Source organism: Bos taurus, chromosome 18 (genome assembly GCF_002263795.3).
Source record: "Bos taurus isolate L1 Dominette 01449 registration number 42190680 breed Hereford chromosome 18, ARS-UCD2.0, whole genome shotgun sequence".
Lineage (NCBI taxonomy): Eukaryota > Metazoa > Chordata > Mammalia > Artiodactyla > Bovidae > Bos > Bos taurus.
In genome coordinates this window covers 18,546,053-18,834,410 of record NC_037345.1, presented here as the reverse complement: position 1 = coordinate 18,834,410, position 288,358 = coordinate 18,546,053, and the positions used below count along the sequence as shown (strand labels likewise).

General features: G+C 45.5%; 3 protein-coding genes and 2 non-coding genes across 27 annotated transcripts; 1 reads left to right on the top strand and 4 right to left on the bottom strand.

Moving 5' to 3' along the window:
* Nucleotides 1-67,473: 67,473 nt before the first annotated feature.
* BRD7 (bromodomain containing 7) lies at nt 67,474-113,183 on the top strand. 4 transcript variants are annotated; one of them, XM_005218615.4, is made up of 18 exons: nt 67,474-67,745; nt 68,188-68,396; nt 85,627-85,756; nt 86,071-86,128; nt 89,796-89,940; nt 93,783-93,893; nt 100,473-100,657; nt 101,669-101,792; nt 102,428-102,503; nt 105,266-105,373; nt 105,757-105,892; nt 107,490-107,601; nt 108,929-108,985; nt 110,918-111,032; nt 111,325-111,468; nt 111,826-111,969; nt 112,280-112,344; nt 112,725-113,183. In XM_005218615.4, exons 1-17 carry the CDS (start codon nt 67,697-67,699, stop codon nt 112,333-112,335), a joined length of 1,959 nt encoding a protein of 652 aa, XP_005218672.1. In that variant the 5' UTR covers nt 67,474-67,696; the 3' UTR covers nt 112,336-112,344; nt 112,725-113,183. The 4 variants fall into 4 exon arrangements, with proteins under 4 accessions (XP_005218672.1, XP_005218673.1, XP_010812799.1 ...); XM_005218616.4 differs by having other exon boundaries at nt 112,693-113,183; XM_010814497.4 differs by lacking the exon at nt 112,725-113,183 and having other exon boundaries at nt 112,280-112,513.
* A 599-nt stretch (nt 113,184-113,782) lies between these two features.
* On the bottom strand, nt 113,783-178,504 carry ADCY7 (adenylate cyclase 7). Of its 12 annotated transcripts, none has more exons than XM_010814407.4 (27): nt 177,271-177,423; nt 156,810-156,884; nt 142,440-142,871; nt 140,188-140,397; nt 138,955-139,107; nt 138,083-138,232; nt 137,669-137,817; nt 136,194-136,305; nt 132,407-132,534; nt 130,876-131,034; nt 130,526-130,658; nt 127,256-127,447; nt 126,862-126,896; nt 126,308-126,391; nt 126,031-126,103; nt 124,644-124,741; nt 123,643-123,727; nt 123,145-123,270; nt 122,220-122,318; nt 121,087-121,280; nt 120,123-120,213; nt 119,629-119,784; nt 118,792-118,938; nt 117,903-118,007; nt 117,401-117,515; nt 116,490-116,614; nt 113,783-116,308 (listed from the first exon to the last, which is right to left on the bottom strand). In XM_010814407.4, the coding sequence occupies exons 3-27, from the start codon at nt 142,665-142,667 to the stop codon at nt 116,162-116,164; spliced, it is 3,294 nt and encodes a 1,097-aa protein (XP_010812709.1). In that variant the 5' UTR covers nt 142,668-142,871; nt 156,810-156,884; nt 177,271-177,423; the 3' UTR covers nt 113,783-116,161.
* Nucleotides 178,505-188,642: 10,138 nt separating this feature from the next.
* On the bottom strand, nt 188,643-261,739 carry TENT4B (terminal nucleotidyltransferase 4B). 9 transcript variants are annotated; one of them, XM_059877421.1, is made up of 13 exons: nt 260,794-261,677; nt 207,946-208,069; nt 205,536-205,582; nt 203,987-204,107; nt 202,791-202,898; nt 200,584-200,712; nt 199,571-199,784; nt 197,843-197,969; nt 197,634-197,737; nt 197,347-197,534; nt 195,461-195,625; nt 194,291-194,336; nt 188,643-189,016 (listed from the first exon to the last, which is right to left on the bottom strand). In XM_059877421.1, exons 1-13 carry the CDS (start codon nt 261,426-261,428, stop codon nt 188,964-188,966), a joined length of 2,061 nt encoding a protein of 686 aa, XP_059733404.1. In that variant the 5' UTR covers nt 261,429-261,677; the 3' UTR covers nt 188,643-188,963. The 9 variants fall into 9 exon arrangements, with proteins under 9 accessions (XP_059733404.1, XP_059733406.1, XP_059733405.1 ...); XM_059877423.1 differs by lacking the exon at nt 195,461-195,625 and having other exon boundaries at nt 260,794-261,729; XM_059877422.1 differs by lacking the exon at nt 194,291-194,336 and having other exon boundaries at nt 260,794-261,678.
* LOC112442433 (small nucleolar RNA U2-30) lies at nt 210,609-210,678 on the bottom strand. The gene has a single exon (XR_003030527.1). It is a non-coding gene; the product is annotated as a small nucleolar RNA U2-30 (small nucleolar RNA).
* LOC112442434 (small nucleolar RNA U2-19) lies at nt 210,819-210,900 on the bottom strand. Its single transcript, XR_003030528.1, has one exon. It is a non-coding gene; the product is annotated as a small nucleolar RNA U2-19 (small nucleolar RNA).
* Nucleotides 261,740-288,358: the final 26,619 nt, after the last annotated feature.

Here is a 288,358-nt window from a genome sequence, read left to right as displayed (position 1 = left end):
AAAACCTCCTGTCCCAGGGGAGCTGTTAGTTTTCTTTGCCACAACCTGCAAACACAGAGCTGGGAGAGAGTAGGCAATTTTCATTGGATAAATGCCTGTGTGACACAAGTGCACTTAATTTGCCATCCTCTCAGTGAAGGATGGAGGAAGCCAAGTGGAACCAATCCAGGAAGAAGAAAGAAGTAACTAACATCTTCTGAACACATTCCATGTCCTTTAAACCTTAACACTGGGGTAGATGTTTATCATTCTCCAAGGAGGGATTCCCCACCTGACAGTCTTCTGAGTAACCCATCACCTTCATAAACTTGGTGAGAAGCTGAGCTCACCTCCAACGACAGAAGCTGAAAGTTCAGATGCCTGCTTTCCAAGGCTCCCTCGCAGCAAAGCTGCAAGCATGGGACTTGAACTCTCTCCGGCAACCTGACAGCGTCTCTCTCCAGACATAAACATGCAAAGGATCAGAGCCTCTATTGGGTGGGGAGGTAACAGTAACAGCAGCAAGGGTAATGACTTTGCAGAGGCAGCTGGGAGTGATGCAATGAATTCCATAAATCAAGGGAAAAAACAAACAGCCCACCAGGAAACAGGGCTATGGAAATGAGGAGGCAGTCACAGAAGAGGGAAGCAAAAAGCCCACAGATTTGTGTGAAGATGCCCAGTCTCTCTGGTAAACAAGAAATGGGAAATGGACAATAAAATGATGAGATGCTATTTCCCATCAGATTCACAACAGTGTTCAAGTCTGAAAAGTGTGGATTGGCCTCCCCTTAGAGTTCTGTGAAACAGATGCCAATACATAGGAAAGCTGACAATGTACATACCCTACACCCCTCATCGAGGTATATTCATATCCCCAGTAGAGAATTCCAACCCTTGTGAGATACTGATCCTCTCAGGCCTGGGAGCATCAGCGGCAGGGAGAGGGCCCGCTTGAGTCCCCCTGCACACTACAGCACAACCAGCCCACTCCAGGGCTTGAAACTCTGTCCTATTTACTCCAGTGTGACGTACACAAACTATCATATGCCAACAATGCTGTGTGAGGTGAGAAAGATGAGGAATCATTGCTTATACATGTGCACAAGGAAGGAGATGTGCAAAGGGGATCATGACAAATTTGTTACAGCAGCGGGGGAGAGGGTAATAGAAACAATTTACCTCTCTATAGTGGATGCTGTTGTGAGCTGCCCAGATGCCCCTCCTTCAGTCCTGAGGCATTTATGCCCCCATCTTCAGGGAGTGTTGGCTGCTAATGACTCATAACTGAGTTCTCCTCTAAGAATGGTCTTCAGTGAAAAGGAACTGACCTGCCCAAGGTTACACACTCTCCCCAAGGAAGCACAATTCCAAAGACAGGTCAGCACCAGGACATAGATGCCCAGCTCTCTTGCCTCCGTTCAGCACAATTGAGAAGGGCTGTCCCAGCTTCAGCACTCCCCATGGGATTGACTGAGACTTCTTTTTTTAAAAAATATTTTACTTATTTATTTGGCTGCCTCGAGTCTTAGTTGCAAAATGCAGGCTCTCTAGTTGTGGCACACAGGGTTAGTTGCTCCATGGCATGTGGGATCTTAGTTCCCCAACCAGGGATTGAACCCATGTTCCCCTCACTTCACAGCAGATTCTTAACCACTGGACCACCAGAGAAGTCCCCAACTGAGAATTCTGATGCAACTGCAATGCAACCCAAGTTCCTTCACCCAAGCCTGCTTCCCACAGTCCCTGACAGGTATCAGTTGCAACAGTACACCCTAATAAATCCCGTGTGTGCAAATCTCTGCTTCAACTCTGTTTCTCTGGAAACCCACCTGTAATAGAGGTGGTCCAAGGATGGATAAACACTCTAAATTGAGATTTTAGAGCTGGATAATCCTACCATCCGGCTAGCAATGATGACCCCACCACTCGGGATGGGTGGAACACAGGAAGCCCCTGGCAAGTGGAAGTAGTCCAGTTGTTAAGACTTTCACGGGGAGTGAGCTAGGATGGGATTCAGGTAGAAGAGAATGCACTGGTTGATAACAATATCCCAGGTATTTGAGAAAGACTGCTGATAGCTATGTTGAGTGTTGTAAATGCTCTGGAGCAAGACAATGAAAGGCTGAAGTTAATTACTTACCATCTTAAGGTGGGATATAAGACTCTCATCTCCTGCAGCAAGAAGGCATAAAAAGCTCAGGATAAAGCCTATAGGACTTGCCTATAAAAATAGCAGCGCTCCACTTTACTGTACACCAGAAACTAACACAACATTGTAAATCAACTATACTTCAATTTAAAAAACTAGCGCACTCCAAAGAAATGAAATTCTTAGCCCCGACAAGGCTATTAATACTTATGCCAAAATTAGCACCCTGGTTGGAAGGAGTGGGACCTTGGCACTTGGGTTGGAGTCAGTGTGCTCAAGAATTTTGAAATCTTAGATCCTTCTGACCCCTCTAGCCCTAGAAGTGGTCCCTCCTTTCTTAAAAGCCACTGCTTTCCTTTGCTTAAGGATGGTGCAGAGGCCACTACCTTTTAAGACAGAATTTACTCCCACCTTTCCTCCTGGTGACCACCAGTAACAAGGATCAAGTCCCAATCTGGCCACAATGAAGGGGAAAGACTATACCCCCAGAGGAGCTGTGGAATCTCATCCACAAGCTAAATACTGGCAGGAGCCAGGAGAATGCAATGGAATTAGATGCTGATGGTTCTGAACTAAGAGGAACAGACTATAAAGTTGGATAAAGGAGAGTGTATTGATACTGGGAGGGATTGGGGGCAGGAGGAGAAGGGGAAGACAGAGGATGACATGGCTGGATGGCATCACTGACTCAATGGACCTGAGTTTGAGTGAACTCCGGGAGCTGGTGATGGACAGGGAGGCCTGGCGTGCTGTGAGTCATGGGGTCACAAGGAGTCGGACATGACTGAGTGACTGAACTGAACTGAACTGATTGATATGGGAGCCCTTTTCCATGATCAGACTTAACACCCCAGCAAGGACCTTGGGAGATGGTATTCACTTGCTACTAGAATGGATTTTGTATGCTTGGAAAAAGTGATGGACCACATAAAGTGAAGGAAAAAATTCCAGAGTTGTCACGGCAGATGACAGAGGAATGAATCAGACCACTCATAGACTTTGGCATCCTAGAGCGGATATGCTATGTAAGGCTGAAATACCTACCAGCTAGTTATGTTCCATGGAAACCCCGGAGTACACTCCATTTACCAATGTGATGAGGAATGATGTGGGGAGGTGGCGCCAGCATCACTAAGAAGCTCACTGCATTTAGGCAGTCCTATACAGAAACTACACGGAAGGTGGAAGATGCTGTTTTAGAACTGACTGCAATGGGGATGACAAGATACTGAATAGGTGGTTAACCAGCAGAAGCAGAATGAATGCAGTTATTATAATGAAAAGCAAAACTGAAGTGGAAACCTGAGAGCATGAGCCAAAGATTATGGAATCATTAATCGAGAAAGATATCCTCAGGGGCAAGATAGATGAGGAACTAGGTGACGCTAGTGGTAATGAATCCACCTGCCAGTGCAGGAGACCTTAAGAGACACAGGTTCGATCCCTGGGTTGGAAAGATCCCCTGGAGGAGGGCATGGCAACCCACTCCAGTATTCTTGCCTGGAGAATCCCATGGACAGAGGAGCGTGACGCACTAGAATCCAAGGGGTCGCAAAGAGTCAAAGATGATCAGAGCGACTTAGCACATAAAAGCAAAAGAAATCAAGGATGGATTATCAGAAGGCCGAGGGTAGCCATCCTGGTAAAGTCATAATTCCTTGGCCAGTTTCTGGCTCTGAGACAGTTTTCAGACCCAGAAACCACTGACTAAACAAGAAGCTCGGTCACCATGACGAAGAGCCGTCAGTGGCATGGCAGGTATGTATGGAAATAATTCCCCCAGTTTCTCTCCAGCGGTATCTACAGTCACTTATTTCTCTAGTAGATAACCATACACTAGAGAGAGAGGAATGCTCTTCCATTTCAGCAACTTTCAGATACATGATCTGAATTAATGCTGATACTCAAGAAACTGAAGTAGTACTATGCCCTCGCTAATAGAGAAGGACATACAGGGGCCAGCAATAAACGATATCCTGGCTCATGTTGGAATCCCTAGACCCATCTATTGGTCATTTCCCCAGCCCCAAATGTGGAATGGAAATATACACTCACGATGGTTGTTACAACCCCCTCACTTTGGCCTGTGGTATAAGAGCTATCACAGTGATGAAGGCCACGTAAGAAGCCTCTGACACCACCCTCCCACTTTGGCTAAGGAAACTAAATAAAAAATAATACTGTGGCCCAGGGAGAATGGCAGAGGTGAGTACCAGCCTTAAAACCTAAAGGGCATGGAGTTGTGGGATCTCTCCTATTCCCATTGAATTCACTAATCTGACTCCTGAATAACAGATGGATCCTGGAATATGATAGTAAACAATTGTAAACTCAAGCAAGTAGTAGCCTCGATTGCATCTGCTGACTGATGTGTAATCCCTGCTAAACACAACCCCCAGAACCAGACTGATCAACAAAATCTCAAAATTTTTCTAAAATATAAACTTATGCATAAAAGCAAGATACTAAATGATATGAACATGTGAAGATTTTAGACAGAAGAGGCAATATTATATATTATTTATTGCTGGACAAAACTGTAATAAAGATATAAAAATGTGAGCTGGCTCACCAAACAGATCACAGTGACAGTTTCTGAGAAGGGAGGAAAAGAATGAATACGTAAGGGCTTCTGATAGGACTTTCATGTTTTAAGTGGTATGGTGTATCTTTTTTTTTTGAAAAACTATTTGAAGCAGAGATAACAAAATTTTGTCATATGTTAGTTATGGGTGGTGGGCATATTGATAATTGTTAGGTTATAACTTTCCGGATATTATAAATTTTTTCTGAGCTTAAAGAAATTGCAATACAGTATGATCAGCTTTCTGATAGATGTGTGAAGGGATGCAGAATTCTCATGATAGACCAAATGATCCTTGTCTCTGGAATATCGAGAGAGAAGCAGTCCATCAGTGTTCCAGACTCAGGGAGTGTTGAAGCCAAGCAAATCCTCCAAGACCAGAACAGTGGGACCACTTTGGTGCACTCAGAACAGCCACTGGTTCTTCCCTACTCGTTCATTGGGTAAAGAATCCGCCTGCAATGAAGGAAACACAGGAGACATGCATTCAATTCCTGGGTTGGGAAGATCCCTTGGAGAAGGAAATGGCAACCCACTCCAGTATTCTTGCCTGAAGAACCCCATGGACAGAGGAGCCTATCTGGCTATAGTCCAAAGGATCACATATGACTGAGCGACTACAGACTCACACAGAACAGAAGGTGTGAGAAATACAGTGGGGACTGAGGCTGGGTAGCACGAAAGGAACAGACTGGGCAGAGCCTAAAACACCCAAATAGAAGTTCGAGATCCAAGTCAACCTGGGATCTTCCGGGAGCTGCAGACCCGATCCAGGGACTTCACACAGACACACAGGAGACTCCATGTAGAAGAATAAACACTAAATTGTGCGAAATGTGGCCACATCTGGCCCAGGTCATGCATTTTTCTGGATCTGATGTCCTATAATAAAGACACCAAATAACATACTTTCTTGACATCATGAACCACTTTAGGCCATCATGACCCTGTAATCGGACCAAGCTGGGTTCATATTTGTGCTCCACCATCCACCACTCGCCTAGCCTTGAACAGGACACTGACCTCCCTGAGCCTCAGTTTCCTCATCTGTAAACCATGGATGACAATAGACCTTCCTTAGGGTGGCTGGGAAGATGCAGTGAGGTGGTCCCTACAGGTGCGCTGGGCACAGTGCCCGGCACAGAGCAAGCCCTCCATGGGTGCCAACCTCCACACCACTGGGAAGGACCCACCCAGAGCCTCTGGCCAGGTATCCTTCCCCAGAAAAAGTCACTCTGCCTTTGGAATTAGTGTGGAAAGGAGCCATTCATAGGCTGTCCCCAAATTCCTCACTGCTCACACAGGAGGGGATGAAAGTGTTCCTTAATTGGTACCACAAAGACTTTTCCACGGAGAAAGAAATAGAACATCTAAATTAAAGGCAGGTTTCTCCACAGGAGGGGCAGCTGGCCTGGAGTCAGAGCCCAACAGCTGAGCCCTTTTCCAGGAGGGAGACTGGGGTGGAGCGAGTGCTATCTGGAGAGCATCTGCACCCCACCCAAACTCGCCAAAGTGTCCCCATGTTTGGGATCTGATGGGCACCCATGGGTGGGTTGCAACGCCATTGTTGCATGGTCATACCTCCAGCCGCAGCTTGGCCTGGCTAGTTCACTGTGATGGGACCCCAGAGAATAAGAGAGTATCTCGAAGAGTCCAGTCCAGCAGGTGGGCTGAGCTCCCCCTGAGGAAGCTAGAACCCCAGCCAGGCCCACTAAGGCACTGGGAGGAGGAGGGCCTTCAGCACACCAAGGTGAAAGCAAGTACCAATCGAAGACCCACTGAGTGGTCTCCTGGTGCATTGCTCAGTCTCGTGAATTGACTCTAGCCTAAGAAAGAACTGGGGGACCCAAAGATAGGTATAGACTTCAAGATGATCAGAAGCCCAGTGTTAGAGCTAGATAAGCATTCAATCATCCATTTACCATGCATTCATTTGTCAAGAAGCATTTGGGAGGCCCGTGACATGGGCTTCCCAGGTGGCACTAGTAGTAACGAACCAGCCTGCCAGTGCAGGAGAAGTAAGAGACACAGGTTCAGTTCCTGGGTCAGGAATATCCTCTGGAGGAGGGCATGGCAACCCACCCCAGTATCCTTGCTTGGAGAATCCCAGGGATAGAGGAGCCTGGCGAGCTACAGTCCATGGATCACAAAGAGTTGGACATGACTAAAGTGACTTGGCACTCATGGACAACCTGCCCCAGGGCCCAGAGACTCAACAGTGACATGAGCTGGCCTCCTGGAGGCCAGTGAAATAATGTGAAGTAATGCGTTATACCTGACTTGCATGCGTGTTGCTGTGGGACTATGTCTCCCCATCCACTCCCATCTCAGGCCACCTCTGCCCCTGGGCCTGGTGAGGGTCTATGACAGATGGTCCCAGATGGAGGGAGGATAGGCCTCCTGGAACCAAAGCCAGGCAGATTTCAGACCAAATCCTCGCCTTACAGAATGGAAATGCTAGGTCCCAAGTCCACCCTTGGCCCTAATGAAGTCACTGAATCAGGGAAGGATTATCAATTGATTTGTTAAAACCTTTAGGTGAACAGTGGATGCATAAGTGGACACTTGAATTACACAAAGAAAGACCCCACAGATTTCTTTATGACTTAGGAGGAAAGAAACAGAACTGGAAGGGTTAAGCCCACCTTGATCCAAGAGTCAGTCCTGCACCAACAATACGTGAAAGTGAAAGTCGCTCAGTCATGTCCAGCTCTTTGCGACCCTGTGGACTATACCCCGCCAGGCTCCTCTGTCCATGGGGCTCTCCAGGCAAGAATACTGGAGTGGGTTACCATTTCCTTTGCAAGGGGATCTTCCCAACCCAGGGATTGAACTTGGGTCTCTTGCATTTTAGGCACTCTTTACCATCTGAGCCACCAGAGAAGCACCAACGATAGAACCACCACAGATCATGTTCTCCTCAAGTGATACAGGGGGATGCTCTCAGCATTTCTCATGATGTGTTCCAGCCAACAAATGTTTACCTGGGGCCATCGAACTTCAGATTTGACGTCCAGGTCACAGGATGTACAGTGGATAAGGGAACGAGCTAAATGGTACCTAAAGGAAGCCACCACCCTAGTCCAGAGGGCAGAGTCTTCGGCCAGATGATAGAGCCACTGTCTTCAACCAGCCGCAGTAAAGAGCACTGTGATGGATGGAGAGCAATGGAAAAGACATGTGCCCAGAGGACTGAAAGGTCCTAGACAAGACCCTGCTTTGGACAAACCAGCTAAAACACATTGCTAAGACAACCGCTCCCCTCACTAAATATGGGGCAGGTATAAGATGATATTTAGAAATAATTATTTTAAGTGGGATTGTGTTGTTTTAGCTCAATGGGAAATGCTCTGATTTTTTTAAAGATGCACACTTGAATATCAAAATAATTCCAGAATGTTCGGAGTTGCTTGTCGTAGACAGAATTCCAAGATGGCTCCCAAGATTCCAATCTCCTAGAATTCCTGCCCAGAGTATTATGGGTTATGTTATGTGACAATGGTGAAGAGATTTTCCAGCTGTCCCTAATCACCTGACTTTAATCAAAGGGGAGATTATCCTGTGTGGGCCTGACCTAATTGGGTGAGCGCTTTACAGTCAGAGGTCAGAGATGGAAGAAGTCAGAGAGATTTTAAGCAGCAGCAGATGTACCCCTGTTTGTTGGTCTTGAAGAAGCAAACTGCAATGTTGTGGAGAGGGTCATGTGGCAAGGAATGGACAGTGACCTCTGAGAGCTAAGAACTTCTGTCCAACAACCACAAGGAACTGAATTCTGCCAACAATTCTATACACTTAGTAGAGGATCCTGAGGTTAAGATGAGACCCAGCCTTAGCAGACACCTTAGTTCCAGCCAGATGAGACTGGTAGCAGAGGACCCCACTAATCCCTGCCTTGGACACCTAATCTATAGAAACTGTGAGATAATACATTTGTGCTGTTTTAAGCCATTAAGTTTATGGCAATTCGTGGTGTAGCCATTGAAAACTAATACACTTATTTGTTCATATTCACCAAAAGCCAGAATTATCCATCAACCAGAAACTAGATAAACAGACTGTGAAACATTTACAAAATGGAATAACACTCAGCAATAAGAAGAAATTAACTACTGATATAGGTAACAACTTGGATGACTCCCAAAAACATTATGTTGCCCAGAAGAAGCGAGACACAAAAAATTGTGAGTTTATATGTATATTCCATGATTCCATTTCAGTTCAGTTCAGTCGCTCAGTCGTGTCCAACTCTTTGCAACCCCATGAATCGCAGCACGCCAGGCCTCCCTGTCTATCACCGACTCCCGGAGTTCACTGAGACTCACGTCCATCGAGTCAGTGATGCCATCCAGCCATCTCATCCTCTGTCGTCCCCTTCTCCTCTTGCCTCCAATCCCTCCCAGCATCAGAGTCTTTTCCAGTGAGTCAACTCTTTGCATGAGGTGGCCAAAGTACTGGAGTTTCAGCTTCAGCATCATTCCTTCCAAAGAAATCCCAGGGCTGATTTCCTTCAGAATGGACTGGTTGGATCTCCTTGCAGTCCAAGGGACTCTCAAGAGTCTTCTCCAACACCACAATTCAAAAGCATCAATTCTTCGGTGCTCAGCCTTCTTCACAGTCCAACTCTCACCTCCATACATGACCACAGGAAAAACCTCCATTTACGTGATATTTAAGAGCAGGCAAAAACTAATCTATAGCAATAGAAATCAAAACTATAGCTCCCTGTGTGTGGGAAAGGAGAGGGTTCATTGAAGAGGGGAATCATGAACTTTCTGGGGTAATGAAAATGTTTTATATCTTCATTAGGATATAGATTTTATGTGAATATTACTCATTTGTGAAAACTCATCAAACTAAATATTAATACTTATGATCACACATTTTGAGGCTTCTCTAATGGACATGAGTTTGGGTAGACTCCGGGAGTTGGTTATGGACAGGGAGGCCTGGCATGCTGAGGTTCATGGGGTTGCAAAGTCAGACACGACTGAGCGTCTGAACTGAACTGAACTGAACTGGTGGTCCAGTGATTAAGCCTCCATGCTTCCAACACTGGGGGTGTGGGTTCGATCCTTGGTCAGAGAATGAAGATCCCACAGGTGGAGGGGGAGAGCAAAAGAAATAATCATATGCTTTACTGTATGTAAATTATTCCTCAAGGCCTCCTTGGCGGCTCAATGGTAAAGAATCTGCCTACCAAGCAGAAGACACAAGAGACATGGGTTCAATCCCTAGGTCGCAAAGATCCCCTGGAGAAGGAAACGGCAAACCCACTCCAGTATCCTTGCCTGGGAAATCCCATGGACAGAAGAGCCTGGCAGGATACAGTCCATGGGGTCGCAAAAGAGTCAGACTTGATCTAGTGACTAAAAACAAACAACAATAAATCATTCCTCAACTTTAAAATAATAATTCTCCCTTAGGTGTTTAGAGGTTGGCAGATGGTTCTTCCTGAATGTGGGGACAAGAGAGCAGTGGGTGGAGGGGATAATTCTTCAGTATGCTCACTCTCACGTTTGCACACACATGCAAACGCACACACAGATGGTGGCATTCCAGGCTGAGTCAGGTTCCCCTTTGGCCTTTGCCTCATTTAATGTGGAGAAGGCAGCTGCCTTCCAGCTCCCAGGTCACTGCTCTGTATGTCCGCCTGTCAAGATAAGAAGGCCAAGGCAGATGCTGCTAATTACCTGGCCTTTCAAGTGGTCCTGGGGCCTCACATCTGGCTCCATCTCCAGCATCCAGCTTGAGCCAATAAAAGCCAAATAAAATCACAAAGGGCTAATTTGGTGGCCAGGGCTCTGACAGGCTGCACATGATGAGGGGTGAGGGCAGGATGAGGACATGGGCAGGAGCAGGGGCAGGAGAGAAGCCTCGCTGACCAGGGCAGAGAAGGTGAAAATGCCATCCTCTCCCTGTGGCAAACTGCTTCTGCTCTGGCTGAGCCCGGATCATGTCCTGGGCATATTTTGCAACTTGAATTTAACTTGTTCTCCTGAGCACCCAGGGAGGCAGGCACCACCTCCCATGCCAGCCATCAGCCAGAGTCAGAGCCACCTTGGGAGGTTCATGCCAGATGGCAGGTGTGGAGATGCCAAACGTGCACCCCAGAGCTCCAGTGGTCCTGCTTCCCACGGGGGCCAAGTTGTACCCCCAGAAGGTTTGTGGGAGAAGAACCTATCCCAAACCATTTGGGACTGAGCAGAGTGGACAGTCATATAACATTTGAAGGACTTTTTTTTTTTTTAATTCTATTTATTTATTATATTTTTGTCTGTGCTGGGTCTTCGTTGCTGTGCAAGCTTTTCTCTAGTTGTAGTGAGCGGGGCTTCTCATTGCAGTGGCTTCTCTTGTTGCGGAGTACAGGCCTTAGAGCAGAGGCTCAGGAGTTGTGGGACTCGGGCTTAGTTGCTCTGTGGCATGTGGGATCTTCCCAGATCAGGGATCGAATCCACGTCTCTCGCACTGGCAGGCAGATTCTTTACCACCGAGCCACCAGGGAAGCCCTTTGAGGGACTTCTGAAAAGCCCTCATCCTTCTGCCCTGTCACTTTGTCTGAAATCCCACCATTGGTGCATTAGTCAGTAAGGCCTGTCTGACTCTTGCGATCCCATGGACTGTAGCCTGCTAGGCTCCTCTGTCCACGGAATTTTCCTGGCAACAGTACTGGAGTGGTTTGCCATTTCCTTCTCCAATCCCACCACTAAAGAGAGGCATTTCCTTGAGTTACAAAGGCCTTTGTGTGCATGCGTGTGTGCTCAGTTGCTTTAGTCATGTCCAACTCTTTGCGACCGCATGGACTGCAGCCCACGAGGCTCCTCTCTCCATGGGTTTCTCCCGGCAAGAATACTGGAGTGGGTTGCCATGAACTCCTCTAGAAGATCTTCCCGGCCCAGGGATCAAACCCACATCTCCTGCATTGGCAGGCGGCTTTTTTAACACTAAGCCACCTGGGAAGCCCTATAAAGGCCTTTAGAACTCCTTTATTAAAATGCAAGTTCTGGGGAAATGTCACCCTTTAAATCTCATATCTTGGGGAGTAACATCCTTAAGTCTTGGAGGAGAAAGGCATTAGGTGGAGGAGGAAGAGTGGTGAGATCTCACAGAGATGGGCCTCAGTTTCCCCATCTGAGACCTTGGAACCAGACGATCTCTCAGATTAAAGCAAAAAAAGGTGAGTCTGCCCTTCCCACATCTTATCTCTGCCTCCTCCATCAAAGACTGCAAACCAGCAGCCCTGCAAGCCGGATTCAGCCAGCGGACATGTTTGGTTTGGCCTGCAGAGTGTTTGAAGAGAATTGGGTCCAACATTTAAAAATGGACGGATTTCACATTTTTTAAATGCCAAATGTTCTGCTTCTTGAGGGAAACGGGAAACTCTGAGGGCACTGGGCTCGCGTCCCCACATGGCAACAATTGCTCTACGCCAAGGCCAGCTGCCCCGTGTAGTAGGACCCACCGATTCCTGCTCGCCTCAGTCCTCACCACCCCTCAGTGTTCGCCCCTGGCTCTCTTGGCTCACTTCCTTGCCTGGCCTGACCCTTGCAGGTATCCGAGGCAGCAAGCCCATTCTGGACGGGCCTGGCTGGCAGCCCCTCACAGCACAGTGGACGAGTGACCCCCAGCCCCGTGCTGTCCACAGGCTCTATCACAAGCACCATTCAGCTCCCTCTTTGGAAAGCTGGAATAGAACTGGGGAGAGTGTGATGCTGAGAGCCCTTTGAAGGCGATGCCGTGGGATTATTTTGCTGAACATGAAAAGCCCAAGGCAGCAGGGCCACTGATGTGTTTTTGCAAATTCCAGCAAATTAAAAAAATGTGTGTGCAGAATTCAATTGGGGGCCAGGGCCTGGCTTTCATGAAAGCATAAATTTTTGGCCAAGACAAAGCAGCAGATTAACTTTTACAGAATATGTTTCTCTCCAGGATGCGGCTCCCACGAGCAGGCTCCTCGTCTCTGTGACGAGTGATGCCGCTTCAGCCTTTATCTGCAGCCAGTCAAGCCGCCGAGGCCAGCGGCAAGCCTGTAGTAGGACTTTAAATGGCTCGGCAGCAAATGTCAAAACTGTTTGATCTGCTTTTAGAAAATCACCTTTCAAGGTACTGGAAGACACTTGACACTTTGCAAAGAGATTAGAAACTTTTCAGCTGACTTGGAAAAAGGGCCCAGGCAGGTTTGATTCCAGTGGAAGCAGGAGGAGACCCCAGTGGTGCCCAGGGCCAGTAAGCCTGAAGCCCGTGGCTTCACTTTCAAGGGGAGAGCCAGCTCCCAGCATGGCCTCAGCTCCCAGCACCTGCCCTTGGCCTCTGGGATGATCCCCCAGAGCTAGCCTTTCTATACTCTCAGGGAGAGGAGATGGCTAGCAGGCAGGGTTGATGTTCAAAGTAACAACTGGGAAGTTGTGGATCTCAGCATTCAGCAGACTGCCAATAGCCTGCCCTGCTGTCCCAGCCCACCAGCTGGAGGGCACAGATAGACATGCAGAACTCGGGGCAGGGCCTGAGCTGGCTGATCAGAAGGAAACTGGATCAGTCAACACAGGTACTTAGGACATGCTGAGAGGGGTCATGCAATGTCACCATTGCCCGCTGCTCCTTCCCCAGGCTCTCATGACCGTCCTTCCCTATCATACCCCTGTCCCTCCACTGCCCTGAATCTGCACTAACAACCTCTGGCATTACTGCAACTGCTTTGCAACTAATCCCCACCCTCTGCCCTCCTTCACCCTGTGCAAGGCCACCAGCTGGATTTTCCTAAAGTTTTCTGCTGCTCTTAACTCACCTACTACGCCAAACTCCTGGCATGCGAACTTCCATAGTCTTCCCCTAATCATAGAGAGTATCGCAGCTTGCTATATTTCAGTCATATGTCAAGGGTTCTTCGTGGTTTAACTAATTTAATGCCAATTCTTTCTTACTGGCCTCATTTTGCAGCTGAGAAAATTGAGGCTTAAAGATTAATTGGTTTGGGGACTTGCCAGTGGCTAAGACTGTGTGCTCCCGATGCAGAGGGTCTAGGTTCAATCCCTGGTCAGGGAACTAGGTCCCACAAACTGCTGCTAAAAGGCCCCATGGGCTGCAGCTAAGAGTTCACATGCCACAACTGAAAGATCTTGTGTGCTTCAGCTGAGATCAGCACAGCCAAATAAAGAGGCAAAAATAACATTTTTTTAAAAAGATCATTGGTTTACCTGAGGTCACAGAGCTAGTAAGTGGGACTCAGACTTGGGTCTTCCTGATCTAAAACCATGTGCAGTACCAGCAGGTCATATTCATGATTCCTCTTCTCAGAAAACATGGCCAGAAAAGCCCCATCTTCTAAAATCATGGCAGGGACTTCCATGGTGGTCTAGAGGTTAAAAATCTGCCGTCCAAGACAGGGGACACATATTGGATTCCTGGCCAGGGAACTAAGATCCCACGTGCCTCAGGGCAACTAAGCCTGCAAGTCACAAGTACTGAGCCCCCATACTCTGCAGCCAGAGCACCATAACTGGAGAAAACTCTGCCCACCGCAATGAAGAGCCTACATGCCTCAACTGGGACCCAACCTAGCCAAAAATAAATAAATAAATATTTTTAAAAATAAACATAAATAAGATCATGGTGAAGCTCAGTAAAATCTCTAGGCTGCACTCACACACCCCCCAGTTAGCCGTCTCCATGGTGAGTTGTTGTTCAGTCACTAAGTGGTGTCCAACTCTTTGCAAGTCCATGAACTGCAGTGATCCAGGCTTCCCTGTCCTTCACTATCTGTCAGAGTTGTCTCAGATTCACGTCCATTGAGTCAGTGATGCTATCTAACCATCTCATCCTCTGCCACCCTCTTCTCCTTTGCCTTCAATATTTCCCATCATCAGGGTCTTTTCCCATGAGTTGGTTCTGTCCATCAGGTGGCCAAAGTACTGGAGCTTCAGCTTCAGCATCAGTCCTTCCAGTGAATGTTCAGGGTTGATTTCCATTAGGATTGACTCGTTTGATCTCTCTGCTATCCAAGGGACTCTCAAGAGTCTTCTCCAGCACCACAATTCCAAAGCATCAATTCTTCAGTGCTTAGCATTCTTTATGGTCCAACTTTCACATCCGTACATGACTACTTGAAAAACCATAGCTTTGACTGTACAGACCTTTGTTGGCAAAGTGATGTCTTTGCTTTTTAATACACTGTCTAGGTTGAAACTAAAACACACACACACACACACACACACACACACACGCTATGGCAGCTAGGGAAGTGCTTAATAAGCAGTCTGCTAAATTTTAATAAGAAAATGTGTAACATTTCTTACCTGCCCATCATCCCCCATTCTCCAGCTCAGTGGCAGCCATGTGGACAGCTGCCTGCATTTTTGGTGTGGCTTGCTGGATGGGGCTGGAGGACAATATAGAACTTGTTCTCAAAAAGTTGTAGTGGTGTGTTTCCTAGTTCCCCATAGGACTACCACAGAAACTGATCTTTGTTTTGTCCCCCTCAGGATGGAGTGGCTTTCTATGTGGCATCTGTAGAAAGCATTACACTACCTATAACTACCTGGGGGGACAGACAAGCAAGTAGTTGACAGGTGTGTAAGTCTGGGAAGAAGGAGGCTAGGGGGAAAGATTCTTGGGGCAACGAGGACTACCACATTAGGACTACCACATATACCAGAGAATCTGGAGTGCAACATGCATGCCAAGGGCTGGATACTCAGAAAAGATCCAATAGGACTGTAGGCTTCCACCTTTGGCTGATCTTTGGCATCTGTGCAAGCTGGAGGTGAACGTTAAGACAGAACTGTATATACCTGGCTTAGCATTAAAAGAGGAATCCAGCTTAGAGCTAATCTGCAAAGACCAGAAGAGTATATTTCTTCTTTTTGGCTCTTGGCATTTAAGGAAATCTCTCAGACCACTGGCTAACTACTGAGCTAAAGGAATAGAGACTTCAGTGACCACACATAATAAGGACCACGGTATTTGCAAAAAAAAAAAATACTTTGGAAAAGTCATTAAGCAAAATATCACTCCAGCCCTCAAAATCAGCAACAGGAGACTTCTCTGGTTGTCCAATGGTTAAGAATCTGCCTCCCAATTCAGGGGAGGTAAGTTAGATCCTCATCAGAGAACTAAGATCCCGCGTGCCACCAGGCAACTACTGAACCTGCTCACTGCAACTAGAGAGACCACACACAGCAGCTGCTGAGCCCATGTGCTCTGGAGCCTGCATGTCACAACTAGAGAGAAGCCCATGCACCGCAACAGAGAGCATGTGTGGCACAACAAAAGCTCCCGCATGCCGCAATGAGGAGCCCACCTGCCGCAGCCAAGACCCAACACAGCTAAACTAAATAAATAATTTTTTTTTAATCAACAACAGCAGTCCCTGGGGAGAATCTGATTTCAAGAGTTACTATATTATATTATCGCCAAAGAATTGGAGCTTCAGCTTCAGGATCAGTCCTTCCAATGAATGTTCAGGATTGAGTTCCTTTAGGATTTACTGGTTTGATCTTCTTGCTGTCCAAGGGACTCTCAAGAGTCTTCTCCAGCATCACAGTTCAAAAGCATCAATTCTTCGGTGCTCAGTCTTCTTTATGGTCCAGCTCTCACATCCATACATGACTGCTGGGAAAACCAGAGCTTTAGCTAGACAGACCTTTGTCAGCAAAGTAATGTCTCTACTTTTTAATATGCTGTCTGGGTCTGTCATAGCTTTCCCTCCAAGGAGCAATTGCCTTTTAATTTCATGGCTGCAGTCACCATCAACAGTGATTTTGAAGCCCAAGAAAAGAAAATCTGTCACTGCTCCCACTTTTCCCTTTCTATTTGCCATGAAATGATGGAATTGGAGGCCATGATCTTAGTTTTTTGAATGTTGAGTTTTAAGCCAGCTTTTTCACTCTCCTCTTTCACTCTTAAGAAGCTTTTTAGTTCTTTTCACTTTCTGCCATTAGAGTGGTATCATCTGCTTATATGAGGTTGTTGATATTTTTCCCAACAATCTTGGTTCCAGCTCAGTGGGCATTTCACATGATATACTATGCATATAAGTTAAATAAGCAGGGTGACAATATACAGCCTTGTCGTACTCCTTTCCAAATTTTGAACCAGTCAGTTGTTCTATGTCCAGTTCTAACTGTTGCTTCTTGACCCACATGCAGATTCCTCAGGAGACAGGTAAGATGGTCTGGTATTTCCATCTCTAAGAATTTTCCAAAGTTTGTTGTGACCCACACAGTCAAAGGCTTTAGAATTTCTTTGTAAATATATATAAAAGAGAGAATAGAAAAACAATAGAGAAAATCAACTACACAAAACTACACACAATAGAGAAAATCAACTACACAAAAAAATCAACTACAAAAATTTGTTATTTGAAATGATCAACAAAATTGATAAATTTAACTTACATGACTAAGGAAAAAAGAAAGAAAACTCAAGTAAGTCAGAATTGGCAGTGGGGCCATTACTACCTACTTTATAGAAATAAAGCAGATTAAAACAGAATACTATGAACAATTAAGTGACAGCAAATTGAATACTCTAGATGAAAGAGACAAACCCTAGAAACACACAAACTGTCAAAACTCACTTAAAAAGAAATATAAAATTTGAACAGACCTATAACAAGTAAGGAGATTGAATTAGTAATCAAAATATCTCAACTAAGAAAACCCCAGGACCAAACAGCTTCACTAGTCAATTCTATTAAACATTTAAAGAAGAATTAACACTAATTCTTTTCAAAGTTTTCCCAAAATTCAAAGAGGAAGAAATACTTCCTGCTTATTCTATGAGGCCAGAATTACTCCAATACCAAACAAAGACAGTATAAGAAAACTTCAGGCCAAAATAAAAAAAAAAAAAAAAAGGGAGAGACAGAGAACTTCAGGCCAATATCTCTTATGTATATAGATGCAAAATCCTAAATAAAATGCTAAGAAACTAAATTCAGCAGCATATTAAAAGAATCACAGAGCACACACCATAAACAAGTAGGATTTGTCTCTGGAATGCACAGATGGTTCAACACAAGAAAATCTATTAATGTAATACATTAATAGAATGAGGAGAAAAAAACATATCACTGATGCAGGAAAAGCATTTGCAAAATCCAACATCCTTTGGATAAAATAGAACTTCCTCATCATGATAAAGACTATATATGAAAAGCCCACAGCTAACATCTTATTCAATAGTGAAATACTGAACGCTTTTTCCTTAAGATCAGGAACAAGACAAGAAGTCTGTTTTTATCATTTCTGTGCAACATGATATTGGAAGTTCTAGCCAGAGCAAGTAGGCCAGAAAAAGAATCAAAGGACATCCAAGTTGGAAAGGAAGAAATAAAATTGTCTCTATTCACAGACAACATGATCTTGTATTTAGAAAACCCAAAACAATCCATATGGGGGAAAAAAGTTAGAGCTAATAAACAAATTTAGCACAGTTGTAGGATATACAGTGAAGTCGCTCAGTCATGTCCGACTCTTTGTGACCCCATGGACTGTAGCCCGCCCAGGCTCCTCAGTCCATGGGATTTTCCAGGCAAGAATACTGGAGTGGGTTGCCATTTCCTTCTCCAGGAGATCTTCCCAACCCAGGGATCGAACCCAGGTCTCCCACATTGCAGGCAGACGCTTTACCATCTGAGCCACCAGGGAAGCCCTGTAGGATATAAAATCAACATACAAACATTACTGTATTTCTATAAGCTAACAAGGAGATCCAACCAGTCCATTCTGAAGGAAATCAGCCCTGGGATTTCTTTGAAAGGAATGATGCTAAAGCTGAAACTCCAGTACTTTGGCCACCTCATGCGAAGAGTTGACTCATTGGAAAAGACTGATGCTGGGAGGGATTGGAGGCAGGAGGAGAAGGGGACGACAGAGGATGAGATGGCTGGATGGCATCACTAACTCGGGACGTGAGTCTGAGTGAACTCCAGGAGTTGGTGATGGACAGGGAGGCCTGGCGTGCTGTGATTCATGGGGTCGCAAAGAGTTGGACACGACTGAGCGACTGAACTAAACTGAACTGAACAATGAACAATCAAAAATTAATAAAATAATTCTATTTATGAGAGCAACTAAAAAATAGGAATAAATTTAACCAGTGAAGTGAGAGATTTATACACTGAATATGACAAAATATTGCTCCAAGAATAAAAATGATCTAATAAATGGAAAGACATGCTATGTTTATGGATTAGAAGACTTAATATTGTTACTTCTAAGTCACTCAGTCGTGTCCAACTCTGTGCGATCCCATAGATGGCAGCCTACCAGGCTCCCCCATCCCTGGGATTCTCCAGGCAAGAACACTGGAGTGGATTGCCATTTCCTTCTCCAATGCGTGAAAGTGAAAAGTCAAAGTGAAGTCTCTGGGTCGTGTCTGACTCTTAGCGACCCCATGGACTGCAGCCCACCAGACTCCTCCATCCATGGGATTTTCCAGGCAGGAGTACTGGAGTGGGGTGCCATTGCCTTCTCCGATAGCAATAATTAATTTATCTATTTAATTAATGTATTTATAGATTTATAAGTTAATTTATAGATTTAATGTAATCTCTATCAAAATCCTAACAGTGTAGTTTGCAGAAATAGAAAAAGTCATCCTAAAATTCATATGGAATTTTAAGGGACTAAATAATCAAAAGAATCTTGAAAAAGAGCAAAGTTGGGGAATTTGCTCTTCACAATTTCAAAACATACTATAGCTTCAATAATCAAAACAATATGGTACTGACATAAGGATCAATATATAGATCAATGGGTAGAATAGGGAGATCCTAAATAAAGCCTTACATGTATAGTCAACTGAGTTATAATGATAGTGCCAAGACCATTCTGGGAAAAGACAATTTTTTCAACAAATGGTGCTAGGAAAAACTGTATGGCCACCATGCAAGAAAATGAAGTTGGATGGACCTTTACCTTATACCACATACAAAAATTAAAGTGAATCAAAGACCTAAATTTAAGAGCTAAAACTATAAAAACTATTAGAATGAAGCACAGAAGAAAACATTCACAGCTTTGAATTTGGCAGTGGTTTCTTGAGCATGACACTAAAAGCACAGGTCACAGAAGAAAAAATAGATTAAATAGACTTCATCAAAATTTAAATTGTGTGCATTGAAAGATACTATCAAGAGAATGGGGGGGAAAATGACACAAAGCTCAACAAAAAACAATAACCAAATTCAAAAACAGCCAAAGACTTGACATTTCTCCAAAGATATATAAATGACCAAGAGAACATGAAAAGATGCTCAGCAACACTAGTCTTTAGGAAAATACAAATCAAAACCAAATACCACCTCAAACCCACCAAGATGGCTATTTTTTGAAATTTATTTTAAAAAGATGAGACAACAAGTATTGGTGAGGATGCAGAGAAAATCCTCACACATCGCTGTAGAAATGTAAAATGGTGCCTCAAAAAGTTATATACGGAACTACTGTATAATCCAGCAATTCTACTTCTAGATATATGCATAAGGTGATTGAAAACAGAGACTCAAACAGATACTCCTACATCAACATTCATAGCAGCAATACTCTTAATATCCCAAAAGTGGAAACAACCCAACAATAATCAACTGATGAGTGAACAAAATGAAATCTATTCATATAATGGAATATTATTCAGCCAAAATGGAATGAAATCCTGATCCACGCTACCAAATGAACAAATCTTGAAAACATTATGCTAAGTAGAATAAGAAGGCAAAAAAGGACAAACATTGTTTGATTCCACTTAAATGAGGATCAAGAATAAGCAAATTCGTAGAGACAGAAAGAACAGAGGTTACCAGTGTCTGGAGCAGGGGTTAGAGGAGAAATGAAGAGTTATTGCTTAATGGGTACAAAGTTTCTGTCTGAAATGATGAAAAAGTTCAGAAAACAGATACTGATGATGACTGCACAACACTGTAAATGCAGTCATTGTCCTCTGGATTGCCCATTTTTAAAAGGTCATAGTGGTATATTTATGTTATATATATATATATATATATATATATATATATATATATATATCACAATTAAAAAAAATTAAAAGTCCATTCAAAAAAAAAAGAGAGAGAGAGAGAAATCAAGAGATTCACGGGCAGGCAAATGATGAGGGAGTTTGTCACTAGGAGGCCAGACCTTCAAGAAATGCTTATGGCAGTCCTTTGGGCTAAAATGAACAGATGCTAGTCAGTAACGCAAATGCACTTGATAAAATAAAGAATCTCAGTAAATATAATTACTTAAGTAAATATAAAAGACAGTGTTATTATATTTTTTGTTTCTAACTCCTCTTTGTTTCCTATCTGATTTAAAATATAAAGGTATAAAACAATAATTAAAATCTACGTTAATAGGCATATATGTATACAGATGCAAACTTGACAGTAGTAACAAAAAACAGATTTCTGTATAGAAACAGAGGTTTTGTATGCTATTGAAGTTGGGTTGAAATCAATTCAAACTAAATTGTTATAAATTTAGGATATTAATTGTAAACCTCATGGTAAACACAGGCGTAAATATTTACAGCCTTGTATTTGTCAGTGGAGTCTTAGATATGACACCAAATGCCCAGGCAACAAAAGGATACAATAGATAATTGAATTTCATCAAATTTTAAAATGTTTGTGCCTCAGTGGACACTATCGGGAGAGTGAAAAAACAGCCCACAAAATGGGGAGAGATTATTGGCAAGTTGTATATTTGAGAGGAGATTAATATCAAGTATATATAAAGAAACCTTGTAACTCAATGACAAAAAAGAAAGCAACCCAACTCAAAGGGAGGGACTTCCAGTTCAAGATGGTGGAGTAGAAGGACGTGTGCTCATCTCCTCCCGCAATAGCACCAAAATCGCAACTAACTGTTGAACAACCGTGACAGGAGGACGCTGGAACCCACCAAAAAAATATACCCCATATTCAAAGACAAAGAAGAGCCACAGTGAGATGGTAGAAGGGGAGCAATCACAATAAAATCAAATCCCATACCCGCCAGGTGGGTGACCCACAGACTGGAGAACAATAATACCAAAGACGTTCTCACACTGTTGTGAAGGTTCTGAACCCCACATCAGGCTTCCCAGCCTGGGGACCCAACAAAGGGACTGGGAATCCCCAGGGAATCTAGCCTTGAGGGCCAGTGGGATTTGACTGTAGGCCTTCCAGAGGACTGAGGGAAACAGAGACTCCCAGTCTTGGAGGGCACAAACAAAATAGCTAGTGGAGGTGATGGAATTCCAGTTGAGCTATTCCAAATCCTGAAAGATGATGCTGTGAAAGTGCTGCACTCAATGTGCCAGCAAATTTGGAAAACTCAGCAGTGGCCACAGGACTGGAAAAGGTCAGTTTTCATTCCAATCCCAAAGAAAGGCAATGCCAAAGAATGCTCAAACTACCCACAATTGCACTCATCTCACACGCTTAGTAAAGTAATGCTCAAAATTCTCCAAGCCAGGCTTCAGCAATATGTGAACTGTGAACTTCCTGATGTTCAAGCTGGTTTTAGAAAAGGCAGAGGAACCAGAGATCAAATTGCCAACATCCGCTGGATCATGGAAAAAGCAAGAGAATTCCAGAAAAACATCCATTTCTGCTTTATTGACTATGCCAAAGCCTTTGACTGTGTGGATCACAATAAACTGTGGAAAATTCTGAAAGAGACGGGAATACCAGACCACCTGATCTGCCTCTTGAGAGATTTGTATACAGGTCAGGAAGCAACAGTTAGAACTGGACATGGAACAACAGACTGGTTCCAAATAGGAAAAGGAGTTCGTCAAGGCTATCTATTGTCACCCTGCTTATTTAACTTATATGCAGAGTACATCATGAGAAACGCTGGATTGGAAGAAACACAAGCTGGAATCAAGATTGCCAGGAGAAATATCAATAACCTCAGATATGCAGATGACACCACCCTTATGGCAGAAAGTGAAGAGGAACTCAAAAGCCTCTTGATGAAAGTGGAAGTGGAGAATGAAAAAGTTGGCTTAAAGCTCAACATTCAGAAAATGAAGATCATGGCATCTGGCCCCATCACTTCATGGGAAATAGATGGGGAAACAGTGGAAACGGTGCCAGACTTTATTTTTGGGGGCTCCAAAATCACTGCAGATGGTGACTGCAGCCATGAAATTAAAAGACGCTTACTCCTTGGAAGAAGAGTTATGACCAACCTAGATAGCATATTCAAAAGCAGAGACATTACTTTGCCAACAAAGGTTCGTCTAGTCAAGGCTATGGTTTTTCCTGTGGTCATGTATGGATGTGAGAGTTGGACTGTGAAGAAGGCTGAGCGCCGAAGAATTGATGCTTTTGAACTGTGGTGTTGGAGAAGACTCTTGAGAGTCCCTTGGACTGCAAGGAGATCCAACCAGTCCATTCTGAAGGAGATCAGCCCTGGGATTTCTTTGAAAGGAATGACGCTAAAGCTGAAACTCCAGTACTTTGGCCACCTCATGCAAAGAGTTGACTCACTGGAAAAGACTCTGATGCTGGGAGGGATTGGGGGCAAGAGGAGAAGGGGACGCCAGAGGATGAGATGGCTGGATGGCATCACTGACTCGATGGACGTGGGTCTCAGTGAACTCTGGGAGATGGTGATGGACAGGGAGGCCTGGTGTGCTGCGATTCATGGGGTCGCAAAGAGTTGGACACGACTGAGTGACTGATCTGATCTGAAGACCCAGAGGAGAGGAGCAGTGACCCCTCGGGAAACTTAGCCAAAACTCCCTGCTAGTGTTGTAGGGCCTCCTGTGGAGGTGTGGGTCGGCAGGGGCTCACCACAGGGATGGAGGCACTGGAAGATCCCCCTTGGCATAAACTTTCCTGGAGTTCGCCATTAACCCTATCATAGAGCTAGACCCCCAGGGCTGGGTCCCCTCAGGCCAAACAACTACCAGGAAGGGAGTGCAACCCCACCCATCAGCAGATAATTGGATTAAAGCTTTACTGAGCAAGGCCCTGCCCACTGGTCCCGCCCATTCAGAAGTTCTCCCACAAGTCTCTTAGCTTTATCCATCAGAGGGCAGACAGAAGAAGCACAATCTCACAGAAGCTAAAACATGAACCATATTAAAGAAGCTTAATCACAATGAAAAAGCAGAAAGTTATGTCCCAGATGAAGGGACAAGATAAAATCCCAGAAAAGACAACTAAATAAAGTAGAGATAGGCAACCTTGTAGAAAAAGAATTCAGAATAATGATAGGATGATTCAGGGTCTTGGGAAAAGAATGGAGGCAAAGACCGAGAAGATGCAAGAAATGTTTACCAAAGACCTAGAAGAAGTAAAGAACAAACAAACAGAGATGGATAATATACTGCTGCTGCTGCTAAGTTGCTTCAGTCATGTGCGACCCCATGGACTGCCTACCAGGCTCCTCTGTCCGTGGGATTTTCCAGGCAAGAGTACTGGAGTGGGTTGCCATTGCCTTCTCCGGAATAATATACTAGAAGGAATCAATAACAGAATAACTAAGACAGAAGAACAGATAAATGACCCAGAGGACAGAACAGTGGAAATCACTGCCACACAACAGAATATAGAAAAAAGAACAAAAAGAAAGGAAGACAGCCCAAGAGACCTCTGGGACAACATTAAATGCACCAGCATTCACATTATGGGGTCCCAGAAGGAGAAGGGAGAGAGAAAGGACCTGAGAAAATAGTTGAAGAGATAATAGTTGAAAACTTTCTGAACACGAGAAAGGAAATAGTCAACCAAGTTCAGGAAGCACAGAGAGTCCCAGGAAGGATAAACCCAAAAGGAACACACTGAGACACATAGTGACCAAACTGACAAAAATTAAAGACAGATAAAACATAAAAAGCAACAAATGAAAAACCGGAAATAACATACAAAGGAACTCCCAACAGGCTATCAACTGATTTCTCAAAAGAAACACTACAAGCCAGAAGGCTGCTGCTGCTGCTAAGTCTCCTCAGTCGCGTCCGACTCTACGCGGCCCCATAGATGGCAGCCCACCGGGTTCCTCTGTCCCTGGGATTCTCCAGGCAAGAACACTGGAGTGGGTTGCCATTTCCTTCTCCACAACCCAGAAGGGAGTGGCATTATATATTTAAAATGATGAAAGTGAAGAACCTACAACCAAGAATACTATACCCAGCAATACTCTCCTTCAGATTTGATAGAGAAATCAAAAGCTTTCCAGACAAGCAAAAGTTAAGAGAATTCAGCAGCATGAAACCAGCTTTACAACAAATGCTAAAGGAACTTCTCTAGGCAGGAAATACAAGAGAAGGAAAAGACCTACAGAAAATCAATCCAACATAATTAAGAAAATGGTAATAGGATCATATATATCAATAATTACCTTAAATGTAAATGGATTAAATGCACCATCCAAAGACATAGACTGGCTGGGTGGAAGAAAACATATGCATGTATGCACTTCCACTTACCGAAATCCAGCTTGACTCCCCCCAAATTGTAAGTTATTGTTTTCTATTGTTAAGTTAATCATGTTCCCAATATGGCTTGCAATTGTAATTATCTTTAATTTTGTTGTCTGGCTATTGATTGTGAAAACTGATAAACATCTTTTACTCTTGTGATTATGTAACTATTACTCCCTAACTGAAAAATAATAGAACTCTATATCAGCAAAATTAGGGTCTAATAGAAAACCCTGTAATCACTTTTTAAAATCTAGATGCATATCAGAATTATCTTGAAATTTTTTGAAAAATACAAATGCTCCGGTATTGATTTTTTTCTCCAGAGCTCCAGACATGTTTCTAATGAGCAGTTACATTTAAAAACAACTGGACCGTATGATGATCTTTTATCCAGTTTGTTTCACTTTTTCTATTTCATATTCAGTGCTCCCATTTCATTTAAGGTACGTTCTCTAATTTCCCCATCTTTCCTTTTTTTTTTTTTTTTTTCTTTTCTTTTTTTTCTTTCTCAAGCCTTTATCAAGTGCAGTAGAAAAGCTTTGGTACACACACATATATATAAAAATATGTATACCATATATATTTTAGAAAATTTATGAATTTTTGCCTAACTAAAAAAATCATGACATTTTTATTCTATTTGTTTGACTTAGTATGAATAGAATGCTAGATTTCTAATTAAAAAGTGCATATGCAACAAGCAACATAGGTTTACTATACAGCATGGGGAACTATGGTCAATATCTTGTAATAACCTATGATGGAAAATAATTTCAAAAATAATATACTTGCTTAAACAAATTAAAATAATGTATTTGTATTTGTATAACTGAATCACCCTGCTGTGCACCCGAAACACTGTAGGTCAACTAGACTTCAATAAAATATATGTTTTTTAAAAATGGACAAAGAGCTTGACATTTTCCCAAAGAAGATATACAAATGGCCAAAAAGTACATTAAAAGATTTCAACATCACTAGTCATTCAGTTGAGTTCAGTTCAGTTCAGCCACTCAGTCGTGTCCAACTCTTTGTGACCCCATGAATCGCAGCACGCCAGGCCTCCCTGTCCATCACCAACTCCCAGAGTTCCCTCAGACTCATGTCCATCAAGTCAGTGATGCCATCCAGCCATCTCATCCTCTGTTGTCCCCTTCTCCTCCTGCCCCCAATCCCTCCCAGCATCAGAGTCTTTTCCAATGAGTCAACTTTTCGCATGAGGTGGCCAAAGTACTGGAGTTTCAGCTTTAGCATCATTCCTTCCAAAGAACACCCAGGGCTGATCTTTTCTACTGCTAAGTCGCTTCAGTCGTGTCCAATTCTGTGCAACCCCATAGACGGCAGCCCACCAGGCTCCCCTGTCCCTGGGATTCTCCAGGCAAGAACACTGGAGTGGGTTGCCATTTCCTTCTCCAATGCATGAAAGTGAAAAGTGAAAGTGAAGTCACTCAGTCGTGTCCGACTCTTAGCGACCTCATGGACTGCAGCCACCAGGCTCCTCCGTCCACAAGACCACATTGAAATAGTGCTTCACACCCACTAGGAGAGTTACATTAAAAAAAAATAAAATAGCAAGTGTTGGTGAGGATTTGGAGAAATTAGAACCCTCAAATTTTGCTGCTGGGAATGTAAAACAGTTCAGTCACTGTGGATAACAGTTTGGCAGCTCTTCAAAAATTATGCATAGGATCACCATATGATTGATCAGTTTCACTCCTAGATATAAACTCAAAAGAACTGAAAACAGGAACTCAAACAAATATTTGTCCATTCATGTCCATAGCAGTATTATTCACAATAGCCTCAGGGTATAAATAACCCAAATAAATGTCCACTGACAGTTGAATGGGTGAACACATTATGGTATATACATACAATATTATATGTACTCTGACACAGGGTACAACATGGATGAACCTTGGAAATATCATGTGAAGTGAGCCAGACGTAAAAGGGCACATATAGTATGATTCCACTGATATGAAATATCCAGAATAGGTAAAGCCATAGAGGCAGAAAGCTAATGGGTCACTTCTAGGAATGGTGGGAAAGAGAGAATATGAAGCTGTTGATTAAGGGATACAGAGTTTCCACCTAGGAAAGTGAAAAAGCTTTGCAGAGGGATGGTGATGGTGGCTGTTCTACAGAGAATGAACTAAATGCTACTGAATTGTTCACTTTAATATGTTATGTAAGTTGCACTAAAAAAGAAAAAAAAACTCAAAGAGACAAATTTTGTTTTTTTTATTTACTGGTAAGAAATCTAATCCCCCAGGAGGCAAATCACTTGTTCAAGGTTACACAGGGCTTTCTTAGCAGCCAAGATCAAGAATCACAGCTTCTGAATCGAAGGGCAAGCCAGGGCTGCCCCAACCTCAGGGGAGGTGACCCTAAAATCAGGAGAATGGGGAAGAGTGAGACACAATTTGTAGGCTCCACCTACATTTTACAGGACTGGTGAGTTGTTGGTTTTGAGGTTTTTTAAAAAAGATTTTCCATGGGCACACTTACCTTCCCAAGAGCACATGTGTGTTTCTTGTGCAGGAGCCAAAGTATTGGATGAATTTCGTAAACCTAGCCATAAACCCCTGCAATGGTTCCCATAAGAGCTGGTGGGCCACCAGCATGGGGGAATCTCACGCACTGTGGCAAAGTCACCCCCAGACCCCACCACCCACGTCTCCCTGAGGTTATTGTTGCTGTGGGGGCTGTAAAGTCAGCATTTTATAGCATTAGCCCCTTTTTCTCCTCTTCTTTAGTCACTGCCCTATATTTTTGCTATTTGTGACCAGACTATTAAGAGGTTTAAAAGTTTTCATATGCACTGGAATATTTTTAAGTTTTTTGAAGACATGTTTGAAATACACAGAAAAACAAAGCAGCAAAATGAACATCCAAAAAAATTCCTCCAGATTTAACATATTTGCTTCACCCCGTTTTTGTCTCTTTTTTTCTGAACCATTTGAAAGTAAATTGCAGGCATCATGACAGTAATACTTGAACAGGCATTGTCAAACATGCATTAGGTTCAATCCCTGGGTCAAGAAGATCCCCTGGAGAAGGAAACGGCAACCCACTCCAGCATTCTTGCCTGGAAAAGCTCATGGACAGAGGAGCCTGTTAGGCTATAGTCCATGGGGTCACAAAGAGTCAGACACGACTGACTGACTAACACACACACACACACAAACAAGAATAATTTCCCACAGTAGCATTATCTAACAAAACTGACACTGACTTTGTTAAAGATTGTTGTTGTTCAGTCACTAAGTCATGTCTAAATTTTTGCCATCCCATGGACTGCAGCACACCAGGCTTCCCTGTCCTTCACTATTTCTTGGAGTTTGCTTCAATTCATGTCCATCAGCAATGCTGTCTAATCATCGCATCCTCTGCTGCCCTCTTCTCCTTTTGCCTTCAATCTTTCCTAGCATCAGGATCTTTTCCAATAAGTCATCTCTTTGCATCAGGTGGCCAAAGTATTGGAGCTTTAGCTTCAGCATCAGTCCTTCCAATGAATATTCAGGGTTGATTTCTTTTAGGATTGAATGGTTTGATCTTCTTTGAGTCCAAGGGACTCTCAAGAGTCTTCTCCATCACCACAGTTCGAAGGCATCAGTTCTTCAGCATTCATTCTTCTTTATGGTCCAACTCTCACATCTATATACAACCACTGGAAAAACCATGGCTTTGACTATGTGGACCTTTGCAGGCAAAGTAATTTCTCTGCTTTTGAATATGCTGTCTAGGTTTGTCATAGCTTTCCTTCCAAGGAGCAAGTGTCTTTTAATTTCATGGCTGCAGTCACTAGCCACAGTGATTTTAGAGCCCAAGAAAATAAAATCTGTCACTGCTTACTCTTTATCTTAAGGAATATGGCACATTCTGTATTTGTCTATCTGAGTGTTCCCTTGTGGTGTCATTAATTTGTCCTCTGTTCTCTATTACATCAGTTAGGGCTAGAGTTAGTTAGTGGGAATTCCCTGGTAGTCCCGTGGTTAGGACGCTATCTGTCCACTGCAGGAAGCACAGTTTGATCTCAGGTTAGGGAACTAAGGTCCCACATGTCCAGCCATGCAGTCAGGAAAAAAAAAAAAAAGAGTTGACTAGAGGCTGGTTCAACATCATTGTCAAGAACACTTCTTCAAAGGTGAAACTCTGTACTTCACTGTAACGTCCCATTGGGAGGAACACCAGAATTCCCAGATTAGTGATGTTCAATTTGATTCCAGGATAAAGCGGCAACAGACAGATCTTGCCTTTATGCAATTATATATTTCCTTTGGCAAGTAGACTTAAGGGTTGGTACCCTGACACTGTGCAAAAATTCAGTTCTCGGTCAGCTTTTTACCTAATGCTTCCAACACCCATTGACAATGCTTGGCTAAATCAATTATTTCATTGATAGTTGCAAAATGGCCATTTTCTATTTCCTAATTGTCTCATTCCTCCCTTTATTAGCCAGCATTGTTCCATAAAAAAGGAGGTTTCCCTCCTCAAGTGGAGCTATTTGGCCACACAGAAATGCAGTTCCTAAAGAATAAGCAAGATAAATGTTCAAACAGAGTAAGTAGTCTTGACAGAAAATTCAGAAACAATGATGGGACAACAGCAGTGGCTCAGTGGGCAAAGCCAGAGCCAGACCTGGCCCTGTAGCGGGTGGCGGGTGAGTGGTGCACCCAAGACCCACCAGCATCCTTCATGTGTTTGGTAGACGTCTACAGCTACAGGAGTACTGGCAGATGGAAGAATGGCCAAGGCAACACATTGTCAGAAGGAGTCGCTGGTTTTCCTTCCTTTCTTTTTTGGTTAATATCTCTTGGATTGATGATTTTTTCACTAGTAGATAGTTTGGCCACACTTAAAGCGTCCTCAGCTGTTTTCAGAATTTGGGGGACTCTTGGTTTCTTTAAATTCTACTCTCATACAACATTTTTTAAGAAGCACTTGTCAGTCTTTTTGTTCAGCTTTCCATTTTTAAATTTCAAAATCATTTTCAAGGAGTCTTGGCTGCTGCAGGGGCTTTCCAATGTTGCCATAAATTTTTTAATTTGTCTCTAGAGCTCAGTGAAATGAAGGGTCAAAATGAAAATTTTCCTTAATAACTTCGGCTGCACCCAATGGTGGTTTTTTGTTGTTGTTGTTTTACAACTCTGTAAAACTTCTTTCAGGGACTACTATCTGCAATCTATTTTTGCCTTTAAATTTTTAAAATGCATTTAAATCCAATACTGCTTACTTTATATATTCAGCAATATTTCTCACACTTTTATTGCATATTGACTTTGCATTCAAGTAGTTTCCACAAAGAAAAACAAAACTTCCAACAGTAACGAGGGCATGAACAATTTCTTTTCTTGGCTGTTCCTGAAAACAACGTTAAGGTTTTAAATGTTATCTTAGGATTGGAATGAGAAATAAAGAGGTGAGAAATTGCTGCATAAATCATTTCTAAGTTCAACGTTCCATTCATCAGAGGCGTGCCTGGAGCTCTTGCCCTGTACGTGTCCCTCACTGTTGGATGGTGCTGGGACTTCAGTTGGGCAAATCTTTGTTGGAAAAGCACTGAGTCCTTCATTTAGCTATTTTTTGTTTTAAGCAGCCAAGTCACTGTTGCAAAAAAAAGCAACTCACAATGGAAGTTACTTAAAGTATCCTGCAACCCCTGAGGAGACCTGCAACAGCCTTCCTGGGCTTCCTGTTAGTGACAACCAATTTACATAGGGGTCAAGTCTAGGGCTAAAGGGCTTTCCAGGAGAGGACAAGGATCCAGGTATGGCATACTCAGCGTATTAACAGGCTAAGAGGGTGGTGGCAGATCCCAAATTCTCAGAAACTCTCTCTCTCTCTCTCTTTCCCCTCTCCGCCTCCTCCCTACTCAGAATTCAAATGTCCTTCCTATTTTGAAAGAACATCCCTTGTTCCTGGATTCTGGCCTTTACTTCAGAGGACTCCAATCTTCTGTTGATTCTACAAGCTACCAACATTCTTTCCTTCCATTCCTCTTCTGCTTAAGTTTGCCGACACCCATTTCCATTGTATGAAACCAGAACCCAGACTGAATGGGACCCTGAAAATATAAATCCCCCTAAAGAAAAGGTAAGTCTGATGTTATGAGCCAGACATGGTAACTGAGCCTGAGAGTGGGTGAGAAATAATGGTTCTTGCCCTGCTGGCTCTTAATCAATCTTCTCCTCCTCTCAAGCCAGTGATCATGGCAACACGAGCTGGGACACCCAAGGGCTCATGCATCTCTGCTATGGGTCCTCTGACTCAGTCCAGGGGCCCATCCCCCTACCCACTTCCTATGGAACATGAGCCTGGCAGCTCACTGGACAGCAGCCTAAGGGTCTCCAGGGAAGGGGGCCCAGACCAGCACCAGATAGTGGCCTGAAAACACAAGATACCATAAAGGCACTGCCTGAGCAGCACAGGGAGAGTGTGGCTTCATGGAGGCCTGGGAGAAGTGGTGGCCCAGAGGCTACGGCACAAGATTGAGCTACTTGGCGGTGTGAGATGATGCTTAACGAGAGAGGCTCTGAAGACAGCCTTCATGGCATTTAATACCAGCACTGCCACTTCTCAGCTGTGTTCTCTTGAACAAGTTACTTCCCATCTCTGTGTCTCCATTTCCTCATGTGTAAAATGGGATAATATTAGGTATACCTACTTCAGGGGAATTTCCTAGTGGCTCAGATGGTAAAGAATCCTCCCACAATGCAGGAAGGAGACCCAGGTTGGATCCCTGGGTCGAGAAGATCCCCCAGAGGAGGAAATGGCAACCCACTCCAGTATTCTTGCCTGAAGAATTCCATGGACAGAGGAGCCTGGTGGGCTACAGTCCATGGGATCACAAAGAGTCGTACACTACTGAGTAACTAACACACACACACATACCTACTTCTAAGGGTTGTTGTGTGGATTAAATCAGCTAATTTTTGTACAGTACTTGTACCACATACCTAGCAACTACTGAATAAATGTTGTCATTATGATGGGTTGACAAATGCACTATAGTTCTATGAAGGAAGGTGGGAAGGGAGGAACTATCTAATCAGGAAGAGTCCAGTAGATGTGTTAGGGTGACCTCATTTGAAGCCACAGGCTGGTGAAGTTTAAGGACACCTGAAAACTCAGTGGCCAGTTGCAAGCCCTAATGCAGTCTAGGGCAAACAGAACTCTCACGTGCTAGGATGGGAACATAAACTGCTTGGCAGCATCTACATAGAGCTAAACACTTGCCCCTCTAGGACCCATCTATTCCACACCTACATGTATACCCAATAGAAACTCATGCATGTGACCACCTAAAGATCCATGTAAGAAAGTTATAGAAGGATTATGCACAATAGTCCAAAAAGGGGAAATTACCTAAATGCCCAGAAACGGTAGACTGGGTGGATATATATGGATATGTATATATATCCATATATATACATCACAGTTGAATTTATTTATTCAATTATTTAATTTATTTGTATGAGACTATGTGTGTATACATATTATTGCTGTTAGTTGCTAAGTCATGTCCAACTCTTTGTGACCCCATGGACTGTAGGCTGCTAGGCTCCTCTGTCACAGGATTGTCCAGACATGAACACTGGAGTGAGTTGCCATTTCCTCCTCCAGGGGATCTTCCCAATCCAGAGATCAAATCCACATCTCCTGCATGTCTTGCATTGGCACATGGATTCTTTACCACTGAGCCAACAGGAAAGCTATGTAAGTGAAGAAATACACATATTTATGTATACTTCTTCATCAATGAAAATAAGCAAATAAAACTACACCTAACCAACAGTATGGATGAATCTCAAACATAGTGTTGAGTAAAAGACCAAGCACAAAAGAATATTCCCTGATAATTCCATTTATAGCAAGTTCAAGTTCACAACCAGGCAAAACTAAGTCATGTTGTTAGAAGCCAGGAGAGTGGGAGGTATCTGGGAGGGGACATGAAAGAGGTTTCTGGGGTGCTGGTGAAGTTCTATTTCTTGCTCTCGGTACTCACTTTGTGAAAATTTATCATACTCTGATGATTCATGCATTTTCCCCTAGGTACATTACATGTCAATAAAGATATAGTTTTTTTAAATGGCTGGAAAACATCATTTGTATTAGTTCACGTTCAAGCGACTTATTTGCTTCCTCTCACTAAATGCCAGGCACAGGTCTAAGCACAGAGGGGATCCAGGGTGGTCCAGACACAGGCCTTGCTCCTCAACACGCACACGTGGTCGAGCCTCTGCCCTTTCTGCTCCAAGTCCTTCCCTCATCTCAGGCGGCTCTCAGGTTGCTGATTCCACAGAAGAATTTTCCACCCTGGGTTTCAGTGTCAGGACTGCCAGCACAGGCTCCTTAGATGGAGGTGCCCGCACTTCCACAGGGCATCTTAGAGCCGAATGTGCCGAATGTGCTATCAACTCCTACCCCTTCTTGCTCTGCACCTTCCTACCTCCCATTACTGTGTGCCAGGCACTGTGCTAAGCACTTTACATGGAGGAGCCCCTGCCTGGGCTTCCTGGACCTGCCTCAGCTGGTTACAGATGCGCCCTGCTTCCCACAGAGCCCCAGGGAGAGGGATTAGAGTGGAATTCGACTTGGCGTTAAGCAGATGTTATCTCCTGTGCTGCCTCTATCTGTCCCAGCCCTGTGATCTTGGGCAAGTCACTCCACCTATCTGAGCTTTAGAGTCCTCATCTGAAAAAGCAAATTCCACTGGCACCTACTTCACAGGGTTGTTGGGGATACCGAGAGGGCTAACACTCGTACAATGCTTAGCACAGCACCTGGCACACAATAGATGGCAGTGACAATGGTTCAAATGTCCCAGGTACACAGCTGAAACTTCATAAGGCAAGGTCTCAACCAACAGATGTCAGCAACCCAAACCTCACAGTGAAAGAAAGTCACAGAGAGTGAGGGCAAGAGAGGCAGCCAGAGGATGATGCAGGCATGGGTCCCCTTGGATCCTCCTTGTCCTCTGGACCAGTGACTTGGAGAATCCCGCTAGGAGGACATGGAGAGACAGGAACTCATCAGCACTGCTAACAGGAGAATAGACTGTGTGGCCCATCTGAGAGCAATTGGAGGGATTCAGCAATGTTGGGTCTACTTAGGACCTGGCTCAGGGGTTGCAAGCTTGCAGATCAAATCTGGCCAGACCCTGTTTTTGTAAATAAAGGTTTGTTAGAATACAGCCATGCACATTCATTTACATATGGTCTATGGCTGCTTTAGTGCTACAATGAAAGAGCTGGGTAATTGCAACAGAAGCTGGATGGATCACAAAGCCAAAAACATCTACTGTCTTACTCTCCACGGAAAGTTTGCCAACCCTGACCTAGGACCCAGTGACCTCACATCAGGAAGAAATCCTCCCACTGATCCACAAGGGGTGCTCACTGGTGCCCTGCCCAGTAGGCATCCGTTTTTAGGGAATCAAAAAGCAAAATGCAGGTGATACCTAATATAGAATACAATTAAAAGCAAAAAACAGCAGTGTGAGTAGTTCTTGATATTGGGCTGAGTGATAAAGAACCAAAAAATAAAAGAATAATGAAAATAGCTAACCCTTGTAAAGCATTTGGGCTTCCCTGGTGGCTCGGATGATAAAGAATCCACCTGCAATGCAGGGGACCCAAGTTCAATCCCAGGGTTGGGAAGATCCCCTAGAGAAGGAAATGGCTATCCACTCCAGTAGTCTTGCCTGGAGAGCTCCATGGACAGAGGAGCCTGGTGGGCTATAGTCCACAGGGTCACAAAGAGTTGGACATGACAGCAATTAAGCACATGCCAGGCAGCTCTATGATGTAGGAACAAGTAGACCATCCCATTTCACAGATAGAGACACTGAGCCTCCAAATGGCTAAGTAACCACTAGCCAGTAACTAAGCCAGGGTTTTGAACTCAGGCAGCTTGAAAGCGGAGCCTGTACTCTTGACTGCTACACTGTACAGAACATAATGCTTCTCTCTAGTCTAAAATTTCATGCACCAAAAAGGTAAATTTTATGTTATGTGTATTTTGGGGAAAGAAAAAAAAAAAGGAGGTGAAAGTGTTAGTTACTCAGTCATGTCCAACTCTTTCTGGCCTATGGACTTGGTGGCTCCTCTGTCCATAGAATTCTCCAGGCAAAAATACTGCAGTGGGTAGCCAATCCCTTCTCCAGAGGATCTTCCCGACCCAGGGATTGAACCCAGGTCTCCCGCATTGCAAGGTATCTTAGCACCATAAAAAGAGAAGAAACAGACACCCACATACAAAGCAGCATTATGTGCTTAAGCATGTTTACCCAACACATGGAAAGGCTGCCTGCCTCCACGCTGGCAGAATGTGGGGAAGGAAGAAAGTGACCCGCGGCAGGCAGGGGGAGGCTATAAAACAGAGACAAATGATAGCAGCCTGCTACGAACTGACTCCATTCCGTGCACCTAAGGTCCATACTTTTCTCAGCTTCAAGATGTTTAGAGAGAATTCCAGCACGCCAAGTGCAGCATGAGGGTCCAACCGCAGGCCTCGGCCGATGTGGCCAGCTGCCTGGTCCCCCACCTTCCTCGCTCTCACCTGCGGCCTGGCAGCTCGGCGGGCTGCCCCAGTAGCCGCCGGTGGTGCAGGAACTGGGGGCTGGCACGGCGGGCCTGGCAGGGCACCGCGGGCTGGCTGCCTTATCGCGCCGGACAGAACAAACAGCGTGGGGCCTGACACGGGCTCTCCCCGTGGCCGCAGCGGGGCAGCCGGCTTTTTTTTTCCTGACCATCTTTGAGCTCGAGATCAGACACAGGGAAAGATTAAAACAAATATGAATTTAATCAAGGGATTCTGCTATCCTGGGGTGGGAACAGGAGCCTGCTGACATAAAGAGGGGCTGAAGCGCTGGGGAGCCAGAGCCGAATCAAAGCCGCTTGCTTACCACTAACCGCTCAGATGATCCATATCATAACAACAAAAAAGAAAAACAATTATTTATTCTTTTTGATGTTGCAGCTCAGCAGCAACTTGCTTTTTGAAGAGAGCAAGGTCAAAACCAAGTTATTGTTTTTGCCTGAAACTTTGACAGGAACTCCGAGTTCTTCCGTGTGACCTACTTAGATCAGGGATACGGGGAAGTCAGAGATGTTCATTTCTTCTGGGCCACGGATTAGGGCTTTCTTTCTTCTCCTGCCCTCTCTCCCTCCCCCTCACCATTCCTTGAGCCCCTCTCTCTCCGTGAAGGGCCTGAATGAGATGTCCTGGGGAACACAAAGGCTGCAAACCTTCTATCTCCTCCAGGAGAGCCAGAAGCTGAGCTCCCTGGATGCACTCCTCCAAGCCAGGCCCGAGAAAAGTCATCCTTCCACTGCCTGAGTTACTCCCCGGAAACCACAACCTCCCCAGAGGCCAGGGATACAGCGAGGAGTAATTCAGAGGCTGCCTCTGCTCGAAGAAAGTTTACCTCGCGCGAGAGCAACGTGATCAAATAACAGGTTATAATTCAGGAGATCGACATCACCACAGGGGTTCATGAGAAAACAGGCTTTTATAATCCAGGCCAGGGATCCAGAGGCACCCTCTCCAGGGAAGTGGCATTCAAGCTAAACCTCAAGGATGAGTCCAGGTCAGCCAGGGGCGGAGGGAGAAAGGGTTGGAGCAGACAGAAAGCTTATGATAAGCCAGCGGATGAAAGAAAGGGAGTTCAAGGAACTGAGGGCACTCCTGCCCTGGGCTTCTGGGTCTTAAAGGGAGGAGACAGTATGGGACCTGGAGGTTGGATGGGGACCAGTTCTCAGGATGGAGGTGGTCAGGGGGAGCTTCTTGGCTACACCAAGGAGTATCTGTGTTTCCTCTTCATAAAGATGGAGAGCCACAGTGGAGGCCTTTCAGTGGGGAGCAATGTGGCCAAGTTTGCTTCAGAAGAGTGGTTGTAAGGTCACAAGACTGGAGGGGAGAGGTGATGCTGGCAGGGGCCAGGCAGGTGTCAGGAGAGGTAGGGAGAAGTGGAGAGCTTTGGGAAGGATGTACAGAGTACCAACAAGACCCTGTGCCTAAGGAGAGAAGGTTGGCCCCAGTGTCCTCCTTCATTGCCCAAGAGGAGGCAGGTTGGACTTGGGCGATGTTATATTTTGAGTTTCAGTCCAGGTGGAGATGTCTGGTCAGATGCGCAGGTCTGGGGCTCAGGAGACAGGGGGCTAGGTGAGCAGATTTAAGAGGACGCGGCACCTGTAGACCCCAGCATCTCCGCCTGCCCTCCAACCTTTGACTGATGCCTCCTTGGATCCGAGGCCTTCCCAGGTGGCGCAGTGGTAAAGAATCCTCCTGCCAAGGCAGGAAACACAGGTTCAATCCCTGGGTTGGAAAGATCCCTTGGAGTAGGAAATGGCAACCCACTCCAGCATTCTTGCCTGGGAAATCCAATGAATAGAGGAGCCGGGGCGGGGAGGGGAGGTCAGGGGCAGGGGCTACAGTCCATGGGGTCACAAAGAGTCTGATGAGACTGAGTGACTGACCATGCATGCCTTGGATCTGGATTTTCACATTGACTCCTCCACCAGAAAAGTTGAAACCCTGGAGACCCCTTCACACTGTGCCAAGCCCTGGGTCGGGAGGGATCAGAAAGCACCATCAGACCCAGCTCCAGTCCCATCAGATGAGTCTCCTTCAGAAGCCAAAGGGATGACACATGGTGCCCCAGGATGGGTTCCCCTGAAGCAGACCCTGCGACAAGAACGTGAGCGCAAGCAGCTTATCAGGGAAGTGGTCCCAGGACACATCAGTAGGGACTCAGGGAAGTGAGGCAAGAGGAGAAGGCATCCAAGGACAGGCTACCAAGCAGATGACGGCAATGGATGAAAGGGGTTTCATCCCACCTGCACCCAAGGACCTGCCTGAGGGGTCTCCCACCCGAGGGGGATTCATCCACCACTTCCCAGCAGTCCCCCACTGAGGGCTGCTCCTGGGACACTTCAGGCCTCCTTCCATGGGGGCCAGTCACCCTCCCGCATGCAGAGAATGAACTCAGATTGTCACACAGTTCTTTGCAGTGAGAAGCCAGAGGTGGGAGCTATGACCCTCAAAGGCATCTGGGTAAGGCATCCACCAGCAAATCACCAAACTGAGTGAGTGAGTGAGTGAGTGAAAGTCGCTTAGTCGTGTACAACTCTTTGCAATCCCCATGGGCTGTAGCCCTCCAGCCTCCTCAGTCCATGGGAATTCCCAGGCAAGACTACTGGAGTGGTTGCCATTTCCTTCTCCAGGGGGTCTTCACAACCCAAGGATCGAACCTAGGTCTCCCACATTGCAGGCAGATTCTTTGCCACCTGAGCCACCAGGGAAGCAAAAGCTGAGTGAGTTCCCAATAAATGAATGGATTTTCACTATTGGAAAAAAAAAAAACAGAGGGCATTTTCTTCAGACTCCCCAACTGCAAGAAACATCAGACAGCAGGAGAAAAAGCAAGAAATTAACATATTAACAATATGACCCCATTCCCACCCCATCAAGGGCCAGACAGAAGCCAGAATACTGGAGTGGGTTGCCAGACAGAGAAGTGACACATCTGAAAATATGCCAGAAAACACCTCACACCCAGAGAACAAAGAAATGGCACCCTTTAAAATGTGAAGGATTTTTACTTCATTTCTTGCTTGAGGGAAGCAGGTGATGTTTCTTCCAACGAAGACGTGTCTGCTGGGGAAGAACGGGGTCTGGAAGCTGGAGGGGACCCTGGAGGCTGCGAGGTTTCACTGGTTTTTAAGATTTTTTTTTAATGTGGTTCATTTTAAAGTCTTTATTGAATTTATTACAATATTGATTCTGTTTTATGTTTTGGTTTTTTGGCCATGAAGCTCCCTGACCAGGGATCACACCCACACCTCCTGCACTGGGAGGTGAAGCCTTAACCACTGGGCCACCAGGGAAATCCCAGACGTTTCTCTCTTTGTTGACAATTCTCCAGTGGTCCCCCAAGCAGACCTTACCAGTGCCACGCCTGCTAGCCCAACTCGCAACCTCTAGCCCCTGTGCCTCTTCCTCTGGCAACCAAAGCCTCGGCCAGAAGTGCAGCGGATTACCATCCCCTAAGGAACAGCCTGAACAAACAGTGGACGGGGAGCTGGTAGGTGGCCCCCCAGGCCCTCGCCCCAATGGGGTAACGCAGAAGCCTGTGCTTCTTGCACTTCCAGCAGTCCCCGTGGTCCCAAGCTCTAGAGGCATGCCCTGGCAGCTGGCTTCCAGCCACCTTCCTTTTCTGTCTCACGTACGGAGGTGTGCTGAAGCCCCTGAAAACCCATTCTCCCCATCTCTTCCCAGCCTCTCCCTCAGTTACATCATGCCAATAGCTTGAAATCAGCCATGGTGGAAACATTTACACCATGGAAATTGGCAGACACTAGAAATAAGGTGTTTTGTTGATTTTTTTTAAGCCAGTTTACCAGCACATCACTGCTCCCCTGTCAGTGTTTCTCGGCATTCAGTTCAGTTCAGTCACTCAGTTGTGTCCGACTCTTTGCGACCCTGTGAACCACAGCACGCCAGGCCTCTCTGTCCATCACCAACTCCCGGAGTTTACCCAAACTCATGTCCATTGAGTTGGTGATGCCATCTAACCATTTCATCCTCTGTTGTCCCCTTCTTCTCCTGCCCCCAATCTTTCCCAGTATCAGGGTGTTTTCAAATGAGTCAGCTCTTCGCATCAGGTGGCCAAAGTATTGGAGTATCAGCTTCAACATCAGTCCTTCCGATGAACACCCAGGACTGATTTCCTTTAGGATGGACTGGTTGGATCTCCTTGCAGTCCAAGGGACTCTCAAGAGTCTTCTCCAACACCACATTTCAAAAGCATCAATTCTTCTGAGCTCAGCTTTCTTTATAGTCCAACTCTCATATCCATACCTTACCACTGGAAAAACCATAGCCTTGACTAGACGAACCTTTGTTGACAAAGTAACATCTCTGCTTTTTAATATGCTATCTAGGTTGATCATAACTTTCCTTCCAAAGAGTAAGTGTCTCTTAATTTCATGGCTGCAATTCCCAAATAAATTAACTTGTACTCAGACCCTCACTCAGGACCTGCTCCTAGTGAAACAAAAATGAAGACAGCTCCCCTGAGTCAGGGAGACCAAGGATGGTCATCTATGCCACACAGTGTTGTCAACAGAGGTTGCAGGCCCCTCTCCAGTCCTTACATTATGTTCCAGCCTCTTCTGCAGGCCTTCCTTCTCCCTCAACACCAGCACAGCCATATCTGTCCCCAGTTTGTTTCAACAGTACCAGTTCTTCTTCCCTCTCTACATCTAAACCCTTCAACCACTGGGGGACTTCCCTGGTCGTCCAGTGGGTAAGAGTCTGACTTCCAATGCAGGGTACAAGGATTCAGTCCCTGGCCCAGGGACTAAGATCCCACATGCCTGTGGGGCAACTAAGCCCATGTGCTGAAACTAGAGAGAAATTTGTTCCACAATGAAGATCTCACCTGCCACAACTAAGACCTGATGCAGACAAGTAAATAATAAAATTTTAAATAAAATTAAATAAACCTTTCACCATCGGACTTCCTAGTTTATCTCACTGAAGAAGCACGATGTACATTCCTACCTCTGGAGTCTAGGTAGAGTCCTGTGACTTGCTCTGGGCAATAAAATGAGGTGGAACTGATGGTCTATCCAATAGGATCCTAGGTCTTGTGAGAGCATCGCTGTTTCTCATCTTGTGACGCTGCTGTCACCCTGAGGAGGACATTCTGGGCAGCTCAGCTGGTCCCAGTGGAGGAGAAGAGAGAATGGGAACAAGAGGCAACCCAGCTAGCTGCCTCAGATCAGCCCAGCCTGGAGCAGAGCCTTCAAGCCAAACCACAGATGTGCAAGCAATACACACTTCCTGTTGCAGGCTACCAGGTTCCATGGCTGTTTGTTACGATAGGGAACCATCCCCACCCACTCTCATTCCAAGTGGTTCAGGGAGAGTGGACCCCATCTCCCAGCTCCAGAAAGAACGTGTACCAGTCTGTACCTTGGCATCCTGGCCTCAGTTGCTATTTCACAAATGGGCATGTGATCCAAGCCAGGCCAGTGAGGTCCAACCTTGGGGCATTTTCTGGAACTCCTGGAAAAGAGGTACTTGCTTCCCACTGGGACTGCATAGGTGGTGGGATGTCAACCAGTTGCTCTGGGAGCCATCTTGCCAGTACAAAGGAAGGGACTTTTGGAGAACGGAGCCATTGTGTGCTGGTGAATTAGCTCTCCTCCCACAGAGAAAAAGAATAAAGAAAGCCAGCCCTGGTTTGCGGTATTTGCCAATTTCCATGATAGAAATACTCCCACCATGGCCAATTTCATGCTACCAAAGACTTAGCAACACTGCCCAAAATTCCTGAATGTTTTACAGTTGGCTCCAACACACCCCTGGAATGGAACCTATACCATGAAAAACAGAGCCAAGAGATGGAAAGATAGGCAGTATCCTGGTGATATTATTTGAGTTGAGCTCTGGATAGAGCCATGCCTGAAATTCATTAGTACCCTTAGACTATACTCTCATGTGAGCCAACAACTTCCTTTTGTTTTTCAAGCCAGTCTGATCTGGGTTTCTTTTATTTGTAACTGAGAGGAAACTGACTAATACATACTCCCTCCTGCCCCATCATGCTTCCATACTTTGAGAAATAATAATAAATAATTTTAGAATAATAACAGTAACAAAGCAAGATTTAATTGAGCACCAATGATGTGCCAAGCACTTTACAGAAAACTTCTGCCAATAATATTCATATCAATACAGTGAGTCATTTATTTCCCATGACAACACTATGAGCTAAGTACAATTATTAGTCCCATTTGACAGATAAGAAAAGTGAGGCACAAAAGGTGAAGTCATCATCCAAGGGCCCCCAGTTACGTTGAAGAGCCAGGATTCAATCCTCAGGAATGTGGTCCCAGAACCTGTGACTCATTGCTGTACAATACTGTCCCAAGGGGAGCATGGTGGAGTGTGCGCCAGACACAGGAGAAGAGGTCTACCCCAGATGGTTACAACCGCTCATCTGCCCACATTCTCCTTCACTGAAGTAGCCCAGGGGCCTGGCAGGGGCCTGACTCTGCCCCAAGGGGGCAAGTGTGAGTTGACATAACAGCCCTCGCCACCCTGACACCCCTCCCCCTCCAGCTAGCCTGCACCCCTCAGTCTCCAGGGGTCCTCCACCTCTGGCACCCAGCAACAGGTGCAGCAGGAAGATGAGGCACCAGATGTGCCTGGAGGCAGGAAGCTATGGAAACCCCACTGCCAAGAACAAAAACCAGAGTCCCACACCTGGACATATCACAGGAGAAGGATGGGAAGGAGACAGACAGACAGACAAAGTGGGAACCACACAGGGAGAGAGCAAAGGCAGACAATAAGAAAAAGAGGTTTGCCCTCCCCCTTGCCCACCTGTCAACACATCTAACTCTCTCCTCTCTGGGGCTGAGAACAAGATGGGGAAACAGGAAGATTTTTTTTTTAATGAAGTATACTTGATTTACAATGCTGTGCTACTTTCTTCTGTACAGCTAAGTGACTCAGTTATACATATATGCACTCTTTTTTAAATGTTTTTTTCCATTATGTCCCAGGAGATTGGGTATAGCTCCCTGGGCTATCCAGTAGGACCTTGTTGTTCTAAATATAATAGTTATAACCCCAAATTCCCACTCCCTCCCACTCTCTCCACCTCTCCCGCTTGACAACAATAAGTCTGTTCTAGCCAGGATATGGAAACAACGTAAATCCACCTAAAACAACCTAAATGCGTTGACAGATTAGTGGAGAAAGATGTGGTACGTATATACAATGGAATACTATTCAGCCATAAAAAGAGCAAAATAATGCCATTTGAAGGGGGGACCTTTTAACACCAGCAGGTAAATGTTGGGTGGCTACGTTTCTTTAGTTTCAATTCTCTTCAAGGCTCAGATGCACAGCAAGAGCCTCCAGACAAGTGAGTGAAGACATGCCCATATGGGGGGGTGTTCCTCACTTGACTGCATCCTGGGCAATGGATCCGATGCCCAGGGAGCCCCAGGAACCCCTCTCAGCCAAGGCTCCAGAGGCCACTGAGCCCTGCAAAGGGGCAAAGGAAGGCGTTAGAGGGCCAGTGTGAAGGGAACCTGCCACACACGATCCAACTCTCCCTTCAAGATCTGAACTCTCTTCTGACCCCACAAGTGGCCCAGTCTCTCAAAATAACCAAGTCCTCCTGTGGAACATGAACTTGAGGTCTTGCTTGTCCCTAACCTGCCACGTGACCGTGGTTAAGCCCTTACCCTCCCAGGATCTCAATCTGCCACCTCTAGAGGGGCTCTGGTGCTCTGGGGGCCTGTGATTCTGCAGACCTTCACCAAACTTCAAAGCCAGTGATGCCCTCACAAGGACACTGCTCAGCATCCCCTGAATGTCCACCCTGCCCCTCCCCTGGAAGCCTCCTGTATGGTCCAGTTTTCAGCCTCCTCCCTGGCCACCTATCACACCTCAGCTGCCCCATTCCCTCAAGGTCTTGCCAAGGACCTGAACTGAAGGGAACTGAGAGAGGAGACAGAAGCTGAGACCAGCCCAGGGCACCACCCCTGCTGGAGAACAGGGCAGCATCGGACTGGCCCGGCCCTTTGGCCTTTGGGCATTTAAGACGGGCTTCCCAGGTGGTGCTAGTGGTAAAGAGCCCACCTGCCAATACAGGAGACCTAAGAGACTCGGGTTCGATCCCTGGATCTGGAAGATCCCCTCGAGGAGGGCACTTAAGACAGTGCAGCCCTTGGAAAGAGAGCTGAAGGCTCCTCCACCACTCTGAGCCCTCTAGAACAGGGCCGATTCCTGAAGGAGAGAGCGTGTGTGGGCGGAATCATAGGTCAGAAAACCCCTCCCCGGGTCCCTGAGAGACAGACCTCGAAACCATCAAGGAGGGCAAATGGGAAGGGAGGCTTCTCGTGGATGATGGGCGTTGGCAGCCAGCGAGGGTGTGCGAATGGACCTGTGTGCGATGGAGCCACGCATCACACAACCATGGCCTGGTGCCAGATGTCAGCCGCGGGCGCAGCCCCCAAGCCCCACTCCCCCAAACCAGAGGTGTCCCTTCCAGAGAAGAAAGAGGAGGGAGCTTCATCATTAATAGCGCTGGCGGCAAGGTAAGGGCACCCGCCCGCTCGGCGCACCCTCGCCCATAATTATGCCAGCCAGGCTTTCATCCCCACGCACACGCAGAAAGTTTATTGTTGTATTTCGGCCTTTTTTCAGTCTCCTCTGCCTTTTATGCAAGGGGAAGGGTGCTGAGGGGTCGAGGCATCCTCCCCCGGCTCCTCTCCCTGCTTCAGTCCTTTTAGAAAAACACCCAAAGCCATAATTTGTCTTAGAATTTCTTTTGAAACAGCTACAAGAAAGACTGACGACTGCTCTTTTCCCTCTGTTTCTGATTCCAGCCATCCCTTTATCTGGCTTTCATTAGAGCCTCGGCCGCGCCTCTTTTGTGGGAGAGACTGGAGGGAGCCGAGGCAGTTTCCCAGCCGCTGTGATGTTGCTAAAGATTAAAAAGGAGCTTTGAAGCTGCACCAGTTCTCTCTGCGCCCCCTCGGTACAGGACCTCAGAAAGACCCAAGCCATCTGGCAAACCTGACATAAAGACAAAATAAAGTGATTGAAACAGTCTCTTCAAAGCCACAATGGCAGATTTGTTGATTTGGGTGTTATCTTTCATGCGAGGCCCTCAGAAGTCACCAGAACACCTAGGTAATCTCGGGCAGGCCTGACTGCTGTGGATGGAGCCTTCCAGGCCGAGGCTCGGAGAGGGGCCACGCCAGGCGGGGCCGAGGGACGGATGGAGGGGCCCGCTGGAGGTGGAACCCGGGAAACTCCACAATCGAATCCAGAGCCGCCCCGGCAACGGTCTCCATTGAGGCCAGCTCAGTCCGACCCCTCCACCCCCACCACCGCCAACCCAGTGTCCCACCTCAGGAGGGGCACCCAACACTGGCCAGATGGAGTCAGGATGGGATGGGAGGCTGATGTGAGGCTGTCCTGAGTGGGAGGGGAGTGGCACAGAGATGAAAGACCGCTGCCCTAATTGCAACCGACAGCCCGTTAGTAACGCCCTGGCAGCTTCCATATCAGAACCTGCTTCTCACGGCTCCCGGCTGGATGAAGCCTGGGCGGATGGCTGGCTGCCAGGGCCCTGGGGAGAGTCTCCGTTGGCGGACAGCACCTGGGACAAGCGAAGATCCTGGAGGAACAGAACCGCAGGCAACGCTGACCTGGTCCTGCATGAACGCCCTGGCTGACACCTGGGGATCTGAGCCTGGCCCTCTCTGAACCTCAGCCAGCCCTTCCACAGAAAGGCTGTCCCGACCCTCATGGGCAGAGTTTCTCTTATCCTTTTTGGGTAGCAGTACCCAGAGCCCAAAGCCTCGGGCTTTCCACTGGCCCAAATGGGGAGCCTGGAGAAGCCGGCACCAGAGCCAGCAATACAAACTTAACAGACACCCTCTTAGTTCCGGGCCAGGAATTTGGAAGATATCATCCCTCATACCCATCCATTACCAATGCAACCTCAGATAAATCATTCCCTTCTCAGTACCTCAGTGGTTCTCGTGACAAAACCTGAGAGTCGGAGTTCACCAGAGATGTTCAGGTGCTGGGAAGAACTGGGTCCCAGGAACATTCCTTACAGGGCCAAGGTGGGGTCAAGAGAAAGCTGAGCAGGCAGTCCTCTAAATCCCTGCTTCTCTGCTTTTATCTGATAAATACATCAGGCTTCAGGTAAAATCTCCAGGCTTGTTCTAAGGCTCTGCGGATAAAAACACACATATAAGTTAAAAACTGCAGATCTAGAGGGTCCTGGCTCCTTCCTTCTGATCTCCCTGAAACTGTGATTCTAACTGGATCCTAATGAGCTCAACTAAGAGCTGAACTTCATTCTACCCAGTTTTAGCAAAATGACGAATTTCACAGTGTGACCACTTATCAACAGCCAAAGAATCTACTGAAGACCTACTCCGCACTATCACCCAGAAAAATGTAACACCTGCCTGTCCCCAGAAGATGTATCTAAGGTCCGCCTTCAGAAGACGTGATAAACTGCTGCCTGTTTTCTAAACCATGGAGAGAGGGCCACTGGTCTCAGGTCTGGGGGACAACTCACCATCCCCATCTTTCTGCCTCCTCCCTCTGCCCAGTTGGAGGTCTTGGGTCCCAGCTTCTCCTCCACTGCCCTGCCCTTTTCAGAGGGCCCAAGAGGGAATTTCTCATCAAAACTGGCCCCCAATCACCCTTCCTTCCTCCTAGAAGCCCAGCTGGCCCTAGCGCCAGGGTGGGAGGCTCACAGCAGAGACTTCCTGGCATCTCAGCTGTGATGCACCAGCATGAGATTAGATTGTCTGTCCTCTTGAACAAAGGGAGGAAGTCCAGCTCCTGGAAAGGCAGGGCGACAGAAGAGCACAGGTGGGAGGGGGTGGCTGCTCAAAAGCCCCAGACGAGAGTCTTTTAAGTAGACAAAATGTCTCTCCTTTTCTAAACATGCCTCCCTATCTTCTTTGCTGATGAACTCCTACTCATCCTTCAAAACCCATATCCAACATCACTCATTCTTTGAAGCCTTTCTCTCCCTCAGTTCACATGCCACATCATACATACCTATCTTAGGTAGTTCTGAAATTAAATGACAGTAATTTTTCCAAGAAAAGGGTCCATTACTGAAAATCAAAGGATCTCTGTTCAAATCTCAACCCAGCTGTGAGACTTCAGACAGGTCTCTGAGCCCCTCAATTTCTCATTTGTAAAGTGGAGAAGGTAAAACATCCTCTAGGGTGGTTTTGAGTATTAAAAAAGGTAATATACATTAAAGAGCCTGAAATAGTGTCCAGTGCATAGAGGCACTCAAGAAAAGTGAGCTTCATTTCACCCCTAGGAGAGGGTGAGCATCTCAAAGGCAGAAACCAGGTCTTCATTCATTCATTCATGTATTGTCATCATCACTGAGCTCTTGTTTGTTAAAGAACAAGCCCTGAGCCAAAAGCTAGGTTCTCCAGCAGGTCACGAGACAGACACTGGCCAGGTGTCATCAGTCTCACGGTCTTCCTGACCCATGTTTCTCCAGCACCCACTTCGGCTGTCACTGTCCCACCCTTCCAAGATGGTTGACTAAGGCCAGGCCTGCAGAGTCCAGAATGGAAGTTGCCTGTCCCCCAGGATTGTCTGTAGACATCTCTCCTACACTAGGTGTCTTTGCAAGACAGAGCCTTGTCTGAACACTTTGGGAAGAGAGAAAGGAAGAAATACCATCACCCCCCCCCCCCCCCCCCCCCCCCCCGTCTCGAGGAGCTCCTGTTCCACTGGGAGAGACACTTGCTTCTTCCTGGGGAGTTTTCAGCCTGATGGAAGAGACAAGTACAGAGTACTCAACTTTTAAATCTCTCAGTCTGATGAAAGAGTCACATTCTCCTGATTTGGGGAACTCCTCGTCTGAAAGAAGATGGCAGGTTCTCATTTTCCTGATGGCACAGGTACGTTTCTCCCTGACTGTAGAGCTCCCAAGTCTGATAGAGGGGACACAGGGCTCCTGATCTCAGCCCAGTCTATCCCTGATGGGGATGAGATTGTTCCTGTCACAGGAGGGCACCTCCTCTGGTGGGAGAGGCAGTCTGTGCTCACAGATAGCTTGCGAGTCAGATAAAACAACAGGCATGGAAAAAAGAGATCAATCTAGAGTCCCTTTGAAAGGCTAGCTGTGCAGTGTCTGTTTGTCTGTAGCCTCAGAAGTGATATTCCTGGCTCTGCAGATACATCATCCTAATCCATGGGGCTGGACACAAATGACACAGACTCATCCGCCTCTCAAGCATCCAGCCAAGCCCCCTCACCAGAGGCTCCCAGCCAGAGCTGGCCTGAGGCCACCGTCGCTGGCATCGTATGCCAGTCTTGCCAGGGGAGCCTTTCTCACGATCAGGGACATCTGGGCTGGCCCAGCTCCCAGAGGCCACAGACATGAAAAGCGAGGGGCTCGGCGGAAACACCATCTGCACATCATAAAGCCTCTTGGTGGTTCCCAGAGGCTGCCTCCAGCTGCAGCTGTGCTGCCCGGAAAAGCAGAGGAAGGTACCAAGTGGCCAGGAGGGGGCGGGGGGCGGGGGGTGAAGGATGGCCGAGAGGGGAGCGTTGGGCTGGAGTTCTTCCACCCAGCACCGAGCACACTTTGCAAATGAACGTCACCTGTTTGTCTCCCTGTCACTGCCCAAGACCACAGGTTGTGCTTATCCCCGAAGGTGACCTGGTGACATGAGCAGTGTTCGGTAGTGGTCCTGCAATCAGATTCTAGAGTTGTACAGCCTGGGTTCAAATCAAAGATCCACTCTCTAGGGGAGTGAATGGACTTTGCTGAGCCTGTTTTCATGCCTGTACGTTAAAGATAAAAATCATCACACCCGTCATCGTGGGGTTGCTATAAGAATTGATAGAAGTAATCAGTTAATAGAAGTAATCAGGTAAATAGATATAATTGATAGAAGAGCTGTACACTTAATATTTGGACAAAATTTCATTATAAAAGACGTAATATGTGTCCCGTGCCTGATTTAAAGAGCTACTCAGTCACTATTCGCTTTTATCGTTGTCTTTTCTCCCAGATACTGTCCTGAGGCTCGGTGAGCAGACACCTAAATGGGGCGGAGCTTTGGGGGATAGTTCATTGAACCACCTTCCCCAAGGCCCCGCCTCCATCACCACAGCCACAGCTGATTGGACAAGAGGCGGGACCTGGCCCAGGGGAAGCCATCTATTGGCAGTTGAGCGGAGCCTGTCAGATTCTTCCCGGAGAATTTGAACAGGGAGGGGTCAGTCTGTTAGGTCGTGTAAGTCAATGATTCTCTGAAGAACAGAGGAAGGAGGCAGAGAGAAAAAAAAAAGAGACAGATAATTGAGAAAAGCAGAGGTGAGAGAAACAAAAGTTTCCTCAGAAAGATATTGGGAGTGAGAGCCCCTGGTGTGGGCTTCCCACGTGATTTCCGAGTAGACAAGGCTGTTGGGAATCTCCTGACTTTGGAGCCTCTGAGATGAATCCTGCAAAGAAGCACAAACGTACATACACACATGTGCACATACCACACGTGCACTCCTTTCTGCTTTTTCTTTGCAGTCCCCTCCCACATCTGAACAACTTCCAAAATGGTAAATCCCAAAGGAGACTAAGTTTGTTGAGTGGGTGCAAAAGCTGAGAGACAGAGATGAATCGTTCTGGACAACAGAATTTTTGGAGAGGGCAGAGAGAAGAGGTGGCTGACTGTCGGAGAGAAAATACAGGTGCACAGATCTCATGGGGAATTTCACAAAGTGTCTGCACTGTAGTGTGAGATCTTAATAGCAAAACTTCATTAAAATCACCTCATTTACCATCTCAGTTCTGCTCGCTTCCATGTCAGCTCCATTCTTATAGGTTCTGCCCTCCACGGCTGGCAAGACAGTGGCTGCAACAGCTCCTAGAGCCACAGCAGCCCTTAATCACAGCCAACAGGTGTCTTGGTTTGGGCTCCCCCAGAAACAGACCCTGAGACAAGGATTTGAATATGAGTGGTTTATTGGGAAGCAATCACAGGAAACAGTGGTAGGAGAATGGGGAAGTGAGCCAGGGAAGGAAAAGAAGCCAATAAAGGGTGTGTTACTGAGCCAGTTATCTCCACAGACGGCCAGAGCCTAATCTCACTGGGGAGCTGTGAGAAACAGGGTAGAGTATGCACCCAGAAGGACATTGCAGCATTTATCAACCAGCCCCTATCAGCCATTGGTTGAGGGCTGCTCCAGGGCTGGGCCTAGGACTCCTTACATTTTGCACATGAGGCATGCTACTCTTCTCATCCCAGCCCCAGCCGCTCCCTGGTGACACTGATTCTATTACTCAGGCCTACAGCACAATGGACTCAGGCAGAGTTCCACGAACTGGCAGTTGGAAGTTCAGCCAGTGTTCATGGAAATGACAGATGCCAAGGGGCTCTGGTAGGGGCACAGATAGTAGCTACCCCAGCAAAAGTCTCACTGTTATCGCAAAGGTTCTGACTGGGTCATATGTTAACCTCTGAACCAATCACTGAGGCCAGACAGCTGCTCTATGCTAATTACCTTAGGCACAGGAACAGGGAGATGAGAGGGTAGGAGGCGTGAGAAGGTGGTGAGAAGGTGTTCCTTCTGTATTTCATTGAAATGGGTGAGGGTGGACCACAGCAGATCTCAGAAAATAAGGTGAATGGATGCTAGGTGGCCAGAGAAACAAAAAATGCACGGGACCATTCCTCAAGACTAAATTGGAAGGTAAGAAGGTTGTGTTTGGCTTCTCAAAAGTGATTCTGACCGAGCCTCTGAGCTGGTCACTTGCCCTTATCAAAGGATAAGACATTAATTGAGGAAGACTTCCCTGGTGGTCCAGAGGTTAACATTCCACCTTGCAGGGGACACAGGTTCGATCCCTGGTCAGGGAACTAAGATTCTACATGCCACAGAGCAACTAAGCCCGGTGCCACGACTGGAGGGTCTGTGTGCTGCAACAAAAGATCCCACGTGCTGCAACTAAGACCAGACACAACCAAATAAATAAGAGAAATGTTTAAAAAGCATTAATTGAATACTGATTTGTGCCAGACACTCTGCCAGATTCTGAGGGTGCACACATGAAAAGGTGTTACTCGCGGTCTCTGAGAGCTTCTGGGTAAGGGTAGCAGTCGGGGGTGAGGGGTGGGAAGTTACAGTGACCACTGTTTCAACTACCATCTCTTCATATCTGTGCATGACATGCCCCTGATTGCAGCACACACAGTTTTTATGACCCATTAAGCAAAACTTAAAACCACCAGTTAAATTATGTTATACCATGGGTTGTAATTTCTTCCAATTTCAGAAATAGGAAATGTTAAGAAAAAAAAAAGTTCATCTTAGCACTGATGGATTTCAGTAATATTTTTTATAGTTCTTAAAGGGTTTTTCACAGGCATTATCCCATCAGATGCATACTATTAATACAAATCTATCAGGGGTAATATCACTACTATTTCCATCCCATGAAACCATCAGAAAGGTCAAGTGACTTGCCCAAGGTCCTTAAGCCACTAAGTGGTGAAAATAAGACTCTGTCTAGTGGCAGAGCCAGGATATCATCAAGCCTGCCTGGCAAACTTCTTTGACTCCTGGCTCTTCTTTTTATCAAATGTGGAGTGCTCCCACCTCTGGTTCCTTCCTGGTCAAAACTGACAGGAAGCCCAACCAGCAGCACATCACCCACCCACATACCCACACTTGAGATATTTCCATTTCCAGAACCCTTACGCCTTAGAATACCTTCAATTAGAAGTGCTTGGTAACGGTTTATTTGATAATTTCCTCACACATATGCCTAAATGGTCTCAGGTTGAAAACCAGGGTTGGCTTCATGAGCAAGTGGTCCCAGGACAGATGGTCATTCTGCAGGATTGCCACCAGAGGGCAGCTCTGCCTGGCAACAATGGTAAACAGGAGGTTAACCTTAGAGGGCTGCACATGTCTCCCATCCCCGTCTGAGAACAGCAAATAATACTTACTGCCAACCCTTACTAAGCCCAGTTTTGTCCTAAGCACTTTCCATGCATCAACACACTGAATTATCACCTATGAGGTTGCTACATTTATTACCCCATCCTACAGATGAGAAAACTGAGGTTTTGCAGAAGTTAAGTAATGGGGTCAAGGTCATACAACTAGAAAGTGGTAAGCCATGTATCTGTTCTATGAAACCTCAAGCCTCCTGATGTCAGCGGCTGTGTCTTATTCTTGTCTGAGGCCCCCACAGACTCCAACACAATCACTATTTGCTGAATGAAAATCTGTTGAAGTGAGAGTCTTGGGGCTCAGGGGCTGTCACTGCATTCCCCACCCCCCCACCACTAGTCCCTGCCCCTGGAGGAGATCTCTAGGCTCAGTTCAGGCAATACCTCATCTAGGTATGCTGCTTCTTCGATGGCGATTCTTAGCGCTTGTCCAGGCTCTGTTGTGCCAGAATCTCAGGGACCACAAATCACCAGCATAAGAGAGAGTTTTAGATTTGTCAGTGGCTTGGCAGCTCTGAAGTCTCATCCCATAGGTTGCAATCTCTGCCACTTGAACGAGTGGCTGGCTATGCAGTTGAGGGGGCAGGGTTGGAGAGCACATGTAATGTGAATTCATTCAGCAACCATCACTGGGTGTCCACTGTGAACGAATACCAGGTAACTACCTTGAGGGAGATGGAGGCAAGGGTGACACAACCTCCTCACCCCTAATCCCCTCTTGGAAGAAGAAATCAATGACAGCAAGAAGAAAGAACACAGAAGGAAGTCCTGCTCACCTGAAGAAAGAGCCCCAACCCTCCAATCATTGGGGCAACGAAAATGTATTATGCACATGCTAAGTGCCAGCTGCAGGGGACATAGCAGTAAACAAAACCCCTCTTGGCCTCATGAAGCTCTCAGTCTAATGGGGAGACGTAATACATAAATATGTCATTGCAAACGTGATGTATTTAAAGGAAACAGGAAATGCACAGAGTGCTACGAAAGAAACTAAAAGGGACTCGTGTCAGCGGGGTTTAGGGGGTTACCTTTCTGAGAAAGATAAAAAAGAACTGACTGCATGAAAAATGTGGGAACAGCTTTCCAGAATAAGGGAAAAGCAAGTATGAAGGTCATGTATATAGAAGAATGTGACATGTTCAAGACTAAACTTAGGGATATTGGGTGGGAGGTAGGAGGGAGCTTCAAGACGTAGGGGACATACATATATATACCTATGGCTGATTCATGTTGATGTATGGCAGAAAGCAGCACAGTATTGTAAAGCAATTATCCTTCAATTACAAATAAATACATTGTTTTAAAAAGAAAAAAACATTAGGGATATTATGTCTGGAGTGTAATGAGTCAAAATGGATTGTGGCAGAAGACTGGGTCAGAGAGGAGGGCCCAGGGAAAACACTTAGGTTTTATTTTTTTTTTCCTATTATTTTTGGGCTGCACTGAGCAGCATGTGAAACCTTAGTTCCCTGACCAGGGATCAAACTCATGCCCTCTGCAATAGAAGTGCAGAGTCTTAACCTTGGAGCACCAGGGAGTTCCCCACAAAGCTTAGGTTTTATCTGAGTGTGAAGGAAGGCCACCAAAGGGTTGTGAACAGAGGGGAGGTGCAGCCTAAGCTAATCCGTGTTGATCAGGTCACTCTGGCTGTCATGGGGAGAATGGATGGAGAGTGAGGCAGAGTCGAAGCTGGGAAACATGGCAGCTCTCATAAGTTAATGTCAAGGACATATAGATGAGTGGGCTGTTTCCTCCTAATAGGGGATCTGGGGGAAGGCTTTGAGGAGGGGATTTTATCCCAAGTGAAAGCTGAAGAGGCAAGAACAAAGGAAAAGGCTGCATTCCAAGTTTTTTCCTCCTGAGTAAAGGGAAAACTTGTTTTTCCTTTTTCTGCCTCAGAAACGAAAAAGAGATGGGTATTCATCAATCTGTACTTTCCAAATCACCTACACGGAGGTTTAAACAATTATAACAAACCATCAGGGTTCCAAGTGAGAATAACATGTCAAATGACAATGTCAAATTTGGCACAAACAGATCTGGCTGAGCCTCACAAATTTTATCCTGGGGCTGACAGTGTCAGCAATTCCGAGTCTGATCCCCAGCTGCCTCTGAAAGACAAGATCACAGGAGAGAAAGGGGCAGAGAAAGCCTCCCTGGTTGCATTTCCCTGAGCAAACAGGCACGTTTGCCTCTGGGGTGAGCAGGGCAGTGTCGACAAAACCAATCAGAACATGATTAGCCAGAAAGAGTCTGTCAGCTCTTCACTGGTGACCAGTCTCATGAGGGCCAAGAGTTCACATTTTGTGAAACCTGTTGGTTTCACTAAACATCTTATGTTTCGGTTCAACTAGGTATTGCCTGCCAGCCGAGTCTGCACAGCAGCGTGCCTCCAGACCGCATCCCTCTCAGGACAGGCACCAGCCCTCCCTGACGTCCATGTCCGCCTCTCACTGGGCCCTCACAATGGCAGTCCCCTCAAGGCAGGTGCAGAAGCTGAGTTTAGAGACTATTTCATTTTTGCTTCTAATGAATGGCTTTGCCTATCCAGCACCCATTCTCTAATCCTGTGATAACAGCATCCTAATTTTTCTTGGGGACCTCAACTTAGGCCACGTGGATTAGGTGGTACAGGCCTCCCATCCAAATCCTAGGGGTGAACTTATGATCTAGATTTGACCACCACCATCAGGGCCACCTCCTGCCCCTTCATAGTGATTGGTTCAGAGTAGGCACGTGATGTAAATCTGTTCAATCAGAAAAACCCATGACTTTTTGCTGGACCCCTGGAGAAAGGAGCACTCTCTTTTCTCTGAATTGGGATCTATGAAGATGTCAGCCTGGAGCTGCTGGATGGAGGTCATTAGAGTCTGTCTGAGAACATGACCAGAGCAGAGGAAACAGCCCAAAGACAGAGAAAGCCTCTTACCTTGTGACATCATTTGAGCTTCTGAATGGAGCCATGCTTAAAGCTTAACCTTATTAGGGGTGGGTTTCTGACACCAATAAAGAGCATTCTGACTCTCAGGTGAAGGTTAAGGAATACAAGGATAAGGACTAGACCCTCTGATTTCTAGCCCAGGGGTTCTCACCCTGTATGATTTTCCAAGTAACTTTATCCAACCACATATCCAAACCTAACTAATCTGTATGGCTTTACAATTTACTAAAGATGGATATTTTTAAAACAAAAACATCTGATCACAGCATTGTTTAATATAACTGGATCACAGAGCCATGGAAGGGCCCCTGGAGATCATATCATTGAGTGGTTTTCAAAGATTTTTTAGCAACTTCTTATTTCAAATGAAATATTAAGCAGGGCTCCTGTGTACAGGAAATAAAGCAGTATCTTGTTACTGCAAGTGTATTTTATCTTTTAAGTTAAAAGTGTTAACATTTAACATTTACTTTTTAATAATCAGTGACCTAAATTTCAATGTGTTTGTTTCTAAGATATAAAAATTGGTTAAATAGGAAATCAATGGAGAAAAATCAATGAAACAAAAAGCTCATTCTTTGAAAAGATCAATAAAACCAATAAGCCTCTAGTCAGGCTAGTAAAAAGAGAAAAAACACAAATTACTAATATCAGAAATGAAAGCGGGGCATCATTACAGCTCCTACAGACATTAAAAGGATAATAAAGGGATACTATGAACAACTCTATGCCCACAAACTTGAAAGTCTAGATAAAATGCACCAATTCCTTAAAAGACACAATTTTGCCAAACTCACAAAAGAAGAAATAGACCATCTGAATAGGTCCATATCTATTAAAGACATTGAATCAATCATTAAAACCTTCCAAAAGAGAAAACATCAGGCCCAAATAGGTTCACTGGCCAAATCTACCAGACATTTAAAGGAAGAAATTACACAAAATCTCTGTAACCTCTTTTAGAGGATAGAACAGAGGGACGACCCCCTAACTCATTCTATAAGGCCAGCATTATTCTAATAACTAACACCAGTCAAAGACATTGCCAGAAAAGAAAACTACACACCAATCTCTCTCATGAACATAGATATAAAAATCCCAATAAAATATTAGTAAATATAATCCAATAATAAATAAAAAAATTATACTCTACAACCAAGCGGGATTTATCCCAGGGACACAAGACTGATTCAATCTTCAAAAAGTACTTAACATAGGGGACTTCCTGGTGGGCCAATGGTTAAGACTTTGCCTTCCAATGCAAGGGGTGTGGGTTTGATCTCTGGTCAGTGAGCTAAGATCCCACATGCCTCTTAGCCAAAAAAAAAAACAAAAACAAAACATAGAACAGAAGCAATACTGTAACAAAGTCAATAAAGACTTCAAAAATGGTCCACATAAAAAAATTTTTTTAAATCACTTAACATAATCCATCAAATCAACAGGCTAAAGAAGAAAAATAACATGATCACATCAACAGACAGAAAAAAAAGCATTTGACAAAATCCAACACCCATTCATGATTTTTAAAATCTCAGTAGGGATTCCCCAGTGGTCCAGCGGTTAAGGGGCTTCCCCTGTGGCTCAGTTGGTAAAGAGTCTAACTGCAGTGCTGGCGACCTGGGTTTGATCCCTGGGTTGGGAAGATCCCCTGGAGAAGGAAAAGGCTACCCACTCCAGTATTCTGGCCTGGAGAATTCCATGGACTGTATTGTCCATGGGGTCACAGAGTCGGACATGACTGAGCGACTTTCACTTTCACTTTCCAGTGGTTAAGAATCCACCTGTCAATGCAGGGGACATGGGTTTGATTCCTGGTTGGAGAAGATCCCACGTGCCACAGAGCAACTAAGCCTGTGCACCATAACTACTGAGCTCACAGGCCGCAACTACTCAAGCCTGCTCGCCTAGAGCCCGTGCTCTGCAGCAAGAGAAGCCACCATAATGAGGAGCCTGCGCACTGCAGCTAGAGAGCAGCCCCCACTTGCCACAGCTAGAGAAAGCCCACGCACAGCAATGAAGACTCAGTGCAGCCGAAAAATAATAATAAATCAGTAAATTCAAAAATAAATATGTAAAAATTTTAAACTCTCAGTAAACTAGGAACAAAGGGGAACTTCCTCATCTTGATAAAAACTATCTACCAAAAAATCTACCAAAAAAATCTATGCTAATAGCATACCTAATGGTGAGACACTCGGAGCTTTCCCTCTAAGAACAGGTACAAAGCAAGATGTCTCTTCTCAACACTCCTTTTCAACATTGTATTGGAAGTTATAACCAATGCAATAAGACAAGACAAGAAAATACAGATTTGGAAGAAAGAAACTGTCTTTATTTACAGATTACATGATCATCTGGGTAGAAAATCTGAAAGGACTGAAAAAAAAGCTGGAACTAATAAATGATCATAGCAAGGTTGCAGGAAGCAAGGTCAATATACAAAAGTCAATCCTTTTCCTATACACTAGTAATGAACAAGTAGAATCTGAAATTAAAAACACAAGACCATTTATATTAGCATTTCCCCCAAATGAACTACTTACACATAAATCTAAAAATATATGTACAATATCTATACAAGGAAAACTAAAAAACTCTGATGAAAGGAATCAAAAAAGAACTAAATAAGTGGAAATATATTTCATATTCACAGATAGGAAGATTCACTATTGTCAAGATGTCAGTTGTTCCCAAAATTGATGTATAGATTCAATGCAATTCCAATCAAAATTGCAACAAATTATTTTATGGATATTGACAAGCTGATTCTAGAGCTTATATGAAGAGGCAAAAAACCCAAAGTAGTCAACACAATGCTAAAGAAGAACAAAATTGGAAGACTGAACAACTCAACTTCAAGACTTACCATAAAGCTACAGTAATCAAGACAGTGGGCTTCCCAGTGGCTCAGCAGTAAAGAATCCACCTGCAATGCAGGAGACACAAGATGATCCCCTGGAGGAGGGCATGGCAACCCCCTGCAGCATTCTTGCCAGGAAAATCCCATGGACAGAGAAGACTAGCAGGCTGCAGTCCATAGGGTCACAAATAGTCAGACAGGACTGAAGCCACTGAACATGCATGCATGCAGTCAAATCAGTGTGATGTTGATGAAAGTACAGACAAATAGATCAATGGAACTGATAACACAGAAATAGATCCACATAGGTATAATCACTGACAGGAGGAAAGGCAGTAAAACGGAGAAAATGGTCCTTGGACTTCCCTGGCGGTCCAGTGGTTAAGATGCTGTGCTTCCTATGCAGGCAGAACCAATCCCTGGTCAGGGAACTAAGATCCCACATGCCACACAGCACGCCCCCTCCCCCCAAAAAAAGCCCTAGAACAATTGAACAATCACATGTTTGTTCGGTGAAAAAAAAGAATCAGGACACAGACTTTACACCCTTTGCAAAAATTGATTTTGTGTTTTCTATTTGATCAAGGGTTCTGGGTTTGTCATGGCAGAAGTGTTAGTCACTGAGTCGTGGGCCATTCAGTCTCATTGTTTGAAACCCCATGGACTGTAGCTGACCAGGCTCCTCTGTCCATGAATTCTCCAGGCAGGAATACTGGAAAGGGTTGCTGTTCCCTTCTCCAGGGGATCTTCCCAACCCAGGGCTCAAAACCATGTCTCCCACATTGTAGGCGGATTCTTTACCATCTGAGCCATGAGGGAAGCCCTGTCATGGCAGAATCTGAGTCCAAATGACTTTGGGGTTGTCAGCAATGAGCACCATGGCTTGGACTCATGGCACTCGAGCAGCTCTGGAGCCACGAGGACAGAGGCAGCCCAGGCTCTCTGCAGGGACAGATGCCACCTGCCACCTCTCCTTTGTTCACTCAGAGGCGGGTGCCTGGGGCAACTCCCTGTGACCGTGAACAACTCTGGGAGTTGCACTGTCAACAGCCTGCCACAGCGAATCACTTCAGGCCACTGCATCCCCAAAGATCTGCCCACCGACCCCGCCTCGGCCCCCTCTGGGCCTCTCCCAGCAGCATGAACAAGCTGATGCCAGGTAAGCCTGTCCCTGCTGCCAAACGGGAGCATCTGCTGCAGCTCCTGGGGCTCTGGGCTTGGGAAATGCCACCTCCCTCCCCTTCCTACAGGGACAGAGTACAGGGCACGCTCAGAGCATCCAGGAGAGCGGGCCCTTTCCCACCCCTGACACTGTGCAAGAAGCTTTTTCACACCTCACTTACCCTGACCCTCCTGCCCACCACACAGACAGCACAGGCCTGTTTCTACCCATTCCTCAGAGGAGAAAACTGAGGTTGAGACAAATGAAGAGAAGTGTAGCCCAAGGACTACTGGTTGTGGGAGTTCCTCGCCCTACCTCACTGCTGCATGAGGGGGGCTTTGGGAAGCACACTAGGGCAGAGGTGGGGGTCATGGGAGCCCCCGATGTTCAGGGCTTTCAGTGTAACTTGGACCAGGGGGTCGGCTCGCAGGAAGCCCTTTTCATCTGTCAGCTGTAAGGGAATTCCTATAAAGGGTCAGCATTGGCTCTCCCAGAACTGCCCCAACCAGGGGAGGCCACACTACCCCAGGGTGTCAGCTGTCCTACCTCAGGTATCCAGGATGTCAGCTGTGTCCCTCTCCACAGGAGTGCCAAGCCTGGAAGGCCCCGCTGTGGTGGGAGCCTGGCGCACCTCAGGGTGATGAGTCTGCTCAGGGCCTGGCCTGCCCCGGCCTCCCCACCGCAGAGAGGCCATGGCCTGAGAGAGCGGGCAGAGGCCGGTTCCTGGGAATGCCACACCCCCCAGTGGCCAGCCTTCCCCGGTGCTCTCTCCTCCTCCTCCGAGACTCTCCCAGAGGGGGCCACCCGTTACCTCCAGTCCTAAACCAAAGGAGACCCTCAAGGGAGGAGCGGGGAAGAGAATCATCATCAAAAACATTCCTTCATCCCAAACACTATTGCTTCAGGGCCCGCGCTTAGCCCGCCCCGCACTGTGTGAGGTGCGGGGGACAGAGTGCAAGGCAGACAGGCCCAGGCCCTACCCTCAAGGAGCTGGGAGTCCCGTGAGGAGAGCGAGGGAATGTGCACACACGTGGGTAACAGATACGTGACTGCACAGAGAGAAGCCTAGCCAGGTGCGGCCGAGAAGTCAGAGGTGCCACTGTGGGTCTCCTTCCAGAAGCTTCTCTGAGGCAGTCACGCTGGAAACCAGGCCGACATAAGGGCAGGAGCCAGGTCAGGAGCTGAGGGGAGAGTGTGCTAGGCACAGGGAAGGGCAGAGGCTATGGTCCTAGGCAGAAGGAAGCCAGGCATGTCAGAACCAGGGAGGAGGCTGGTGTGGCAGGACCATGGCAATGTTGGGCGGGGAGCGGGGGTTAGGGAATGGAGCTGGAAAGAGAGCAAGGCCAGGTCAGACCCTGAAAGCCAAGGTAAGGGTGTGGCTCTGACTCTGAGGGAGGTGGAGAGACATGAGACAGTTTTGAGCAGGGGAGTGACATTATCTGAATCTCATTTTTAAAGGATCATCAATTCAGTTCACTTCAGTTCAATTGCTCAGTCATGTCCAACTCTTGTGACCCCATGGACTGCAGCACACTAGGCTTCCCTGTCCATCACCAATTCCCGAACCTTATTCAAACTTATGTCCATTGAGTCGGTGATATCATCCAACCATCTCATCCTCTGTCGTCCCCTTCTCCTTCTGCCTTCAATCTTTCCCAGCATCAGGGTCTTTTCCAATGAGTCAGTTCTTTGCATTAGGTGGCCAAAGTATTGGTGTTTCAGCTTCAGCATCAGTCCTTCTGATGAACATTCAGGATTGATTTCCTTTAGGATGGACTGGTTTGATCTCCTTGCTGTCCAAGGGACTCTCAAAAGTCTTCTCCAACACCCAGTTCAAAAACATCAATTCTTTGGCACTCAGCTTTCTTTATGGTCCAACTCTCACATCCATACACGACTACTGGAAAAACCATAGCTTTGACTAGATGGACCTTTGTTGGCAAAGTAATGTCTCTGCTTTTTAATATGCTAAGTTGGTCATAACTTTTCTTCCAATGAGCAAGCGTCTTTAAATTTCATGGCTGCAGTCACCATCTTCAGTGATTTTGGAGCCCCCCAAAATAAAGTCTGTCACTGTTTTCATTGTTTCCCCATCTATTTGCCATGAAATAATGGGACTGGATGCCATGATCTTAGTTTTCTGGGATATTTTATACTCAGTCATAAAAAGGAACAAAATTGTGACATTTACAGAAACCAAGAGGCTGTCATACAGAGTGAAGTGAGTCAGAAAAACAAATATCACATATAAACATATATATATATGAAAATGGTATAAAATGGTTTAGATGATCTTATTTGCAACTAAGAAATAAAGACACAGATGTATAGGAAAAAACATATGGACACCAAGATGGGAAAGGGAAGATGGGATGAATTGGGAGATTGGGATTTACATATATGCACCATTGATACTATGTATAAAATAGATAACTATAGCTACTGTATAGCTCAGGAAACTCTACTCAATGCTCTGTGGTGAACTAAACGGGAAGGAAAGCCAAAAGAGAGGGGCCAGAAATAAACATATAGCTCATTCACTTTGCTGTACAACAGAAACTAACACAATATTGTAAAGCAGCTGGACTCCAACAAAAATTAATAAATAAATAAAGGATCATAGAACATTTTAAAGTTAATACTAGCAGCTGACATGTATTGAGCACTTACTCTATTCCAGGTCTTATTCTTGGTGTTTTTTCACCCCGACTCCCACCCAATAGCTATGGGACATAGGTGCCTCCTGTCTGGTTCTGATGCTGCTCCTGTAAGACACACACACTATATCCTCATCTGGGTGTTGCAGGGAAGACACTGAGGAAGGATATGGATGGGTGACGGGTGCACAGCCCATGCTCAACAAGTGTCACAGCCATTATTCATGCCCAAAGCATCAAGGGCTGTGTGTTCTCAGGATCTGGTGAAGTGTATCAGGCAGATCCACCGTGGAAAGAGAAGCCACCCATCCTGCCTCCATGATGGAGCTGCAGCAAACCAGGCTGCAAGCGAGGTGACAGAGGCCCACAGATGTAGTAAGGTACTGTGTGGGACTAAGCAAGGTACAGAGACAGCCTTGTCCTCTCCCAAGATCGTCCACCTCCTCTGCCACCAAGAAGGATGCACGAGAGAGAAGCTCCCTGTCCTTATAAGGGACAACTGGCGACTGCCAAGAGGCCTCCCCTTAGGTCAGAACCACGATGCTACACAAATCCCGACATTCGGCCAAGAGAGAGCTGGGCCATTAAGCTGAGCAGTCATTTTTTACTGGTCCAGTTCCCCTGGCTCCATAAACAGTAAAACTATTTCCTTTCTTTAACTTACCTTCTGGGGCTTCCCTGGAGCTCCAGTGGTTAGGAATCCAGCTGTCAGTACAGGGGACACAGGTTCGATCCCTGGTCTGGGAGGATCTCGCATGCTGCTGGACAACCAACTAGAGCTGGAAGTCGAGAGCCTGCAAGCTGCAACTACTGGAGCCCATGAGCCTAGAGCCTGTGCTCTGTAACAAGAGTAGCCCCCCAGTGAGGACCACAGCTCGAGTGCAGCCCCCACTCACGGCAACTAGAGAAAGCCCACACCCAGCAATGAAGACCCAGCATGGCCAAACAATAAATAAATCAATGACTTACTTTCTGACCCTCTTCAAGGCACAAACATCCATTTCTACACGTTTATGTGAGCACATAGATCCTCTTCTGGAATTTGCTTTTATCTAACGCTATTCCAAACAGGAAGGAAGGGACTTCGGAAATTATCTGACCCCCTTTATGAAGAGCACTGTGACCTGATGGTTAGAATGTGGGGTTTGGAGGTAGGCAGACAAAGATTCAGATCCCAGGCAGGCAAGCTGTGTAATCATAGATAAACCACTTGACTTCTCCACGCCTCAGTTTCCTCACCTGTGGGACAGAGATAAGAGTGTTCCTCTTGGGACTTCCCTGACAGTCTAGTGGCTAAGGCTCCATGCTTCTAATGCTGGGGGTGCAGGTTCAATCCCTGGTCAGGGAACTAAGATTCCACACGTCCCATGGCACTGTCAAAAAATAAAAAATCAATATTTAAAAAAAAGACCTGTCTCAATAAAATTAAATAGAGTGCTCCTCTCACCTGGCTAGAAGAGGATAAAAGGGGATAGGCAGCGTAGGGAACATTCCAGCCAAGTCCTATTTCCAGGCAATTGCTCAATTTCTGTCATTTTGTTCCTTTTGATTGAGATATGTAGTAGGCTCAGAAAGTTTCCCTGTTTGGGATGATATTTGTATGAGCTTTTTATTGCTATACACCAAGCTGCCCTAAAATTTCGTGGTTCATGTAAACATACATTAATTACCTCACAGTTTCTGTGGGTCAGGAGTCTAAGCACAGCTTCCCTGGGTCTTCTGCCTTGGAGTCTCTCCAAGGCTGAGTCAGGGAGTGAGCCAGGGCTGAGGTCTCATCTGAATGTTCTGCTGAGGAAGGATTCACTCTGGAGCTCAGCGACTTGTTGGCAGGACCGATGCCTCATGGGCTGCAGGACTGATGGCCCCAGTGCTTGCTGGGTGTTGGCTGGAGGTTTCCCTTCATTCCTTGCATGTAGCCTCTTCAACTGTGCAGCTTGCTTCACCAAAGCATGCAAGCCAAGAAGACAACAGAGTTGGCTAATAAGATAAAAGACCCAATCTTCTGGGACTGAATCACAGAGGTGACATATTATCACTTTGCCCGCATTCTACAGTCAGAAGTCAGTCTCTGGGCCAGTCCACACTCACTTGGAGCATGTGACGACCAGGAGGCAGTCTTTAGCTCAGACAGACTGTAAAATGGTTTAGTTCAACTAGAATTTTCTGGTGACTTTTCTGTGCCAGGTACTGTCCTTGAGCTGGGAATAAAAAAGTAGATGAGCTGGGGTTTCTGTCTCCCAGGAATCTTTCTCTTCGAGGTATTTTCTGCTTTGAGTTCTTACCCATTTTTCCCTGCTGTGAAGACTTTTGGACCTAGGTAAGATCTCTGTTGAGGGAAGGAAGGAAATTACAAGCTCCCTAATGAAGATGAGGTAACCAGACCTATTTCCTCCATCAAAGGGTGCTCAGAGGGAAGACACATGAAGCAAGGGTGAGCTGGTTCTGAGGGGCATTTGCAGAGTAGTGGTCACTGTGTCGGGTTCTGTGGACAAAGGTGCTGTGCTCCCCTGGGCCAAACCCTGCCTAGTGGAGCACACTGGGTGATGGGGAGAAGGCAGGTAAGCTCACAGGTTCAGCCTGGAGGGAGCCCAGATCCACTCCACAGTGAAGGCCAGATCCATAGGTGGAGTTGGCATAGCAGTCCTCCTTAAAACAAAAAGAGTTACAGCTTTGAAAAGGTTGAAAGCTGCATCAAAGCTTTGCATCCAGTCCCATCACTTCATGGCAAATAAATGGGGAAACAGTGGAAACAGTGACAGACTTTATATTCTTGGGCTCCAAAATCACTGCCAGTGGTGACTGCGGTCATGAAATTAAAGATGCTTGCTCCTTGGAAGAAAAGCTATAACAAATCTAGACAACATATTAGAAAGCAGAGACATTACTTTGCCGACAAAGGTCTGTCGAGTCAAAGCTACGGTTTTTCCAGTAGTTGTGTATGGATGTGATCATAAGAATTGATGCTTTTGAACTATGGTGCTGGAGAAGACTCTTGAGAGTCCCTTGGACTGCAAGGAGATCAAATCAGGCAATCCTAAAGGAAATCAGTCTGGAATATTCATTGGAAGGACTGATGCCAAAGCTGAAGCTCCAATACTTTGGCCACCTGATGCAAAGAACTGACTCATTTGAAAAGACCCTGATGCTGGGAAAGATTGAGGGCAGGAAGAGATGGGGACAACAGAGAATGAGATGGTTGGATGGCATCACCAACTCAATAGACATGAGTTCAAGCGGGCTCCAGGGATTGGTGATGGTCAGGGAAGCGTGCTGCAGTCCATAGGGTTGCAAAGAGTCGAATATGACTGAGTGACTGAGCTGAACTGAACTGAAGCTTTACTCTACACCAGGGGGCATTGGTGGCTTGATTTCAGAGCAGCAGAGGTTCCTTTCTTCAACACAACCCCTTTCCTCCACTCTGAACTCTGCCTCAGAGATGCCAGAGTGGATTGTTACAAGGAGGTAAAAGATACAAACCTTTATCCTTTGTAAAAAATCAGTTCCCCTCCTCTAAAGCAACTTCAGCTTCCCTGGCTAACCACTGGACTCTGATGGGGACAGCCAGTCACAGACTCTAACTCCTCTTGGCCATAGGGATGCACTTGGCATCCAAGCTGGATCCATCTCCCAATCCTTTGCCTATAAAACATGTGAACCAAGCCAAGCCAATCAGAGACCTTCTCTGGAATTTTTTCCTGGATGATGCTGACAGGGAAGAGACCTTTTTCCCAATCGGTCAGGATACAGCTGCTGGAAACTATGTTTTCAGTCATGTAAGAAAAGAAAATGGAGCCCAACACAGAAGGATGAGACAAAGAAAGAGAGTATCAAATCCCTGGCTCCTGTCTTTCTTCGGGGAAGCTTTACTCCTCCCTTCCTGGACATGTGACCCACTAATCTTTTTATTCACCTGAAAAAATTCAAACTGGGTTTCTATCATTCTCTGACCACAGGACCCTAAATTACAAGTCTACCACTTAACCGTTGCAGTTCAAGTAAAAGCTACACATCTTCCTGGGAGAAGTGATCCAGAGGTCCAAACTCTTAAGTATAAATGACTGATGTCAGTTCCTTTCTTGTGAGTATAGGTTTATCTGGAGACACACAGTGCACTGTAAGCCTAAACGTAGAGACAGTCAAGACCACTTTCATCATATTCACGAGTAAAAAGAGCTTATGATTCAGATTCAGAAAACCTGGATTTGAAGCCTGGCCCTACCAGTAAGTGGCAACTTACTTCATTTCTCTGGGCATCCATTTCCTCATCTATAAAATGGGAATATATTTCTCCCTTTCTACCTTACAAGGTTATCATGTCAAAAAATATCAACATTATTTTGTCTCTCTTCAGCCATCATCCCTGGGTGTGGTCTCTTAAACACATCTTAACATTCAGGTAAGTGCTAATGAGCAAAACTGTGAATAACTCCTCACCAGTAGGGTTCAGCATCTAAGGATAAAGTCAAGGAGAAGCAGGGCTTAAAGGAGGAAAGAGGAGTGGACCTCCATTAACAGAGCAGTAGTGTTAGTCTGGACCTCTGCTTCGTGGGGATCCAGATTATTTTCATCATTTTTTCAATCTGATTTCTAAATTTTATTTCTTTTCATTTCAAAAAATAATAAATATACAAGTGAGAAATTTTTCAAAAAAATAGAGAAGCATAAAACTAAACCAATCAACTCCACTCTCAGTCCTAGTCTCCTGAGATAACCACTGTTAACAGTTCTTGTGTATCTGTCACAGCCTTTTTATCCAGATCAGATCAGATCAGTCGCTTAGTCGTGTCCGACTCTTTGCGACCCCATGAATCACAGCACGCCAGGCCTCCCTGTCTATCACCAACTCCCGGAGTTCACTCAGACTCACGTCCATCGAGTCAGTGATGCCATCCAGCCATCTCATCCTCTGTTGTCCGCTTCTCCTCTTGCCCCCAATCCCTCCCAGTATCAGAGTCTTTTCCAATGAGTCAACTCTTTGCATGAGGTGGCCAAAGTACTGGAGTTTCAGCTTTAGCATCATTCCTTCCAAAGAAATCCCAGGGCTGATTTCCTTCAGAATGGACTGCTTGGATTTCCTTGCAGTCCATGGGACTCTCAAGAGTCTTCTCCAACACCACAGTTCAAAGGCATCAATTCTTCGGCGCTCAGCTTTCTTCACAGTCCAACTCTCACATCCATACATGACCACTGGAAAAACCATAGCCTTGACTAGACGGATCTTTGTTGGCAAAGTAATGTCTCTGCTTTTGAATATGCTATCTAGGTTGGTCATAACTTTCCTTCCAAGGAGTAAGCATCTTTTAATTTCATGGCTGCAGTCACCATCTACAGTGATTTTGGAGCCCAGAAAAATAAAGTCTAACACTGTTTCCACTGTTTCCCCATCTATTTCCCATGAAGTGATGGGACCGGATGCCATGATCTTTGTTTTCTGAATGTTGAGCTTTAAGCCAACTTTTTCACTCTCCACTTTCACTTTCATCAAGAGGCTTTTGAGTTCCTCTTCACTTTCTGCCATAAGGGTGGTGTCATCTGCATATCTGAGGTTATTGATATTTCTCCCGGCAATCTTGATTCCAGCTTGTGTTTCTTCCAATCCAGCGTTTCTCATGATGTACTCTGCATAAAAGTTAAATAAGCAGGGTGACAATATACAGCCTTGACAGACTCCTTTTCCTATTTGGAACCAGTCTGTTGTTCCATGTCCAGTTCTAACTGTTGCTTCCTGACCTGCATACAGATTTCTCAAGAGGCAGATCAGGTGGTCTGGTATTCCCGTCTCCTTCAGAATTTTCCACAGTTTATTGTGATCCACACAGTCAAAGGCTCTGGCATAGTCAATAAAGCAGAAATAGATGCTTTTCTGGAATTCTCTTGCTTTTTCCATGATCCAGCGGATGTTGGCAATTTGATCTCTGGTTCTTCTGCCTTTTCTAAAACCAGCTTGAATATCAGGAAGGGAGGCAGACAGAAAAACGGAAATCTCAGAATGTGGACCCCGCCCTTGCCCCACCCACGAGCCGGACTCCGCCCCCCGAGACTCCGCCCCCCAGGCCTCAGGCTGCAGTGCCACCTCCAGCCGCGAGGGGCCGCCACTCCCAGCCGACCACTCTCTGCGCGCGCGGCAGGCCCTCTCTCCCGCTTCCGCGCCGGCCGCTCGCCAACCTGCCGCCGCTCTCCGGCTCCGGCTGGGTCTCGCGCGCTCGGGCGCGGCTGGGTGTATTCGTAAGGGGCCTCGCGCCGCTGGGCGCACGCCGTCCCCCTGCCTCGCGGCGCGGGGTCTCGCGGGCCCCGCTCCCGCCCTCCGCTCGCCTGGCCCGGACCGGAAGCGGCGCCGCACGGCCTGGGCCTGGCGCGGGGGGCGGGCACCGGGGCCCGATCGGACATGGGCAAGAAGCACAAGAAGCACAAGTCGGACAAACACCTCTACGAGGGTGAGGAGTGGGCCACGGTGGGGGGCGGCGAGCCCACGGCCGCTCGGTGGAGTTTTCGTGCCTTCGAGACTACTCTCAAGCTTCCGAGGCGGGCCGGGGGTCGCACCTCCCGCGGGCAGGCCTGGACCCGCGAAGGGGGCGCGGCCCGCCTGAGCCGCGCCAGATCACCCAGGCGGCGGCGGCGTTCGAACTCGGGACCTCCGGCCGGGGCGGGTCTCCGGTTGGGAGGTGTGAGGCGGGCCCGAGAGGCCCGGGAGCGTTCGGGGCGTCCACTTGGCGAGTGTCCGTCATTCAACAGGTGCGCCGAGGGGCGCCCACTGCGTGCCATTGGCCACCTCTGCCTGTGCGCCTCAGACTGACTCTCCCTACCCAGTTTTACTCTGCGTTTTGGATACTACCCGGCGAGGCTCTCCTTTAATCGAGACTCTTTCTTTCGTTTAAGAGTATGTAGAGAAGCCCCTGAAGCTGGTCCTCAAAGTGGGAGGGAACGAAGTTACCGAGCTCTCCACGGGCAGCTCTGGGCACGACTCCAGCCTCTTTGAAGACAAAAACGATCATGACAAACACAAAGAGAGAAAGCGGAAAAAGAGAAAGAAAGGAGAGAAGCAGATTCCAGGGGAAGAAAAGGGGAGAAAACGGAGACGTGTAAAGGTAAAAGGTCGTTGCGTTGCTTCAGCTTTTAAGATGGTACCACTTTTCTGAGCGTTGCCGCCTCCCCCTGCCAACCTCACTTTGTTTTTTCTTTGTATCAAATGAGACGCTGAAATGCCCATAAAATCGGGCTGACTTTGAGGAAGAGCAGGGCAGCATAGAAACATGAGTCATCTATGAGTTTCAACAACTCTTTAATTATGCTCTTAGTTGTACTCACACATCAGGTGAGTGAACAGCTAAGTCCTCATTTTCAGGAGCTGCTTCAAAGAGTCGTTTTTCCATCTAGGAAAGGTGAAAGTCGTGCTCTAGCAAAGCTCAGTGTTCGAGGTTTTGGGAAAACAGTCATTTCAAAAGTAAATGTGTTGTCACAGAGCACCAGATTTGAGCCCCCTGCGTCATACAGCAAATTCCCACTGGCTGTCCAGTTTTACATGTGATGTAAATGTTTCAGTGCTGCTGTCTTAATTCACCCCACCCTCTCCTTCCCCCTATGGGAGCTGGGAGGGAGGTTCAAGAGGGAAGGGATGTATGTATACCTGTGGCTGATTGGTGTTGATAAGGGGCAGAAACCAACAGAATATTGTAAAGCAATTAACCTCCAATTAAAAATAATTTTTTTAAAAAAAGTAAATGGGTCTATTGGGATTCAGATTTTGTTCTGAAATACTGTAATGCCAAATACATAATGAACGACTCTCATCTTTTAAGACAAAATCTGAGTCTTGAAGAGATAATTTGATCAGAAACCTTCAAGGGATATGACAGCAGTAACAAAAATAAGCATTTTCTTAACCATCTGCAGTTCCTAGAAAGGAAAAAAGAAAGCGGCTGCCATCTCTGTTTGTCATCTGGGTAAAATAGTAATAATAAACTTTCCTTCCAAGGATGATCACATATGTACCTGGAATTGTCCTAGACTACCTCTGCACTTCCCAGATTTAAACCTGTCACCAAGTGACTTATTGAATCATTTACTGGAACTTGAAGCTAAATTTCCATAGGCTCATTTTTATAATTTTTTTATATTTATATATACAACAGAAATGTTCTAGACCATGTGATTAAACACATTGGTAAGTCCCTAAATCTTAGTCTCTTTTTGGAGTTTCCTATATGTCTTTCTGCCCCAGTGTTTACTGCCTTTGTCTAGACTGACACTTGGAGAAGGCAATGGCACCCCACTCCAGTACTCTTGCCTGGAAAATCCCATGGATAGAGAAGCCTGGTGGGCTTCCGTCTGTGGGGTCACACAGAGTCGGACACGACTGAAGTGACTTAGCAGCAGCAACAGACTATGACAATACATAGAACTGTCAAATGTTTTTTCCCTAAATTGTAAAAGCCACATACGCATATGATTTTTTTTAATTCAAATAATATAGAAGTGAACAAGAAGGATGAGAGAAAAAGTTTTCCTCACTCAGGTATCTCATTTAGTCTTTCTCTCCAGAAATAACCAGTTTTGTTGTGGGGGGATTGTTTTTTAATTATTTATTATTACAGGATAAAGTAATTTATGAGCATAGTTTTAAAAAGTCAAGAGTACTATTAATACATTTAAACATAAAAGCAGACTCCTGTTCCATCCTTCCCAAACTTTTTAGTTTTTTCTTTGGATATTTATCTCCATTTCTAAATGTTGGTTTATTTTGCTGTTTACTGATTTCATTTGTACATCTTTTATTGACATCATGTTACAGAAGATGAGAATTTAAATTCATGTCCTTATGTAGCTCCATGCCCCCACTTTCCCTTCCTGCATTCTCCCACTGTAGATACATCTCAGTTCTTAGTAAATTCAGTGTTCAGTGTTCATTTCTAATTATTGTTTATTGGAGACAAGTGTAATATACAAATACAGGTCTGCTATTGACCAGTTGGCTAATTGCTTTCATTTGGTTGTTATGTACTAATTCTTCAAACTCTTAACAGATTTGTAAAAGCCACCTAGCTTCTGTTTTTCATGTGGGCAAACACGTCCCCCCCCCCTTTTTTTTTTTGAAACATCCGTCTTGGCATCCATCCATCTCTGTCACTACCTGCTCTAATCTGGATTAGTTGATTAGACCTCCTGGGACTCCTTTGCCTGCTTTTGAATCCCATATCTTTCTCTTGATTTACGCCTTCGTTGTGGTGGACTCTTAACTCTACACACCCCCTAAGAAAGCATTCATAGGAGGTAGATTTTTGTTAAGTTCTTACATGTTTGAAAAATCTTATTGTACTCTCATATACTCTCCTCATAGAGATTAATGGTTTGACTCAGCATGGAACTCCAAATTGGAAGTTATTTTCTGCCAGAATTTTGAAAGCATTGCTTGTTGTTTTCTTGCTTCCAGATTTGCTGCTGAGAAGTCTGTTTCCTTCTGATTCTTAGTCCTTTAAACATGGCTAGTATGTGCTCTCTGGAAACGTTTAGAATCTTTCCATTGTCTTCAGTGCTCTGTTACTTTCAGTTCCGAGATGTTTGCTTGAAGTGTTTCTATGATAATTTCCTTTCCTCCATTCTCTCTTTGCTCTTTCCAGAGCCCCTGCTATTAGATGTTGGACCCTCAACTGGTTCTCTAATTTTCTTGTGTTGTTTTTTTTTTTTTTCTCCTCTGCTTTTTCGTGTTCTTCTTTCAAAGAAAGTTCCTGAACTTTGTCCTCTGGCTCTGGTCTTGGATTTTATTTCAGATCTCGTATTTTGAGTTTCCGAGAACTTTTTCATATTCTGTAACCATCCTTGTTTTAATAGCATCCTGTTCTTTTTACATGTAGTATCTTTTTTTCTCTGAGATATAAATTGATGGGGTTTTTTTTAAAAATATTTTTCTTTTAAGTTTTCTTTTTCTCCTTGCATTGTCTCTATTTTCCCCTCAAGTTTCTTCAGTTTATTTATTCCATCTTTTCTTTTAGCGTCAGAAGCATCATTTAATTATCTGTTAGGCCTTTGTAATAGATTTTTTATTTAAATATGAAGCACAGAAAGGCGGATTATATGCTTTGTGCCTAGACAAAGTTTGTCAGCTGAGAGACTTCACTGTGGGCATGACTAACGGACCTGATCACTTCCATCAGGAACCACCCAACTTTTACCCTTTCCCAGGTTTCTGGGGTTAGAACTTTTCTCACAGGTGTCTCCTTCCTTGCAGGCAGGAGGTATCTTGTTTTCTCTGCTCTGGAGACTCCTCCACTTGCCTTTCATTTCCCAAATGTGTTGACATCTTTTATCCTCTGTGGTCTTCTCTGCTCTTTCTTCCCACCATCATCTCATTTAACTGGAAGTTGAGGTAACTCCTTTTAACCACTCCTGGTTTTAGTTCTGGCAGTTACTACTGTTACGCCAGCTACTATACTTTTCATTTCTTGTTTTATCAACTATCTCATCTTTGTATTAAATACACTGAATTTGATTATATTGCTGTACCATATTTTATTTTATATAACTTTTAAATGTTACAGGTAATGCTGCAGTGAATCTCACCGTTCACATCTCTTTATATCCTTTTATAAGGATATCTTCAAGATAGGTTCCTGCAAGTCTCTCCCTCTGCCCTTTCTTGACTGTGGCTTTGAGTGTCATCAGCCACCTATGTATTTTTATTTCATTGCAAACTAAGATGCTTTTGCTTCCACCATTCATTTGGACATAATACCCTGCAGAGTAGGGCAGTAGGTTAATGATTTCCACTGTGAACTTGAAAGTCTCTCAGTCCTGTCCGACTCTTTGCAACCCCGTGGACTATACAGTCCGTGGATTCTCCAGGCCAGAATACTGGAGTGGGCAGCTTTTCCCTTCTCCAGGGGATCTTTCCAACCCAAGGATTGAACCCAGGTCTCCCGCACTGCAGGCGGATTCTTTACCAGCTGAGCCACAAGGGAAGCCCAAGAATATTGGAGTGGTAGCCTATCCCTTCTCCAGGGGATCTTCCTGACCCAGGAATGGAACCAGGGTCTCTTGCACTGCAGGCGGATGCTTTACCAACTGAGCTGTGAGGGAAGCACTGTGTAAAAGGTAAAGTGAAAACTCAAAGAAGTGAAGTGAATTTGCCCAGGTCCTGCTTTCCCAGGACTCAGGGAGAACCAGGAGACATTTCTGGGGTGTCACTGATTCTGTAGAGGCTTTTTGGGTTATCCCTTTTTTTCAAACTGGACTGGGGAAGGGGACGGGACACTTCAGAAGAACACCTCTCTCCAAGCTGTGCTCTGGATCTCCAGGGAGTTTTAGTAACAACAGCTACCCCTGGTCTTTTCTTGGGGAAGGTCAGCTTTGTGACCCCTGTGGGTCTGAAAGGGGCTAGAGTATATGTGGTTCTGAGGAACTGGTGGCTCTTCTGTCAGTTCCAGTAGCAGGAAGGAGGAAGGGCACAAGAAAAGAATAAAACATGCCCTTTTCTTTTCTTTTCTTTTTGAGGATAATTGTTTTATAATACTGTGTTCGTTTCTGCCATACATCAACAAGAATCAGCCACCTAGGTGCATGTGTGCTCAGTCGTTTCTGACTCTTTGTGAGCCCATGGACTGTAGCCTGCCAGACTCTTCTGTCCATGGGATTTCCCAGGCATGGATACTGGAGTGGGTTGCCATTTCCTTCTCCAGGGGATCTTCCCAACGCAGGGATCAAACCCACAGGTATACATACGTGCCCTCTCTTCTGAACCCCCTTCCATCTCCCTCGCCATTCCACCCCTCTAGGTTGTCACAGAGCACTGAATTGAGCTTCCTGTGTCACACAGCAAATTTCTACTTGCTCTCTGTTTTACCTGTGGTAATGTAGATGTTTCCTTACTATTCTCCAGTTCGCCCCACCCTCTCCTTCCCTCACTGTCCTCGAGTCTGCTCCGTATGTCTGCCTCTCCATTGCTGTCCTGCAGGTGGGTTCATCAGTGCCATCTTTCTAGATTGCATTTGCGTTCATTAATATATGAAATTTGTCTTTTTCTGACTTCCTTCACTCTGTATAATAGTCTCTAGGCTCATCCACCTCATTAGGACTGACTCAGATCCTTTTTTTTAATGGTTGAGTGATATTTCATTGTGTATATATATACACCACAATTTCTGTATTCATTCATCTGTTGATGGACATCTAAGCTGCTTCTATATCCTCGCTTTTGTAAAAAGTGCTGCAGTGAACATTGGGATACATGGGTCTCTTAATTATGATTTTCTCAGGGTGTATGCCCAGTAGTGGGATTGCTGAGTCACATGGTAGTTCCGTTCCTGGTTTTCTAAGGGAGTTTCCACACTGTTCTCCATAGTGGCTGTATCGATTTACATTCTCACCGACAGTGCAAGAAAGTTCCCTTTTCTCCATATCTTCTCTAGAATTTCTTGTTTGTAGATTTTTTAATGATGGCCAGTCTGACCAGTTCGTGGTGATACCTCACTGTAGTTTTTATTTGCATTTCTCTAAATATGCAAATGAGCGATGTTGAGCATCTTTTCATCTGTTCGTTGGCCATTTGTATGTCTTCTTTGGAGAAATGTCTGTTTATATTGTCTCCCCATTTTTTGATTGGATTGTCTGTTTTTCTGATATTGAGCTGCATGAGCTGCTTATATATTTTGGAGGTTAATCCTTTGTCAGTTCCATTTGCTGTTATTTTTCTTCCATTCTGAGGGTTGTCTTTTAATCTTGTTTATTGTTTCCTTTGCTGTGCAAAAGCTTTTAACTTTAATTAAGTCCCACTTGTTTACTTTCGTTTTTATTTCCATTACTCTAGGAGGTAGGTCAAAGAGGATCTTGCTGTGATGTATGTCAAAGAATGTACTGCCCAGGTTTTCCTCTAAGAGCTTTATAGTTTCTGGCCATACATTTAAATCTTTAATCCATTTTGAATTTTTTTTGTGTGTGGTTAAAGTGTTAAAGAGAGGTCAAGTTTTCCCAGCACCACTTATTAAAAAGGCTGTCTTTTCTCTGCTGTATCTCCTTGCCTTCTTCCAAGATAAGTGCCCATAGGTGTGTAGTTTATCTCTGGGCTTTCCATCTTGTTCCATTGGTCTATATTTCTATTTTTGTGCCAGTACAATACTGTTTTAATGTATCTTTGTAGTATAATCTGAAGTCAGGAAAGTTGATTCCTCCAGCTCCATTCTTCTTTTTCAAGATTCCTTTGGCTATTCAGGGTCTTTTTGATTCCCATACAGATTGTGATTTTTTTTTGTTCTAGTTCTGTGAAAAATACCATTGGTAGTTTTATAGGGATTGCGTTGAATCTGTTGTTTACTTTGAGTAGTATAGTCATTTTCACCATATTGATTCTTCTAATCCAGTAACATGGTATATCTCTCCATATGTTTGTGTCTTCTTTGATTCCTTTCATCAGTGTCTTATACTTTTCTGCATACAGGTCTTTTGTCTCTTTAGGTAAATTTATCCCTAGATATTTTATTCTTTTTGTTGCAGTGGTGAATGGGCTTGTTTCCTTAATTTCTCTTTCTGGTTTTTCATTTTTAGTGTATGGGAATGCAAGGGATGTGCCTTTTCCTTTTTAAAGTGTTTTTCTAAAAGGCATTCATAACTTCTGCTTGTATTTCATCATTTAGCCACTCTATCTGGTAAATGAAGGTGCAGGAAGGTTGGGAAATGTGTTTTAGTTAGGGGCATTATATCTTAATAAAAATCAAGACTCTTTTACTTAGAAAAATACGAAGATAAAGTTTTAGGGAAGCACAGATGTTTACAACACAAAACCCTGTAATTTTTCAAAGATGTCTTAAAATTTAGTAATGTCCTTTTGAGTAGGAAGGCACTGATTATAGTAGATAAAATGCCCAACAGATGGGATCAATAGTTTTCTTCCTATAAAGCAATAGTCTTTAATACCACCCACTGCGTTTGATTACTAAGAACTACATATACACTTTACAAATGATAACTGGTACTTTAAAAAGCAACTGTTACATTCTAGATTGTGTGCTTAGTGCTTTATGTATGTTTTCTCACTTTACTCTTCACCATAATCCTATAAGTCTGGTATTATCATCTCTCTCTTTGTTAAAGTTGTGGTAAAATACACACGGTATAAAATTTACCATCTTCTTCATTTTTAAGTGTCTGGTAGTGTTAAGAATACGCACATTGTTGTACCACCAATTTCTGGAACTTTTTCATACCCATGAAACAACTCCCCATTTCCGCCTCCTCCTCGCCCCTGGTAACCACCATTCTGCTTTATATCTCTCTGAATTTCACTGCTCTACATACCTCATATAAGTGGAATACAGTATACAGTAACACAATATTTGTCTTCTTGTGACTGACTTCTTTCACTTAAGGTTTATTCATGTTGTGGCATGTGTTAAGAGTTTCCTTCCTTTTTGAGGCTGAATAGTAACAATGGCACCCCACTCCAGTACTCTTGCCTGGAAAATCCCATGGACTGCAGCCTACCAGGCTCCTCCGTCCATGGGGTCGCTAAGAGTCAGACACGACTGAGTGACTTCACTTTCGCTTTTCACTTTCATTCATTGGAGAAGGAAATGGCCACTCACTCCATTGTTCTTGCCTGGTGAATCCTAGGGATGGGGGAGCCTGGTGGGCTGCAGTCTATGGGGTCGCACAGAGTTGGACACGACTGAAGCAACTTAGCAGCAGCAGCAGCAGTATTGCATTGTGTGGATATATCACATTTTGTTTATCCATTCATCCATCAGTGGATATTTGGTTTGTGTCTACCTTTTAGCTATTATATATAATGTTGTTATGAACATGGGTATACATGTATCTCTTTGAGATCCTGCACTCTGTTCTTTTGGATGTATATCCAGAAGGAGAATTGCTGGATCAAATCATTGCCTCTTTTAAATAGATGAGAAAACTGAGGCTCAGAGAAGTTAAGTAACTGCTCAAGGACACAGGGCTAGCACAAGAATTCAAAATGCTGCTCTTAAAAGAGCTCTTTAGTCTAAAAGAGTTGTTGAAATGGACCCCAACCCTCAATCCCTTTATAGTATATGGAAGCATAAATCAGTGCCCTGACAGAGGCAGAATTCTAGTTCTGAGAGTCCTAGATTCCTTGGCACTGAGGGGAATCACAGAAGACTGCTCAGAAAGTAGCATTTGAGCTTTTATTTAGAGATCAGAGTGTAGTCATGTTACACTACAGTCGATTTAGGGTCAGCTGTATATTCTGAGCTATTATGTAGTACAGTAGAAATATTCTTTTCATATCATACAATTAAGTATAAGGGATCGTATGTATAAAAAGCCATGAGTATTATACTTCATGGGCTTCTTCAGGTATTTTCAAAGATAATCTGACAACCCAGTTTTCATTTATATGCTGACTTGAGAAGCTGACCCCTGAACAGAATGTTGCATTACTGTGAAGGTAAGGAAGCTTACACACCCAGTAGAGAGTTAAGAACAGAAGCATGATAGTGGGCAAATGTGAGTGTGTCTATAAGGGACATAAGTAGTTCTTTTTTAAAGCACAGAATCCATGAAGAGAAGTATAGGATAAGATCCAAAAGATGGTTGAGATGTCAGAGTATGGAGTTTGAACTTGAATATGTAAGCAGTGGAGAGTCAAAAACTTACTGAGTGAAAGATAAAAAGTTGAGCCTTAGTAATGATAATCTGTTAACAATATCAGCAGATATTGAAGAGAATAGTGAGCGTAAGGAGACTTTTTCATTGAAATAGCTCAGGTGAGAAGTCTGTATTCTTTTATTGGAACTCAAACCTGTTCTTCAGAAAAGCATAATCTAACCCAAATTCTATCTTGACTGCTTTGCAAGTCAGCGTCAGGTGTAGATATTCAAAGAATTTAGGCTAGTCCTGTTATTAAGGATGTTATCAGAATAAAATGACAAGTGTTTTTCTTTAATTTTTTTAAAATTACGAGCATTAGCAAGGAGAGATAAGAAAGCCTTCCTCTGTAAACAATGCAAAGAAATAGAGGAAGACACTAGAATGAAAAAGACTAGAGATCTCTTTGAGGAAACTGTAGATACTAAGGGAACAATTCATGCAAAGATGGGCACAGTAAAGGTTAGGAACAGTATGGACCTAATAGAAACAGAAGATAGATACTAAGAAAAGGTAGCAAGAATACACAGAAGAACTATATAAAAAAGGTGTTAATGACCCAGATAACCATGATGATGTGATCATTCACCTAGAGCCAGAAATCTTGGAGTGCAAAGTCAAGTGGGCCTTAGGAAGCATCACTACGAACAAAGCTAGTGGAGGTGATGGAATTCCAGCCGAACTATTTTCAAATCCTAAAAGATGATGCTGTTAAAGTGCTACACTTAATATGCCAACAAATTTGGAAAACTCTGCAGTGGCCACAGGACTGGGAAAGGTCAGTTTTCATTCCAATCCCAAAGAAGGGCAATGCCAAAGAATGTTCAAACTACCACACAGTTGCACTCATTTCACATGCTAGCAAAGTAGTGCTCAAAATTCTCCAAGCTAGTCTTCAACAGTACATGACCAAGAACTTCCAGATGTTCAAGCTGGATTTAGAAAAGGCAGAGGGACCAGAGATCAAATTGCCAACATCTGTTGGATCATAGAAAAAGCAAGATATTCTAGAAGAACATCTGCTTCATTGACTATGCTAAAGTCTTTGACTGTGTGGATCACAACAAACTGTGGAAAATTCTTCAAGAGATGGGAATACCGGATTACCTTACCTGCCTCCTGTGAAACCTGTATACACGTCAAGAAGCAACAATTAGAACCACACATGGAACAATGGACTGGTTCCAAATTGGGAAAGGAGTACATCGAGGTTGTGTATTGTTACCCTGCTTATTTAACTTATATTCGGAGCACATTATGTGAAATGCCAGACTGGATGAAACACAAGTTGGAATCAAGATTGCTGGGAGAAATACCAATAACCTCATATGTGAAGTTGATACCATCCTTATGGCAGAAAGCGAAGAACTAAAGAGCCTCTTGATGAAGGTGAAAGAGGAGAGTGAAAAAGTTGGCTTAAAACTCAACATTCAAAAAACTAAGATCATGGCATCCGTTCCCATCACTTCATGGCAAATAGATGGGGAAATAATGGAAACAGTGAGAGACTTTATTTTCTTGGGCTCCAAAATCACTGCGGATGGTGACTGAAGCCCTGAAATTAAAAGACACTTGCTCCTTGGAAGAAAAGCTGTGACAGCATATTAAAAAGCAGAGATTACTTTGCCGACAAAGGTCCATCTAGTCAAAAGCTATGTTTTTTCCAGTAGTCATGTATGGATGTGAGAATTGGACCGTAAAGAAGGCTGAGTGCAGAAGAATTGATGCTTTTGAACTGTGGTGTTGGAGAAGACTTGAGAGTCCCTTGGACTGCAGGGACATCAAAAAAGATCAAACAAGTCAATCCTAAAGGAAATCAATCCTGAATATTTATTGGAAGGACTGATGCTAAAGCTGAAGCTCCAGTATTTTGGCCACCTGATGTGTAGAGCCAACTCATTAGAAAAGACACTGATGCTGGGAAAGACTGAGGGCAGGAGGAGAAGAGGAGACAGGGGACAAGATGGTTAGATGGTATCACCAAGTCAATGGACATGAGCTTGAGCAAGCTTCAGGAGATGGTGAAGGACAGGGAAGCCTGGTGTGCTGTAGTCCATGGGGTCATGAAGAGTCAGAGCGACTGAACAACAAAAACAACAGGCATTCATAGGACATTATTCACAAGCTAGAGTTAAGTAAAACTTATTTTTTATTGATGTAACAGTTTATAACACCAGTTTCATGGGTCCAGATACATGTATACCCATGTTCATAGCAACATTATTTACAATAGCCAAAAGGTAGACACAAACCAAATATCCATTGATGGATGAAAGGATAAACAAAATGTGATATATCTGCACAATGCAATGCTGCTGCTATATTTTGTCTTTTGTGTACACTATAGCACCACCAAAATTTACTTCCCATCCATCAGAATAATTGATTCATTTTATCCCTTTCACCCTCCTCCACATTCCCCTCTGGTGACCATTGCTGTATGCTATGTGTCTGTGTGTTTGGGTTTTTTGGTTTGGTTTGTTCATTTATTTTGTTTTCTTTTTTGTTTTTTATGTTCTACATATGGGTGAAATCATAACAGTATTTGGCTTTCTCCGTCAGACTTATTTCACTTTAGCATAATGCCCTCAAGATCTATGGATGTTGATGCATATAACAAGATTTCATCTTTCTTTTATGCCTGAGTAATATTTCATTTCAATGTGGTATTTTCTTTCCATTCATCCATTGATAAGCACTCAGTTTGTTTCCATATTTTGGCTATTATAAATAATGCTGCAGTGAACATAGGCTTATATACATCTTTTTGAATTAATGTAAGTAAAACTTAATGAAAATTTAAACTTATTCCTATACAGTAAATTTCCGTTCTGTTAAAGTCCTGTACTGGGTCCCAGGAGGCATACATATTCGTAAAAACTGACTTTTGAGTGTTTATGCTCAGCATTGTTCTGAGTTCTTTACTATTTAAATACTTCATAGCTTTATGGGGTAGGTACTGTTAGTATCTCATTTTGTTGCTGAATTAACTGTAAAGTAGCTTATTACTCAAGAGGAGAAATGAATGACGGTAATTGTTGAAGAAAGTGGAAATTCTGTCAAAACACAATTCATTGACTTCTTTTGTGTGAATCTGCCACACCCAGGATCTCAAGGCTTTTATAGCTTATTCCAGTCAGCAGAAAATCCTCCCCACTTTACCCCGCTTGGCTGTTCTCTCCTGAGGTGATCCTCTTAGTCACATAGGATCTACCAAGAGAAAAGGAGGACTCTTGACTTAGGACATAAGAGCAGTATTGGCCCTCTGATAGAAGGATTTTTTGTTTGTTTCTTCAGCAAATATCTGCCAAAAACCTGTTATGTATAATACTAGACTCAAATAATAAAGATAAAATACAGTTCCTACTCTATAGGACCTCAGAGTTAGGCTGGGGAATCAGACACAAAAAGATAAACTTCATGGCCTGGTAAATTCTAACAGAGGTGTGATTGAAGTGTTCTGGGAGTACAGAGGATGGTGTTCCTCGTTCTGCCTTGGGGACTAGGGAAAGCATCTAAGGGCTAAACTGTGGGACAGATGCTGTTTTCAGTGTAGGGCCGAAGATGAAGTATAGCTTCAAAGTGATTTTTTTCCGTTGAATTATAAGGTCAACTGTTAAAGCAAAGTTCTGAAATTGTTTTGCAGTTTGCACTGGAAGCAGTGTTCGAATACAGGTTTCCCTGGCGGATCAGACAGTAAGGAATCTGTCTTCAATGCAGGAGGCCCAGGTTTGCTCCCTGGGTGGGGAAGATCCCCTGGAGAAGGGAATGGCTGCCTACTCCAGTCTTGCCTGGAGAATTCCATGGACAGAGGAGCCTGGTGGGCTGTAGTCCACGGGGTCAAAAAGAATCGGACACGACTGAGCGATTAACATCAATACCTATGTATGTTGTTGTTGTTGTGAAAGTCACTCAGTCATGTGTGACTCTTTGTGACCCCATGAACTGTTAACTCGCCAGGCTCCCCTGTCCATGGAATTCTCCAGGCAGTAATACTGGAGTGGGTTGCCATTCTCTTCTCCAGGGGATCTTCCTGACCCAGGGATTGAACCTGAGTCTCCTGCGTTGCAGGCATATTGTTTATCATCTGAACCACCAAGAAAGCCCAGGTATCTATCTATACATCTTCTGAAAAGTAACCAATCTGAAGGATAATACCTAGAACTTCAGCTGGTGATTCTCATGCTTTCTTGTTCCTTCTTCATGCTATCTCTTAATGATTGATTAATTCTACAAATATTATGTATTCGGCATTATTGAGATTGGGGGTAGAGAGCTGAATAACACTTGAACCCCTCCCTCCTCACCAGGAACTCCAGTGAAACAGGCAAGCGTGTCTATCTGTAACATAGTATAATGAGCTAGTAGTAATAATATGAGCAAAGATTTACTTCATTCAATTAAAAAAAGTTTTACAAATTAATAAAATAATTTACCATTGAGTCATGGGTAAATAGGAATCCAGTTTGATATAAGTGCAGTGTGTTTGTAGTTACAGAAATAGCCGCTATTTCTCTATTCTGCCTCATACACACAGAATATTTACTCTCCCTGGAATTCTGTTTTCATCTCCACCCTGACTCCCACCCCCAACCTGGCTGAATTCTCTCCTTCAGGTCTCAGCTCAAATGCTACTTCCTCATAGAAGTCTTCCCACACTTCTCCAGTTCTAAATTAAACTCATCCAGCAGTTATTCTCTCCTTGAAATCTGTTTGCATTTTTTTTTTACCAAGTTGTTTAAAGTCTGCCTCATTTTACACTGTCAGCTTCCTAAGGGCAGGGCTGTGTTTGTTTATCCACCAGTGTGTGTCTGCAGAGTAAAATGCCATTTATTTATTGAATGCGTGAATAAATATTTACCATGTGCTAGGCACTGTGCTAAAAATTCACATATACTTATTAATCCTCAAAACAAGCTTCTAAGGTACATATTGTATATATTATTGTGTCTATTTTAAGAATGAGGAAATTAGGCCCCTGCTCTACCTTATGTAGTTACTCCATGACCTCATAGCTAATAAGTGTCAAAGCCAGAATTTGAACCCATTTTATAAACTGTAATTATAAACCCTCCTACCTGAAGTTAAATGGCTTTAGTATTTCTGTTAAGTTTTCTCTGTGTAATTAGCAAAATACTCTGTATTAACCAAAACTTCTGGTTTTACATATCTTACTCTCAGTAAGTGACGTTAACAATTGGATTCTGTAGTATTTTGGAATCATGAAAAAGAAAATTGGAAGGTAGGAATCATCAGAGTGTTAAGTGGAAAAAGAACTGTAGGGATCAAAGCCTCTTGTTTTATAGGTGAGACTGAGACTGAAACAGTAGAAGAACTTGTTCAAGTTTACATTCTAGTAAATTAGAAGCTAGATCTCCTAATTTCTAGTCTGGCAATAACATGTTACAATATCTCCTTTCACTTTAGGGTAGTTTCCAAGTGTATGTTATTTATATTCTTTTTCTCTTTTGGACTCTAGCCCGGAAGGCTATATTCTCTTGCCATACCAAATAGTAAAGTGCTTACTGTAGATCAGGCTAACTAGATGAAGTTACCAGATAGGGGCAGTTCAGAAACATAATACCTTCCTTTGGTACTTTTTCAGCTTTTCTGTTTCATGGTCATTTCACCATCTCATAAACTCTATAAGATAAATAAAAATCAACAGTTGAATCTCTATCTTGCAGCTGATAAAGAGGCCTAGTGAAAGTCAATGAGTGCCTAAGAAGGTCAGAGTGTGTTAAAGATGAAGCTAGAGCAAGAACTTGAGCCTCTAGACCATGTGTCAGCAAACTAGAGCCAACACCACTTGATTTTGTACATAAAGTTTTATTAGAGCACAGCCACACCCATTATGTTGTCTGTGGCTGCTTTCTTGCTGTACTGGCAAAGGTTAATATTAATAGTTGTCACTGACATTATGGACCACAGAGCCTAAATTTTATGTTACCTGGCTGTTCACCAAAAAAGTTTGCCAATCCCTACTCTAGACTTTTTGCACTATGGCCTTAGTTCTTTCTACCTAGGAGAGTGCTTAATTGCCTTTCAAGCTGTCCTTTATCCACTGTTTACATTTAACAGGAAGAGATCTTGTCTCTGAGGTCTTTTTCCATTGAACAGATGTTCAAAACCTGCCAATCTACAAAAGATTAATGCCAGTTTTTCTGGAGAAAATATACAAAACTTCCCTGAGTCAAAAATTACTGCTCCAGAATATGTCATAGGGCCATAAAAAAAGACACCAGTCAACTTAATGGAAACTGACCTCAAGTCCCCAGTAAGTACAATTTATAACATTGTTCTCTGGCGCTTCAGCCAGATATTTTCTGTATTAGATGCTTTGGACTATAGAACGTGGAGCTCTGTATCACTGGTGCTCCAAGTGTGATCCCTGCATGGGCAACACCCACATAGCCTAGAAACTTGTTAGTAATGCAGATTCACAGACTCTCCACTAGACCTACTGGATCAGTAATTCTGGGGACAGGACCCAATCACTAGTGTTCTGACAAGACTTTCAAATGATTCTGATGCACGCTGATGCTTGAGAACCTTCATGAGACCTTCAGAATTTGCATTTCTAGTAATTTCCCAGATAATGCTGATGTTGCTAGTCTGGGAACCATACTTTGAGAACCACCACTCTGCATCCTAGAATAAGAGATTAGGACGTAGACCAAGAAAATAAGATCCTATTGAGAATCTTGATTCTCAGGAGTGTAAAATAGATGGTTTGGGGCAATTTTACTCTAAAATTTAATTTTTAAGATGCAAAAAACAGGATTTTTTTTTAAACTATTACCTGGATGCCAACCATTCAGCTTTAGCAAAACATAACATTTTGCTTTTTGCTTGGTTTTATGTTTTTTTAAAGATATCAGAGTACAGACACCAATGAAGCTTTTTGTGTATCCTCCCAGAATCCATTCCTCTTTCTCATTCTCTAAAGAGAACCATGAATTTGGTGTGTATCGTGTAAACTTGTTTTATATTTTTACTACTTCTGTGTATATTTGTAAAGTACACTTTGAATATTTTCAAAACTTACATAGCTGATCTTGTAACAATTCTCAACTTTTTCCTCTAGAAATTGTTTCTAAACATAATACATGCTGATACAGTGTAACTTTAGCCTATTAATTTTACCTGCTGTGTAAATATGCCATAATTTATTAATGTATTTCCTTTTAGTAGCATTTTCCTTTTAGTAAGTTGTTCCTAATTTTTTACTATTTCAGAGTGCTGAAGTAAATATTCTTGTGCATGTCTTCATATACAGTTGTGAAAGGAAGTTTCTCCAGGGTACCTGCCCAGGAGTAGAATAACTGAGAAGTAGGGTAAAAGGTTGTTGTGGGTTTTCCCTGGTGGGTCGTTGGTAAAAAAATCCACCTGCCAGTGCAGGAGACGCAGGTTCAGTCCCAGCTTTGGGAAGATCCCCTGGAGAAGGAAATGGCAACCCACTCCAGTATTATTGCCTAGGAAATCCCCATGGACAGAGGAGCCTGGTGGGCTGCAGGCCATGGGGTTACACAGAGTCGGATACAACTAAAGCGATTTAGCACACACAAATGCACTGCAAGGTATGAGAGCCCTATTTCTCCACATTTTTTTCAAAACTTGAAATTTTCTGACATTTTAATTTTTACCACTCATAGAGATGTGAAGTACCTTCCAGTTTTTAAATTCATAATTCCCAGAGTTCCAGGAGTCTTGAAGCTAGTTTTCATGTTTCTTAACATTTCTAGGTGTTTTTTCTGGGGCTTACCTGTAATTTCCTTTACCCATTTTCTGTTGGGTTATTTGCCTTTTTACATGAATTTGTAGACGCTCTTTATGTAATCTTTGCTAATATTTTGATTTATTTGTGTTTCTCAGTCAGTAGCTAGTCTTTTAGTTTTATAGATAAAATCTTTCCCTATTCTTAAGTCATAAAGATTCTTTTACTTTATGTCAAGTTTTAAAATTAAGTCTTTAATGTATCTACAATTTATTTTTGCATGGGGTATAAGGTAGAGCTCTAATCTCATCGAGATAACCAGTTGTCCTAGCACTGCCCGTTTGTAGTTGATTTGTCGCGCCGCTCCGATCTGTCAGGACTTGTCTGTGTGCACAGGTCTGTCTCTGGTCTCTGTTTCATAGATTTGTTTGTCCCTGTGTCAGACCTACATTGTCTTGTCACTTTATACAAACTGATAGCACACGTTTTATTGTGACCTTTTTCAAAACTGTTCTGATAATTCACTCTTCAAGATAAATTATGACTGGCTTGTCAAATTTCATGGAAAATCCTGTCTTACAATTTTGATAGGCTTTGCATTTTATTTATAGATTACTTTGGAGCGAACTGACTATCTTTCAGTTCATGAACATGGTATATCTCCTTTATTCAGGTCTTTCACAATGGCCTTTCAATAATGTTTCATAATTTTTCCTAAAAGGTAATTGGTCATCTTTTATTAGATTTACTCCTGGTGTGTTATTTTGCTTTTATGAATAGTATTATTTTTCTGATTATTTAATTCTAGCATATAGAAGCACTTTCCCCCATTTATGAACATGGTGTTCTCTTATTTCCCAGTAGATGGCAGTAAAATTTCATTATTAATAATCTTCAGTGGCATCTTATTTTTTTCCACTGAAATTAAATGATTTATTTTAAAGGAATAAATTCTGAAATATTTGTAAATTATCTCCTTTTGTTCCATTTAGGAGGATAAAAGAAAACGAGATCGTGACCATGTGGATATTGAGGCAGAAAAAGACCTACAGTGTCAGGCCCCTGTACGATTAGACTTGCCTCCTGAGAAGCCTCTCGCAAGCTCTTTAGCCAAACAAGAAGGTTGGAATAACTCTGAATTAACTGTCCTGAATGAGGAAGCTGAAATTATTTTAAGGATGTTAGCCAGGGAAAGTTAAAAGTTTAAAAGCTGTTAAATTAAAATTTGTTTACATTTTCTTATATTACTGCTTAAGAACTTTAAGTTAATTTCTGTTTCAAACTTCTTGTTCTCACTTCAGCATATTTGAAAAATAAATGGAATTTCTGTATGAGATAATTTAATGATGGATATGAGATAAGTCATGTATAGAAAATAAGCTAAACAATACTCTCTAGATCTTCTCTTTTAAAATGCTCTTTTTTCTTTGCTTTAGAAGTAGAACAGACACCTCTTCAAGAAGCTTTGAATCAACTGATGAGACAACTGCAGAGGTGAATTTTTTTTCTAGCATTTTTGTAACTTGGAAATTGAAATGGGAAATAGAGGATCCAAACCACTTCTTTTCATTATTATTTCAAGTCACATCTTGTGGCCTGTATCCAAACGTACTTGATTTTAAAGTGGATGATAAATATTTTGCCTGGCAATAGAAGTACTCCAAGAGGCTGACTTTTAGATGTTCTCATTTGGGTTGTTTTAACTGGCAGCTTGAAGAGTGTTACATAATCCTCTTAATGGCAGATTTTTCCTTAATCTAAAGTAACTTCTGATGTTACAGCTTTAAACCAGGATTAAACAATACAGGTATTTCCATTTGCTAATAGATCAAAACACTTTGTATATGTCTGTGCTGCTTATCACTGCTGTGAGTGTTCAGTAATTACCAAGTTTGGGGGAAGAAACAAAATACCATAAATAAGATTTGTACCCTCTCTTAAGTGCAGAAATTTGTTGTAAAAATTATAGTATCTTGATAAAACCAATGTGAAGTTCTTAAAAGAGAAAAAAATAACTTGATCCTTGTTAAAATATTTTGATACCTCAGTTCACTCAGAATTTAAAGTTTTAGCCCAAAGACATCTACATTATTAGCAGAGGATTCATGGATATAGGGCATCCATTCATATCGTGAGATTTCTTCTGACTGTGTTGGACTTATATGTCAACCCCAGAACTTATCATAAATATTTTTTAAAATAAAGCTATCTGTATTCAACACCTATTCAGTGAAAATCAGAAATCAGTGACCTCTCTTCCTTTTTGGTGTTAAAGAACAGTTGAGAAATTTACATCTCAAGTCTTTACACTTGAATAAGTCATTCATTGCTTGTCCCAAAGGAGTGAACAGGTTAAGTATTGAGCATTCCAACTCAATTAGAATTTTTGACTATAAAGTGTTCGGCTACCTTTTAATTTTGTTTCTTGCGATATAAGACCAGAATATAAGTTAATGGTGTCTCCGTAAGAGAAATCTACTTATCAGAGTCTCTCTCAGTCTGAGAATGTTCACATTGCTCAGAACATTATGGAAATTAGAACTTTAGAGCCATATTTTTTTTGAATAGCTGTAGTGATTCTTGATCCTTGAGGCTCAGCGCAAATACTGGAAAAGAATGTAATTGACCAGGTTTAGTAATAGCATCTTTGGTCAAACCAAGTCAGACTCTATATTAAAATGACTAATTTTAGGAAGTCTAGATAATTTGCTCTGAAGAGGTCCACCAGAGATGCTTTGTGGTGTTATTCAAGTAACTTCTATGGACAGTATGCATTTGGATCTGTAAGTTCCAAAGTGGAACTTTTTGCTTATTCTCAATATTTTTTACTCTTACAGCTAGGTGTCCTGCTGGGAAGAACCAAGACAGATACACACACACCTGAGTTCAGATTCTAACTCTGTATTTTATCAGATTTATGACCTAAAACAAATAATATGACCTCTGAGCCTCAGTATCCTCATCTCTTAAGTAAGAATACCAGCTCCTTGATGGCTTTTGTGAGCATTGCTACTGCTGCTGCTAAGTCACTTCAGTCGTGTCCGATTATGTGCAAACCCATAGACGGCAGCCCACCAGGCTCCCCCATCCCTGGGATTCTCCAGGCAAGAACACTGGAGTGGGTTGCCATTTCCTTCTCCAGTGCATGAAAGTAAAAAGTGAAAGTGCAGTTGTTCATTCGTGTCCGACTCAGCGACCCCATGGACTGCAGCCCACCAGGCTCCTCCGTCCATGGGATTTTCCAGGCAAGAGTACTGGAGTGGGGTGACATTGCCTTCTCCCTTTGTGAGCATTAGATATAAAAATACATCAATTCCCTACCACTGTGCCTGGCATGTGGTAAATTTATTTTTTAAATTGCTGCCATTATTATGGCTTTTTAAGCATTTTTAATGCTGTGGTTATTTGGAGTAAGAAAGCTTTGATATGCCAAATTTCCAGAGGAAAATAACAGTCTAATGAACTAATCATATAGAGCAGTGGTTTTCAACTCTGTCTGTCCTGTAAGTTTGTAAGTACCAAAATTCAAGCCTAGAAAAATCAGTGCCTGGACCACTCTTCCTCCCCCAAGAGATTCGCGTGTAGTGAGTCTAGGGTTAGCCTCCCACCGCACCAGAATTCTTTTTAAAGCTCCTCTCATGATTCTCATGCACAGCCAGAGTTAAGAACCTATGATAATACTCCATTGTGTATATGTACCACAGCTTTCTTATCCATTCATCTGCTGATGGGCATCTAGGTTGCTTCCATGTCCTGGCTATTATAAACAGTGCTGTGATGAACACTGGGGTACACGTGTCTCTTTCCCTTCTGGTTTCCTCAGTGTGTATGCCCAGCAGTGGGATTGCTGGATCATAAGGCAGTTCTATTTCCAGTTTTTTAAGGAATCTACACACTGTTCTCCATAGTGGCTGTACTAGTTTGCATTCCCACCAACAGTGTAAGAGAGTTCCCTTTTCTCCACACCCTCTGAATCAGTTCTAATGAGATGGATGAAACTGGAACCTATTATACAGAGTAAAGTAAGCCAGAAAGAAAAACACCAGTACAGTATACTAATGCATATATATGGAATTTAGAAAGATGGTAACAATAACCCTGTGTACGAGACAGCAAAAGAGACACTGCTGTATAGATCAGTCTTATGGACTCTGTGGGAGAGGGAGAGGGTAGGGAGATTTGGGAGAATGGCATTGAAACATGTATAGTATCATGTATGAGGCGAGTCGCCAGTCCAGGTTCGATGCACGGTACTGGATGCTTGGGGCTGGTGTACTGGGACGACCCAGAGGGAGGGTGTGGGGAGGGAGGAGGGAGGAGGGTTCAGGATGGGGAACACAGGTATACCTGTGGCGGATTCATTTCGACATTTGGCAAAACTAATACAATATTGTAAAGTTTAAAAAAAAAAAAAAAAAGAACCTATGATAGAAAGCACTGGGTCTCAAGTTTGGAGGTATTATGATAACCTTTTTAATGTCCGTTTTTTGAGCAGTCCCCTACACACACGATAGAAGTTATACCCATTAATTTAAGAAAATGTATATGGTTGTCCTTTGGTATCCACAGGGGATTGATTCCAGGAGCCCCCGTGGGTACCAGAATCCAAGGATGCTCAAGTCCCTTACATAAAATGGCAGCAGTCCAGTGAACAGTCAGCTCTCATATCCACGTTTGGGAAGCTCACAGATACAGAGGGCCAGCTGTACTCATGAGTATGCAACAGCTCTGTGACCCACCAAGAGTCCAAGCCTAGCTAGAAACCAGTGTGGAAGACTGCAGATGTGTATTTTAGTTACTATTTCTGCTTTTTCTCTATGGTTAATAAAAAATACATAGTATTAATCTCCCAGAGTACAAGACATTTTTTAGTTAGTCTAGATTTCTTATTTTGTTTCATCTTTCCCTGTGTTGGAGATGTTGCAAATTAATTAAGCTGCATATTTTAAAAGATTCTGTCTTAAGGGTACAATTTATATGTAAAGCATCTGAACCTTATTAAATAGTTATTAGTCTTTAAAATCATTACTTCAGTTTTTAGTGAAAAACATATTAGCCTGCTACAAATTCTACATCTGAAGGATTTCCTCTGACTTAATACTCCTTGACCAGTAATTTTGTTTGTAGTAGAAATAAAATTGCTTTTTTCCTGTCTTCACAGAAAAGACCCAAGTGCTTTCTTTTCATTTCCTGTGACTGATTTTATTGCCCCCGGCTACTCCATGATCATTAAACACCCAATGGATTTTAGTACCATGAAAGAAAAGATCAAGAACAATGATTACCAGTCCATAGAAGAACTGAAGGTAACTTGTTATTTATGTTGTATTGGAGAATAGACTGAGCTATGCTACAGTATCTATTCAATTAAGAGCCAAACTTTTGGATCCTGGGTATGCGAAGTCTTTGTAGAAATCTGCATGTCTGGTATTCAGAATCATTCTCAAGTTTATTTTAATATCCAAAAATCTGTATTTTTTTTGTCTTAGAAAACATGTTTGAGCTTGGTGATAGAAAACCAGACAAAATAAGTCATCTGCTGTCTTTATTATTTTGTGGGTTTTGGTAAAATTTTGAAATTCATGTGTTCTATGAAATATTTTCTCATCCTTTAAAATGAAAATGTTTGATTTTAAATTTCAGATGAATACAGGTAAAATTGATAGTTTTTTAATTGAAGTATAGTTGATTTACAATGTTGTATTGGTTTCAGGTGTACCACAAAGTGATTTGGCTATATATTTTTTTCTTGATTATTTTCCATTATAGATTTTTACAAAATATTGAACAAAGTCAGTATTTTAATGGAATTTGATTTAGAGTAGTCTTTTTTTCTGTTTCTGGACATGTAAAATAGAGAATAAATTGGCTTGTCGAGAAATACCAAGCAGAAGTTTAATTGCATTTTCTAGTTTGATGAAAGTGAGTTGCTCCCTGAATTCACTTTGGCTATATTTTTTTTAGCATATTTTCTTCAACATTCAGCAATAAGAAATTTTAAACTTACAAGTAAAGAACCTACAAGCCATGAAGATGATACACATGCCTAGTGTTATAGTTGACGTTTTTCTGTCTTTAAATGGCAATGCACTCCAGTGTTCTTGCCTGGAGAATCCCAGGGACGGGGGAGCCTGGTGGGCTGCCGTCTGTGGGGTCACACAGAGTCGGACACGACTGAAGTGACTTAGCAGCAGCAGCAGATGCTGGTTTCAGAGTTAAGCTTTTCATTTTAATCATCCTAAGAAAAGGAGCCGTGTGTTTTCTGTTTTAATTTGCTCTGTACCAAACCACCACAAACTAAAGTGTTTAAACAGTGTGTCTACTCTACCTTTGTTTTTTTTTTCTGAATGAATATTGTAGTGTTTTCATCTGACCCACGGACTAGACCCTAATCATTTATAGAAGGAAAATAAGACAGTAAATGTTATCTTTACTTGGTCTCTTTTTTTTTTTTCATGCACGTTGATTAGCTGAATTTTATGAATAATACTAGCATTTAGTTCTGTCTTTACTATCAGTTTGACTGTATATTTCACTCTGAAAAACCTGAATTATATTCTCTTGTACTCAGAGAAACAGAAATGTTTCTCAACTTTTCATCTGGTGAAAATTAAGCTAAAACTGTTTATTTCAGCATGTTTCTGATCTTATTATTGCTTAATGGAAAATTTTTCAGTTTTTTTTCCTTTCTGTGAATAACTTTCCTTTGATCTTTCCCTTACGATGACAAGAGAGAGTAGAAGTATGCCCACTGAGTGTTTTTGAGCAGATGGTCAAGATTTATCATAATTAAAATGAACAAGTATTTTTAACTTTGGAGTTTTCTGTAGAGCTATATTTTTTTCTCAGGAAAATTCAGTAGCCCCATGTAAAGTTTAATTAGCTTATCCAGCTCATTAAACTGTTTGAGGTTGGTTGTTTTTTTTTTTTTTAAATATTTGGAAGTATACAGAAAGGTCATTCAACTTTATGAAAGAACAATTGCCATTACACAAAAATCCAGTAAAGTCTGCTAAGTCACTTCAGTCGTGTCTGACTCTGTAGACGGCAGCCCACCAGGCTCCTCTGTCCCTGGGATTCTCCAGGCAAGAACACTGGAGTGGGTTGCCATTTCCTTCTCCAATGCATGAAAGAGAAAAGTGAAATCGAAGTCGCTCAGTCGTGTCTGACTCTTAGCGACCCCATGGACTGCAGCCCACCAGGCTCCTCCGCCCATGGATTTTCCAGGCAAGAGTACTGGAGTGGGGTGCCATTGCCTTCTCCAACCTAGCACATGACAGTTAAGATTCATGGAATAATAGGGCTTCCTGGAGCTTCAGTGGTAAAGAACCTGCCTGCCAGTGGAAGAGTGAAAGTGAAAGTCACTCAGTCGTGTCTGACTCTTTGCGACTCCATGGACTATACAGTCCATGCAGTTCTCCAGGCCAGACTACTGGAGTGGGTAGCCTTTCCCTTTTCCAGATGATCTTCCCAACCCAGGGATCAGATAGGAGATGCAGGTTCAATCCCTGACCCAGGAAGATCCCACATGGCATAGAGCATCTGAGCCTGTGCACCATAACTGTTGAGCCTGTGCTCTGTAAGGAGAAGCCACAACACTGGGAGGTCCACGTTTCACAACTAGAGGGTAGCCCATGCTCTCCGCACCTGGAGGAAAGCCCATGCAGCAACAAGGATCCAGCACAGCCAAAAATGTTACTAAAGAAATACGTAATTTTTAAAAGATTCATGAAGTAATGGGTCAGACCTGTAATCTGTAGAATGATCCAGTACTTTTTCCAGGTATAGGACCAGTGATCATTTAGTGTGGTAGTCATCTAGTTTGTCTCCCCTCATTTGCCTCTCCTTCCCCAAATATATATTTAATAATTTTAATGGAATGGAAGCTTTTCAGAATATCTATACCAAAGGTTCTGAACCTGGGGTCCTTTGGGTAGCCATGGATGAGCCTTTAGAGGGATCAAGAATTTTATAAAATTACATACAGGGAAATTTTGTGTTCACCTTTGTATTACATGTGTGCGCTTGAGGAGTGGATCCATAGCTTTCCTCAGATTCCTAGAGATGATGACCTAACAAAATCCTAACTGATTAGAGACTTGGCCAAGAACTAAGGATCCACATATACTTCGTCTGCTTTAAATTTAATACCAAATTTATTGTGACACTTGACTCAGTCTTCTCATGTACTTTTAAATAATATTCAGTCTACCTGTTTTCATTACATTAAATGTTCTAAGCTGTCATCACTAGTTATTAAATAGCGGGGCTTAAATGTTTTAAATTCAGAGGAGATTGAGGGTCAGGTTCTTTTTTGTTGAGTTTTTATCATTTTTATTTAGTAAGGCCTTGGCATAATCACTCTCACATTTATACAATGCAAAAATTACTTAACCATGAAAATATGCAGTGGAATTGAGTTCCCTAGCACATGTGCATACTTTGAAATTTAAACCAAAAGTACAGTTTTGATAGTTTGCCTACTCTGGTTACATGTTGTAAGTCTTTGAAGTTGTATGGTTTATTTCAGGTTGGCATGACTTTGCAACATTCTGCAAATTATAATAGTATCCAAACACTTAAAAGAATATTAGTGTAAATGTTTTGCCATTTGCTCAGTTATTTTGACTCTGGTAGGAAATATTATTAAGATAATTTACAATTGTCCCAGTTTTCAGTCAAGATCCAAAATAAAATATTTAATTCATCAATGGATAATTAAGATGTTTGTTTTTAAACTAAGGATTTTTTTAATTAAATGAAATACTCAGTAATTATTAAATGTAAAATAGAAGTATTTTCTAATTTTCTTTGTGTGCAATAATATTATACTGAAGAAACCCATTTTAAAATTTTATCCCCGAATCTAAAGTTTATGCAGTTACTATAGAATGTTTAAGAATTTGTAAAGGAATGTAGTAGGATGTTTAAATTAATTTAGCAGTATTTGTTTTGTTAGTTTTAAAACTTAATAAATTGCTATTAATGTTGTTTAGTAAACAGAAAGATGGTGTTTTTTTACTGGTTTGTTTTTGTTTGTTTGATGGTTGTTGTTTTGAGTTTTTTGAGGACCTGCATAATTTTAGACCAGGACAGGAGGGTACTTTGTTTTGTCTTAATGCATTCCTCCCTAATATTTTCTCTGCAGGATAACTTCAAACTAATGTGTACTAACGCTATGATTTACAACAAACCAGAGACGATTTATTATAAAGCTGCGAAAAAGCTGTTGCACTCAGGGATGAAAATTCTTAGCCAGGTAAAGGAAATTCTTTGTCATAAATAATAATTATTATAAAATTTATATTCCTTTGATTTTGGTCATAGTGATACAGATCCAGTACAGTTCAGGTTTTATTTTATAGACAGGTTATATTAAAGTAGGAAATATTAAATGAAAAAAAACTTTAACATAGAGAAAAAAATTACAGCAGGAAGATTCTCATTTGGAATTGATACAAATAAATATTGGCATTCACTTGTAATTATTTATTTGGAAGCTGTTGAGTTGGTATTCATCAGATAGACTTATATTGACTGTGAAACAGATATCATCTTGAATTCCAGGACAGGATAGATTACATGAGTTATGAAATCTTTTGGAAGGATAGTACCTTATTTCCCTTTGCAGGGGTGGAAGCTAATGTTCTGGTGAAGCACAGGATCTCCTTCAGGTAGAAAGAAAGGAAATAGACAAATGAGGAATCACTCCTCTAATTGTCTGAAAGCCACCTCCCCACAGGAGCAGATTCTCCCAAGAACAAGAAGCGATACATAGTAAGGTGTGTGAAGTGGGAGAAATGTATGTAGAGGACACATCATTATCATCATCAAGCTTCATGAGGAAGCTTACACAATAACTTATTCAAAACAAAGATGCCGTAGATAGTGGCAAAGAGTGACAGGAGTCTCATTGCAGAGCCGTGGCTGATGAAATTGAGTGATCACTTGCATCTACTGGAAGAGGAAGAGAACTCACCAGATGAATCACGTCTTGTGAGGTTTTTCTCACAGCTCTGAATAGATGGAAAATTAACTGAGACAAACCGTATCTTGGCAGGAAGTCAGAAGACTGGGTTCCAGTTTTACCTCTTTTCCACTAACGTGTGGACCTTGGGCCTCTGTGTTCTTATCTGTAGAGAAGAAGGTCTCCAAGATAATTGCTAGCATTAATATGCTGATTTTAGATAAGAGCCAGAGTAGGGAGTATACCAAGAAGAACAAGATAGAATGATTTTGCAAAAAAGAAAAAGAAATGGGTATGAGGAAGAGAAAGAAATCAGAATCAAGAGCTCAGGCTGAAATTGAGGGGAGTTGGAGGATAGTAGGAACAAGTCGTGCGCAGGTGCACGTGGTTTTCCAGTTTTTGTGGTGGTCATCTGTGTCACAATTGCAGTCATCTCACACGCTAGTAAAGTAATGCTCAAAATTCTCCAAGCCAGGCTTCAGCAATACGTGAACCATGAACTTCCAGATGTTCAAGCTGGTTTTAGAGAAGGCAGAGGAACCAGAGATCAAATTGCCAACATCTGCTGGATCATGGAAAAAGCAAGAGAGTTCCAGAAAAACATCTATTTCTGCTTTATTGACTATGCCAAAGCCTTTGACTGTGTGGATCACAATAAACTGTGGAAAATTGTGAAAGAGATGGGAATACCAGACCACCTGACCTGCCTCTTGAGAAATCTGTATGCAGGTCAGGAAGCAACAATTAGAACTGGACATGGAACAACAGACTGGTTCCAAATAGGAAAAGGAGTACGTCAAGGCTGTATATTGTCATCCTGTTTATTTAACTTATATGCAGAGTACATCATGAGAAACTCTGGACTGGAAGAAACACAAGCTGGAATCAAGATTGCTGGGAGAAATATCAATAACCTCAGATATGCCGATGACACCACCCTTATGGCAGAAAGTGAAGAGGAACTCAAAAGCCTCTTGATGAAAGTGAAAGTGGAGAGTGAAAAAGTTGGCTTAAAGCTCAGCATTCAGAAAACGAAGATCATGGCATCTGGTCCCATCACTTCATGTGAAATAGATGGGGAAACAGTGGCAGACTTCATTTTTCTGGGCTCCAAAATCACTGTAGATGGTGACTGCAGCCATGAAATTAAAAGACACTTCTTGGAAGGAAAGTTATGACCAACCTAGATAGCATATTCAAAAGCAGAGACATTACTTTGCCAACAAAGGTCCGTCTAGTCAAGGCTATGGTTTTTCCTGTGGTCATGTATGGATGTGAGAGTTGGACTGTGAAGAAGGCTGAGCACTGAAGAATTGATGCTTTTGAACTGTGGTGTTGGCGAAGACTCTTGAGAGTCCCATGGACTGCAAGGAGATCCAACCAGTCCATTCTGAAAGAGATGAGCCCTGGGATTTCTTTGGAAGGAATGATGCTAAAGCTGAAACTCCAGTACTTTGGCCACCTCATGCGAAGAGTTGACTCATTGGAAAAGACTCTGATGCTGGGAGGGATTGGGGGCAAGAGAAGGGGACGACAGAGGATGAGATGGCTGGATGGCATCACTGACTCGATGGACTTGAGTCCGAGTGAACTCCGGGAGTTGGTGATGAACAGGGAGGCCTGGCGTGCTGCGATTCGTGGGGTCGCAAAGAGTCGGACACAACTGAGCGACTGATCTGATCTGATCTGATCTGTGTCACAGTTTTATGCTTAAAGAATTGCCTTGAGGTGCAGATGTCTTGGTGTCTGTGTGCTTGGCTCTGAAAGTTTCTTGGATCCACTTAACTGAGGAAAGAAAAACATTTAGATTGATGATCATTCTTGCGCTCCTAATATTTAGACAACATCAATTTCCACTCTTTCCTAAAGACTTGGGAAGCTGTAATGTAAGCCAGTTACCCATCTTTGGCAAAATATGCAGAGGAAAGGGGAATATAAAGTGTTTATCCCATCCTTTGCAGAAATACTCAGAATCCAAGACCAAGCCATATTCAAATTATTTTAACCTGCAGATATTTATTTTTGTATTTGAAGTAAAGGTACACCCCAAAAATGCCGTGTTTTCTCCAGAATCTGCACATTTAATTTTTAGAATAAGGTTTGATTTGCAAACATAATATATCCAGTAAATTTTTCAACTTTGATTTACCACTGTTTTCTCATCTTTAAATAATACAGTTAATACAAGATGCAAATGATTCTAGAAGCTCTTGCATTTTATTGAGGGTGGGGTGTCTGGAAGCACAAAAAAAAACCTCTGTCCACTTTCCCCTTTCTCTCTCTGTTGTCTTCCTTTCCTTCAGATCTCTTCCTGTTGAGGAGCCCTACCCATCCTGTGTTATAGCTTCCTGTTGACTATTCTCTCCACCCTAGATGGGAGAGATTCTTACAACAGTGATTTTTAAATGTTTAAATTTAGACCTTCTGAGTTACTCTTTTTAATAGCACATCTCCCAAGAGAGCCTAGCACACCCTTCCATGAATGGTGTCTTTTGAAAAATAACTGGTTTTTAATTCAGTGTAAAAGTTGTAGAGCAGTCATTCATCATTTTTTTCAGTTATACACAAATAGTGACTGTTAGTAGATGTGTTATTTTTATAAAGAGTGGACATATGAAGAATAACTGTTTTGACCTCCTGAATAAATACTAAATGCTGTATTATATTTATAGTGACCTTGGGTCAGACTAATCAGATTTCAAGTCCTGGCTGTGCTATTGAGACACTTGTGTGACCTTAGGCAGGCCATGTGACCTTTCTCAACCGTTTTACCATCATATAAAATGGCGTAACAGTAGTACTTACCTCACAGAATTACACCCTATGAGTGACAGCTCAGTAGGTACAGGTTCGATACCTGTACTGATAGGTTATAGGTACACTGTTAGCCCCTTCTCCAGGCGATTTTCCCAACCCAGGAATCAAACGTATAGGTATAACACAGTATAGGTGTAGGTAGAACACGTACAGGTTTAGGCTAACACAGTAGGTGTTAGCCATTAATAATAAATGGCAAAGAATCAACCCTTTAGTCATTTGTAAAATGGAGAATTGATAAACAGTATGCTGATGTGGAGACTTTTGGGTTACCGAAAAAGAAAGACATTGCTTTTAAAGTTCAGTTCAGTCCCTCAGTCATGTCCAACTCTTTGCGACCCCATGAACCACAGCACGCCAGGCCTCCCTGTCCATCACCAACTCCCAGAGTTCACCCAAACCCATGTCCATCGAGTCGGTGATGCCATCCAACCATCTCATCCTCTGTCGTCCCCTTCTTCTCCTGCCCCCAGTCCCTCCCAGCATCAGGGTCTCTTCAAATGAGTCAGCTCTTCGCATCAGGTGGCCAAAGTATTGGAGTTTCAGCTTCAGCATTCAGCTTTTAAAGTAAAATTAATTAAACTCAACTTTTTTCCATGACTTGTGTTGAAATTTAGAAAATTCCTTTAATTGAATTATTTTAATTTGATGCATTGTTTTTTCTAAGTTTGAAAATATTCCTAATGTAGGTTCTGCTTTATAAAATTCTAGAATGGAAGTTAAAAGGTTACTGAGAACTTTGTGATCCAAGCCCATTCATTTAACCAACACTTATTGAGTACCTTCTATATGCCAGCCTCTGTTTCAGGTACTAGAAGTAGATGAGTAAAAAATGACTTAAGTGACATACACAAAAGGAAACACAAATGGCCACTAAATGCATATAGAAATAATCAAACTAATATTTTTAAGTACATATTAAAATAAGACCTGTTTTTAAAAATCGGTTGTTTTTTTTTTTTTTGATCACACCCCTAAGTTCCAGGGATTGAACCTGAGCCACCTACGGTAGAAGTTCCAGGTCTTAACCACTAGACTGCCAGGAAAAGTCCAGTATTTTTTTTTTTTTAATGGTACTAATCAGTTTGCCAGGGAGTCAGAGAAAATGTCAAACACTGGTGGAATGTTCAAACACTAAAAATTGTTAAAACTTTTCTGGGAAGCAGTTTAACAGTAAACATCAAAAGCCTGAAAAAATATTCATTCCCTTTGACCTAGTATTTTTACTCACGTGTTGGTCACTCAGTCATGGCCAACTCTTTGCGACCCCATGGACTGTAGCCCATCTGGCTTATCTGTCCGTAGGATTCTCCAGGCAAGAATAGTGGAATGGGTTGCCATTCCCTTCTCCAGGGGATTTTCCCAACCCAGGGATTGAACCCTGGTCTCTTGCCTTGTAGCAGATTGTTTACCACTGAGCCACCAGGAAAGCTGTTTTACTCCTCTGATTTATTCTAAAGAGATAGGGATTCCTAGAGATTTTTATTTTTAATAGCAGAAACTTGAAAATAAGTTAAATGTTCAGTAGGGGGTCATTAATTAAACCATGGGACACACAGGGGATAAAATACTATACAGTTACTTAAAATATTTTAGAGAATATTTAATGAAACAGAGGGGAGATATAGTTTATTAACTGAAAGAAAATTTGCTTATTCAGTATAATTCTGATTTGCTAATATGTGTAATGCTTAGAAAAATACTACAATGTTAAATCTGTTAACACTTTTCCTCTCTAGATAATAAATTAACAAGGTTCTTATTTTCTCCTTTACCCATGTCTTTGTCTACAATAAAATTTATTACTTAAATAGTTTTGACATCATTTTAAAAATTATGGTGATTTAGTCACTAAGTTGTGACTGACTCTTGCAACCCCATGGACTGTAACCTGACAGGCTCCTCTGTCTATGGGATTCTGCAGGCAAGAATACTGGAGTGGGTTGCCATTTTCTTCTCCAGGGGATCTTCCCCACCCAGAAATCAAACCCAGGTCTCCTGCGCTGCAGGCAGCTTCTTTACTGACTGAGCTATGAGGGAAGTGCACTCTCTCTCTGCAGCAGCATTTGTATGTTATATATGTATTTATATATATATCATATATGTTTTAATATAATTAAAAACTATAGTGCAGTAAAATTAGCAGGGTCCATTTCCTGAGGCTGTCACAATCTGCACTGCTAACACAGCAGAGTATGATGAGAAAAGGCCCCATCATGAGATCCAAGAGGCCTGCTCTTAGTCAGTGGTTCTGAGACCTTAGTTGAGTCATTTAGCATTTCTGGGCTACATTGTTCTTATCTGAATGACCTCTGGTCCTTTCCAGTTCTAGTTTCTGTTACTCTGTAGAAGTCTTCCCTACTGTTGCTATGTAGGAGACTACACTCCATATTTTGTCCATTGACAACACAGAATTAAAAGGCAGAGTAGTTGCTAGGAACAAGTCTGCCTCTTTAACATTTGTCCAGAAACCACAGACCGTAAGGGATGCAATGGAAAATTCACATGTTTCACAGAATAGAAACAATACTTCTTTGGTTAGAACATTATGCGTTCTTAAAAAGAAACTCTGCTAGCAGCCTTTTCTCTTTGAGGCGTGTTTTCACACAGAAAAATGCCAGTCCTCAGTGACCATCCCAGGATGCCAAAATGTAAGAGATCTTCCCATATTCACATGCTCGTTTTAAATATCTAATAATTCATAAATCTCAGAAGATGAACTGTTTTATTAAATATGAAATTTTCACACACTATTCTACTGAACTTTATATTTACTACTGCTAAGAAGGTTTAGTCTTTATTCACACATTCTCTCCTGTGAACTTTTTGACGATGCAGTAAAGTTGCAGAGCATTCTCTTATGTTGGAAATTATCTGAATTAAGGAATAGACTTTATTGTCCTGGTTCCTAACTATTCTGCTTGGTAGGATTACATTTAATTGTTTTTCTTCCCTAATTAATGACAGGATAAGTGTAAACTCTTATGGGGGAAAATGCGTTACTTTACAAATGAATGGCAAATATACAATAAGAATACTGCTGAATATTTTTAGGAGAGAATTCAGAGCCTGAAGCAGAGCATAGACTTCATGGCAGACTTGCAGAAAAGTCGGAAGCAGAGAGACAGGACAGACACCTCACAGAGTGGGGAGGACAGCGGTTCCTGGCCAAGAGAGAGGGACGATGCTGGAGACGCTGAGGCACAGGGCTTCAAGAGCCCCAATAAGGAAAATAAAAAGTAAAGAATCTTTGGAATATTACGGTTAAGCTGTCTTTTCCACGCCAGTAAGGGGAGAAAATACAATTCAGGGGCCTGCCTTGGGTCCATGGTTGGTTGGGTTTTGTCAAAGTCCATTTTGATGATCTGACACCCCTTTTCTCATACAAAGCACAGTTTGTCATTGTCGAAACACAATTCAGAAAATAGTTCTGAATGTCTATTCTATAGGGAAGTCGTTTTAAAACCAGTAAATAGTCTCGAGGGACTCATGCTGACAGTGAGTTTATATTAATGGAGCTATTTAAGAAAAAGTTGTATATTCATTACCTCATTCCACAAAGGAGTCGAGCCCGTACTTAAGCCTAAGCACAGTTAAAGCTGCCTTCTAAACAGATGGGCTGTCCCTGAGATGTGTGCATGTTTTCCACCCGGCGTCAGCTGGTAGGAGCAGTGTGAACCACGGTCCTTCCAGCCATCAGCTGATGTGGCCTGACTCAGTTGCGTAATGTGTCCATCCCGCTCAGCTGCTGCCTCCCTGCCCTGACTCCCAGCACCTCGCTGTCAGCTCTGGGAGAGGGGTTTAGTTAGCAGGTTGGGACTTCTGCTGTTACAGCACGACGTGAACTTGTGACAGGTTTTTCTTATATTTCTAAGATTTATACATTGTAATATATGTTTATTTTAAATTTTAAAAGTTGGACTTCAGTGTACCAAATTGTAAAACAAATTGTGCACCCCTCTGCTTTTAAAATATATTTGAGATATGGTTCATTTTTATGAATATACTAAGAAAAATGTGTAGGACAAATAATACTGAACACCGGGAGGGAGCTGACCGACTACTTGGCTTGCCTTAGTGTTTGTGTGTCATTGGGGCCCATTACCAGGTCATTAGGGAACAAAGTTTTAATTGGTGTCAGTAGCACACATTTCTCCACTTTGGTTGTATTCATATTTAGAATTACATTTTAATGTTTTCATCTTCTCCTCTTCTTTTTTTTTTTACTTAGTATTAATGTGTGTTTTCAGGAAAGACAAAGATGTGCTGGAAGATAAATTTAAAAGCAATAATTTAGAAAGAGAGCAGGAGCAGATTGACCGCATCGTTAAGGAATCTGGAGGAAAGCTGACCAGGAGGCTTGTTAATAGTCAGGTGATGGAGCTTTTCCTTTCTTTTCATTACCTACTGATTCGGGTTGTCTGAAACTTTTAGTTTTTAAGTTGCTTGTGTACTTTTAATCCATATCTGCCATAGAGCTCTTCAGGATAGCGCTCACAGAAGAAAAAGTAGTAATATACCTGTTTTTAAAGTACGTAATTCATATTATCCTCTGTTACTGGCTAGAAGGGTTTGGGGTTTTTAAGGGACATTAATGTGTTCAAATGTTGGAAAATGAACCACATACTTCTAAGATGAAAAGAAAACATACATGGTCTTTTGAAGTCATGTTGTTTAGCACCTTGGTTCTAAAACCAAATGAATTAATCCATGGGTTTAGGTAAGTCACTTCCCTTTCCTGGTTTTCAGTATACTTTTTTTAAACAGTTTAAACAGAACTTGGTGGCCTTAAGCACCCACGCAGCTCTTTTAAAATTCTGAGATTTTCTAACCTTTATTTCTTTAACCCATCAGCACCTGTATACATATGTGAAAGTTGATATGAGTATGATGATAGCCACGTGTAATATTAGTTTGACTAAACTAAGGTGAGGTTTTCTGGTGAGCAACATACATATGTATCATATATAGAACAGTTCATGCCATTTGAATACTTTGGGTCTTTGCAGTGTGAATTTGAAAGGAGAAAACCAGATGGAACAACAACATTGGGACTTCTCCATCCTGTGGATCCTGTTGTAGGAGGTGGGTTCACAGAATTAGACCGCACATGGACTTGATGCTAATGTGGCAAAGAGCAGTCCCCTGGTGAACATTTTAGAGGAGCAAGTCTGAATGTTGATAAACCCAACTATCATCATCTATAAAGAATTTGTCTGGGTATCCTGTACTTCATACTAACAGCCAGCCTACTTTATTTCATCCCAAACTAAGTACTACAAAATCAAGTTTTCTTTAAAACATAAAGTGCCTAGGACGTCCCTGGCAGTCCACTGGCTAAGCCTTTGCTTCTAATGCAGGGGGTGCGGGTCTAGTCCCTGGGCGGGGAGCTAAGATCACACATGCCTTGCAGCCAGAAAACCAAAACGTAAAACAGAAGCAGTGTTGTACACATTCAATAAAGACTTTAAAAATGTGGTCCACCTGAAAAAAGACTTAAATATATCTAAATACCTGTACTATCATACCCACCATTAACAAACCCAAAATATTAGGCAGTCATTTCTAGCCCTGAGACACTGGCACTTCTTGAGATACCTCAAAAAGACTCGGGCAATATCTCAAAACCTTCAGACTATGGCATAATAAAATTTAACAGACTTTTTAGGGAATAAAATGAATATATATGCCATGTAGTAGTACCTTAATGGTAGTGAAATAATATATAGTAAATGACATGATATCTTTCACCATGGTTGATAGAAAGATTATAAAGGTTAGGAATCACTGTTCTAGAACATCAGTCATACTTTTATTTTTTCAAATGATATTTTAATGGAAATAGAGGGAATATTTTGAAATTTGAGGTAAGAATGGGAAATATGTATCATTTATCTTGAAGGGAATCATGTTGTGATAAGCATGAGAATGTTTATAAATAACGTCCTACTACCATTAGGAGGGAGATAATTGGGGATACAGAAATGAATAATGACAAGATTCCAGGAAATAGCTTCCAATATTTATTTCTTACAATGAGGAAGGCACTGTCTTAGGAGCTGGAGGTGGAGCTAGGTGTAAAAGGGAACGAAACAGGAACAGACAAGTCCTTTCCCTTACATTCTGTGCAGTGGGGAAAGAATAACAAAAAGAATCAAGAGGTAGCCTGTCCACCATGAATCAGTACATCAGGGGAACAGAGCAGTAGAGTAGTAACAGTGTCTGGAGGTCAAAGACTGCTTCCTTAAGAGATGTTTAGGTTGATCCCAAAGTGGTGAGTAAGGGACTGGGGAATAACAAGTAAAAAAAAACCTTGAAGCAGAGAAGAGCTTGATGCCAGCCTGTCGATGTCTCCTTTTAGCACTGCAGCGCACTCTTGAAATGCTGAAGCAGGAGAACATTAATAGGCTCCTTGACTTAGAAGGAAAGGAACTGGTGCTGTGATTTCAAAACAAAACTCTTACTTTTTTATTTATTTATTTATTTTGAAAAAAAAAAAAAAAAATCCTGTGAGGCCCTGCAGCCATTCCAGGTTGAGGCAGAGGTACAGTCCATAGACCGGGCCTTGCTGCTCAGCCGGAGGAGCCGCCCCCGCCGTGGCTGTGGCCCTGCGACACCGCTGCCCACACCCCACTGCTGCTGCCGCCACTACCTACAACTTGCTCTTTTCGCTCTGGCCCCATTTTTTACTTTTATGTGAACTTCTCATAGTAGAATTTTTTAGGGTCTTGGGTCATAGAAAATGCCACAGGATTGAGAACATTGCTCTTTCTGATTTATCAGTGATGAAAATTTGGTGATAAGAGATGCAGCTAAGTTGATTTAGGTGAAACCTTTCTAAAAGGCACAAAGGTCTGCCCCTTTCTTTGTACCTGGGGTTCTAGTCTCTGCTCTTGGTCTGGTTTTCGGGGTTTCCAGCTCCTGTAGACATTTTCAGATGCGGCCAACACTGACTTGATCCTCACACTCAACAGCTGCCTCCCCAGGAGGCCAGTTTACTGGTTTAAGGTGGAAGATACCCCTGTTCGCGTCTCAGCTTCATCCTCCTGGTTGGAGGTACTAGTACCAATTAAGACACCAGATGCTTACCAAGGAAGGAAGATTTTGTTCAGAGGTTTGGAGTTTCTCACAAGTGCTTCTACTTTGTCACATTGATCACATGTGGAAGTAGACTCTATTCCAGGGTGGTCTTGTTACAGAAACCAGAGCTCTTCAGAAGAAAACAGTCTTTTCTGTTGGATTTTGTTAGAGACCACATTCTCTCCTGACACCGTCCTTCTCTGTTCTTATGCTTATATCACAGATTTCCAACATCATTACAGGGGTTCATGCCTGGTTTACAGGCTTTTCGTCTTTAAAGGCTGTTCGTCTCTGCAGTACAAGTCTGCCTCTTGTAGAGATTAATTTATCCTGAATGTATTATGAATTCTTGTCTTTAATCAGGGATTTCCCCTTCTTTTACTTGACCTTTTCTCCTGATTTACTTCCATCATCTTAACACTGAAAGGTCCGACTTTTAAATGTTTTTTAAAGTGAAGTGCAACATGATTATAAAGAATACGAGGATACTGCAGAGTATGATGAAAAGGACCAGATTTGGATCCTGGCTACATTCCTGCCTTTCTCAGCTCAGATTTTTTTTGTTAAAAATGGGTAAAAAAAAAAAAAAAAAAAAAATATATATATATATATATATATATATATATATATATATATATATGGATATAGTAAGGGCTGCCCGGAGTCAGGTGGATGTCGTGAAGCAGTGTGTCCACAGGCACTCTGCAGAGCACCATGGGGTCACTGCCACATGAGCCATCTCCACCATGCTCACTCTTATGTTTTAGAACCAGGTTATTGTCCTGTGAGACTGGGGATGACAACTGGAAGACTTCAGTCTGGAGTGAATACTTTGCAGGGGTTCAAAGAAGATAAAAGGAACAAAGTAACTCCAGGTAAGGCTCCCATGTGGTAGTAAAGTTTTTTCTCTTCTCATTTTCAAGGAGTTGAGGAAAAGAAGCATAATTACCATTACTTTAACTCTATTTGTGGTATTTTTGCAACATTAATTAGATATTTTAAAGAAGAAACTGAAAAATCAGTATTAATATTCAGAATGAGTTTTCTTTCTTGTTTTTCCCCTCCCCATTGTGAGAAAAGATTCACTAGAGTTGTGACTTATAAGTATGTATTTTTGAGAAAATAATTTACCTTGGATTTGTTTGCCAGTCAGTGAAGTAGCAAAGTTAGAAGGGAATAATCTTTAATAATTAGAAAAATAGATTGACATACAAGTTAAAGAATAGTATTGTGTTTCTGCCTGTGTTTTCATCAACAGTGTTATACTTGAGTTACGGACCCTACAGTTCTTATGCACCACATTATGACTCCACGTTTGCAAATATCAGCAAGGACGATTCTGATTTAATCTATTCAACCTATGGGGAAGACCCTGATCTCCCCAGTGATTTCAGGTGAGTCATCAATTCATTGGTACTCTGAGAGCTGCATTGTCCTAAAACACTGATGCACATAAGGGATCTGTTGCTAGACCTACAGAGTTATTCAAATGGTAAGAAATGTGTTCAGTAATTTTTTAATTGACAATTAATAGACCCTTAGTTATCATCATTCTTTAATGGAAAATAAATATTTTAAAGAAAGCATGTGTCTTCCTAATATTTTCTGGTGTTGGCATCTGCAGTATTTTTCAAAAATATGTTTTTGAAGCTGTTTGGTACTTCCGCTTACTAAAATTCAGGAGCTTGTCGCTTCAGAATGTTGGGGTGCCACCTGCTTCATTGTAACATGTGTGTGCATCAGTGAGCTGTTCCAGATTCGATCGCTGTGGGGGATCAAATCAGAGTCAGAGCCAGCGCACATTTTCCCCAAGATAGGAGGTAGGACCTGGTTTGATCCAAAGCCGACCCCCATCCAAGCCTGTTTGACCCATCAGGCCCCAGTAGACTGGCAGTTCCACTCCACCAGCCCTCATCACATGTTTCTGTGAGAAGCTAACTGTGTGCTCTTGTTTAGGATGCTGGGTACTTTGCATGGCATCAGCATAATGAGATACCGTCCTGATTTACTGGCATTCTGGCTTGGGTTGGGCTTAGCTTGCGTTATTCCTTCTTGGCAGTGGAATTTTGTAAACTTTCATTATGTGTAAGACTGTAACCCAGTAGATTAAGCAGTTTCCTGGTTCTCTGAAAAGAGGGAATTGTTCACGTTTGTATACATACGGTGGTAGTGGTGGCAGTGTTTTTACAAGTCAGTGACTGTGGTTTCAGATCAAGCCGTTTGTATCCTTTAGACCTCTTCTCACCAGCTTGAATAAATCCTTTCTCGACTATTCATTCATCCATGCATTCCACATAAAGGTATTGCTGGTGCCGTACTTTCCAGGCATCAGCCTAAGTAGGATTTCTTGACTCACTAAAATGGGGTGTGAGAGAACTAAGTCATGGAGAATTCCAGGGTTTTAGATGAAGCATAGAAGATGACATTGCTGTTACTAAGAGGGAAGATTTTAGATGGACTACTTCAGGAGGAAGATCCAGCAATTCAATTTTGGACATTATGAGGCTATTTGACCTCCAAATGGAGCTGCCAAAGAGTGTAGCCCAACCCGGAGGTGTAACTTTGAGAGTGTTTTAGTACATACAAGAGCCCTGAGGCAAATACGATCAGGAAGGGGGAGCCTGGTAGGCTGCCGTCTCACACAGAGTCGGACACGACTGAAGCAACTTAGCTTAGGGAAGGAGTGAAGAGAGAGAAGCAAAGAATTCCACTGACTGAGCCCTCATCCCCACCATCACCGAGATCTTATTTTTCTTTGAACTTTCCCCCAGAAGCATTTCCTTTTCATGGTGTTCTTGATATTGCTTAATTCTCTCATGATGATAAATCCATCACTGGTAAATATGTAAGTATAATTGTGTTCTGTCTTGATGGAAAGTTTCACATCGTGGGTGTAAGTTAAAGGCATCTAATTAAACAGTTGGCTGTAATAGGAAGAACACCAGTGGAGATCATTTATATGAAAGTGACTTTCCCAACACTCTTTTCCAGCATCCATGAGTTTTTGGCCACATGCCAAGATTATCCATATGTTATGGCAGATAGTTTACTGGATGTTTTAACAAAAGGAGGACATTCTAGAACCCTGCAGGAGTCAGAGACGGTAAGAATGCTGCTAAAGAACAGGGTGATTTATCATTGGTTCTCCAGTGTTAGTCATCAGTGTTATGAAACCATGGGATTAACCAGTGTGGCAGCTGAACTCCATTCCACTGAAAAGACAGCCCAGCCCGGGTGGAGTCCATGGGTGGAGGACAATGAACGGAAACAAGTAACTCGGCTACCAGGATCTGTGAGGGCCAGATGATTGTCTTTATCTCCTCATCTTGGAAATGTAGAAATCAAAACTTGGGGTTATAACCCAGAAGTCAGCTTGTGTTATGTACCCGAACAAAAAAAGGAAGTCTGGGCTCACCGGCTTGACACTGAGTTGACTAAAATGATAGGGAATGTCCTTTTCCTTATGTAGTAATAATACAGTGGTGGAGCCTCAAGTAAAAAAGTAAAAAGCTTCCTCATTGCTGTCTTTTGTTAACACTTGTAAATTAGCTCCAGTTCAGTTGGACATAGTTCATAATCCAGGGTAATTCAGAGACGTGACTCAAAGATGAGAACCAGAAAATGTTCGTTCAGTGGAGAGGAGAGCTAATCTCCAGAATGTCCGTGTCACCATGGTTAGAGGATCCCTGCATCTTCTGGGGGTTATGACTCTTCCTGGTGGCTCGGCCTGCAGCTGCTGTGCACTCTGCCTTCACTGTACCTGTGCCTGCTGGTCCTTGGGCGGCCTGTCAGCACAGCTGAGTCAGTGCCTGAAGTTCAGTGAGAACTGCTGTACGGTCTTGTATCTTAGCACAAAACTGCCTTCTTTACATCACCTAAAAAACATTCAGCTTTACATCAGTTCAGAAATATTTTTACTGTATACTTCCCATCAATTAATCTGAATTAATTAAAGGTCTTGAACTAAAATTGCTTATCTTTTTTTTTTTTTAATTGCTTATCTTTCATTTGGTTGATACAGCAGTATATTTCAAATTTAAAATGTCTCTGCCCTTTGATCCAGCAGTTCCTCTTCTCAGAATTTATACTAGAAAATAAGACAGAAGTTATATGTAAGGAATACAGTTTTTATAATTTTTTAAAACTAGAAATCAGTTAAATAAATCACAGTATAACCTTTCAAGATAAAAGATCATCATTGATTTTTGCACATGATATATGTGTTTATATACACATTATCTCTGAAGACTAGGGTTATGGGAAGTTTTCACCTTCTCTATAGCATTTGAATATTTTATACACATCTGCTGCTGTTTGAGAATATTGCCTCTTCATGTAGAATACACTAGGAGTTCTCCTGTCTTCTGTTTGTCAGAGATTTTAGCCACCTGATGTTTTCTTTAATAAAGTGTTTTTCTTTATCCTTATAGTCATCTCCTGAAGATGAAGGCCAGACTAGGATACTTGACACAGCAAAAGAAATGGAGGTAATTATATTTCGTTTCTTTACAAGAAATATTTAAATGGCAAATAAGATAAAAAGCCTAAATGATAAAGCTATTATTTTAAAAGCAAAATATTTATTATCTCCTGAAATCAAAGAACTGTTTTTGCCCGTGGAGAAGGTCGCAGCAGTGAGTGGGGTAGACAAGCATGTGAACGAGGGAGCTGCAGCCGGTTACTGTACAGTGTATGTGTCCATGTTGTGGGAACACAGGCTGGAGGAGCCAGCTGCTTTGGACGGTTGGTGAGGCCCTCACAGAGAGGCTTCCAGATGAACTGGAAAGTCTGGAAAGATGAACAAGGTTCTCCCAGCACAGGGCCAGGTGTATGAAGAGGGTAGAACTCCATGTGTAATGACATAATCTGAGCAGGCAGGGCTGAAGAGCACCCAGCAAGTGAGTGACCACAGGGTGCCAGGAGAGAGGAGCAGCAGATGACAAGTTGTATATGCAGTGCTAAGAAGTTGAGATTTTTCTCCTCAGAGACTGCTATGATTAGATGTGGAAGAGAAGGGGGTGCTGGAGGGAGTGGACCAGTGAAAAGCTATGGGACTTAAGCTAGTTGTTTTTTGCTTAGATAACAATGTAATGGAAGAGAATGAAGATGTACAATAAAGAAAAATACAGTAGAAGTAAAATTGATAGGGCCTGATGCACAAGGTAGATACTGGCATTGTTAGCTCACCTCAGATGTACAGGGAAAGGAGCAGCCTTCATCAGGGAAAGAAAGATCTGGTTTCAGGGCTGGTGAGTGTGGTTTGGGACATCACTGGAGGTGTGTTGATCTAGAGGTCATTAGTGTCACGGTAGAATTATTGTAGGTATTAAGTGAATGGGATTGTCCAGGCAGAACACAGAACACATAAGGAAAAGGCCAAAAACCCTCGGAAAGACCAATGGTTGAGGTAGGAGAAGCATGGCAGAGTCATGCAGGAAAGAGTCCCGCAGTGTCAGGTGCTGCATGAAGCCCTCTAGGACGTGTCATTTGTAACCTTAATCAGAGTAATTTCAGTAAAATGGTGGCGACAAGATAAAGACGCCATGAGTTACATGACTTAGATCACAGAGTTGTAAGCCTTTTACAGGAAAGAAAACTTGAAGATGGGAGATCAAGTAAAGATAGATGCAAATGTGGATGGTACTTAAAAAGTCATGTCATTTTCCAAGAAAGATGAGCCAGGCAAGGTCATGTACATGGTGAACAGGTAAGAATGAAGGAAAGCTGGAGAATGGGAAGGAAAGCTGGGTGAGAAGTGTTTTGAGTCAAGTTGTAAGGGCCCAGCTGAGGTGGCAGACCCGAGTATGTACTGATAGGGTTTTCTCCACCACACTTAGCCCACGTGTCTGAGCTCAGACTGCAATACCAGAGTGTAAATGGAACCATTAACTTTGGGTTACTCATTGTCACCGTTGATCATTTCCTAAAAACCAGTGTTGGGGTTATGGAAATTCTGAGTCTTGAGACTCCAGAAATAAAACTACCCATTTTAGGATTTTGTTTCTCCCATGCAGTAGTAACAGCTTGACTTTGAGGCCCGGAGGAGAACCCAGGAAGTATCTCACGTTCGAGTTCTACCATGAGGGAGTGCCAGTGTATGGACTAAAACATTGCCTGTGAACCTCAGAAACTGCAGCACCATCACAGTCACCAAAAGGGCAGTGACAAGGCTTTCATCATTAGAGTGGCGATGAAGCAAATAACAGAGTGTGTAAAACACACCATTCCATTACCAAGAAGTGTGAGCTTAGGGACACTTGCGCCAGGATTTAGGAGTGGCATTTTAAAGGTTTTTATGGCATCAGAATTATAACTCTAAATAAGTGAAATAACTTGGCTTATAAACACAAGCTGTCTTACTAACTTCTCATTCTAGCACTGTCAGGGCTTAGCAAGCTCAGATAATTTTTTTTTTAAAGCAGGTTACAGAAGTTGAACTAACAGGATGTTTGGACTCCAATAATCAAGACAAGCTTACAGCACTGAAAGCAGTAACAAACTTCGGAGCTCCGGTTGAAGTTTTTGACTCTGAAGGTGAGTGTCTCCAGAGGATTTGAAGGAAACACTTCCTGACACAGGCAGGCAAGATGTAATGTCAAAGTAGCACAGGTTAGCATAGCCATTCATTGCAGGAACATGGTGACTGGCCAAGCTCAGTGAACATTAAAGCCTGTCTGTGGTGTTGATTTCATTTAGGGGGGATTACTCCTTTGAGGAGAGAGGACTAAGCAATAATGGCAAAACCCCAGAGCACAGTATTCAATTTATTGCACAGGATCAGATACAAGAGGTCCATGATGTCCTTAATAAGTTATTTTTCTTACAGAAGCTGAAGTGTTCCAGAGGAAACTTGATGAGACCACCAAACTGCTCAGAGAGCTCCAGGAAGCCCAGAATGAGCGTCTGAGCACCAGACCCCCTCCCAACATGATCTGTCTCTTGGGTCCGTCATACAGAGAAATGCATCTTGGTATGTGGTACCTCTTAGAATCTGAGCCACCAGGGCAGCCCAGGAATACTGCAGTGGGTAGTCTATCCCTTCTCCAGAGGATCTTCCGAACCCAGGAATGGAAGCGGGCTCTCCTGCATTGCAGGCAGGTTCTTTACCGTCTAAGCTACCAGGGAAGCCCCTGGTTGGAGAAGCAAGCTGCTTAAAGGGAGCATTTCTTGAGTAGTGATACCACTCTAAAGTAACACTGAAGGGAACACCATGGACAGTTCATTTTCTGTATTCATGTTTATTGGGCTTTTTTTTTTTTTTCAGTTACCTAAAGGAAGCACATTTCAGTACCTTGAACTCTCTTTCTGTTGTTTTTTTTTCCCCTAGCTGAACAAGTGACCAATAACCTTAAGGAACTTGCACAGCAAGTAACTCCAGGTGATGTTGTAAGCACATACGGAGTCCGAAAAGCGATGGGGATTTCCGTCCCCTCCCCGGTCATTGCAAACAACCTTGTGGATTTAACGGCAGGTGCGTGCCTGTGTCTCTGGGAGAGTGGAGGGCTAGGGGACACCAGTCCTCTGCCTCCAGCAACATCTGAAAGCTGTTGTCTCTGATGCTAACGTGTGAACTAGTCGAGTTTTCTTTCCATCTTGTCTAAGGAATAAAGACCTCACACATTTGTGGGGAAAAAAAACTATAGTGATACACCTGCCTAGTCTTTAACCTTGAACATAGTGAAGAAGGGCCGTCAACAGTTACTCTGTTTTACTGTCACATCCCCTGTTTAATTAAAAGGAAAAAAGGTGCTAAATAAAGCCTTTTTTTTTTTTTCTTTCAGATTTTGAAGAACCTAGAAAGACTGATGTTACTGAGTGTGAACCCGATGGGATTTGAATCTATCTGGTATTTGATTATATATTATGTATATATTTTTTTCATTACTTGGAAATGCTTTTCAGAAGATATTAAATATTTGTAAATTGTGTTTTTAATTAAAAACTTTGGAACAGTTAATTTTAATGTTCCAGAGATTGAACTTCTATTAGGTAATAAAGCTGAACCTGGACCATGAGCTGTATTGTACATATCAGCTGAGTTACCCCTTCACCCTTCCCTGGGGCTGAATCGGAGGAGGAAGTGATAGAGAAAAGCTTGGAGAATAAAACAGCCTTTTTGCTGACCATCCATTAAAAAGTTGCCCAAATCATTGAAATCCCTCATTTTCCCATATTTGCCTTTCTTCTCCTTAAGGAAATTATAACCAAATGGTTCCTGACTTCCAGATTTCACTTCGAGGATTTATTCAAAAAGTGGCCTTGTGAGGAAGGAATGATGTGGACCTATTGGAACGCCGAGCAGAGAGTGGATGGGTGGGCCTGGGCAGAGTTCCTGCGGAGGAGGGATCGTGCTCCTGCGGAGGAGGGATAGTGCTGCTTCCTTAGGTTTCACGGGCAGGACCACGACTGAGAGCTCTTCTTTAAAATTACCATCCAGTGAGATTCCCGTTGTTACACCATGAAAACAAATGCAACTTTAGAATTTACTAGCGTGTCCCCCACATACGTGTTGAGGACGATGTCCTTATGTGGGAGGACCAGGGCTTCCCACCACAAAAGCAAAACAAAAACCATGTCAGGAGTTTCATAGCACTAACTTGTCTGGTGTTCCTTTTTGGTTTATTTTTGCCATTTGTAGAGGGGTTTTCCCAGTATAATAAAAGGACAAGCCAAATAGGAATCAAACTCAATTGTCCGTGAATATGTAAGGAAATCACCAAGCTTAAGGAAAGTTGATGTTGCTATTTACTGTTTTTCAACAGGTCACCTATGACTCTGCCATGCCCCCTTAACTGAGACTTATCTACTTTATCTGAAAGGCAACGGTTAAGTTCCTGAGCAGTTTAACTATTTAAGTAGGAAATGATACGTGGTCCTTTTCTATGACCAGGCACTAGAGGTAACCTAGTTCAGGGAACAAATCAAGTTTCAGACCCTACTCAGACTGTACGGAGCCCTTGTGTAAAACACCCAGGCTGGAAGCTGTTTTATTATTTTCTTGACTTTGAAAACTAACATTTAACAAGTAGGGTGAAGGAAAATTGAATCTCTCAAGAGAGTTAAGATGACCTAATCTTTCAAAAACATACTTGAAAGCATATGCCAGAGGAATTAAAGAATCCATTCAAATATGTATTTATCAATATTTATCAAGTCTTTTTAGAGTTTGTCTCTCGAATATAATTCAGGCAGCAACCAACTCTTAAAACTTTCAATCTATTTAGCTAAATAGTTCCCAAAGACCAAGAAAAGATTTAAATTCAAAACACTCCAGGACAGTCAGGTTTTCCAGATTGCTGATTTAATCTATGAAAAGCTAAACAAAAGAGAAACACTGGTACTTTATAAAAATGAAATATAACATTTTGAAACAAATGTTACAGATCTATAAATATTCAGTATATAGAATAACCCCTAGTCGTTTCATGTACTGTCTCAAAGCATACCTCTATACATGTACACAATGTATACAGTGGTTAATGATCTTTTCTGTTAGGAGATTTTCTTAAGGAAACCAGAAAACTTCACTAGCATCAGTGAGGCCACCTTCGTAGAGATATGAAGCCTGTCCCTGACCCATAGAGAAGGTCAGTGTTAGGAAAAATACTTGTCTTGTCATAAAGCAAAATGACACCTGTGAACAAATGACTTGGTAATTGGAAAATGAATTTATAAAAAGTAAGTGATTTTTATGGTCAGTTATAATACACTATGATCTGAATGTCAGAAATTCAAAACTTAATATTATTCTCATCTGAGCACAGTGAAAGAAAAATACATACATGGTAACCAATTACTTTTTAAACTCCCAATTGGGATTTCTCTGCTGGAGGCAAACAGTAATTTGTATGTTGCAAGAGTAGAAGCACGTCCACCTCAGAGAGGCCCAGCACACCGATGTGTCTACACTGGACCAGTGGCAACCTTCGTGATCTCCGGGGAAAGCCCAGTCACTCCTGATTTCAAGGCTATAGATTCCAGTGTAGTACTTAGATGAAGAATTGGTGTGTGAGAAAGGCAATTTAAGTAAGGTTTATCTCCCTTAGCAGCGTTTTCACCATGAAATCCCTTTAGGACAGCAAGCTCTCCTGATTCATTCCTCTTGTTCCAGTCTCACGGGGTGCCTCAGAGCTGCCACCAGCCCACCCAACCCCCAGCACCCAGCACCGGCCAGCAGCAGGTGCGGCTCCCGTCCCCTCCCTGCCTTGGCTGGGGTGCCGGCTCACTCCACCGCCCCCGTCCCAGGCAAACTCGGCTGCTCAGTCACCTGTCTGCAAGCCCGTGTCATCTTTTGAAGCCTCATGAATGCAAGACTTTCCGTATAATTTCAGGGGAGTTCATGGATGTCTTCTGGCTAGAATGCCTGCTATACAGTGAAGTTCAGCTGTATTAGAAACCCTGGAGATACTCTGGTTATAATGCAGTGAAGGCAGTTCAGAAAAGGGAATGGGCAGTTTGGTCTTGCCTCATGTTAAAACACAGATTGACTTCTTTGGATTCTTTTGGAGCTGAGGTGCTATAAGACACCACACCTCACAAACCTGGCTTTTTCACTTGCCTGGATTCAGTCAGCTCAGAACATCCAAGCGCTTGTTTGTGAGAGGCCTGGCTTCCCAGATCCGGGAACCTCTGCACATGCCAATGCTGAGTAGGTCCTCCTCAGAGCTAGCTGTGATGACTGAAGGGGAGAACTGCAGCCCGTCAGGTTCTCTCAGACGCCACCCCTTTCCAGTATAAAGCTAAAACAGACTGCAAGGTTGCAGGGGGCGCTCGGGAATGCATGAGGAGTCAAGGAAGGGCTGAGAGCTTACACCTTATTTTCTAAGGCTTTTCACTTATTAAACTTAATTCTGGCTTAAAAGTTGTCTGATTTAAGCCAAGGCTCTGCCACTCACTGCCTTGCTGTGGCGAGCCACGCTCCTTGGAGCTCCATCCCACGGCTGAGCTGACCCCGTGAGCTCACGTGGGGCAGTGGTCCCACTTGCGTGTCCGTGGTCACCAAGGAAGAGGCTACACCGGAGGGAAGAGAATTTATCTAGCGTCTCAGAAGCCATTTAGAGGGTGACACCTCAATAATGTATCCATGTTTAAACAGACACATGCCAAAGAGGAAAAGAAGTAAGTGTCCACTGTGGGGCTTTCTCCCTATTGTTTGAACCCATGTGTAGATGTAAAACAATCTTTCAACTCCATTTACCAGAATACCTATATGAGAAGTGTGCGCTCTTACAGCTGGTGTGCTGGGGGGAAAGGAATCCCACCCATCCTGGACGAGAAAAGACACGCTCCGCACGTGGAGCTCACAGGCCGTGGGCGGCAGGGTGGGGGGTCTCCAGGTCACGCCCCAAGGCCTCCTCCACAGCACCTGGGGGATGAGTGCACGGCCCACAGATGAGCTGTTCCCTGCTGGGCTGGAGGCTGCCCTGCAGACTCGGACAGCACAGAGGTTCTGGCTGCCTGTGTGGAAGGCCGGGTGATCGCCCCAAGCTGACAGGTCCCCTAGTGCAAGTCCAAGGAGGCCACGCACGCACAGCCACCTGCTCAGGTGGGGATGACCAATCCCTTGGACTGCCTTTGTGCCTGGTGTGGGGCTGGGCCTTCCGCCTGGCTTGCTTCAGAGAAGGAAATGGGTCTCCAGCATGTCTGGCACCTACCGAAAGCCCTCAGTTCAGCCCCAGGCCTTGGAACTTGGCGGTGTCCGTACAGACAAAGTAAGTCCTCAGTTCACCTTTGCCTTTGACGTCAATCAGCCCGCGGCACTCACAGGAATACCCTAGTCCCTGGAGGATGGTACATGTCTCTTCAGTAACCTGAAAAGGAAAGAAGCCTAAGTCCTCAGAGGAGGAAGACCTGCTGTGGGAGGGACAAAGAGAAATTGGCCGACAGGGTCTGGTTTCCCTCCAGAATTTGGTGGCTAGAATCCCCTGGCAGACCGAAAGCCCAGGCTCCCTCACCTCCACTGGGCACAGGTTTCCCCAGGTGAGCTTTTACCTGGATTTTTCCAAGTTCTCCAGTGCTCTCCATTCGACTGGCAACATTGACCGTGTTTCCCCAGATGTCGTACTGAGGTTTTCGTGCCCCAATCACTCCAGCAATCACAGGCCCATGGTTTATGCCTAAAGATATTTGCAGTTGGCAGATCATAGAGACAGAGCCTCCAGCTATAGGGCTACAGAATCCACCCAGCTACCACAGAAAGCATTGGCAAAACCACTAAAATGAAGGTAGGGACGGTGCTTCCTGCATCTGGGACAGGAGATGGCACTTGAGATGCGAGGGGAGGGCTCCCCGGCAGTTCCTTTTCAGACTTGACGATGTGGAGCCTGAGTCCAGTGTTAACACTTCCTGTATCTGCTGTGTGTGTGTTACTCACTCAGTCGCATCTGACTCTTTGTGACCCCATGGACTGTAGCCCGCCAGGCTCCTCTGTCCATGGGATTCTCCAGGCAAGAACACTAGAGTGGGTTGCCATTTCCTTCTCTAAGGGATCTTCCCGACCCAGGGATCAAACCCAGGTCTCCTGCATTGCAGGCGGATGCTTTACTGTATCTGTATCTGCTAATCACCTCTTAAACAGTAAATGGGCTTTAGCACTGACTGTATTAGCTATCAGGGACCACTTAGGTTAATAATTTTGCTTTGTTTTCAGGATATTTAAGGTCACCTGTTCACAACTGTGGATTCCCCGTGGCAATATATATTCCTGGTTACTTAAAGCCTTCAAAGAAAAGTAGTACACAAGGAAAGAATAATTGCCCAGTCATTGGGTTGTAAAATCAGAGAGGGATTTCTAAAGTTTTTCTAAACAGATGGCAACATACACCCAACTGAGTGGGGTTGCCAGGAGGCAGGGCTGCACAGTCCCACCCTGAGCCCCGGCGCAGTCCCTCCCAGGGCCTCACCGACTCGGAGGCGAAAGGAGTTGAAGGAGTGCCGATTGATGCCGTCCAGCTTGCTCATCAGGGCGGTGCTGAACTCTACCATGATGCCGATGTGGGCGTGCTGCCGCTCCAGGTCCTGCGGGACAGAGCGCTGTACGCGGGGCCGTGGGCAGCGTTGCCCTGTCTTCCTGCCTCCAGAGCACCCTGACCCGAAGAGCACTGTGTGCCAGCCTGGGTGTGAAAGCCACGGGGGGCCGCTGCCAGGCAGAGCGGTACCAACCGAGCCTCCTCCACAGGGCGTCCAGGACCCGAGCACCCACTTAGACTCCCCTCCTGGCGAGGGGCCCCCTGTCCCGACCCCTCCACCAGATCCTCTGTCGGGCTGAGCCATGAGCTCCTCTGCCCCTCCCTCAAAGGAGGGAGTGTGGAGAGGCGCCCCTTCAAGCACAGTGTCGGGCTGGGACTGTGCTCACTTCCCCGTCCTTTGGGGCTGCGGCGTGAGACCAGAAGAGTGGCTGAGTACCTGGTTCTCAGGCCCCGAGGGGACGCTGAGCCCCGCAGCGGCCATGTACGTGCTGCCGATGGTCTTGATCTTCTCCACACCACTGAACTTAGGCTTTAACAGCAGCTGCAGGACAAAGGGAAGCAGGGCCGTACGAGAGGGCTGCAGCCTGGGCTGGTCCCCGGTCCTGAGAAGGGGTAGGGTCCTCTCCCACCACCACTTCTAAACGCAAACATTTCTCCCGCTGGGCCTTTGCCCTCTGAGTTCACACCTCCGTACAGGTGGGGACAGCCTCTGGGTTCTCTCCCTGCTCCTTTGTTCCCTGACGTTCCTGATCTTTTTCATTCTCATCTGGTCTCATTCCTGTGTGCTTAGTTGCTCAGTCGTGTCCGACTCCCTGCAACCCCACAGACTGTAGCCCGCCAGGCTCCTCTGTCCCTGGGGATTCTCCAGGCAAGAATAATGGAGTGGGCTGCCATGCCCACCAGGGGATCTTCCCAACACAGGGATCAAACCCAGGTCTCCAGCACTGCAGGCAGATTCTTTACTGTCTGAGCCACCAGGGAAGCCCAGTCTAATTCCTACTAAGATGCAAACACCCCACTACTCAACAGAGTCTACACAGGCATGCGGATTATTTGCAGCTAAGACTTAAGCCCAAACTGAGTGACTAACTCTGCAACAGACTGCCAGCACAGGCTAAGCAAGAAATCCAACAACTCTACAACCTAGATCTAAGCAAGCTGCCAATCACAGAGAAGATAACACATTACATGCTGAAGAGACAGAAAAGGCAAATGTGTGTGTACCTTTCATAATTTGTGTCATGTGTGTTCCCCCCAAGGGAGCCGCAGTGCACGTGTTTAACCTGGGCCCGCCCCGCCCTCTCCAGGCTGCGTGGAAACCCTACCTCGTCAAAGTCGGCGATGATCTCGTTGAGCAGGCGCAGGCACTCCAGCCCTTCCTTGTTGACGTCGCACTCTGTGTAGAAGACTTTAAAGTCCGGCACCGACGCAAACATGACACACACGCAGTCGTAGGACTGATGGTACCAGTCCTGGATTGGGGGAGGGGGAGACACAGGACCCATGGCCGCCCGGCCTCCTGGGAGCAGGGCAGCGGGCAGCCTGCGGCGCCGATCCCTCCTCATGCTCCAGGAGCAGCTGTTGGCGGGGGCGGGAGGGGCTGAGCAGGTTCTCCACCTGACTGCCATGAGACTCAACTGGGGACCATTACAAAACAGGAGGCTCTAAATCAGTTTGTTGAGGAGGGTGGGACTCGGGTTGGTTTGGGGCTCCTTTAGGTCCCCTGTGTCTGCACAGCTGGGCTTGAGAACCCCCGGGTATAAATGCTAACAGTCAGGAGGCCTGGGTTCTCTGCTCGCTGGGCCTGAGTTTCCATAGACAGGAAACTCTGCTGCACAGAACTGGTAGAAATGCAAGTTTTCATCAGCAGATGGTCCGGATTACAAATACCTGGACGTGTGCTCCTTGCAACGATTCTGCCAGCCAAGTACTATCAGCCCCACTTAATATATGTGAAAACCAAGGCTCAGGGCAGTGAGACCTGAACGCAGGTCTCTTGACTCCGAAGCTTGTTTTCTTACAGCTAATGCCACACAGTCTCCTGGGAGCATCGGTGAGGCCAGTGCCACAGGGACCAAGTACAGAAAGCACCCTCCCTCCAGGAACCACACCCGTGCCTCGGGGCTCCCTGCCCAGAGTGACTAGTCCCTTCTTGTCCCCACCTCATTTAACTTGTCACCGATGAAGTGGGCGGCCACGTGCGCGGGCAGGACATTCTCTAGAAGAAGGCGGTTCACATTCTCCATTGTTTCAAACTCCTCGTGTTCCTTCTTGAACTTCTTCTTCCACAGACAGTCCAGGCGGCAATAATAGTCAATCTGTGGACAGGGGGATATCTGAGTCCTGGCCGCAGTGAGCGAGGGCAGAGCACACTCGTAACCCCAGGGGCCACGGAGCCTCCGTGTGCCTCTGGCTGACATTGCCAACTCAAGAGCCACCCTGAGGTGGCCTTGAAACCCCCGTCAGCCGAGACTTGCAATCCTCAAGTGACCCACACGATTAAATGTCACTCAAGTCCTGATGACTTAGGACCCCTGACCCCAGGAGCAGAACGTCCTGAAAGGACTACGTCTTATGTGCGGCTCCAAGTCCAAGGCCGCCCTCACCCCACCCACCCCCAGCCTCTCTCCAAGCAGAGGGGCCTCCCGGGCTGCACCTGTCTGGAGAGCATGATGAGGGTGGTGTAGAACAAGACCAGGTAGAAATTGGTCATCGTCTTCAGATGCCATGAACAGGATGAGGAGCTGCTGGACACGAGGAGGAAAGGCAGACGTCACCCCCACTTCCCCCGGAAGCACCCCAAACGCGGGCCCAGACCCAGTGCTCGCCCCTGGGAAAGTGAGCCAGCTGGAGGGGTGCTGCCCTCAGAGCTCACGTGCGCATGGCTGGCAAACAAGACGCTTCAGGCTGTAAAGCAAAGACGGAGGTACAGTGGAGGCTGACAGGAGGTGACATCGGAGCTGACACCTGGTCACAGGGAAGGGTCGTGGCAAAGTCAAGGAAAGCACTGCAGGCTGGTAGGGGGGCACCCAAAGGCAGCCCACGCTCCTCAAGCTGAGCGGGGCTTGCAGAAGGGGTCACAGGTGCAAGCCAGGCCCATGGGAACAGGCCTTGTTCTGGGTCCCCGGTTCCTGCCTTTTAGCTCAAGGCAGCCAGGTCTCTCTCCTTGGCCCACTTGAGCCCCCAGCCCCAGAATCAGGCACACACCAGCCCCTCCATGTGTCTGGGAACAGACCAGAGACGACCGCTCTCTGCAAAACTCTGAGACCCAGGACACGGCTCAGAGCCAGGCGCTGGGCTGAGGGCTGCAGCCTCCACCTCCCACCCCAGACTGGCCTAGAGACAGGAAGACCAGGTGGCCTCTGGGGACCGGGGACACACCCCCTGCCGATGAGTCACATTCAGTCCTGAGTGCTGCAGACCCAGGGCCACGGCTTCCCCTTCTGTAAAGTGGGAACCACGCCACCTGCCAGTCCAGCCCACAAGCTGTCCGGGAGGGGACCGTGGATGCAAAAGCAGCAGAGTTTGAAATGGCACTGAGACCAAGCAAAGGGCGCTGCAGTGGGCCACAGTCAGGACGGGCAGCAGGCAGGGGGCCGGCAGTGAGGGATGGGGCTCACCTGAGGGTGCCATTGGTCCCGGTGAGGTTGCCCAGGCTGTGGCCACAGCAGTCCCACTGCCAGCTCGGGTAGACGTTGAAGAGGACCAGGTAGGCCACCAAGGCCACGGTCAGCAGCACGACCTTCAGCTCCAGGCTCATCCGCAGGAAGACAGAGCAAGCGATGAAGGCCAGGATGCAGCTGCAGGTGTAGTACTGGGGAGACAGGGACGCCGGTCAGCCCACCACCTCCCGTCACCAAGAGGCACCTCCCGGACCAGAGGTCGCCAAAAGGAGGGACACCTTTAGCCACAGGGGACTCCATGAAGAACCAGCGTGTCTTCAGCCTCTCTCTCCTGCCTCCCTTAACAAGGAGCAGGCAATGGAACCTAAAACGTTCTATAATATGTTGTTTTTAGCATAAGTTTACTTCCACTTACAGCCAATGAACTCACTTAAAAGGAAAAAAAATGTAGTGAATGAAAATGCCCCTGCCATGTGGCCGTGACAAGTCTTGAGTTCTGCCAGGAGCTGGTCCCTCCCGAAGTGCATCTCCGCCCTTGTCAGTCTCCTCCTCAAGATCCTGCTGTGGCTCCCCAGCGCCCCCAGCATAAAGATCAACCTCCTCACCCTGGCCCTTGTGCTCTGCCCAGAGCTGGATCTAACCTACCTCTGGCTTCATCTCCCAACCGCCCCCCACCTCCTCCCTGTGACACAACCACTGAAACCTCTGTGCCCACCACCTGCCTCGGCTGCTTCTCTCTGTCCCACCTCCTACCTCCCTGCCGACCCATGACCTTTCTGCCCTTCAGAGACCAGCTCAAATCCCCCACAACCCGCCTCAAGTCCCTCCTTCTGTCCAGGCAGGCACTCCAGGCACGGCTTCTGGTGTCAGCCCACCTGGGCCCAGCCCTGGCTCTGCTGCCTCTGAGGCAAACCCGTCCCCCTCCCCACGCCACACCCCCAACCATGAAGGGAGATCATGACGGGTGGGCGTGGAGGGGGACAACCTTCTCGCCCTGGATGCAGGTGCCAGCACCCGCCTTGCACTCTCGCCTCTCCTGGGAGAGCCCACGGGCTCCGGAGCTCAGCACGCTCTGAGTGTGCGGGGGAAATCCGAGTGTGGGCACGGGGCACACGGAGGGACACACTCACCGGGAGGAGGTAGCACGGGCTCATCTCCCAGCCGCTCACAGCCCTCAGGCCCGTCTCGTTCCCAGCAGTCAGCCCCCGGTCCCGGAAGGGCATCAGGGGCTATGGACAAGACAAGGGCCCTGTGAGAGGTGGTCTGGGGGCGACCCAGGGTCTGCTCAGGCCAAGCAGGGCTGGGGGCAGAGGGCAGGGCCCGGGGCTCCACGGCACAGTGAGCATCTCCTGCCGGGCGCGGCTCTAAGCCCAGCCCAGGGGCACGGCACCCCGACCTCTTCCCACCGCAGCCACAGCTCCACTGCAGCGGAAGGCATGTGGATCCTGCCCCAGGGCCCCCAGGGCTGACTCGGAGAGAAGCTGGGAGCAGCGTTTTCGTGAGTCCGCTTCTCCCCAGGGGATGCTGAGGGAGGCGGTCACAGAGTCCCGAGTGCAGGGGACAGGGAGGTTGGGAGGAGATGCTGACTCTAGATGTGGGAGCAGGCAGGACCAGCCAGGACAAGTGCCATCTGAGCACGAAGCATGTGAGCCCAGCCCGCCAAGTGGGACCCGCATGGCCCCCAGCGCGTGCCCAGGGCAGCTCAACCCCAGTGAGGAGACAGGTCTCAGAGAGGCTGAGACAGGACCTCCTCAGGGGCTGGAGAAAGACCGGGACGTCAAGGACACTGTGGTGGCCGGGTGAGCGCTGTGGGGGCCCCGAGTCCTCGTGTGACCAATGCAGGCTGAGGAGCTCGGAGCCGCCACGGGGGCTGCCACAGGCCCGGCCCACCAGGCTGTGGATTATGGCCATATCAGATGCTGCTTTTAGGCAACAGGATTATGGGATTCTAGAACCTAGAAGTTCCCAGGGTCGAAGACTGGCTCCCTCCTCCTGGAAGTATGCTCAGCCCGAGGAGTCCTGGCCAGGCCCACCAGCCCCAGCCTCGGCACCCACCAGGTTGACGACAGCAATGACGAGCAGGCTGCCGATGGTCAGGATGGCCAGGGACACCCGCAGCAGGGGCTGCGTCTCCACGCTCTCGGCAATGGCTCGGAGCTTCCCCAGGGCCGGGCAGCACCTCTGTGGAATCACAGTGTCGTCACCGAGCACCCACAGCACTCAGGGGGCCCACAGCCCAAAGGCACAGCAGAGTGAGAGCTTCTGAGAGCTCTGAGCGGGGATCAGGGTGCTGTGCCTGTGTCCAGCCCAGAGCTCAGGACACATGTGAGCAGGCAGAAGGGACATCCCCACCCTTGCGGCTGGGACAGCCATGGCCACTTGGGGACCACTAGCACCTACGAAAGAGGATCCTGGGAGGAGCCTCCAGGGCACTCAGCACTGTCCTCCAGGCTGGGGGTGCAGAGCTCGTGGGGAGGGGCTGGGGCTCGGGTCACGACCATCCTGACACCTGCTGGGGCCCGGCCAGCGCTCAGTCAGGGGCTTCCTGCTCACCAAGAACACATCGGCGAAGCACAAGCCTAGTACCAGCCCAAGCACACAGGCCACCAGCCCAAAGGACACGCCCAGAGTCTTCATACTGGAGAAGAAGGAAAAACGTAAGTTTGAGGGGACCTTCTTCTCAGGGCATGTTCCCCACCCCCAGCACCTCAGCCAAAGGGGGACTCTGCATACTGTGGTCTGGCTGCCCCACAAAACAACACACAAGCCCAGGATCAACATCACGCCCCTTCCCCATTTCTGGGCCCAGTACACAAGAAATAAGTGGTTACACAGCCTTTACACTCCTGTCCAGCAAGCACATAAGCACATCTAAACGTGCTCCTTATTTCGTCTTTCTTAAGCATATCCTGAACCACAGTCCTAGCGGAGCCTTTGGCCTAAGCACCCTTCAGGAGGCCACGAAGGAGCTGACTTTACTCTCTCCCATGACCTCAGCCCCTTGTCCCTCTCCACCCCCTCCTCTGCCCCCCCTCATCAATAGGGCCTCCACCTCCACCCCAGAGCCTCAATTTCCCACACCTAAGAGGGAGATGGTGGCAGTTACGATTTTAGGAGTTGGCCCTTCTACAACTCCAAACACCCAGGGCAACTAAAATGCCTCCAGGGCCACACAGATAACCGGTGACTGTAGCGGTGGGAGGCATGTGGGAGCAGGGAGGCCTGTGATGTGAGACAGCACGCACCTTCAATTAAAATGAAAAACTGCCATGGCTGATTCATGTCAGTGTATGGCAAAAACCACCATCATATTGTAAAGTAATTAGCCTCCAATTAAAATAAATAAATAATTTTTTTTTTTAAATTAAAAACTGAACATTGGCAACTCCAGGTATGGGGACCACTGCACCCAGGCTGGTTTCTGCAGCTCGGAGGTCTAAAGTGACTAGAGTTACTCACGGCCAGCCCCTTCTCCCAGGCTGGGATCTGTGGGTCCCCAGCCCTCCTCACCTGACCCTGGTGGGCCTGACCATCCGGCCCGGCCCCCGACTGACCTGTACAACAGCAAGACGTGGATGAGCAGGATGAAGACGAAGACGAGGCTGGCACAAGCGAAGTAGTAGCGGACCCGGGGGATGGGCGCCAGGCGGTACTGGGGGCAACAGAGACTGTGAGGGGTGGTCGGGCAGCCGAGGCCCCACCCACAGAGCCACTTGCCCTGACCCCTTCCCAGCTCCACCCTGGCTCTGGTTAATCATCTTTTTTAAAAAACACCCTTTCACCGCCTCCTTGACTTCACCGTGATGCTGTTACATCATCCTGAACAAACCTCATTTGTTTCCGTTTTGCAGACTGTCTTTTATATTCAGAGGAAACCCCTTCCCCTCCCCCACCCAGCTCGGGTCTCTATCTTTATTTCCCTGAAAATCCCGTAGCCCAAGTGAGCTGCGGGGTTACAGTGATGGGGGCTACCAGTGGGTCTGATGTCACCCCAAACTGAGCAGTACAGCCAGGCCTGAGCTCCGAGCCCATGGGTGGGGGGCCCTGTGCTGCCTGCCCCGTCTGGGTCTCCCAGCAGCAGGAGGCCACCAGACGGCTCTCCTGGTGACCGCGCCTGCCTTCGGGCCCCAAGCTCCCCATGCAGGGAGACCCCAACTCAGGGAGCCCCTGGAGGATGATATGGGCACTACGGGCTGGGCCACCCTCTCAGGCCACACCCGACGCCAAGACGCTCCAAACCTCAGTCTGCGAAAAGGGTACTAGCACCCATCTCGGCCAGCAGGTGAGGGTGAAATGACCACGCGTGGGCCTTGGACGCTGCCAGAACCCATAGGCCCTCAATAAATAAGTGAATGGCGACTTCCCTTGTGGTCCAGTGGCTAAGACTCTGTCCTCCCAACGCAGGGGACCGGGGTTCAATCCTTGGTCAGGGAACTAGATCCCACGTGCCACAACTAAAGATCTTGCATGCCTCAACAAAAAACTGAAGATGCTTCATTTCACAACTAAGAATGGCACAGCCAAATTTGGAAAAAAAAAAAAAAAAACGGTCACTAGCGGGACACAGCGTGGTTTTACGGCAGCTAGATGGGGGGACCAGTTGGGCCCCATCAAACCAATACTAAGTTTGGGGCTTTTTCCTAAAAAGGTCAACACTGTCTGCCACTGTGTGCCCTGGCACCATCAGCTGAGGCCTGGCATACAGGGAGCAAAGCCTCCCAAACCCCAGCAGGCGAACCACTCCCGGGACACGGCAGGCAGAGCGGCGAGGCCAACAGAGACCCCAAAGGGCCTGGTGGGCTCCCGACCCCACCCTGGTGGCAGCTGGAATGATTCCCCAGCATCCGCCCCGAGCAGACCTTCCGGGGGTGTTGGCTGCCCCTGTCCCCTGCTCCCAGACCTTGGAGCTCCCCCTTCCTGGGGCTGCTCAGAGGTCCTCACCTCTCGCTCGAAGCCCTTCTCCAGGAAGATGGACCCAAAGGTGGAGAAGTCATCAGACTTGGAGCAGCAGGGTCTGTGGGGCGGAGACACAGCAGGAAGAGGTGAAGCCTGGGGGAGTTGGGGCGGGGTGACAGGGGCCACCCTCAGAGGAGAGGGGGGGTGGGGGCGGAGCACAGGGCCCACCCTCAGGTGGCCGCCCTGTGGACACAGCCCGTGGACACGAGGCACAAGGAAGATGGTCCCTGCTTGAGGGAGGCGGGGGTCTCAAGAGCCTCACCTGGTAGAGCTGAGCCCCTCGATGGCTGACAGCATCTCATCATCGTATGAGTCGTCCTCTGACCGCCCCTTGGGGGATGCGCTTCTGGAATCAGACACCCACAGCGGCATCAGCCTGGGGATCTACAACCACTCACCCACAGGCAGGGGTGTGGATGAGATGACTCACCCAAAGTGGGGTTCCCAGGTGCCCACAGGAGGTCCCAGAGCCTCATGCAGGATGGAGGAGGGTCAGGCTGGACCCACTAAGGCCCAGAGAGGGCAAGTGAAAGCCCAGCATCACACAGCATTACCCAGCAGCAGCCCAGCAAGAAGCAGAGGGCCGATCCTGGCCCAAAGTCTGTTTCACTAAATCCCGGGTATCCCTCACACCAACCCCAACAACCCCACCACAGGGTGAGTATACAGCAGGCACTCAAACACTGTGAAGTTCTGGTTCCTAGAAACACTCTGACCCAAACCAAGGCGAAATCCACAGTCAAGGCTGAGCCTTGTGGAGCTGCCATTCAGGACAGAGGCCAGTCAGGCCAGGAAAGCAGGGGCCAGGGCACAAACCTGTCAGGGGTCCGATGGCGCCTCAGGGGAACAGCCTGGAAGGGAAAGGAAGAGAAGCTTATTCTCGAGGACATGAGCCTGGTGCAGGTCTTGGGACTGGGTCTATCATCTTGGGTACCCTCGGATGCATGGACCGTCCAGGCTGCAGGCACCTGGGACTGAAGCTGAACTTGGTCTGGGGAATCAGGAGGCCAGGGACATCCCCAGCCCCCTGGAGCATTCTCCAAATGCCCTCACTTCCCCAAGGGCCCCAGGAGGGAAGGAGGGAGGGCAGAGCCCAGAACCATCCTGCACATGCAGAGAGTGAGGCTCAAGACGGAAAGACCCCTTAGCATCTGACCCCCTGCCCTTTCCCGGGGCCCCGGCTCCCAGCTCCCTGGGAAGAGGGTCCTACCTTGGGCCTCCGCCCATGGGACACAAGGGTCTCACTGCTGCTCACGCTCTCGCGTTGGTTGAGGTGCGCGAAGGGGCGAGCCGCCCCCCAGGACTCCAGGTAGCGCGTCATGCGCACGGACGCCCGCATCTTCAGGGTCGCATCCCCCTTGTTCTTGGAGTTGTGCTGGCTGGGCTGGGGCGGCTGCTGGCTCTGAGGGCAGACACAGACACAGCCTTGTCCCATCCCTCACTCCCTTCTCAGCCCAGGAAGGGGCCCCCACCCACACCCTGCTCCCTGAGAAAGGGGATGCTGCCCAGAGCGCTGGTCCATCTGGAGAAAAGAGAAAATGACAAAGCAAACTGCTGGGGCTACAGCCCCTCGGGGACTGGTGGAAGCCCAGTGCACTCACCAGCTGGGCTCCAAGGAGGCCCCAGCTCGGGGACCTCTCCCTGCCCCATCCACAACCATGCACAGCCCCTCAGACCCAGTTCCACCTCCCCAGGGCAAGAAGTGGGTTAAGGTCCCAAGACCAAAGGCCCCGCTTGGCCCGTGAAAGTCCATTGGCCCCTCCCAGTGGAGGTACCCCGGGCAGATGGTGCCCAGGGAAGCCACAGGCATCCTGCCTTGCCCACCCTCATGTGGCCGGCACATGTCGTCCCCTGGCAGCAGCGGGAGGAAGGGGAGTGCTGGCCGGCAGCCTGGAGCGACAGCCAACCCAGGGCTGAACCCACACCCCCATGGGGCAGCACTCCAGGGAGTTCCACTCGTACAGCCCTCAGACCACAGCATGGGTCCACCATCCGCCACATGCCCTCTGTGCCCGTGCCAGGGATGTGGTAGCTCAGCCAGGCCCCAAGCGAGGGGCCCACCTTCCCCCCACCTGGAACAACCACCCACCTGGGACCATCCAAAAGGCCACCAGGGACAAGCTTGAGCCATCTTGAGTCCTCCCCCCGACCGACGCTCCTGCCCTCCAGGAGTCCCGGTCTGCAGGGGTTCCCACAAACACCCACATGGACCGGCACCTACAGCCACAAACGCTTGTCAAGCCACAAGCAGCAACTTTCCTGGAAGCTTCTTGCCTCCTTCTGGGATAGAAACATTCTTAACCCCTGAGCCACATCTGTCTGCCGGCCAGAGGAAATAGCACGGGATTCTGTCCTTGTGAGGAAAGTCCCAGGGTCCGGAAAGCGAGCGTTGCCCGGCAGGGAGAGACCTGCCCTGGAAGTCAGGTGGCTGGGGGGTGGTCACATTTCTCTGCCTCCCCCTTCACTGTCAGCAGCCCTGCCGACAGGGCACTCAGCTCTTCAAGTTCAAGGTCACTGGCACGTTCTCACTTTCTCTCTTAGGACAGGGAAGCCAGATACTGTCCCTAAAAGTTCAGTGTGTACTGAAGATCCATCAGTTCTGAGTAAAAATGCACCTGTTCACAAGCAGGGCCCAGGGAGAGCTCACAGGCCCCCCTTCCAGCCACCTCTGGACACTCATCCACGGGGGGACCTCACACACCTAAGCCCACAGAAGCCAGAGCTGGCAACTGGCCTCCCCTCCATGACGGGTGATGAGCCCGAGCATCCGTGTGGTGTGCGCTGCAGTCACGAAAAGAGACGCGGGTGGTCTCTGAGCACAGAAGAGGTCTCCGAGCTACACTGCAAGGTTCGCACTGGTGGTGGGGAGGCGGGAGGAGGGGGCGCTACTCGGAGGGCAGAGTTCTTCCGTCTACTTACCCACATAGACAACTCTGGGGGGAACACACTCACCACACTGGCCCCCTCTAGAGGGGACATGCCAGCTCTAGACAGGGATGCGTGGAAAACTGTCTACAACACGCCCCTCAGGCTTTCTGAATTTTTGACTATATGAATGAGTAAAATTAAACAAAGAAGGGGAAGTTAGGGTTGCCAGGTAAATTACAGGAAGCCCAGTTAACCCTGCATGAGACACTCGTACTAAAACCTCCCTCATTCATCTGGAACGCGACTCAGACTGGGCGTCCGTGGTTGTACCTGCTGAGGGGTGGGTTTTGGGGCCATGCCTACCACCGCCTTGGGCTCAAGGGCTCTGCTTCATTCATTCACCTGCTGTCTGGGCCCCAGCTCCATACCAGGTGCTGTTCGAGGACTGGGGGCTGCAGCGCAGAGCAGAGGGACCCCCGCCCAAGCCTGCCCACATGGAGCTCACACTGACAATAAACAATAAAAAGGATAAACAGGAGCACCTGGGACAGAGGGAAGAGGGCTCTGGGCAGAGGGAGCAGCAGTGACCTGGGTCCTGCCATGGAAAGAGCCTGGCATGGAGGGACGGGAGGCTGGCACAGGGCGGGGGAGGAAGTGCTGCGGTCCGAGTGGGCGGGGCCCGGCGGGTGGGCGGGGCTCTGGAAGTGGGGGGGCGTGGAAGTGGGGGTCGTGGGAGTGGGCGGGGCCCAGAGCGGCAGGGTGAGGGGCCGGGAGCAGCCCCAGGATACCCAGGCGGGGTTCCCCCACCGAGGGTGCCCTGGGAACGCTGGCAGGATGAAGCCGAGGGGGTGAGGAGAAGTTCAGAGACTGGCCCTCAGCCCCCCTGGAGACTGGCAGCCAGGTCAGCCCTGAGGACAGCCAAGGCCAGAGTGAGAGGGAGCCGAGAGAGCCGGCCCGGCCGACATTCTTGAGCGAGCACCAAGGATGACTCACCGAGGGCGGCCAGACGAGCGGGCCTCCCGCGGGCGGGAAAGAATGGCCCTTGCAGGCGCGGGTGGGCTGGGGGCAGGACCCGGGCCGGGCGCCTGGAAGGAGCCCCACAGCCCCACACCCTGCCCCGCCACGGGGTCCAGAGAGAAAGAGGGGCCCACAGAGAACAGAGGCACCGGCGGGGCAGGCGGACACGGCGGGGCAGACACACGGAGACTCCTGCCTAGCGGCCCGTTGGCCGACCCCTGCTTCCCCTGACTCCCATCCAAGGCGTGTTTTTAAAATGTGCCTTGAAAATCTGGAAGATTAGTGACAACCTCGTGGAAAACAAACTAATAAATGTCACTAGAGTTCGTTCGAGAACGTTGACCATGCACCCAGCTCATGGTGAAAGTTTCGGTCAGACTGGCTTTTTCTCCTCCTGAGGTAGGCACTGCTGCCATTCCCATTTCACAGAAAAGAACACTGAGGCCCAGAGAAGATGTCACCTGGGGCCTAAAACATACCTGGTGACGGGACGCTCACTCTTCCCGCCTCTCTCTCTGAGGGCACCATTCCCCAGGTGCGGACCCTGGCTCCTGCGTGGTACCCACCCCCATGCTGCCGCAGCGGAGTCTCGTACCCGGGGGTCGATGACCAGGTAGGTGCGGATGTTCATCTCTTTGAGGTAAGGGTCCCGCTGCTGCCCGTGCCCGTCCTCCACCTCATACGCCTTGTCCAGGTGCTTCAGCGTCGCCTCTGTGATGTGCACCCGGCTGGGGGAGACCAGAGTCACACAGCAGCAGTGCCCCCAGAGAGGGTGGGAGGACCCGCCCGGGGGTGCACAGCAGGGCCGAGCAGACCGGAGCCCAGGCGAGCGCCCCCCACTTCAGGGCCACGGACTCCCTGTCTGAGCCCATGCTGACCCCCCACCACGGCAGCCCACAGTCAGCCCCGTGACCTCTGACCCGCCCGCCGGCAGCAGAGCCTCACCCAGGGACTCCGGCCGCCTCCATCCTGTTGGCCAGGGACACATCGTGGGACCACACGTCGTACTGCCACTTGCGCAGCCCGATGACGCCGCACAGCACGTTCCCCGAGTGGATGCCCACGCGCATGCTGATGTCCACGCCTGTGGCCTCCCGCACCTGCCTGGGGCAGAGGCCAGCCACCCCACCTCAGCCAGGGCTCCCAAGGGGCCCTAAGCCCTAGGACAGGCTCCAGGTCCTTGTACAGGGTATGAGGAGCATGTGGGGACAGGGCAGGCCCAGCTCACAGGAGACAAGTTTCTCAGCCTGAAGGGCTGCCTCCTCCCATCCCCAGGAGTGTGCAAATGGATGTGGTCACCCTCAAGTTCAAGGCTACTAAAAAGAGGAAGAATTCCAATTGTCACCGGTCACCATGGTTTGTGGGGAAGGCCTTAAGAGTCTATCACTGGGTGTTCCCCTGCCCGGCAGCCCCAGCTGGGGTCTGCAGAAGGAGCCAGGCACCTCCCAAACCCAGCAGAAACAAAGAACATGGGGACAGCCTTGGGGGGCCTTACACACCCCCACCTCTAGGAAATGGGAGCACTGAGGATTGAAGGAGTACTCAGTACAAGGTGCCCCAACTTAGGCTTCCCTGGGGCACAAGGCACCCCCAACAGGAAAGGGCCCTCTGGGGTCCCTCTGACAAGTAGGAGAGGGTCCAGGGAGCAGCCAGTGCCATGTGCCCCCTAAAGGGCTGGAGAGACGGACCAAGCCTGCTGGGGTCAGAGCCAGAGGGAGCAGAGGCCCCCGCACAACATCCACATTCTCCAGGGAGGGAAGTGACCCCCGAGAGCGCAGCGCCAGCCTGAGATAACTCAGGCGGTGATGCAGAGCCAGACTGTGACCTGGACCCCTGACTCCCGGGCGGCGATTTGTCTGGTAAGTTTTCAGGAGGAAGACAAGCTGGAGCTGGGTTTGCACAGGAGCTGTGCACTTGCCAGGCAGTGCAGCCACACCCTGCTCTGTCCTGAACACTGGCTGGGGTGGCCAGGCCCGCCTGGCCCTCCACCACCCGCCTGACCACAGACCACAGCTGCCCTGGGCTCCAGGGAACCTCATGGGGAGCTAAATGTTGGTGGAAAGGAGCCGTGAGATGCTGGGGGTCTCCCTGCAGCTAAGGGCTAGTTCCCCAACTCCCAGTGTCTTCACAGGGGGAGCAGGAAGCAGATGGAGGCCTGGAGTCAGACCCTATGTTAACCAGCTCCTCTGCCACTGCAAAGGCTCAGTCTCCAAAGAAACAGAGTCCCCTGCCCGTCCTCAGGATGACCCTGAGCTCTGAGCTCCGGAGGCTCTCTGCTACTCGGAGTCCCAGTGGGGCCCAGAGGGAGGGATGTAAACACACTGCTGAGTGGTCCAGGTAAGCCTTCTGCACCCTTTCAGCCTCAATTTCTCATCTGGAAAGTGGGGACAATGTGTTCCCCACCATGCCTTGGGGAGCAGGAAGGGTCCGTCGTGGGGACAAGCCCCCGGGCCCTGGACCTGCCTGTGTTACCTACTTGATGGCCTCACACATGTCCAGCCCCATCTTCACACAGTTACGGGCGTGGTTGGGCAGGGACACAGGCAAGCCGGACACGCAGTAGTAGCAGTCGCCCAGGATCTTAATCCGCATGCACTCGTTGGCCTGCAAGTCAAGGGAGAGGCCTGGTCCACAGATGGCCCAAGGGCCAGGGAGCAGGCCTGTCAGCCACCTCCCCACACCCTCCAGAGTCAGCCAGGCTCTTTTCCGGCCAGAGGCTTTTTCCCCTGGGGCACCAAACACCAGCAGCTGCTTCTGGGCCTGGCAAAAGGACTGGGGACACAGGAGCTCTGTAGGAGGAACCCTAAGCAGGTGTTAAGGATGAAACCAAGTGTTATGAAGGGCGGCCACCTGAGTGCCTCTAGGGAGCCACTACCTTTGGTTTCATTCACCCATGCACTGAGCTTCTACTGAGACCCCTGCCCTGCCCCAGACACTGGGACCCAGCAGTGAGCAAAACAGAAAACAACCCTGCGGCCAGAGGCAGGGCTGGACACTAAACTAGATAAATAAAATCGATAGACACCCATGATGATAAGTGCTATGGAGAAAAACGAGGGGGGAAAAATGAGGAATGAGAAGGAAGAAGAAGCTTCCTGAGGCCAGAGAAGGCCTCCCAGTGAAAGTAATTTCGAGAAAAGTCCTAAAGGAGCCAATGGAGCAAGCCCTGTAGGGAGCTGGAGGAAGAGCATCCCCGGCAGAGGGAAGCAGACTGTGCAAAGGCCCTGAGGCCATGAAGCTGTTGGAGACACAGCACAGCAGTCTGTGCAGATGAAGTGGGGGAGTGAAAACAGAGAGGCAATAGGAGCCATAAGCTTCAGGGTCAGTCAGTCAGGTCAGTTCAGTTGCTCAGTTGTGTTTGACTCTTTGCAACCCCATGAATTGCAGCACGCCAGGCCTCCCTGTCCATCACCAACTCCTGGAGTTCACTCAAACTCACGTCCATCGAGTCGGTGATGCCGTCTAGCCATCTCATCCTTTGTCATCCCCTTCTCCTCCTGCCCCTAATCCCTCCCAGCATCAGTCTTTTCCAATGAGTCAACTCTTCGCATGAGGTGGCCAAAGTACTGGCGTTTCAGCTTTAGCATCATTCCCTCCAATGAACACCCAGGGCTGATCTCCTTTAGAATGGACTGGTTGGATCTCCTTGCAGTCCAAGGGACTCTCAAGAGTCTTCTCCAACACCACAGTTCAGAAGCATCAATTCTTCCGCACTCAGCTTTCTTCATAGGTGTCAAAAGTAACCAAGGAGACAGCTAAGCTGCCAGGGACACAGGGTTTGGGGAGTGGGCAGAGAGCAGAGAGCAAAGATGGCCGTGGGGAGAGAAGGTGGAGTCATGGAGGAGAATGTTCTTGGAGGGGAAGGGGAGGCCAGGCAGGCTGTCTGAGGTCCCATCCGAGGTGACGCTACAGCCACTTGACCCCCATAAGCCCTGGGTAAAGGGGGCCACACACACCAAGGCCTGGGGGTGGGGGCTGGGAGAACAGGAAGGAGCTGCCCCCTGGGCTGCATGCTCCACGCTGCACCCCCACTGCATGCTTTATTTACAGAGACCCCACCAGGAAGCCCTGCCCTGGCTCCCTCCTGCAGGGTCCCAAAGAGCTGGTTCCCAGAACCAGGATACCCTCTGTCTCCAGACCCAGTGCCCCCTCCCTGGCACGCCCCCAAGGGGTACCCTGGGGGTACCCTCCCCTGGGGTACCCTACCTGCCATGCCTTTATGAGCAGTCCCAAGCCCGCCCTCCAAGGACCCTTCTGCGTGTGCCTGCTGCTTCCCACTGGGCCGCCCAGTCTGGCACACGCTGAGCTCTGCACAGCCTAAGCAGCCAGGTGAGGACACTGCTTTCCTAGAAAGCAGAAGCTTGTCAAGGGCTGGGACACCCGGGCACCGGCTCAGGGCGCAGCCACCCTTATCTCCTCCAAGGCCAGGTGCAGGATCCCAGTCTGGATCCAACTCTACTGTCAGGAGGCCACACTCCCCCGGCTGCTCCTCCCACTGCCTCTGACATTTAGCACTGGAGGAGCTGGGTCAGTGCGCTGGGGGCGGAAGTGGCTGAGCCCAGAGGCAACGCAGAAACCCCTGGGAGCAGGCCCTGTCTCTCGCCAGGAGGTTACCGTTCTGGGATCTGGTGGCTTGGGGACAAGAGGCTGGAGCCAGCCCTGCCTGCTGCATTTGCCCAGGGACTGGACGCTCTGGCCTGAAGACTGGCCCCTGCCACGGCCTCCCTCTTCTCATCTGTACAGTGGGGCTCCCTCATGGGCCTGCCACGGAGGGCAGACTGTGCCCAAGAAGCCAAGGGCAAGGCCTTGGCTTTCTGGCAGGGAAAGAGCCAGCTATGGCCTCCAACCTCTGGGAAACCCCACCTGCTGGTTCAGGGAAAATCATGAAAGAAGGAAGCTCCTGAAGAAAGGCTTCCAGCTAGACAGGACCTCAGAGTCATTCATTCAACAGGACCCAGGGAAACAGTTCTCCAGAGCACCCCTGGCCAGTGGTGTCCAACTGTAGCTTGATTACCTCCTGTGATGGGAAGCTCATCCTCCGAGATGGAACCCGCTGCCCACTCCTGGTGAGGCAGTCTCTCCCAAGAATGAGCAGCTCTTCCTAGTGTGGGGCCAGAACTTGCCTCCCATCAAACTCTAAACCACTGATTCTCTGCCCATGGAGTCACCCAGGAGGCTCTTAAAAACTCCCAAGGGTGTGGGCATGGGTATTGGTGTTTCATTTAAACTTTCCAGGTGATTCAAACAAGTGGCCAGAATGGAGAGCCACTGCCCTAAATCTTACACTTGAGTCTCTACTCAGTGGCCACCACTTCCAGGAAGCCTTCCTGACCACCTGAGGCTGGGCGAGGCACTCCCCAGTCCCACCCTCTGTGCCCCTCTTCCAACCAGGCAACATGCAGACTGGGAGCTACTTGAGGGCAGCCTGAGGCCCCATGTGAGCCCAGGGCTGACCCTCAGCTGATCTTAGACCATGTGCTAAATTAATGAAGAACTGAGGCTCCTTCACAACCCCTCTTGCCCAGACACACACACCGGGAGCTGTGTGTGTGAAGACAAAACAGTGAGGTCCCGGCTCAGCCCTGTTCAGTCTTCAGACCCCTCCTGCCTTGTCTATATCCTGGAGACTCCCCTTGCCCAACACTCTCCAGGTTTGGCACCTGCTAAGGGTCCTCAGGGGTCCTCCAGTCAAGGCCCACTCCTCACCTCAGTTGTCAAGTCCCTGCATGTCTGACCCTGTGACCATGAGCCCCCATGAACACACTCTGTCCCACTGACACGGAGCCGCTTTCCACATGTGGGCACACAGAGCTCTCTTTCTACTCTAGGCTTTTGCACATTTGGTTCCCTCTGCCCATAACACTGTTCCCCTTCCTCTTAGACTTTAATGTGCAGGCTCTTCACCCGGAATACTGTCAAAAGGCAGATTCTGGGTAAGGCCTGGCATTCCCCAGTGAGGCTCCCAAGTGTGGCAGAGGCTACCAACCTCGTGTAGTGAGAACAGAGCCACCTGCCCCCCAGGCAGCCTTCCTCTGAGCTCAGGAAGCCCAGTGCCTTCCCCAGCATGCATTGACACACTCTGGACAGGGTCCTGGCTCAGCCTCCACTCCAACCGTGGGGAAGCATTTGCTGACTGGATGCTGAAATCCAACCCAGGCCTCCCTGTGTCTGTCTCCAAACAGCACTGGACACAGGACACCCCGTAGGTGCAGCAGGAGGTGTTCCTGACTTTGCTACTGGAAGAACGGAAGCAGCACGCTCACCTTGGCGATCTGGTCAAACTTGCCGAAGAGCTCATTCAGCACCACCACCAGCTCTTTGGGGGAGCAGTCACTGGCCAGTCGCGTGAAGCCCACGATGTCAGCGTAGAGGATGCTGGGGGTGGGGTGGGAGAAGGGTCAGGACCAAAACCCCCGAATATCTGCCAGCCCTGCACTCAGTCACCCCTGCAAGCCCTCCACCTCCACAGGGATGGGAGAGAAGCTCCTGCTCATAAAGACAAATTAAAGTTCCAGAAGCTTTACACCAGAGCCAAATGGAGCAAGCCCCAGTCTGCAAGGCCCTCTGGAACCCCTGGCCCCTTTAGAGCCCTTACCATAGATGACTCAACTATACTCTCATGGGTGGATTCTTGGGCCCCTGGGAACTTCTCAACCTCCCCACACCTGATTTCACCAGATGTCGGAACTAAAGCCTTGGTAAGATGCAACAACTCTTGAGAGTCCCTTGGAGAGCAAGGAGATTAAACTAGTCAGTCCTAAAGGAAATCGACACTAAATAGTCATTGGAAGGACTGATGCTGAAGCTGAAGCTTCAGTACTTTGGTCACCTGATGCAAAGAGCTGACTCATTGGAAAAGACCCTGATGCTGGGAAAGACTGAGGGCAGGAGGAGAAGGGGATGACAGAGGATGAGATGGTTGGACGGCATTGCTGACTCAATGGACGTGAGTTTGCACAAGCTCCGGAAGATAGTGAAGGACAGGTAAGCCTGGAGTACTGCAGTCCATGGAGTCTCAAAGAGTCAGACACGACTGAGCGACTGAACAACAACAAAGAAGTGGCTGGATGCTCCCTCCAGGCGAGCTCCACACCCAGTGCCCTCACACCTCTCATCTTCACACTGCCCCTGTAGAACCCCCATTCTGCGGATGAGCAAACTGAGGCCCAGGGAGGTGCAGATGCGCTGGGAAGCCAGAGCTGCATTTGGCACCAGATCTCCCGGCTCCCGAGACTGTGGTTCTGGACCATCTGCAGCCCAGACAGCAGCCATGGGCAGCCTCAGGGGTAAGGCTGAGCTACAGGCAGAGGGCCGGAGTGGAGCTCACGGCACCCGCATCTACACTTCACTCAGGGCAGCGCCATCGAGTAAGATTCTGCAGGCCCTTCAAGTCTGTCAAAATCAGTGTCACGACTGGGGGGCCACTAAGTCACCTGGGGCGGGGGGGGACTTCGCCTCCTTTTGGGGGGATCCTGTGCCCTGTGGAGAATCACCTGCAAATGACCCTTTCCTTCCCTGCAGTCACGACCGTGCACAGTTTGACCATTTTAGCAGGAAGAGGATTTCCTCCAGTACTCATGTAATCCAACCTCACTCTCTGGGGGAGCAAGCAGGGAGACTGAGGTCTGGGGCCTGGATTTACCTCTCCCCAGTCTGGGGGAGTCTCCTGGGCCCCCAGGTAGGAGGGTAGGGGGCTTCCCAGGAGACACTGGGGCACACGGGGCCGCTGGCCACCCACCTGACATTCTGGTGCCTCTTGACGTAGAGGTTGTGGAAGTTGTTGTCGGGCAGGTAACGGCGGTCCCCGCGCTCCTTGAGCCGCTCGATGATGGCCAGCTTCATGCCCATGGAGATGTGGGCAGGCAGCACAGACAGCAGCAGGTTCTCCTGGCATGCGGGCATGGGCGGGGCGGCGTCAGGCCCCCGTCCTCTCCGCACCCTGTGCTCCCCCCCAGCAGCTGGTGCACGTCCTGCACCAACCCGCGGGCACACACCTCCCGTGGCCCAGCAGCCCCCCAGGGGATGCCGGCACAGGTGTCCGGTCAGGCGCCCTGTGTACACACTTATCATCAGAGAAAGGACACAGGGCATGGGGCCTGGGAGATGGCAGGGGGACGAGGGGCGGCGGCTCCAGGGGGCGGCGGGTCCCCACCTGCTGGCGCTTCTCGATGCGCAGCTTACGCCGAATCTGGATGCACTTCACTGTGTAGGTGAAGAGGTCGTGGGAGGCGTCCTGCATGTGGTGCTTGTGGAAGGCGCCTGTGAGGTTCCCGCACACGAAGACCACCGCAGTGGCCAGCAGCTGCAGGTGGGCCACAGCAGGCTCAGCATCAGGCCTGGCCCATGCCCCCAGGACACCGGTCCCCTTGGCGGGCTGGTGCTGGTACCCTCTCCCCAGTCCCTGGCCTCCAAGGGGGTGCAGGCAGGGAAACTGAGGAAGTGAGTCGCTGTGACCGCAGGACGGGACTCAAGCCTGTGTCTGCATCCTCCAGGCACCCCCTAGCATGGAGGGCTTAGGACCCAGAGCGGCTAAAACCGAGGCAGGAGCATGTCTCCTCACAGAGCCCAGTGGGGCACCAAGGACAGCCATGGAAGGCACGGCACCTGGTTGGCTGCCCAGAGCTCTGGCCCTCGCCTCCCAGACCAAACACACAACTGACCATCCACACTGACCGTTCATAATCCCTCAACATGAAGGCAGGACAGGGTGTTGAACCTGTCCAGTGGGGCTCCAACACGAGCAGGGGAAACCTCTGAACAGGGTCTCACCCAGCAGAGTGCACTGGACCCAGGAAGGACCCCGAAGGTCAGGGCTGGAGGGAGAGGCTGAACCCTGGGGTACCCCAGGCCGGCAAAGCAAAGACTGCAGGGCGGGGCACCTGCCAACTGGGATAAAGCCTGGCCTGGAGTCCACCTGTCAGCCAACCTCTGTCTCCAAGGCCTCCAACTCGCCCACACCAGCCTCAGCTGCCCTCAGCCCGAAGCACAGCTCCCCCGGGGCTTAGCCGGCCCCGCGCCCCTCACCTTCAGCCCCACAGGGCTGGTGAAGTCTTCCTGGTGCATTGCGAGCACCAGGAGGTGGGAGATGCTGGAGACGAGTCCGGCCGTGACGGCGCCCCACATGCTGAAGGGCAGCAGCGTGTACACCACGAAGACCACGAACAGGAAGAAGGGCACCTGCACACAGCATGTCATGACGTGGCTGCCCCGCCACCCCTGCCCAGCTGCGCCCGGCTAGTGGGGCCCCAGAAGCCTGAACGCTGAGTCATCAGCGGCCCATCCAGGACCCTGGTGCCCTCTGCTCTCAGGCTGGCCCCTTCCCCCACCTTGTGTGGTGAGAAGCAGCAGCAGACACATGCGAGAACAGGAAAAAGTCAAAAATCTACCCAGCCAGCATCATGTCCTACAAGCTGATTCAGGGTCTGGGGCCAAGGCTGAACCTACCCAGCCTGAGCCTCCACTGCGCTTGGGGGCCAGGGAGCCCTTGCCTGGTGCCGGCTGCCCCCAGCTCTTCCTCTGAAAAAATGGTAACCACTGGAAGGCTGGGCAGGGTCCGTTCACCTGCCCCATCCAGCGGTGCGGGCCCACCCACCCCATCCACTCTCAGAGCTGGCCTGCCTGCTTGCACCCTTCGGGGAGCACTGCCCATCCCCACGCTTCCATGCATGGCTTCCATGACCCCAGCCCCGATGGTCAGATTGGGGCCAACCCCTGATGACAATGACCATCCAAGCTAGGCACATGACCCAGGCCAGCCAGTGTGACTCAAGCTGGCTGAGAAAGGGCTCCTTCTTTCAGCCGGCCGGGGCAGGCTGGTGGACAGCAGCCTGGAGGCGCTGCAGCCATCTGTGTGCTGAGCTGGGGATGGCCTGACAGGAAAGCAGAGCTGGAAGGAAACAGGATCTGGCCAGCCTGCTGAAACCCCAGACTGACCCCGGGCCTTTCCTGCCACCTGAGCCAGTTCGGGCCTCTTTGCCTCTTTGATTGGGGATGTATCATTTCCAGAAATGCCATGGCTAGACATTCAGGTGGACCCTCCTCCCATCTCACCCCCACTTCATCAGTGCAAAGCGGAGAGAACAAGACCAGCCCAGGGCCCATTCTCAGTCACAGAACCACAGCCCAGAAAGAGGGGAGGGCCTGTGGCCGGTACACACAATACTGATCAGCCTCCAAGACGGACCTGAGGCCCAGGGAGTGCAGGAGCTGCCGAGCGCACCCAACCCCCATGGGCACCAGGGTCCCCCACCCTCTCACCTGCCCCAAGACACAGGTGTCCTTCCTCGGCGAGTCGAAATCAAACACCAACACGTAGCCCAGCGTCACAAGGCAGGCCCAGATGAGCAGCGCGGAAATCCTGAGCCCCCGCCGGTCGAGGCACTCAACGTACACCAGAGCGTAGAGGAGCACAAACATGGCGAGCGTGAAGAACGCCGTCCCCAGGACGGCCCGGTGTCTGGAGGGGTCCTGGGTGGGGCAGACACGCACAGAAATGCCACGGCTATCCAGCAGGGTGTCACTTCCTCCAGGAAAGGTCACCAGCGGCTCCCTCCTCGTGGGCGGTGCCCTTCCTCCCTCTACACATCAGGCTCTGTGTCCCCTCAGGCTTGGCACCCTTGCCTCGGCTGGGGCTGCCTGTACCACCACCTTTCCCCAGTTGCCCTAAGCACCCTCCCCGGCCCGGCCCTGGGATGGTCTCACTCCCCACTCCCTTCCCCACAGCGACCCTCGCAGGGGCCCCAGGGCCTCTGTGCACACCTGCAGGTCACAGGTATAAGCACACAGAAGCAAAGCTGAGGACAGCCTCGGGGGGAGGGGCCACCGCTCCTAACTCTTAAAAGAGGAAAGGCTCTTTAGGGAGAAATGGTGACCAGGGGCATCCGAGACAGGGGAGGTGTGAAGGAGAGGCGCAGACGTGCACCCTGCGGGGAGGAGGGTAACAGGGCAGACCATGCACAGCGGGCCGGCACCTGGTTCCCCCAGGGGCCCCTAAGCAAGATGAGCACAGAGACTGATCTGGGGGCAGGCCCACAGCGGTACTCCGTAACCAGCTGCCAAGTGACCAAACGTCCCTGAGTTTACAGGCACAGAGACACAGACAGCACTGATGGAGCACCTACTGGGCGCTGGCCACCTTACCTTATTCAGACTGCTCTGTTAATACCCTGTAGTCTTTGATGTTTTCTCCTAGAACCTTACTGTCCTATACAGCAACCACTAGTCATTTGTGGCTATTCAAAATTAAATTTCCACTAATTTAAAAGTAAATTTTAAAAAAAAAGTAAATTTAAGGGACCTCCCTGGTTGTCCAGTGGCTAAGACTGCACTTCCACTGCAGGGAGTGCAGGTTCAATCCCTGGTTGGGGCACTAAGATCCCACATGCCACAACCAAAGCACAAAAATAAATAAAAATGAAACAAAATAGAGAATTCAGTTATTTAGACATATTAGCCCTATTTCAAGTGCTTAACAGCCACACACAGGTCATGGCTGTGGTGTCCACCTGGACAGTTGTGCTGAGAAGGACTCTGAGACCATGGCCAGGCTCCCTGAGCACAAGTGCTGGGATTGATTCATGAGGTCTGCCTTGGTACCAGAAGTGGGAGCAGGGACACACCGGCCCTCCCTGACCTAGACCTTCAGCAGAATCAAAGTCCACTGTGGAGAAAAGTGATGGCCATTTATTTGCTCAAATTAATGTACCATCTAAAACCACCCCAGACCTAAAAATTTTTAAAAATGTGTCTTCCTCCAGCCTAAATCACTGCATATGATGATTGCAGCCATGAAATTAAAAGATACTTACTCCTTGGAAGGAAAGTTATGACCAGCCTAGACAGCATATTAAAAAGCAGAGACATTACTTTGTCTAGTCATCTAGTCAAGGCTATGGTTTTTCCAGTAGTCATGTATGGATCTGAGAGTTGGACTATAAAGAAATCTGAGTGCCAAAGAATTGATGCTTTTGAACTGTGGTGTTGCAGAAGACTCTTGAGAGCCCCTTGGACTGCAAGGAGATCCAATCAGTCCATCCTAAAGGAGATCAGTCCTGGGTGTTCATTGGAAGGACTGACGTTGAAGCTGAAACTCCAGTACTTTGGCCACCTGATATGGCTGACTCATTTGACTCATTTAATTTGGCTGACTCATTTGAAAAGACCCTGATACTGGGAAAGATTGAGAGCGGGAGGAGAAGGGGACGACAGAGGATGAGATGGTTGGATGGCATCATCGACTCAATGGACATGGGTTTGGGTAAACTCCAGAAGCTGGTGATGGACAGGGAGGCCTGGTGGGCTGCAGTTCATGGGGTCACAAAGAGTTGGACATGACTGAGTGACTGAACTGAACTGAACCCAGCCTAAATATGCTCCATAACACTTTACAGATGCAGAAACTCAGGCTTAAAGAAGATAATGACATGCCCAAGGCCTCACAAGTACAGAGCATCAGAGCTGAGACCTGGACCCCAGGGAAGCCCCAGCAGCCACGGGCTGCCCCCACTCACCCCATAGCTGAAGGTGATGACGATGAGCGTGGTGCAGGCAGCGATGGCCACCAACAGGAGCATGAGCAGGAGTGGCCCGTGCTGGCTGGTGAGGCGGTACTTCTCGTAGAGCGCATCCTGGTCGGGGCCCTCCTCGCCCTCGTTGAGGAAGTAGCGCCCCTTGGCTGGCATCCTCCACCTTGGCACACCCAGTGGTCCACGCAGGAAACCCCACGGCCTGGGGAGCATTTGTCTGCCAACACCCACGGCTGCGCACCTAGGCCTCTGGCCTCTCCCAGCCTGGCAGGTGGGGCTGGGAAGGTACCCCCTTGGCTGGCAGCTCCATGGGTACACAGGGCCCGCACTGCTCCTGCTGCCAAGCCTGGCTACTGCACGGCCAGCATCCGCCTCTGCATTCAGGTCCAAGTGAATGGCCACTCGGGGTCCTCAGCTCTGCAGAGACACAAGAAGACCGAGATTTGACCTGGACTGGGAAGGCTGGGCATCGGGGGAGAGCGAGGTCAGGACTCACACCCAGGTGTGACTACCAACCTTAGCCCAAACCTAACTTTCAGGTCTTGTTTAAAGCCTGGCCCACCCCAAGGTCATAAAGCTAGTTTCCTGTATTTCTTAAAACTGCACTGTCCAACACAGTAGCCACTAGCCACACATCACTGTCAAAAATTAAATTTAAGTTGATTAAAAGTGAAATTAGGACTTCCGTGGTGGTCCACTGGTAAAGAATCCACCTGCCAATGCAGGGGACTCAGGTTCAGTCCTTGGTCTGGGAAGTTTCCATGCGCCATGGAGCAGCCAAGCCCATGAACCACAACCACTGAGCCTGTGCTCTGTGGCCCTGGAGTCACAGCTGCTGAGCCCAGGCACCGCAGCTACTGAGCCTGTGCTCTGGAGCCCTGGAGTCATAACTGCTGAGCCCAGGCACCACAGCCACTGAGCCTGTGCTCTAGAGCCCGAGGAGACACAATTGCTCAGCCCAGGCACCGTAGCTACTGAGCCTGTGCTCTGGAGCCCTGGAGACACAACTGCTGAGCCCAGGCACCGCAGCCACTGAGCCTGTGCTCTACAGCCCGGGAGACACAACTGCTGAGCCCACACTGAGCCTGTGCTCTGGAGCCCTAGAGACACAACTGCTGAGCCCAGGCACCACAGCCACTGAGCCTGTGCTCTAGAGCCCGAGGAGACACAATTGCTGAGCCCAGGCACCGTAGCTACTGAGCCTGTGCTCTGGAGCCCTGGAGACACAACTGCTGAGCCCAGGCACTGCAGCCACTGAGCCTGTGCTCTACAGCCCGGGAGACACAACTGCTGAGCCCACACTGAGCCTGTGCTCTGGAGCCCTGGAATCACAACTGCTGAGCCCAGGCACCGCAGCCACTGAGCCTGTGCTCTACAGCCCGGGAGACACAACTGCTGAGCCCACACTGAGCCTGTGCTCTGGAGCCCTAGAGACACAACTGCTGAGCCCAGGCACCGCAGCCACTGAGCCTGTGCTCTGGAGCCCTGGAGACATAACTGCTGAGCCCAGGCACCGCAGCCACTGAGCTTGTGCTCTAGAGCCCGGGAGACACAACTGCTGAGCCTGCACTGAGCCTGTGCTCTAGAGCCCGAGAGACACAACTGCTGAGCCCAGGCACTGCAGCTACTGACGTGGTGCATCTAGAGCCCGTGCTCTGCAATGAGAAGCCCACATACTGCAACGAAGAGTAATCCCCTCGCCCCAACTAGAGAAAGCCCACGTGCAGCAACGAAGACCCGATGCAGTGAAAATTAAATAAATTAAAAATTTTTTTAATGAAATGAAAAATTCAGTCCCATATAGAGGCCAACTGGAGAAGGTAAATGGCAACAGGAGGTCGCAATCAGCCAAATCTATGAAGCGGGGTAGTCACAACAGCAGTGGTACCCAGGTGAGATCCCGGAGGATGTGCTAAAACACACATTGCTGGGCTGCAGTCCCAGTGCTGTTTCAGCAGGACTAGATGGGGTCTGAGAAGAAATGGGCATTTCTTACATGTTCCCAGGAGATGTTGAAGCTGCTGGTGCATACTTTGAAAACTACTGATCTACAGGACAAATAGCCCACTATTAACCAGTCAGTGACATAAGAGAAAGTGGGGATGTTACACGATAAAATAAATTTTAAAATCTTACAAAAAACAAAAAAAGGTGTTACTTGCTCAGTCATGTCTGACACTTTGTGACCCCGTGGACCTGCCAGGCTCTTCTGTCCACGGAATTCTCCAGGCAAGAATACTGGAGTGGGTTGCCATTCCCTTTTCCAGGGAATCTTCCCAACCCAGGGATTAAACCTGCTTACCCTGAAGGCAGATTCTTTACTGATTAAGCCACCAAAGAAACCCAAAAGTCTTACAAACCCAATATTGTGGACATTATCTAGACCTTGATTTTAAAAACACTCCAACTACAGGGACTCCCCTGGTGGCCCAGGGGCCAAGACTGCACACTCCCAGTGCAGGGGTCCAGGTGTGTTCCCTGGTCAGGGAACAAGATCCCATGTGCTGCAGCTAAAACCTGACACAGCCAAATGAATAAAATTTTTAAAAAATGCGCAACTACAAAAAGTTGTTTTGAAACAAGTGGTGAAATCTAAATGGGAACTGGGACTTCCCTAGTGGTCCAGTGGTTAAGAATCCCCCCGCCAAGGCAGGGGTCACGGGTTCGATGCCTAGTCTGGGAATATCCCACATGCCACAGAGCAACTAAGCCCAAGCACCACAACTACTGAGCCTGAGAGCCCTAGAGCCCCTGCTCCACAGCAAGAGGAGCCACTGCGATGAGAAGCCTGCGCACTGCAACTGGAGAGTAGCTTCTGCTCGTCGCAGCTAGAGAGAGCCCATGCAGCAAGGAAGACGCAGCGCCCAAATAAATACATGTGAACTGAAGGTGGGACTAGGCTAGTAAATTACACTTAATTTTTTGAGCATAATAATAGCATGAGAGGAGGGGATGGCAACCCACTCCAATATTCTTGCCTGGAGAATCCCCGTGGACAGAGGAGCCTGGGGGGCTATAGTCCACGGGTTACAAAGAGTCAAACACAACTGAACGACTAAGAACAACAACACAATTGCATGATGATTACATAAACATTTTTAAAGTTAAACAAAAGTCAGTCCCTCAGTCATACCACCGGTTATCACGTAGGCCAGTGCAGATCTGGAGCCCCTCTATCATCCAGAAACTCCTCCTGGAGAGCACTGCTCTCGCAGTTTGACCACATGTAGGCCTCTGTTCCATCTCACGGAATTTTGGGGTACAGTATGACGGGGGGGGGGGCCAAGCTCCTTTTTCTGAATGGGCATCTGATTACTCCACTGGCCTTAAGTGAAGCCACATTCTTCCCTCAAAAGTGTCAGTGGAGCCACGTTTGTCCTGGGTCAGGTGGCCACACGCGTGAAGTCTGTCTGCAGGATTTCTTCTGCTCCAGCGGTTCTTGTGTGAAGACCTCACTCACTCGGTTACTGGAGCTTTTCAGTGAGTCTTAGACCCGAACACCAGCTTCACTCAGAGCATCCCCCTTGCATTAATATTAAGTTTCCACCTAAGATTGAATTTTTCTAAAAGGACCGTTTGACAAGCTAGCAAGTTCCACTTCGTAGAAAAGAAAACTGAACCTCAGAGAAGAACACAGTGGACCCTTAGTGACACTGAGAGCAGACCCCAGGCTTGCAACGCTCAGCCCAGAGGGCCTCCCTCTTTCTCCAGCACCATTCATGTATTTACTCATTAGTTTATCCCCAAAAGGCTTGCTAATCATGCCTATGGCACACCAGGCCCACTGTATCTCCCGTGTGCCAGGCTGGCTTTCTCTCCCCTAGGGCTCCCAGTCTCCAGGGAGAGAAAGTTACCCAAAAATGTGCAATCCCTAGATGCAGCCATTGGAGCCTGGGGCGGCTGCCACGCTCTCAACAGGAATCTTGGGTCAAGGGAGCAGACCGGGAGTCCAGGCCCCCAACATCATCCTGGCCTGCCTCAGGGACAGGAGCCAGGACAAGGCGGGTGGCAGAGGGCAGGGAGGCAGTCAGACGCGGGAAGGCTCAGGGCAGTCACAAGGGCTGCAGATGGCCACTGGTGGAAGCCGCAAAGGAACGTCAGTCCAGGGACTCCAAAGACAGAACAGCAGGGCACCCAGAATCTCAGCGTCTAAGTGAAGACCCCCAGTGAGCGTCAGCTGCCTTGAGTAACCCAGGGCAACCTTGAATCAGGACCCACCTGAGGCATCATTCCATCTGGGAGCTCCTGTTCCTCAAATCCTGGGTACAAAACAGAAAAACCACATACTTGGAGGCAGAGGAAGGGGCTCTTTACCAGAGGTCCAGGCCCCTGTGTTCCTCCTGGGCCCAGGCAGGTGTCCACAAGCCTTGGCAACCACCTCTTTAACCCAGGCAACCCTGAGGGGGTTGAGCCAGGGCTGCCAAAGTGTTCAAAGTGCCTGAACAAGCTACAAATCTGATTTCTACAAGAAATACCGGTCTTCAAATGTTGATAGCTAATTTTTAAAATTTGAGTGGTATCAATAGCCAAAAGTGACTAAACAACAAAACAACCAAAGCATGGAAACAACCTACATATGTATCAACAGATGAATAAAGAAGACGCTGTACACACACGATGGATACTACTCAGCCACGGAAAAGAATGGAATAACGTCATCTGCAGCAACACAGACGCAACTGGAGATAGAGATGATTACACTGAGTGAAGTCAGACGGAGGAAGACAAATGCCATATGATGTCACTCACATGTGGAATCTAAAATATGACACAAACGAACGTACCTACCAAACAGACTCAGAACACGGAGAACACGCCTGTGGTTGCCCAGGAGGCCGCGGGGGGGGGGGGGGGGGGTGGGTGGGGAGGGGACTGGGAGTTTGGGGTTACTAGATACAAACTATCGTATTTAGAATGAATAAACAACAAGGTCCTACTGGATAGCGCAGGGAGCTGTATCTCCTGGGATAAACCATAATAGAAAAGAATATTTTATAAAAGAATGTCTATATGTGTATAATTGAGTCACTCTGCTGTACAACAGAGGTTGGCTCAACACTGTAAATCAAGTACAGTTCAGTAAAAAAAAATTCTAAAATTCATGTAGCACAGCCCACTCGTTTGCCACCTCTAAATCAACACTCACTAGTCTTTGTTCCAGCAGAGGCATGTTTGAGTACTAACTAGCCCCGTGCCGAAGGAGTCACAAAGCAAGACGAGGGGCCTGCCCTGAGAAGCCCCCTCTCCAGGGCACCTGAAACAGCTTAACACCGCCACACCAGGTGCCTGCACGCACATTCCCACTCTCACCCTCATAACCTGGCAGGCGAAACCGAACCCAGGGAGGTTGAGCGGCTTGCCTAAAATCACACAGCTGGAGCTGGTGGGCAGAAGGGCTGGGACTCAAGCCCGGGTCTGCCAGCTCCCAAACCAGGACCCCTTGGCCCAGCCTCATGGTTTCAGTCAACAGGGAAAGGCTTCCCTACAGAGCTCCTTCCAGAAGCAGCAGCTCCCAAGGACTGAACCAGTTGCCAAAACTATTCACAACACTGACTGTCTCTGTGGCCGGGTGCCAACCCCAGGGCACCAGGACTGCCAGGTTAAGAAACCCAAACTCCAAGGGGCCAAGGCAACTCTCCACCGCTGCTCCATCCCCCCGGCGCAGCCCCAGAACAGACTGTGGGTGGCCACGATGCACACAAGTGCACCCCCACCCACATGTGTGTGTACTCATACATACACACACACACACACACCCCATGGGGCCTTTCACCCCCAATGCCAACCTGCCCTTCCAGGCACACAAAGCCTGGCTGAGCCAGGCAGGGAGAGAGAGGGATTAGCTGAAAGAGTCCTCGGAAACTCAGGCCTGGTAAACACTTCTCTTGGGGATCTATTTAGGCCACCTCCTGGGCAACGGCAGGCGGGCGAGAAGGCGGACAATGGGCAGCATGGGCATGGGGACTCGATCCACCCAGGGACGCCATCCAGCTTCTGGAACAAACAGAGCAGTGCAAGGCCAGGCTGGGAGGAAGGGCTATGGTACTACCTCCCACAGACAAGCCAGCACCAATGGGTATCTCCATAGGCCATGCATGCATGCTAAGTCGCTTAAGTTGTGTCCGACTCTTTGTGACCCCATGGACTGTAGCCTGCCAGGCTCTTCTGTCCATGGGATTCTCCAGGCAAGAATACTGGAGTGGGTTGCCATGCCCTCCTCCAGGGGCTCCACAGGCCAGCTTCTCCCCAAAATGAGACCCAGAGGCCTCTCAGTCGGGGCAGGTTTCAAGGCCCTTCTTTTGCCAGTGCCAGCTCAGTTGGCAACTCGGGGGCCCCTCTGAGCCCCTGGATGAACTCCTGCCGTTCTGCAACCTCAGCTCACAGGCCTTGTGACGGGAAGTTCATCCCCTCTCAGGGCGGTTTCTCCAGCACCGGGCGCTGCTCTGGCTGTAAGTCTGACCCTAGGTCAAGCCAGGCCCAGCCCACCCGCCTCCGCACTCCCTCACCCCCATCCCCCAGGTCCTGTGTGAACTCCACGGACATCCAGTGCAGAGACCTTGAGGCCCCGTTACCTGGAGGGGCTGGAGTCCCAGGCTTCCCTCGCTGTCCCTCCCACCTCACAGCAACGCTGTTGGGGGAGCGGCCCCTTCTCAAAAAGGAGGGGGACTCCCCAAGGGTCCAGTGGGAAGGCTTTCCCGCTTCTGCTAGGTACGGTCCTCTCCCGCTCCCCCAGCCCCTAGTTTGGGGGACACATGACCCAGGTCTGGCTTATCAGCACAGTCTCTCCCAAGCCCCAGCGACTGGTTTAAGGATGGCGTGTGCATGCGTACTAAGTCATTTCAGTCATGTCTGACTCTGTGTGACCCCATGGACTGCTCCAGGCTGCTCTGTCCATGGGATTCTCCAGGCATGAATACTGGAGTGGGTTGCCATGCCCCCCTCCAAGGGATCTCCCCAACCCAGGGACCAAACCTGCGTCTCTTACGTCTCCTGCATTGGCAGGTGGGTTCTTTACCACTAGTGCCACCTGGGATGGACGTGGGACCAGACCCAGTGAGAGTCCTCGTTGGGACTTCTGCTGGCCCATGAGGGAAAGATGCTCTCTTTGCCAGTGGCCTGGAGCCGGCAGCCAAGGGAGCCACACAGTGACAGATGTGACAAGGAAGCCCACATGGAGAGCTGGAGAGAGAGCCCTGAATATAGCCCCGGGGCCCCCAGATCCAGCTCTGTCAGAGGCTCAAGCAACCCCAAGATGTTGACTCACAAGGGACAATCAATGCCCCCCCACGGCTGAGGCCAGAGTGAGCTTCCGGCACTTGCAACCAAGAGTCCCAAGGTCTGTGCTAGGCCTCCTGCCCCAGTGTGCTGTGTCCGGAAAGCCCTCATGACCCCTTGAGGATCCAAGTCAAGAAAAGTTGGTTCAGAGGTGGGAGTAGGCCCCTGAGACACAACCAGTCCTGGCTGAGACCTCCTCTGGGGAACCCTCCGCACCCCAACCTAGGTCTTATACCTTGGCCACCAGGTCCCTGACTGACTGGAGCAGCAGGAGGCCCAAGGCTGCAAGAGGCAGGGTGCTCCCTGTATCTTCTCCAGTACCCTCCAGAGACTCCTGTGCAAGAGGAGTTAGGGAGCCCAGGGATGTGCTTAGGCAGAAACTGACAGCCGGGGAATCAAGCTTGCTCCCCCAAGCGGCCCCGGTGGGCTCCGCGCTCCCTGCGTCTCCAGGGCCTGTGACTGAGCGGGAAAGACCATCAGAGAATCTACTGGGCATTCACTGTGTGCTCAGCGCTGTCTGAATCCGCATGCCTGCCCTGTAGGTGAGACTCCCGTGTCTCTTTTATGGATGTGGGAACTGAGCACAGAGACCTTCAGTTACTTGCCTGAGGTCACACAGCTAGTAAAACAGAGCCGGGATTTGAATACAGGCCACCCAGGATCCTGCCCATCTCCCTCACAGTACTAACATCCGCAGAGCCCAGAACATCTCCACATGCCAACCTCTTCCAGCCCTCCCTGTTTGCAAGGCTCCAGAGAGGGTTGGGGGCAAAGTGGACTCAGTCAAAGTACCTCTCTCTGCCTTCCAGGGGCAAGATCAGGCAGCCATGCCAGGGACCGTCCTCATAGCCAGCAAGACCAGGAGGGCCTCCTCCTCCAGGAAGCGCTCTGAGCTACCCTCACACACCGTCTTCTCCCTTCCCTGCAACCAAAACAGGACCGGGGTCTTCCTGTCAAATACTGATGGGCAGGGGTCCACATTCCTCAGCTAGAAGAGCCTGGAAGGAGGGTGCTAGGACCTCAAATTATGACTGCAGGAACTGGCCCTCTGGGTGCTCAGGAAACCCTTCGCCAGCAGAACTGCCTGATCTGGCAGCCCCCTCCCAGCCCTACCACACCCCTAGGGGAGTGCTAGCCCACCCCAGCTTTCACAGACACAGACAGGATACCCACTTCCTCACCCAAGCAGCACTGGCAGGAACCCAGCCCAGCTTCCTCTGGCCCTGCCCTAGCAGGCCCCGTTGCTGCACAGGGCCTGGTGGCCCCAGAAAGGGGAAGTGGGGCCTTGGGGTGTGAAGCGGGGCAGGCAGGCAAGCCTAAGGAGAGGAGAGGCCCCACTTGGGCCTCTTGGGCCAGTCCCTGCGCCCACGCTCTGCCCACGTGACCATACTGCAGCAGGCAGGAGCCCCCCAGCCCAGTGCCCCCCAGCGTAGCGCCGGGTGACTGGCAGACTTTCTGATCACGTTAATGTCACCTCCCTCAGGAGACCCAGAGCTCTGAGAGGGGAAGCCAGTAGCTGCTCTGCCGGCCTAGCACAAAGAGGCACCTGGGAACCTTCTCCAAGCCATAGCTTGTGCGGGAGCCCAGCCTCACTCTGCCTACCCTTTTCTCCCGGCACTTGTCCCTGTCGAGTTCTTCCAAGATGCCTCTCAAACATCCCCACTCTGCCTCACCAAACTGATGTGGGATTTAAGTCCATGTCCTGCAGCTGGGCCCTGGCGGGTGCTTGAGAGACAGACAAACGGATGAGCCAAACTGAGCCCGGCAGAAAGCTGGAGAAAGCAGGCAGGGCGGCTTCGTAGGGGTTGGCACTAAGGCATAAGATGGTGAGACCAGGCAAAAAGGCCTCCCGCAGAACAGGCAGCACCTGCTACGCCACACCTTCCCCAGGTGATCTGTGCCCGGCGGGGAGGAGGCCTGGGTTCGAGTCCCAGCTCTGTGCCTTTGGCCATGTGAGTGGCAGAGGCTCTCAGGCTCCACGCCTGTGTTCTCACCAGTAAGCTGATGGCCAAGGTAGGGGGAGAGTGAGGCACGGGTCCTCGTGGCCAACAGGCCAAGTTTGCGAGGACAATACAGCACATGTGCCCAGAAGCACTCAGTTCCTAGAGCTGAGAAAGCCCAGCCATTAATCCCCACAAGAGAGACCGAGGTGCACAGGGGGCAGAGTCCCTAACAACCCTCTCCCTGACCTCCCCACCTCCGAGGGACAGCCTGCAGTGCCACCAGGCAGCGGCAGAAGCCAAAATCCCCCAACAGCATAAGTCCCCAGCCAGCCCTGCTCCCCAAGACCCCCAGGCTGACTCCAACCCAGCCTCCAGGGAGCGCAGGTGGCCACTCAGTCCTGGGGTCCAGACACTTGTGTCCCAGCCCCCTGGCTCTGCCAACATGCTCTGCAACCCTTACCCGATCTGGGCCATGGTTCTCCCTCTTGCAAAGGAAGTACTTTAAGTCAGATCTCAGAGGCCCAACAAGAAGTGCTGTCACCAGGCCCCAGAGGGCTAATCCTAGGGGTGGGGTAGGGAATTGTTCTTTGTTCCTGAAATCTGCCCTTCTGCTTCTCCTCCGGATTAGACATGACCTAGTCAATCCCTGAAACACAAACACCCCCGGGGTTCCAGCCGCCTGGGATAATAAATCTGCTCTGCCATCTCCTGCGCCAATTCTAACAAGGGTTAGGGACCGCCTGTAAAGAGTCCATCTATTCATTCACTCATCTTGACAGAGATCTGCACTCAGGGCTTCAGCAGATGTGCACCAACACCTTCTGTGTGCCAGCACCCAGGCCAGAGGCCAGGAGCAGACTCGGCTCCAGGCCCAAGTTTTCAGAAGGCAGAGACTTCAGTACCCGCTCCCCCTAGGTGTGCAAAGGGCCCTGCGCACAGCGGGTGTTCAGGCAGCAGTGTTGATTGACTGACTGCTCAACCAGGCTCTCATATCAGAAAGAACAGCTACATTTTCCCCGCACTCTTGCCTGAAATTCCACCATTAGTGATTCACTCCTTTAAGCCCTGCCTTTACTAGGCTCCCCCTTTAGACTAAAACACGTTCACGCCCATGTTTCATTCCTGTTCCCTTTCCCCTTGACAAGGAAGAACAGAAAGGGGAAGTCCAGCTGGCCTTCAGAGACCTCCTGTGGTGCTAGTCCTGCCCAAGAAGTCAGAACACTGGGCTTCCCATGACCCACCCAGTGGGTCCACTGGTAATGGTGGGTTTAACCCAGAGCAGCCACTGTCCTGCAGACGGCAAGAAAGATTTAGATTTAAGTCTTAACTCCCGCACTGCTAGTTGCCTGTTTAAAAAGTTAGCAAAACCCAGAGGAGGGAGAGAAAGCTTGAATCATAATTTATACTAGGATGATTTCCAAAGGGCAAGAAACCATGAAAGAATTCTCAAATAAGGCTGCAGTGACTAAGTCCTTTCTAACCCAACATGAAACCTAAAAGCATAATGAAAAGACTGATAAATTCATTACAATTAAAAAATTTTTTCTACATAGTAAAAGCAATCAAAAGCAAAATCAAAAGATGAACAGAAGATTATGGAGACATTTGTGATTTTTATTCCAAGGAGCTAATCTCCCTCATATGTAAAGAGTTCCTACAAATCAAAAAGAACAATAACTTAACAGAAAAATGGGAGGAGAGTATGAATAGAAAGTTCACAGAAGGACAATCCAAATCTCTCAAACATTTGGAAAGAAACTGGCTTCACCCATAATAGCAGAAATGAAAATTAAAAATACTGTGGAAAACCATTTTTATATATCTACTTGGCAAAGACCAAAGCATTTCACAAATCTGTGTTGGCCAGACTGGGGGGAAACAGACACTCACCCTGGCAGGCTTTAGATTCAGCACAGCCTCTGGGGTGGGCATTCTGGTCATACCTCACTGAGTCACTAACGTACACACACACCTTTTGACCTGGCAAACCTACAGCAAGTAATTTATCCTACAAACACTTTAACATGTGTGCAATTTGAGTTACACACAAGATTACTCATTGCAGCATTATTTGTAAGTACGAAAGACTGAAAACAATGTGTGTATCAGTCTGGAGAAGGTATTGTCTGGTTGCTGCTGCTGCTGCTAAGTCACCTCAGTCGTGTCCGACTCTGTGCAACCCCATAGATGGCAGCCTACCAGGCTCCCCTGTCCCTGGGATTCTCCAGGCAAGAACACTGGAGTGGGTTGCCATTTCCTTCTCCAATGCGTGAAAGTGAAAAGTGAAAGTCAAGTCTCTCAGTTGTGTCCGACTCTTAGCGACCCCATGGACTGCAGCCTACCAGGCTCCTCCGTCTATGGGATTTTCCAGGCAAGAGTACTGGAGTGGGGTGCCATTGCCTTCTCTGAGTAGAATCCCATGCAGCTGTCAAAAAGATACAGCAGCTTGAGCCATACTATGGCTGGGTATCCTGTGAAAAATCCACATGGGGAAGGTCACGCCTGGAATGGATTAGGACGGAACCAGGACACAGAAACACCAAAATTGCTACTTTAACAGAGTGAACAAATTTTCTCATTTTCAGTTTCTATTTCTATGGTTATAATATAGTTTGTGTAATTTTTAAAGTTTTCAATAGAAAAAAACAAGATCTATCATATACATAGTGCCTATCATTAACAATACTGCACTGAATACTTAATTTTCAACATGGTAGATTTTGTGTGTTCTTAGCATAATAATAATAATGATAAATTAAAAGCAGGGAGGAAACTTTGGGCTGTGAGGGACAGGCGTACAACAAAGACTGTAGTGATGGTTTCATGGGTGTATACATATCTCCAAACTTATCAAGTAGTACACAATTAAAATGCACAGCTTTTTGTATGTCACTCATACCTCAATAAAGAGGTTTTTCATAAATACATAAAGTAAAAAATCAAGAAGAAACTCAAAGGGCACTATAAAGCGATTGATAACTGAAGTGACACTCTAAATATATTAACATAGACGTGTTCCTGGCATGTCAGAGTGGGTGTATATGTGTGTGCACACAGATATATAAATACGTATGTGAATACCCCAAACATAAATATATGTGTTAATCGCTCAGTCGTGTCCGACTCTTTGCGACCCCATGGGGTGTTGCCTACCAGGCTCCTCTGTCCATGTGATTTTCCAAACATAAATAGAGTGTATAAATCAAAGAGCTTCCCAGGTGGCTCAGTGGTAAAGAATCTACCTGCCAAAGCAGAAGACAGAGAGATGCAGGTTCAATCCCTGGGTCAGGAAGATCCCCTGGAATAGGAAATGGCCACCCCCACCAGTATTCTTCCTTGGGAAATCCCATGGACAGAGGAGCCTGGCTGGTACATTTCATGAAGTTTCAAAGAAGTGGATACAACTGAGCGACTGAGAATACACACACACAAACAAAATAAGAAAAACAGAAAAGTGAACCCCAGGTTCGTCACATCTAAGTTGCACGACCCTGAAAAAGTTACCTATCCTTTTTGAGCTGCAGTTTCCTCATTTGAAAAAAAAAAAAAAATGGGGGAATAATGTTCTAACGCCCAGCACTTTGAGGGGATTCAGTGGAGGCGATGCAGGCAGAGTGTGGGGGCTGCACCTGGCACAGCATGCCCAAGTCAAGAGGACAGCTCTATTAGGGCGGCAGAAAGGGCCTCGAGGGCTAGAGGCAGCCCAGATGCGGTCACAGGCCACAGCACTGAAGAGGTCAGCATTGAAGAGGTCAGAGAGCTCTCTCCGGAAGTGGCGTGGCCTCTGGAGTGGACAGAGCAGCGCCAGCCCCTCTGGGCTGCTTTCTGAGGCTTGAGCAGGGTCATCCTCGCAGAGGCTGACTCTCTAAGCGGTGCCTTGCTGGGCTCAAGAGAGCATCTGTCCACTGGGTCAAGGAAGGTGGGCCTGAGCCAGAGAGAGCCTCCAGGCAGCATCGGGTCCTCACCCCCAAGGCCTCTAGGGCTGCGGAGAGGAGAGAAAGCACAATACCCCTCCCTCAAGGCATGCTCTGCACACCCCGAACCCGACGGGGAGACAGAGGGCAGGCAACCAGCCCGCAGGCGTCCTTGACCCATCAGCCTCTGAGCACCTGCTGCAAACAGGTGAAGTCCTTGCCTCCTACCCCCACGGTGGGTTGCGGGTGCTCGCACTCTACTTTCAGCCAGGGGAACCAACTCTGCGATCTCAAGCTACTTGTCCAAAGCCTCCTAGCTGGGATGTGAACTCAGAACTGCCCACTCCAAGGCCCAGGCTCCGTCCGAACCCCACAGCGGCATCTCCTGATGTGTGCTCTGTCCAACCGCAAGGCCATGAAAAGCACACACACACAGCCGTGCACACGGAGCCGCACATGCGGGGCCACATACACCCCAGTCTCTAGTCACAGGCAGCACAGGCCTTACCATTCTCTTCCTCTTTCTCTCAAGATATCCAAGACTTAGTTGCTCAGTCATGTCTGACTCTTGCGATCCCATGGACTGTAGCCCAACAGGCTCCTCTGCCCATGGGATTTCCCAGGCAGGAATACTGGAGTGGGTTGCCATGCCCTTCTCCAGGGCATCTTCCCGACCCAGGGATCAAACTTGGGTCTCCCACATTGCAGGCAGACTCTTTGCCAACTGAGCCACCAGGGAAGATCCAAAATCTGCTTGCAATGTGGGAGACCCAGTTTCGATCCCAGTATGCTTGCCTGGAGAATTCCATGAACAGAGGAGCTCGGTGGGCTACAGTCGATGGGGTCCCAAAGAGTCTGACATGACTGAGCAACCACCACTTTCACTTTCAAAGATAGGCTGTACACATTAGCGAATTAAAGATTCTGAGAAGTCCTGTAAGAAAGCAAAGCTGCTGAATTAATAAACACGAGTAAACACTTGTCAGTCTTCTTGGTTCATGAGGCTCTTTTCTCATTAGATCTCTAATGAATCCTCTTTGGGAAATGCTGACTCCAGCATCTCAACTCAGGGACCTTCCCCCAAGAAGCATCATGAACAGCATGTCTGCCCCTTTCCTGACAGCCTGGGAGCTCCCTGAAGCTGGGGCCCAACTCCTCCACCACCACCTGACCCTGGGCTGGGTTGGATGGGCGGGCACACGGGGACCAGCCCTGAGTCTCACCTTCAGGGTAGGGTGCGGGGAAGACGGGAGGAGACCCTGCGCTCAGGCAGTCTTCAGCTGGAGAAACAATCCGCCCTGGGGAAGAGAAAGTGGAAGAGAACACTAAGCAACCAGGAGAGACCCTCCTGTCCTGCTTCCTGCCTCTCCCATGCCTTGCTTCGAAGTGCTCCCTGCCTCAGTCTCCCCACCTGCTGCAAGCAAAGCAGTGCAGGGGACAGAGACCTAAAGAGCTCTGCCTCTAAGCCCTCTCTGGGCCTGATTCCTCCCAGGGCAGGAAAGGCCCTCAGGGCCTGGAGGTCCCTCCTTGCTCAGGCGACTAGAGAAGTTCGCTGCAGAGAGGTGAGCGGGACAGGCAGATGGAGAGGCATCCCCACACAGAACTCAGCAGGCCCTACGGGGCTCACGGCCTCCCCTTGCACCCATGGAGCCCAGCGAGGCATTGTTGCTGAGTCCGGCTCCCGAAGCCACTGCCCAGAGACCCCCACCACAGAACCCAGCCCTCATCCAAGGGGCCGAGACCCCCCTTCCTCAAGGCTTCCTGAGAACAGTGTGAGGTCAAGGGGGCATATCAGTGGGGAGAAGGGGGAGGGCTGCCTGGTGAAGGCCTAGCCCGGAGCCCGGAAGAGCCCTTCTGCAAGGGAAGCAGCCCCAGCCGACCTCCCTCACACCCCCTGAAACCACAGCCTGGCTTCCGGAGCCGCAAATACAGGGGCTCAGGCACCCCTCCCCATGGCTCTCCCCCGAGCCCAAGTGCCCCCATTCCTAGCCCACCCCTTCCCTTCACAGACTGGTCTTCCAGAGCCAGCCTCCCCTGGGCACAGGCAGTCGCCGTGATGGAGCCTAGGTCCACGGCAGCCACATGCTCCCCCAAACCCAAGCCTCCCCTGGGATCTTCCCCAAGGCCTCCCCTCACCTGTCTGCCATCCCACGGTCAATGAGCTCCGTCCTACTCACCCCTGCCCAACACACTCCTCCAGTGCTTCCTGAGGCCCTCTTTGTGGCTGTGAGATTTGACTTTTTTCAGTTCCCCAAACAAGCCCCACCCTTCTGTCTCCAGGCTCAGGCAGCCTAAGAGCGCTGCCTACCTCTCCAGCCCCAGCTCCCTCCGCCTGGCAAACTCCTACACGTCCTGCAGAGCCAGGCTGAGCGGCCACCTCCTCCAGAAGGGCTGCCCAACCTGGACTCAGAGCCTGCGCGTCCCACCACAGCACAGGAATCCTGGCCTGCCACCGCCTCTCCCAAGGCCGGTGTCTGGCCACACGCTGCCCCGCTCTCAGGACCCAACACCGCCTGGCACACCGGGGACCCTCACCCCCCAAACTCACAAACTGAGTCAAAAACAGCCTGCCCTGGACTGCGGAGCCTGGGCCCCGAGCCTGGTGTTGCTAGTCCTGTCTGCATGAGCTTTGGCGGGTCACCTGCCTCTCAGGTCTCCCAATTCTCACCTGAGCGATGGGAACAAACACATTCCCTGGCTCCCCGGGCTGTTCTGGCAGTGAAATGACCTAATGGCTACGAAAACTCCTTATAATATCCAGAAACTTCTCACGGGGAAGGGGGCTGACCTTGCGGTGCTGTTTCTACCCCAGCCCAAGGCCCCTGAGCTGCCATCCAACGGGTGCTCACCAGGCTCCTGCCCACAGCAGGTACCAGGTGAGGTGCTGGGGCTACAACAAACAAGATGGGTGCAGGGTCCCTGCGAGGCCCTGCTGCGGGGAGGGGAGAGACTAGACGCGGGCCACGTAAGCCCCTCGAGGCGAAGAAATGCCAGGGTGGGCGAGGGCCCAGCTTCAGGCCAAGCAATTGTAAACCCAGGAAAGCCTAGTGGTTGAGAGGCACAAGCTCTGAGACCAAACGAGCAAGAACCCCCAGCTCCACATCAGAGAGGCTGGGTGACCTGAGGCACATTAATTGACCTCTCTGGGCCTCGGTTTCCTCATTTGCAGGATGGACGTGTGATGGTACCTAAGGCTCAGGGGCCTGACCCAGAGGCTGGCACCCAGGGAGTGCCGTTATGTGGGGCCACCCCAGCCGGCTCCACACAGGAGGGGTGGGCCGGAGAAACTGATGTCACTCCCACTCCATCATCTCCAGCCCAGAAGAGAGAGAGGTGGGCTTTGCGGGGCAGGAACATAGCTGAGGACCAGGGTGCCTGAGACAAAGCCCTCACAGCAAAACCTCACTTGCCATCAGCCCCCAAAAGGCAGTTTTTCTCTTCTCTCACTCCCCTGCCAGAAAGCGGACTGGCAGAGAGATCCCAGGGTGCCAGCCCCTGTCCCAGGCCTGAGTGGGAGGCGCCGAGGCATCCCGTCCCCAGGGAACCTGGGCAGCGGCTCCAGGGAGTCTGGGTGTTTCAAAACAAGACGCTTCCCCATTAGGCCAGGGCCCCATTAAAGTAATGCCTCCAGCCAACTTCAAAGGGCTCCTCCTCCCAGAGCCAGATGGGGGCTTAAAGGAGATGCCTGAGGAGTAGGGCTCGGGGAGCAGGGATGGGCAGACCTGGGGGTTCCCTGGCCCGCACGGCAGGGAGGTGGATGGGAGGCAGAGTCAATCTGACTACTGCAGAGATGGGGAGACTGAGGCAGAAAGAGGGGCTGGCCACCCCAAACCCACAGCTCCCTGCTGAGTGCACCCAGGGGAAACGTGCCTCCAGCACAGCTCTGACCGGGAAAGCACACCAGTGTCTGGGCCTGTTTCCCCACCTGTGTAGGGAGGGGGCCGCACCCCAGGATCCTGGCCCTCTCCCCGCTCGGCCAACCAGTGACAGCAGGAGCCCCGGACCCAAGTCGGCTGCACCTGAGGTGGTGAACTAAGCCACTTTCAAGGGCAAGGAGGCTCGGATCCTGAAGACAGAGGCCTTCACCCAGTACTCTGGGTCCCGAAGATGGGGGGTGGCACCACTGCCTGCATCTTCCCTGGGGGCCTCCTGATGCCTGAAAGCCAGGCCCGCTATGCTGCTCGCCACCCACAAGTGGCACGCATTCCCCCACATCACAGGCACCCCCACCATCACCCCCCCAGCCCAGCTCAGCAGACAGATCTAGAGGTGGGGCAAGGATGGGGGGTGGGGACGGGCGAAAGCCAGGAGAAGGGGTTTGAACGCAAACGGGACAGGAGGAATTGATCCATCTGTGTGTTAGGGGAATGCAGGAACCCCACAGGCCTCGTTTCCAGGCTCAAGGTCAGCCGTCCCAGCTGCTCTTCACCCAGGGTGGGCTCAGTCTAGCCCCCAGCACAGCACTCTGTTCAGAAAACACCGATGAAGCAAGACCATCAAAGAGATCAGCACACGGAGGTGGCCCCGGCCCTCGCGGGGAGAAGGGTCGCCAGAGAGGAGGCTTTCAGCCGTCTTTCGGTGAAAAGGTGACTTTTCACAAAGCGGGCTCACTCAGCCCGCCCCGCCCCATCCTGAGGCCCTGTCTGCTAGAGGTGCAGTGGGTGGGGATGTGGGCAAAGGGGCGCCTGGGGAGCAGAGATGCTGCAGCCCCGCAGGCCCACGCCAGGCACTGAGCAAGGCCCCGGCCGTGACAGAGCCCCTTGCGAAATCCGTGGGCCGTGGCAGGTTGAGCCGGATGTCGATGGCTGTCAGGTGGGCACCGGGCCACCCTCTTTGGAAGGTGATGGCAGGAGGAGCCACAGGTGGGCGAGTGAAGACTCCACAAGTGAGCCTGGGCTGGGAGGGCAGGGGCAGAGCTGCTGGGCCCCTCGGGCAAAGGAAGGGGGCTCGCCACTGCCAGAAACACGGGAGGCCTCAGTTTGCTGGTCTCGGATGCCTGGGAAGCATTTTTCAAGCCTTAAGTTTACCAGCAACCTGCCTGGGTGCTGCCATTTTACAGAGGAGAAAACTGAGAAACCCAGAGACTGTGACTACCTCAAGGGCTACAGGGAGGCCCCTCAGCAATACCCTTCAGCCGGCCCTGCCCAGCCTCCCCTCCCCTCCCAGGTTCCCTTCTCCAAGGATGCCCACCCTCCCACCCAAGGCAGGACGGGGGAGAGAGCCCCAAACACAGCTGCACGACAGTAACGACAAACACTTCCGCGGGGGCGGCGGCTTCTCCGTGCTGGCCATGCCATGCACACTCCTTCCTTTATTCTAGAACTACCCAGCACGCTGGGTACCATGCGTGACCCATTTCACAGATGCAAGAAACTAGCTCAATCCCCTGCTCATCTTGCACACTGCCAGGAGACGGCGGAGGGGGCACTGAACCCAGGCCTTAACCCAGCTCTGCCTGGAGGCAGGGGGCTGGACCTGATGGCCTCCAGAAGACCCTGCTTCTCTGGTTGCTGTTCCCATACCAAGGCCTGACTCACTGAGCCAAACTACCTCCCAGCTCTTGGCTACTGCGGTCTTTTAAAGGAAAAGAAATGCCGTTGGCACTTCCCACTCATCCCTAAGACCCGACCCCACCAAAGGCTGGACGTGGTCACACTGACTCAGAGACCCTGCCTGGGGTGACCCCTCTGCCGGCTTCCTGAGAGACCCTGAACTTTCCCGGCTGACTTAAGCACTGACCTCAGCCTAGGCAATAAGACGTGGATAGCTGCCTTTAGCTCAGTGTAAACGTGCCCACGGCAGGAGGAGAGAGGTGAGGGACAGGCCACGGGCCACCACTTGATGACCCAGCAGTGCTGGGATGGCAAGTCATAGAAAATGCCAAGGGCTGGGTCATGCACCTCCCCACGGAGGCAGGACGCCAGTGCGTGTCCAAGAACGCAGGCCCCACTGGGGCGAGAGCCCTGACTCAGCCCTGGCTACCCCGAAGTGGGGGCAGACAAGACCCTCCACCAGGAAAGCTCGGCCTCAGGGCCCTCCAAAGCCACCCAAAGCCCGTTCGGCCGCACTCCCCCAACCAGCCCCTCCAAAGACAAGGCGCAGCATCCCGACCCCACGCCAGGCCTCAAACATGGCGGCTCGCCCTGAGAGGTAGCGCACACCAATGGATGCCCCAAGGACTGGCTGGCTCCCTGTGTGGCCCAGGACAAGACCTCGGGCTTCCCCTCCACAAACGGGGGGCAGACAACACTACCACACCAGGAGGTGGGGGTTGGAAGGGGTGGGTAGGCAGGGAACGGGCTAAAGCAGTAATTACAAACTGTAAAGGGACGCACATCCCCAAAGTAACATCAAGTCGGGCCTCTGTCTCCTCTGAAAAAGCACCTTTGGCTTTTTGGAAGCCCCATTTTTGCCCCTCACCCCCACTGTACCAGCCCCCATCCCCAAAGGGCCCACAGGAAGCCTGCCTGTCCCCAGACCTACTCCTGGCAAAGAGGCCCCACGACTGCCCTTCACCCCCTACCTCACCCCTGGGGAAATGGTCGCCAGCAAACAGACTCTTGTTTTCAATGAATTACCCCTGGAGACTCCCCCATGAAGTTCACGCCTTCCCCGGGAGGGCAGAGGCTTCACAACCTAAGAGTCCTCCTCCCCCACACCCGGAGCCACAGGAAAACTCCAGGAAGCCAGGGCCCATCTGGAGGGGGGAGGCCCGCAGCCGGGCCAGAAACCAGGCGCTCAGATGAGCCTTCCAGACTCCGCACCCGCTGGACGCCCACACTTCCTGCGGAGCCAACCCCACTACACTTCCTCTTAAGTCTCCCCGTTTCATTTCTGTGTCTTCTTTAGCCCTGTCCAAGCCAAAAATACATGCATGAAGTCACAGGTCCTATTTACAGATTTTTTTTTTTTCCTTTTCTGAAACACATTAAAACGAATACCTACATTTTAAGCACATTCATCCACATGGCTAAAACCAGCTGAGAAGCAGGGCCCACTACCCTGAGAAACGGTGGTCTAGTCACCCCTCACATCATCCACTCCCGTGTCTGTGGTGGAGAGCGCCGGTGACAGGCCACGGTCACACAGCCATTGCAGGCAAAGCCAGTCTGGGCTGCGGCCATCCATCTAGGCCTTGGGGCCAGGGGGGTCTGTCTCTTGGAGGTCCAGCCCTGGCCTCAGCTTTCTCTCCCCCTCCCTATCCCCTCCCTTAGGGGCCGGCCAGGGCCCGCTGTCCTAACCCTCATGTGATGACATGGACAAGAGCCGCTTGCTTTGCCCTGTGTCTGTGTTTGGATGAACAGGCAGAAAGATCCAGAAGGACCCACTCCCCATGGTCCATATTGCTAGTCCCAGAGCTTTGGGCTGAGAGGACTTGGAGGTAAAGAGAGACTGTTCCATCCATTTTCTTCAGGCATCTTGTTCTTTGTCTCTTAGGCATGCATCACTTTCAGAGTGTGGTTTTGGTGTATTTCTTTTTAATCTAACAAAATAAATTTAATTGCTCTTCCCCCGCTCACTTTTACTTTCACTGAGAAAAGTAAAGTGTACTTGTAAATGTGCAGCTACAACCTTGAAGAGAAATGTGGACACCTGAGAGTCTGTGGGTCACGGCAGTCTAGGTGGACCGAGCCAAATGACCACCACCACAGTCGTAACAGCAGCTTCTTGTCAGGCTGAGACAAGTCAGTGACCTTGTCCAGGAGGCCCCACACCTGGCCATCCAAAGCCTCCCCTACCGCCAGTCCAGATCACGTCCACCCTCGCCCTGGCCAGGCCTGCCTGGTGGGGAGGGGTGCTGCCCAGGGGCCCCAGGCTTCTAGGACAGATGGCGCCCCATCCCCTCTGCCCTCTTTACCTGGCTTTCCTCCAGGGCCCCCCAACAGCTGGGCCAGGGTCAGGGCCCGCTCAGAGGTGACCGTCGCCTGCCCCTCCTTGGCCAGCGTCCAGACTCACACACGTGAAGGCTCCTTCCACCGGCTACCTAATGAGAATGACTCACATCTGGACCCACAACTTCCTGCTCTGGCGGCGGGAGCAGCAGAAAGGCTAACGTTGAGCCCTCAGCTCAGCGCCTCTCGGGGCATGCAGGCGGGGGCCCCTCTCCCAGCTACAGCAAGAGCCCTCGACAGGAGTGGGGGGAGCCGTCAGGCCAGGCTCCCGGCTCCAATGACCTCATGGAAATTGGAAGCTTCAAACTGGAACAATTTTCATAAAGTAAAAATAAAACAAGAACCCAAAGCCTGCATTAGAAGCCCGGTGACGCTGGCTGGAGGCAGGGGGTGAGCAGCGCCTTAACGAGCAATTAAGAGGCAACAGAAGCCTTCCAGGGAGCCTCTTCCTGGCTCCACCTTTCACACAGGGCCCTGAGCCTCAGTTTCTCCACCCACACAGCGAGGGGGCCTCATCCGTCTCTGAGAGGTCAAAGTCTCCAGCCTGGCTTGCCGCCTCTCCATCTCACAGCTGCCCCCTGCCCCATGCTGGGGCCAGACCAGGGGCCGAGGTTAAGGCCCCGGGTTGAAATCCCTATTCCAAAGAGCCCCCAGAGAACCCCAGCACCCCTGCGTCCCTGGAAGCCACTCATCGAGCTCCAGTTTCCCTTTCCAATGTCAGGCCTCAGCTTCCCTTCTGGAATGGTGGGGTGCTCAGCGGTGAGGCAGGAGATAGGAAGGGAGCAGGGCGCAGAGACGCAGCTCCTGGTCCACAGGGCATCCCCTGAACATGTGACACGGGGACCTGGGGTCATTTTCTACCTTGTATCCTGACAGTAAGCCCTATTGTTCAGTAACAAAGAAGGGTGAGCTAAATCGCGTTAGCCGTATCTGACTCTTTGCAACCCCATGGACGGCAGCCCGCCAGGTTCCCCTGTCCAAGGGATTCTCCAGGCAAGAATACTGGAGTGGGCTGCCATTTCCTCCTCCAGACACGAGAACGGAGCCCAGTTTCCCCAGCCTCGCCCTCCCCAGGTCTCCCCTCCAGCTCCTTCCTCAGAGGAGGCACTCTTCCCTGCCGGCCTGCTGCACCCTGAGCCCCAGTCACTGGGCACTTGGCACCCCACCCCTCACACCAACTGTGAGGTCCCAGCAGGCAGGACCTGGGGTCAGCATTTAAACACTGACTGTGTGCTGGGCACCATGCCCAGCCTCAGGAGGAGGTCCTGCTATCATGCCCATTCTGTAGAGAGAAAACTGAGACTCAGAGAGGTTACTCACTCGCGCAAGCACACACAGCTAAAACAAAAAAAGAAACAACGGGAAGAGCCAGAACTGAAACTCAGGTCTGTCTGACTCTATAGCTGGTGCTTTCAATCACTCACATCATGACCCTCCCCAGGTGCAAAGAATGGCTTCCCTGGAGTCAGGCTGCTCCTGCTGGAGAAACTCCCCCCAGGGAGGGGCAGCTGTGGGCTTCCTCAGCCTCAGGCCAGGAAGGCTGGCTTTCCTTCACTCAAGGTGCCAGGCGCACAGCACAACCAGCCCCTCCCCTCTCACTCCGCAACACCCCCTCTCCTCCCTGTGGGCAAGACCCGTCTCGGGTGCTGGGGACACAAGCATGACTTGGACACACCCCCTGCCAGGCAAGCTCCAGGCTAAGATGTGCCCACCGATGACATGGCACAAAGATCTGGGAGGGGCATCCTTGAAGGCAAGATACGTGGTCCAGAGCTCAAGGGAGAGAGACCTCACCCACCTAGAGGAGGAAGAGGCCCACGAGAGGGTATCTCAGGCCAGGGAGATGGCCTAGTCAGTGCCTGGCTGCTGCGTGGGAGCCACCAGTCCCCACACAAGAGAGTGGCAAGGCCGTGAAATGGTGGGCAAGATGGAATAAAACTGCAACGAAAACAAGGCAGGCATGGTTGGCAGTCGGCCAAGAGACAAATAACACTGAACACTGAGCAAATAGTTTGGCCCCAGTTGACAAACCCAGATGTCAAGCCCTTCCCCCTAGGGAAGAAACCCCACAGCACCCCAGGCAGATGTCTGGGAGGGAATGCGGACACGGAAACCATCCATACGAGAGTTGCCACACCCCAGAGGAGCCCTGAGAAGGGTCCAAGCAATCAGGCTGGTGATTCACTCTCATGACAGTCCTTTGTCCCATGAATATGGGATGAAGAGGCCGAGAGCTCTGCAGTCAGAGGCCCCATCGAGGGACCTTGGCCCATCATAAAGTCAGGGTGATGTCATCCAACACCTTGGGAGGCTGTGAGGGTTAAGTGAGAAATGTGTGTAAGGTACACGGTAAGTGCTCAATTATAGCCGAAGACAAGGAGGGCCAGACAGAAGGTGTTCTCTAGATCCTGGCTCTATTGCATGCCTGCCCTGGTCAGAGACCTTCCATGGCTTCTTGGTGTCTCCTGAGTCAAATCCTGGCTCCTCCGCTTGACCCACCACCATGCCTGGCCCAAGTCATCTCTGCAGCCTGATCTCCCGTGACCCCACGATCCAGCTGCCTCACCTTGCTGTGCCCTGGCTCAGGCCTTCCTGCCACTTGGGATGGTTAAAATGCTACTCATCCTGCCAAGACAAGGACAAATGCCACCTTTCCGGAAGCAATGTCCCATCGTCACCTCCTCTGGACCACAGGGCTCTCCTTAGAGGATACACACTGCCCTACTCCTTCCGCAGCTTCCACGTCCAGTAACAGCTCCCTGTTCCTACGGGTAGTCAGCCCTTCAGGGGTGGGCTTCTGGTCAGTGCCCACTGGGGAATGGGCAGGAATGCTGGCTGTGAGCAAGAGGCCTCAGTTCTCACTACAGGACTGCTCGAGTGTCCTCATGACATGCTGGCTGGCTTCCCCTAGAGTGACTCAAAGAGTGACCCCTAAAGTGGCAGGTGACTTAAAATGCTCAATTCTGGGACTTTTGTAGGAACTCAATGAAAAAAAAAAAGATGCTCTCATTTCACTAGGCTGGGAGAATAAGAGCTGGAAGCTGCTGGGGCCACGGCGGTAGGCAGCCCCAGTGACCCTTGCCTCCTGGTGTCCACGCCCTTGTATGGCGCCCTCCCACATTACCTGGGTGACCAACAAAATACCATAGACATCACATGCTTGTCTTCTGAAGTTATGAAAGATACTGTGGCTTCCACCTTGCTCCCCCTTGGATTACTCACGCTAGGGGAAGCCAGCCAGCTGCCCATGAGGGCACTCGAGCAGTCCTGTGGTGAGAACTGAGGCCTCCTGCCCACAGCCAGCATCGACCCGCCACCCACACGTCTGAGCCACCTCAGAAGCGCATCCTCCAGCCCCTGTCAAGACTGGACTGATGCACTGGCACTGCAGCATCCCTACCTGATCAGGAGTGACGGGGGGAGGGGTGACCTCTTCTCTTCCAGCAGCATCCCCCCACCACCACCACCAAGCACCAGGCACTCAAGAGGGCTTTGTACATTTCTGCCAAACTGATCTGCCCCCAGAGTCTTCTAACAAGAATGCAGAGCAGAAAAACAGAACCCACTCTCTGTGCAGACAGCAGCACTCACTCGGCCTGGGAGGACAGAGCAGTCTGGCCCAGTACTGGCATCACGTCTCCTGGCTGCCCCTCCTTCAGGCCCTCAGCTCTTCCATGCGCTGGGCCAGGGGGACCAAAGTGAGATCCTCAAGGAGACAGCCTCGCTGAGGCAGGCACAAGCTTGTGGTCCCGTCACTCACCCTCCTCCCAGATGGACTTTTCACACTGCTGGGTTGGGGCCCAAGGGGGTTGCATTCCAGTGCAGCGAATCACCTCCCGCGCCTCTGCCTTCATCTCTTCTCGGTTGACTGCAGACTCAGAGATGTGCTAAGATCCCTTCCCTGCTCAGGCGGGAAACGTATGGAGATGCTCTGGCTCACTCCTTCACTTATATCCTCCAAGTTACAAGATGGAACAAGGGCCTTCACTCCTAATCAGTGGTGGTCCTAAGGGGTGACTTGGGGTGAGCTACCAAACCACTCCAAAAAAAACACATGTGCTAAGAAGTAAACAGCATCTTTGCTCCCAAAGTCGGCTCCCTTAGCCACTGTCCCGCCTGTGTAGAGATCTAAACAGCTGCTCCTTGTCCCAGTTCCAATGCCAGACAAGGAAAGATGAACAACCCTGCATCCTGTTGGTGGCACAGCCTACCAGGAGGCAGGGGGCTGGCTCCCATGACCACCCCCTGGCCCCAGCCTCTGCCAGGCCTCCGGGACAGGACTTTGGACAAGGAAAGGGGTAAGCCCGGTCACAGTGTGTTGAGCAACTGCAGAGAATCCTAAAAGAACAGATGTGAAAGCAACTGCCCTGCCAACCAAAAGTCCTTACTTCCTTTGAAAAACTTGGCAGCTGGGCTACACCCGCAGCCGCCTGTCCTTCCCCACACTCCGCCCGGTGTGAACCACTGAGGGACAGGGAGAAAGACCACGTCCCTCCCTACAGATCCTGGGGAGGAAGTTATGGAGATGCCACAAGGTGAAAACACACCCGTGTGCAGAGTTCCACCTTTCATTTAACAGTATCACAGATGCACATACACGGGTGTGTGTGTGTATATATATATTCCACACAAGAAAGTCTGAAAGGATATACTCCAAATCTTAGGAGTTATCATCAGGTGATAAAATTCAGCATAGTTTTAATTTCACACTTTTCTTGTTTATGCCTGTTTTCCAATTTTTTCTAATAAAAGTACACTACCTGAGTAATTAAAAGATTAATGGGGAAAAGCAACTACTATGGAAAAAAAGCAGGAATGAGGAAAAACAGCGGCCTGAGTCTGGAAGTTCTCCACTCACTCAGCACCACTTGTAACCAGGTGAAAATGAAAGGTTTTTATAATAATGAAAAATACTACTATCTCAAAGCCACTTAAGATTACAAGAAGAGATTGTCCCAGACAATGCAAGCCTCCCAACAGAAGTTTGCAACCCCCTCTCCAAAGTGCTCTTGTGGTGGCCGCAGGGCGGGGTGGGCGTGTGCTGTGCATCAGTCCTTTCGGACTCTTTGCGACCCCATGGACTGTAGCCCGCCAGGTTCCTCCATCCATGGGATTCTCCAGGCAAGAACATTGGAGTGGGTTGCCATTTCCTTCTCCAGGGGTGGGGGTAGTCGAAGCTAAAGTAGATCAAGGCTAGAGACACAACTACCAATTTATAGGAGGTTTGGTGGATAAAGAATGTGTTGATCATTATAGAGAGCTCAAAAAAGCAGAACATCTGGCACAAGAGAGACAATGAATGAATATCAAAACTACGGATTAAAGAAGACTGGAGAAAGATATCAACCCATTAAAGATATCCCATTATGTAGACGTCATTTGAATTCTGATTTTAAAAACTAAAATATTTTTTAAATTTTATTTTTGACCTGTATGTAACAATTGGAAATCTGAACATAATACATTGGCTGGATAGCTATAATTTTAAAGAATATTGCTAAGTTTTAGATGTGGAGATAATACTTTTTTTTTTCTTTTTTTTAATTCCTTCTCTTTTAGGAATATAAACAAGAATACTTTCTCAGTATTGCAGGTTCAGTTCCAGATCACTGCAATAAACAAATATGTCAACAAGGTGAGTCACACAAATTTTTTGGTTTCCCAGTGCATATAAATGTCATGTTTACACTAGACTGTAGTCTGTTAAGTGTGGAACAGCATTATATCTAAAAAACGTACATACCTTAATTTTAAAATACGTTATTGCTAAAAAATGCAAACCATCATCTGACAAGACAAGGTGGCCACAAGCCTTCAATTTGTTTTTTAAAAAAAAAGAAAGAAAAACACACACACAGAATTTACCTACAAAGCACAATAAAAAGAGGCATGGCTGTACTACCATTCCCACAGATGAAGTGACGTGAGGTCTGGAAGGGGGAAGTGCGTGGGAGCAGAGGTGGCTCTAGGGTGGCCCGGGCTGGAAGCCGTGACATCTGGGGGCTAAGTGTGTGTGGGCAGGCATGCTGCTCTGTCTTCCTTCGTGGGCGTCTAGTTTCTCCATAACGCAATGCTGAAACAGTCACTGGCAGGGCTCTGGCATCGGCTCTCCCATCTGAGTCGCTCAATGCTGGTATCATTTCCAGCCCCTCCCTACAGACGAAAAATGTCCCCCCACCCCCAGGGAGTCTCAAAGCTGGAAGCACAGAAGCAGTCTCAGCCTGGCTCCCTGGAAGGGGTGGGGGAGAGCTTGCTACCCTGTCCCCCAAATCACAAGGATGCACTCCTAGCCTGACCCCCGAGCATGGGCACAGACGACCCCAGGCCCCTCTGCAGAAGCAGAACAGGCTGTGGGGTTGCAGGCGCCACCAACCTTGGACCAGCCCGGAGCGCAGGCCACCTTCTCCTTCGCCTCCACCCGCCTCCCCCACAGGAGCTTAAAGGCTTCCAGTACCAGCCTGGACGGCGGCACCTTAACCCCTCTCCTGGCAAAGCCCTCCAGTGGGCACCCCTCCCTGTCTCATCCTCTGACCACAAAGCAGTTTATGGAGGAGGGAGTTGCTCTCGGCGCCCAAGACCTCCACGCCCCCAGACACAGCCCTACCGCAAACCTGCATCCAGCCTTCAAGGTGAGAAGTGGACCTGTCTTAATTCACCCTACAGAAAAGAATCCCAAGTGTGTACAAAGACAGCTATGGGCTCCTTAGCGCAGAGATCTAACTGCAGAACTACTGGAGAAAATCTAAGTGTCCAGCAAGAGCAGGGCTGAGAAAATCAGTCAGGGTTCCTGGTGTACAAAATGCTGGGATGAGCCCAATACGTGTCTGGGAAACCTAACACCTCTACTCCCAAAGCCTGGGAGTAAGCGGGACAGAATAAGAAATGTGATATTCATTTTTTTTCTTCTTGTCACACATTAAAAAAAAAAAAAAAAAAAACCAAGAAATCATCTGGAAAGATTACACCAAGGCAGTAATGGGTTACATTAATGAGCACAGATTCTGGTTTATCTCCCCCACTTAACTGCTTAGGTTTTCTGCTTTTTAATAATAAATGAGAATTATTTCTGTAATTAACATAAAATCCAAGCCATCTGAAAATAAGAAATGAGCTGATCCTCTCCTCCTCCCCAGGAACGCAGCTCAGGGTCTTGGCCCAGGAGGCAGAAGCTGCCTGGCTGTGTGGGACTCCCCACGGTCACCCTGCCTCTCTGAGCCTCAGTTTCCCCGTCTGTCAGACACCAAACCCACCAGGCAAGCCCCTCCCGCCTGGCCATGGGGCCTGTCCCCTCCTCTGTGAGACTGGGGACAATAAGGCACACCCACAAGGCCACAGGAACAACACCTGCCCAGCCTCCCTGCCCCACTCCCTGTGGGCCAGTGCCCTCACTCCCAGCCTTTGCTCATTCCTCTGCCTCTTGGGGACCAGGGGCATCAGAGGCCAAACGTGGAGTGAAACGGTAAGAGAAAAAGAAAGTGAAGTGGCTCAGTCCTGTCCAACTCTTTGCGACCCCATGGACTGTAGCCCGCCAGGCTCCTCTGTCCATGGGATTCTCTTAAGCAAGAGTACTAGAGGGGGTTGCCATTTCCTTCTCCAGATGATCTTCCTGACTCAGGGATTGAACCCGGGTCTCCTGCATTGTAGGCAGATGCTTTACCATCTGAGCTGCCAGGGAAGTCCTACGACCATATCCCCAGACCCCCACCTGATGTGCCAGCCTCCAATCCTTCATGGAGGCAGTACAGCCCCATTTTACAGAGGAAGACCCAGAGACTCAGAGAAGAGAAATAATCACCCACCTACATACACCAAGCCAAGACGAAGACTGCATCCTGGGGGCCCTTCTGAGAGTTCTTCATGGGGTATCAGCAAACCACCCTGTACCACTTCTGCAGAGCCAGGAGCACTGCTGAGGCTGCAGGCAGCATGGAGGGGAGATAGGAACTTGGCAGGACAGAGCAGGCGGGAGCTACACACCTTCGGGCTCCTGCTCCGCCTGCCTGCAGCCCCCGGCCTCTCCCCACACACCTGGCAGGTGCTCAAGTGCAGGCTGGGCCAAGGAGGTGCACCCACTTCAAGGGGGAGTGGGTGGGAGTGGGGAGAGCCCCAGCCTACGGACCTGGCGCCCTGGGATCAGATGTACACTGACACTCCCCTCAGACAGCAAACTCAGATCCCCCAGAGGCCAGAGCAGACATCAACCAGTGAGGCAGGCTGGCTGTCTGGGCACCAGGGCAAACTGGAAGCTCTGTGTGAGGATGCTCTGCTGCCAAGCTTCACCCAGCAGCTGTCACAAAGGAGTGTGGCCAATGCTGCAAGCCTTCTGAGTTATCAAAGGAAATCAGAAATCTGGTTTTTACAGAAACAGACTCACAGACCTGGAAAACAAATTTACAATTCCCAAAGAGAAGAGGGGGTGGGTAAATTAGGGGTATCAGATTAACGGGGGGCTTCCCTAGTGTTCCAGTCGGTAAAAGAATCTGCCTGCAATGCAGGAGATCACCTGCAATTCAGGAGACTTGGGTTCAATCCCTGAGTCAGGAAGATCCTCTGGAGAAGGAAATGGCAACCCATTCCAGGAGTCTTGCCTGGAGAATCCCTTGGACTGAGGAGCCTGGCGGGCTGCAGTCCTTGGGGTTGCAAAGAGTTGGACATGAATTAGCAACTTCATTTTTTTGTTTGTTTTAGGATTAACAGATACACACTGCTACATATAAAATAGATAAGGATTTTCTGCATAGCATGGGGAACTATATTCAATACCTAGTAATTATAATGGAAAAGAATCTGAAAAATAAATACATATTAAAATTTATATATGTAACTACAAATATGTTACATATATAACTGAAAAAAAAAAAGAAATCTGGGTTTTTACATAAAATCTCATGGTTTCAGATGCTGGCAATTAATCCAAAATAAATTTCAAGCAGTTCTCCTATAGGTTCTCTGGACTAAATGCTGTGTGGCCCTGACGACTTAATCTCTCTGGGATTCAACTGTCATCTGTAAAGTGGAAAAATAGCCCAAGGTATTGTAACAAGGAAATAAGATACACTTTGTCCATATTAATGATAATAAAAAGCAACAGTAACAACAGCAGCTAAATTCAATGAGTGCCAGGCACTAAGTAACATGAGTTAACCATAGGCATTCTTTTAACTTTGTATTTTGAAATAGTTTCAAACTTTCAGAAAAGTTATATGAAAACTACAAAGAACTCTCCTATACTTTAATTCAGATTTGCCTATTTGTATCATTTATTTATCACTTTTATTATCTGTCTATACATATGTTTCTCTTTAATATTTGAGAGTGGGCTGCTTATACAGTGAGCTTCTAAATACTTCAGTGCATATTTCCTAAGAACAAGGCCCTATATTTGGTCCTTAATATTAATTTGTTCACTTAATATTAATATACTTTAATCTATAAGTGTGAGTCGCTCAGTCATGTGTCTTTGCAACCCCGTGGACTGTAGCCCACCAGGCTCCTCTGTCCATGGAATTCTCTAGGCAAAATTACTGGAATGAGTTGCCATTTCCTTCTCCAGGGGATCTTCCTGACCCAGGGATCGAACTCAGGTCTCCTGCACTGTAGGCAGCTTCTTTACAGTCTGAGTCTAATCTACAGTCCATATCTAATTTCATCAGCTGTCCTAATAACATTCTTTATGTAATTTGTTTCAGCACAGATTCATATATTGCATTTGGGTGTCATGTCACTTTGGTCTCTTTTAATCAGGAGCTGTTCCTGACTTTTGAGATAAGTATTTTTATTCCATCTCCTTTTTATTGATAAGAAACAAGCTCAGAGAGGTTGAAGCACCTGCCCAAAGTCACACAGCTAGGAAATGTTAAGCTTGGACTCAAGCCCGAGAGATGCCCTCCAGAGTCTGTGTTCTTGTCCTCCAGGCATAAAAGCTTGCGAATACTAGCCTTTGTTGTTAATCACTGAAAACAGTGCCTCTCTCTGCAAACAGGTAGATGGCTGCTCATAGCCACCTCACTCAGCAGGTGGTCATTAACTGAAGGGGTGGCCTCCTGTGCACACACTGGCTGGACCTCCCACTGCCAGCTCCCCACACTTGGCAATGGCCCTGGCCAAATGCCCACCCTAACCTGAGAGGCCCCATTTAGCTCCCTCTATACAAGCTGGGCAGTGGAGAGCTGGGAGGACCACGGCTCCTGCCTTTCTATTTCCCCTCTTAAAGTGACAGTCAAGGTTCAAATGCCCATGTCCAAAAATCTAAGGAAAACAAACACGCAAGGGGCAGAGCCTGAAATCAAAAGGGCCCCCAGCCATGCCCCTGGCCCACACCATCCCTGGGGTCACTTGTCCAAGAGGGGATTGAGCATGTCCTAACATACATGAGAGAGTTGACTGGAGACAAGTGTTTATAGGAAGAAGGAGGGGCAAGGGCTGGAGGTGGGAGTGGAGTTTTCACCGCAAGGAGCAGAGAGGACTCAGGACTCCAGGGCATCACGCAGCCTGTGTTACATGCAGAGAGGAGCAGGAGGCTGTGGGCTGATCACGCTCAGGAAATGAAACTCAGCTTCCTCAGTGAGGACCGCCAGAGATGTGGACTCATCCATTCTTCTCTGGCCAAAGCCCCTGCCCCAATTCCAACCCAGACCAGGCGGCATCAGCTTAGGAAACCACCCTCTTTGATTCCCAGATGGGTGTGGCTCAGGGCTGGAAACTGCCACCAACCTTGCCTCCATCACCTCTGGCTCCCGTCCACCCGCCAGCCAGGCCCCATCAGACAGCTCTTCAACAGTCAGTTGTGAGCCACAAATACCAGCAGACTCGCAGCAGGAGAGGTGATGCTGCCAACAAGAGGCTTTGCAATAGATCCAAGTGTCGTCTACTGCCTGAGTTCTAGGCCACTCGAGAGGCTAATTTGTGCTGAAATATCTCAAAATCCTGGCACCTTCCTTTTGCACATCCTATTAAATTTGGAAGTTTACAGACCTCACCTGCAAGCCCAATTCAAAGTTTCAGAAGCTAGAATAGCTCTTGAAACACTTCCAGAACAAACAAGAGAGTTTTGCTTTTCTTCTTCATTGTAGACAATGTTGAAAATACAGAAAGCATGAATAAATAAGAAAAGGATCTATTAACAGAGCCCCCCCCCCCCGAAAAGATATCGCAATGAAGACGCCTCCATCTACCCTAGACAGATGGCCTGCCTACTCTGTGAGCCTCTCTCTACAGGGGTGTTTGGGACTAACCCGTAAGCACTGTCACCGCTCTTAGCCAGCAGGCTTCCGACTGCAGGGACCACGTCTAACTCGCTGTTCTGCCTCCTGCCCAGGCAGGCCATTCAAGGCTCCCTTGTTGGAGTTGCCATGGAGGCTATGTAAGTCTTTACCCCCCCATTTGCAGTTCCTTTGAGCCCAGTTACAAAAGAAGGGGTTCCAAAAGGTAGGGTCAGTAGCAAAACCCCAGAGCATCCCCCAGTGAGGGGTAGGAACAGGAAGAAGGAAGAGTTGGGCAGGTAGGTGGACAGGCAATATGTTTCACTCTTGAGGGGGATTTAACGGGCCCGCTTGAGACTGCCTGGGGGGTGGGATCAGGCTCCTAATGGGCACCGAGACTCCACCAGAACCAGGCCAAAACTGGACAGGAAGACCAGAAGGCCAGGCCCTAGTCCCCACTCCAGGCCTAACTTGCTACAAGCCCTTTGAAGACTTCAGCTTTCCCACTCGTAAACGGTGTTGATCATTCCTGTCCTAACTCACAGGATCAAATGGTACAAGGAACATGCCACAGCTCTGTAAGCCATCTGGCCTCAGAAATTAGAACTCTCTCGCCTCTTCTTGCCTTCCTCCATAAAAGGCCCAAGAACAACCATGCTTATAAGCCCGAGGGCATCAAGGGCCGAGGAAGATCTAGCCACTGAGGACCCTAAACATTCAGCACAGTGGGAGGCAGATCCAAAAGGCCCCCTGTAGACCCAGCTTGCCACTCCAATGAGGCCTCTTCACTCCACCAGGGATCTGCCCTGAGAGTTCCAGGTCCACAGTGGGACACGCTCCCCTCTCCTAGGAGGGCACCTGGCCACGTGGAAAAGCAGTGACTGAATGCCAGAGGCCCTCCTCTCAGGGCCCAGAGCCCCAGCTTGTCAAGTCCCCTCAGCTTCACAGCTGCTCATTCATTCATGCATGTTTCTGTTGAACATCATCCTGGACCAGGTGTGAGGCTTCAGCAAGCCATGAGGGCCCTGAACCTAAGGCCAGTCCAGATCTGGGCATTCCAGACACAGCCCAACCTCTAAGGGCACCTGTGGCTCTCACCTTAAAGGCTCTACTTGTAATGAAACGGCCCCAACTCTCATTTTCCAGCTTTGGCTCTTGGCTGCAGAAAGAACAAGTGTTCTTGGCCTTTGGGAAAGGGGATCAAAGATATAAACCAGGAGAGAGAACAACTAGAGCCCACACTGAGAAAGCCTCCAGCATTTCACTCCCAACCAGGGATGGTTAGCTTCCCTTTCACGTGAAAGATTAGGTTTCTGTCTTGCCAGCTCTCCATCTACACACAGCCCTGGCCCCCCACAGGCAAGGGGGTCCTGCTCACTGCTGGCTGTAGCTGGACGGCTTCTAGCCAGCCCTTAGTCTTGTCCTTACCTGAGTTTTCTCTCTGAGTTATTTCTTACTTTAAACAGAGTACATTGGTCTTCCAGGGGCCCCTGCCTTTTCAGAGCCTAGGAAACCCGACAAACCAGCCCCTCTTTACCATCATAACCCAATGGGCATCTCAACAGAGCGGTCGGAGGGTGCCGGACCCGGGGAGCACAGAGCCACGCCCCTCAGTGAGGTCTCAGTCTGTCATCCGGAGAGTGGAGTTGGGCCCAGTTCCTGCGCTGGGGTCCTGTCTGGGCCAGGGTCTTCCCCGAAGTACCTGACGGAGGGGGACATCTGAGAAGACCCTACCCAAGCTCGGGCTGGAGAAAGAGCAAGACCTGGGTGGGGGCGGCTCCGAGGGCAAGTTGCTGGCCGGGGTGTGGGGGTCGCGCCTCTCCCGGCTCCTGAGACGGGGAAAAGGCAGGCCGAGCGCGGGGCCGGGCTGCAGCCGCCCCGGCCCACACCCACCCCTCCGTCTGGGTGCGGCCCCGGCGGGCGGGAGGCGAGGAAGCCGCAGACGCGCCCCCCACGCCCACGCCCCGCCGCGCTGGGGTCCGAGGACCCGACTGGCGGCCGCGCGCCCCCTCGGCCCGGCCGGCCGCGCCTCTCCCCGCCGGCGCCGGCGCGCGCTCACCTGCCGGCCCGCTCCGCTCCGCGCGGCTCCCGCTCCGGCCGCTCCGCCGCCCGAGTGGCCGCGCCGCCGCGGGCCGGATCGCGCGATGCGGGCGGGGGCGGCGGAGCGGCCGCAGGCGCCCCCCGCTGGCCGCCCGGCCCAGCCCCGAGCCCGCGACCTCGCGGCCGGGAGGGAGCGCCGCGTGCCGCCGCCCTGCTCGGTTTCCCCCAGAAAGGCTGAAAACGCGGACACCCCACGGCCGGCGCCCGCCTGCCCACGCGGATGTGGGAGCCAGCGGCCAGGCGCCCTGGGAACGTGGGCAGGAAATAAAACCTTCTCCAAACTCATTTCTTCCTCAAAGTCACGCACGTGTCTGGACGCGCCAGGTGCAGCCTCACCCGCCCGGAGGGAAACACTTTCTAGCAAACTCTTTCAGCTGTTTCTGCTCCGATTTCCCACCCCACCCCCACTAGCAACGCCCGTTTCTAGAAGGATCCATAGACTGTGGTCTGGTACCCTCCTGCCAAGATGAGGGAAATGAGTCGCAACCTACTGTTTCATTCGGGCCTTCAACTCCTAGGGGGTCTGGAGGTCCGATCCACCCCAACCGCGAGTCTGGCCTTGATTGACTTTCTTCTCTGGCACCAGGAAGACCAAGCCTGCCTCAGAAAGTAGTTGTCCTCAGAAAGTAGGTGTCGTAACCCTGTCATGACCCCACTCACTGCTGCCGACAACCCAGGGTGGGGCCCCAGAACTGGCAGCAAAAAAAAAAAAAAAAAAACCGCTGTCCTGTTTCCGAAGCACCAAGGCTGGAAGAGCAAGAAAACCCTCCTCTTGAGTCACGGCTGGGAGGGACAGAAACTGACTGAAGGGGTAATCAAGATGAGGAGGGCATTTAGCTCATAGACCTGCATGAGTTTCTCTCTTCCCACTTGTCCGAAGCGCCCTTATGCCCACCGTGTTAACTGGGGGCTCCCGTTTTGCTGAGAGGAATCAAGTGAGCCCCTGTTATACCCATATCTCAGGTCCAACCTCAGAGGCCAGAGTCCCACAGGAAAGATGCCTGCTGCTGCTAAGTCGCTTTAGTCGTGTCCGACTCTGTGCGACCCCATAGATGGCAGCCCACCAGGCTCCCCGTCCCCGGGATTCTCCAGGCAAGAATACTGGAGTGGGTTGCCATTTCTTTCTCCAACGCATGAAAGTGAAAAGTGAAAGTGAAGTCGCTCAGTCGTATCCAACTCCTAGTGACCCCACGGACTGCAGCCTACCAGGCTCCTCCATCCATGGGATTTTCCAGGCAAGAGTACTGGAGTGGGGTGCCATTGCCTTCTCTGAGGAAAGATGCCTAGGAGTCTGCAACTGAACGAACCCCCAGGTGATCCTGTGAAAAGCCGGTTGATGAACTGTGGTCTACTTGGGACCGTGTGATGGAATCCTGGAGTCAGGTACCCGGAGGTAACCCCCCGGGGATGAAACCCTGAGCGTGTGTGTCACAGCCTTGACCCCACAGTGGACTTAGAACCCAGCCCAGAGGCCACCTACTTTGGACCTTGAGGAATCAGATGATGGGACACTGGAAGGTGATGTCCATTTCAGGTGGCAGGTGGGAAGATCCCAGCGGAGCCTTCTGTCTGTCAGCAGCAAGCCTTGCCTCGTTCCCCAGAGACAGGCCGGGCACCGCCTCAGGCTCCCACAGCCTCTGGGTCTCCAGAAGGTGGCCCCTGGCCTTCTGGGCTGGAGCCCTGACAGGTCACTGCTGCTTCCCCAGGGCTCACAGGGGAAGGTCTTCCTAGTGGCTGGGACTTCCTCCACAGGAAATGGGAAGCCAGGGCAGGCAGACCTAATCCTCAGCAGAACCAGCTCAGGCTCCGTGCCCGCCACCTCCTGCAGCCCCTCCCCCCCGCCACCACTCAGGAAGTGAGAGGACCCACCTGTGTGCTCCAAGGCCTCAAGAACAGTGAGTGCCTCTGCCCTGGGGCAGTGTGTTCCCTAGAGAGAGAGAGGCGGGGCCCTAGGCATCCGATGACCCAGCTGGGGCTTATGTTCAGCAATCTCTCTGCAGTCCTTCAGCTGGAAGCCTTCAGCCCCTCATGGTGTGTGTGGCGGGGCGGGGGGAGGGGGGGGGCGGTCAGGGCAGGGAGCGATTCTACGACCTCCCACCTTTGCATGTGTGCATGTGTGTGTCATCTTTATGCAACTCTATGACCAATTCTCTTGACAGCAAACAGAAAAGCAGAGCTGGAGAAAGTGAGTTAACCATGACGCCTGCCTCAGTGCTCACCAAGAACTGCCAGGATAGTTCCATCACCCCATCAGTGCTGTGGTCACCTCAGTGGCTGCCTTCTTGCATCCTAAGTCCTTGGTCAGTGATTCTCAAACTGTGGCCAGCATGAGAATCACCCAGAAGCCTGGTGAAAACGCACACTGCCGGGCCCAACTTTGAATTTCAGATGCAGCAGTTCTGGTGTGGCCACCAAGAGTTTTACCTTCTACCCAGCTCCTGGGTGGGGCTTCTCTGGAGGCTCAGCAGTGAAGAATCCCCTCAGAAAGAAGGAGATGAGGGTTCCATCCCTGGCTCAGGAAGGTCTCCTGGAGAAGGAAATGGCAACCCACTCTAGTATTCTTGCCAGAAAAATCCCATGGACAGAGGAGCCTGGCGGGCTGTGGTTCCTGGGGCCCCAGAGCCAGACTCGACTGAGCCAGCCTGTGTAGAAGGCTCTAAGGCACTGGTCTCCAACTATGGGTGGATCCTATTCCCAGAGATTCTGGTCCTGGGGTGGGTCTGTGAACATGCATTAGTAAAAACCCCCACATGAGTTTAGTTCGTGTCAAGGATGGCACTTGAAATCAGAAAGGGAAGGAATGGCTTCATCAATATACATGACTGAGCGACTTCACTTTCACTTTTCACTTTCATGCATTGGAGAAGGAAATGGCAACCCACTCCAGTGTTCTTGCCTGGAGAATCCCAGGGATGGGGGAGCCTGGTGGGCTGCCGTCTATGGGGTCTCACAGAGTCAGACAGTAGCAGAGGCAGAATTATTATTGATACATAGCACCTCTTGTTATTGTTGTTTAGTTGCTAAGTTGTGTCCAACTCTGAGACCCCATGGACTGTTGCTCACCAGGCTCCTCTGTGCATGGGGATTCTCCAGGCAAGAATACTGGAATGGGTTGCCATTTCCATCTCCAGGGGATCTTTCCAGCCCAGGGGTCGAACCTGCATCTCCTACGTGGTAGGTACAGTGGATTCTTTACCACTGAGCCACCTGGGAAGCCAAAAAGACAATATAGTATATTCTAAATTGTAAGGATAAATGGAACTCACACCATACTAAAAGACCAGTAACAACAACAGTCAACCAATAGACTCAAGATCTTTGTTCATGAAAACAAAACTTACAAAAGAAGGTACTTTAGTAATTTTGGATTGGAGAAGCCTGCATAGGAAGTCAAATCCACACTGAAGGGTTGTAGTTAAAAGTTGCACGTGTCTGTCCAGGTAAGTGGGTCTCCAAATGTCCACATCAAGCATGTTTGTGATTTTAATTATCCACAGTGTTGAAAACACATTTGTCTGAAGAGTCCCTCTAACTGCCCCAGGGGCAGTGTACCCCACCCCCCTCCACAGGGCCAGTGTCTGCTGCTAGAAAACCATCAACGTTTGTTGCCTGAATGAATTCCTATGGTAGACAACAGTTCAGGGGCCTTGTTTCACTTGTGTAGGGAGAAGAAGATTCAAAAACCTAAAATAAATCACGACAGAAGAAGTTATGATTTGCCTATCTCAGCAAACTCAACCCGTCTCCTTATCAGGCTGGGCAGGACAGCACACAAGTTTCCTGAGGTTGGTGCTTGTCATTTCAGACCTGGTCCAACTTCTTCACTCATTACTATGTGGAGCAGCGTCCACCTTCCCAGCCAGATGGTCCTTGTTACTTACCCCTAAGGAAGAAGGAGCTTTATTCTTGTCCTCACTCCCTTTAGCAGTCTTGCCATGGACAGATGCCCTGTGAGTACCTGTGTATGGGCTGTGTGGATATCAATTTTAAATTAGAAAGGGGAAATGTACTTCACAGTAGAAAAATGAAACAATCCAAGGATAAGAAGGATGAAATGCCACTCCCTGAGATAACTCATTCTCAAGGTTTGGGATATAGTCTCCTACACCCTTCTCCTTGGCAACCCAATTTTATATTAGAAAACTCGCCAGGTCAAATTATTATGCTGCACCCTTTAGACTTTCACAGTGCTGTATGTCAGTTGTACCTCAATAAAATTGAAGGCAAAAAACTGGTCAGAAAAGATGGTAGACTGAACCCGTTGTTTACTGCTGCCTCCTTAAACCTGCTAAAACAGCAATAAAAGCATTTTTTAAGTCCCATAAGAATGAAGAAAATGAAGAAAAAACAGATTTGGAAGGTGAAAAGCAGGCTTTTCAGTGGTGCTGACTTGGCAGACATGAGAAACTGAATCTTCCCCTGGCAGTTGGGGAAACGAACACTCAATCCCAATTATACTGGGATAAGCTCCAAAGTCTTGAAAAGTGGAAGTGCCAAGTATCTCAGGAAGCATCATAGGGCTCAAGTAAAGAAGGTAGTTTGAAAACCTCAGGAGCAGTGAAGACTGCCAGCCTCTCCCCCACCCTGACCACCAACGTCCCCGCCCACCCCCAGCTGGGTACCCCTCCTCATTCACACAGAAGTCTGCAAGGGTTTTCTCTGGAAAAGCTAAAACAAGTCTCTGGAATGGACTACGCCAAGTCCAGCTGTCAGAAAAGAGAAATTTAAAAGGCAAATTTATATGGAAAACTGAGACATAGCCAGCCTTGCCCCCCTTGCCCAAGCCAGCCCTCTTCCCCACTCACTCAGCTAGCTCCCAGGATGTTGGCAGCCAGACTCTTCCTCCCAGGCTGAAGGGATTCTGTGGGGAGCCCCTGAAGACCCTCCCCTGACCCCCATCAAGCCTGATCACCCTGAGAGAAGCACACAGCTGGATGCCACACTGGGTCCAGAGTGTCCCACGAACTTGTTAGGCCCCATTCTTTACACACATGTAGGCAACGAGAAAACACCAGGAATCCGAAGAAAGCCTCTAACCCTGAAAAACAGAGTCCAAGACAATAGGAGGGAGGAAAAAGTTCACAGAGACTATACAGGCAAAAACTGTATCACTAATACTTTCAGAGAGTCAAAAATTTGTCATAACCACAAAATCATATAGGATACTACTTTTTGACAAGGAACATCTGAGGGGAAAAAAAAACCTCAAATGAAACATGATAGCTAAAATGAAAAGCCATTAAAAGGGTTGGAAGATAAAGTTAAGTTGAATAAAAAGTCAGAGATGGAAAATAGAGAAGAGATAAGAAAATGAGAGATCAGTCCAATAGACACAGTTATCAGAATAACTGGCATTCCTGAGAAAACAGAAGAGAGGAAGATAAAAAATGCAAGATTTTCCAGTAATAAAGATCATGCAATGCCAGACTGGATAAGAATTCAGGGTTTCTCAGCACTGAAGTTCATGTGATGCTATCTAATGCCCAGTACAGCTGTTTGAAACAGAACCACCACAGTTCCATAGTAGTGAAATTTCAGGCCATTGAGAACCAAAGAGAAGATCTTAAACATTTTGAAAGAAAGGGAAAAAAAAAAAAAGGTCACAACCAGCTTTTCTCACAACGGTGAGAGTGATGAAGGAATGCTTTCAAATTCTGAGGGAAAAATGTTTTCCAACTCAGAATTCTATACCCAGCCAGCCAATCAGTTGAGCATAAATGAAGAACAAAGACATTTTCAGGTGTTTACTGTCTGTGTACCCTTTTCCAGGAAGCTACCGGCTGGTGGTGGTTTAGTTGCTAAGTCGTGTCTGACTCTTGCGACCCCCATGGACTGTAGCCCACCAGGCTCCTCTGTGAATGGGATTCTCCAGGCAAGAATATTGGAGTGGGTTGCCACCTCCTTCTCCAGGGGATCTTCCCAACCCAGGAATCGAACCCAGGTCTCCTGCATTGCAGGCAGATAATTTCCCGACTGAGCTATGAGGGAAGCCCAAACTACTGGGCGGGGGGAGGGGGTGTGCTAATGAAAGGAGAGAGTTTATCAAAAAGAGGGAAGCATAGGATACAGAGAACAGGAGGTGCAACACAGGGAACTTGAAGGGAATGTCCAGGTGGGAAGTGGGACAGACCAGGGTGATGTGCACAGGCACAGCTGGACAGAAGCTCCAGGGGAGATGCCTCTGATGTACCTTAGCATGTGGAGAGACTTGGGAAATTGGCAGAGTTTATGGTGAATTATGAAACTCCAATACTTTGGCCACCTGATGCGAAGAGCTGACTCATTTGAAAAGACCCTGATGCTGGGAAAGATTGAGGGCAGGAGAAGGGGACGACAGAGGATGAGATGGTTGGATGACATCACCGACTCAATGGACATGAGTTTAGGTGGGCTCCGGGAGTTGGTGTTAGACAGGGAGGCCTGGCATGCTGCAGTTCATGGGGTTGCAAAGAGTAGGACACGACTGAGCGACTGAACTGATGGTGAATTAACATGGAAAAACAAACACACACACACAAAACACCAGGAAAAACAAACAAAAATTGTACAAAGAAAAAGTTATACATCTCAGTGGATGAGAACAGCATCCACATAGTAATGATAGTGTAACCACTGTACACTTGCTAAGCACAATTGAGTGTAACTGTTGGGAGGCTGGGGCACAGGAATTCAGGGTTGGTGGGAAGTCAATACATAATTTCAAGTACGAAAAAATCAAGAAGAGTATTAGAGATATATTATTTAGAGACATGGAAGCAAACACTCTACTCTCCCAAAATGTGGGGAGGTAGAAAGCAGAAGGAATGGAGACAAACTTTTAAAACTATTGGTTTCAAACTATGAACAAAACTGCTGCTCTGGCCTGATCCACCTGCTTCTCACCTTGGCAGGGCCCAGCCCAACCTGTCAGGACCCCCTTGTGCCAGCCTGGCTGCCTTACACACTTTCTCCACAGGCTGTTTTGCGTTACCTTTCCCCCATCACTTGGATCTTCCTGTACAGATGCCTTGCCTACTTACGTGAAAGCACTGTTTTCTTGAATTGGATTTTAAAAACAAGATGCATGATGTAACCACCTTTCAACTATTTTGAGTGCTTGCATGAAACCACATTCCTCAAGATACCTGCTAAGTGATTTAAGTACAAAAGTGATTTGCAATCCAACTTGAGCAATAACTCTTTTGAGTATTGATACACCACTTGATTAGGTCACTTGATACTTTTAACCCTCTCCTTACCTTTCACATTAATGTTGGCATTAAACATTGACATTTTTGGTCACATTGCACTTGAAATATGTGGGTTATTTTCAAATATCTTTTGATATTGATTTCTAACAAAATTCCACAATGATAAGAGAACAGACTATATGACTTCAGTATCTTTAGACCATGAAATTTTTGCACCTTTTCTTTATGTCCCTGGGTATGTTCCAGTGTCTCCTGGTTTATAATCTATGGGAACTTGAATAGAATGTATCCTGCTGTTGTGTGAAAACTGTATAAATTTTAATTATGTTGAATTGGTTCATAGTGCTTTTCAGGCCTACTATATCCTACTTTTCTATTCATTCTATTAAATTTTGAGTAGTTGATATTGAAACTCCATCGAAGTCTTAATTTACCTAAATAACCGTAATAGACAGTGGAACTATATATAACTTTGGAGAAGGCAATGGCACCCCACTCCAGTACTCTTGCCTGGAAAATCCCAGGGACAGAAGAGCCGGGTAGGCTGCAGTCCATGGGGTTGCTAAGAGTCGGAGACGACTGAGTGACTTCACTTTCACTTTTCACTTTCATGCACTGGAGAAGGGAATGGCAACCCACTCCAGTGTTCTTGCCTGGAGAATCCCAGGGACTGCTGAGCCTGGTGGGCTGCCATCTCTGGGGTCACACAGAGTCGGACACGACTGAAGCGACTTAGCAGCATATATAACTTTGCTCTGTAGTTTCAAAGTCTCCTTAAATGTGTTATCATACTTTCATAATTTAAAAAAAAATTGACATTTCTATTTCTGATGGGTTTCTCTTCAACATTTTAATCCTGTTTTCAAGTCTGAATTAGTTACTTGCTTTCTAAACATGCATATAACACAAATTTATGCTATTTCCCAAACAGATGATTTCACATATTAGCTTGGGTTTTTGATGAAAAAAGTCAATCTAAGAAATGGTAAACTCTATTCGGGTCAAACTGAAGATTATAGTTCTCCAGAGAGATCTGAGAACTGCTGAGAAGTTAGGCAGGGAGGCCAGGTACCTGCAACCAAGCACCCGTCTCAGTAGAAGGTTGCTGCTGGCCATGAGGAACAAACGTCTTCGTTAATGGTTTTCGAAGTATAGGAAGATGCAAGATCATAACATAGATGTGTTGTGATATGCATAACAAGATGCAAGGGCCGTAACATTTTCACCTGAAAATATCTGAGAGCCAGTCTCAGAGCACAGGGTGCCTCATGGTGATCTTTACCCTGAATCCCTTTCAGGATGTACTGGGGGTCAGCAGCTGCAGTGGCTGATGACTGAATGCTGAGCCACACTGTTCATTTTACAACCCCTTACCTTTTGGTCTTAATTTTGACCCAAGTTTTGGGAGGCATTTTGTGACCAAGAATGCTTGGTCCCAGGTCAGGCAAGGATTTCGTTGATAGGCCACTCAACTTGCTATTAGTGGACGAGGCCCTGTTAACAGTAGCCAGAAACCTCTGGGCCGCCTGTCTTACTAGTCTGTTATGGCCCAGGAAGTGGTTCCCTCTTGTTGCTTCTTCCCACATATGGAGTTACACTATTATAATTATCTATTTGATCAGTTGTTTCAAGTTGCCTAAATCATCGGCTATAGTGAAGGACAGGGAAGCCTGGCGTGCTGCAGTCCACGGGGTCACAAGGAGTCAGACACGACTTAGCAACTGAACAACAACAATCATTAATTTTACCTGCGGTTCAGTTACACGTTTGGTAATGGAAGAAACAGTAATCCTGTAAAATAGGCAAAATACAAGTAATATAGCTAGTAACATTAATAAGGTCCTAAGTTTTTAAGAACTTCCATTAGGTACAGCCCAGTATGACTCCAGGTCATCTGACCAGTGCATTTTGCACCAACTGGCATCTTTAAGGAGAATAATATAGTGGCATCGTACATAAAGTCTACCAAAGATGTCTGCATGTACAAATTATCATGACTCCTTACAGGACTGAGAAAGGAATATTATCTTTTAAGGAGTTACATGGCTGGCATCAGAAAGAGAAAAAATTGATATTCATGGTTCAGCAGGTATTTCTGCTCTTGGGGGTGTCTGGCTACTGCATAATGGAGATGTACATAGAGGGGAGGGAGGCAGCCCAAACAGGCAGAGTAAACTTTTATCTTTCAATTTTTGTCTTGCCATAAAATGTAAATTTTTTATCTCATTGGTATTTTTAAGTGGTTTTCTTAGACAAGAAGTATAAAGCATGTTTTTCATAAAAAATGGTCCCAACTTAAAAGTCGAAGTTGTTGTATTCCTAAGCTAACCTGCTAAATATAGACCATCTCATCAGACTTTACTGCTAATGAACAGAGACTATAGCAGAAATCCTACCATCACATAAGAAAGTAGCGCTTTAGAAAATGATAGTTCCTAAAGATTACAGAGATCACCATCCGAAGTTTCCCACAGCTACTGTTCATCCTTTTTCCAACAAATTTTTCCAGTAGATTTTTCCAATAAAACCCAAGGCAGTTCTCTGCTTTCTCCTGACCCAAATAGCTGGATTCTTTTCCTCTCCAGAGTTCCCTTTCTTGGCTCACTGTATGATTCATTCTGCTTTAAGACAACTTATTTTTACAGAGAATTTTATGGATGTTGCTGCTACAGTTATTGAGGGGGGTCTTAAAAGATTAAGTTAAGGGGCAAGTGGGTGGAAAATGACCAATACAACTTTTTTTTATCAGTTGTGCCAGAGGCATTTTTTTTTTTAAACATGGAAATACAGAAAAAAGTAGCAGGGTGTAGTTTCAAACAACCATGTTGCATTTATAACACTTGGTGGTGGTTTGGTGGTTTAGTCACTAAGTCACGTCCAACTCTTGCAACTCCATGGACTGTAGCCTGCCAGGCTTCTCTATCCATGGGATTCTCCAGGCAAGAATACTGGAGTGGGTTGCCATTTCCTTCTCCAGGAATCTTCCCAACCCAGGAATCAAACCCAGGACTCCTGCATTGCAGGCAGATTCTTTACCAACTGAGCTACAAGGGAAGCCCCCACATTTATAACATTTAAATCCTAACAAAAGTATCAAAAAGCAACTCATGAAAATTCACCTAAAAGATAAACTGGGGGACTTTTTTTTTTTTTCTCTCAGTAAAAGTTCAGAAGGAAAGTGCCATCAAACAGCAGTTATTTTATAAAACCCCAATCCAAGTTGAGCAGAAAAGTGCTGGACATTTCATAAGCGCTTATTAGCTTAAGAGCCTTGGGGCATCTGACATGTGAATTTACCAAAGCTACTTACAAGCAAATGTTAGCATATAAAAAAGTAGTAGATCTGGATGTGCAGACATGGAAAGACCGCTAAAGATCTCTCTCTGTGACAGGGGATTTGCAGACTACTACAGAATGATACCACTTATGTAAGATGGGGAAAAGACCCCTCTGAAATTATATTTGTGCAGATATATTTATGTATAAAAATGGACTTTTTAAAAACTGGGAGTACACATCCCCAAATATTAAAGTAGCTGGCTCTAATATTGAGGGATTAAGAGGGTGAAGGGTAAATAATTCCTTTTATGTAGATATTTACATATTACATTTCTTCACAATATAACATACACTCATATATTAGTTGAGGAATGGAAGTAAATTCACTGGGTATATGGACAAAATTGTTCTGTACATTGTTTATTTTCCACTTTACTTTGAGAAATTTCTGGGATGCTATTTAACAGGATTATACTTTATTGTTTTTTAAAAAAGAACATTTCCAGTAAAAATGTAAGAGGTGAACAGAAGAAACGAAGCTGGAGTGGGCAGTCTGGTTTTACCAGCCAGTTGCCTACAGACTGCTGAGCAACTCTTCACCCGAAACGAAGCTTGTAATTATCCCGAAGCAAACAATCCAGGATTTTCCCCACCACCAGTCAGGTTCCCAGCAAGTCCTTGCCATTGGACTGCCAGTTCTGCCCCCTGGGTGAGCAGGGATTCTGAACACACGCTTTGGTTGCACTTGATTATTAACCCTGCTTCTCTCTGTTCTTCGGAGAACCTAACATTTTCATTACTCTATTGTCTGTGTAATCTGCTCCACTGAACATGGTGACTCAATTTCTTAGTACAGCAAGCACCACCTTTTATATTAAAGCAAAGGATAAAACCGTGCCGGTACTTGCCAACATCCAAATTCAAAGGAGTCAGTTCCCATAGTCTTACAATGGCCATGGGGAGGCCAAAAGGGTATCTTTGGCTATGATATGTGTGCTCAGTCACATCTGACTCTGCAACCCTTTGTGCTATAGCCCGTCAGGCTCCGCTGTCTATGGGATTTTTCAGGCAAGAATATTGGAGTGGGCTGCCATTTCCTCCTCCGGGGGATCTTCCCGACCCAGGGGTTGAAACTACATCTCCTGCATTGCAGGTGGATTCTTTACCTGCTGAGCCATCGGGGAAGCTAGGACATGGGCAAGAGGGAAAAAGAAAAGCATCTTCAAGCTTCTACCACTCCTCTGCTGGCATTAAAAAAAATGAAAACCCACAGAAATACTATCTGTACATATACAAGACAACCTCTTAGCAGTGCAAACTGGGCTGTCCTTAGAATTACAAAGTAATTTTTTACAGTAACTATTCAAGTCTTACATAAAGGCTCATACCAGAGGTTTTGAAGATAAATCAAAGCACAAAGCCTTTATTGAATTGCAGATTGTGAATAATAAACCCAATGGTAAGCACTGGGGGCAGATGTGTGTAGAAATGCAATTTATAAAATTTTTAAGGCAAACAATTCACATCTTTGAAGAAGTCGTCGTTAGCTTAAAAAAGAAAAAAGCTTCCAGATGTGCAATTCACTCATAGCATTGTTAACTGGTGCCCAGTGATAAGACCTCAGGAAATGTCGAGATTTCATAAATCATTTGTATCAAATCTCATTTTCTGGTAAATTCCTTAGTGCCTCTGCAGCGGTAACTAGACAAGATGATTCAAACCTCCAGCACCTCACAGGAATCCGCATTTCTTAACACAGAAGGCAATGCTAATCAAAGAAGGAAATAAATAAAAGGTTATTAAAAATAAACATAGGTTCATCAAACTGCTAAATACATGTTTCTATGTATGTTCCACTAAAAAAGGTTTATCTCAACAGTCTTTCACATTTCATATCTAGAAACTACACTAGCTGCCACCTAACTTCTCATCTTTAACACCACGTTGACGAGATGGTGCTTTTTAGTCCTGAGTATAGTGTGAAGACTCTGATATTTATAACAAGTCTTTGAAATGTTTCATAATTACAGGACTTTCAAAAGACTTGACTTTGGAAATTTCAGCATGTAAAAACCAGAGAGAGGTGATCTTAAATTTTAATAGAGATTATGTTTAGGGACAAAGAAACACACAACATAAACTGCAACCAAATATAAAAGTAGTATGAAATGATTTAGAAACAGCTATGAATTGCACAGAACCCAAGCGGAAAGGTGAAGATAAACTGAAACTCCAAGAACGTGGCTGATACCCACAAATCTCATTCTCTTTAGAAGGGATGGTGGACTAATCCATGAGACAAGGACTGAATTTCACCTAGTTACTGGTTTTAGAGCGTGCTTCTCCTGGGCCTCTTTCATCTCCCCTCCCACACACCCCAGCAGTGCGTAAGGACCAGCTTGTTTCATAATCTCTTGTTACCAAAAGCATCTTTAAGAAAAAACAACACTTCTAACAAATTCTCCCAGACTGCTTCCGTGGTGCAGACCTTCCCTGTAATCAGGACACGGAGAAGCTGCTGCAATGAAGCCACGACTGTGTGGAACCAAAAGGACTTAAATTAAAACGCAAAACGTAAGATGATGTGCGAGTACCATGTGCGAGTACCAATCAACATGTTCGCTGAAATACACGGAATAAGAGAACACCTGATTTCCCTGTTAGCATCTGTTCCTACTGACATGGCTAAAGTTTTTCTCAGAAAATCCAGGAAGCACCTCACGTTTTCAGTCGTCAAAGAGGATGCGCTATCTCTGTCGCTCTGGTTCAGCTGCTTTCTGAAGTGTTACCTCCTTCAGGCGAGCAGAATGTGGACTGGGCTAAACTTAAATTTAGTAAGGCACACACTCAAGTAGAAAATGTAAAGCCAAATACTCAGGGGAAAAAAAAACCCAACCTGACACAAGTACAACAAACATTAGCAGGGTAGCAGTTTATTAGCCAAAAATTCTCCTTAAATATTTCACTCTGGATAGCCAACAGATCAGCAGCCTTTCCAAGGAACTGCTCACATGTATCTCTGCTCTCACTTCAGTACCACATCATTCTCTACACATTTCACCACATGAACTACGTCACTGATGACCATCAGGATAAACCATAACTAAGAAATATAACTTGCCCACTCAGGTTTAACAGTCATTTATTGAATACGCTGCTCACAAAATACCATATGAGAATGTGGCTTTCCACTAACTCAAACAGTTAATGAGAGTAAGAACTGATAGATAAGCATGCACTCTTCTGATTATTTATTTGACATTTAAATACTTATCACAGCAAAACTGGGGGTATCTCTTTTTATACTTTACCATTTAATGTTTGAAAAGTTAACTGACAAGCAACTAATTTCCTATCAACAATCTAGAGTTAGTGACTGAAACTCTTAAGAACTCAACAGCATGTGGTTTAACTCAAGGAACTGACTGGTTTCAAGCTTCAGATCAATGTTAAAATTGGGAAGGTATGCCATGAACAATAAAAACATCAGCAAAACTTATTAACAATACCCTATGATGGTGATTCCCAGGGATTTCTACAGAGCAACCTAAGAAATTACATCCTCGTCACTAGAGAGGTCTTTGCAATGAATACATGTCCAGTAATACAGTCCTGTAGCTCAGAGCCGTCATACTCTCTTGTGACTCACCTACAGCTCAGAGTCCCCAAACAGTAGTCCATAGGTTAAGGGAAATACAGTGTACACACACGGTAACATGGGGAAGGGAACAAAAAGAAAACACATGGAGATATGAGACTCCAGCAGAAAAAAAAAAAAGACTATTAACATGCTCTCCCTACCACATGTTGCTCTGTGAAGACTTTATCCAGGAATATGTGGAGCCAAAGCAGATAACCTAAATATTAATGAGAGGCTCAAAATCCAAGTAAAACACTCAAATCAGAACGAACATATAATAATATGGTCAACTGTTAAAAGACTGGAAGGCAACAGTAGACCCCACAGGTCAAAGATAGATTTGCAAGCCATGTGCAGCATCTCCAAACAAATCCAAGACACTAAAAACTGGGCACCTTCAGAAGAAAAAAAATGCATTTACCCTTATCATCAAAGCATAACCGCTCAGACTTTGCGCTGACGGACCCCTCTTTGACACATCAGCGCCTCTAAAAACCAGTATTGATAAGCTTATTATGACTTTTTAAGGAGTTTCCACACCAGCCACGTACACATACGTGACCGCCAGAGAAATGTCACCACAGTAAGGCAGAATTTGAAAGGTCCCTCTCTACAAGTACTAGCACAGGAAGGTTATGACCCATGGATATGGATGGACTGTAGTATCTAAATGGCACGTTTCCGACATAGTCACAAAATCTTTAGAGAAAGTATTTAAACTCAAAAAATAAAAAAAGACAGGAGTCAAATACAGAGATGAAATGTACAAAACAAATGAGCAGGCAAACTAAAAGTTCTTGAAAGTATTTTACTTCAGGTTGAAAAATGAACAGCTTCCACACTGTTCATTGCAAGATACACAGTATTCACGAATACAATGCTGGTCATTTGAGGAAATGTACACACCTCAATTTCTCCTTCATGCTTTTCTTTTAGAAAGATACTGTTTACCAAAAAGAAACGTCAGCAGTACAGGAAAAACTATTTTCCCAATAAATTTACGAAAACCTAAGATTCCCAATGGAATCAAGATTATCTTCCCGCTACCACCACCTTAATATAATCACATGCTTATTGGAACACTAATATCTGCACCCTAAGAGTACATTTACTTTCAACAATGAAGGTGATTCTTGAAAACAAAACAAAACAAAACTTCAGTGTGGTAAATGTAACATGGGTCTCTGCAAGTATTAAGTGTCTGAAATAGGCAGCTAATACTGGATTTAATATTGTTTTATAAATAATTGTTCCCTTAGCAGTAAACATAAGTCTACACATTCACAATAATCCTAGAAAATAAATACTGTGATTATGCACAATATGTTATGACAAACTAGTTTCAAAAAAACAAAAGCTCAACATCTTGATAAAAATTCTGATCAGAATAAAATGTGACTCTAAAATTTCAAACATTGTCAAAATAACATCGTATTTAAAATCTTCCACGCTTTACACAAGCATTATGAATTTCCAGTTTTGGAACACATTTTTCCATTGTGAATTAAAATATGAACATATTGAAAACTGTTAATTTCAGTGATGACATCAGTTTTGGTCTTATTTTAGCATTATTTTCTTTATAAAAAGTTGCACTAAGTGTCCATTAACGGTCTGGTTGGTCTTCAGTATTTCATAAACGTATATAAAAGAAATTCCTAAAAGCCAATAATAGTACTTTATATGTATATATATATATATATATATAAAAGAATCTCATCTCAGAAATGGCTGTAATTAACAGAGCCACAGACACTGATGCTAAACATAAAAGCGTTCACCTTGAAAGAAAGCATTTTCAGAAATACCACTTACATTCTATTAAGTATTTCCAACTGAGTTTCAAACTCAACACGTGATGAATAACAGAATGATACATCTCATTTGCACTCAAAACTGACCACAACCAAAATTTACAGTATGATTGAAACAAGCCAATGTTTAAAAAAGTTTTAATTAAAGATAACAATTCCATGAAAGGAGAGGATAAAGAATGGGATGACAAGAAGTATTTGGTCTTAATAAGGCAATACAAAATAGATCCATTATCAAAGACCATTTAATTTTTAAAGATCAACAATACCAAAAGCATAAAGTGGAGTTTAAGAAAATAGTTTTTTATAAGTATGATTTAATTAAAGCTGTTTACAGTTATTCTCTCCCACAGTTGTTAAGCATGAATTTAAAAAAGAATAAGAGATGAGAAAAACAAGCACACGCAGCACACAGGGTTAGAGGAGCCAGCATGCAAAGTCTGTGGAACTCGAGGTTTCACTGCAACAGGAATGGGACCAGATGCGGGTGGCCTTTTTTTTTTTTCCCTATTAGGAAGAAAAAAAAAAAAAAAAAAAAGACTGCAAAGGAAACAAACACGAAGTCATGTAACTGCCCACTGCCCAAGACGACAGCACTATAGAAAACAGTTGCAAGTTAATTCTTAGAGATGACTAGAGATTTTTCAGTGTTTACACAAAAGTACATAGTACATTTTTTTTTCTTTTTTTACAAAATAAAATAAACGTCATTTGCCACCATAACCTTTTCTTTAGAGGAAAATTTTTGCAGCAGGTCACGAGGGTTCTATTAAGTCATTTCAATGCTGAGGAAACAAATTTGAGTAATAGAACTAATCACTTCCCTATAGATGGATGTTAAGATGACAATTCAGATTATTTTTCAAACTAATCCTGAGAAAAATCTGTTTACAATTTAAACAGTAATGTTATGTAAAAAGTATTAACAAATCCACTATTACAAATATCAATTTCCTATATGGTCATCTATATATACACACAATAAAATGGTAAATATATGCAAAAATATTAAAAAAAAAAAAAACATGCACAGATCACTTTCCCCTTTGAAATTTGGACTTCCTATATGATACCTGTGTTTTCCTTCCCCACCCCATCCTCTGAAATTTTCTTGTGTCTATCACCCTACCCACACTGAATACTATCCCCTATAACTCTGCATAAAGCCAATGAGAAATAGATTTATTTTACATTCAAGCTTTAAATCTTAAAATGACCCTGTTATAGCATATGACTTATCAAATGAGCAGCCTTTTTTTTCCCCCTTTTTTGCTTGCTTTTTGTTTTTGCAGTTGTCAGTCTTCATGATCCATTCCGTGGCGAGCTGGGAAAAAACGCAGTTGCTAAATCAACGTCTGAACAGGGTAAGGCTCCCGAATGTCTCCCAGGAGTCCCTATCCAACTGTCCTTCGCGTGAGATCATTGCACACAGAAGACAGTCCGTCGCACGACGCCGACTATCTACAAAGGTCTGAGAGGGGGGCGTCCCTCTTGTGTTTCCTCTTTTTGCCATGGTAATACTGATTATTTGATTTCCCTTGATGTTGTTTGTTTGTCATCAAGGAACCATGGCTTGTTTGGGTTGTACCTTGGAAGCCTTTGCTGGAAGAACGAAAGAGCCTTGTTGATCCGTGCTGCAGAGAAGGAAAGCGGTCAGAAAGACATCAGTATTGCGATTCAACACAGCACTTGTAAGACCTCCCTTGGGAGTTTTCATAATTAGGAACACACTGACTTATCTAATAGGCAGAAAACCATGCTAAGGGGTTAACTCTCTGGGGCTTACATAATTTTTTAATGGAAATATGAAAAAACATAAGACCACTTCTTAACAGAGTACATGGAATTTAAGTTTTTCTTAAGGAACCTATCGATCAATACATCACATAATAGATGGCATTACTGGAAGAAGCTGTTAATTAGATATGCAGATGTGTTGCCAGGTCAGGGGTCACCACGGCTAGCCACTCTTTTCTGGCTATCACACGTCACTTCAATGGCCATTTCTAAATGAGTCTGTGCTTGGTGCACATGCACACATGTGTAAAGCTGTACAGATAAAGTGGATTCTGTGAGTTAAGTCAGACATGTGGTGACTGACTTAACGGTCAATCTCTACTGTCAAGGGGCCTTCCCCAGGGTCCCTGATGTACTGGAGAGGGCGTGATGGCCTTAGGCCAGAGTCCAGTATGAAATGGCTTCTTCCCCTCATGTTGATTCATTACTCAAGATGAATAAAATTTTAGGCACCTAAAAAGCTTACAAGAGTGTCTCTGTGGCCTTTTTAAGTCAAAGCTAAAGCTAATCAGCTGACCATGGCTGACTGCAACTGGGTATTGAATTTTAAAATAAAAAAGGATATGTTCTTCTCAGATTGTGCAACATAGCAGGGAGGTCATGCCAAAATTTCATGTGAGTTTACTTCAGGTACAACTGAAACTTTTTATAACTTGAAGCAAATATTTGTATGTTGTATATCTGTAGTAAGGTGTTGGCTAGACCAGACATCTTATAAAGAAGCACCAGTTGCTAGATTTCCACAAAGGTTTATGTTACATGGGATAATCGGGACACCCTGTTACTAGAAGCACTGTCATGCTCTGGAACCTCTTAGAATAAAATACATTTGTTCTTTAACCTAGGGCTTTCTTCAAAGCCATAATGTGTGTGTATACACATGTGCACGTGTATATGCATGTACAAAACTCTAGGTATTCCACACTCAACACTGACAATTAAAAACACAAGCTGCACACACCTGGGACTTGTTGGTGCTGTTGGGTGTGTTAGTGGTCTGGGTGCTCTGCATCTTCCCGCCTGTCTGAGAGGACTCCAAGGACACGTCCTGCGACCCTACCCGGTTCCCAGTGGACGGACGGCAGAGCAGCTGTTTCGGGGTTTTGCATGGTGTCGCGTCGGAATCCTAACACAAGTCACGTGAGTTATAACGTGACAAGTAATGATTTAGACGTTCAACATTAAGAAAGGAAAACAACTTCAGCTAAGCACTCTCTGGACTAAGTCTGAACATCTGTGAGTTAAAGGAAGCACACTGAGGAATTTATAAAATTAACTGCTTAAGTTCTCCTCCGAAGGTTTAAAGTGGCTTATTTTATGAGAGTTTCTGTTCATTGTTAAATCCACTGACCACGCCTGACCCTGTTAATCGGCCTTGAAGGAGCTCCCAGAGGTCCAAGCTTATCCGCATTCTTATTTACAGAAAAGGAACCACGGTATTGTGGAGCGAGCATGGTGAAGAGTGAGCGCCTACGTGCAGTGCCTGAGTCAATGTCTTCAACCAAATACACAACAATCACTTCACAAGCTTCACTCTCTGAGAGCGATGACAACTCAGTGCTCCCTCCAAAAAAACATGCCGAGTAGACCGGACTTCCCAGAGACGCCGGGCCGAGCCCCACCCGTCTGTGGGCTGCCTGGGCCGTGACTGCTCCTCTCCCCAAGTCTGCCCTGGCCCTCGCACTCTGCCCAGCAGCTCAGAGACACACACTCTCAGTCCCTAGAGCTCCCTCTCATGGCGTCTCTGCTTCCGCCCCTGTGTCTGTGACAGCCAGCTCAGCACTCTGTCCTCCAGGGCTCTGCTCTAGGAACCAGAACAGCACACAAGCAGATTCCGCATGTGAGGATTTATGACTCCATGATGATAAATGGTCGTCAACAACAAAAAACTGTCTTTTTCACATTGAGCTTATTTTTTGTCATGTATACTTATAAAAGTCAATAAAGGCCATTTTAGATTTCAATTTTAAACAAACTCAAAAGTAACTCTGATGAGGATAAGTAATGTAGGTAGGTATAACTGATATTAGAAAATTCTATGAGGATAAGAGACAAAGTAGATTTGGGGTTTCCAGGGCATGGTGGAGAGAAGAAATTAGGGGCTACTAAAAGGTTTCTTTTGGGGTGATGGAAATGTCCTGGAATTAGATAGTGGTGAGGGCTATACAATACTATAAATATCCCCCCCAAAAAAAGCCACTTAAATTGTACATTTATAAATGGTGATTGAGGGGGTATATATATTTATATCCCACTTTTATAAAATTTTGAAGGACAAAACTAATTGATGGTATTAGAAAAATCGTAACAGTGGTTACCTCTGACGGTAAGATTGGGGATTGACTAGAAAACATCTGGGGAGATGTTAATAGTCAACATCTTGTTAGGATTTTGGGTTACACATGTGTATGCATTTGTTAAATGTATAATTAAGATTTCCTTACATGTTAATTTTATATACAAAGAAAAAACGACAAACACTGAACTGTGGGTAATGACAAGTACAGGAGAGTACTTTGTAGGAAGTATCCTAACATCTGTGCAGCTTTGAAATGTGGTAAAGAATAAGATGAATTAGTAAATGAATGGACAGCTCTGTGTAAGCCAGGATAATGTTAATGACAGAGTCTAGTGGTAGTGTATACGGATGTTCACTAAAATTCTTTCCCTTTCTGTTGTATGCTTGAAACTTTTAACACAATGTTGAGAAAAAGTACAATCATTAAAGTTATTAAAATTTCTGAGGAACAAATAAGAAAATGAGTTAGCCATGGCTCTCTAGATAGAATTATCCCAGCAATAGAACCCCTAGGGGCTAGGTGTAGAAAACCATGTCTTCATACTTACAACATCACTAGAGCTGGACTGTGTGGCTGAAGAGGAAGACACTGGACCTGATGAAGAGTTTGAAGAGTGTTTACTAATAGATTCCGAAGTTTTACTTCTACATTTTCCAAGGGCTTCATTTTCTTCAGATAGATTATTATTACATTTATCTAACTGCTGAGTATCTACTATCAAGGTAACACCATTTCCTGAAAGAGTGGCAAAAGATTGGAAAACGTTTCTTCCCATTAAGCACACACAACACAGAAAAGCCTCTAATACTCAATCGATCAATGAAAAACTCTTACCGTTGCATGAAGGCTCGGGCCTATTCTGCAAGCCCCACTGCTTTGATATCCAATCTCTATATGTGGCAACTTCATCTGTTACTCTAATTATTCTACCTAATATGCTGCAAGTGTTAAAAAAAAAAAAAAAGAACGAAGGTACATTAATTCGAAGATAAGAAGTCGCAAACAATTTTGACGCAATGGGCTGATTTTAGTGAAACTTTTACCTCTCTGTCTCATTGTTGGGATAGTACTTTGCTATTGGTGATACAGCATGACTCAGGACAACGTAGGCATAATCAAAGGCCTGTTTCACCTGCATGGCCCCATATGAACTCCTTCCAACATCATTACCTTCAAAAGAAATATATACATAACATATTAAAATTTACTGTGGCTTAATATGAACTGAAAGTTCACGAGCCCTCTTCTGGGAGAGCAAGGGCAATCACTGTCCTCAGAATATGAGCCGCTAGTTGGCCCCACAGCTCCCCAGGCTCTAAACGTGTAGATCATGCATAAATATGTCATTATGGCATATAAATTGCCTGAATGTCTTCTGGCCCAACAGGGACTAGCCCTTACACAGTTATGAAAATAAAAGAAGCAACTGCCTATTTTCTCCTAAGAGTGAAACAAAAACAAAACTAAATTAGAAATACCTATTTTTTTGCTTGTTAGCTTTATAAACCTCTCCTGCACTACATAATGAGCTCCTAAAAAGCAAGGACCATCTTACTGAAAAAATCCTTTGTGTCCTTTACGTAGAGCTGGCTTTCAAAGAACATTTACTCAATGAATAATCTATTACTGTTTATAAGATGGTTCATTCAGCCAGAAAAGGGCTCCTAGGAAACTATTCTTTTAACTTTTTTTCCTTACTTATTTTCAAAGTCAATACGTGCATGCGTGCTAAGTCACTTCAGTCGTGTCTGACTCTTTGCGACCCTGTGGACTGTAACCCTTTAGGCTCCCCTGTCCACAGGATTTTTCCAGGCAAGAATACTGGAGTGGGTTGTCATGCCCTCTTCCAGGGGATCTTCCTGACCCAGGGATCGAACCTGGGTCTCTTAAGTCTCCTTCATTGGCAGGTGGGTTCTTTACCACTAGCGCCACCCTGGAAGCCTCTCTCTCTCTCTATATATATTATATATATGTATGTATATTCAAAGTCAACACATTAAAGCAAATGACTAAAAGCATTTCTACTGACGTCCAATAATGCAGAATCTAAATATTTTACAATTATACCAGGAAAAAATATTGTCCAGAAAAATTAGAATACAAGCAAGCAACATAGAGCTTCATGAAAAGAGGAGGAATTAATTTTCCACTCACTTTCAAGCCAACATAAAGCTGGAAAAAGCACACTATGCAAAATTACAGAAGGAAGAAGGGTCCAAAAGGAAAATAAACTGTCTCTTGGTTCCCTCTCTCTCAAGAGCTCTGAAACATGCAGTGTGTCTCAGAATCCTCACTTACATCCCTGGCTGACAACTGGTTAGAATCAGGAGCAGTAAGGACTAAAGAGAGAAGAACTTAAAATGGCTATCAAACTGGAGACGCACAAACCCACCCACAGAGCTAATATCTGTTCTCCTTTGCTTTTAAGAGTCAAATAAATTTTACTCCTAACCCCACTCATTTGCAAGCATACAATGTGTTTTTCTGGTGTGTGTGTTTATGTTCATGTGTTTGCTTATAAAATATCTTGAGGAAAAATGAATGACTGCAATTACAAGTTAATCCCTAATTTTTCACCTGAAGAGAGTTTAAAGTACAATATAATGACTAAGCCTTTTTTGGACTGAGCTGGGTGGCTTGCAGGATCTTTGTTTCTCAACCAGCAACTGAACCTGTTCAGCAGTGAAAGCTCAAAGTCCTAACCACTGGACCTCCAGGGAATTCCCAATGCCCTCTTCTTGAATGTCCATAAATTTACCTAAATTCAATACCTGGTTGTAAAGGATCTTCTATATAAAGCATGGATGGCCTGTAGCCGTCTAGCATATTTTTCTGTACTTCATCTTTGGCCACATAGGAACCACCATCCTTTATCCGGATGCCAGTCTTTAAATAATTGAAGTGTCGTCCATATAATTCAAAAAATTCTATTAAGAGAACACCATAGTTTGTATTGGGGATGCAAGCATCTTCCCTGGGATGTAACTAAAACGAGAAGAGAAAAAAAAAAAAAATTACATTGGATTTTCTCTGAATTCAAGGTGAGGACAGTAAATGACATTCTAACTTCTATAAACAATATTATTATAATTTTAGTTTCACAGAGCAGCCAACAGATAATAGAGTTAGAGCAGACTAATTGTAACAGTACTTGTGTTATAGACAACCGAAAGCGCCATGGGCGCGGGTGGAACCCAAGGGTGTAGGTGGAGCCCACGGGTGTGGGGGATAATTTACGAGGCTGGATTTCACAGCTGCCCAGGATGTTGAGAGAGTCGGCTTGGCCCAACATCAAGGAAGTCATTCTGACTCACCAGCAGAGTCAGGCAGCTGGCAACACTGCTGTACCACATGAGCACGCTCACTGAGGATATTAAGACTTCCAACACATCTTACCCAGACATCGAGTGAGACTCAACTGTAAGTCTCCACTTAGAATAGTAACTGCTTAGAAAGACATTCTTATTTTTGGCATTTATGTTACTATGCACACCTATGGAAACTGCACCATACTTTTTGTGTTAAAATTTGTAGTGAAAAGTCTCAAAAATATTAGAACACATGAGATTAAAAAAAAAAAATTCTTTCCTTGGGATTTTAAAATATTTAATTGCTAAATTATAAAAAAGGTACCTGGTTTAAAGCGTTTAAAGGGAAAAGTTGTCAGTAACCAAGGGAAGTATTCTAATTAGAGCTTGAGTAAAATTTTTTTCCAAAATGATTCCCAGCTGATTTATTTAACAAAAAACATTTAGTGTACACTAGCAGGGTATAACTTACTTACCTGAAGGAAACTTACTGCCATTAAAAAGAGACTATAAGAACCAATTCCACCCGTAAATACTTCATTAAGGTCCCTCTGTAATAAGAACTGTTTCAATACTAAAACCAAATATGGCAATACAGGATATTTCTGGAAAAGAAAATTACATTTTCAATGAATTCCTACATCAGTAATAGCTGGAACATTAATAGCATAAATGGTCTCTCAGTATAAACTGGTCCTTACATGACGAACTTTGGTGAAGATATATACTTGCGCACTTTAAAAACAAACTATAAAAAAGTAAGCTCTAAGTAACTGAGGATTGTGTCCTCACATCTAAAACCCCAAACACAGAGAGCACCCCAGCATTCACTATGGGACAGAACACTAGCAATACCTATCGCGTGACACTCATTTTATGATTTACTGAACAAGTCTCGATTGTAAATAGATAAAAGAAACGGTAGGGGACGACGTCTCAACTCTCAAAGCAGTCAATCCATGGGATTTTAAAGAACCACTTCTGTAAGTAGAACGGCACAGGCAGACCAGGCCCTCCAGGCGATCCTGCGGAGCCCAGAGCAGGTCACCCTGCCTGCGGTCCTCGGCGAGGGCAGGTGAACACGCAGCCCACCTTCCGTGCCTTACAAGGAAGGGCGCGCACACCCGCGGGGGCAGAGGAGGACAGCCTGAGTCCATCTTTCACTCAAGCTCATTCTCAGTAAGTCCTCTCCGCAAGTCGGGCCCCGGAGTAGGGACTCCGAGAACAAAGCCGGCAACACACGTGGAGAAAGGAGCCTTAAGGAAGCCACTAATCGCCATTCTTTCCTTGACGCTTATAGCGCACACGCACCGCTTCCTTAAGGAAAAAAAGCGTTTATACTTTGGCAAATCATGTCAAAGTAAGCGAGCGTGAGAAACAACAAAAATATGGAGAAATAAACATTTTTAAACACTATGGTTGAACTCGGAAATAGATGTAGTCTCTTTAAAGAACAATTAAGCAAACTGCCAAGAGAATTTTCTCTGCATATATCCTCTGACCCAGAAATTCCATTTCCAGGAATCTTCTTACAATGTATTAGTGTAAAGAAAGATGCAGACGTGGAAGATGCTCACCAAGCGCTTTTTGTAAGAGCAGAAGACACTGGGAGCAACACGGGAAGAGCTGCCTGCACAAGGCATGGCCCATCCTGACGAGGGTGGCCAATGAGAAGACTCAAGAAACTCCTGACTGCTGACACAAAAATCCTCCAAAATAGCAAGTTTTAAAAAAAAAAGTATGACATCATATATATGGTATGCTATTTCTTTAGTGAAAAATCTCAAGAAGATGATAAACAAAGAAAAGAAGTTGATGAAGGCAAATCCTATGTAGCTGATCTAAGCAGACAAAGTAAACTCACTTTTTGCTACCCTTTTATAATAGGTTTTTTTTTTTTTAATTATGTGTATTATTCTCAATTTTTTAAAAAGTTTCTTTTCTGGTAAAAAGAAAATTTACACACACCCAGTATCTCCAAAAGAATGGGATTAAGGATATTTTCTTTTTCTGCACATTTCATATGAGAATATAATGTTTATCACATGAGAGTTATAATTTTTTCTTACATAAAAAGAAAAAGGTGAACTCGAAGAACTGCTAAAGAAAAAAATCAAATGGAGAGAAAAGATAATTTAAGCCAAAGCAGTGCAGAGTTTTAGTTTAGGGAGAAAAAAGCCAATGCGTCCAGCTGAAGATGGTGTTGATAAATTGTGAACTCTCTAGGAAGAAAACAGAACAAGCAGAAACAGACTTAAATCACTCCAAGATAAGGGAAGGACATCTGCAGGACCTACCGCGCAGGTGACCCGGGGATTAAGACCTAGAAAAGGCTCCTAGAGAGGGTCTTAATCGGAACTCCTGCGAGACTGAAAGCAGACAGGAGTGAACTGCGTGGCATGACTCAGCCCGAATCTCCCTAAGAGGAAGGATCTAGGGCAGAGAAGCTCTTCAAAGGCTTCCTCAACCCTTAATTCTTACCTGAGGCCACACTATAAATTACTGATTATGACAAGCAGATTCAAGGAAAGTAAAAACCACCGCACAGAAAAGAAGCATTTGTCAGCAATACACATATAAAAATAGTTTAGCCAAGTATACCAAAACACCACCACAACAGAGTTTCAAAACATAACTCCATTTTCTAATAGTCTCATTGAATAAACACTATGAATTCTCTGACCTTGGTAAAATCTTTGATGAGGTCAGCTGCTCTGACGCCATTCTGTACATTAAAGCTGATATCAACTTTCACTTCGGTAAAAGAATCTGTTAATTTAATAATAGGTACCTAGAAAGAAAAGAAAGGTAAAACTTAAATACGTCAAACAAGTTAAATGACAAGTCGGAGGACGGAAGGTTACCAGAGCTGAGATCCTGACCTTCTCAGGAAGACTTTAAACACTGAGTATTCTGAACACGCCATACCAGAGTAGACTTGGCTGTCTAGATATCTTATGTTGCATATTTAGCATTTAAACTCATGCAGTGTATTTTGGAATTTCTACTGATTGAGAGTTTTGAAACAAAGTAACAAAAACTTTTCTCGACATTAATCTACTTTGGAGAACAGTTTCCAACACAAGAAGATCAAGAATTATGAATGTCGGCCCACAGCACCAAACTGTTTCCAGTAAGAAAACTGCTAGATTCTTAAGCTACACACACAATAAGTCACTGGCATTTTTGGTCAGTTTTGCAAATAGCCCAAAAAACAACCAGACAAGAGAACTTAAAATGTAATAATTACTCTCAAATGAAAAATGATGGAATGGTTTATACGAAGTATCAGAAATTCTTTTAAAAAAAGAAAAAAAAGCTCTTCTTCTACCATGCATTAGAAAACTGAGACCAGCAAACTTGATATACAGAACTAGATTTCCAAATTAATAGTTTTTAATAAAGAAACCACCCATTTCGCTCTAATAAAACCTGGCATGCAAATATCCAAACTTCTAAAATAGACATATTTATTTCTAAAATGAGCTTCCATGAAAATTCTTAATGTTCACTCCATTAGTTAAAATGACTTGATCTATAAAATTTCAATTAATACAATTCTTCAAAGATACAAAATATGATAGAAGAATATCTGTGTAACTAAAACTTTATTAGATATCCATATTTTTACTTACACTTTTTATATTAAAAAATCTATACAGTATTATATGATAAAATAGAGTAAAAATTTTTAAAGAAATAGATAACCAGAACAATTCATTTGTCTCACAAATGCAACTGTTTATGTGCAAGCACTGGGATCATGAACAGAAGGAATCATTCAGTCACAATCCAACTGTGTGCAAAATTAAAATTTAATTTTACACGTTCCATGCATAAGTAACTGGAGAGTTTAAGATGAAATGTTAAAGAACTTACAGTTGCTTTGTCCAGAACTTTCACCGAATCTTCATCTGCAACCTTATGCTTCCGAAGAGCTTCCTCCAGGGTCCAGAGGGGTAGGTTTTCCCACTTCCCGAATACCACAAGATCAATGTCACTGAACACAGAGCACAGACAGGAGTTGTTGAAAGAAGCAAGAAACTGTACTCACTGTCACTCCTTCAAGCTACAGCCAGCAAGTTACTGCCAGCATGATGAAAACTTATTTCTCACTCTCACACTGCCCAATGAAGACTAAATGTGTCGGTGAGGACTGTTTTTCAGAAAGTGGAGGCTGGCGATTTTAACAACCTCCTACTTCTCCTAGTCATGTCTCAGGGTGATTCTGAATGAAGTAAACCCTCAAAAACATCAGTTAATGTTTCCTGTTCATAAAGGCTTCTGGTACTAAAAACCTTAAGACCTTCCAAGTGAAAGAAATTAACTGGTTAATCGTGACTTACATTATCAAGTATAAAAGCAAGATGCAGGCATACCAGTATATCCAGTATGCCACCATGTGTGTAAGAAAGGAAGAAACACACATTTCCTTTTACATATAAAGAATCTCTCTGGAAGGATATGCAAGGAGCTGGTAACAGCAGCTCCTCCAAGCAGAGAAACTGGGGGACAGAGGTGGGATTCAGACTTTTCATTGTCATTATTTTTGTGCCCTTTTCAAATCTGAACTAGGTTATCACAAAAATTAAATTTTTAGAAAGAATGACTCAGGCTTTGCAGATGCTCAGAACCTAAATAAGGAAAAAATATTAAAGAACTCAAAGTTGAATATTTCAGAGTTTTGTAGGCCTAGGACAACAATGGGAAGAATGAAAATTGCTAGGATGCATCCACTTGAACATATTTTAAGTTTGGGTAAAGTAGGCTGAAGCAAACTCAAATGGAAACCATGGCGGATGCCTGCGGCTAATCATACCATACTGGGTACTTGAACGTGTGTTACAGGGTAAATCTCATGGTGGGTGCTCTTACCACAATAAAAACAAACGCACGATGAAATGTTTTTGCTTCATGAAGACCACGGCAGTTTAATTCTTGAAGAACAGGTACTTGATCCTCAATAAGTCTTACCATCCCCTCGAAGCAGCCCCAACATACATATCCTACTCTCATCCCCAGCTGTGGGCCAAGACAGACCTCATTTGAGAAGACTAAAATAACAAGGGGCCTGAAAAGACCAAGACGTTCCTCAGAGAAGAGTCTATACCCTAAATTTTTGAGTCAGAATATGGTGACAGGAGCTAATATGAGTTCTTAATAAAAAATGAGAGACTTGGCTTCCCTGAGTATACAGAGCTCTAGAGCATGACCAGGTCATGACCATAATATTACATTAACATCTGTGTTAGTGGGTTACGTTATGGGCTTGAACAGTTCTCTGTAGTGATACTCTATTCCAAGGTAACTCAAATAAAATACAAGTAAGTTTTCATAAATCTGTTTTGTTTCTATTCTTACATATTTAACAGTCAAATAAACTCTAGAAAAATACACAATTCCTTGAAAGCTTCATAAATGTACTAACCTTGTAGGTAAATACAAGCCAGTTTTAAAACTTCCAAATATCTGGACCTGAAATAGAAAAAGTTATATTAAAATATGAGCTATGACAAACCTAGACAGTGTATTAAAAAGCAGAGACATCACTTTGCAGTCAAAGCTACGGTTTTTCCAGTAATCATGTACAGATGTGAGAGCTGGACCATAAATGCGGCTGAGCACCGAAGAATTGATGCTTTCCAACTGTGGTGCTGGAAAAGACTCTTGAAAGACCCCTGGACAGCAAGGAAATCAAATCAGTTAGTCCTAAAGGAAATCAACCCTGAATATTCACTGGAAGGACTAATACTGAAGCTGAAGCTACAATACTTTGGCCACCTGACGTGAGAGCCGACTCATTAGAAAAGACTCTGATGCTGGGAAAGAGTGAGGGCAAGAGGAGAAGGGGGTGATAGAGGATGAGATGGTTGGATGGCATCACCAACTCAATGGATATGAGTTTGAGAAGACTCCAGGAGATAGTGAAGGACAGGGAGGCCTGGCGTGCTGCAGTCCATGGGGGTTGCAGAGAGTCGGACATGACTTAGGGACTGAACAACAACAAAAAATATCAGATGAAAGGCCAAACCATGGAGAACTGTAGGACTTTGCTACCCTCTACTGGTCACTTTTAGTACTACAAGAGCATTTTTTTTCCTACCACCACGCTTTCGGGGACGCAAGATTCCATGTCTCACAGAAAGTAGTATTAAGTAGCACTACTTCTGAAAGTTAGTTTAAATATAGGTTCAAATATCAAACATGTGGACTTAAACAGAAACCTTTCAAAAGGAATGTTCACTGCTGCTGCTGCCCTAAAAAAATCTAAAGACACAATCCCAAATCCTTAACTTCTATTCCTCTAGGCAGGAATCTCCTCATAGATTCCTGGATTACGGGCAGACTGCCTCCGTCACAGGACGAGCGGCAGCCTGCAGGCAGTCTCCACAGAGAACACCAGGCACTGTCGCTATAGCAGCATACTGCGGCACAACACCAGCACACAGCCCATCTCTACCCACAGAGAACAGTGGGAGACACAGGCAGACGTGCACACAAGTAGCTGCCATGAGGGATGAACCACGAAAAAAGTTCAGCCTGTGAGGTGAGGTGCACCAAGGGACTCAATCACAGCCTCATGTTCTAAAATCGCCCTCATCCGGAGGAGGACTGATTCAGATCAGGGTTTCTCAACTTCAACCTTACATCTGGGGCAGGTAAGTCCTTGCTGTGAAGAGCTGTCCTGTGCATCGTGTGATGTCTAGCCACCTCCTTGGCCTCTGCTCACTGTGTCAGGGGCACAGTCACGATAATCAAAAATGGCTCTGACACTGCCAAATGCCTCCCAGGGAGTCACCAATCTAGATCACGCAGGAGCAGCAACGTGGCACACAGCAGCTGCTCGATAAAATACTAGTGTCACTCGCTCTTCCCTGTGGGAAGCCCCGGCGGCTCAGTGGTAAAGAACCCAGCTGCCAATGCAGGAGACCCATGCTCGACCCCTGGGTCAGGAAGGTCCCCTGGAGGAGGAAATAAACGGCAGCCCACTCTAGTATTCTTGCCTAGAGGCTCCCACGTACCGAGGAGCCTCTCGGGCTACAGTCCATGGCGTCACAGAGTCTGACATGACTAAGCATGCTTGCATGCGTTCTTCCCTGTACCTATAATATCTTATTTGAAGCTTCTCTGTTTTGCCAACTGGATCAAAAAAGCTTCCCTGGATTTGCTCTTGCCATCCCATGACACAGTCTAAAGAAAAGTTACATAATACAAAGGAAGGCATTCCAATAAATTACTTCTTTGAATGAACAAAATGTAGAATAAACCCTCAAAGGAGCCCCCCAAGGTGACCATCAATAATAAGAACCACAAACAAGCAGAGGAAATCTTGGGCAAAAGTTTGTTCACTGGGTGGGGGTTATACTGAGAGACAAGGAGTGATAAGAAAAAGAGAAGGAAACGGCAGTTTCAGGAGAGTAGAGTACACGCCTACATTAGACTATGAAAATGAACTTCAAATGACACAACAAATTTCTACCTGACATCTTCATTCAGCTATAAACAATTATGCAATGTTCATACTGACAGGCTGGAACAAAATAGTAACAGAGTTTTGATACATCACATCCAAATAACCCACTGCTATCAACACAAAGAGGCTTGATTTGTCTTTCTTCTCTTTATACTAATGATTCCTAAATATAGTTTGCCTTTAGCAGTACCACAAAGAAGTAGTCTTAAGTCAGTCATTCAATTCAATGCAAACAATTAGGAAGCCCAAAATTTTATCTAAAGGCTGGAGAAAATGGTTAGTTTTTGAAACTGCATTAGACCACAATTCTACAGATGCACATACATCTTAGGGATACTACCTAAGCACCCAGACAGGTACTCACATCAGCACTGGGCCAGAGCTCCTTAATCACACTCTCGATCCTGTTCACCACTTCCATCCGCATCTTCTCCTCCTCTGGTCTTGGAGACATATATTCATAAAAATCACTGATTTCTTCATGCAGACTGAAGAAAAAAAGCAGAGAAGTTAATACGGACAAGGCCAATCTAATGAGAAATCACTATTTTAAATAATCTTACCCAATTAAGTCTTAAAGTCATCTGCAGGTTTTATATTCATAGATTTCTCACCTTAATTTTAATGTTATAGTTCACGCTAAGCTAAAATAGGAATGCACAAAATTTAATCAAAATGCAAAAGTAATTAAAAACGAGAAATTCCAAATTCCAAGAAGTCTTACTGGAGTGTACTAGCAGCTCTCACACATTTATTATCTACCTGTGCAGAATACTTGCTGAGTGCTGGTGATTTCAAAACTTCTTAAATTTCAAGTGAAGGCCTTTATACTCTGCCTTTACACTTCTGATCCAGTAGATATAAACACAAGAAGACACAGACAAGCTTCTGAGAAGTGGGGGTGACCCTCTTCCCCCTCTGAAATCCATTCCTCACAGAAGCAAAAAAGCATGTCTTTCATGATGTCTGCTTAGTGAATTAAGTGTCAAATGAATAGGTCAGCCAGGGAGTATCAACAAAGACCTAAAAGGAATGGCTGGCAGACAAGGCTCCATAAAGGAGCTAAAAGGACTTTCGGAGACCGAGAGGTACGAGGCCCCCTCAGGGAGCACCGAGCAGAGGGCACAGCCTGTGGCAGGGGGAGGAGGAGAGGGAGGAGCAGGTCCCGAGAGGAAGGCAGGACCGGACAACAGCAGGCTCTGAGCGACACACGACAAGTTCAGACCTTCCCGGATGGTAACAGGGAACTATTTAAACGATTCTGAAAGGGACCAGGGAAAGACTGACTTCAAAAATGGAGCATTTTAAGATTTTAAGATCTGGCAATGGTGCCAACAACAGGCTGGCAAAGAGACAAGGCTGGATGCAGAAAGGATGGCTCACAGATCACTGCGAGTGCAGGGCTGGCTCAAGGTCTGGAGCATGGCGGCAGGAAAGAAATGGGCTCAGAAATGCCACACACACACAGACACAATGGCGGGGCCACAGGGTAGGACCAGAAACGGGAAGAGAAGAGTGAGGGTGCCTGCAAGGGCTGAGGTCTGAGGTCTGAGGCGCTGCGGGAACGGATGAACAAGGTGAAAGGAAACACTAAGAAGGCTGGCTGGGGAGCTGCGTGCAGTCAGTTACTACAGAAGAAAACGAAGAATCAGAACAGAAGAAAATGAAAACCGCATTCCTTAACAAGGCGGTGCAGCTGTGAAGAGCTACCTTTAGGAGGGAAAGTAAGATTGGCCACTCAGTCCTGTCCAACTCTTTGTGACCCCAAGGACTGTAGCCCGCCAGGCTCCTCTGTCCATGGGATTCTCCAGGCAAGAATACTAGAGTGGGTTGCCATGCCCTTCTCCAGGGGATCTTCCCCACCCAGGGTCTCCTGAATTGCAGGCAGATTCTTTACTGTCCGAGTCACCAGCAGTTTCCCTCAGTATGAAATGGGAGGAAATCTGCAAAACTTGGGTTGGATGCAGACAAGACGTGAGGCCCAGCTCCAGGTCGCTGGAGGTAATATACCAGACTGAGGATGCTCTGGTGGTCATCTCGGTCTAGCACAGCTGCGATGAACCAGGAAGCCAGGAGAAGGGCACCAGTTAAACAGCAATGGGTGCCAAGCACCAGAGGGGAGCATGCCGGCGGCGGCAGGGGGAGCGGCAGTGGGAGGCAGGGCAGCCTCCAAGTAACAAAATCTAGAAGGAGGGGTGTGCCCGCAGCTGCAAGCCCATTCAGGTCCAGAGCAGGTTTGGGATCCACAGGAAGCTAGAAACACCAGGAGACCCAAAATGGTTGCAAGGAAAGGAAAGAAGACCAAATCTCAACATCCACTGGCTGTTAACAGAATGTGGCAGAGTAAACTTTAATCAGTAGTTTCTGCTTCTTCTGATATTTTCTTTTTAGAGTCAAAACACTTAAGTTCCATACTCAGGCACTGCCTGAGGGCAGCTGTGTTCCTTTTCTGGCCTCAGAGTTCTCAGGCACAACCTAGGGAGCAGCAGCCAGGAGCATTTTCAGGCCGTTGGTGTCCAACGGCTGGGCCATTTGGTAAGGAATGACCGACGGCAGCGTTGTGCCTGTTCACTGTGGAACAGGAAAACTGGATTTTAAAACTCCAGGGAGTTCTGCCGCTAAACCCAGAGACTCCCAGTGGAGTCAAGTCTTCCTTGACTTAACTAGGTGCCTTCCAGGTACCCTAGTATCTTCAGACTTTTTTTTTAAGCTTCTCAGCTTTTAATATATTCTCTAAGGTCATCCCCTTTGGTTTCTGAGAGACAACAGCTAAAATCATTAGTCATTAGAGAGTTTATGGCTTGCTTTACTCTTCTGCACTTTTGGTGGGGATGAGAACCACAAATAAACAACCAAACAATGGACTTCTTATCTAACTAGATCATTTGCTATGAATTATCAGTTTATTTGTGGTTTGAAAGCATATCACTGTAGAATACTTCCATTGTAACCAATGGGAAAAACCTCCTAAATTTGACTGTTAGCTACCCTACAAAGGCCCACTTACACATTTTTTTAAAAAAATTCTGAGCTCAGATCAAGTGTAGAAACCTTCATAGTTATAAAGGTCTGTAGTAAAACCTTTTAATCATTGCTCAGAACTGATCAGCTTTTCCTACACACACCCTCCCAGCCAGCTCTCACCCACCCATCACTTAAGTCCTCAGTTATCACTTTCACACACACGCGTGCGCACACACACACACACATACCCCTTACTTTAAATTACCCTTTGCTTCTCAGAACTATAGAGATCATGCATCAGGTAGACTAAGGGGTCTTTTCTGATGCTCAGATTAGGCTATTTTCATCATGGATCCACTTCAGGAAGAGCAGATCTCAGAGAAACTTACACATTTTATAATTTAAATAACAGGCAAAAAGTGTTTAGCCCAACCTCTAGTTAATCTTTAAGTCATATGAAACTAAGTAAGAAGTCATCCTCCAAACACTACTGAGTATCTGCGTTCAAGGTATTACAAGGAAAAAAGCTAGTCACACATGATCCTTGCCCTGGGTGGTGTCCATCTAGTGATGGAAACAAATACTCATGATGTGAAGCAGTTTGTGTGTGTGATACATATATCCCACGCTGCTTCCCCACAGGCAGGGTGCAGACGAGCAGGAGTGCCTTCCTATGACAGCTTCCGGAAGTGCAAAGAGGTCGCCCTGCAGGGTGGTGAGGTCCTCGTCACCTCAAGTCACTTTCAGATGACCACAAAGCCAACAGAGGTCTTGTAAGGGATTTCTGAACTCGGCATTATTACAAGGTGGAGAAGATTCCAGAACTCCTGTTTATCACTAGGCTGTCAAGTTTCTAATTAGCACACATTAATTTGGAGGAAAGGTATCATAGTTTTATGTGACAAATCATTAAAACAAGATTACCCTACCACACTTTCAATGGCTAAATTAAAGAGCTCTCTTGGTAACTGTCACACTGCACTTGAAAACGTGGGTTATCTTCAGATAACTTCTGGTGTTGATTTCTAACATAATTTCACAGTGATATGAGAACAGACTCTATGATTTCAATACCTCAGACAGACCATGAAATTTTTGCACATTTCTTATGACCCTGGATATGTTCCAGTGTCTCCAGATTTATAGTCCACGGGAATCTGAACAGAATTTGTGTCCTGCTGTTGTGTGAAAATTGTATAAATCTTAATTATGTTGAATTGGTTCATAGTGCTTTTCAGGTGTACTATATCCTTCTACTTTTCTGTCTATTCATTCTAATAAATTGGGGGAGTTTGATATTGAAATGCCAACTAAAATATCTATTTATCTACTTTTAAAAATAATTGTAATATATAGTGGAACTATATGTAATTTTTCCCTGTATTTTCCAAGTCTCCTGTAAATGTGTTATCATACTTTCATAATTAAAAAAATAATTACCGGGGGAGGGAGGGAAAGACTACCCTAACACTGTTTGCTGACGCATTCTCCTACTGAGAGACAGCTGGTATGCTAGCAGTTAACAGCTATTAAAAATAAAGCTGTTATGGAAGGAAAAAAATATCCTAAATTTTAATAATCCATGGAACTATCTTCCTATTTAGGAAAATATGATTCTACAGCTTATCTTACCTCTCTTATTACTTTGCCTTTTCCATACTGGAAGGAGGGAAAGAGGAGTAAGCGGAAAAAGAAGGGCTGTTAAAACAAAAAACCATTTGAACAGTAAGAACCAGAGAAACCATCTCAGGCCTGCCAGGGTCATCTCCTTACCCAAGCCAAACACAAACATTCTTACCTATCTCATCTATATTTAACCGGCTTTATGTAAGATGCTTATTAAAGAACTAAGTGAGAAATCTTGGTACAATCAGGAGATAAACTTCCAATGAAAATTTTAAGATAATTTTGAGGGGCTCTTTCCCCGTGGACCACATAATTTGACTGGCATGGTACAACGTATATCCAGGTGCTTTAAAAATCCTAAAGGAACTGAGTCCCATTTCTGGAGTGCCTACTACATGCCTGGCACACTTCTGAGTGACATGATGACCTAATAAAGGCTGGAAACTGGAGAAAGTGTGCAAGTTTGCTTTCACACATTAATTATGCCTCTGGTATCAACTACACAGAGAAAACTTCAGTTTCTTCCACTTCTGGGTTAAAACTCGGTATTAGTTAAATTAGCAAACACTGCTGTGTGGTACACACCCAACCGTACAGTTTCTCATCTTAGAATTACAAAACACAGCTCTCCTGTGATCAGAATTCCTGAGTGACAGAAACACAGTGCCCTCTATTAGGATAGCAATGTCTTCTTAAAAGATAAAGTGAGCAGCAAAGTGGAAAAGTATATAAAAGCAATATGATAAAATAAGTGCCTCTATATAACTGGAGAGGATGCCCCAACCCAAAATTTTTAGAAAATGAGAATCAAAATTAATTTGCTGGGGTAAAACTTAAACTCAAAAATTAATGATAACACAAAAATTTAATGGAACAAAGAAGAAATGTCAATAAAAAAATAGCTTCTGTACCCACAGATAATTTAGGTCATAAAGACATGAAAAAATCACTTTTGCTCTGAGAAGAGTTCCCCCAGAGGAGATATGCTAGCCTTTCAAAACAGTCTTCAAAGGCTCAACTTCTCTGGCTATAAAAGGGAAGAACTGCTTCACACCTTTTCAGCTGGGCAACCCAGGGTGGGGTGTGAGTCTCTTAGCAGTGCCTGCAACCTCAGAACCAAAATCAACATGGCAGTCTCCCTGATACCGCCAGGCCAAGGCGGGCAGATGACCCACTGCTGGCCCCTCTGCTCAACACTGCCCCGGCAGTTCACCCAAAATCTGTTTGGGGCTAACACTGCTTCCTGGGGGACACCTGCCCAGCTTGCAATGTGCCTGAGGACAGTGTCACATCAAGGTCAAGCCATTCAGTTCCATAACTGAAGTCCTCTTTAACTGTAACCTCAGACCTATATGAAGGCATATGTCATGTGTTAGTCACTCAGTCGTGTCTGACTCTTTGTGATCCCACAGACTGTAGCCCGCTGGGCTCCTCTGTCCATGGGATTCTCCAAGCAAGAGTACTGGAGTGGGTTGCCGTCTCCTTCTCCAGGGGATCTTCCCAACCCAGGATTGAATCCAGGTCTCCTGCCTTGCAGGCAGATTCTTTACCATCTGAGTCCCCAGGGAACTGACCAAGTCTATTCAGTTACTGTCAATAACAAGATACTCCTCCCCTGCAAAATTTTAAGATTAATAATAAACAATTCTGACAAGGACATATGGAAAAGGCATTCACATGCTGCATGTAAAAATGTAAATCACTACAATCTAAGAGGTTATTGTATAAGTGATAAATGATATTTATATAAATAATCTTTAAAATCCCCCATCTTTCATTAAAATCAGGATCTGGAAGAGTATTTGCACTTCCACGTTTACTGCAGCATTATTCCCAGTAGCCAAGATACGGAAACAACCCAAAAATACACTGACAGATGAACAGTCAAAGGAAACAATATGATGACATATTATTCAGCCTTAAAAAGGAAATCTTGCCATGTGAAACACCAACACACCTGAGAGGACATTATGCTAAGTGAAATAAGCCAATCAGAGAAAGACAAATACTGTGTGATTCCACTTACGCACTCTAAAAACGGCCAAACTCACAGAAGCAGAGAATAGAATGATGGATGCCAGGGGCTGTAGTGGGGTGGAGCATGGGGAGTTGTTCAATGGATATAGTTTCAGTCGAACAGGATGAATCAGGTCCTAGAGATATACTGTATAACACAGTGTCTACAGTTAACAATACTGGGTTGTGCACTTAAAAATCTGTTCAGATCAGATCAGTCGCTCAGTCATGTCCGACTCTTTGCGACCCCATGAATCGCAGCACTCCAGGCCTCCCTGTCCATCACCAACTCCCGGAGTTCACTCAGACTCACGTCCATCGAGTCAGTGATGCCATCCAGCCATCTCATCCTCTGTCGTCCCCTTCTCCTCCTGCCCCCAATCCCTCCCAGCATCAGAGTCTTTTCCAATCAGTCAACTCTTCACATGAGGTGGCCAAAGTACTGGAGTTTCAGCTTTAGCATCATTTCTTCCAAAGAAATCCCAGGGCTGATCTCCTTTAGAATGGACTGGTTGGATCTCCTTGCAGTCCAAAGGACTCTCAAGAGTCTTCTCCAACACCACAGTTCAAAAGCATCAATTCTTCGGCGCTCAGCCTTCTTCACAGTCCAACTCTCACATTCATACATGACCACAGGAAAAACCATAGCCTTGACTAGACAAACCTCTGTTGGCAAAGTAATGTCTCTGCTTTTGACTATGCTATCTAGGTTGGTCATAAATCTGTTAGGAGGGTAGATTTCAGGGTATTCTTACCACAAGCAAGTGAGGGGACACAAGGAACTTTTGGAGCTGATGGATACATCTACTGCATGGATGGATGCGTGCATGTTCAGTCATGTCTGACTCTTTGCAACCCCATGGACTGTAGCCTGCCAGTCTCCTCTGTCCCTGCGATTTTCCAGGCAAGAACACTGGAGTGAGTTGCCATTTCCTCCTCCCAGGGAATCTTCCCAACCCAGGTATCAGACCCATGTCTCCTGCACTGCAGATGGATTCTTCACCACTGTACCACCTGGGAAGCCCAAATATCTACTGCCTTGGACATATCACCACCCTGGTTTCATGGGAGTAAACATACATCCAAACTCATCAATTTGAATATCTGCATTAAGTATGTGCAGCTTTTTGCAAAGCTGTTTAAAAACAAATCCCCCTTTTTTAATCCTCCAAGAATATTTCCATAAGGGAACAATGATATTCACCACAGCATGATCTGGAATACTAACTAATTTAGAAACAGCCTCAATGTCCATCAGTGGGGTCCAATTACATAATCATAGGAACACTCATTGACCTTCTCTTGAATTATAGCCAATAATCCATTAAAAAGAATGGAGAAGAGCTGTTTGATTCGACAGAGAAAGACCTAAGATTTGTTATGTTTAAAAGAAAGGATCCCTTTCATGTACATTAAAAAAGACACACACATACGCAAACACACAAGAGAAAGTCACAACACGTTTCTATTTGCATTACAAGTTTTCTGGAAGGAGAACTGTTATCAGTGATCACCTTAGGGACAGGGCATGGTGGGCGAGTTAGGGAGACCTTTAGTTTTTATTTCCTATCACTGTGTATAATTTTGTGATTTTTTTAAACCACCAGCGAGTATTTGTTTGTTGTCTGCTTTTCTAACAGGAATCATTATTATCTTTTTGGAGAGATTACAGTCATTTGCATCTTCTTTAAATTTTTGCATGTGAAAATAAACACGTGTGCATGCATGTGTATTTCCCCCAACCTCCACCTCATAGAACAGGGTCCACATACCATACTGTTTATGATTATCAAACCTGATAAGCGAACTTTGGGGTAGAGACTCACTTTGTTTAAAGTGACCCCGGTTTGATTCCAGGGTTGGGAAGATCCTCTGGAGAAGGGATAAGCTACCCACTCCAGTATTCTTGGTTTTCCTGGTGACTCGGCTGGTAAAGAATCCGCCTGCAATGCAGCAGACCTGGGTTCAATTCCTGGGTTGGGAAGATCCCGTGGAGAAGGGAACAGTAACCCACTCCAGTATTCTGGCCTGGAGAATTCCATGGACTTATATTCCATGGGGTCGCAAAGAGTTGGACACAGCTGAGTGACTTTCACACAGCTCACATACACTGATGTATACAGTCTATCTTTTAAAATGCATATATATTAAGTATGCATTTTTATAACAAGGAAAAATATCATTAAAGAAAACTAACACCTGAAGGCAAAAGACTCGTTATTCTAATAATCTAGCTTTGCAGACCAAAAGGTCACAAACCAGGCGCCTGGAAGGTATGAACAGAAAGGGGCCCCAGAGCAGGCACGCAGCAACAGACACAGGACACATCTGGGAAGCTACTGCTTGCGTGATGCGACGCAGTGAGTGTAGCACTAAGTTTCTCTTGGTGTCGGACTCATCTATTCTAGGGACTTAAATGTGTGTGTACATGCAAGAGCAATTTCAGGAAGAATGCATGCTCGCAGTAGTTCCCTCTGGGGCATGGAACTGAGGTCTGAGGTGCAGGGATTTATATACTCTTTTGCACTATGTGATGTTTTCCAAATGCAAGTAGGAACCAAGAGAGGTGAGTAACAGCAAGCCCTAGGGTGATGCCTACAGCAGTCTCAGTGACATCTTCAGGAGGCTCTAAAATTTGATTTTTACAAAGAAATTGTCCTCGTAGCTCAGTCAGTAAAGAGTCTGCCTGCAATGCAGGAGACCTGGGTTCGATTTCTGGGTTGGGAAGATCTCCTGGAGAAGGAAACGGCAACCCACTCCATGATTCTTGCCTGAAGAATCCCATGGACAGAGGAGCCTGCCAGGCTACAGTCTTTGGGGTCACAATAGTCGAACACAACTGAGTGACTAAGTACACAAAGAAATTGTCACACACACACACACACACATACCCATTCTGTATTTCCAGCTGCCAGCTAGACTCGTCTACATAGATGTCACCTCAAACTCAGTAAGTTCAAAATGAAACTCCTTGTCTTTTTGCAAAACCTAATCTTCCTTCTTGGACTTTCCTCCCTGCGTTAGTTACTGTTTCCCCGAAATGGAAACTAAGCTGATCTCGCTGCCCCGAGCTTCTCCCTTCTCTGGGCCATCTTCCACGTGATCACTCTTCCTCAAGCTATCTGTATCACTTCCTGATGCCTCTTCTCCCCAGTACAGCCACAAGGCACTGTGCTGGAACATGCCAGATCTCTGCAAGAGCCCCACCCTTGCACAGGCAGGCCCTGCGCCTGGAGTACCTTCTTACTCAGCCTCTGAGAAGCTCAGCTGGCACCTCCGTGGTCAAGTTGCCAAAAGCACTACTTTAGCTCCTCCTCAGTGCTCCTGACCACTCTAGTCCTGGTCCTACCTCCTGTCCAGCTGTCAGCCCCAATGAGTTCACAGTGAATCCCTGGCTCACAGGCCTCCCTGCTGACTCAACTCTCCGATTCAGCTCTGTGTCCCCAGAGCTGCAGCACAGAGAATCGCTTCTGGAAAAAGGGACCTCAGATGACGTATGTACATCCAACCGTGATCATGCCCACATGTCACAGAAGGGATATTATACACCTTAAAATAAGCTCAGGACCAGGATCCAAGGAGATAGACATTCACACAGTGGAAAATGACAGAACCAGAAAGAAGGGCAATTTGGCCCCCAAACTACGGACGTAGAGTCAGAGAGGGTAACTCCACTTCTCAGAACGTAGCCTAAGGAAATAAGTCTGCATGTACAGAGCGATATGGCTATCAGAAAATATCCACAATGAGCATGGAGTTTTTTTTAAAAAAAAGCTGAAGTTTTGAAATATTTCAAGGAAGATCACCAGTATCAGAGTGAAAAAGAAAAAGCCCTTGAACTCTTCTTTATGTAGAAAAGTATTCACACCCCAAATAATTCTCACTATAAACTAAGATTAAAAAAAAGGGGGGGAGAAAGAAAATATGGATGACAACATAAAATCATTTAAAATACACACTTCAGGTTTGCAAACTTCATAGGCATTTAAAACTGTTATTCATAGTTGAAGACTGTGCTATTTGCTATGTCAACTCCTCCTTGGTTAGGACATGGGAGTAAAACTGCAGAGAATGGAACTAAATTATAAAGTTTTCCTTTCTTTCTTCTTTTAAGAGGTGTTCAGACCTGCTTTCCTAGAAATTAGAGCATTCCTTTTAAATGTCATCATCTGTTGCTGCTCTCAATTTTGGGATCACAGTTTTATTAGGCCAGTGTTTCAGAAGGATGGTTTTCCTCTGATTTCCTGTTCCTTCCTTTTTTACTGCTATGAAGAGAGAATGAAAACCATCTGCTTCCTCTAAGCCTCTTAACTTTTGCCACACAACCCTGCTACTACTTTCGAGCAAGTATAAAGACAAAGAAAAGGGAGGCAAGAAGAAAGAAACGACTACCTGAGAGTTGCTTTATTTAATCCTAGGCATTCATTCTTCCCTCTATCAGTAAAAATTCTCAACTCCCTCCGCCACTCTGAGTAGGATCTAACCAAATCTGGATAAAGTTGGGTAGCTCAAAGAATAGTTGATAGTATTTCCCAATTAAGGATAAATTACCTTGAAATAAAAGCTCAGTTATCAGATTTATCCCTCAAATGAAAGGTACTCAAATATCTGAAGAGTTAAAAAAAAAAAAAGAGGCTGAATCTTTTTCCACAGGTTAAAATGTCAACAAGAATAGTTCATTCTACAGAAGTTTGTTATATTTTTAAATATAACAATGACATGTAGATGTGTTTAATCCATACAATTCTAATACAAAAATATTTATTTTTTATTTTTCATTTATTTATTTATTTCTAGTTGATATTTAAGAACAGACACACACACATACACAGAAGCCGCTCAGTCATGTCCAACTCTTTGCGACCCCATGGATTGTAGCCCACCAGGCTCCTCGGTCCATGGGATTTTCCAGGCATGAATACTGGAGCGGGTTGCCGTTTCCTTCTTCAACACTGCTGTATAAATACATGAGCGCTTGCAGTGTCTCCTGCTGTGTTAAACTACTGGTAAAACAGGCACAGAACCAACAACGGCTTTTATAATTTACCCTTTTTTTCCTCTGTACTGTTGAGATCTTTTGGGGTAAGTCCTGGCACTGTTTACAAAATTTTTTTGAGCTTAAGTGAAAAAATAAAGACAAACTGATTCACAAAGAGTTCATTTACACCAAAAACATAATGTTTATAAACCTAGGTTGACTTTCAAGTTCCCATATTCTTTCAAATTTAAGAACAACAAAATAAACTCTGAAATAAATAAGGAAGTTTACAGTGGTTTGTAAAGCACACGCCAGGGGGTACACTTAAAAACCACCTATAGCTCTACCCCAAAAAAGCAGCAAACACAGCTGGTGGTGACTATGTGCCAGACACAAACACTCACCAAATACCTGCTGCAAACTATTTTACTCCACACACCACTTTAAAGTCAGTGGAAAAACAAAGTGACTATACCATGGCCACTGCACATGTCATCTGATACTATAAAAATCTATTTGTAATGACTGTATATAAATACAACATATAAATACAGACAAGCCTCATTTTATTACGCTTTGTAGATATTGTATTTTTTTACATATTGAAGGTCTGTAGCAACCATGTAGTCAAATGATGGTTAGCATTTTTTTGGCAATAAAGTATTTCTTAATTAAGGTTATGTACATTATTTGTTAAGACCTAATGCTATTGCACACTTAACAGACTACAGAATAGTAAAAAGATAGCTTTTATGTGCATTGGAAAACCAAAAAATCTGTGTGACTTGCTTTATTGCAATCTGCTCTTTATCGTGGTGGTCTGGAACCAAACCTGCATTATGCCCAAGGTATCCCTGTGTACCTAACTTATTCTGCCAATCCCTTATCACTAAACGTTTAAGCTGCTTCCAGTTTTTCGCTACTATAACTCACATTATAACGCTGTCTTTGTACATAAACCTGTAATCAACTAATTTCTCTCTTAGAATAAATTCTTAACAAGTGGAAGCCTTTTGTGAAAGGCATGAACAGTTAACACTTGTGAAGGTTTCTCCCCAAACACTCTCCACCAGAATGGGAGATGATAAGGTCTCCCACAGAAATGCACGACGGTCCCTCCCCAACCTCCACACCAATGGAGACTGTTCTGTTTTTATTCTTTGATTCCTATTGTTGTTGTTCAGTCACTCAGTGTCCGACTCTGCGACCCCAGGGACTTCAGCACGCCAGACTATTCCTATTAAGGTTAGGAATTTTCTCAATGCTTATTGGATATTTGTATTCTTTTTCAACTCATTTCAACAAACTATTAGGTGAAACTAACAAAGCAGTTTAAACACCATGTTGTTGTTCAGTCGCTAAGCGTGTCTGACTTTTTGCAACCCAGGGATTGAACCCACGTCCAGTGCACAAGCAGGCAGGTTCTTCACCACTGAGCCACCTGGCAAGTCCACTTAAAGAACACAGGCTGGGGTCAAACCTCTGCGTTCCCACTGACAGGTATGCCCGGGTGGGTGCTCTACCTCTCCCGGTGGCCCCTTTTTCACCTGCAAACTGTGGACAGTAATACTAATACTATCATCTTAAGAGTTTCTATAGGGATTAAACAAGAATATGGAAAGGGCTTGGCACAGGGTTTACTGCTTACTTTGCACACAGTAAACCTCAATAAACACTGGCTATTTATTAAACGGACTTTCCTGGTGGCTCAGTTGTAAAGAATCTGCCTGAAGGAGACACCAGTTTGATCCCTGGGTTGGGAAGATTCCCTGGAAATGGCAACCCACTCCTATATTCTTGCCTAGAGAATCCCATGGACAGAGGAGCCTGGTGGGCTATATATAGTCCATGAGGTCACAAAGAGTCGGAGTCAACTTAGTGATTAAACGACAAAAACAATTTAATAAACACCTGAAGTATGAGGCACTGAATAAGGTGATAAGATACTCCACTGAACAAGACCGACATGGTCCTTGCCATCATGAAGCTTACAGTCTACTGGGAATTAATTTTAAAAATAAACTTTTAATTGGATCTTTATGTTGGATCTGTCTTATCTTCTTATTGGTTCATTAGCATTCTTTATACATTATGGCTATTAACCTTCTGAAATAGATAGCAAATAACTCTTTCTGATTAGTCTTCCATTTTGCAAAGCTTTTTTAATGTGCATAAAAACTTTTTAAAAAACAGATTTACACCTATGAGTCTCTGCCTGAAGAGAACAGCTAAGGCAAATAAATATAACAAGAAAAGGCAGGGCTCACTAGTGGTGAAGGTGCCAACAGGAAAGCCCATGTCCCACAGACAGGAAGCAGCAGCTACTCGGGGCTGGCCAGCGGCTGCCACTCGGCAATGTGAGTTCAGCACTGCCTGGAAGTGAAAATACTGGAAATATTTCAAAAATACTTCCCATTTTTTAAGATAAGCCAGAAATCCGGACTACTAGGCAAAACTTTAATTTTAAAATTTGGACACAATTTTTACAAGATAAACCAAAGAGTGTAGGGAAAACATAACATGTGTGCAGGTCTGATCTAGCCGTTAGGTCATCAGTCTGCAATCTCTGCTTTTAAGTCTCCCTTTTCTGTGTATTCAAAAGGCTTTTTTACTTTGAGATTAGAAAACTACTCAACTATCAAGAGAATGAGCAAACGAGCCACAGACTTGGAACAAAGATTTGCAAAACACATAATCTGAGAAAGCAGCGGTCCCCAAACTTTTTGGCACCAGGGACTGGTTCCATGGAAGACGATTTTTCCATGGAGGTGTGTGTGGTTGGGTGGTGGGATAGGATGGTTCAGGCTGTAATGACAACAATGGGAAGGCAGATGAGGCTTCTACTTCCAGACCCGTCGCTCACCTTCGGCAGTGCAGCCTGGTTCCTAACAGGCCCTGGACCACAACTTAACCACCGCCTGGGGGTTGGGGACCCCTGTGATAAAAGGTTGATATCCAAAATATACAAAGAACTCTTAAAACTCAATAGTAAGAAAACAAAAAACCCAACTTAAAAATGGGCAAAGACTTGAGCAGATACCTCACCAAAAACAAAACCAAACTCCCAGAGATGATGAATAAGCACATGAAAAGATACTTGACATAATGTGCCATTAGGGAAGTGCAAATTAAAACAACAGTGAGACACCACTGCTCATCTACTAGAGTGGCCTAAATCCAAAACCCTGACAATACCAAACGCTCCAAGGACACGCAGCAGCAACACTCTCATCACTGCTGTGGGATGCAAAATGGCACAGCCCCGCTGGAAGACAGTGTGGCAGTTTTAACATGTGATCCAGCAAGCACACTCCTTGGTATTAATCTGAATGAGCTAAAAACTTAGGTCCACACTAAAACTTGCATATAGATGTTTATAGCGGCTTCATTCATAACTGTCAAAACTTGGAAGCAACCAAGATGCCTTTCAGTAAGTAACGAGATAGACCGGTACATCTAGACAACGAATATAATTCAATACTAAAAAGAAATGAGCTATCAAAGCCATGAAAAGGCACAGAGGTAACTGCATATTTCCCAGTGAAAGAAGTCAATCTGAAAGGGCTACACACTTTTCAATTCTATTTACTTTTTAAACGTATTTCCGGCTGGGTCTTCATTGCTGCACGGGCTTTTCTCTAGTTGCAGAGACGTGGTTGGGGTGGGGGGACGGCGGGGGGGGGGGTGCTCCCCTCCAGTTGCTGGGCTCCGGCTTCTCATTGCAATGTCTTCTCTTGCAGAGCGGGGGCGCTAGGGCGTGTGGGCCCAGCGGCTGCGGCTCTCAGGCTCTAGAGCACAGGCTCGGCAGTCATGGCCCACGGGCTTAGCTGTTTCGCCGCCTGTGGGGTCTTTGTGCATCAGGGATCAAACCCGTGTCTCCTGCATTGGCAGGCTGATTATTTACCACTGAGCCACCAGAGAAGCCCTGAAAAGGCTACATACTGTAGGACTCTAGCTATCTGACATTCTGGAAAAGGCAAAACTAGGGAGAGAGTTGGATAATTGGCTGCCAGAGGCTGAGGGGAGGGAGGGATGACAGGCAGAGCACAGAAGATTTTTAGGACAAACTGTTCTGAATGATGTAATAGCGGACACAAGTCTTTATACATTTAACCAAATTCATTAAGTGGACAACACCAAAAGTAAACGTTAATGTAAACTATGGACTTCGGATGATTAATTCACTGATTTCAATAAATGCCCTGGTGGAAAATGGGAATTAATTTACGTATTCTCCACCAAATTGTAATGTGAACCTAAAACTCCTCAAAAAAATAAAGTTTACTTTAAAAATTCTGACTATATTTCTAGTTATTTAATTTTTTCCTTTTTCCAAATTAACTACCATTTATTCATTTAGAATTTAACTGAACACAGTGAAAGACAAGGATATAACTTTTTCCCCAAACAGTTAATCAAGTATCCAGTGCCCTTTATTAAATATGCCATCCTGTTTCTTAACAACACTTGCTGCCCCAGTCTGCCCAATGGCCTGTCCCCTGCTTCCCTCTCAGTAATTCTTCTAACCTACCCAGTTCCCTTGTGGAGCAACTCCTCTCCCAGTGTTCCTACGATTCTGATGAGACCGCACAGCAGGGCCAGTGGAGTTCTGGGGAGGAGCAGGCATGGGTGACCCTACGAGTGCAGCCTCCGACAGACATGGCCCGGGGTGGGCACGTGACCCCAGCGCGCTACGTGATGTCCTTCCTTAGGACTTTACATGCTGACTCTAAGGAAGGTCACTTTCGTCTTTGACCTTGAGCTCTGAAAATAGAAGCCCGGAATCAACAACAGCCACACCTCCTTTTCCTCTAGCTGCAAAAAGGAAGCCCAGCAGCAAAAGAAGAGAATGGCGCCAACTCTGAGAAAGAAGCAAAGTCAGGGAGAGACAGGGCATTTTAGCCTCTGGAACAACTGAAGCAAATGCCACCCCACGGGTATCCCAGGTACTTGACAAAGCAAGTGTCTTGCTTGGTTTCTGCTTAAACCAAGATGGTTCATTTTCTTTCCCTTGCACTTGAAAAAAATCCTGATTTACACACATTAAGCCTTTGATAATGTATTAAATTCATGCACAGTTGGGTCAGGTCTTAGGCTTTCTTTTCAGATCTACTGCTATTTCTGCCTTTTCTAGGGCTCAGGTTACACTTTAAAATTTGTGTATAAATCAACAAACAATAGTACCAAACTACTCCTCCCCAAACTCATGCACAGTTTTCAATACCACAGTTTTCTCGGCTATTCTTATCTGTTTATTCTTTCAGCAACTCTTCAGAATCACTTTCACAAGTTACTCTTTCCCCTCTGAAAAAATTCTTTGGGATTTATATTTGAATTACATTAATTAACAAATTAATGAGTTGAATTAACATCTTCAAGTCTGTTATGCCACCCACCATAATGTTTTAAAATTTTTTTCACATTTCTAGATGCGTTTTAAATAATTTTAGAGGTTTTGATGCTGTAATGAGTGAAATCTTTTTTCCTTTTTAAAATTATATTTTCTGACGGTTCTATAGAAAAGCTAATGATTTTTATATGTTTATTTTCTAACCAGCCAATTTTCTAGCCCAACTGCATGGGGGAAAACTACCAAGATAAGACCAAATAACACGGGTAAAGGCAAGTATCAGTGTCTTGCTCCTGATTCAATAGGAAATGTTTCTATGTTGTACACTGGTTTGAAAGTGCCAGTCTTCCTCAGGTTATGGAAGTGTCTGCATACTCCTAGTTTACTCAAGTTGTACTCTTTTTAACAAATTTTATCAAAGGCCTCCCTCAAAGTATGTTATAGTTTTTGCCAGAATAAACCAACATGGTAGCGTCTTCCTTTCAAGATAACAATAATGATGATGGATAGTGATTAAAGGAAAAGCTACTGCAACTCTAGCTTCCTGCCAAACAAATTTCACAAACAAGCCACTAATATTACAGTAACAACAACAATATTTAAAGTCAAACAGAAAGCCACTATCCTGATAAATCAACCCCTCCATATTCCTAACCTGGTAACTTTCTTAATCCAATAAACATCAAACAAAACAGAAACAATAAACCTGATACTTTCATTGAGCAGTCAATCAGCAGATCACAAGAAGTCGTATTTTCAGGGTATACATAAAATTTTAAATGTTGATTGTAAAAATTATCTGAGCCTGGTACTATTTCATCATGCTAAATCTCTTAAACCAAATAAATTTTAAACACACATGTTTGAGGGGCTTACTTACTGGCTCAGAATCTGCCTGCCAGTGCAGGAGATGTGGGTTCAATCCCTGGGTCAGGAAGATCCCCTGGAGGAGGAAATGGCAACCCACCCCAGTATTGTTGCCTGGGAAATCCTATGGGTAGAGGAGCTTGGCGGACTACAGTCCACAGAGTTGCAAAAGAGTCGGACACAACTTGGCAACTAAATAACATGTGTTTGAACTGTGCAGGTCCACTTATACACAGATTTCTTTTTCGACAGTAAAGACTGCAGCACTAAAGGATCCGTGTTGGTTGAGACTGTGGATATGGAGGAACTGCAGACACTGATGAACTGTAGACTCAGAGGCCGACTATGTCATACATGGATTCTGGACTGCAGAGAGTCAGTATCTCTAAGCTTCATGCTATTCAAAGGTCAACTTACATAGGTCTCATTTACCATCTACCTTCTCTTAAAAGATGAAGAAGTTACTAGCCGTCACATCTACCTACGAAGTACTATTAAGTTCTTCTACACTATTTCTTCTACTCCAAAGTGAAGCCTGATGATTACTATTTCAAGACTATTTCTAATACGTCTGTTCTTGGCGATATAGCACTTGATCATAACAACGCTTCTTCATCGACTTGTAAGTCAACTTGTAAAGACTGTCACTAAATTCATCCTTAATTCCTGAAAATAATTTAAAAAATTTAAGACCTATGAGCAATATAAAAAGATCTTGATAACCTACCAATCTATATATATTTATACATAAATTTTTGGAAGACTGTGAACACTTTGGTAATTTTAAAGAGACACTAACAATAATAAAACAATACTTCTTCACTAACAGAAGTGAAACATATAAGCACTGCCGAACTTTCCTCTCTACATACTAAAACTTTAATAATGATGAAAAATACGCTGCATCACTATGACTGAAACCCTTTCCTATGTTTTCCTAACTCTGGGCCATCAGTGCGCACCGGTAGCTATCCAGCATCAGAGTAGCTTGGGGTCTAAATGTGGGCCCTGCTGCTTTGCTACCAGTTCATTCTTACCATGACATTCTGACTACCATCCCTTTTCTCTTTTAGCTTCCATTATAATTAATACAGATATTAAAGGAAAGTAAACTCACAGAGAGCTTTAGGGTTTCTCCAAAGAATCAAGTACCCAGTTCTTGCACTAGGCTTTCAAACTGATATTGATGGGACGGGATCTCCTCATTTTAACACACCATCAGGATCACAGAGCTAAAATTACTCTCAAATCCCAGCTAAGACATTTCTAACTGAATAATCTTTTATTGGAAGCTACCAACTTCCCTCAGTCTCAGTTCCCACATCTATAAAACAGGGACGTGAATGCCCACTCAGCAGCTCGGTCAGGCTCCAGTCTGCAGTGGTACCCCAATCTGGCACTTAGTATATACTTTATATTTCCTATTGACTCAGGCTTTGGGTCTTCATGAGCTCATACATATACAAAGACAGTAAGAGGGTATGACTAGTCTCTTTGGTAAGACAGTTCCACCAAAACAGAACAGTCATTTAACATAGCAGCCATCCGCCCACCACCACCCCCCCACCGCCCCACTTTATCTTTTCAGACTACCCTTCACTCTTCTTCCTCATTATCTGCTTTTCCACAAAGACTTATGAAAGGTGATAATGTGCCAACCACTGTGCCAGATGTTGGTTCAATCACTTAACCTTTGTTATAACAGACACATATTAATAAATTGCATTTGAGATTTTCAGATCTGTTACTCTGAGCTTACTACTCCTCTCCAGCAGTCTGACTCCCTTAGCTCTAGGCCCTTGCCCTGGACCAAAAAGCTATCTCCAAAATATTTGCACAAATAATTCAAGTATCACACAAGTTCCACACTACCTCTAATATCCACTTACTGCTCTACACAGAGGTCAACAAAACACACCCACAGTTCAAACCCAGTCCACTTCCTGTTTGTGTACAGCCCACAAGATAAGAATGCTTTTACATTTTTAAATCGTTGAAATCAAAAGAAGAATAACATTTTGGGATAGGTGTAAAATATATGCAGCTCAAATTACAGTATACATAAAGTTTTATTGGAATACGACCATGCTTGCTCATTTGCAAACTGTCAGCGGTTGCTTTTGTACGTCACAATAGCAGAGATGAGTAGCTGAGAGAAACCTTAGAACCAAACACAGCTATTTAAAATATTTACTACCCTTACAGAAAAAAGTTTTCTTACCCCTGCTTTACAGGTGGCCTCCTTAAGATAGCCAAGATTAACTTGATAGACCAACTCTACCAAGTTATTTCTATGCACCACCTTGTACATTATTTAGGGGTAAACAAACTTACAGAACCACACATAATTTTTAGAAGCACCATTGTAACATCTTCTAAGCACCCATCCCAATTCATATCAAAGCGTCAACTAAGGGTATATTTGTCACTGATATAAAAAGAAGAAAAAAAGACAGTGCTTAGCTATACTTTAAAAACACATTTTTTAAGTAGCCATTGCGATTGGTCCTTACCAAAAAACAAGAAAACAGCAGGTTTTCAACAGAGAATGTGGAGAAACTAGAATTCAATATTACTTGTGCTGACAGAATGTAAAATGGTTCAACGCTACGGAAAACAGTATGGCTGTTCCTCAAAAGATCAGATACAGATTTACCACATGATCAGCAATTTCACTCCTGGGTATACAGCCAAAAGAAATGAAAGCAGAGACTCGAAAGATACTTGTATGCTCATGTTCACAGCAGCATTATTCACAATAACCAAAAGGTGGAAGCAACCCAAGTGTCCATCAGCAGGAGAATGGGAAACAAAACGTGATCTACACATCTCACAATAAAATATTATCCAGCCTAAAACAGGGAGAAAATTCTGACATGTGCCACAAAATGGATCGAGGAATTTACCCTAAATGAAATAAGGACAAATACCAGATACAAACGAACTTATTTACAAAGCAGAAACAGACTCACAAAACGGCAGCAACTCACACAGACTCAGACAGACACAGAAAACAAAAGGGAGGGGGAGAAGAGGGATAAATTTGTAGGCGTTTGGGATTAAAATATACACAGTACTAAGAATAAAACAACCAACAAAGACCTACCAACTATATTCAATATCTTATAATAAGCTATAGTGAAAGAAAATGTAAAAAAAGAATATATTTGTATAGATGTATAACTGAATCACTTTACTGTACATTTGAAACTAACACAACACTTTAATTCAACTATATTTCAATAAAAATTAACTTTAAAAAAGGACAAACACCATACGATTATATGAAAGAAAGAAAGTGAAGTCGCTCAGTCATGCCCAACTCTTTGGGACCCCTTGGACAGTAGCCTGCATCAAGCTCCTCCGTCCATTGGATTTTCAAGGCAAGAGGACTGGAGTGGGTTGCCATTTCCCTCTCCAGGGAATCTTCCCAACCCAGGGATCGAACCCAGGTCTCTCACATTGTAGACAGACGCTTTACCGTCTGAGCCACCTGGGAAGTCCAATGAGGTACCTAGAATAGTCAAATCTCTGCCATAGAGAAAGAAAATAGAATGGTGGTTGCCAGGAGTTAGGGGAAGCAGAGAGTGGGGAATTAGAGCTTAATAGGTACAAAGTATCAGTTGTCCCTGCTGCTGCTGCTGCTAAGTCGCTTCAGTCATGTCCAACTCTGTGCGAACCCATAGACGGCAGCCCACCAGGCTCCCCCGTCCCTGGGATTCTCCAGGCAAGAACACTGGAGTGGGCTGCCATTTCCTTCTCCAATGCATGAAAATGAAAAGTGAAAGTGAAGTCGCTCAGTCGTGTCTGACTCAGTGACCCCATGGACTGCAGCCTACCAGGCTCCTCCGTCCACGGGATTTTCCAAGCAAGAGCACTGGAGAGGGGTGCCATTGCCTTCTCCAAAGTATCAGTTAGAGAAGATGAAAAATTTCTGAAGATGGACAGTAATAGGGATGACTTGCCAACAAAGTACATGTACTTAATGCTGCTGAACTTTATGGTAAAGTTTATATTATGTGTAATTTTTACCACAACTTTTAAGTTTAGCTAATCCAAACATTGATAAAATACAAAAGATATGAAAAGTAATGAAGCACTGATACATGCCACAACATGGAAAAACTCTATAAAAATTTTAAGTGAAAGCCAGACACAAAAGACCACACATTGTATGAATCCATTTATATGAAATGTCCAGAACAGGTAAATCCAGAGACAGAAGGCAGATTATTTGTTGCCAGAAGCTGAGAAGGGAAATGAGGGGTGACTTCTTAACAGGTAGGGGGTAAAACGTTCTGTTCGGGGATAAAATGTTCTGAAACTACAGTGGCAATGGCTGCACCACATCGTGATGGTCCAGCCGACCCTCGAACAACACAGATCTAAACGGCACGGGTCCACTTACACGAGGATTTTTTTCAACAATAAATACAGGACCTGAGGTTGACTGAATCCTTTGATGCAGAACTGTGGATAGGGAGGAATGGGGTCAGGGGCCTGACTCTTAAATTATACAGAGATTAAAAAAAAAAAAAAAGATTTTCTTAACATTTATTTACTTTTAAAAACTATTAATTTCTGGCTGCTTGGCACGGGCTTTCTCCAGTTGCGGCGAGTGGGAGCTAGCCTTCGTTGTGGTGCGCCGGCTTCTCCTGTGGCAGAGCACAGGCTCTAGAGCACGCTGGCCTCGGCAGCCGCTGCACATGGGCTCAGCGTTAGTTGCCTGTGGCATGTGGGATCTTCCCAGACCAGGAATCGAACCCCTGTCCCCTGCAACGGTAGGCGGATTCTTCACTCACTGCGCCACCAGGGATGTTCAATACACACATTTTCAACTCCTCCCCTAATGTCGTTCAAGGGTCAACTGCATTTCATACGTCTAAATTATACCTTTAAAAGTGTATACATTATAAAAATAAATTGTATTTTTACATATTTTACAATTTTAACAGCATTTAAAATAACAACAAAAAAAGTGCACTATTCTCAAAAAAAAAAAAAAAAGCCAACAGCTCACTGAGATTCCATGTAGCTAGACACACCTCTGAAGAACTAGCTTCTATTCTACTATCAATCACAGAAATATGTTACTTCACATAAATGCTACTAGTCTGGGGAAAAGAAACACCAAAAAGGTCATTATCTTAATAAATACGATTCTCTCGTTGCTTCTTGATTCAAATTTAGAAAACCATTATATTTTAATAGAAATATTTAATTACATCTAAGAATTAGATTAGGGTGTAACTCCATGTCATGCACAGAAGATAAAGTCTGACTTTAGGTACGACATGAAGGAGCTGACACCAGCAGGAAACGTGCTCAAATGCTGAAACACTTGAGCGTGTGAAGGGGATTTCCTGACACGAGAGCCCAGGGTTTTGGTTCACGTCATTTAGCCATTTTCCCTCAGACTAGTTTGAAAAGTTGAGAAATTCTTCCCTCAAAATAGCATTAGCATTAGATAAAAGTTGTCTTCAAGTAGAAACAAATGCCAAAGGCATCTATAACCAGAGGAATATGAAGATTCTTTCTTCATAGCTCTATCTCACTCACCATAATTCACTTCCAATATTTTAAAATCAAACTGGCAGACTTACACTTTAAATAGGGCCAACTCAGTTGAGAATTTAACAGTGAGAAGACAATGGTATTCAAGGGCCATGTTAACCACATCAAAGAAAACTTAGGAAATAAAAGCCAACTTGACACATTTTTGGCAGTAAAATTATATTTAAACACATACATCATGGTCTGAGATGAAGAATATCAGCTTTTATTTTGGTTGTATTCAAGAGAAAAAGCACTAAGATATAAAAGCAGTAAAGATAAGCAGCAACAACAAAAACCCCTAAAGTTATAATAAAAATAACTGAACTTAATGCAATGAAGAAAAAGAAATGGACCACCTTTTTAAAAAAAAAGATTAAGGAATCCTTTTTTTTAGGTAAGGGTAAAGCAGACAACAGTGAGATGCCCTATAAATGCTAACTATAGAAAAAGGAAAGGAAGAAAAAGGCAAAACAAGATCTTCCTGCCAAACTTGAGTATCAGCATCTCTATCTCGAGTAAATGTGAGGGGGAAAAATTATAAGTAGCACAGGAAATATGGCAATGATGCCAAATATTATGAAATGTGTCTCAAACTGGGCCTGTAGACACTTCTTTCAAGTCCATACATTCTCTAAGAGAATTTTTTAAATTTCCACTTCAATATTACTCTAATAATATTAGCATGAGCTTGTTCTAAATCATCCAGATGCTTCCCCAGACACAGAGAGCTGCCCAGCTGACTTGTATTCACCATCAGGCCAAGGCCAAACAATAGAATTTCAATTGGTCTGTACTAACAATCAAGAACAGGGTAAGAGCTGATACACGTTTCACACATATATGCCAAGTAAAGGTCAAATGGCATCCCTGAAAATTTTACAGTTTTCAGAATAAAGTGTTGAAAGAAATGAGTTGTTGCATGGCAAGGCAATAAAGGCATTTCCCAAGCACTGCCAGCACCACAGCAGGCAATACTATATCAACAGTGAGAGTAACAACTTGAATAAAACATCATCTGTCCCATACAGTTAATTTTAATTTCATTGACTCTGTCATTTTATCTGTATTTAACTGATTAACTGTTTTGTTTTTGTAAGCTTTTAAACATAAGAAACTTACACTTGTGTGCGTTCTTACATTATAATAAAAACAACTTAAGCTAGGGCAACAGTCTTTTCAACAAATGGTGCTAGGGAAATTGGATATCCACGTGCAAAAGAACGAAGCTGGACTCTTACCTTACACCACGTACAAAAATTAACTCAGAGTGGATCAAAGACCTAAACTTCAGAGCTAGAGAACTATAAAATTCTTAGAAGAAACACTGGTGCGTCATGACAGAATTTGGCAATGATTTCTTGGCTATAAAACCAAAATGCCCAGGCAACAAAAGAAAAACACATATAAATCAGACTTCATCAAAATTGAAAACTTATGTGCATCAAAGGATACTAACAAGAGAGTGAAAAGACAACCAACAGAAGGGGAGATAATATTATTTCAAAACATATATCTAGGGGCTTAATATTCAAAATGTTAATATCCAAAATACACAAAAAACTCCTGCAATTCAACAACAAAACCAAACATTCCAATTTAAAACAGACAAAGGACCTGAATGAACATTTCTCCAGAGAAGATATACAGATGACCAATAAGCACACAAAAAGATACTCAAAATCATCAGTCATTAGAGAAATGCAAATCAATACCACCAGATTATTTCAACCCAGTAGGATGGCTATTATCAAAGAAAAAGAAATTAAAAACTGTTAGTGAAATCAAACCTTCCTGCATTGCTGGCAAGTATATAAAATGGTTAGCTGAAATGGAAAAGTTTGGCAGTTCCTCAAAAAGCAGAACTGCCAAATGATTCAGCAATTCCATTCCTGGGTATAAACCCAAAGAAATGAAAACAGAAACTCATACACCAATGTTCATAGCATTATTCACAATAGCCACAAGGTGGAAACAATCCAAATGTCCATCAGATGAATGGATAAATAAAATGAAGTGTAATCAATCATACAGTGGAATATTAAGTCAGCGTTAAAAATGAAGGATATTCTGATACATGCTATAACATGCATGCTAAAAATGTTATGCTAAGTAAAATAAATATGCCAGACACAAAAGGATAAATACTGTACGTTTCCATTTGTATAAGGTACCTAGAACAGGCAAATTCAGAGGGAAAGCAGAATAGAGGTTAATTACCAGGGACTGGAGGGGAGGGGGGATGGGGCATGCATAAAGCGTCAAGTCGCTCAGTTGTGTCTGACTCTTCGCGACCCCATGGAGTGTAGCTCACCAGGCCCCTCTGTCCACGGAATTCTCCAGGTAAGAATACTGGAGTGGGTTGCCATTCCCTTCTCCAGGAGATCTTCCCGACCCAGGGATCGAACCCAGGTCTCCTGCATTGCAGGCAGATTCTTTATCATCTGAGCCACCAGGGAATGGGTAGTTTCTGTTTGGAATGATGAAAAATTGTGGCAACCAACAGTGGTAATGGTTGCTCAACGATGTAAATGTACTTAATGCCACTGGAATGTATACTTAAAAATAGTAAATTTTTATGTTATGCATATTTTATCACAATAAGAAAAACTTAAGCTAACACTGGATATCCATCAAAAGTATTTTATGACCATCCTGAGAAATATTGCTAGAGAGGTAGAATTAAAATTTACACTGTTTATGTAATGTTTAAAAATGCAGACACCAATGGTATATATTGCAATGGATGTAAACATAGAAGCATAAAAACATCTGCCTTGCAAGGATGGTTGCCTCTGGGAAAGGAGGGAGGTAAATAGGAGAGTAGGCCAAACAGCTGTTCAAGTACATCTGAAAAGTTGAACTCCTTAAGAGAAAGAGAAAGAATAAAAAAGGGAAGGAAGGGGGGAGGGAAGAAAAAGTCAAATTTATTCTATTCAGGTGATGGATACTAAGGGATTTGTTGATATTCTATATCCTTTCCACACGTTAAATAATAGTAAAAACTTTAAATGACTAAGAAATAAAAGTTTATATAGTAAGGAATTGAAACTTCTTTTAGCCATTCTACACAATAAATGAGCAGACAACCCAGACCCAGGCCATGCTGCCCAGCTTACCATCAAGAACACCTTCCACTTCCGGCTTCACCGCTCACGCCACAGCTCTAAGCTGCCATCAGGAAGCAGTCAACAAGCAGTGAATGTCAATCAGCATTCACTAGCCAAACTTACCCATCACTCACTCGGAGACCATAATTGTTCCTATAATTTTTGCTTGCCTCCAAAATCACAAGTTAAAGAAACACTAATTCCCATTAGAATTTATGTAAAAACTGCAGCATTTCTACCAACGTACAATTGAATTCATGCCAGGCTAAGTATTACAGTTAAGACTGGTTCATAATTACTTACTGCAGGTAACTAAAAACTCTCAATAAAAGACAAAAATTCCCAAATAAGCCAGAGCTTGGCAGCAACTGCAACTTGGAGCTTTGCTACTTTGCCAGTTACAGCAAAACCATACAAATAAGATCAGGGTGGAAATCATCCTAGCACCATCCGTAGTCATTTGTATTTCTCTTCCTTTCTCCCTCCCTCTCTCTCACACACACACGATTAGATCTTTTTTTCTTTTAGCTAAAACACCATTTCCATGTAAGTATGGGAGATGTAAAAGTACAGCAGGCTCAAAATGACACTAAGAACCAAAAGTGGGAACACTCTGAGGTATCTATCCAGGAGAACTAAAACTGTGTGCCCACGCAAAAACTGTTCTTAGCAGTATTATTCACAGTAGCCAGAAACTGGAAACAATCCAAGTGTCCACCAATTAATGAATGGATAAACAAAACGTGGACACACTGAAATATCACTGGCCACATAAAGAAATGGTAACACGCTGCAACGTGGATGAACCGTAGAAACATGCTAAGTGAAAAAGGCACACGCAAACGGACACCTGTATTATACAATTCCATTTACACGAAATGTCCAAAGTAAGCAAGTCTGTAGAGATGGAAAGTGACTGCAGGTGGATAAGAGGTTTGTTCTGGGGATGATGAAAATGTTCGAAAACTTATTCTGATGATAGCCGTACAACTCTGTGAATATACGAGAAAGTATCTGAACTGTACATATCTCAATGAGATGGTTTAGGGAAAAAACAGAAAGGAAGGACGAGCTGCTATTACAGCCCTAAAAAGATTCTGCCTTAACTTGTATGTTACCACAAAGCAAAATTAAGAAGAATAGGAGAATCTGTGCGTCAATGAAAAGAAGACATGTATATCCAGGTAATAAATGACGTAACATAAACCCAAAACAAAACAACTTGCCATTTTACTTAGCACGTGGACCAAGGTAACAGGCAAATTGTCACCTTTTTTGAAATACTGAAAATATTAAGACCACCAAAGAGGCCTAGAAATCCCAGAGTCAACACGTATCTAAGGCATTCAGAACTTTTAATGCAGAATCAGTCTAATCTGAGAGTCTCAACAGCTTTCCCACCTGCCCTTTGAATCTGTGCCTGCCTAGCTCTGTTCCCTCCTGGGCACAGCTGGTTTCACAGGATAACCTTCAAGCATCTACAGAAAGGCAAATACAAATCCCCCCCGACCCTCCGCCCCCGCCGGCTTTTACCATTAACTTCCCTACCAGTGAGCACATAGTTTATGTCCTTAAATTTCCCTTTGCTTAGGAAGCCCTGCCTCACTTTATGGAAAGTTACAGAAACCTGAATAGCTCTTTGGCATTCTTTTCCACAGGAAGACACAACCACCCATTTCTGGAGCTGCTGAATCCTTCGTCTCACCTCTGACCCTGGGGCACATGATCTTATGGCCAAGGACAAACTGCCAGTGTTCTAATTCAGTGGTGCCAAGTTCACTGTTATCTTACGTGCAGATAAGAAGGTGCAATGAGTAAGAAAAATCAGAACATGAACACACTAGTCAAACTTCAAAGTAGAAGAAAATATAGCTAACACATTTACACATACTTCAAAACACGAACACATATACCAAGAAATCCACGGGGCAAAAAATCTCAAACCCACTATTTTAAGACAAAAATAAGGAAACTGATAAAGCCTAATTTACTGGTGGGGGGAGAGGGGACGGGGAAAGAAGCCTGGGAGCCTTTAGAGAGGTGGTGACAGTTTCCCTCATTCCCTGTTAACCCTCACAGTCTTTCTGGTAACACATAATGAAAAATCCAGCAATTTTATTTTGAGGAACACAGATGGAGAAGCTGGCTGAAAAAGTAAACAACACTTATATTTCTCACGTTTTATTCACAACAGAAAACAAAAAGCAACTTAGATGTCTAACAATATGGGAGTGCTTAAGTAAACCTTAGTAGAATCACCTACAAAAATATGTTCTACCTTTTCCAAAAAAAAACCCCCCAAACCTACATTGTAGACTATGTAAATACATGGAAAAGACCAGGCAAAATGTAAACTAGCAGAAGCAATAAGATCTTTCAAGTAGGAAAAAATAGATTTTAAATGGATCGTTTACAGTGACATAAATAAAGAGTTTAATGGGGACTAATGCATAGTTGATACTTTTTAATGAAGAGCTTCTTTGAAATGGCATAGTTATTTCATAGTCAAGTGAATCAAATACACAAGAAAAATTATTAAACAACTGAAAGTTTCTAACACTACTGTGAAAGGCAAGCAGCAAAGAAAATGCAGAACTCATCAAATTCTCTTGATATTTCTTGCTGTTTTAACACAATTATTCTGGCTACCATTATCTGTTAATCATCTTCACATCACCTAATTCAGCATTTTTTATCAACTATTTCCAAGTCAGCAGTCAGCACACTGACACTGGGCATGCAGACATTCAGGGTCTGCATAGAAAACCTCATACACTCCTCAAATTTTTGACAATTATAAACAACAAAAAAAAACAATATGTTCTGCTACACTTGTGTCTTCAACTCAAATATCTGCAGATTCAAGGAATTCAAAATTCTCCTGAGTCTCTTTCTCAATCCAACACCTCTGCAGCACGGCCTGGCAGGAGGACAGTTTAGCATTCTGCCCCAGCAATCACACCACATTTGCACACAGAGGCATCCACAAGAATGTCCATTGCAGTACTGGAACAGGAAACAGTGCAAACAACGTGATCACCAACAGGGAAAATGGCTTTAAAAATTATGGTATAACTGTACAGTTGAAAAATAAAGAAAGCTGAGCACTGAAGAAGTGATACTTTTGAACTGTGATGTTGGAGAAGACTCTTGAGAGTCCCTTGGACTGCAAGGAGGTCAAACCAGTCAATCCTAAAGGAAATCAGTCCTGAGCATTCATTAGAAAGACTGATGCTGAAGCTCCAATACTTCGGCCACCTGATGTGAAGAACTGACTCATTGGAAAAGACCCCAAGGCTGGGAAAGATTGAAGGCAGGAGGAGAAGGGGATGACAAAGGATGAGATGGCTGGATGGCATCATCGACTCGATGGACATTAGTCTGAGCAAGCTCTGGGAGTTCGTGATGGACAGCGAAGCCTGGCATGCTGCACTCCATGGGGTCACAAAGAGTTGGACACGACTGAGCAACTGAACTGAACTATACAGTTGAATTCTACACAGCACATGAACTGACATGAAAAAATTTTCAAGATATGTGGTAAAAAGCAAAATTTACAAAATAATATTTTTTTTTCCTTTGGCCGTTCTACCTGGTAGAAAAAGTTATGGGAGGATCCACAGGACACTGGAGACGATCACTACCTCCAAAGGAGAAGCTGGGGCTAAGAACAGAAAAAGAATGGTGGCCACACTCCAGACTTTTCTGTAACATTTTGAGTTTTTACAAGGAAAAAAAATTTGTGCCTTACTTATTCAGTTCAGTTCCGTCGCTCAGTCGTGTCCGACTCTTTGCAACCCCGTGAATCGCAGCAGGCCAGGCCTCCCTGTCCATCACCAACTCCCAGAGTTCACTCAGACTCACCTCCATCGAGTCAGGGATGCCATCCAGCCATCTCATCCTCTGTGGTCCCCTTCTCCTCTTGCCCCCAATTCCTCCCAGCATCAGAGTCTTTTCCAATCAGTCAACTCTTCGCATGAGGTGCCCAAAATACTGGAGTTTCAGCTTTAGCATCATTCCTTCCAAAGAAATCACGGGGCTGATCTCCTTCAGAATGGACTGGTTGGATCTCCTTGCAGTCCAAGGGACTCTCAAGAGTCTTCTCCAACACCACACTTCAAAAGCATCAATTCTTCGGCGCTCAGCCTTCTTCACAGTCCAATTCTCACATCCATACATGACTACTGGAAAAACCATAGCCTTGACTAGACGGACCTTTGTTGGCAAAGTAATGTCTCTGCTTTTGAATATGCTATCTAGGTTGGTCATAACTTTCCTTCCAAGGAGTAAGAGTCTTTTAATTTCATGGCTGCAGTCACCATCTGCAGTGATTTTGGAGCCCCCAAAAATAAAGTCTGACACTGTTTCCACTGTTTACCTATTTCCCATGAAGTGATGGGACCGGATGCCATGATCTTCGTTTTCTGAATGTTGAGCTTTAAGCCAACTTTTGCACTTTCCACTTTCATTTTCATCAAGAGGCTTTTGAGTTCCTCTTCACTTTCTGTCATAAGGGTAGTGTCATCTGCATATCCGAGGTTATTGATATTTCTCACGGCAATCTTGATTCCAGCTTGTGCTTCTTCCAGTCCAGCATTTCTCATGATGTACTCTGCATATAAGTTAAATAAGCAGGGTGACAATATACAGCCTTGACGGACTCCTTTTCCTATTTGGAACCAGTCTGTTGTTCCATGTCCAGTTCTAACTGTTGCTTCCTGACCTGCATACAGATTTCTCAAGAGGCAGGTCAGGTGGTCTGGTATTCCCATGTGTTTCACAATTTTCCACAGTTTATTGTGAGCCACACAGTCAAAGGCTTTGGCATAGTCAATAAAGCAGAAATAGATGTTTTTCTGGAACTCTCTTGCTTTTTCCATGATCCAGCGGATGTTGGCAATTTGATCTCTGGTTCCTCTGCCTTCTCTAAAACCAGCTTGAACATCTGGAAGTTTATGGTTCACTTATTGCTGAAGCCTGGCTTGCAGAATTTTGAGCATTACTTTACTAGCATGTGAGATGAGTGCAATTGTTTAAAATTTAACAAAAATCCCTGGGTCATAAATTGTACATGATTTATCATATATTTCAATAAGGGAATTCAAATCTATATGAACACAGATGGTTTGACTCTAAACTAATAAAATGCATTGAAGGTGCTCCATCTTCACATTTAAATACAAAAAAGCACTTGACTCTCCAACAATAAATACTCTTCCTTAAAAACAACCCAGACACCATTCTCGCAGAAAAAGGGGTAAAGCACTTTAAGTACAAGATCAAATTTTTTAAAACTCTTAATAATCTCAAATTCCTTAGTAAGCATTTTTACTTTTCAGCCAAAAAACAAGTGTTACAAAGCCTTAGCCAAATTTCACCTCATTAAGATGGTGCTTGTTGCCCACATGAACTATCTTGAAGTCCTTTCATTCACTTGGTCTGGTTTTAAACAATACAGAAAAGTTAGTGGGAAGGCAAAAGCCATTCCATTTAGAGTGTAACCATGAAGGACTTCAAGCATCTCATCTCCCACCCCCGACTAGGAATGCTTCTAACAGTAGTGGGGTCTCAGAGTTCCGAGCTCCCCAGGGGATGCTGACCACTGGACAGGTTTGAGAACCATGCTTTAAAAAGATCCTTTTAAGGAGTTCTTTTCAATCCATGCTGCATGGATGAGCATGCCTCATCATGAATATGATTATTATTTTTTAAATATGACATGACACTCATTATTACCCACTGTGTGTGCTCATTCATGTCCAAATCATTGCCAACTCCATGGACTGTAGCCCGCCAGACTCCCCTGTCCATGGAACTTTGCAGGCAAGAATACTGGAGTGGGTTGCCATTCCCTACTCCAGTGTATCTTCCCTACCCAGGGACTGAGCCTGCTGCATCTAGTCCATCTCCTGCACTGGCAGGTGGATCGTTTACCAAGGACGCCCCCATTGCCCTCTGCAGACCTATTATGTCAGAATCTCTGAGGAGTGGGTTCCAGTCATTAGAATTTTTTTTAATTTTTTTAAAAAACTTCCTCCAATTGAGAACTCTTGTGTTGAAGTAACTGGTTTAGGAACTGCTCTTACCAAGCTCATTAAGCAGAATATCATTATCTGCACAGGCTGTAGGAAACACAACAGCAGCCAGAGGAGGAGGTGAAACATCAACCCCCAATTTTATTCTGAAATCTGGTGAAGTCCTTTAACCTCTCTGAGGTTCAAATTATTGATTTTTTAAAGGACTGGATTGGAATAAATTACCTCTGAAGAGCCTCTGATCTCAAACCCCATGATGATTCTACCATGCAGCTACAAATCAGTCCAGTCCATACGCAGTGTCCTTAAATAAATGCATGAATTTCTTCGGAGAGTATCAGTTCATCATATATACAGTCCTGTACTCATCTACATAAAAGTTCTATTCTTCATGACACCGTAAGAATTCCTAAGTGAACATAATTAGATTCTATCAAATCAATCACAAATGAAAATTAAACTAGTCATGTAAATCTCAAATACAAACATTTGCAATAAAGAAATTTTAAAAATAACTCTTTCATCTTTTCTTTGTCAATGTTCTGATTTAATTTTTTTTTCCAGTTTCAAAAGCTGTGGTAAAACATACATTAAAATTTGCCATTTTAATCATTTTAAGTGTGCATTTCTATATTAAGATACACACACCTTGTGTAACTATCACCACTAGTTATCTACAGAACTTTTTAAAAAAACTACTGAAGTATGATTGACACATAAGATATTTAATGTATATTACACTTGTAAAACTATCACCAACTAACAAGGGCAGAAACATATCCAACACCTTCCAAAAGTTTCTTCCTGCCCCTTTTAATGTGTTAATGTGCTGTAAGAATATGTAAAAAAATGATATCCTCTCTTAGCACATCATAACACACAATAGATGATTAGTTACAGCCATTATGCTCTTTAGAGCTTCAGAACTTGTTTACATTGCATACCTGAAACTTCATTCCAGAACTTTTTAATCTCCCCAAATGAAACTCTGCACTCACTAAACACTAACTGCCCATTCTCTTCTCCCTCATCTGTAAGCCCCTAGCAATCACTGTTCTGCTTTTTGTCTCTATGAATTTTAACTACTCCCTACACATCTCACAGAAGTAGAATCATTCAGTATCTGTCCGCTGTGACTGGCTTTTTTCCACTTAGCACATCCTTAAGTTTCATCCCCGTCACAGCATGTGTTGGACTCTCCTTCCTTCATGAAGCTGAATGGTGTTCCACTGTATGTCTATTATCACATCATCCATCAATGAACCCTTGGGTTGTTTCATTCTGATTTTTTTAACTGTTTGTTACTTTGAAGTCTCATACAATAAAAGGGAAAAACTTTACATCAGTACATTTTTTTGGAGGGGAAAAAAAAAGTCCTATAAGCAAACCACATTCTGGGCCATAAAACACATCTTAACAAATTCCAAAGAATGGAATCACACTAAGTATGCTCTCAGACCACTACAGAATTAAACTAGAAGTCGGTAATTAAAAAACAGTGGGAAAATCCCAAAATACAGTATCCGGACATTAAATATACAAAACTTGGAGACTAAATACTTGGAAAATTAAATAAAATTTGGGTCAAAGAAGAAGTCTCAAGAGATTGTCCTAACTAAATGAAAATGGAAATACAACTTATCAAAACTTGTGTTGTGCAGGGAAAGCAGAACACAGAGGAAAATTCATAAATTTATAGCATGTATTTGCACTAAATGCAAATATTAGAAAAGAAGAGAGATCCAAAAATCAATTATCTACATTTCTACATTAGGAAACTCAAAGAGATGAACAAATTATGTTCAAAGTAAGGATAAAAAAATAAAATTTGAGTAGAAATCAGAGAAAAACAGAAATCTATAGAGAAAAATCAATGAGACAAAAGTTGACTCTTTCAAAACATCAATGAAATGGATAAGCCTCTGGCCAAACTGAGAAAAAAGACAGACAACACTAACTACTGATATCAGAAATGAAAGAAGGGTCATCACTGCTGATCCTATGGGTATTAACAGGGTAATAAAGGAACATTATGAATCCACAAATTTGGTAAATTTTGGTCTAGGTAAAACAGACCAATTCCTTGAAAGAGGCAATCTACCAGAATTTATGCAAGAGCAACAATCGGAATAGGCCTATATCTATTAAATAATTAACGACCCTCTTAAAATAAAAAGCACCAACCCCAGATGGGTTCACTAGGGAAATCTACCAAAGACTGAAGGAAGAAATTATCTCAATTCTCCACAATCTCTTCCAGAACATAGAAGCAGAGGAACGTTTCTACCTCATTCTCTGAGACCATCAGCCTAATCCTCAAACCAAGGACTTTATAAGAACAAAAAAACTACAGACCAGTATCTCTCCTGAACACAGAAGTAAAAATATGAGCAAAATATGAGTAAATCAAATCCAACAATGTACAAAAAGAATTATACACCATGACCAACTGGGATTTATTCCAGGTATCCAAGACTGAGTCAACATTCAAAAATAAATTTACATCACATCAACAGACTAAAGAAGAAAAATCAGATAGTCATATTAAATTGACAGAAAAAGCATTTGGAAAAAAATCTAACACCCAATCAAAACTACTCAGCAAGGGAATTCCCTGGCAGTCCAGTGGTTAGGACTCCATGCTTCCACTTCAAGGGGCATGGATCCAATCCCTTGTTAGGGAACTATTAGGTTGGTGCAAAAGTAATAGTGGGTTTTGCACTGCTGAATTTTGTTCTTTGATATTGAAATACATTATTAAATAAATGTGGTTACATTATACATCATTTTAATGCACATTTCTCACTTTATGTTTTTTGCTAATGACACTTGCTGTTTTATTTTTATTTTAGACTTTAAAAATGATATTAGGGTACACGTGTCTCTTTCCCTTCTGGTTTCCTCAATGTGTATGCCCAGCAGTGGGATTGCTGGATCATAAGGTAGTTTTATTTCCAGTTTTTTAAGGAATCTCCACACTGTTCTCCAGAGTGGCTGTACTAGTTTGCATTCCCACCAGCAGTGTAAGAGGGTTCCCTTTTCTCCACACCCTCTCCAGCATTTATTGCTTGTAGACTTTTGGATCGCAGCCATTCTGACTAGCGTGAAATGGTACCTCATAGTGGTTTTGATTTGCATTTCTCTGATAATGAGTGATGTTGAGCATCTTTTCATGTGTTTGTTAGCCATCTGTATGTCTTCTTTGGAGAAATGTCTATTTAGTTCTTTGGCCCATTTTTTGATTGGGTCATTTATTTTTCTGGAGTTGAGCTGTAGGAGTTGCTTGTATATTTTTGAGATAAGTTGTTTGTCCGTTGCTTCATTTGCTATTATTTTCTCCCATTCTGAAGGCTGCCTTTTCACCTTGCTAATAGTTTCCTTTGTTGTGCAGAAGCTTTTAAGTTTAATTAGGTCCCATTTGTTTATTTTTGCTTTTATTTCCAATATTCTGGGAGGTGGGTCATAGAGGATCCTGCTGTGATGTATGTCGGAGAGTGTTTTGCCTATGTTCTCCTCTAGGAGTTTTATAGTTTCTGGTCTTACGTTTAAATCTTTAATCCATTTTGAGTTTATTTTTGTGTATGGTGATGAATGGATAAGAAAGCTGTGGTACATATACACAATGGAGTATTACTCAGCCATTAAAAAGAATACATTTGAATCAGTTCTAATGAGGTGGATGAAACTGGAGCCTATTATACAGAGTGAAGTAAGCCAGAAAGAAAAACACCAATACAGTATACTAACGCATATATATGGAATTTAGAAAGATGGTAACAATAATCCTGTGTACGAGACAGCATAAGAGACACTGATGTATAGAACAGTCTTATGGACTCTGTGGAAGAGGGAGAGGGTGGGAAGATTTGGGAGAATGGCATTGAAGCATGTATAATATCATGTATGAAACGAGTCGCTAGTCCAGGTTCAATGCACGATACTGGATGCTTGGGGCTGGTGCACTGGGACGACCCAGAGGGATGGTATGGGGAGGGAGGAGGGAGGAGGGCTCAGGATGGGGAACACATGTATACCTGTGGCGGATTCATTTCGATATTTGGCAAAACCAATACAATATTGTAAAGTTTAAAAATAAAATAAAATTTTAAAAAAAAATTGAAAAAAAAGTTATACAAAAAAATTATATTAGACAAAGCAAACTCAAGAGATCTTTTTATTCAAGTTCAAATGGGTCATAAAGCAGCAGAGACAACTCGAAACATCAACAACGTGTTTGGCTCATGAATTGCTAGCAAACGCACAGAGTAGTGGTTGTTCAAGGAGTTTTGCAAAGAAGACAAGAGCCTTGAAGATGAGGAGGGTAATGTCTGACCACTGGAAGTTGACAACTGAGAACCATCACTGAAGCTGATCCTCTTACAACTACACAAGAAGTTGCCGAAGATCGCAACATTGACCATTCTACTGGGCATTTGAAGTAAACTGGTGAAAGGTGAAAAAGCTCAGTGGGCGCCTTGTAAGCTGACTGAAAATCAAAAAAATTGTTGTTTTGAAGTGTCATCTTACTCTACACAACAACAATGAATCATTTCTCAACTGGACTGTGACATGTCACAAAAAGTTTTATATGATAACCGGTGACAACCAGCTCAGTGGCTGGACCGAGAAGGAGCACCAAGCACCTGCCAAAGTCAAACTTGCACCAGAAAAAGGGCCATGGTCACTGTTTGGTGGTCTGCTGCTAGTTTGATTCACTACAGCGTTCTGAATCCTGGCAAAAACATTACATCTGACAAGTACGCTCAGCAAATCGACGGGATGCACTGAGAACTCCAGGGACTACAGCAGGCGTTAGTCAACAGAAAGGGCCCAGTTCTTCTCCACGCCTGTCTGCATGTTGCACAACCAACGCTTCAAAAGTCAAATGAATTGGGCTATGAAGTTTTGCCTCACCCACCATATTCACCTGACTTCTCGCCAATGGATAACTACTTCTTCAATCCTCTCGACAACTTTTTGCAGGCAAAACGTTCCACAACCAGCAGGAGGCAGAAAATGCTTTCCAAGAGTTCACTGAAGCCTGAAGCACGGATTCTTACACTATAGAAACAAACTTCTTTCTCAGTGGCAAAAATGTGCTGATTGTAATGGTTCCTATTTTGATTAATAAAATGTGTTTAAGCCTAGTTATAATACAGTGATTTAAAATTCACAGTCCGAAACAGTGATTACTTTTGTACCAACCTAATTAAGATCAAGCTGGTTTTAGAAAAGGCAGAGGAACCAGACACCAAATTGCCAACATCCGCTGGATCATGACAAAAGCAAGAGAGTTCCAGAAAAACATCTATTTCTGCTTTATTGACTATGCCAAAGCCTTTGACTGTGTGGATCACAATAAACTGTGGAAAATTCTGAAAGAGATGGGAATACCAGACCACCTGACCTGCCTCTTGAGAAACCTGTATGCAGGTCAGGAAGCAACAGTTAGAACTGGACATGGAACAACAAACTGGTTCCAAATAGGAAAAGGAGTATGTCAAGACTGTATATTGTCACCCTGCTTATTTAACTTATATGCAAAGTACATCATGAGAAACGCTGGACTGGAAGAAGCACAAGCTGGAATCAAGACTGCCAGGAGAAATATCAATAACCTCAGATATGCAGATGACACCACCCTTATGGCAGAAAGTGAAGAGGAACTCAAAAGCCTCTTGATGAAAGTGAAAGTGGAAAGTGAAAAAGTTGGCTTAAAGCTCAATATTCAGAAAACGAAGATCATGGCATCCGGTCCCATCGCTTCCTGGGAACTAGATGGGGAAACAGTGGAAACAGTGTCAGACTATTTTTTTGGGCTCCAAAATCACTGCAGATGGTGACTGCAGCCATGAAATTAAAAGACTCTTACTCCTTGGAAGGAAAGTTATGACCAACCTAGATAGCATATTCAAAAGCAGAGACATTACTTTGCCAAGAAAGGTCCGTCTAGTCAAGGCTATGGTTTTTCCTGTGGTCATGTATGGATGTGAGAATTGGACTGTGAAGAAGGCTGAGCGCCGAAGAATTGATGCTTTTGAATTGTGGTGTTGGAGAAGACTCTTGAGAGTCCCTTGGACTGCAAGGAGATCCAACCAGTCCATTCTGAAGGAGATCAGCCCTGGGATTTCTTTGGAAGGAATGATGCTAAAGCTGAAACTCCAGTACTTTGGCCACCTCATGCGAAGAGTTGACTGATTGGAAAAGACTCTGATGCTGGGAGGGATTAGGGGCAGGAGGAGAAGGGGACGACAGAGGATGAGATGGCTGTATGACATCACCGACTCGATGGACGTGAGTCTGAGTGAACTCCAGGAGTTGGTGATGGACAGGGAGGCCTGGCATGCTGCAATTCATGGGGTCGCAAAGAGTCGGACACGACTGAGCGACTGAACTGAATAAACTGAAAGTGTTAAAGATTTACTCCCAGCAGGAATCCTTCCTGTTATATGCTTATGGGTTACATTAGCCTAAGGCTAAAGAGTATTAGCACAAGATGAAGAAACATAATCCAAGTTTAATTTAAAGGAAAAAACAAATGTATTACTCCTGGTTGTTGAGGTAAGGCTATGAGAATTCTGCCTCCTGAGCAGAGGCTCACAGGCCACTACATCCATCGTGGTTTTCTTCAGCTACCACAAGCTGAAAGCAAAGGTCAGGTGTGGCTATGGGCCAAGGGGTCCCCTGACAATCCCAGCCGCCGCCCAAAGGCCAAGGACAGCTCACGACTGCCTTTCCCACACACCACGCACTAGTCGGCCCAAAGCCCGCTTCAGCTTCCTGCAGCCCACCCTGCTTCTCTTTCCTGAAGGATGACAGCTCATTAAGAGAGCTAGTTAAAAAGTTATATCCCCTTTCTCACTCTTACCCTGTTTTCACTATGAGAACTGCATTTCAGGACAGCCAAATGGCTGAGAACGAAATGTTTCTGCTTTTACGAGTGTTCCAGCTAATAGCTGAGAAAAGATCAAGAGAATAAGATATCACAATGTTTACAACCCTAATAATGAACTAACACATATAAACAATGATCATTAATGACTACTAATATTACAAAAAGAAAGACATTCAGACACTCGGTCTCTCCTGGGGAAAGTACACACCACTGTCTATGAAGCATTCTTGCAAACAACAAAAAAATCTGAACAAGCCTCTAGATCTAATTACAAACTTAGAGAAAAAACAGGGGGACAACGGAACATATTAAATTGATACCACAGGAATGCAATTATTAATAGCAAAACTCAGAAAGTAGAAGAGTCTTTAGGAAAAACAACCCAGTTTCTTCGACAAATAAATTAATAGGAGGGAAAACAGATGACAGAGAAGCTGTTGATAAGAAGACTTAAAAGGCATTTCAACCAACAGCAATGCAAGAAACTCATCTGGATTCTGATTTGAACAAACTGTTAAAAAAAAAATTATGGGAGAGGAAATATAAACGTTGGATATCTGATGCAACTAAGGAGTTATCTGGGCTTCCCCTGTGGCTCAGCTGGTAAAGAATCTGCCTGCATTGTGGGAGACCTGGGTTCCATCCCTGGGTTGGGAAGATCCCCTGGAGAAGGGAATGTATACAGGACTGAGCGACTTTCACTTTTACTTTCTAAGGAGCTATTGTAATCTGTTCATTCAGGTTTAATAATGGTATTATGATAATGGTTTCTTTAAAAATCCTTATCTAGAGACACATATAAATATATTTATGTAAATGATGTGACACTTGGAATTTGTTTCAAAATAAAGTGGGGTGGAAATGGATTGACATGCAGGTAAAATGAGTTTGGTCATGGGTTGATGACTGTCAAAGTTTCGTGATGAATACATGGACATTCATTATCTCTTCCGTCTAACTCCATACTGTTTGTAATTTTCCGTAATAAAAAGGTTTAAAGAAATGAAGTAATTTCAGATCTCACAATTCCTGAGAAAGGTCAACCATCATAGTAGATCCTGCTCCTCATCTATCTCAATTATGCTAAATACCACACAGTTGGTCCTCCGTATCCATGGATCAAAATTTCAGTTGAAGTCGGTTGATTCTGGCAGGTGCAAACCCCACGGATAGACAGGGCCAACTGTATTCACTGCACTACACTATTTTTCATAAGGGATTGCACATTCCATATTTTGGTATTGACAGGGGCTCATGGAACCCAGGGACAACTGTATATCCAACCTATTCCAGTAGGGTTTATCATATGAAACCCATACAATCAATTTGTCCTTTCCAATCCTCCACAACCTAACCAATCTTTCAAAACAGCAAAAATCTCCACTCTTCTCAAAGTTTGCCTTATCTCACTAGTCATAAGCAACCTCTCCACCTTATCTATTAATAGTTTATCCAACCAGCCCGTAATTTCCTAGAAGGCAGAGAATGTTCTCTGTCTTTACTTCCCACAAAAAGCCTAGCACAGTGGCTTGCATAGAACAGTTGATTTTCCAACCAAAAAATGTGTGGCTCATTCTGGTCTGTTCAGAGATGAGTCACAAAATAGTAAGTAATATAGAATCAAAAAGAGTGGGTATGTTTGCAAAATCTACAGGTCATAAGGAACAGATGAACATACTGTGGTAGATCCATACAATGGAATGCTACTCGGCATTCAGAACTAACAAACAACAATGCCACACACAATATGGATGGATCTCCAAAACACCATGGTGAGAGACAGAAGTCAGGTGCAGAAGACTATCTACTATATACGAATTTAACTCCGTTTAATTGAAATCCCAGAAAAGGCAAACGTGGGTGCTTAGGGCAAAGGATGGAGGGAAAGGGAATGGCTGAATTGGCATGAGGGTACCTTCTGTACCTTTTGAGTGATGGAAATAGTCTATATCTTCTTCCTACTTACTGACTGTTATGGTTACACAACTGTATATATTTTCAAAAGTCACCTACTTGTACAATTTAAATGGGTGAATTTTACTCTATGTAAGTTATATTCTAATAAAAACTATAAATCATAAGATCAGAATTTTAAATTACATGTATTTGTAATAGGACAGATCAAGGGCTCTTACAAATTAATAAGACAAACATTTCCAAGAGAAAGATAGGCAAGGAAAATAAGAAATTGAAAAGAAAAATACACAGACAAGTAAAGGCATGCACAAATGAAATCAATAAGTTACTATTTTTTACCTATAAAATTGGCAAGAAATTGTTTTCTTTTGTATTCTGACTGAGTGACTTCACTTTCACTTTTCACTTTCATGCATTGGAGAAGGAAATGGCAACCCACTCCAGTGTTCTTGCCTGGAGAATCCCAGGGACGGGGGAGCCTGGTGGGCTGCCGTCTATGGGGTCGCACAGAGTCGGACACAACTGAAGCGACTTAGCAGCAGCAGCATTGCTGAAAATTTGGACTCATGCACACTAATGACATTCGGGTAAATTGACTTGATCTTCCCCAGGAAATTTTGGCAAAAGCCTTAAAAGATATAAACACTCTCCAATCTAAAACTTCATCCTCAAGAAATAACCACATGGCAAGACAATTTAAGGGGAAAGAACAGTCTTTAACAAATGGTGCTGAGACAACCTGATATCCACAGGCAAAAGAATGAAGTTGGATGTCTACCTCACACCATATATAAAAGTGAATTCAAATGGATCAGAGACCTAAATATAAGAGCTAAAAATATAAAACTCTTAAAAGAAAAAATAAGGGTCTATTTTTCTGATCTTGGATTACACAATGGTTTCTTAGATATGACACATAAAGCACAAATAACAGGGGGAAAAAATGGATAAATTGGAATTTATAAGATAGAAATAACAAAACTTTTGCTTCAAAGGATAATATCAAGAAAGTATAAAGACAGTCCACAGAATAGGGGAAAGTATCTACAAATCACCCATCTGATAAGGGTCTATAATCCAGAATACATAAGGAACTCCTATAATAAACAGTAAAAAGACAATCCACTAAAAAAAAGAAAACACGGGTAAGCAACCTGAATAGACATTTCTTCAAAGAAAACATACATGCAGCCTACCAGCACATGCAAAGATGCTCAAGAACTTCCTTAGTCATTAGGGAAATGCAATCAAAAACACAAAGAGATACCACATCACTTCACACTCACTGCTGCTGCTAAGTCACTTCAGTCGTGTCCGACTCTGCTCGACCCCATAGATGGCAGCCCACCAGGCGCCCCCGTCCCTGGGATTCTCCAGGCAAGCACACTGGAGAGGGTTGCCATTTCACACTCACTAGGATGGCTATAATCAGAAAGACAGATAATGACAAGTGTTGACAAGAACATGGAGAAACTAGAAACCCTCAGTCACTGCCGGTGGTGAGAATGAAAAATACTATTGCCACTTTATATAATCCAGCAATTCTACTACTGGGCACTTAACCCAAGAAAAATGAAAGCACATATCTACAAAAGATTCTGTATATGCATGTTCATTATTTATAATAGCCAAAAAGATGGAAACAAACCAAATGTCCACCAGCTTATAAACAGATAAAGAAAATGTGGTATACTCCTACACGGGGATATTTAGGCATAAAAGAAATGAAAGACTGATACATGTTACAACATGAATAAACACTGAGAACATGTTTTCATGAAACAAAAGCCAAACACAAAGGGCCACATATTACATGATCCCATTCTTATGAAATGTCCAGAAATCATAAATCCACAGGGACAGAAAGTCTGTCTGAGGCTCCCAGGATCTGAAGGAGAAGGGAAGAGTGGAGAGCAATGATGGGTACAGGGTTTAAGAGAGCTGTGATGATTACACAATCTTGTAATATTCTAAAAACCACTGGACTGTACATTTTAAAAGGGCAAATATGACAGCATTATGAATTTTATCTAAGTAAAAATAAGTAAAAAAAATAAATAATCCTCTCTGGGGCAAAGGGTTAGCTAAAAACACATCTTTTATAAAAAACAAAAGATTGGAAAAACATACTAAATGTTCACCTGGGAGCTGGTGAAATAAATTAAGGTGCATTCAACCAAGGGAATATCACGTCCACACACAGTAGGTACACGGAGTCACACTAAAGGTAATGAGGTATTTAAAAATTCTGTAGAAATGTATTTCATATGCAAGATATTTGTTATATTAATACATTTTTTTAACTCAAAAAAGGATGCCTACAGGACTTCCCTAGTGGTACAGTGGATAGAAATCTGCTTGCCAATGTAGGGGGACACAGGCTCGATCCCTGGTTCAGGAAGATTCCACGTGCCCTGGAGCAACAAACCTCGTTCACCACAACTACTGAAGCCCACACTCTAGGGACCGCAAGCCATAAGTACTGAGCGCAAGTACTGCAACTACGGAAGCCCGTGTGGCCAGAGCCTGTGCTCCGCGACGAAAGAATCCATGGTAATCAGAAGCCCGCGCACTCAATGAAGAGCAGTCCCTGCTCGCCGCAAAGCCTGTGCACAGCAACGAAGACCCTGGGCAACCAAACATAAATACATTTTTAAAAATTTTAAGTCTTAAAAACAAAAGTATGCCCACAATAGTCTGATGCCCTTCTCCCAAAGTAGAAAACAATCTTAGAAACCAGTTCTAACTTCTGGCCTCCAGACTGCAAGAGAATACATTTCTGTTGTTTAAAATTTTTTTTTCCTTAAATAGGAAAAAAAAAAAATTAAGCATACCCATAGTGGAATCCATAATGATAGAAGAAACAAAATATATGTACACATACATTAAAAAGTCTAAAAATGTGCTAACAGTAGTTATGTGCTGGTAGTAGTATTCAGTTCAGTCCAGTCACTCAGTCGTGTCCGACTCTTTGCGACCCCATGAATTGCAGCACGCCAGGCCTCCCTGTCCGTCACCATCTCCCAGAGTTCACTCAGACTCACCTCCATCGAGTCAGTGATGCCATCCAGACATCTCATCCTCTGTCGTCCCCTTCTCCTCTTGCCCCCAATCCCTCCCAGCATCAGAGTCTTTTCCAATCAGTCAACTTTTAGCATGAGGTGCCCAAAGTACTGGAGTTTCAGCTTTAGCATCAGTCCTTCCAAAGAAATCCCAGGGCTGATCTCCTTCAGAATGGACTGGTTGGATCTCCTTGCAGTCCAAGGGACTCTCAAGAGTCTTCTCCAACACCACACTTCAAAAGCATCAATTCTTCGGTGCTCAGCCTTCTTCACAGTCCAACTCTCACATCCATACATGACCACAGGAAAAACCATAGCCTTGACTAGACGGACCTTTCTTGGCAAAGTAATGTCTCTGCTTTTGTATATGCTATCTAGGTTGGTCATAACTCTCCTTCCAAGGAGTAAGCGTCTTTTAATTTCATGGCTGCAATCACCATCTGCAGTGATTTTGGAGCCACAAAAAATAAAGTCTGACACTGTTTCCACTGTTTCCCCATCTATTTCCCATGAAGTGATGGGACCGGATGCCATGATCTTCGTTTTCTGAATGTTGAGCTTTAAGCCAACTTTTGCACTTTCCACTTTCACTTTCATCAAGAGGCTTTTGAGTTCCTCTTCACTTTCTGCCATAAGGGTGGTGTCATCTGCATATCTGAGGTTATTGATATTTCTCATGGCAATCTTGATTCCAGCTTGTGCTTCTTCCAGTCTAGCGTTTCTCATGATGCACTCTGCACATAAGTTAAATAAGCAGGGTGACAATATACAGCCTTGACGTACTCCTTTTCCTATTTGGAATCAGTCTGTTGTTCCATGTCCAGTTCTAACTGTTGCTTCCTGACCTGCAAACAGATTTCTCAAGAGGCAGGTCAGGTGGTCTGGTATTCCCATCTCTTGCAGAATTTTCCACAGTTTATTGTGATCCACACACTCAAAGGCTTTGGCATAGTCAATAAAGCAGAAATAGATGTTTTTCTGGAACTCTCTTGTTTTTTCCATGATCCAGCAGATATTGGTAATTCGATCTCTGGTTCCTCTGCCTTTTCTAAAACCAGCTTGAACATCAGGAAGTTCACAGGTAGTAGTATTAGAGGGGCTATTTTTTCTTCATTTGGTTTAGCTGTATTTTTCTATTTTTTTGACAATTAGCACTTATTAAGTAACAAATAAATATATATTGGTTTTAAAAACAAGTATCCTAACAAACAGTGGTATTAACACCTCAAACAAAGAAGAAAATAAAAGGTGAATAAAAGAATAAAGAATAAAAGAATAAAACCTCATCACAGGCCTATTATTTTAGTAAATCCAAATTACTAGACGATAATTCCACAACCACAATCCTAATGCATCCTTACTCTTGCTTTGGCAGAAATCAACAATATAATAAATTTAATTTATAATACAAACGTGACAGTGCTAAAAGTTATGTTATTTTGACAAAATCCAAACAGTGACTCCAAGGGACTAGTAACGAAAAAATAAAAGGCCAGGTCCCAATTCTCAGTCCAGAAAATGGTTCCAATGAAACAGTTTATTTTAGCAGAGGTATGAAGATAAAATATTTATTCTACACAGTCTGAAGGCATTGTTCAGATATAAAAATATTGTTAAAAACAAAACCTTACTATCACCATCAACAAAAAAAATCACCACTAAGCACAGGGCTTACTCCCACAAAATACAGCCACGCCAAGAGAAAATAAAGTGTACTCAAAACATATGAAAAGAAGGACTCTAAATTTTGAAATCAACTCTGCAGTTACTCTTTTATATGTTTTTAGTTAAATGAAAATAAAACTCTACTTCATGCCAGTTTCCAAGAAAAAGAAACATGTAAAGGAAACACTGCAAAGTAATTCAAAGATAAGAGTTCAAGCGATATTGCTAAAATCAAAGCAAACTGAAAAATAAGGCCCTTTTAAGTCAATTTTACTTAGATTTTTAACTGCAGACGTTCTCAGTACTGCCAAGAAGTTTTTAAAATAAAAATTAAAAAGTTAAAATTAGGTGGAGTTATTCATGAGAAGGTTATTATGATAAAAGCATAATAAACTATTGCTACTCATATGGGAACAGCTAAAATAAAAAAGTGATAATACCAAATGCTGGCAAGGATGCAGAGAAACCAGATCACACATACACTGCTGGCAGGAATGTAATCTGATACAGTGACTTTAGAAAACAGTTTACCCATTTCTTTCAAAATATGTGTTTACCAAATGACCCAGCACTTTTGGGCATTTATCCCTCTAAAATGAAAACATATATTTACATAAAAATGTGTACTTCATGAAACATTTTATTTGCAAAAGCCAAAAACGATATAAAAACTCTTCTAGAATGTCCTTCCATCGTTAAACTGTGGTACCTCCAAATTTTGGAACGCTGTGCATGCATGCCAAGTCCCTTCAGTCGTGTCCAACTCTTTGCGACCCCATGGTCTGTAGCCCTCCAGGCTTCTCTGTCCATGGGATTCTCCAGACAAGAATAGTGGAGAGGATTGCCATGCCCTCCTCCTAAGGATCTCCCGGACCCAGGGATCGAACCCATGTCTCCTGCTGCTCCTGCAGGTGGATTCTTTACCGCTGAGCCACCAAGGAAGCCCTTTGGAACACTGTTGCTGCTGCTGCTGCTAAGTTGCTTCAGTCGTGTCTCAGCATTAAAAAGGAAGGAACGACTGGACCCTCCTGGTGGTCTAATCACTCCCAGTGCAGGAGGCCTGCGTTTGATTCCTGGTTGGGGAACTAGATCCCACATGCCACAACTAAAGATCAGGCATGTGTAACTAAGACCTGGAAGGAACTATTAACCCCACTCCAGTGTTCTTGCCTGGAGAATCCCAGGGACGGGGGAGCCTGGTGGGCTGCTATCTATGGGGTCGCACAGAGTCGGACACGACTGAAGCGACTTAGCAGCAGCAGCAAGGAATTATGGTAACTGGAAAAAAGTCAAAGTACTATATGATTCCATTTATATAACATTTTCAAAATGAAAAAAAAATGTAAATATGGAGAACAGATTAGTAGCCAAAGGTCAGAAATGAGGGGACGTGTGCATGAAAATAAGGGGATAGCATGAAGGATCTTTGAGGTGATGGTATAAGTTCTGTATCTTAATTGTGGTGGTGGTCACACAAATCTACACATGTAATATTTTCACAGAACTAAACACACACACTACACAAATGAGTATATATAGGACTGGTGAAATCTGAATAATGCTATGGATTATAACAATGTCAATTTCCTGGTTTTGAGATTAAACAATAGTTATCTAAGATGTTATCTCTGAGTGAAACTAGGTGAAGGGAACATGGGATCTTTCTGTATTATTTTCTGCCACTTTCTGGGAATCTATATTTCAAAATAAAAAGTTTAAAACAAATTAGATGGGGCTAACACATGAGAAAAATATAACAAATACAAAAGGCTTAACATAGTATATGTTAGTATATGGAACATGGTAAAAAGGCTCCACAAGCATTTTTACAGAATAGAGCATTTTTAATAAAGCAACTAATTTGAAAACATAGGTTTCTGCATACTATTCAAACTATTTCAGCAGAAAGCATGACTTGAGCTACAATTCCAGAGTTCAGCTGTCAGATACTATATGAAATCTCTCATGCTCATGGCAAGATTTTTTTTCACATTCTGACACTGTTCACGTGATTAAGGAGCCAGTACACAACAAAAACATCTCCACATTCAGTTTTTTCCCCAAATATTTTAACTCTAACTTCAACATGACCCAAAACCCTTAAGTATACAGAAGTCTCTAATTTAATCAGCAAGTAACTCACAGGATGGAGTAAATTAACAGCTGCTGTTTGGGTTCAAATTAATGAAAAGTCTAGCTTGAGGGCATCCTCAACATCAATAAATACTCTTAGAAAAAAATAATTTTGTGTCATGTCAAAAATGGTAAAAAATGAATTGAAAGTCTTTTTGGTGTTCTGTAGCAACTGAGTCCCTAACAAATATTCTGAGGGTTACAAAGAACATTCTACTGGCCATCCTCTGAATTCCTGAAGCAGGCTGAGCTGTTCAGCCAGCTCTGCAGGAAAGAGTCAAAACAGGAGTCTCAGTCAGCTGCTGGGAGCTGGACCCTAATTCTCCAATGAGCATCCTCTCTGGCCTCCAGCCCCTTCAAGACTACTCCATACCCATGTGTGTATAAATGATTAACAGTCTCCAGTGCAGTGGGTGTGACCCTGAAACAGTTTTCTCCACTAAATTTTATTCTAAAGGAAAAATAGAAAGCTGAGTAAAATCACACAACACCTTGCTTTTCTACTTTCCTTAGAAAAAAATACCTTAAATTTTTCTCAGCTTCATCAGGTATAAGAACACCTAACCACAACTATTTGATCAGTTCAGTATCAGCAAGGGAGCCCATATACTTTCTTCCCATGGCCCTTGCAGATTCCAAACACTAGGATTTACTGATGGGGTTTCACGGAAGAAGCTGTGACATAAGGCCATCTATCACACCAGGACCGGATTGCTGGAACACACACGCCCTTCTCCTCCCTACCTTAGACTTTCCTGGTATCCCTTTCTCACTTTCTCACGCTTCATTTCCAAAAGAAGCTAAACCTTCTGTGTGAACCCAGGGTAGATTCCAGAAAGCTCCAGTCACTGTTCCCTTTTACCTTTCAACACCTAAAACAGGCTAAAATGCCAATGATTCTGACAGGGTGACACTGTTCATTGTCACAGATTTCAGACAGATGAGTTGTGGCATGGAAGCAGCTTGGTTATACACAGTATACCAGATGTGAGATTCTCAAACACGAATTACATTGTTAGTGTAGAATCTACAGTGCAGAAAACCTAATGTCTTCTTGAAAGCACACTTCAGCACCCAAATACAGAAAAATTCCATAACCTGAAGGTCCTAGTGCACTGAAGAATTCCTATGGGCTACATACACAAATACATAGAAATTATGTGCTAGGTCACTTCAGCTGTGTCCGACACTTTGCGACCCTATGGACCGCAGCCCATCAGGCTCCTCTGTCCACAGGATTCTCCAGCCAAGAATACTGGAGTGGGTTGCCATTTCCTTCTCCATCGGATCTTCCCCACCCAGGGCTCGAGCATCTCTTATGTCTCCTGCATTGGCAGGCAAGTTCTTTACCACTAGCGCCACCAAATTATACTTAGAACAAGCCCTTGGACTAAGGCCTCTAAATTCTTTCATATTAATCTGCCCAATCACTCTGGAGCCAGCACTAACATCAATCCCACTGATCATATTGTGTAGAAACAGAAAGAGGCCATAAGGTCAGTGCTGAAGAACAGTGTCAGCATCTTGGACTTAACTGTGCTACGCTGTACAACATACGCAAGGAAGGACACTGCCCCACTGCAGTGCAAACGACTACATCTCAGCCCCCAAATTTCCTCGACCTGTTAGACAGTTCCATCTAAACATCACCATACCTTTTGCTCCAAACCAATGGTCCTAATCCTTACGTTCAACAATAACATTAACATTTCCCCAGTCACTCAAATTCAAAGCTGTTATTAATACCGTGGATTTAAAGCCATGAAGAGAGTTAGAATCTTTTCCATTCTTACTTTGTAGTACCTCTCACATTCATTCTTTCCCATTTCCAACCCCATCATTCCAGTTCAAGAAATTATTCCTTAAACCCAAGTTTCCCAGCAGAGACTTCTTGATGTCCCACTGTCAAATTCATACTCCAAAACATTGTTTTGAACAAGTCATCCAAGCCTTGGAAAAATATTTACAGATCTGGCCACGTGGCCAACATAAGCCTATCCTCATGAGCTTGAGCACCAAGCACCTTCCAAAGGAAGCTTCTGGACACCTGGGCTCAGGACCAAAGCCTCTGAATCTCCAAAAGTTTCCTATGTTTGCTACTTTTTGTCATCTCTTCTTTCTCCATGATGATCAACAATTAAATCTTTGAAAAGAAAAGGGCTTAAAGCTCACTTTCATGAACAACCAGGAGCAGGTGGACTTCTTCCTACACCGTGGCCAGCAATGGAAGGGAATGAACCCCCAAAAGTAGAGTAAGTGAAAGCAACTCAATAAAGAAAAAATGGAAAGCAAACAAACTCCCTGGATCAGGGATACCTGGAGAAGGCTGAGATGGTACGCTCAGATGAGAGGAGTCCTTTTGAAAGAGGACTATGAGGATTTCAGGATGCCATGCAAACATCTTACTCTACATTTAAGAAATTTCCATCTTACCTCAACTAAAAAAAGAAAGGAAGAAAGAAGTTTCATCTTAACTAGCAACCTAGTGGATAAAACATATATATAAAAGGAAAATTAAACATAAGCAACTATGCCAAGAGCACAAAACAAGCACTGCAAGATTTTAGAGAAAGTACAAAAAAATCAAGAACATGAGCAATGAACTCAGGATTTTGAACTGCATCTTGGAGTGTTCAGGGAGTGTCAACCTGCTGTGGCAAAACAGAACACAGATAGATCACAGATGTGGGACAGAGTGGGTATCCAGCTGCCCCAGGTTCCAGGCCACTGTTCATGCGCTTTTTCTTCCTCTCCCTACCTAGATGGTCGTGCCAGTTCAGGGGCCAAGGACCACAACAATTTTTTAACCTATTAGCTAACTGTCAGTCACATCCCAAGAACTCTCAATAGTTTTACTATACCTAATGTCAGAATAGCGCAACATTGAGGTGCATTCTGAATTCAGATTTTTTAAAATACCTGTATTAAAAACAGCAAGACTTTCCTAAAAGTTAAGAAATATGGGCCCATAAATCACAACAAGAAGTTTTAAGCACTCAGACACTCTTACAAAAACACTTAGGTCCCACTTAATAAAATTTTAAAAATTTAACTGCTGACATCCTCTAAAGGAGAAGGCAAAAGAATGATGAATCGATAAGCAGTTTTAAGACAGGTTTACAATCCGTTTTTAAACAGCAATTCCTCTGGAAATGGAAATTCCTCTCCTTAATCCCTTTGAGGACAATGTAGTATTTGAATCTAGGACTAAGAGTATCTTGCTTCTACCTAAGTTCAAATGTGAGCCTTTTACAGTATCCTCAACATTAAAATAGCAAGTAAAAAGGAATTTCTAAGCTATCAAAGAAAGGCAGCCAGCATTTTGGATTTATAATATACCTTTGCTACATACATAAGCAGACGCTTCAGTAAAACGAAACTAGGGAACTTGGAGGTTTTAACTGACAGTGATTACTTAACTGGAGCTTATTCCTGTGAAATGAAACTATCAGAATCCCTCAATATCAATTTGCCTGTCATCAAACTACAGGTTTATACTTCATCTTGGAAATGCTATCAGGATGGAACCATGAGCCTTTTATTGAAAGAAGATGACCATGGAGAGCGCCCTTGAAGCTTAGCAGTAGAGGACTCAATCCAAAATGATCCCCCCTGGAAAGTGAGGACAGGTTTGACATATACCCCATTGCCAGTCTTAAAATGCTTAACTGCATTTTCCATAAAGGGTGGGAGTTGTAATAGTAGCATAGAGCAGACACCAGCCCACTAGAAGCAGATGGAACCCACCAACTCATTTTACCCAGACCTTCAAAAAGGTACACAGAACTCTCTCTGCTTGCCAAAGCAGGGCAGATCTGAATGGGTGAATCTAAGAAAAGGTTCCACAAGGGACTATTAATGGTGATTTCACCTGCCTACTTGTAACCCATGATGTAAAACAGGATCTGAAAAGTGAAAAGCAATTTTACAGCTCATTCTCCATACTCAAGCTACACACGCACACACACACACACATAACCCAAAACCTTCATTTTACAAAATTTTTGTAAGACTTTGTAGTCTATCCCAGCACAGGGGAAATCAACCTGGAAACAGTCACTGCTTATGTACATAATTCACTAGGGGTCAGGTAAAATTCCATTTTGTAACAGCTGAACTTTAAACAGAAAGTCATTAGTGGTGCAACATTCACTCATTAGCATAAAGTTACCCCCCAGAATGAAAAGCATTGGCTGTCTCTGCCAGGATGACAACTTTACAGTGAGAAACTGGGGCCGAGGACGATGAACTCCTAGAAAGTTCCATGCGCCTGAAAAGAAGAGCTCACCATCTCCACCAGCCTAAGCTTAACTGTCACCTCATTCCTCACTCCCGACACAGCAAGGCATCACTAACATAGGAAATTCTAAGAAATAAAAAATAGAGAGATGGGCCAAAGGGTCAATAGCCAGCAAAGCCTTTCAGGGCTGCCACGATTCCTGTTTGGGATTGGGGGAGGGGGAGGAGCTTTCTGGATGTTTCTATTCTTGGCAAGGAAAGCACCTCCAGGTCCGGTACCGTGAAAAGGCACTAACACAGGAATGTTCTCAGGGAATGAATGATTTGCCTGTGCTAGGCGACTTCATTTTGGGGTGTGATGATGTGGGGGCAGGGTGGAGAGGGCTAGAGACATGGGGAGAGAAGAGAGAGAAGGTGTGTTTGACTAGGGGGGGATGGGAAGAAAGAGTGGATGGATGGATGGGGGGTGGGGGTGGGGGTGGTCCAGGGAAGATGTGAACGGTTAGGAAGGAGGATGTGAATGACTAAGGGAGGTGAGGGGAGGTTGTGGAGGGTTGAGAGGATGTCCAGAAAAGGCGTGGAGCTGAGAGGGAGGGGGCAAAGGTGTGGACTGCTAACGAAGGTTGAGAGAAGGTGTGGACGGAGGAGGGACGCCATCAGACCCCTGAGGACCAGTAACTAAGGCAGGCCGAGGTTGGGGGGGGCCTCACCCAGGCTCCCCCCCCAGCCCCCCCTCTGTGGGCGTGTGCCCGGCTGCGCGTGTGCAAGGGCCAGGCCACCAGGCCGCAAGGCCACCACTCACCCCACGACTCCCTGGTTGTAGTTCCTCCGCTTCCACGGGGTCCCGCTGTACACGCCCCCGCCGCCGTCTGCCCGGCCGCCCCCCGGGGCCCGCCCTCCGCTGGGCTGCAGCAGGCTGTAGTTGAGTCCGTAGGTGCTAGCCTTGTTGTCCCGCTTCCTCTTGTTGCTGCTGCCCGAGGCTGGGTCCGCGGGTTCCGCGGCGGGGACGGCGGTCGAGGAGTGCGGGGACGGGGACGCCGAGGGGGATGGGGACGCAGAGGGGCCCGCGGCGGCTCGACGGGCCCAGGCCGCGGGCTGGTGGTGGTTGTTGTTGTTGTTGGTCGTCTCCAGGGGCAGGAAGTCCCGCTGCTCCGCCGGCTGCGCGTGGCCGCCCAGCAGGCGCTCCCCGGAGCGGTACATGCCGGCCGGAGCCGGGGCCGGGGCCGCGCCGCTGGGGCTGCCGGTGCTGCTGCCGCTCCCGCCGGTGGCCGTGCTGCTGCCGCCGCCGCCGCCGCCGCCGCTCGCGCCGCCGCTGCTGTGACAGTGGTGGTTGAAGTAGAGGTTCCTCAGTCCCTGGGTGGTCTCCCAGATCTGCATCCACAGACTGTTGGACGGTCCGAGCTGCTCTGGCTGGAACCAGGCGATCCTCGGATCCATCAAACGGCGGCGGCCGCTGCCCCCGCCCCTCCCGGCTGCCCGCAGGGCCGCCGCCGCCGCCGCCGCGCCTCAGGCGCACGCCCGGCCTCGGCTGCTGCTGCTGCTGCTGCTGCTGCTGCCGCTGCCGCTGCCGCTGCTACTGCTGCTCGGGGCCCGCCGCGGGCGGCGCGGTCGCGCAAGGAGCCCGGCCGGCGCAGGCGGCGTCGCTCCCGCCCTCGGGGGCTCTGCGGGCCCTCCCCCCCTCCCTCCGCCCCTCTGCCGAGCCCCTGTCACCGGGGTCCCCGTGCAAATGGCGGCGGCAGCGGCAGCTCCTGAGAAGGGCTAGCGGCGGCGGCGGCGGCGGCTGCGGCGCGGCGGCGGCGGCGGCGGCGGCGGCGGCGGCGGCGGCGGGGGGGGGGGACGCGCCTGCTCCGTAGCGCCCTTGCTCCTCCGGGCCCGGGGCGGGGCCTCCGTCGGCTCCGCCCCGCTCGCTCCGCCCCCGCCCCGCCCCTCCCTCCCGTGCTTGCCCCGCCCCCGCCGGGCCGAGCCGCCAGTCCAGCCCCAGAGGCCGCGCTGTGCGTCACAGAGGCTGCGGTGTGGCGCGTCTGGGAGCCGCAACCGCCCGGTCTAACCGTCCCGACCCCGGCTAGGGAGGGGGGCAGGGGTCGCACGTACCTGGGCGTCAGGGCACCCCTGACGCGCGTGCCGCCTCCAGTCTCAGTTTCCTGGCCCCCGAGGCTGGGTGAGGCCGGACGTAGGCCGGTCGCCGCCAGCTCCGGAGGGAATAGATTGTGGGCGGTGCCGCCCCGCCCACTCTCCCCTCCCCCAGGCTGCAGCGCCAGGATCCTCGGGCTTCTCTAACCCCTCCCAGGATAGATCTCCGCTCTAAGCACCGTTCCAGAGGGCGGAAAGTGCGTCCCTCTTTCCAGCAGAGCACGTGTCCGGGACCCTGCCCGGATGCAAGCTGCGCTGGTTCCTCTGTTGCTTGGCCACCCGGTTGCCCCCAGCGCCCTCCCTGCCGCGCCCTGGCCAGAACTGGGAGCCGCAGGACTTGGTGGAGCGTTTCCCCACGCGACCCCGAAACAAGAAACCTGCTCCCACCTACAGGGCTGGACACGCTTCTTCGTAGAGTGCGTAAGCCATGGGCTCAAAACCACCGTCACACACCCCAAACCACTCTACAAAGACTTGCACACATAAACACACGCAGACCCACAGGCAGGGAGACAGACACACAAGCCACTCAGCGTGTGAAGAAACCACGTGCCCGAAGATGCATCAGCAACCATGAAAAACCCTTCTTAGTTCAAAATTAAAGAAAACCCAAAACCTTTTAAGCCTAATTTGGGGACCATATTGTTGGCACCAGTAGAGATTTTCCACAAATCCCTGCGGTGAAAGACAAGCAAAAGGGTGTTTTAAGTATTTCAAATCATCAAAAGAAAAAAGGAAAAGAAATGAGCATGTTTCATGTGTGCCCTCTTAAGGTTGGTCCAAAGTCCAGAGTGAGTCCCTAACGCCCGATTTGGGGAGCTCAATATCCTGGAAAGGTTTTTTTGGCAAAGATGAAAATATAAAGCATCACTTTACCTTTTTTCTTGCTCAGAGAATAACATGGGCATAAATATGGAAAACACACACACAAAAGCTAAAGAATTTTGGTTCATTCTGTTTGTTTGTTATTGCTTTACTATAAATCAGTATTAAAAGTTGTCTCAATGAAGTTTGCTGTGTTCTGAGAATTACATAGCCAGGAAAATGAGTAGTGATATTTTTATGCTATTCACATTGACAAATTAAAAAATAAAGCATGTATAGAAAAAAACTTTATTTTCATAACTTCAAGTTGGCTTTAAAAATACAAGTGAGAAATGCAAAGCCAAAATATGTAATAGCAAGTTCCCACTGTCTAGAAATAACTACTGTGAAGACTAATAAACGCTTTTCAAAAAATCTCTCCATGCATATGTATGTTTCAAGACAGTCTTTATTAGCTTTTTTTATTTTAATTTTTTATTGTATTTTTGGCTGTGCTGGGTCTTTGTTGCCACATTAGGGCTTTTTCTAGTTGTGGTAAGTGGGGGCTACTCCTATTCTAGTTGGAGTGCTCGGGCTTCTCACTGCGGTGGCATCTCTTGTTGCAAGGAGATCCAACCAGTCCATCCTAAAGGAAATCAATCCTGAATATTCATTGGGAGGACTGATGCCGAAGCTGAAGCTCCAAAACTTTGGCCACCTGATGCAAAGAACTGACTCATTTGAAAAGACCCTGATGCTGGGAAAGAGTGAAGGCAGGAGAAGGGGACAAGAAAGGATGAGATGGTTGGATGGCATCACCGACTCGATGGACATGAGTTTGAGCAAGTCACATGCTAGTAAAGTAATGCTCAAAATTCTCCAAGCCAGGCTTCAGCAATATCTGAACCGTGAACTTCCTGATGTTCAAGCTGGTTTTAGAAAAGGCAGAGGAACCAGAGATCAAATTGCCAACATCCACTGGATCATGGAAAAAGCAAGAGAATTCCAGAAAAACATCTATTTCTGCTTTATTGACTATGCCAAAGCCTTTGACTGTGTGGATCACAATAAACTGTGGAAAATTCTGAAAGAGATGAGAATACCAGACCACCTGACCTGCCTCTTGAGAAATCTGTTTGCAGGTCAGGAAGCAACAGTTAGAACTGGACATGGAACAACAGACTGGTTCCAAATAGGAAAAGGAGTACGTCAAGGCTGTATATTGTCACCCTGCTTATTTAACTTATATAAAGAGCACATCATGAGAAACGCTGGGCTGGAAGAAGCACAAGCTGGAATCAAGATTGCCAGGAGAAATATCAATAACCTCAGATATGCAGATGACACCACCCTTATGGCAGAAAGTGAAGAGGAACTCAAAAGCCTCTTGATGAAAGTGAAAGTGGAGAGTGAAAAAGTTGGCTTAAAGCTCAACATTCAGAAAACGAAGATCATGGCATCTGGTCCCATCACTTCATGGGAAATAGATGGGGAAACAGTGTCATACTTTATTTTTTTGGGCTCCAAAATCACTGCAGATGGTGACTGCAGCCATGAAATTAAAAGACACTTACTCCTTGGAAGGAAAGTTATGACCAACCTAGATAGCATATTCAAAAGCAGAGACATTACTTTGCCAACAAAGGTCCGTCTAGTCAAGGCTATGGTTTTTCCAGTGGTCGTGTATGGATGTGAGTGTTGGACTGTGAAGAAGGCTGAGTGCCGAAGAATTGATGCTTTTGAATTGTGGTGTTGGAGAAGACTCTTGAGAGTCCCTTGGACTGCAAGGAGATCCAACCAGTCCATTCTGAAGGAGATCAGCCCTGGGATTTCTTTGGAAGGAATGATGCTAAAGCTGAAACTCCAGTACTTTGGCCACCTCATGTGAAGAGTTGACTCATTGGAAAAGACCCTGATGCTGGGAGGGATTGGGGGCAGGAGGAGAAGGGGATGACAGAGGATGAGATGGCTGGATGGCATCACTGACTCGATGGACGTGAGTCTGGGTGAACTCCGGGAGTTGGTGATGGACAGGGAGGCCTGGCGTGCTGCGACTCATGGGATCGCAAAGAGTTGGACACGACTGAGTGACTGAACTGAACTGAACTGAGGAAAGACTGGCATGCTGCAGTCCATGGGATCCTAAAGAATCGTATGTGACTGAGTGAGAGAATGAACTGACTGAAATGTCAGAAACCAACACTTGTTATCTTTGAGTGCTTGTTTCTTCAGGCAAACCTTAAGACCTAGTAAAGTATTAACAAAATGATCAGATGAATTGGTATACATAAAAGTATACTTTGTAAAATATGGGCTGAAAGGTGAGATATTACTCTTCTTGTTCACCTGCCGGCAATACTGACCAGTCAGCCATGTCACACACCCATGTTCCAAGGCATTCATTCAGTAAACTTTGGTTGAATGTCTAGTATCCTTGTAAAACTGAGCTAATCATTTTAGAGATGATAAATAAGTGACCAGGACTTTTGCCTGTCTTCCATGAAGGTATTGTCTGGTTGCTGCTGCTGCTGCTAAGTCACCTCAGTCGTGTCCGACTCTGTGCGACCCCATAGATGGCAGCCTACCAGGCTCCCCGGTCCCTGGGATCCTCCAGGCAAGAACACTGGAGTGGGTTGCCATTTCCTTCTCCAATGCATGAAAGTGAAAACTGAAAGTGAAGTCTCTCAGTCGTGTCCGACTCTTAGCGACCCCATGGACTGCAGCCTACCAGGTTCCTCTGCCCATGGGATTTTCCAGGCAACAGTCCTGGAGTGGGGTGCCATTGCCTTCTCCGATTGTCTGGTTAGGGAGGCAAAAAGTAAATATTCAAAGTCAAATTAAAATTCATTTAATTAATTCAAGAAATATGTCTTGAGCAATTATTATGTGGGGAATATATAAGAATCTGGGGATATAGCAATGAACATGATGCAGTCCCTGCCTTCATGAACCTTGCATTCTAGTAAGGCAAGCATATAAGGTCAGACAGACAGCTAAATGCTGTGCAGAGAAAGAAATCAAGCTAAAAGGCTAGTGACTGTGCTATTTTTAGATGGGCTAATCAGGGAAGACTGCTCTGAGGAAGTGATATTTGAGCAGGGACTTAAGTTAGGGAGTAGACCATGACCATCTAGGGAATGATCCATCAAATAGAGGGAATAGCAAGTGCAAAGGCCCTGAGGCAGGAATATACTTTGTGTGCAGGATGATAAGGCAATGCAGTTGTGTTGAATATGTGTGGAATCATAGACTGTCTCTTCTGGAAGTTTCCTCAAAACTCTCTGGTCTAAAGTAAACCAGTAGAGAATTTCTTTTTGGCTGCACTGGGTCTTTGTTGCTGTGCACAAACTTTCTCTAGTTGTGGCTAGCGGGAGCTACTCTTCTGCATGGGATTCTCACTGCAGTGGCTCCTCTCATTGCGGAGTACAAGCTCTAGGCACATGGGCTTTGGTAGTTGCAGCATATGGGCTCAGTGGTTGCAGTGCAGGGGCTTAGTTGCTCAGAGTTGTGTGAAACTTCCCAGACCAGGGATTGAACCAGTGCCTTCTGCATTGGCAGGTGGATTCCTTTCCACTGTACCCAGGGAACTTTAAAATACCTAAGAATATATTCACTTTCCCTAACAAATCTGCGATGTTTTGTCACAAAGTAATCTACTACTGCAAGCAAAGAGAAAGACTATACCAATATCAATAATAAATTTTGATTACTCAACCTTTTCATTTTGCTATTTAGAACATTACATTCTTTAAAACCACCTTCATTAAATTGATGAGCCAAAAAATACAGCTATCAAAACCCCAGACATTTTCCTGCATAATGTAATGTCCTATCATTCTCAGTATTCATGCTCTTTGTTGTTGTTAGTCATTCTTAGAGGGGAAAATATTGAGCTGATGATCTCAACTTGTAAGATTTACAGAAACACCAAGATTGCGCAGAGTGAAAATTGAATAGAGAAATGAGAAGCAAGTTACCCAAGAATCAAGCAAATTTAAATATGATTTTGTTGATTTATCAGCTTGAATAAAACAGAAGGGGAATTGCACATACATATTATAAATAATTGTCATTATAATTAAATCTTAGTGTGATTACTCCACTCCAGAGTTCCCAAAACCATGAATAATAGTCATATACTTATAGTGATTAGTATCTTCTGTGTTTAGGAAATGAAGCATTTGCTCCAGGTATTAATAACCTGGGGCTTAGGCACCATTTACAACTTTCCCTTTTTTGCATGGAGTATACACCATTGTACCATGTTTGTTTCCTCTCTTGTGAATACAAAGAGGATTCCAAGTAAGGAATTAAATTTCAATGAGACTTCAACAGAACAGGCAATGTGAAAGGCTGTATCTCGTTCTGCACAGTGAAAATTTCTTCACTCCTAACTTTCAGGGAAAAAAATGGCTCAAATTGTGTGCATTCTGGGATTTTTGAAGTGAAAGTATCTGTGTGTGTATGTGTGTGTGCACGGTACACACGTGTGTGTTTAAAATCTTTATACTGTAATTCCTATACCATAAAATTCACTCTCTTTACTTTGGCTGCACTGGGTCTTCATTGCTGTGTTCAGGCTTTCTCTAGTTGCGCCAGGCAGGGGCTACTGTCTAGCTGCCGTGAGCAGGCTTCTCCTTGCAGTGGCTTCTCTTGTTACTGAGCACAGACTCTAGGGTGCACAGGTGTAGTTTGGGCTCACAGGCTGTAGAGCACAGGCTCAGTATTTGTGGCACATGGGCTTAGTTGCCTTGAGACATGGTGAATCTTAATTCCTGTACCAGGGATCAAACTCATGTCCCCTGCATTGCAAGGCAGATTCTTAACCACTGGACCACCAGGGGATGTCCTGACTCATTTTAAGTGTACAATTTAATGACTTTTACTAAATTTAAGTTTACACCAGCTTCCCTGGTGGCTCAGACAGTAAAGTGTCTGCCTACAATGCGGGAGACCTGGGTTCGATCCCTGGGTTGGGAATTTCCCCTGGAGAAGGAAATGGCAACCCACTCCAGTACTCTTACCTGGAAAATCCCATGGACGGAGGAGCCTGGTAGGCTACAGTCCATGGGGTCGCAAAGAGTCGGACATGACTGAGCGACTTCACTTTACTTCACTAAACTTACAAAGTTGTGCAGTCATCACCACAATCCAGTTTTGGATTATTTCCAACCCTAAAAAGATCTCTAGGGCCTATTTGCAACCAGTCCCTTTGCCCAGCCCCAGGCAACTACTAATCTACTTTCTTTTTTTTTTTTTTTACTAATCTACTTTCTATCCCTATTGATTTGCCTTGATAATCTCTGTTCTGAGCAGTGTTTTCATATAATATGACCACGGTAGCTGCTAAAGCCCCAACAAAGAGTTGCTTGCCCAGCCTAATGGACCATGGGAGAAAAAAAAATAGAAAATACTGCCAGAATGAGTGCATTTTCCTATAATTCTTGACCTGTCTGTAAGAAGTCCATACATTTTTCAAATTTAAGTTTCCACAAAGCTATTGAGGCAACTCCTTCTACTGCCTTTCTGTTTGTAAGGGAAGTAGCATCCTTGGTCTTGAGTGGGCAAAGCAGATGCTGACAGTCCCTGGGCAACCACTCTCTGGAGAGAAAGCCCAGAAACTTGGTCAGAATGCAACATTCACATAACTGCATTTTACCATCTCTTTTTATAACTCGTCACCGCAGGGCAGTGTGTGGATGAGAGAGAAGACCCCAGGAAAGGCAGTCTTGCCTAAGAAAGTATTCACCCACATTTACTTTTGTCACGCATCATCGAACAACTCAAGCAGAGAAATTCCATTTCTAAAGACAAAGACTCTTACTAAAAACTGGAGCCTCACCCTAGAACAGGGGTCCCCAACCTCCGGGATCTAATGCCTGATGGTCTGAGGTGGAACTGATGTAATAATAAGAGAAATTAAGTGCACAAGAAATGCACTGTGAAGAAAAGCGATGTGCTTGAAACCATCCCCCAATGCCATTCGTCGAAAATTATCTTCCGAGAAACCAGTCCCTGGGGTCAAAAAGATTGGGGACTGCTGCTCTAGAACATTGTCTTGCTAGGACCTACATAAGTTGAAAGGCAGTCCAGAATTTCTCCTTAAAAAATAGTTATTTAGTATGGTGGCTAATTTTAGGTATCAACTTGACTGACTATGCAATGCCCAAGATTAAGCAATCATTTGATTTGAATCAGTGGTCTCAGAAAAGTAGATTACACTTCCCAATGTGGGTGTGCCTTGGGGACTTCCCTGGTGGTCCAGTGGTTAAGACTTGGAACTCCCAGTGCAGGGGGCGCTGGCCAGGGAACTAGATCCCACAGGCCTCAACTAAACATCCCGCAGGTCTCAGTGAAGATCGAAGACCCACATGCCACAACGAACACCTGTGCAGCCAAATAAATAAATAATAAAAGTAAAATAACAATGTGGGTGGGCCTTATGGGTTCAGTGTCTTAATAGGACAAAAGGCAGAGGAAGGACGAATTGACCCCTTTTTGCATGCCTTGCGATTCAGCTGAGATATCTCATCTGGCTCATGATTTCCAGCCTGGACTAGGACTTATATCATTAGCGTCCCTGGTTCTCAGCTATTCAGACTTGAACTGAATGAGACCACTGATTTTCCTGGGTCTGCAGCTTGCCGACAGGAGATCAAGAGACTTCTCAGCCTCCACAGTTGTATGAGTCAATTCCTCATAATAAATCTCCACATAAATCTCTATATCTGGGTATATATTACATAAATATATAATAAATCCAAATAGACAATATATATATCCTCCTGGTCTGTTTCCCTGGACAACCCTGACTATTACAGGTTACTGGTGCTAAGAAGTTGGGGTACTGCTCTAACAAATACCTAAAGATATGGAAGCAGCTTTCAAACTGGGAAAAGGGTAGAGACTGGGGTATTTGGAGGCAATTGCTAGAAAAGCTTACACTGCCATGAACGGCCCTTTAAAGGTAACTCTTTTTTTTTTTCCTACTATGTGACTTTTGGGATCTTATTTCTCGGGCCAGAGATTGAACCTGAGCCCTTGGCAATGAAAGCATGGGATCCTACTGGACCCCCAAGGAATACCCCCTCACTTAAAAAAATTATTTTTCAATTTTTAAATTATTCAGTTCAGTTTAGTCGCTCAGTCATGTCCGACTCTTTGTGATCCCATAGACTGCAGCACGCCAGGCTTCCCTGTCCATCACCAACTGCCGGAGCTTGCTCAAACTCATGTACATTGAGTTGGTAATATCATCCAACCATCTCATCCTCTGTCGTCCCCTTCTCCACGTGATTTCAATCTTTCCAAGCAACAGGGTCTTTTCCAATGAGTCAGTTCTTCACATCAGATGGCCAAAGTTTTGGAGTTTCAGCTTCAGTGTCAGTCCTTCCAATGAATATTCAGGACTGATTTCCTTTCGGACTGACTGGTCTGATATCCTTGCTGTCCAAGGGACTCTCAAGAGTCTTCTCCAACATCACAGTTCAAAAGCATCAATTCTTCAGTGCTCAGGTTTCCTTATGGTCTAACTCTCACATCTATACATGACTACTGAAAAAAACGATAGCTTTGACTAGACAGACCTTTGTCAGCAAAGTAATGTCTCTGCTTTTTAATATGCTGTCTAGGTTGGTCACAGCTTTTCTTCCAAGGAGCAAGCATCTTTAGTTTCACGGATGCAGTCACCATCTGCAGTGATTTTGGAGCCCAAGAAGTCTGCCACTGTTTCCATTGTTTCCCCATCTATTTGCCATGAAGTGATGGGACTGGATGCCATGATCTTAGTTTTTTGAATGCTGAGTTTTAAGCCAGCTTTTTCACTCTCCTCTTTCACTTCCATCAAGAGGCTCTTTAGTTCCTCTTCACTTTCTGCCATAAAGGTGGTGTCATCTGCATATCTGAGGTCATTAATATTTCTCCCTGCAATCTTAATTCCAGCTTGTGCTTCATCCAGTCTGGCATTTTGCATGATGTACTCTGCATGAAAGTTAAATAAGCAAGGCGACAATATACAGCCTTGACATACTCCTTTTCCAATGTGGAACTAGTCCATTGTTCCATGTCTGGTTCTAACTGTTGCTTCTTGACCTGCATACAGATTTCTCAGGAGGCAGGTAAGGTGGTCTGATAGTCCCACCTCTTTAAGAGTTTTCTACAGTTTGTTGTGATCCACACAGTCAAAGGCTTTGGCGTAATCAATCAAGCAGAAGTAGATGTTTTTCTGAAATTCTCTTGCTTTTTCTATGATCCAATGGATGTTGGCAATTTGATCTCTTTAAATTACTAGTTTGTGTATCTATGTTTGGCTGCACTGGGTCTTCGAAACAGGCTTTCTCTAGTTGCAGCCGGTTGGGGTACTCTTGAGCTGTGGCTTCTCTTGTTGCAGAGCACAGGCTCTGGAATCTTCCCAGACCAGGGATGGAACCTATTTACCCTGCATTGGCAGGTGCATTCTTAACCACTGGACCTCAAGGGAGGTCTGGGAATTCCCTTTTTTAAAGGTAGTTCTGAAGACAGGTCAAAGAAAAGAAGTCTGTAGAGAAAGTCTCAGTCTTCTTTGGGGATTCCTAAGCCAGGCTTCAGGAGTACGTGAACCATGAACTTTCTGATGTTCAAGCTGGTTTTAGAAAAGGCAGAGGAACCAGAGATCAAATTGCCAACATCCACTGGATCATGGAAAAAGCAAGAAAGTTCCAGAAAAACATCTATTTCTGCTTTATTGACTATGCCAAAGCCTTTGACTGTGTGCATCACAATAAACTGTGGAAAATTCTGAAAGAGATGGGAATACCAGACCACCTGACCTGCCTCTTGAGAAATCTGTATGCAGGTCAGGAAGCAACAGTTAGAACTGGACATGGACGGATTCATTTCGATATATGGCAGAACCAATACAATATTGTAAAGTTTAAAAATAAAATAGAATTAAAAAAAAAAAAAACTGGACATGGAACAACAGACTGGTTCCAAATAGGAAAAGGAGTACGTCAAGGCTGTATATTGTCACCCTGCTTATTTAACTTATATAAAGAGCACATCATGAGAAACGCTGGACTGGAAGAAACACAAGTTGGAATCAAGATTGCCGGGAGAAGCATCCATAATCTCAGACATGCAGATGACACCACCCTTATGGCAGAAGTGAAGAGGAACTCAAAAGCCTCTTGATGAAAGTGAAAGTGGAAAGTGAAAAAGTTGGCTTAAAGCTCAACATTCAGAAAACAAATACCATGGCATCCGGTCCCATCACTTCATGGGAAATAGAAGGGGAAACAGTGTCAGACTTTATTTTTTTGGGCTCCAAAATCACTGCAGATGGTGACTGCAGCCATGAAATTAAAAGACGTTTACTCCTTGGAAGGAAAGTTATGACCAACCTAGATAGCATATTTAAAAGCAGAGACATTACTTTGCCAACAAAGGTCCATCTAGTCAAGGCTATGGTTTTTCCTGTGGTCATGTATGGATGTGAGAGTTGGGCTGTGAAGAAGGCTGAGTGCTGAAGAATTGATGCTTTTGAACTGTGGTGTTGGAGAAGACTCTTGAAGAGTCCCTTGGACTGCAAGGAGATCCAAGCAGTCCATTCTGAAGGAGATCAGCCCTGGGATTTCTTTGGAAGGAATGATGCTGAAGCTAAAACTCCAGTACTTGGGCCACCTCATGTGAAGAGTTGACTCATTGGAAAAGACTCTGATGCTGGGAGGGATTAGGGGCAGGAGGAGAAGGGGACGACAGAGGATGAGATGGCTAGATGGCATCACTGACTCAATAGACGTGAGTCTGAGTGAACTCCAGGAGTTGGTGATGGACAGGGAGGCCTGGCATGCTGTGATTCATGGGGTCACAAAGAGTTGGACACGACTGAGCGACTGAACTGAACTGAACTGAAGCAGAATGTTGGTAGAAATATGGGTGGTAATGACCATTCTGGTGATGTCTCAGATAGAAATGAAGAGCATGTTACTGGAAACCAGAGGAAAGGCAATCCTTGTAAGAAGTGGCAAAGAACTTGGCTGAGCTGTGATTTGTGTTCCAGTGTTTTGTGGAAGATAGAACTTGCAACCAATGAAATTTTATATTTAACTGAAGTGATTTTTAAAAAAAGTGTCGAAGGTATGGCTTGGCTCCTCCTGGCGGCTTGTAGTAAAATTCAAGCAAAGAGAAATGACTTAAAGACAGCTTGTTAAGCAAAAAGGAAGTCGAACTTAATGATGTGGAAAATTCTCAGCCTATCCATATTGCAAAAAAAAAACAAATGAGAACACTAAGGATATGGCCAAGTGACCATATGGGGCACTGGGAAATGAGTAGGGGTGTGAACCACAGGAGGAGTCAGCCATCCCAGGAGGAAAACTACCAGTTTGAACTGAAGAAGAAGGAAATAGGAAGGAATGAAGGAAGGCTGTCAGACTTCATGAATTTTACAGGACGAGACCATAGGCCTAGTTGGTGAGATCGTGTGCTATTCTTTAAGGCAAGGGAAGAGTGGGACCTCCCTGGTGGTCCAGGGGTTAAGACTCCGTGATCCCAATGCAGGGGTCCCAGGTTCAACCCCTGATCAGGGAACCAGATCCCACATGTCACAACTAAGAGTTCACATGCTGCATCTCAAGATCCTCCATCCTACAATGAAGGTGGAAGATCCTGAATGCTGCAACTAAGACCCAGCACAGCCGAATACTTAAATTAATTAATTAAAAAATATATTTTTTAAAGACAAGTGACCCCAAAGGCAATTCAGAGATCATCAGGGCTGCCTCCTTGGTTTCCGGAAAGATAACCATTGCCTTGCTTCCAACAGGTCAGACAGCCTCTGCCCACAGCCAGAGGGGAAGGGCCCCCCAGAGCTGTAGGGATGGGGTTTCCTAGGGCTCTGGAGGCGGTGGAAGTGGAACCACTGCCCCAGTGCGTCAGAAACGTGGGATTTCTGCCCCAGTGGGCCTGAAGGGGAGAGCACGCAACTGAAGAGTGTTATTTCCGGAGCCTTGAGATCTTATGAAGTTTTCCTTGCTGGACTCTGGACTTGCTGCCTTCTTCCTGATTTCTCCCTTTTAGAATCAGAAAGTCTGTTCCTATGCTTGTGACATCTTTATGTGTTAGAAGTACATAGTTTGTTTGGTTTCATAGATTTCACTGCTGGAAAGGAATTAACCTCAGGACGAATCATATCTCAAGTTCCACCCATACCTGATTTGGATGCTATTCAGAAGAGACTTTGGACTTCAGACTTTAGAGTTGATGTTGAATGAGTTTAATACCTTTTGAGACTTGGGGGATGGAACAAATGTATTTTATTTGTTAGAAGGACATGAATGTGGGGGACCCAGAAGCAGAATATTATGGGGTGAAAGTTTATGTCCTCCCCAAATGTACATGTTGAAACCCAACTACTTGATGTAATGGTATAGGAGTGGGGGGATGGGATGGGTATAAGACTGTTGTTGTTCAGTTGCTCAGTCATGTCCAATTCTTTGTGACCCCATGCATGCCAAAGCTTCCCTGTCCTTCAGCATGCCAGGCTTCCCTGTCCTTCAGCATCTCCCGGAGCTTGCTCAAACCCATGTCCATTGAGTCAGTGATGTCATTCAACCATCTAGTCCTCTGTCGTCCCCTTCTCCTCCTGCCTTCAATCTTTCCCAGCATCAGGGTCTATTCTAACGAGTTGGCTCTTCACATCAGATGGCCAAGGTGTTGGATATAAGATTCAGTTCAGTTCAATTCAGTCGCTCAGTCATGTCCGACTCTTTGCAACCCCATGAATCGCAGCATGCCAGGCCTCCCTGTCCGTGACAAACTCCCGGAGTTCACTCAGACTCATGTCCATCGAGTCAGTGATGCCATCCAGCCATCTCATCCTCTGTTGCCCCCGTCTCCTCCTGCCCCCAATCCCTTCCAGCATCAGAGTCTTTTCCAATGAGTCAACTCTTCTCATGAGGTGGCCAAAGTACTGGAGTTTTAGCTTCAGCATCATTCCTTCCAAAGAAATCCCAGGGCTGATCTCCTTCAGAATGGACTGCTTGGATCTCCTTGCAGTCCAAGGGACTCTCAAGAGTCTTCTCCAACACCACAGCTCAAAAGCATCAATTCTTCAGCACTCAGCCTTCTTCACAGTCCAAATCTCACATCCATACATGACCACAGGAAAAACCATAGCCTTGACTAGACGGACCTTTGTTGGCAAAGTAATGTCTCTGCTTTTGAATATGCTATCTAGGTTGATCATAACTTTCCTTCCAAGGAGTAAGCATCTTTTAATTTCATGGCTGCAGTCACCATCTGCAGTGATTTTGGAGCCCCCAAAAATAAAGTCTGACACTGTTTCCACTGTTTCCCCATCTATTTCCCAGGAAGTGATGGGACCGGATGCCATGATCTTCGTTTTCTGAATGTTGAGCTTTAAGCCAACTTTTTCACTCTCCACTTTCACTTTCATCAAGAGGCTTTTGAGTTCCTCTTCACTTTCTGCCATAAGGGTGGTGTCATCTGCATATCTGAGGTTATTGATATTTCTCACGGCAATCTTGATTCCAGCTTGTGCTTCTTCCAGTCCAGCGTTTCTCATGATGTACTCTGCATATAAGTTAAACAAGCAGGGTGACAATATACAGATTTGACGTACTCCTTTCCCAGTTTGGAACCAGTCTGTTGTTCCATGTCCAGTTCTAACTGTTGCTTCCTGACCTGCATACAGATTTCTCAAGAGGCAGGTCAGGTGGTCTGGTATTCCCATCTCTTGCAGAATTTTCCACAGTTTATTGTGATGCACACAGTCAAAGGCTTTGGCATAGTCAAGAAAGCAGAAATAGATGTTTTTCTGGAACTCTCTTGCTTTTTTGATAATCCAGCGGATATTGGCCATTTGATCTCTGGTTCCTCTGCCTTTTCTAAAACCAGCTTGAACATCAGGAAGTTCATGGTTCACATATTGCTGAAGCCTGGCTTAGAAAATCTTGAGCATTACTTTGCTAGCATGTGAGATGAGTGCAGTTGTGTGGTAGTTTGAGCATTCTTTGGCATTGCCTTTCTTTGGGATTGGAATGAAAACTGACCTTTTCCAGTCCTGTGGCCACTGCTGAGTTTTCCAAATTTGCTGGCATATTGAGTGCAGCACTTTCACAGCATCATCTTTCAGGATTTGAAATAGCTCAACTGGAATTCCATCACCTCCACTAGCTTTGTTTGTAGTGATGCTTTCTAAGGCCCACTTGACTTCACATTCCAGGATGTCTGGCTCTAGGTGAGTGATCACACCATCATGATTATCTGGGTCATGAAGATCTTTTTTGTACAGTTCTTCTGTGTATTCTTGCCATGTCTTCTTAATATCTTCTGCTTCTGTTAGGTCCATACCATTTCTGTCCTTTATTGAGCCCATCTTTGCATGAAATGTTCCCTTGGTATCTCTAAGATTATAAGATTAGATGATATAAGATTAGATGACATCATAAGGATGGAGTCCTCACGAATGGAACTGATGCCCTTATAAGCATCAGGAGAGAACTAGCTTCCTCTCTGCTCTCCAGCAGAGGAGAACACATCAAGAAACTGGCAGTCTGCAACCTGGAATAGGATCCTCACCAGAACCTGACCATGCTGGAACCCTAACCCCAGGCTCCCGGGCTCCCGAACTGCAGAAGATACATTCCTGTTGTTTATAACCCACCTTAAGATTTTCTGTGGTATTCTGCTATAGCAGCCTGGACTGACTAAGACACTTCTTCATGAAAAAAGTTCCCAAAGCCCCTGGCGAGAATCCAGTTTTACAATTGCTCTTGTTCTGACTTTGAGACTTACCTTCTGCTTTATGCCTGTCAGACAAGTATGGTCTTACCTGCAACAAAAATGTTCCTACTACCTTCAGATAACCTCCTGATCTGCCCTATTTTACTTCCACACATTGGAGGTCATATTGCAAGCACAATGAACACATTGCAAGACCATTCACTTCCCTGTCCTTCCACTCTATTCTTTATTTTTTTCATTCATTTATTTATATATTCATTCATTCATTTGGCTGCACTGGGCCTTAGTTGAGGCTTGTTGGATCTTCAGGTGTGGTATGTGGGATCTAGTCCCCTGACCAGGGATCGAAGCTGGGATCCCTGCGTTGGAAGCACAGAGTCTTAGCCACTGGACCACCAGGAAGTCCCTCCTCCCGTCCTATTCTGCTGACCCTGGGCCACCAACACTCCTTGCCTAGGCCACCACAATACCTTTCCAATTGTCATCTCAAAGCATCCACACTTTAACTTCACAATCCAACGTGGCACAGAGGTTGACTATATTCTTCTCCTTCAAGTACATAATAAAATCAGTTCTAGATTTTTTTTCTTCCAAAACCTCTTCCTCCCACTGTCTTCTGCATCTCAGTAAATGGTGATGCCATTCTTCAAGGGGCTCAGGCCCAAATCCTTGCCATCACCTGTAACCACTCTCTTTTCTTCCCACTGCAAGCACATCCACTCCACCCTTAGGGCAACAGGCTCCACCTCCAACTAGAGCCACCTACTTTCCAGGAAACACACCAGTGCTACTTCGATCCAAACCACCATTGTTTTCTGCCAAGATGATTAAAACAGCCTACAAACTGGTCTCCCTGCTTCCACAGATGCCTCCTTTCAGGCTGTTCTCACCCCAGGAACCACGTAATCTTTTGCAAAGGTAAGCCAAACAGTGCTTCTCCTCTGCCCCCAGTTTTCTAACAGTTTTGTATTTCGTTCAGAGATCCTTCCACCCACAAGGCCCTACCTCATCTCTCCCCGTCTCCTTTCTGGCCTCGTGTCCTACCACCTGAGTCCTGGCTGCAGGAGCCTCAGCAAGCTCACAAGGTAGGGCCCATGCACTTGCTGTCTTAGGCTGGAGCCCACTTCCCTCAGCTCTCTGTGTGGCCCTCTCACTTCCGTCAGGGCTCTGCTCCCACATTGCTGCCCCTCGAGAGGCCTGCCCTGACTGTACCCTGCACGTCTGCTCCATTTAGCCAGCTTTATCGTTCCAGGTGGCCCTAGTGGAAAAGAACCCACCTGCCAATGCAGGAGATGTACGAGATGCAGGTTCAATCCCTGGGTCAAGAAGATCCTTGGAGGAGGTCATGGTAACCCACTCCATGAAGAATTCCCACGGACAGAGGAGCCTGGCAGCCTACAGACCATGGGGTTGCAAAGAGTCAGACATGACTGAGGGACTTAGCATGCACACATGCATTTAGCACTTATTTGTAGCACCCAACATTTATCTGTCTATTCCTTTGTTGTCTGTCTTTCCCTCCTACAGTGTCAGCTTCATGACTGCAAGGGCTTGCGTTTGTGTGTGTGTGTGTGTGTTTAATTAGAATGTCTGCTAGTTTTACTTCTTTTCTTAGATTAATTTTTATTGGAGTATAGTTGCTTTGCAAAGTTGTACTAGTTTCTACTGTACAACACAGTGAATTGGCTATATGTACACGTGTCCCCTCTTTTTGGATTTCCTTCTCATCTAGGTTGCCACAGAGCAATGAGTAGAGTTCCCGAGGGGGATTGGTTTGTGAGGCAGATGGACTCTAAGATGCACCCCCACCCATGATCCGCACTTCCTCCTGGTGTTCACGTCTTTGTTTCATTCCTTCCTCTTCCATGTGGGTGGGACCTGTGACTTGTTTCCAACCACCAGAATGTGCAAAGTGATGGGCTGTCATTCCCATGACTATGTTACATAATATAAGACTTTGTCTTTCTAGCTCAGTGGTTCCCCCACGTTTTTAGTACCAGGAAGTGGTTTCACGGAAGACAGTTTTTCCAGGGGTCAGGGGTGGGAGGGCAGGGATGTTTTGGGGATGATTCAAGTGCAGTAGGGTTTGTGCTCCTATGAGACTCTAATGCCACCACTGATCCGGCAGGAGGCAGAGCTCAGGCGGGAATGTGAATGAGCTGTAAATACAGAGGAAGCTTCACTTGCTCCCTCACCCTTTGCTCACCCCTTGCTGTACAGCCCAGTTCCTAACAGGCTAGAGACTGGTAGTCATCTGTGTCCCAGGGGTTGGGGGCCTCTGTGCTCACAGATCCACTCTCACTCTCCTGCTGGTCTTGAAGAAGCAAGCTGATGTCTGTGAATTGTCTGAGGGTGGCATCTGGGAACTGAGGACCTCCGGCTGACAGCCAATTGAAAACCTAAAGCACTCAGTCCAGTCACCGCAAGGAAATGTATTCTACCAACAACTGGAGTGTGCTTGGGAGCAGATGAAGAATCCACCTGAGCCTTCGGATGAGAATGCGGCCCTGCCAACATGTTGACTGCAGCCTGGCCAGATCCTGAAGCAGAACACTCAGTTAAGTAGTGCCCAGACTCTTGGTCCACTGAAACTGAGAGATAATAAATGTCTGTTGTTCTTGGCTACTAAATTTGTAGCACTTTGTTACTCAGCAATAGAAAACAAATATAATTTGTTTTGTTCATTGTTCTCTCCTGAGTCCTTAGAACAGGATACAACATGTATTAGGTAGGTGCTCAATAAATGTCTGTTGAATGAGTATATTGTTATGAAAAAGCAAAACAGAGAAAGAAAACAAAGTGGACAATATGGCTATAATATGCTACCACTCATGTGTGAATATGTGTGTAGCTAACCGCATAAATGTAGAATTTCTCTAGAAGGGTCTACGAGAAACTGACAAAAGTCTAGGGAGGAAAATGAAAATACTAGAAATCCATGAAGGGAGGAGACTTTTATTTTAAACCCTTTTGAACTATTTGAAAAATATTTTTATGCTATAAAGGTATTACTTAAACACATACACAACTGAACAAAATCGCTCCCGTGACTTCAAATTTTAATGATTTCTAAAGTAAAAGCATTTCTTCAGCATTTACTCCTTTAGGCAGTGCTCTGCCTGACCCATCCAAGCAACGCCCTGGTCTATTATTCATTTCCACCCAATCTCCCTCCAAGATGTTTCGTGGCAACCGTCTTCAACAAAAGAATTGCTACAGACAGGACTAAATATATTTTGCACTTGCACATCATGCTTTGACTGCCTCACAAAGGAGCAGAAAGGCAAATTCTGTTTCCAGACATGCGTAAGCCAAGCCACAAGGGCCTTTTCTACAGTACCATTCAAGACAAGAGGTGCCAAGTTTTTCCTTTATTGTTATCATGTATCCAGTCTAAAAAGCATCTCATTCAAGAAAAATGTGAATAATTTAACTTATGAAGTTACCCTGGAGTTTTTGTTGTTGTAGTTTAGTCGCTCAGTCGTGTCCGACTCTTTGTGACCCCATGGACTGCAGCCCACCAGTCTCTTCTATCCATGGGATCTCCCAGGCAAGAATATTGGAGTGGGTTGCCATTTCCTTCCCAGGGGATCTTCGTGATGCAGGGATTGAACCCATGTCTCCTGCTTGGCAGGTGGATGGCCTGATAAGCTTTAAAAAGTGTGACCAAAATAATGGGGTAGCAGGTCAATTTCCATACTGGCTTGGAAGAGGTAAACAAAAACCAACTAAAATTTGCAGGCCGAGGACAAATGGACCCATTACACAACAAGGAAAACTGAGTCAGAGAGTACAGCATGGAGCTCTAGGAGGCCATACACTGTGTGTCTCAGATAGAAACTGCCAAGTTTACCATTTACAAAAAGAAAATAAAAAAACCCTATAGGGCTTGCCTGATGGCTCAGTGGTAAAGAATCTGCCTGCCAGTGCAGGAGACACAGGTTTGATCCCTGGTCTGGGAAGATCCCACTTGCTGCAGAGCAACTAAGCCTATGTGCCACAACCACTGAGCCTGTGCTCTAGAGCCCGGGAGCTACAACTATTGAGCCCATTTGCAGCAAATACTGAAGCCCTTGCACCCTAGAGCCCATGCTCCACTATAAGAGAAGCCACTGCAATGAGAAGCCCACACAGCACAACAGAGAGTAGACTCTGTTCACCCCAATTAGAGAAAAGCCCATGCGGCAACAAAGACCCAGCACAGTCAAAAATAAATAAATGAATAAAAAAAAAAAAAAAAAAAACTACAGACATCAGGTCAGTGAGATAGTTTCAAGTGTGTAGCCCCGATCTGTTTTGAAACTAGCTTATGTAACAAATTTAAGAGTTGCTGAAAGCCTTTCTCCTAGTGCTCTAGAAAATGTTTTGACATAATTATTCACTCTCAGCAATTAGTGAGGGACTATGACCACAGCAACATAAGATTATTGACCTTGTTCAAAGTTCTAAATCTGAAACACACAATCATAATGAGTGTTCAATGATTAATCAACATCTGTGAATTAATGGCTAAGAACAGTTATATCATCGCTGTCCAGCTTCTCAAAGCATAGTTCACTTCATGTGAATGTGTATATGTGTATGTAAACATTTCAGTTTTTCATAGATCAGTTTGATTGTGCAATCAGTTCAAGCCAAGAAATTCACCAATATGGCTACAAGTTCATGACTAAGTCCTATGAAGGTCAAAAGCTGTGTGCAGCCTCTTGGCCAAAGTAACATCCTTCCCAAGAAACATTTAACTTACCTAATTGGTATCTTTGCCATACATTCATACATATATATATTTACTCATTCTGCCAACATTTAACACTCATGTACAAAGAGGCATACATCAGGGGCATTGCTCATAGTCCAGTGGTCCATGGGTGTGTTGGCATGTTTTCTCATCAATATACGTCATTTAGTGTGTGTATGTGTTAGTTGCTCAGTCGTGTCCAACTCTTTGGGATCCCAAAGACTGCAGCCTGCCGGGCTCCTCTGTCTGTGGAATTCTCCAGGCAAGAATACTTGAGTGGATTGCCGTTCCCTTCTCCAAGGGATAGTCCCAACCCAGGGATTGAACCCAGGTCTCCTGCACTGCAGGCAGATTCTTTACTCTTTACTGTCTGAGCCATGAGGGAAACCCATATGTCTTTTCAGCCCAAACTTTTTCATTTGGCTGGAATGCAAGAACCTGGAGGACAGGCATAAGGTATGTATAACTTAAATGGAACACCTGGGAGCCCCTGGAGCAGAGTGTCCTGGTGGCACATGCCCTAACCTAGCTCAACATATCTCAAAGAACAAAACTGCACATCTCCCTCATTCCTACTTCTATCAGTTGTTACTATAACTTCTGTTCTAAAACTGTTCAAATACATTTCACAAGGCAATCAGGCAATTGACAAAATTGGACTCTATGGAAACTCTGTTCATCAATTACATTATATGATCTATAGCTCATTTTTCCAAATCATAGTGAATTAAATATCTTACTACCAAATATGAGAGACCCCCTCCTTAATGTTCTCTTACCTTTATTTTTTATAGCCACTTAAACTCATAAATTATTAAAGAAGCAAGAGGAAATGGAAAGTGAATAAGAAAGTTATTTGAAATGTCCCTGGGGAGTTGGATGAGCTTTCATGTAATACCACATAATGGGCTTCCAGGCATTGAGAGGAAAGATAAAGGATTCACTCTAAAAATCACACACACTTTTGGGAGGAAAAAAAAATCTCAATTTCATGCATAAATTAAAATTAGGTACAATTTTTGTGTCTCTCAGATTGACAAAGATGAAAGAGTATGGTTATACCAAGTGCTGGTGAGGATACCGGACAAAAAGTCCTTGTTTACTGTGTGTAGAGGACTTCCCCTGTGGCTCAGCAGTAAAGAATCCACCTGCAATGAGTCTGGAAGATCCCCTGGAGGAGGGCATGGCAAACCACTCCAGTATTCGTGCCTGGGAAATCCCATGGACAGAAGAGCCTGGCAGGCTATGGTCCATGGGGTTGGACACGACTAAAGTAACTACGCATGCGTGCAGTGTGTGTGGAAGTGTGGTGGTGGTGGTTTAGTTGCTAAGTTGTGTCTGGTTCTTTAGGACTGCATGGACCCCACCAGGCTCCTCTGTCCATAGGATTTCCCAGACAAGCATACTGGAATGGGTTGCCATTTTCTTCTCCAAGGGATCTTCCTGACCCAGGGATCGAATTCAAATGTACTGCATTGCAGGCAAATTCTTTACAAACTGAGCCACCGGGAAGCCCTTTAGAAGGGTGAAGTAGGGCAGAACTTCTGAGGATTATTTTGGTCATATCTATCAAATTAAAAGTGAGTACGTTCTTTGTCCCAGTGTTTCAGTCTATTTGGGCTTCCATAACAGAATATCAAACCAGCACACAATTGCACTCATCTCACATGCTAGTAAAGTAATGCTCAAAATTTTCCAAGCCAGGCTTCAGCAATATGTGAGCCGTGAACTTCCTGATGTTCAAGCTGGTTTTAGAGAAGGCAGAGGAACCAGAGATCAAATTGCCAACATCCACTGGATCATGGAAAAAGCAAGAGAGTTCCAGAAAAACATCTATTTCTGCTTTCTTGACTATGCCAAAGCCTTTGACTGTGTGGATCACAATAAACTGTGGAAAATTCTGCAAGAGATGGGAATACCAGACCACCTGACCTGCCTCTTGAGAAATCTGTATGCAGGTCAGGAAGCAACAGTTAGAACTGGACATGGAACAACAGACTGGTTCCAAATAGGAAAAGGAGTATGTCAAGGCTGCATATTATCACCCTGTTTATTTAACTTATACGCAGAGTACATCATGAGAAACGCTGGACTGGAAGAAACACAAGCTGGAATCAAGATTGCTGGGAGAAATATCAATAACCTCAGATATGCAGATGACATCACCCTTATGGCAGAAAGTGAGGAGGAACTCAAAAGCCTCTTGATGAAAATGAAAGAGGAGAGTTAAAAAGTTGGCTTAAAGCTCAACATTCAGAAAACAAAGATCATGGCATCTGGTCCCATCACTTCATGGGAAATAAATGGGGAAACAGTGTCAGACTTTATTTTTTTGGGCTCCAAAATCACTGCAGATGGTGACTGCAGCCATGAAATTAAAAGACGCTTACTCCTTGGAAGGAAAGTTATGACCAACCTAGATAGCATATTCAAAAGCAGAGACATTACTTTGCCAAGAAAGGTCCGTCTAGTCAAGGCTATGGTTTTTCCTGTGGTCATGTATGGATGTGAGAGTTGGACTGTGAAGAAGGCTGAGTGCCAAAGAATTGATGCTTTTGAACTGTGGTGTTGGAAAAGACTCTTGAGAGTCCCTTGGACTGCAAGGAGATCCAACCAGTCCATTCTGAAGGAGATCAACCCTGGGATTTCTTTGGAGGGAATGATGCTGAAGCTGAAACTCCAGTACTTTGGGCATCTCATGAGAAGAGTTGACTCATTGGAAAAGACTCTGATGCTGGAAGGGATTGGGGGCAGGAGGAGAAGGGGGCGACAGAGGATGAGATGGCTGGATGGCATCACTGACTCAATGGACGTGAGTCTGAGTGAACTCCCGGAGTTGGTGATGGACAGGGAGGCCCAGCATGCTGCGATTCATGGGGTTGCAAAAAGTCGGAGATGACTGAGCGACTGAACTGAACTGAACTGAACAGAATATCACAAACCAGGGGGCTGAAAGTTCTGGAGGCTGGAAGTCTGAGATCAAGGTGCCAATGGGGTTGGATTCTGGTGAGAACTCTCTTTTTAACTCATAGATAACATTTTTCCCCCTGTGTCCTAAAAGTGCACACACAGGAAGAGAGACATCTCTGGAGTCCCTTCCTCTCCTTAAAAGGACACCAGTTCTGTTGGATTAGGGCCCCACTCTTATGACTTCTTTTAACCTTAATTAGGATCCTTAACCTCGCTAAAGATCCTATCTCCAAATACACAATGAGGGTTAGGATTTTAAGATGTAAATTTGGCAGGGGGAAGGAGTTAGGGGCATAGTATAGTTCATGCTGCTGCTGCTGTCACTTCAGTCGTGTCCAACTCTGTGTGACCCCATAGATGGCAGCCCACCAGGCTCCCCTGTCCCTGGGATTCTCCAGGCAAGAATACTGGAGTGGGTTGCCATTTCCTTCTCCACTGCATGAAGGTGAAAAGTGAAAGTGAAGTCACTCAGTCCTGTCCAACTCTGAGCGACTCCATGGACTGCAGCCTACCAGGCTCCTCCGTCCATGGGATTTTCCAGGCAAGAGTACTGGAGTGGGGTGCCATTGCCTTCTCCGAGTATAGTTCATAACACCCAGCAAATCCAGTTTTGGAGATTTATCCTGCATTTGTGTTTGCATTGTGTCCAGGGATCTTTAAATAAGAATGTTTAGAGACTTCCCTGGTGGTTCAGTAGTTAAGACCTCAATGAAGGGGGATATAGGTTCAATTCCTAGTTGGGGAACTAAGATCCCACATGCCTCATGGCCAAAAAAAAAAACAACGCAAAACAGAAACAGTATTGTAACAAATTCAATAAAGACTTTAAAAATGGCCCACATTAAAAAAAAAAAACCTTAAAAAATAAGAATGATTAAAGTTCTATTATCTACAGTAGCCAAGAATTATAAATAACCCAAGCATCCATCAGGAGGGGGCTAGTCAAACTAAGGTACACTCAGTCAGTAAAATACTGCTATCCAACTATTAAAATGAATGAGCCAGCACTAAACACACTGACATGGAGAACTCACTAAACTATACCATTAAGTAGAAAAGGCACAGTGCAGAGCAGTTTGTAGAACATGATCCAATTTCTGTAAAGAAAAAATATGTTTAAGCACCGATATTTTCTGGAAGATTTACAAGCAACCATTGGCATCATTATCTCTAAGGAGTAGACTGGGGGCATGAGGAAGAAGAATTTGTTCCTTATACCTTTTCATACGGTTAGTACTTTGACTACCCTCACTGCTAGGTGAAGGTGTGTTACTTCTTATTTTAAGGTAAAAATTCACGTAGAAAAACATTCACCATTTTAACCATCTAAAAGTGTACTATTCAAGGGGATAAATGCCTAAGGGGCATTCACAGTGTTATGCCCATCACTTCTTTCTAGTTTGAAACATCTTCATCACCCCCAAAACGAGTAATAAGTCTCCCACCCCACCCAGAGCCTAGAAATCATTAACCTGCTTTGCATCTCTATAGAGTCATCTTCTTTGGATATTTCTTATAAATGGAATCATAAAAGTGTGGCCTTTCTGCCTGGCTTCTTTCACTTAGGATAAGATTTTCAAGGTGCGTCCATACTGTAGCATGTATCATTCCTTTTTATGGCTGAACAATATTTTATTGTATGAATATCCTACATTTAGCTTATCTGTTCATCCACAATGGGCATTTGGTTTGTTTCCAATTTTTGGTTATCACAAACAGTGCTGCTAAGGACGTTTGTTTACATGTTTTTATTTGAATTACTCTTTTTAGTTCTTTTGGGTACCTACCTGGAGTGGAATTGTGGGATCATATGGTAATTCTATGTTTCAACTTTTTGAGGAGCAATGTTACTTTTTATTGTATTTAAATATTCAGCTACCTGCCATAAATGAGACCAGTATATGACAGGATCTTGAAAGATCTTTTAGTCTGGTCTCTCTGACAATGGACAATATTTATCATACTTAAAGCAGTAATTTGGGTTTAGCATTATATTTTGTCTTAGGGTCTATTAGATATAATGTATAAAATGGAAAGCCCAGTGCTCATCAGTTCAGTTCAGTTCAGTTCAGTTCACTCAGTCATGTCCAACTCTTTGTGACCCCATGAATCGCAGCACACCAGGCCTCCCTGTCCAACACCGACTCCCGGAGTTCACTCAGACTCATGTCCATCGAGTTGGTGATGCCATCCACCCATCTCATCCTCTGTCGTCCCCTTCTCCTCCTGCCCCCAATCCTCCCAGCATCAGAGTCTTTTCCAATCAGTCAGCTCTTCACATGAGGTGGCCAAAGTATTGGAGTTTCAGCTTTAGCATCATTCCTTCCAAAGAACACCCAGGGCTGATCTCCTTTAGAATGGACTGGTTGGATCTCCTTGCAGTCCAAGGGACTCTCAAGAGTTTTCTCCAACACCACAGTTCAAAAGCATCAATTCTTCAGCACTCAGCTTTCTTCACAGTCCAACTCTCACATCCATACGTGACTACTGGAAAAACCATAGCCTTGACTAGACGGACCTTTGTTGGCAAAGTAATGTCTCTGCTTTTTAACATGCTAGGTTGGTCATAACTTTCCTTCCAAGGAGTAAGCGTCTTTTAATTTCATGGCTGCAATCACCATCTGCAGTGATTTTGGAGTCCCAGAAAATAAAGTCTGACACTGTTTCCACTATTTACCTGTCTATTTCCCATGAAGTGATGGGACTGGATGCCATGATCTTCGTTTTCTGAATGTTGAGCTTTAAGCCAACTTTTTCACTCTCCTCTTTCACTTTCATCAAGAGGCTTTTTAGTTCCTCTTCACTTTCTGCCATAAGGGTGGTGTCATCTGCATATCTGAGGTTATTGATATTTCTCTGGCAATCTTGATTCCAGCTTGCGCTTCTTCCAGCCCAGTGTTTCTCATGATGTACTCTGCATATAAGTTAAACAAGCAGGGTGACAATATACAGCCTTGACATACTCCTTTTCCTATTTGGAACCAGTCTGTTGTTCCATGTCCAGTTTTAACTGTTGCTTCCTGACCTGCATATAGGTTTCTCAAGAGGCAGGTCAGGTGGTCTGGTATTCCCATCTCTTGCAGAATTTTCCACAGTTTATTGTGATCCCCATTGTCAAAGGCTTTAGCATAGTCAACAAAGCAGAAATAGATGTTTTTCTGGAACTCTCTTGCTTTTTCCATGATCCAGCAGATGTTTGCAATTTGATCTCTGGTTCCTCTGCCTTTTCTAAAACCAGCTTGAACATCTGGATACAGTTGACTGAAAGAGTGCATCTCAAAAGGATACAAGTATTCTTTTGTAACTGGAGAAGGAAATGGCAACCCATTCCAGTATTCTTACCCGGAGAATACCATGGACAGAGGAGCCTGGTGGGCTACAGTCCATGGGATCACAATGAGTCAGACATGACTGAGTGACTAATAGTTATTCTTTTGTAACATTAATATCCTTAGACAAGATGCCATCCAAAAATAATACTTGAACTTTAGAAATATTGTTTATTTAAAAAATAACTAGTGACTACTTCACTCCCATTAGGATGGCTATTATCAAAGCATCAAAAATAGCAAGTGTTATCAAGGATGTGGAGAAATTGCAACCTTTCACTCTTGGTAGGGATGTTGTGGAAACTGTTGTGGAAAACATTATGGTGGTTCATCAAAAAACTAAAAATAGAACTACCGCACTGTACAGCAAATCCACTTCTGGATATATACTCAAAAGAGTTGAAATCAGACACTTGAGCAGATATACATATACAAGCATGTTTATAGCAGCATTATTCACAATAGCCAAGAAGTGAAAGCAACCCAAGTGTCTGTGAACAGACAAATGTTAAAAAAAAATGATACATCCTCAGACATAGATAAACCTTCAATACATAATGTTAAGTGAAATAGATTGGTCACAAAACAACAAATATTATGATTCCACTTACATGGAGGTACCTAGAGTATGTCAAATTCATAGATTCAGA

Bases quoted from the DNA above. Each gene is read 5' to 3' on its own strand.
- BRD7 (XM_005218615.4), top strand. From the start codon at position 67,697: ATGGGCAAGAAGCACAAGAAGCACAAGTCGGACAAACACCTCTACGAG. The intron at 67,746-68,187 runs GTGAGGAGTGGG...CTTTCGTTTAAG, and splicing joins GGACAAACACCTCTACGAGG to AGTATGTAGAGAAGCCCCTG. The intron at 105,374-105,756 runs GTAAGGCTCCCA...TTTCATCAACAG, and splicing joins AAGGAACAAAGTAACTCCAG to TGTTATACTTGAGTTACGGA.
- ADCY7 (XM_010814407.4), bottom strand. From the start codon at position 142,667: ATGCTCCCCAGGCCGTGGGGTTTCCTGCGTGGACCACTGGGTGTGCCA. The intron at 127,448-130,525 runs GTACGAGACTCC...GTCTGCCCTCAG, and splicing joins ACCTGGTCATCGACCCCCGG to AGCCAGCAGCCGCCCCAGCC. The intron at 126,392-126,861 runs GTTTGTGCCCTG...GTCTGATTCCAG, and splicing joins CGCCATCGGACCCCTGACAG to AAGCGCATCCCCCAAGGGGC.
- TENT4B (XM_024978938.2), bottom strand. From the start codon at position 261,428: ATGGATCCGAGGATCGCCTGGTTCCAGCCAGAGCAGCTCGGACCGTCC. The intron at 200,713-202,790 runs GTCAGAGAATTC...TTTCTTTTCCAG, and splicing joins TCATCAAAGATTTTACCAAG to AAATATCCTGTATTGCCATA. The intron at 197,535-197,633 runs GTAAGAGTTTTT...CCACTCTTTCAG, and splicing joins GCCCGAGCCTTCATGCAACG to GAAATGGTGTTACCTTGATA.